The sequence below is a fragment of the Gopherus evgoodei genome, chromosome 3 (genome assembly GCF_007399415.2).
Source record: "Gopherus evgoodei ecotype Sinaloan lineage chromosome 3, rGopEvg1_v1.p, whole genome shotgun sequence".
Lineage (NCBI taxonomy): Eukaryota > Metazoa > Chordata > Testudines > Testudinidae > Gopherus > Gopherus evgoodei.
The window spans coordinates 101,595,173-101,883,530 of NC_044324.1; the positions used below are offsets into that span (position 1 = coordinate 101,595,173).

The following is a 288,358-nucleotide window of genomic DNA, read 5'->3' on the forward strand; positions in this document are numbered from 1 at the left end:
CACTGGGGAGGGGAGAGGAGTGGATACTGCTCTTCACTGCTGCAGCATCGCGTCTACCAGCAGCATTCAGTAGACATAGGGTGACACTGAAAGAAGTCAAGAAACTATTTCTTTCCCTTTTCTTTCACATGGGGGCAGGGGAATAAATTGACGAGCTATTCCCTGAACCACCCTGGACAATGTGTTTGAACCTACAGGCATTGGGAGCTCAGCCAAGAATGCAAATACTTTTTGGAGACTGCTGGGGACTGTGGGATAGCTGGAGTCCTCAGTACCCCCTCCCTCCCTGCCTCCATGAGCGTCCATTTGAGTCTCTGGCTTCCCATTATGTTTGTCACGCAGCAGTGTAGCCTGTAGATTTTTTTTCAAAGGCTTTGGCATTTCGTCTTCTGTAACGGAGCTTTGATAGAACAGATTTATTTCCCCATACAGCGATCAGATCCAGTATCTCCCGTACGGTCCATGCTGGAGCTCTTTTTGGATTTGGGACTGCATTGCCACCTGTGCTGATCAGAGCTCTACGCTGGGCAAACAGGAAATGAAAATCAAAATTTCGCGGGGCTTTTCCTGTTTACCTGGCCACTGCATCCGAGTTGAGATTGCTGTCCAGAGCGGTCACAGTGGTGCATTGTGGGATACCACGTGGAGGCCAATACTGTCGATTTGTCGCCACACTAACCCTAATCCGATATGGTAATACCGATTTTAGCACTACTTCTCTCATCGGGGAGGAGTACAGAAACCGATTTAAAGAGCCCTTTATATCGATATAAACGGCCTCATAGTGTGGACGGGTACAGCGTTAAATCGGTTTAACGCTGCTAAAATTGGTTTAAACGTGTAGTGTAGACCAAGCCTGAGTAATTAGTCCCTTGATAGGCATCCCAAGGTGGGGAAAGCAATCCCATCAATGCACTATTTTTTTCTTTAAAACACTGGAAGATAAATGTGCATGTAAAATGCAACATGATATAATGTGTCAGGGAAGGAGAGTTGTGTAAAAATGATTTTGCAACTCTTCCTGAGCACTTCTGGTGCTGGAGCAGCAGCTCTGCTAACCATGCAGAGGATAAAGCATAATCTTGACTCTGCATCTGGCTTGTGATGGCTCTACCTTCAACCCAATCCATTCAGAAAGAAAACACATATGCTAGCCAACAGCAGAAACTATACTCCCCCAGGGAGTATGACTAGGCATGGTGCAGGATGTGGAACTACTTGTGCTCTCTTCCCAACTGTTGTACATCTTCTCTGCCTCCCAGAAGCCGTCCAGGATCTGACATCCTCTAAAAGGTACAAAAAGAAAATTTTACTCCTACATAAGAACGCCATAATGGGTCAGACCAAAGGTCTATCCAGCCCAGTATCCTGTCTACTAACAGTGGCCAATGCCAGGTGTCCCAGAGGGAGTGAATCTAACAGGTAATGATCAAGTGATCTCTCCCCTGCTGTTCATCTCCACCCTCTGACAAACAGAGGCTAGGGACACCATAGTCACTTGCAGCAAAGAAAGCAGGAAAACCCAAACATTTTTTACTGTCTCAAGTTATTACTGACATTTTTTTTAAAGTTAGTGCTTCTGAAAAGTGTCGGATTAACACCCTTGTTTAAAACAGCAGTAATGTAAGTTTCTCCATCTTCCAGCAAGCTTCAGCCCTGGACTAGAGGAACCATCTCTGACAGGATAGCTCAGTGTCTATACCAATTCAATGCCTGGCCTCTTCTCAAGGCTTCTTGCAAGTGTACTAGTTTTGGTACAGACACACTTGTCCCCAAGAAACTATTCCCCTCTCTGTTTCTCTGCTGCTCCTAATTGTCTTTTTAGTAGGGGTCTTTATGCCCTCTCTTTCCCTCATTCATGTCTTCTTGATTTAATTGATGGTGCCTCTGAAGCTTGGAAAAATCTTTCCACATCTTGTCCACAAATTGTACTCTTACTTCTTTACATCCCCCTTTAAAACTCATGTTTTCCATGGACACTCCCTACCTTGTTCTTCTCACCAATAATCTGCCTATGCTTTCCCCCTTGTTTGGAAATTGTCCAGTGACTCACCTCCATTTGTCTTATCTGTCTTCATGGGAGAGAACTTGTCTGTAGAATTATCTAAACTGATGGTGTTATACAGCATAAATGATTGTTATTAATAATGCATCACAGTGATCTTTGTCCACTTGTCTGACAAATATAGTTATTTTAAATTATAATCTTCATACCATGTTAGTAAATGTTCTGTAATATATTTAATAAAAGTAATGAAGTCCCACTAATGAAGAACCTGATTACAGCTCATGACTATTGAATCTGTGGTGAGAAGTGGAAAAAGGCTGTTGATTTTTTATGCAAATTATAAGAGGTGGATATGAGCAAGGTTCTGCTGAATAAGATACCTTGGCATACTCTCTCTCTTTAAAAAACACACTAAGCATGCTCATGGAGAGAGAGCAAAGTCTCAAAAGTTAAATGGAAATATTCTAACATTGGTAGAAGGGAAATTTTGTTTTTTGATTTTAAGTCCTACAAGTTCAAAATTCTAATACACATCAAACTTCATAGAAGGAGCAAAACAAGTTAAATCTAAAGTCATGGATTTGTGTTAGCTAGACATAGTGTAGTTCTGGATGATAAGAAAGTTGATAATTAAATTAGCCATATATTACTGAGATAAAATAGAAGATATTTAAAAATCACAACTTTTTCAAACATAAATCAGCCACTTTATATAGATTATCAAAAGGACAGAGAAGGGCTAGTTTTTGCTTACATAAAGTGTTCCTTAGGACAGAGCAATACAAATATGACTAACATTTCATTAAATTGTTCTTTGATTGCAGGTGAAATCCTGGCCCTATTGAAATCAATGGAAGTTTTGCCATTGACTTCAGTGGGGCCAGGATTTCACTTTGTATATTTTAGTTCAGACAGGAAAATGTGTCTTTGGGCTAACTTCTGTTGGTAAAAGAGACACATTTTTGAACTGCACAGAGCTCTTCATAACCCACTTCAAAAATATCACTTATGTGATGTTAGAAAAGTCAGTCTATCAAAAAATATCAAAAGAATTGCAATGATGAGCTTCATGTGACCAGCCAACTCTCAACAGTCTGTCAGAAAATGTTTTACAGATCACAGCCTTAGAATATACCATGTCTTCTCTTCCTCACCTTTTAGATTGGAACAGAAGAATTATATGCTGAGATCTGTGGTACTATATATCACATTTCACCTCACAGTGGGTTCTCAGATCATTGTGAATATACTTTGATTTAGAAATGCCTTGGCTTTATTAATGTTACTATACTATCTTGCATGCACATTAATTTCAACTTTTCTAGTTTACGGAGAAAAGTTGTCGCACATGGACAGTAGACTTTTTTAAAAGTAAACTACCCTGACATTCCAAAAGGCACAAACACACATTATTGTACAAATATACTCACTTTGGGACTGTTGAAAACAAAAAAAGCATATTCAGTTTATCTAGCGACAGAGTTTACTCCAAGTAAGCAAAGGGGAAAGAATACCAACTTTTAAAAAACTGATTTTCTCTACAGTCTCACTTGCCAGACACAACTTAACATTAGGTATTAGTTGTCAGCATTACGATGAGCTCGTTTCAGTTCAAATTAGGTCTGCATGCTATTGAAGAACAGTTTATGACATGAAAAAACATGAGTACCTAATTAAGGAACCAAAAGGCTCCTGCTAAGTAATAATACTTTGCTCAGTCCTCTGTTTGTGTGATTTACAAGGCAGCAATAGAAAGATGCAGACAATGGAATTGCTCTATTTGCACGAGGACTATGAGTGCACTGAAGTAGAAACCAGTTACTCAGACTTCGTGTTTTAATAGCGGGCTTTAGTTTTTGTGCAGCTTTAAGACTATAAAGAGAATAAAATACATCCCAGTTCGCATCTTTATTTTAAAGGAGATTTTTGTGCCAGGCCCTTTCCTTGGTCTGTGTGAGATGGACGCTTGTACACATGCTCTGGGCTAATTTCAGAGACATAGAGAGGGTGGCAAAGCAACTCTGACAATGAAATATTTAGGATTTCTTGGACTATGGTCATTGTGGTTTTAGACCTGCAGACGGAATAGAAACTGCACTGGTTTCAATGGTTTGTTATTTTCTGTTAGCAGTGACTGCAAAGTGTTACACTGATGGTGATGCCCTGGTGGCAATGGACACAGGGCGCTCCATTCCTTTCGTCCTGAGAGGACTTGGAGGGGAGTGGTAGATAATTGTTCATAATGGATATACAGTAGGGTCCTATCTCATCCCCTCTCCCTCCGCATTCCCCCCAACCCCATGTTTGTGTATGTGAGACGGTTAGGAAATATAGAGGCAATTTCAGCTGAAGTATCTTCAGTGTGATGATGAGTCATCTCTGTATGTCTGTACAGTATCTTGTTGGACCTAGATGGTGCATTTATAACACCACAAATTGACAGAAGGCTGACTAATGACACTTGCCACCATGACAGTTTGCTTCCCAAAGGATAGAAAAAATACAAGTTTCCTTTTTACTTCCCTCGCAAGGGCACCATTGTCTCCCGAGAGCCCTCTTGCAGCTTAGTGTGGCTCTGCTGTGGCGTGCCTCAGGTTCCCCTCTCAGTGAGGTAATAAACAGCCCGGTCAAAGAGAAACTGAAACACACTACTTTACGGTGGTGTATCTCCCTTCAATAAAACCTTCTGAAAGGAGCACTTGTACAATGGTTTAAAGGCTCTTACCTCAGAACCCTGATAAAACTAGATGTCCCAAAACAAGTCTCTAGGTTCCAGCACTATTCTTTCTCCTGTAAAGCCTCAGGTTTTTCCACAGACCAAAGAGTTCTGAAGTCTCTCCTCTGTTTACTTTCCCAGGTCTCCCTGCCTGAGGAGTTTTTACCTAGTTCAGCTCTTCTCCCCTGAAGCTTCCTTTCTCCTCAGGAGTCTTTGTCTAACTGAGGTCCTTAGCCTTTTTTCACACCCAGGTACTTCTCTGTCTAATTAAATGCCTCCTAGATGACCCTGGGTTGCCTTATTCTCCCTTGTGGAGCCTGTCGGAGGTTGGCTGAGGGTCCTTGACCCCTTCTGAGGGCCAACCGCCCTCTGACATGCCTATTTTGATCTTCTCAGCTCATGAATTCCCAAGCCTCATTCCTGTTGCCAAAAGCCTAGTTCCCTGCTTTCATGAGTTTCACCCATGAGGTTGACAGCTTCATCATCCCTGAGACATGGAGCTCTCAATGGAGATTACCACTGCAAAGAGGGCAGTACTCTGAGGCCATTTTGATGGAGAGCCATGATGGTTAAAAGTGAATATCTGGAGATACTACGCTGGCTCTCCAGAGAGCAAGCGGAGCACCAGTGTGAGGAGCTCTGAGTGACTGATGTTGCTGAGGAAGAGAACTAATGCATTCTGGATTAAGTGAACCTTTTTAATGTTGCTGCACTTATAAGTAGGTGCAATGGGTTGTAATTGTTTGTATTGGTAGTCACAAAGTCATGGATCACTGAGACTACACCTGCAATAAGATTGTTTGCAGTTTTCCAGCTAGCCTTAATTGGAATAATCCATTTTTTGCAGCAGTTGTTTTTATCTGTCCAGCAGCAACAATGAGATTAGGAGGACTCCATAGTTGCAGGCTGATTTAACAATCGGGGATCTTTGATGGAAAGCAAGGTGGTGGTTGTGGTGGCTAAGTCTTCAGTGAGATTCCCTTTCCACTACTATCACCTCCTACCTAGCTTTGAGTTCAGCTTCAGCCTCAGCTGCTTTTCATCCAGCCCCATCCTCAGATGCTTTTGATCTTTGTCAGGCAGAAGAGTCAGGGGTAGTGTTATTTTTGCATCAGAAGTTAAAAACAAAACAAAAAACAAAGAACCATACTGTTGGGTATTTTCTCTATACTGCAGGCAACTCCCAGTTTGGTGTAAATGGCATCCCATTTATATTTGATGCAAATGTTAAAAAGGATAGAGGGGAGAGGATTGGGCCTTTTGGAACTCCACAGGAGAGCGCTCTTGAGATAAAAGAACAGTTGCTCATAACCACACACTATGAGCACCTGAACTGGAGCCATTTCAGAGCTTTCATGTCAACACGCTGCTATGTTGTCAATGTAGGATGATAGCATGCCATGGCTTACAGTACAAAATGGCATAGACAGAGCCAGAAGAATGAGTATGTTCATTTTGCCTCATGTACAGATTGGAGGTCATTCATAAGTGCTACCAATGATATTTCCATTCAGTAACACTGTGTGACTCCTGATGGCAGGATATTGGCAGGGTCAAGCATGTCTGGAGGTGTTTCTTTGCTATTTTATTTTGCTCAAAAATTGGAGGTTTGACATTAGGCAAGATCTCTTGGGTTCTGAGATGGTTTCTTGAGAAACGGCATACTTTATGGTGGATGGTAGGTTTCCTTTTCAAATGTGGCATGGGTGAACTTACTTGATGGTCCCAGAAATCACTCATCAACCATGATAGGAATAGGTCCAACTCATGAAGGGTGACTCCAAGTCATGCAGTTACCTCCAAGCATGTTTCAAATGTTGTTCCATAAATGTGCCAAATTCTGTGCAATGGGAAGATCCATTCCAGAGGGCTGTTGTGGTCCAGAGAGGAAGTCCTAGGTGTGGTTAACCATCTTGAGGTGTTACCAGTTCTTCAAATTACAGCAGCCCTACATTGCCACCGACTTCCCGTGTGACCTGCGGCAAGTCACTTAGCGTCTGTCTCAGTTCTTCATCTGCAAAAATGGGGATAGTAATACTTCCCTCACTCAAAGCTGTGCCGTGAGGGTAAATCTATCGAAGACTGTCAAGTACTTTGAGATCTACTGGTGAAAAAGGTGTGAAATAAAAGTTAGGTGTTATATTACTTTATTAAAAAGATAGGACAGTTGTGTTCTGTAGGCTTCAATGGCTCCCAGATAATTTCTGCATACAGTTTAAGGTTTTGTTCTTAAACCATTAAATGAGTTGAATTCTGATTGCTTTAAAGGCCACTCATCTTGTCATGAGATACTGTAGTAACTGAGATGTAAGGCACTTGCGTTAGCATTCCCCTGATTTACAGAGGAGGGGTCTGGAAGCAGATCATTTTCACTGAGGGGCTATTATTTACATAAGCCAGTTCACAAAAAAGGCCAAATATGTTAACCTCCATTCATGATACAAGTCCTGTTTGTTCTCAGATGTTTGTTGATGGTCCAGTGGTTCTGGTAGTGAAGGGATCCCAGATTCTAGGTGGGGCCATCTCTCTCTCTCGCCCTCACACACACGAAAGACTACAGGGATTAATTATTTCTGCTTGTCAAAGTACAAAGAAGAAACCATTAAGCAATGTTCTACATGAGTAACTTATTGAATGCTCTATGCACCTGATACTCACTTGTCCCTGTTTCCCCAACAAAGCTGTTTAACATTTAAACTTTTCTCAGAGGTTAGACTTTTATGCTATTTTGGGTAGTTACTTTCTGCTTTCTTAAAGTTTCTCTAGGTATCTGGTATTCTTCAATTCCTGCCTTGAACAACAACTAGTTGCTGCATCCCATGCCCATTTTGGCTGCATTTCATTAGAGGTGAATCCTATATAGTTAGTATCCCCTTTGCATACCTTTGGCTTAAAAGGTGCTATATGAAATGTACCAATTAGGATTACACCAGAAAAAAAAGTTATTTTTTAAGAAGTGAATAGTAGCTAAAAGGCCTTCAGTTACTTTTGCTTAAATTCTAAGAGAAACTTCTTAATACAGTCATCTATTTCAATACTAAATTTACATAAGTTCACAAAAGTTTACATATTGTTTTATTTTGGGGGAAAACACAATGCCAGCATGGCTGTATGTTGCATTTAACTTACCAACAGTGACAAATTATACCAAGAAAAAATTATAAACGTTTGTTAGCTAATATCGTATTTCCAAAAGGCTTTGTATAACTATCAGCTATATTCCCAAAATGCCTTGTACACATTCTAAGCTTTAGAGTGCAAATTTACTGTAGGTAAACTGAGTGTAACCCCTGTTCCTTGTACATGTAGGAACTGTCAGAAACACAATTTATGTTCTGAAATATGCTTGCCAAATATGAACAGTGTTGCTAGGTGTGTTAGCATAAATGTTAGGGTATTGGTACTGATATCTTTCTGCTAGATAAGAAGAGGTAAGGTCAGTACTAATAAAGTAGAATTTTCTATGTTATAAACAAGGGGGTACATATGAGCCAAACTGAGCTCATACTTTTGGAACAGAGTGAAGATGTAATCTGCAAGTCTGTTCTGATTGGTATGCATTTGCCTTTCTATATTGTTCTGATCTATCTCTGATTAATAAACTGATTGAACCTGGTTATCTGATGTCTTATCAATAAAATTACTGAACTCCTAAACAAGTTAAAATTCACAAGGGCACGTACCCATATCAGTACAAGATAAGCAAGTAACGGCAGACTAAAAGAACAAAGTGTACTTTTGAATTTCAGGAAATTAGAAAAGTTATGTGGCCACAAAAAACCCAAACCATAACCAAGACTTTATGGCAAAAATTCTTGTACTTTTTAATTCATCCATCAGCTTCTGCTTTAGAGCAATACAATAACTATTTTTGAACAGCACGCTTGATATATAGTATCACATAATTAGGACTCTGTGTCTATAACGGAGGTTGCAGAAGTCACAGATTCCGTGACTTCCCGCAACCTCTGTGACTTCTGTAGCGGCCAGTGCGGCTGATCCCAGGGCCACCCAAGCATCTGGCCCCATGAATAGCTTCTCAGGTGGCCCTGGGGTCAGCCACATTGGCCACTGCAGAAGTCACAGAGGTTGCAGGAAGTCACGGAATCTGTGATATCTACTAGATATGTGGACAGAGCAGGCAACGGGCTTTGTTGCAAGGATAGGTTCCTGGGTTAGAGTTTTTGTTGTGTGGTGTGTGGTTGCTGGTGAGTATTTGCTTCAGGTTTGGGGGTTATCTGTCACAGATCTTGGGAGAGAGGTTAGTCCTTGCTTACAGATAGCCCTCACAACCTAAAGCAAATACTCACCAACAACCACACACCGCACAACAAAAACATTAACCCAGGAGCCTATCCTTGCAACAAAGCCCGTTGCCAACTCTGTCCATATATCTATTTAGGGGATACTATCATAGGACCTAATCACATCAGCCACGCCATCAGGGGCTCATTCACCTGCACATCTACCAATGTGATATATGCCATCATGTGCCAGCAATGCCCCTCTGCCACGTACATTGGCCAAACTGGACAGTCTCTATGTAAAAGAATAAATGGACACAAGAAGAAAAAGCTTCCACCATGTGGTTTGACATCAGACCAAGTCAGGAGAGAACACTGAAGATACTGGACCAGATATTCATGAAGCATGCAATGGAATTCAGAGGGCTGTTCAAAGAAGAGTCACTTGAGCACTCCCATTCTTGGGGCCCCAGGCTGATTCCCTGAAATTCCATTAGCAGGTGCATGACACTCTAACAGCCCCAATTGGCTGAACTAGCAGCTGGAGAGCAGAACACCCTAAGGACATCCTGGGCATGACTCCTGTCAAAAGCAAGAAATGGCAGCTGAGGAATCTTTGTGGTACTAGAGAATCCTTTTTTTGCACTGGGTAATATTACTGCGGAGGTGATTAAACTGGTTTTATGGCCAGGATCCACTGACAATACAATAAAAGGTGGCACCTGCAAAGAATTTTGCCTTTTGGCTCCATGCCAGAGGTACTCAAGAATAGAAGAAGCTTAGTGCTACTCTGATCAATAGCGTGAAAGTAGCACAGTGCTCAAGTAAGATGAGAAGAGAAAGGGATCAATAGTGAGATGTAGCTCATTAACCACCTGTCGAAGGTCAATATCTGTACTGTGAAAGGTTAAATGCCTGACTGAAATCAGCCAAAAGGTGGAGAGTGGATGGAAGTTAAAAGAATTTTTCAGAAAGAAGAGTGATAACAGCGGTTTTGAATACCAGGAGACAGACCGTGAAGATGGAGTAGCTGATGATGGCAGAGAGATATAAGGGCTAATCATGAGGCTTTAGAATGGAATAATTTGGTGTGGAAGGGAAGTCTGTTCACTATGTATATTGGTTCACAGATGAGGCTGCATTTCAGTGAAAGCAGGGAGAGAAGGGAGTATTGGGCTGAAAGTGGATCAAGAGATTATGCATCAACATCCATTTACAGTTTAACTGGAATTGTTTGGCAGTTATGTAAAACAGTGGCATGACTTTCAACAATTTCACAATTTATTACTGAAAACTCAAATCAGAAGTTAATAGTAATTGGATTTTAGGGCATTTCTACATTCCAGTTAAAAACCTGTGGCTGACCTGTGTCAGCTCACTCGGGCTGGTGGGGCTCAGGCTAAGGGGCTGTTTAATTCTGTAGATGTTAGGGCTTGGACTGGAGCCCAGAATGTGGGACCTCACGAGGCAGGAGGGTCCCAGCTCCTGGGCTCCAGCCCGAAGCTGAACATCTATACCACAAACAAGCCCTTAGCCTGAGCCCATCAAGCCACAGCCAGCTGACTTGGGGCAGCCACGGGCATTTAATTGAAGTGCAGACATTCCCTTAGACACTTTCTAACCATTCAGATATAAAACTCTGACGCCCAAGGGCCCAATCCTTGGATTTGGAAGCTGCTCTTTGATCAGGGCCTACTCCCTTCAATCTGGGGTTGGACAGGGCTAGTTCTATCTTAAGTTTGAGACTAAGTAGCCAAAGGTTTGTTCACCTAGCTAGGGATCACCTGAGCCCAGCCACGCTTTGGCCAGTCTCCTTTCTGTAGACACATCTCTGTGCTATGTGAGGCAGAGAAGGAGGGGGAGAAGGAAGAGCTGGTGGATGCAGTAGAGTGGGAAGAATAGGAGAGAAAGTTAGATGGAGACAGTGGAAGGAGCTATGAATCTTGCCTATTTGCAGTCCTGACCTGAAGATCTATTCAATGTCATTTAACACCTCCAAAACCCAGCACCAGACACTGCTCCTTCGTCATGCGTCTCACGAAGTGGGTATTCACCCACAAAAGCTCATGCTCCAATACGTCTGTTAGTCTATAAGGTGCCACAGGATGCTCTGTTGCTCCTCTAATGCAACTTGGCACACGGCTTAATCCATATTTGTAAAATAAATGTTTTCCAAATAGTGTATTTAATCATTTGGTTAAACTTTCCACTAGATAAAAGGTTACATTTTTCATTTAATAGCACTTTGTACATAGTCTCCTCCTTCTCCTATGTGTGTGGTACTGTCCAACAGCAGCAGTTTTTAAAATGCATTTTAAAAAACAGAAAGATGTGGATGTAAAACAATTTATTGGCAAGTGGATTTTGAGACAGGTGCATTATTTTAACTTTTTTTAAAAAATTGACTAGTGTGTCTAAATTAGGAAGCCTTTAGTCTTAAAGTGATTTGTATTTAGGAAAAATCTGAATTATTTAGCTTATCAGAGTTGACTGTGGTGCTCTCCCTTAAAAAAAAATAAGAATAAGCTAATATATATTAAACAAACACTCTGTTAATTCAACATTAAGGTTGAGATCTTAATCACCCTCACTCAAAAGACGCAAAATGCAGTTACAGTTCCCATGACAACTGTCCCTCTATCCTTTAGTACATATACTAATGATAATCTTTCATTACATGATCACATAACACTGGGCAATCTGACAGCCTTGTCATTTAAAAAGCAGTGTTTACTGTATTCCTAAATGGGAGCTGGCTGAAGTCCGCTTGTGATCATTCTCAGAACTGACCTTTTAGATCATTCCCGACTACCCTGTCATCTCTGTCCTCCCAATTTCCTGTCTTTTTTTATTTTGTTTTCTGTTGGTTACCATATTGTTGCTTTTTTATTTTTTGTTACTAATAGATATTTCTTCAATAGGACTGATGTAATGTCCACAGATTTATTATAGCAACAATTCTATACCCTATTTCACAGACATTAATTGGTACTTTTTGATTAATTACAATACCTTAACAAGTGATTAGCAGTATTCTGCATTTATCAGCGCTACTGGTTAGAATTCAGCAGAACAGTGTCCCAATCAGGGCTATGAAGCAGATTATTGCACTTACTTCTGCACTTATTTACAAGCCTTTGAAATACTGTAATACTTGTAATATAAAGTGCCTTCAACCATTTAGTATAACAAAGAATAAACTAACAAAATGAACAGATATATTAAAAGACTTTATTCACAATAGAGAAATTTTTACAAATATAGTTCTTAAAAATTAAGCATCTTGATCTGTTATGTATCTCATTACATCAGAGATTTATATAAAGGTGGAAAAGACTAAATGGAATATGTACAAATCAAAAACAATTTAATGGATAGAAATGGATAATACATATGATGAAGTCACCATAGAAATAGAGAGTCATTGGGTATTGTAGAACTGTCAGACAACAAACATATGCAATATTAATTACACAAACAATCAAAACAATTGTTGTTTCTGCAACTTAATTTAAGTGCCATTTAAATTATTCACCATTTAGAATTTAACACGTAAACTTAACTGAACTGTTATATGCTGAAAAGGAATGAGAGTTTAGGCAATGTCTTCACAAAGGTATTTAATACACTGTTTACATTTTTTCAAATTCAGCAGTTTCTCTTCCATATGAATTATCAATTACATATACAGAGGTCTTCAAATCAGCAGTTTCCACACAGTTAATTTCATATTGTAAGTACTAGGAAAATACCATATTAACTGTGTGCTAACAGTTGGTAAAAGCTGACTGATTAAATGGTGATCACTAGAACATTTCACGCTTTGGAGTTTTGGGGTTCTTTTTAAAAAAATCAATATTCCTGAACTTACAAAATAGGGTATTCTTACAGCTGGCAGATTCTACATGTTGTACAATCTTTTTGTCTACTTACATAGTTTACAAAAGGTACAGTACAGTGCAGTTTGTACACCTGAATACCAAATACATTGTTAGTAACAGAATCACGTATCAACTTTGTGCTCTTTCAAATGATAACTCCCAAACCAGAAAAATTATACTCTTCAAAATTTCTGTATTCCAGGGAAATCAACATGAAATTTACATCTAAATACTTAAATCCCAATTTATATCACCATTTTGCATTCTTTACCTTTATTTGCTGGGAGTAAGGGAAATTTGTATGTACAATAAATTTCCCCCCTAAGAGTGTTATCTTGAGACTCTGATCAGGAAAATGTAAAAACCAGGTTAACAAAAGATATGTCTCCAAAAACTGTGTTTCTGATTTTATTGGTTTTATTATCTGACTAAAAGAAATGAGGCCCCACAGAAGCGTGCACACAAAAATTACACAGCATGCAGCATAAGATGTTTACGGACTAAAAGTAATTGGATAAAAATTCAATATTGCCATTTTATTTTTGAGTGGAAAGGAGTGAAAAAATTAGTTTTTACTCCAAAATTAGATTCCTTTTAAAAACATCTTGTATTATATTGGGGAATTTCATAATGAAAAGGATGACACAGTTAATATTATCCTCAAGAGATACAAATCCTGGCCCCTGAAGTCAATGAGAGATTTACCATGCATTTTAATGGAGCCAGGATTATCAAATACAAGATACCTAAAAATGTGACTACCTTGTCATTGATAATTGTTAAATGAACAAAGACATATGGATAACAAAGGCTCAAATCCTGAGCTCAGCACTGATTAAGAGCAGCCAGGCAGGGCACTAGGCAGATGTGTGTGTGGCACAGGACCCTTCACACTTAAGTTGTGTGACCCCCAGCAGGTCCTCTCTGCAGACTCAGCCCAGTGATGCATAGCCTCACAAAGGCTTTATGTTCTCACCAAACCCCAAAGGGGGAGGATAGCAGCATAGCAGTGGATCCTTCAGCCTTGCCTTCACCCAGGCAGATTGCGTGGGATACACACCCATTTCTGTATCCAGTTGAACAACATGTGTGGCTGCAAAGGGCCCTCTGCATCTGCAGAGGAAGTTATTTGGCTTTGCTCCAAAATGCAGGACATAATGGTAATAAGTTTCCTTTGTCCCTAATTTTTACCTGAAAAACCTATATTACAGCACTTCCAGCACTAAGGGGCGGGGAGGAAGTCTTGTTCTTTTGTGAAAGAAGATCTATACCTAATTACGGCTGTGGAACCATAGTGCCTAAATGACTAAGCAGGATATTTGAGTCATCACATGCACTTATTTAAAAGAAAATTGAGAATTACTGTTCTGAACCATGTTGGTTTCTTTGCAGTCACACCACCTAATAATGTACTTTTTTGTGCTGGGAAGCCAGTGGTCACACCCAACTCTGAACATACAGTACAGTTATCCCGTCTGCATATCAAAAGTTAAGTTCCTAATATCCATATGAATTACTCATGTAAACTATTCCAAAATAAATCTCAATAGAAAAGGAATTGTGCCTGATTTCTCCCTTTGGTGATTCCATTAAAAGTAACTTTTCTTGATAATCTAGGCCTTATGTCTGAAAAATATTTTTAAACATGTTTTATTTCTATAACTTTGGTCATTCTTGTTCTGGGCTTCCAAAATGTACTAATTGTATGTCGGTCAATTTCCATCTTCCAACGCAAACAATACTTTTTTTTTTTTTTTTTAAAGAAGCTAAGTTTCCTTTGAGCTCTTCAGAACTCCTGTTCTGATAATCTATATTAAACTACTTTGTTCCAGCTGACTGTCTTAGTTCACAATGTAAACCAAATGGAATTGTTGAAAAGTAAGACCACAGCAGATTAAAAAAATCATCTCTCATTCTCTGATTGGCATAATTCGCAGCCTAACTTTAGAAAGAATTTCATAACATCTCATTTATCTCACATATCCGGTCAAATGAAAAAGCTAACAGATTACGTAAACAGCTATAAATAAGATACAATTCCCTTTTTAATAATTCAATAATGCCAGTTTTTCAAATTGTTTATTTTGCTCACACCAAACTGATTATAGAAGCGATAGTAACTCTAGTTAGAAAATGGAAGAAACAATTCAGTTTGCAGTGATATTCTAAACAAAACAAAAAGGTGAGTTTTAATAAAACTTAGGATCTGTCCAACTAATGTAATGGATTTGTAAAAATGTTTAGGTTCAGTTCAAAGTACACTGCAGTTTTAAACAGAATTGTGTCCGCATGAGATGAAACTATTCCTACGTAGACGTCATTGATTAAAAATTTCAGAAGATATTTTACCAATCGATAGACCCGCATAAGAAGAGGCTGTCACAGTTACAAGATTCGTCTCAGATGACAGACAAAAAAAAATTAACATAGAACGAAAAAAAGCTCTTTACATTTAATTCTTTATGGCTTTTTGCAACATGGCAAAATATTACAGCTTAAAGCAGACATCTCCTCACAGAGGAGGAAAGAATTTTGCAGTCAAATCAAAAGTATAATAGGAAACAAGTAACATGCAGACCCCTCTATTCTATTTGGCAAAGATGACACTGCAGCTTAATGAAATCTAGAGACGTCAGATTTCTTAAAAAAAAGAAAAAAAGAAAAAAAAAAGGTGGTTCAGCTGGAAAAATAAGATTAAAAGTTTTGTTGGAATGAATTTAGGTCCATTCATAAATATTTCATAAATATTTACTGGCAAATATAACAGACTGCAAAACAATTGGTTTAAAACTCAAAATATCTCAGGAATTAAAGTAAAACTGCATTGTGTGCCCAAAATTGGAAAGAAACTTCTAAGGAATGAAACAAAAATTAACTTAACATTGTTTTATTTGTGTTTTTCTTCCTTCTTTCCATCATCTCTGTGAAGAACTGGTAGAGGGTGAGCCTCAGTGTTGAAGATCCAATGTTCAAATGGAAGAAGATCATCTTCAGAAAACAGTAAGTATAAATACCTGGCAAGAGAAAACAGGTAACATGACAGCACCATGAAACAATCTCAATTTTAAAGAAGAGAAAGATGGAACTAACTAATTTTCACAGATAAATATTAATGCCCCACTTCTATAGATGGAAATATTAGGTAGCAGATCTAATGTAAAACATTATCAACCAGTGACATTTACTAATGTTTTGGCACCAAGCATTGGGACTACTTAATTAAAATTGGCTTCAAGGCTTGACAGTAGCAGGTGGTGATGTAAAAATTCCTGTTTTGATAAATGAAGATATAAAGTCTAGGTTCTTAAAGTTAAACAGCACTTCCTTTTCTGTTACATATTATTCCAGCAATATACAGTCATGACAAGCTTTTATAAATGACCACATGCATAAAAAGAAAACTGCGTGAATTTACTGCACGTCAAATCCTGTTTGCCTTACTCATAAGAGCACGATTTGGTTCAAGGCATGATATTTAAATAAAAAACAGTGATCGGAACAATACCATGGGTAAATGTTTACTAATAGGAATATATTAACAGTAATATAATAATCACCATTAAAAACAACAACATTTACTCACTGTTACATACCAAGTTCTTGGAGATACTGTAGTACAGATATAAATTGTACACTCAAGTTCCACCGCATGGGAACTGTTGACAAATGCTGACTTTTTCACTATTACCTCTATACTTAACCTCTTAAAGTACTTTACATTTTTCAAATTACAAAGTTGTATAGCAAAATATAATCAAAATATTTTTTAGAAATCCCTGTATCTTTCTTTACCTTTGTCATTCAGTGCACAGTGCAGTTGCCACTTTCAGCTGAGGCTGCCACAATGGCTGTGTCTACACTACGGTTTGTCTGAAAAGGTTTCCCAATGTTGATAAAACAGGTGGAACTTCCTTGGTGACAGGAACAGTGTATGCAAGGCTCCCAAGGCTATAAAGGACCATAAGGATCAGCTTTCCCTTTAGAAGGTAACGGAAATCAGAATATTTGTAAGCCGTCAGGTATGTTTCTCATTTTAAAGTACCTGGTTAAATGAACCAGTGCCACTGTTTAAAAGTAAACAAAAACATTAAAAATATGTTATAAAACATATTAGAACAGCTTTGGAACATTCTGATTTCAATTGCCTTCTAATAAAATGGAAAATTTCTTCCCTTCCTGTCTGCAGTTTCTGGAGGCAATTCAAAGCTGTAGCACAGCCTGTGCTAGCCATGCCCCTTTCTCCAGTCTGCTGCCAAAGGATTCATTCCAAAGCTGTGTAAAAACGTGTAAAAAATTAATTAATAAAGGTCATTCCAATGCCAACAAAGTAACTAGGTGCAGTGAGTCCTTGCTTATACTGTAACTATTCAAATAAAATGTTGACCCAGTGGGTTTGTAGTCCCCTCTTAGAGCACTAATTGGAGAGGGGAAGGAACTGTAAGTTTGGCAGCACTTCCAGCCACTATTTTGTCCAATTTTTCTCTTAAGAGGAAAAATCCTGTGAATTTAGATGAGCACAGGACTCTTCTGGAGTGAGGAAGGTAGGAAGCCATATGTATCTGTTGGGTACTGAGCTGGATGCCATAGCCCTGGCAGAGAACCTCATAGCATCCACTAACGTATCTGCCATGACTGATGTTGCATAGATGTAAAGTTGGGTTGATCTCTGCCTGTACAGGCTTTAAGGTCCTTCAGCCATGACACTGCTCTCAGGTTGGCTTCCACCTTCCTATTTGTTGGATCCTTGGGGAATAAGTCCCCTTTGGATGGAATAACCATATCCTTTGCTAGAGAACCTATGGCAGCATCAACCTTAGGTACATTTGTGAGAGCATTCTTTGGCTCTTGAAGCTTGTAGAAATTGAGAACATGGCTGTTAACATATTTACTCCTTTCAGGAGATTCCCTCTCCCCCAGATTACCTCCTCAAAGGATGCATGTAGGGGAATTGCTGCCTAAGGACAAGATTTGGAAGGGAGGTATTTGCTCTTAAGGCTTGAGGGCATGCTTAGACAAACTGAATCATGGATAAAATCTTTTTGCACACGGCTTCAAGCTTTTCAAAGGAGGGTGTGGGGGGTGGGGGAGAAAACTTGGGTGCAGTTTGTCTGTGTCCTGCTTATAATCAGAGTCTGATTATAGCTCTCCTTCCTCAGCAGAGGAAGTCGTGTCTGGGTCAGAGAATGAATACCTTATATATATTTACATGCTTTGCAAGCATGGTCAGCGGGCTGTGCCCTGAATGGGGTCTTTTGTGCCTAGCCTTGCGCAGGGTCATGAGTCCTCTAGAAATTTCTCTCTTGGGAGTCCTCCTGTGTAGACTCCCACTACCCTAGGTTGGGGGATGGGAATTCACTGCTAGTTTTCTGAATCAAGCTGAGAGGAAGGTGGGGCTGATCGTGAACCCTGCTTCCACCCCAAGAGCACTTAGGACCCATTTCAGGATTTGGGGTAGGACTGGGAGCCCTACTAGTGTCTTATCCTTATGGTCCTGAGTTGTCCCAGGACTTACCCTCTTGGACATCTAAATAAAGTCCTCCCTCATCCTTACAACCTCTGCCTATTCTTCTCTGTCTCCGCTGATCAGACTTTTCTGTGTTTCTTGAAGAGATGGGGTACCAGCATAGTTGTCTGACTCAAAGCTCTGTATCCTAGCAGTGCTAGGGCTGGATGGCTGAGAACAGGCAAGGCATAACTTGCCCTCTGTAAAGCTTGTTAAAGCTGCCTCACAGACGGGGCACCTTTTAGGCTTAGTCCAGTGCTCAAGTGGCTGCTGTACCATCCCTGAAAGAGAGGTCTCCAAGTGGCTTCAGCCATGTGCCGCTAAATACCTGGTTTAAGAGGAGGATTGAACAAAGAAGGGTGCTCGGTACAGCCTGAAAACAAAACAAAGCAAAAATAAGGCGGCAAAGGAAAGTTTGGAAGCAAAGGGAACCTCCACTGACTTCTGTTATGGAGGTAGATGATCTGACAGCGGGCTGGAGAAAAGGGTGTGGCTAGCACAGGCTGTCCTACAGCTTTGAACTGCCTCCAGAAACAGCAGACAGGAAGAGAATAGCCCATATGAAGGAAAACTGTGGGAGATGCTAGGCTTCAGAAAAAGCTTCTCTCTTCAGTCCTCCCTATGCATGAAACTGTCAAAAAGGGTGTTTGACTGTTAAGTGGTTTTTGTTTTTTTTTATTCTTTCACAAAAAAGTGTGTTTTGGAGCATGGTTTCAGACTGAGCTATTACAACTAATATAATCAGAAACCCTGTTGGGTCAACGATAGTTGACAGCAAAATCTCCAAGAAGCCATAACAATTTTGTTTGGTCAAAATCCTCACATGGATGACTTAAACGACTGTATTATGGAGGCAGAATACTAGATTGTACAGTATGCTCTTAAAAAATCCCACATATATGGACACAAAATTAAAAACCCACTAGGGAAATACACTTTCAGTAGAAACTGCATGATTATATCGTTATTATACAAGGCTGGGTTGCAAAGAATAGAAAGAAATGGGGGGAAAAGATTGATGCAAGATTTCCTTTATTTCATTAAAAGCTGAGGAAAGAAGGAGGGCCCCTTCTTTGTTCTCTTATCAAGGCTGTATGAATTTACCATAAAAGTTAGTTGCTTTTTTCCTGCTCCATACCTGACATAAAAAGTATTCAGTACAAGAGGACAATCTCACCATCTTGTCTGGTAAAACAGCAATGTTGGTATTGGCATGTATAACTAGAACCTATCAAAATTGCGAGATGTAATTTCTTAACAGTAAGTATCAAATGTCTTTAACTGAGGTAAAGATATTTTCAAAAGTCACAGAATTCAGTTTATTAATAAAAATACAATCTGTCTTCCTGCCACGTAACAAAAGCTGCATACTGTTCCAGTCAGATTTTACATTACTTGAATGTCAAGACTACTAATGGTAAGTACTCATCTGTAAAGAAGATCTGTAGAGATTCATTAATATAAATTAAGTCTCCTTGCTAACTTACTTGAGGGTCTCTGAAAGGAAGAAACTCTGCTGCACATCATCATGGCTTTGATGGTTGCTATAAACATCTCTAATTCCAGAATAGCCACCATCTACTCTGCAATGTTGTTCCAGTGCCTGAATTCATGAGAGAAAAACATTAAGTAAAAGAAAATTAATCTTCTGTCAATTTTACTATTAGTCTGCCAAATCCAATTACACTGCAGCTAAATGAGAACCCTTTTGTCATAGTGTCCTTGGGAAAGATTTGAAATTGCAGAACTAGATAAATATATTTAGAATTCTTGTACTTTTACTTTTGACACGGTGCATATATTGGCATAATTATATAGTTGGGGAGGAAAAAAACAAAAATGGAGGTGACTTACCTATAAAAGGAGGTTCTTTGAGATGGATGGTCCCTATCTGTGTTCCACATGTGGGTATGCATGTGCACCAGGTATCTGTGGCCAGTGGATCTTGCCCCTCCTTGTTTGTTTATATAGAAGAGGGTCATCATGTTGTCTGACATTATCTAGGCACACTGGGATCGTATGCATTGCAGGCCTGTCTGACTGCCATTAGTTCCAAGAGATTGATATGCTTTCTGTCTTCTGAGGTGTCCACATATCTTGTGACTACTCATGTGGGCTTCCCAGCCTATGAGGGATGCATCCTGATTATTGTCACATTGGGTGTAGGAGGCATAAAGGGGACTCCAATACATGTGTTTCAGATTTGTCCAAAAGGTAAGTGAAGCACTGACACTGATGGAGATTGTCACTACGGTATTTGTGCTATGTCTATCTGATGTATATCTTGCCCTGAGCCAGGCTTGCAGACAACGGAGATGTAGCCTGGTGAACGAAATTATGTAAGTACAGGAGGCCATGTGGCTTAGCAAGAAAAGATGGACCTGGACTGTTGTTCGGGGTTTGTTATTGACTTGTTTTTATCAGACTGCTCCTGGTATGGAATCTGTCTGCTGGGAAGTAGGCCCTTACTGTGGTCGTGTCCAGGAGTGTCCCTATAAAGTTTATGAGATGCTTGGGAGTCAGAGTAGACTTCTCCATGTTTAGGCATGTTCCCAAGTATGCCAGGAAATGGAGCAAGGACAAGATTGTCGACAACTTCCAGATACGATCTGCCTGTTACAAACCAGTTGTCCATGTACAGGAAGATAGTGTAGTGATTTTATCTCATCTGTGCTGCGACCACTGAAAAGACCTTCTCAAAGTTCTTGGGTACTGCTGCCAGCACAAATGGGAGTACTCTGAACTGGTAGTGTTCCTGTCCTACCAGAAAACTGAGGAAACTTCTGTGGGATGGGTGAAAATACCTTTCACATCAAGGGCTGCAAACCATGTGCCTTTCTCCAAGGAGGGAATTATTGATGCCAGCATAACCATGCAGAATTTTAATTTGCAAAAATAAATAAATAAATTAGCTGACATAGGTTAAAAATTGGATTCCATTCTCCCTTTTTCTTAGGATCTACAAAATAGTTGAGTAAACCCTTTCTCTTGATCATGAGGTGGCACTTACTCTATATCTCCCTGAACCAGGAGAGAGTCCACCTTCTGTTGGAGTTGCTCCTTGTAAGAGTGGTTCTTGAAGAAGGGCTGGAAGGGAGTTTTGGGGAAAGAAACTTGATGGTGAAGCCGAAGTGGATGATGTCTCGTATCCACTTGTCCATTATTATAGCCCTCTAGATGTGCGCAGAATATGCAAGGTGACCACCAAAGCACACTCTAGAAACAGGTGGAGATGGCATCATTATTGAAGGCTGCAACTCTCGAGCATCCTATCAAAAGTAACCTTTAGCTGGTGGATGAGGTTGGATGGCTGTTGTCAAGGTGGATGGCAGTGGCAGATTAGCCACTGGGCCAATGGGGCCTATACCCAAGGGCCCCGGCCAAAAGGGATGCCCCTGCACCCTGGCTCCTTGGTGCTCCTGCCGGGGAGCATGGTCGTGTGTGTGTGTGTGTGTGTGTGTGTGTGTGAGTGTGAGTGTGAGTGTGAGAGAGAGAGAGAGAAGCCCCCGTGCCCTGACCCCATTTTCCTGGCAGGAGCGGTGGGGGAATGGGGACACTTCAGGCAGAAGGGGTGGGGAGGGACTCCCACTTGCTTTAGTCTAAGGCCTCAAAAACCCTAATCCGCCTCTGCTGGGTGGGACTGCATATCTTGGGCTCTGCATGCTCCAATGCTTGTGTGGTGATTTTTATGGTCTTCTGTGGTAGAAAGACTGCAGAAGGGACTTGGCTCATACACCTGTTAATGACACCTCCTTTCTGTGGCTGGGATATAAATGCCCAGGGAGCAGAGAGTTGTCCAGGAGTCTTTTACATGGAGTGCAAAACTCATCTGTTTTCTCCGTAAAGATACTGGTTTAATCCAAGGCAAATCCTCAGTGGAGTTCTGAACCTGTCTGGAGAACCCTAAAGATAAAGCCACAACTCTCGCCACATTACTATTGTGGTCACTGTACGTCTTGACGGGATACCAGCCGCGCCAACTGCAGTTTGCAATGAGGTTTTAGTCACGATTCTACCTTCCTTAACAAGGGTTTGGAATTAGGCCCTTTCCTCCTGGTGGAATTTGTCTTTGAATTCCAGGAACTATGAGTAGTTCATAAAGTCATATGCCGCTAACAGGGCTTCGTAGTTAGAGATTCTGAACTCCAGGATGTCCCACCCTGCCCTAAAGTCCCTAGTAGTACAAGCAGCCATGGAAAGACCCAGGCAGCAACATCCAAAACCAAACCCTGTGGACATGGGAAGGTCCAGCTGTTTCACACTGTTGTGCACAGGAACTGTTTTAGTGTGTTGCTACCTGGATCTTTCCTTTGCTGCTTGCACTACCTGGGACTTTGGGGCAGCTTGGGTGAACAAGATTTCTGTCCCTTTTGCTAACACAAAATAATGTTTCTCAGCCCTTTTAGGGGAATAGGGTACACATTGCTTGTGTAGGCCATATACTCTAGCTGGTTCTATAATGGTTTCATTCACTGGGAGAGCTACTTGACTGGGTCCTATAGGCTGCAGGGTATCCAAGTGCTTGTGTTATATATCGTTAATTTCTAATGGGATCTGAAGTATTGCCACCATCCTCCGCAACAATTATTGATATTGTTTATGGTCATCAGGTGAGGATGGTGAAGATGGAGTAATTGCCTCATTGGTGAGACAGATACTCCTGTTGGTATGTCCAGTACTGGCAAATCCAGCTTGTCGTCTTCCTCTTCCACATACTCCTGCAAAGCCAATTGTTGTTGCCTAGAAGGAAAATGATTCTCTGGTAGAGTGCACAGGTCCTGGGTGTTGTGCATAAAGATCCCATGGACCCCAAAAGGGCCAGCAAGAAGGGTCACAAAAGCTGGTTTGGGGGGGAGGGGCAGGGCCCCCCAAAGCAGAATATCAGTGATCCCTTGGAGGATAATCCTGCTTGGGCAGAGGATGGGGTCCAGCAAAAATACTGAAGTCCCATCTGAGCTAATCTCTCTGGGAGGTGGTGGTTCGTCCAGGACATCATATTCAGCTGATAAGAAGGCTGGGTCAGTCTCCATTGGAGGTACTGTCAGTGCCAGTGGAAGGAAGCTTCGGCGTGCAGTCAGAAAAGGGATTTAATTCCTCCTTGAGATCGTATCCTCTTCTGGGCTAAAAACGTCCCTCAGAAGGACTGGACTCAAAAGCAGAGTTATAGTGTGGGTACTTAGCATGAGACAATCCATGATGCTGGCACAGACCAAGAGATATTACTTGCAAGATTTGCCAGTTTGAGGTGTATGATGCACTTGCATACCCATATATTGAATAGACATAGGGACCAGCACATGAACCCCCCCCTCCAAATAAGTTTATAGAAGAAATTAACTTTGTTTACAAAACTAAATTTTCAGAGAGAGGAAACAAGATTTGATCACGCTCTCAGATGTTCTCCGTGGAATCACAGGTTCTCCGTGGAATCACAGATTCAGTGGCCAGAACAGACCACTGTGATCATCTAGTATGACCTCTTGTATAACATAAAGGCCCAAAGAACTTTCTCAAAATAATTCCTAGAGTGCATCTTTTAGAAAAACATCCACTCTTGATTTAAGGTGTTCAGTGATGGAGAATCCACCACAACTCTCCGTAAGTTGTCGTAATGGTTAATTACTCTCACGGTTAAGTGACAGACAGCTCTAATTTTCCTTTCATTAGTAGGGCTCCCTCTATCACAGGATAGTCCCTGTAATCCCTACAGGTATCAAAAGAAAGATCTCTAGCACAGTGTACTAGATTCCATCATATTAGACTCAATCATCATTAAACTCCTGATTTGATCAGGAGATCTACAACAACCTGAAACTCAAAAAAAGAATCATATAAAAGAGAGGAAGATAAGGACAGGCCTATTTACTCTATGTGAAGGGCAAGACAATAACAGAAAACGCAGCAGTGGTCGAAGTTTTAAATGCCTGTTTTTGTTTCGGTTTTCACCAAAAAAGTTAGCAGTGATTGGACAACTAAGAAAGTGAACAGTGTAAATGAAATAGGACTTGAGGCTGAAATAGGGAAAGAATCACTTAGACAAGTTAAATGTCTTCAAGGAGGCAAACACATTATGGAATACTTAAGGAACTGTCTGAAGAGATCTCTGAATCATTAGCAATTATCTTTGAGAATTCATGGAGGACAGGAGAGATCCTGGGCTGGAAAAGGGCAAAGGTATGAAAAGAGGAATAAGGAATTATAGACCAGACACTTAACTTCGGTACCCGGAAAGATAGTGGAGTAAATAATCAGTTTGTAAGCACCTAGAAGATGATAAGAAGATGATAACTAACAGACAACATGGATTTGTCAAGAAACCCACATCAAACCAACCTAAAATCCTCCTTTGACAGAGTAACAAGATCCCTCACCAAAGGCTCTTAAACAAAATAAGCAGTCATGGGATAACACGGAAGGTTCTCTCATGGATTGGTAACTGGTTAAAAGATAGGAAACAAAGAGTAGGAATAAATGGTCAGTTTTCAGAATGGAGAGAGGTAAATAGTGGTGCCCCCCCAGGGGTCTGTACTGGGCCCAGTCCTATTTAACATATTCATAAATGATCTGGAAAAAGGGGTAAACAGTAAAGTGGCAAAATTTGCAGATGACATAAAACTATTCAAGATAGTTCAGTCCAAGGCAGACTGCGAAGAGCTACAAAAGGATCTTATAAAACTGGATGACTGGGAAACAAAATGGCAGATGAAATTTAATGTTGATAAATGCAAATAATTTTGTATTAGCAAGCATAAGAATTATAGAAGGCAGAGTTTTTTGCAATTGTGTAAGGGATAGTTGGCACCAGGAAAGGTATGGGAAGTAGTTTGGATTTGTGTGAAAAGCATTTTACTATCCAGCTGAACAGTCAACATCGTTAACACTGAATTTTACAAGAAACTCCAGGACTGTGTTGTTAGATAAACCTGTATTAATATGTTATTTCTGTACTACGGCATCTGGTAGTGACTCCATAGTTAGGATTGTTTTCTAAAATGAGCTTTAAAATGAGGCATAGATTTCTTCTTTTATTTAAAAGTAGGTGGTTAATCAGTATGAAATTTCACACAGGATTAGTTTTTGTACCCTTTGAATTTTCTATATAGTTTTTATTTGGTTTATTTTTCGTAAATGTTTAAAGGGTAGTCATTGAAGTTGGGATCTGGCTGAAATTTTCCTTGGTAGTAGTCCTACTTTTCATTGTTGACAGATATCTCTTAAAATATTTTCCATGTACCCATAATTTGATAATCTCTGATTAGATTTGGTGCAAGAGGTAGATGTTGGATTGAGGGTTATTTTAACCATTACCGAAAGTTTGTGCTGCCCACACAAACGGATTGATTGATCGGGGCTCCGGGCACTCAAGCCTGAGTGACTGATGGAAGCCAGGTGTGAATAAAAGATTTTTATCCTACAACAAAGAAGGATCTGTATTCATTCGCTGACACACAAGAGCTTATGTGCAATTACTGACAGATAAAATTTCTGTCAGCCCCTGCATTAGCACCCACCACATCTGACCTCCCATCTCCCCCTCACCTCTTCGCTGCCAAACTCCAGCTTCCAATTAATAATGTCAAAAACTAGGAAATTAATACCCAAAAAACTTCCCTGTGAAGTAGTAAGGGTTGCCCCCCCCGCAACCATACCTGAAACAAATCCAGAAAAGAAAATAAAAAATTCACTTATTTAACTGTCCATACCATCTACTCACACGCTTATTACCAAAACAGACCATTCATCACAACCTAATTTTGTTATCTCTGTGGGGCCAACATGCCTTTTAACTCCCTTTCCACCCATGTCCACTTACCGAACTACCCTTCTCCCAACATAACCAAACTTAGCTCACACATCCACAACTATTAGTGTTGATGAAAAATAATTTAGTAAAGGGTGTGCCCAATAGGGACAGAGTTAAAGTCATGGCATGTAAGTCATGGCATGTGAGTCTAGGAGTAGTAATTATAGTAAGGTGGGCTCTTATGGGCAGAGGAGTACCGAGTCTGGGCAGTAAGGTGACCTAACTTCTTATTTTCTTACTTTTCTGGGTTTGTGTCAGTTATGTTGTGTGTATGGAGCAACTCTGCTTGAAATAAATGTTTTTATGTAGTAGTTTTTACTTCAGTGCTAGTCTTTTTTTTTTTTATTATTGCCTTCGTTTCAAATATATTTCAATTTGCCTTTTCCTGTATTTGTAACCTTGCAGATAGGTCAGTAATAGTGTTAAGACTAAACATAATTTATCTTTTTATCTATTTTCCTCTATTACGTGCTTTATTTTAAATACCTAAAGTACCATAATATACTAACAGAGGGGACAGAGTCTAACATAACAGTCTTCAGAACAGATTATTCATTTGAAGCAAAATCCAGGGAGATGTTAGTCCTAGAGAATTTAAATACACTTAAAATAAGGGTCAGAGTTTTATGGCACTGAGAATTTATATTACATTTTAATAATCCAGGAATATAATACTGTAAATTATATTGTATGGCTGGATGTTTGGATATGGATCATCAGAGTAACATTTTTCAGTCACTAACAAACATAGGTTGGATCCAACGTCATAACCTGGATGTGAATGACAATATATCCCATTCTCAATTTCTTGAGACAGTAGTCCCCCATGTTTTTCACACTAGTCTCACAAATTCCACTGAACTGTCTAAAGTAAATATATGTTTATGTAGAGAAAGCTGTTATATTTCAAATCACATACTCAGAAAAACAGAGGAAATGTAGATGCCATGTCTAAAACTAGCAATCTGACAGAAGGAGCATTCCCAAAAAAGATATGGGAGTAAAAATCAGTCACTAACTATTACTGCAATATCTATCACCTCTACCCACTTTAGAGGTTGTTCAAGATTAATCTGTGTCTTGCTACATATGTTTATCTCATAATTCATTATTTTTGTTATAAATCCAAGCAAGCTATCTGCACTTTTTAGCTTGCAAGTGATGCTCACCCCAGTTCCTACTACAGTGCAGGATTATTTGTTGTGTTTGGAAAAGGAACTGATATCCAGGGGGAAAATGTTATAGCGTAACACTTCAAAATAGACCTATTAAGTTAGCCAACCTTCAAAATATACCTATTTATATATATGTTTTCATGTACTATAATTTTTCTGTCCAGTTTTTTAAATTGGGAAATATATTTAAGTGAAAACAAGCTGTGTGTTCTGTCTTACGCATTTTTTCAATCTACTTTAACCTGTTTTGAATTCAAAATGCTGAATCTGTGTTCACCCGAATTTATAATGTTGAATTTTTAATGTTAAACAAAAGATTATGATTTACAAGACTTGGCAGAAGGAGAACCTGAATTGTGAGAGGTAAGGCTGTTATTTATGGAAACATCTGCATTAACAGCACAACAATTCAGTTAACACTGAGCGATCTGGATTGCTTGGTAAGATGGGCCCATTCAAAAAAATGTGCTTTAATACAGCCAGATACAAAATTAATAATCCAGGAACAAGGACTATATCCTGGAAAGCAGAGACTCTGAAAAGTATCTAGGGGTCATAGTGGAAAACAACGCAATAAGCACTCCCAGTGAGATGCTGTGTCTACCAGGGGCTAATGTGATCCTTGGATGTATAAACAGGTTAATAAAGAGTAGGAGTTGAGAATAGATTTTATGTCTGTATATGGCAATGGTGAGATTGATACTGGAATACTGAATACAATTGTGAAGTCCACATTTTAGAAAGGATGTTGAAAAACAGGAGAGACAGTAGAACAGAGCCACAAAAGCAATTTGAGAACTGGAGAAGATGCATTACAATGACAGACATGAGGGTGAGTACTGGTTTTTGGAACAAATTAACAAGGGAAGGGGTGGATTCTCTATCTCTTGATGTCTTCATATCAAGACTGATGCCTTTCTGGAAGAGATGCTTAAACTCAACTCAAATTATGGTTTAGTCAAAAGTTATTTGACTCAGTACAGGGGTAACTATGAAACATAGTGGCCTGTAATACGCAGGAAGTAAGACTAGACGATCTAATGGTTACTTGTGGCCTTAAACAATATGAATTAAGGTCAAGATTTTCAAAAGTGACTTAAGTTTTGAGACCTCTAAAATTGTCTATCAAAAATCTCTGGTCACTTGAAACCTTGGTTGAAATTTACTTTAAGAAACCTATTCATCGTGTCATCAAAATGCAATAATTAAATATCCCTGATACAACATCTTTTGCTAAAAATTGAATAATGTAAATTTTCCCCTACAAATCAATTTTAGTGCATATTAGCGGTCATTCAGCTGACACTGCTCAGATTTCCCCAGTAAGCCCTGACTATGCACCTGGTACAGACCTGCAGAATTTCTGGACTAAGAGGTAACTAATGAAAAACTGTGAGGTGTTTTACTGATGTAGATCATTGGGAAGACTAGATTTAGCCAAAGCCAAAATTATCTGATTTAATCTTAATCTCCAGAGAGTATTTTACTGCATCACCTGTAATTTTAGACACACAAATCACAAAATGAATACATCTACGGTTATTGAGTAGTAGCAAAAGTAAATCATTTATCAAGATAGTAAATTGTAATAGGAAAACACTCTCTCAACCAAACAAACCAAAAACCCACCAGACAATCCCACAAAATGTGTTACCTCTACTGCTTCCCATCCCCACTGCCTGTATTTTGGATCGTGAGTGAATCTCCACATATACATATAGGTCTCTATAACTTCAGGTCGCAAGATGTAATATTTCTCATTTTGCCTTGTAGCAATGGCCTCTACACCTCCATCGAATCTGAAAGCTTCTGGTCCCAGTTTCATACCTAGATAATAAAAATAAAATGTGTAACAATGTTTGTGGTGATTCTGTATGCAGAATTTTAACTGTACATTTTCCAATTGTTTGAGTATTTGTTCATAGTAACTATAGTATTAGAACCTACAAATGTTCCTTTTCAGGCACAAACCATGACAATTTATGTAGATTACTAAACATTAAATCATACTTTCATATGAAGTTAATGATATTACACATGTAGTCTACATTTTAGCTATGGGTGTCCAAACTCGTTCTTATAATTGTCATATCTGGGAAATCCCAATAGCTGGTGCAAAAAGGATATGCTGTATCAATGCTTTAAATTGCAGTTTTACTCCAAAGAATAACCGTAAAACTTGCTTTGTGGGATATTTCATGTGTATTGTGACTGATTTTTTTCCAGTTTGCTCTGGCAAATTCACCGTGGCTGGGTTATTTCATCTTCCTGCTTCAGCAACTTTAAGAATGATCTTGAAGGACAAATTCTGCATTCAGTCATCTTTGTATAACCCTATTGTCTAAGGCCACGTCCAGACTAGATATTAAAATCGATTTTAGATACGCAACTTCAGCTACGGGAATAACGTAGCTGAAGTCGAATTTCTAAAATCGAGGTACTCACCCGTCTGGACGGCGCTGCATCGATGTCCGCGGGTCTCCATGTCGATTCCGGAACTCCGTTCGGGTTGATGGAGTTCTGGAATCGATGTAAGCGCGCTCGGGGATCGATACATCGCGTCCAGACTAGACGCGATATATCGATCCCCGAGCAATCGATTTTAACCCGCCGATGCCGCAGGTTAGTCTGGACGAGGGCTCAATGTGACACAAGAAGAACTCGGAGCAGAATTTGTCCTTGTATTTAGAACATTATTAATAGTTCTATATATGCACAAATGAATAGAATCCATTTCATTTGTGGTGGCTCAACAGAGCTGGAGGGAGCAAAAATATTTTTGTCACAAATGAAAGCCGATATGATGCAACAGACAGAGATAGCGTATCTGTTGACAAAGAGGAACCATTTTTAGAGTCACTATTCAGAGCAAAACAATAGTTTCAATGAGGGAACAAAAAGGACTCTACATTAATTTAACAGAGCACCATACAATATCTTCTGCACCTGTTTTAACCAGGACAGAATTATAGACAAAGATTAAAGCACAGCTAATCTCTCAAAATTCATAATACAGTACTTACTTGTACGATCATAAGATTCATGACACGTGCGAGCAATTTCAGCACCAAGTTCAATATGATGCCCAGTTTTATCATTAGGTGCCCCATCTGCACCCAGTGCAAACATGCCTCCAGCAAAACAGGTCAGATGTCCCATTTTATGTTCGAGCAGGCCACCCTTCCACTCAGCAATGTACGTCAGACCTCCACTAGATTTCCGGATCAGATGGGTTTCAATGGACTGCAAAAATATACATTTTCAGACCAAATTTATTATTTGGTAAAGTATTATGTGTGAAAAACAGAGGCAAAATTGCACAAAATAGAAAAGTAATACATTTATACCTATCCAGCTTTTTTTGTTTTCAGATTTATCTTCAGTATAGTTTTTGCTTTGAATTTGACACTAATAATGCTAATTAACCTCAAGCCCAAAGAAAATGCAACTGTTCTTTACCAGCACAGGTTGGTATACAATAACAATATGATGATTTGCTGAGAATGTCTGTATATTACCTGGTAAATTTTCTAAAAAAGTTGAAATAATTAAAAATATAAGAAAATACCATTTTCTGATTTTCCCCATAGTTTTATGACAAGCATATTTTATATGTATAGGATATTTTTTTAATGGCTTCAGTGATTCAGCTTGCAAATTTTCCATCTTAAAATGCTATTGTACTCAAAGGATATAGTTATTGTATCAGATATAATTGTGTAGTAATGTGGTTATCAAAGGGTTAATTGGGATACTCAAAATACTAGAGGTTGAAGCCATGCTCCACCTCCTCCCTTACTTTGTTTTGTTAGGGTATGTTTTCTCCCACTGTTTGTTACATAGCTGAATACAGCAGCAGGTTCCCAGACTGCAGCACTGCAACTAAAGTGTGTCTGTTATGCGCTGCGTGGGTCTCTTCACAAAACTGGTGACGAGGAAGAACATAAAAATGGTAATTCATGGGAATACTGAGGAGTTTAATTCAGAAAATGAAGATTGGCAGCAATACATTGGAAGATTGGGCCACTATGATCTTGCAAATTAGATTACTGATACGGACAAAACAGAAAGCAATTTTCCCGTGTTTGACAGTAAAGCCCACTCTCTCTCAAGGAGTTTGTTACAACTTCAGAAACCAGGAGACAAGAGTCTGCATGACCATCAAAAGATTTGAGCAGAGTACTACACACCAAAGCCAACCATTATTACAGAATGTTTCAAGTTTCATACTAGAATGAGGTGGCATGGTGAAAGTGTACCTGTGTATGTGTCACAGCTAAAAAGACTAATGGAATACTGCTAATTTGGAAGCATTCTAGAGGACATGCTGTGAAACAGAGTTGTTTGTGGTATCAATAATAATAACTGTCTTTGAATTAACAAAGACAACTGCTGTCAGAGGGGAATGTAACCTGGGCCAAAGCAGCAGAATTAGCAACAGCAATGGAAGCAGTGAAAAGCTTACGAGATTTGTCCTTAGAATGCAGGGATAATCAAACTGATTCATTGAGTAAAATGCAAAGCCAGCTGCAAGGGACTCCGGAGGGGGGGTTCTTCTGCAGAGGAGCTCATTTTGAATCTGTTTGTAAATTTAAAACAGCCCAATGCCCTAAGTGCCTCAAGGTTGGAAACTCAGCCAGATGATGCAAAGCAAACAGCATCTCAACCCCAGAAGGGGTAGACTAAAAAAACAGAGCAAACAGAAGAAAGCAGAAAGTTTGTTACCTTGTGAAGGAAGACACAAAGGAGGTACACACTATGTATTGTCTAAAAGGGAAAACGTGGGACCTTACAAAGTAACAGAGTTAAATACAGGGGTTTCAGCTACCGCGATCAATGAATCTACAAACATATCAGCAATGCAAAGCAGAACTGAGCCTGACAGTGAATGCAAGAATGACCTTGAGTGCCTACAGCAGAGAACTCATCAAGGAGGTAGATGCTGTGCCTACTCCTGTAAAATATAAAAGCCAAAAGAAAAATTTACCAGTCCTGGTGGTCAAGGGACAAAGGCAAAACCTGGGAGGCTGAGACTGGTTGCAAGACCTAAATCTAAACTGTTTCAATACTCGCCAGCCCACATGGATTCTGGGTACTATCTCAGAGCAAACTGGACTCTTGTCTTTAAAGTCTATTTAAATAGAGGTGGAATCACAAGATGTCAGGATCAGGTTCATGCCACGACTCTGTAGGGGGCCCCAGCTGTCGCGGAGATGCATTACTCCATGAGAGAGAAAGAACAGCCCCTGGTTATTTAAAATATTATATCTGGGCTGTAAATTAAGACAGGAAGGACGTAGTCTAGTGATCATCAAGGGCTATTTAGAACATTATGAGTTGCAGTTATGATGCAGCCCTCCCTTACTTCCTGTTTAGCTAGCGTGTCTTTTCCTCCCTGCTCTGTCTGTTACATAATTGAATAAAGCAGCACGTTCCCAGCTTGCAGTGTTATAAGTAATGAGTAATTCTTGTGCACTGAATGGTTCCTTTACAAAAAAGTGTTATTCAAACTGATGTACTTTACATATTCCAAAAATGAACAAACTACAGTTCTGACATGTACTGAGAAACATGTAGCTGCAGGAGCCTACCCACATGAAACCCTGGCATGCGGCTGAAGCCAGCCGAGCTCCACATGGGCTTAGAGTTCTGCCAAAGCAGTTCTCAATGAATGATAAAGATGTTTTGGAGACCTTTGAAAAACCCAGCAATAAAAATGGTGAAATATACTAGTGAGAAAGAATTAGAAGTAGGTGAAGTCAGTCATTACAAGATTTAGGGAAATCTGAACACACTATGGATGTACCAGAAGATACATTACACCTCTACCCCGATAGAACGTGACCCGATAGAACACAAATTCAGATATAACATGGAAAAGCAGCGGGGAGCCCTGGGCTCTTTAAAGTGCTACCCATGCCCCGCTGCTTTACCTGTTATATTCGAATTCGTGTGGAGCCCCAGGCCATTTAAATCACCGCCCGAGCCCTGCTGCCAGAGCTCTGTCGGTGATTTAAAGGACCCAGGTCTCCCTGTAGCGGCTGGAGCACCGGACTCTTTAAATCACGGCCATTATATCGGAGTAGAGGTGTAAATATCATGAGATTAAATGGGAGGCATAAAGAAAAATCTGAAAACATAAGATGACAGTCACAGGGAATGTGACCCATGTGCTCTTGAAAGTGACTAAAGATGAACCAAGCTACTGTTTATTCAGTCATCCACCAAATGCTTAGCTTATTCCATTATAATAATAAAACCCAAAAGGATGGCTGGAAGATAAATTAAAGAGAAGATAAATTTGATAGTCCACACTAAATCACCCCCTTCCCCCCCAAGGAAAAAACCCAACAGTAGAGGGAACCATTAAAGACAAAGATAAAAACAACAAACTGAGCCATGCATGGGAAGTATTGATCATAGTTATTGGTTCCCTTTTAAATGCCTATAAATGTTATTTTTAGAAGCAATAAAGGTCTGTAGCATCAGCAGAAAATTCTTTATTAACTTTTACTGTATCTATCCATCTAGGCACTTATGTTGTGTTATCTGAGCACCTTACAAAAATAAAGCCAACAAATTCTGAAAACTACTAACTTTACCTTCTCTCTCTTATGCCCAAGATTTTACCAGTGACACTGTTTGTCTTTTTTCTGGCAATCACTTATTGACTTAGGAAGTTCCTCAATCTATTCTTCTCTCTCTTTTGGATTCCTTTGAATCCCCCCAGCTACCCCTTTCAGGCAATTCAGTTTCCCTCACATGATACAGAACTTTGCTAAAAAATTACAACTGTTTGAAAAAAAATCCTCACACATTTATGAAAACTGTGGTTTGGGAACTAAAAATGTGCTGGGTTTTGGCAGATATAGGCCTGGTCTACACTACGCGTTTAAACAGAATTTAGCAGTGTTAAACCGATTTAACCCTGCACCCGTCCACACAACGAGGCCCTTTATATCGATATAAAGGACTCTTTAAAATGATTTCTGTACTCCTCCGCAACGAGAGGAGTAGCGCTGAAATCAGTATTGCCATGTCGGATTAGGGTTAGTGTGGCCGCAAATCGATGGTATTGGCCTCCGGGCGGTATCCCACAGTGCACCATTGTGACTGCTCTGGAAAGCAATCTGAACTCAGATGCACTGGCTAGGTAGACAGGAAAAGCCCTGCGAACTTTTGAATTTCATTTCCTGTTTGCCCAGTATGGAGCTCTGATCAGCAGGGGTGGTGATGCAGTAGCAAATCCAAAAAGAGCTCCAGCACGGATCGTATGGGAGATACTGGATCTGATCGCTGTATGGGGAGACAAATCTGTTCTATCAGAGCTCCGTTACAGAAGATGAAATGACAAAGCATTTGAAAAAATTTCCAGGCTAGGATAGACAGAGGCCACAGCACAGTGCTGTGTGACAAGCGTAACGGAAAGCCAAAGAATCAAATGGACGCTCATGGAGGGGGGAGGGGGTACTGAGGACTCCAGCTATCCCACAGTCCCCGCAGTCTCCGAAAAGCATTTGCATTCTTGGCTTAGCTCCCAATGCCTGAAGGGTCAAAAACATTTTCTGGGGTGTTTCAGGGTATGTGTCATCAATTTACACCCTTTCCCCCAAAAGAAAAGGGAAAAAAAAAGTTTCTCGCCTTTTTTTCAATGTCATCCTATGTCTACTGCATGCTGCTGGTAGACAGGGTGCTGCAGCGCTGAACACCAGCAACCCCTTCCCTGTGGCAGATGGTACAATATGACTGCTATCCATCGTTGTCATCAGCCCCTGAGTGCTCCTGGCTGGCCTTGGTGAGGTCGGCCGCAGGCACCTGGGTAAAAATGGGAATGACTTCCAGTCATTCCCGGCAGATGGTACAGAACAGCTGGTAACCGTCCTCATCATAGCAACTGGAGGCTGAGCTCCATCAGCATCCCCCCTTTCATGTCTAAAGAAAAGATTCTGTACTGCCTGGACTATTGTAGCAGCGAGAGGCTGGGCTCCTTTCCCCCCTGCACCCTTTAATGTCCTGCTTGGACTATCATAGCAGCTGGAGGCTTCCTCCCCCTTTTATCTCACTAAAAAGTCAGTGTTTCTTATTTCTGCATTTTTTATTACTTCATCATACAAATGGGCGACACTGCCACGGTAGTCCAGAAGGGTTGGGGGAGGAGGGAAGCAACAGGTGGGGTTGTTGCTGGGGCACCCCCTAGAATGGCATGCAGCTCATCATTTCTGTGGGCTCTCTGGGGCTCTGACATGGAGCGGCTGTGCTCTCTGGTTCTCTAGTACACTTGCCCCATATTCTAGGCAGGACTGACTCTATTTTTAGACAAAATATAAAGAAGGGAATGACCCGGGGAGTCATTCCCATTTTTGTCCATGCGAGGCCAGTCAGGAGCACCCATGACAGCAGCAGACGGTACAGAACGACCGATAACTGTCATCTCATCATCAATTTACAATGGCATGGCAGACGGTGCAATAGGAATGGTAACTGTCTCTGCTACCTTACAAAGGCAAATGGATGCTGCTGTGTAGCACTGCAGTACCATATCTGTCAGCAGCATCCAGTACACATACAGTGACAGTGACAAAAGGCAAAATGGGCTCCATGGTTGCCATGCTATGGCGTCTGCCAGGACAATCCAGGGAAAAAGGGCGCGAAATGATTGTCTGCTGCTCCTTTCACGGAGGAAGGATTGAGTGACGACATTTACCCAGAATCACCTGCAACACTGTTTTTGCACTGGGATCTCAACCCAGAATTCCAAAGGGCGGGGAAGACTGCGGGAACTATGGGATAGCTACGGGATAGCTACCCACAGTGCAACGCTCTGGAAATCGACACTAGCCTCGTACATGGACGCACACCACTGAATCAATGTGCTTAGTGTGGCTGCGTGCACTCGACTTTATACAATCTGTTTTACAAAACCGGTTTATGTAAAATCAGAATAATCCCGTAGTGCAGACATACCCGAAGACTTCCTTCCATTTTTGAGGATAAAGATACAAGTCAGGGGGGTTCTCACGCTTTCCTAATGTGGATCTTATTCTAAAGTAGGGTTGAAAGGGATCCTCAAGGTTCACCTCCTACCCAATACTGAGGAAAAATTATATATACTTAAATCATCTCTGGCTATTTAAAAGACTGTTCTGCAAAACCACCAATGACAAGGATTCCACAACATCACAGCGTAACCTGCTCTGGAGCTTAACTATCCTTACTTTTCCTCAAATCTAACCTAAATCTCCCATGTTGTAAATTAAGCTGATTACTTCTTGTCCTATCCTCAGTGGTCACAGAGAACAATTGATGACTGTTCTCTTTATAACAACCTCTTACACATTTGACTAAGCCTGCCCAATTCTTATATCTTTCTTAATAGGTCTTGCTTTCTAAACCTCTTGTTTTGTTGCTCTCCTCTGGTCTCCCTCCAATTTGTTCACATCTGTCTTGAAGTGTGGTCCCCAGAGCTGGACACAGTATTTCAGCTGAGGCCTCACCAGTGCTGAGTAGAGCAGAACAATTACCTCCCTTGTCTTACATACAACACTCCTGTTAATACACCACAGAATGATACTAACTGCATCACACTGTTGACTTGTATTCAATTTGTGATACATTATAACCCCCAGATCCTTTTCAGCAGTACTACTGCCTAGCCAGTTATTTCCCATTTTGTAATTGTGCTTTTGATTTTTACTTCCTTAATGTAGTACACTGCACTTGTCTTTACTGAATTTCATCTTGTTGAATTTTAATCCTGTTCTCCGAAGTGCTAGCAACCACTCCAAGCTTGGTGTCATCTGCAATTTATATAAGAATACTCTCCACTCCATTATCTGCCATTAATGAAAATACTGAATTGCACCAGACCCCAAACAGGCCCCTGTGAGACGCCACTAGATACTTTCTCCCAGTTGGACAGATAATGACTTTTTGTATTTTCAATCACTTGTGCATCCATCTTATATTAATTTCATCCAAACCATATTTCCCTAGTTTGCTTATGAAAATGTCATGTGGGATTGGGAGAGCGCATGAGTGTGTCTCATGGACCCCCGTTTTTCCCCCGATTTATCCTCTTGTTTTTATTTTCCCTCACTTTTCCCTCCTTGAACCTTCAGTGTTGTTTTTCTTCTTCCACCATCCTAAATGCTCCCTCCTGGGTTCTCTCTCCTCCTTAGCCTATTTGGAATAGAGGCTGGAGCATGGATTCTGCTCCCCTTCCAATATGGCTGGCAACAGGATTATAAACATTACAGAGATTGAGTCACTAACAAGAGAATTGCATTCCAAATGCAGTGGAAAATTGCTTTTCTGTCAGGTGGGGAAACTTCTTTCATTTGGAGTAGCCGGATAATTTTTTTTAAAGAATGTTGTTTAGAGCTTGTTTTCACTGGTTATTCCAATAGAGTTTAAAATATTTTCATTTATAATTATATAACTATGAAGTTGGGACTCAAAGAAGCTTCCAGTGAAATATATTACACATAATTGTGTGAAATGTATTGAAAGTTAAAATAAACGCACAAAGGAATTTCCAGACACTTTCAACTGCTATGCAATAAAACGATTTGTGTGTTATAATAAAATGTGCTATTGTTTAAGATAGCCAATAGCTGTGCGGATAACTGTTTTCAGAATATTAGTAAATTCTAATATTAAACTGTCAATAATTTAGGACCAAGCAACCTCAAACTAAAATGTTTTGTAAACTGAAAGGGCAAACCTGTCTCAGAGTAGCAGCCTTTAAAAAAAAAAAATCACTATTCTGGTAATGGTAATTCTACAATAAATTATCTAGCAGCTAGATTGGGTACATTAAAAATAAATCAATTTATAAATCCAACTATTATACATAGCAAAGACTGATTTAATTCCCATGCATGATAAAGCCACCGATCACCATGGAGCCACTTAAAGGACTGATCCAAAGTGGAGTCAATGGAAAGACACAGATTTCCATGGGATTTGAAGCTGGCCTCTAGTGACTCTAGTTAAGGCTGTGAGGTAGTTTCTATTAAAAAAATGTAAATCTGAAATACAAACACATCTTGCACAAAAGCCCAGTAAATTGGTCCCCACCTCCAATCACTGCCCACCCGATCTGTACTCTTTCCTATTGTTCTCTACTCTTTCCCTAACAATGCCAGCTGGTTGCTCTGAACGATTAAATCCATGTGTCAATGTTCTTCTTCAGGCATAAATGGATTAAGTTAAATTGGAAAAAGTCAGCCTTATTTTGGAATAAGAGTGTCCACACATGGAGTTAATCAGGAATAATTCCTGGTGCAGGCAAGTGTTAAAATATGAGCTCTTGTAGTCTCTGAATTTTAGTGGTATGTTGCAGTACCAATCCCATATAAATTAGTGTATCACAATTTGTGGTATGAAAAGTTCTGGCAGGGAAATCAAATCTCTAATATGTATTAGAAAGGGGTATTGGAGTGGGATAGTGGTAAAGGGAATCTTCATAGACAAAGAGTTCAGAACGGTATGAAATTCAAAATTGTCTACTTATGGCCAATATATTTTCCTTTTTATATAATAAATAATTTTTTTAAAACATACATTACATTTATTTTAACTTTAACTCCATTTCAGCTAAGATTTGATCTGGGAATAATTCCAATGAGGTTTCCTCACTTGTGAATCCGGTGGTTTCACATTTCACTATGAGATAAATGTATCATTTCATTCTACCTAGTGAAATTTTCTCTACATAAGAACGCACATACTGGGTCAGACCAAAGGTCCATCCAGCCCAATATCCTGTCTACCGACAGTGGGCAATGCCAGGTGCCTCAGAAGCAGGGCTGGCTCCAGGCACCAGCTCTGCAAGCAGGTGCTTGGGACAGCCAAGGGGAAGGGATGGCACGTCGGGCTCTTTGGCGGCGGGTCTCTCTTGGAGTGAAGGACCAGCCACCGAATTGCCGCTGAAGAAGAATGCGGTGCGGTGGAGCTGATGCCAATCATGATTGCTTTGTGTTTTTCTTTCGCTACTTGGGGAGGCAAAAAACCTGGAGCTGTACCTGCTCAGAGGGAGTGAACCTAACAGGTAATGATCAAGTGATCTCTCTCCTGCCATCTATCTCCACCCTCTGACAAACAGAGGCTAGGGACACCATTCCTTACCCATCCTGGCTAATAGCCATTCATGGACTTAACCTCCATGAATTCTCTTTTAAACCCTAGCCTTTTAAAGTCCTAGCCTTCACAACATTCTCAGGCAAGGAGTTCCACAGGTTGACTGTGTGTGCTGTGTGAAGAAGAACTTCCTTTTATTTGTTTTAAACCTGTTGCCCATTAATTTCATTTGGTGGCCCCTAGTTCTTAAATTAAGCAAACAAGTATATAATTTTTCCTTATTCACTTTCTCCACACCACTCATGATTTTATTTACCTCTATCATATCCCCACTTAGTCTCCTCTTCTCCAAGCTGAAAAGTCCTAGCCTCTTTAATCTCTCCTCATATGGGACCAGTTCCAAACCCTCTAATCATTTTAGTTGCCCTTTTCTGAACGTCTTCTAGTGCCAGTATATCTTTTTTGAAATGAGGAGATCACATGTGTATGCAGTATTCAAGATGTGGGCATACCATGAATTTATATAAAGGCAATAATATATTCTCCATCTTATTGTCTATCCCTTTTTAAATGATTCCTAACATCCTGTTTGCTTTTTTGACTGCCGTTGCACATTGTGTGTGTCTTCAGAGAACGGTTCACGATGACTCCAAGATCTCTTTCCTGATTAGTTGTAGCTAAATTAGCTCCCATCATATTGTATGTATAGTTTGGGTTATTTTTTCCAATGTGAATTACTTTACAGTTATCCACATTAAATTTAATTTGCCATTTTGTTGCCCAATCACTTAGTTTTATGAGATCTTTCTGAAGTTCTTCTCAAGATAGTTAAGACCAAAGCAGACTGTGCAGTTTAGTATCATCTGTAAACTTTGCCACCTCACTGTTTATCCCTTTCTCTAGATCATGTATGAATAAGTTGAATAGGATTGGTCCTAGGACTGACCCTTGGGCAACACCACAGTTACCCCCTCCACTCTGAAAATTTACCATTTATTCCTACCCTTTGTTCCCGATCTTTTAACCAGTTCTCAATCCATGAAAGGATCTTCCCTCATATCCAACGACAACTTAATTTACGTAAGAGCCTTTGATGGGGGACATTGTCAAACGCTTTCTGGAAACGTAAGTATACTATGTCCACCGGATCCCCCTTGTCCACATGATTGCTGACCCCTTCAAAGAACTCTAATAGATTAGTAAGACATGATTTCCCTTTATAGAAACCATGTTAACTTTTGCCCAGCAAGTGATTTTCTTCTAGGTGTCTGACAATTTTATTCTTTACTATTGTTTCAACTAATTTGCCCGGTACCGATGTTAGACTTACCGGTCTATAATTGCTAGGATCACCTCTAGAGCCCTTTTTAAATATTGGCGTTACATTAGCTATCTTCCAGTCATTGGGTACAGAAGCCAATTTAAAGGACAGGTTACAAACCATAGTTAAAAGCGCCACAACTTCACCTTTAAGTTATTTCAGAACTCTTGGGTGAATGCCATCTGGTCCCGCTGACTTGTTACTGTTAAGTTTATCAATTAATTCCAAAACCTCCTCTAGTGACACTTCAATCTGTGACAATTCGGAGGAATTGTCACTTACAAAGGACAGCTCAGATTTGGGAATCTCCCTAACATCCTCAGCCATGAAGACTGAAGCAAAGAATTCATTTAGTTTCTCTGCAATGACTTGATCATCTTTAAGTGCTCTTTTGTGTCTCGATCATCGAGGGGCCCACTGGTTGTTTAGCAGGCTTCCTGCTTCTGATGTACTTAAAAAACATTTTGTTGTTACCTTTTGAGTTTTTGGCTAGCTGTTCTTCAAATTATTTTTTGGTCTTGCTAATTATATTTTTACACTTAAATTTGGCAGTGTTTATGCTCCTATTTACCTCACTAGGGTTTGACTTCCACTTTTTAAAAGATGCCTTTTTATCTCTCACTGCTTCTTTTACATGGTTAAGCCAAGCCACAGTGGCTCTTTTTTAGTTCTTTTATGTGTTTTTTTTTAATTTGGGGTATACATTTAAGTTGGCCTCTATTTAGGTGTCTTTGAAAAGTGTCCATGCAGCTTGCAGGGATTTCACTCTAGTCACTGTACCTTTTAATTTTTGTTTAACTAACCTCCTCATTTTTGCATAGCTCCCCTTTCTGAAATTAAATGCCACAGTGTTGGGCTGTTGAGGTGTTCTTCCCACAGGAATGTTAAATGTTGTTATATTATGGTCACTATTTCCAAGCGGTCCTGTTATAGTCACCTCTTGGAACAGATCTTGCACTCAAGACTAAATCGAGAATTGCCTCTCCCCTCATGGGTTCCTGCTCCAAGAAGCAGTCATTTAAAGTATCGAGAAATTTTGTCTCTGCATTTCGTCCTGAGGTGTGCATTTCGTCCTAAGGTGACGTGTGCCAGTCAATATGGGAATAACTGAAATCCACCATTATTATTGAGATCTTTATTTTGATAGCCTCTCTAATCTCCTTTAGCATTTCATCATCCCTATCACTCTCCTGGTCAGGTGGTCGATAATAGATTCCTATTGTTATATTCTTATTAGAGCATGGAATTACTATCCACAGAGATTCTATGGAACATGTGGATTCATTTAAGATTTTTACTTCATTTGATTCTACATTTTCTTACATTTCCTCCCCCTGCACAACCTGTTCTGTCCTTCCGATATACTTTGTACCCTGGAATGACCGTGTCCCCTTGATTGTCCCCACGCCACCAGATTTCTGTGATGCCTATTATATCAATATCCTCCTTTAACATGAGGCACTCTAGTTCACCCATCTTATTATTTAGATTTCTAGCACTTGTGTACAAGCACTTTAAAAACTTGTCACTGTATCCGTCTGCCCTGTTCTGATATGTCAAATTCTTTTTTATGTGAATGTTTCTCATCTGATCTGGCCCATACTTTATCCTCTTCCATCCTCTCCTCCTGACTAGAACCTAGAGAATCTCTATCAATAGAATCTCCTCTAAGAGAAGTCTCTGTTTGATCCACGTGCTCCGCTGCAACAATTGGCTTTCCCCCATCTCTTAGTTTAAAATCTGCTACATGAACCAATTTATAGCATCTGCAAGGAATCAAAAAACTAGAAGAGATGGTGTTTGATTAGATGAAAATACATTACTGATGGATAATTGTTTGGAACTGGTACAGTTTTCCTTCGCAGTAAATAGAAATGCATTTGAGAGAATGGGGGCGAGAGTGCAATTAGCACTCTATCAAGACAGCTAGAAGAGAGGGTGCAATGCAAGAGGTTGCAGGACGGAAGCGGCTGGAGTGTATCATCCTAAAGGGAACAACAGCAGGTGCTACCTGGGAGCAGTTTAAAAACAAAATGACAACTAGTGATAGAAAGAGGAAGAGACGGAAAAAAGGAACGTTGTGGGCTAGAAAGCAGCTTAGGGGAATCCCCACTGCCTGTTCTTTCAATCCCCTCCTCCCCTGCACATGGGTTTAACTTTTTGGAGAGAAGGGGGGGGATGTCCTCCATTTTCAAATTATGTACAATGGGTGTAGACTTTGTTTTGACTTCACCAGAGGGCTTAAGTGAACAGCGAAAGACTAATGATGACAGACATAAATCTACTTATATTTATACAGCTTGTGATAAGAGTCTTGTTAAAAGTATGCCCACATGTAGTAAGATGGTACAAAAACATGCTCATCTATGTGGTAAAGGAACAGGACTGTTAGAAAAAAATATTTTTTTTCTACATCATAAAATTGTCTTCATTGAGTTGATGTGGTGCAATAGTTTTTGAAAATAAATAGATTAATAGCAGGACTGTCAATTAATCGTATTTAATTCATGCGGTTAAAAAATTAATTGTGATTCATCGCAGTTTTAATCGCACTGTTAAACAATAAAATACCAATTGAAATGTATTAAATATTTTTGGATGTTTTCTACATTTTCAAATATATTGATTTCAATTACAATACAAAATACAAAGTGTACAGTGCTCACTATATATTACTTTTGATTACAAATATTTGCACTATAAAAATGACAAAAAAAATAGTATTTTTCAATTCATCTTATACTAGTAGTACTGTAGTGCAATCTCTTAAGCGTGAAAGTGCAAGTTACAAATGCAGATTTTTTTTGTTACATAACTGTACTCAAAAACAAAACAATGTAAAACTTTATAGACTACAAGTCCATTTAATTCTACTTCTTGTTCAGCCAATCGCAAAGACAAACAAGTTTACATTTACAGGAGACAATGCTGCCTGCTTCTTATTTTCAATGTCACCTGAAAGTGAGAACAGGTGTTCACATAGCACTTTTGTAGCCAGCATTGCAAGGTTTTACATGACAGATATGCTAAACATTCGTATGCCCCTTCATGCTTTGGCCACTGTTCCAGAGACATGCTTCCATATTGATGATACTCATTAAAAAAATAATGTGTTAAATAATTTGTGACTGAAATCCTTAAGGGAGTATTTCAGGTCTCCTCTGTTTTACCCACATTCTGCCATTTATTTCATGTTATAGCAGTCTTAGATGATGGGGTCTAAATTGGCTGTTATCATTCAAGAAAGAGATCTTGGAATCATTGTGGATAGTGCCCAACTCGGCACCGGGGACCGGCATCGGGAGGCGTATCGGTACCTGGAACGAGATCCAGACCCGCAACCAGAACGGTGTCGGGAGGTCGACCGAGATCTCGAGGCTCGGAGAAGAGCTACAGGAGTCAAGGTACCTGCCCCGGTGCCAGATGTCGGAACGGTGCCGATAGCGGGTCGGCGAACGGGATACCGACCGGTGCAGCGAGTGTGACCAGTACCGAGGAAAACAGTACCGGGACTGCCAGTGGTGTCCGGCGTGCCGACAGGACTTGGAGTGTCTGCGGGACCGTGATCATGGACGGTGCCGCTCTGCTGTACTGACAGGGGACAGTCCCTTGAAGAGACTGTATTACCCATACCGGCGGTGCCCGGGTCAGGCAGCACTGACTCTGTCATGGCACTGAGAGCCCTCGCCGTTGGTAACATCTCCGGCGTGCAGGGAACAGCAGGCTCAACCACAGTGCGTACTGGGGAGCTGTCAGGCACCGGATTCGACGGCCCTCGTGGGGCCGGGATCCACGGTACCGAGGTCATCAGAGCTTCGGTAGGTGCCGGTGCCGGGCGAACCGAGTTAGATAAGCTGTCTGGCTGCGGTGCCGTCAGCACTGAAGCAGCGGGAGTAATACGCTCAACCACGGCGCGTGCCGGGGAGCCGTCGGGCACCGGATTCGATAGCCCTTGTGGGACTGGAATCGACGGTGCCGATAGAAGCAGCCGGAACAGGAGCTCAACCACGGCGCGTGCCTGGGAGCCGTCAGGCACCGGATTCTACGGCCCTTGCGGGACCGGGATCGACGGTGCCGACGTCATCGGTGCCGCAGCAGGTGTCGGTGCCGGGCGATCCGACTTAGACTAGCTCTCTGACCGCGGTGCCGTTGGCACGGAAGCAGCCGGAGCATTAGCTCGACCACGGCGCGTGCCGGGGAGCCGTCAGGCACCGGATACTACGGCCCTTGCGGGACCGGGATCGACGGTGCCGACGTCATCGGTGCCGCAGCAGGTGTCGGTGCCGGGCGATCCGACGTAGACGAGCTCTCTGGCTGCGGTGCCGTTGGCACGGAAGCAGCAGGAGCAATACGCTCAACCACGGCGCGTGCCGGGGAGCCGTCAGGCACCGGATTCTACGGCCCGTGTGGGACCGGGATCGACGGTGCCGACGCCATCGGTGCCGCAGCAGGTGTCGGTGCCGGGCGATCCGACGTAGACGAGCCCTCTGGCTGCGGTGCCGCTGGCACGGAAGCAGCAGGAGCAATACGCTCAACCACGGCGCGTGCCGGGGAGCCGTCAGGCACCGGATTCTACGGCCCGTGTGGGACCGGGATCGACGGTGCCGACGCCATCGGTGCCGCAGCAGGTGTCGGTGCCGGGCGATCCGACGTAGACGAGCCCTCTGGCTGCGGTGCCGCTGGCACGGAAGCAGCAGGAGCAATACGCTCAACCACGGCGCGTGCCGGGGAGCCGTCAGGCACCGGATTCTACGGCCCTTGTGGGACCGGGATCGACGGTGACGACGTCATCGGTGCCGTAGCAGGTGTCGGCGCCGGGCGATCCGACTAGACGAGCTCTCTGGCTGCGGTGCCGCTGGCACGGAAGCAGCAGGAGCAATACGCTCAACCACGGCGCGTGCCGGGGAGCCGTCAGGCACCGGATTCTACGGCCCTTATGGGACCGGGATCGACGGTGACGACGTCATCGGTGTCGTAGCAGGTGACAGCGCCGGGCGATCCGAGTAGACGAGCTCTCTGGCTGCGGTGCCGCTGGCACGGAAGCAGCAGGAGCAATACGCTCAACCACGGCGCGTGCCGGGGAGCCGTCAGGCACCGGATTCTACGGCCCTCGTGGGACCGGGATCGACGGTGCCGACGTCGTCGGTGCCGGGCGAGCCATCTTAGACGAGCTGTCTAGCTGTGGTGCAGCTGGCCCAGAAGCAGCAGGAGCAGTAAGCTCTACCACGGCGCGAGCCGGGGAGCTGCCAGGCAGCGGATTCCCTGGTCCTGGGGGACTGGAATCGACGGAGCCGAAGTCATCGGTGCCTCTGCAGGTGACGGTGCCGGATAACGCAACTGAGGCGAGCTCTCTGGCTGCGATGCAGGTGGCACGGAAGTAGCGGGAGCAGGGGGCTCAACCACGGCGCGTGCCGGGGAGCCGCCAGGCACCAGCAGGGTTATAACTGCATAATTATATACGAGAAAACGAGTAGCTAGGGAAGTGGAGGTCAGCTAAGCCGCGCTCCACTGTTCCAACGACCGACACGGGCGGTAAGAAGGAACTGAGGAGCGGGTGGGCCGGCAGGAGTATATATGGAGCGCCATGGTGGCGCCACTCTAGGGGGCGACCTGCCGGCCCACTGAGTTGCTAGGGTAAAAGTTTTCCGACGAATGTGCACGCGCGGCGCGTACACCTAACTGGAATGGATATGAGCAATCACTCGAAGAAGAAATCATATTGCCTCTAAATAAATCCATGGTATGCCCACATTTTGAATACTGGGTGTAGATGTGGTCGCCCCATCTTAAAAAAGATGTTTCTGGAATTGGAAAAGGTTCAGAAAAGTGCAACAAAAATTATTAGGGGTATGGAATGGCTGCTATATGAGGAGAGATTAATAAAACTGGGACTTCTCAGCCTGGAAAAGAGATGACTAAGGGGGGGATATGATAGAGATCTATAAAATCAAGACTGCTGTGGAGAAAATAAATAAGTAAGTGTTCTCATAACACAAGAACTAGGGGTCACCAAATGAAATTAACAGGTAGCAGGTTTAAAACAAACAAAAGGAAGCATTTTTCCCACAACGCACAGTCAAACTGTGAAACTCTTTGCCAGAGGATGCTGTGAAGACCAAAACTATAACACGGTTCAAAAAAGAACTGGGTAAGTTCATGGAGGACAGGTCCACCAATGGCTATTAGCCAGGATGAACAGGGATGGTGTCCCTCGCTTCTCTTTGCCAGAAGCTGAGAACAGGCGACAGGGAATGGATCACTTGATGTTTACCTGTTCTGTTCATTCCCTTTGGGGCACCTGGCATTGGCCACTGTTGGAAGACAGGATACTGGGCTAAACGGACCTTTGGTCTGACCCGGTATGGCTGTCCTTATGTTCTTATGACACAGCACATGTTGTTCATTTTAAGAACAGTTTCACTGCAGATTTGACAAAATGCAAAGAAGGTACCAATGTAAAATTTCTAAAGATAGCTACAATACTAAACCCAAAGTTTAAGAATCTGAAGTGCCTTCTAAAATTTGAGAGGGATGAGGTGTGGAACATACTTCCAGAAGTCTTAAAAAAGCAACACTCCGATGTGGAAACTACAGAACCCGAACCACCAAAAAAGAAAATCAACCTTCTGCTGGTGGCATCTGACTCAGATTGACAGAACAAGGAGTAATGGTCTCAAGTTGCAATAGGGGACGTTTATGTTGGATATTAGGAAAAAACTTTTTCACTAGGAGGGTGGTGAAGCACTGGAATGGGTTACCTAGGAAGGTGGTGGAATGTCCTTCCTTAGAGATTTTTAAGGTCAGGCTCGACAAAGCCCTGGCTGGGATGATTTAGTTGGGAATTAGTCCTACTTTGAGCAGGGGGTTGGACTAGATGACCTCCTGAGGTCCCTTCCAACCCTGATATTCTATGATTCTATGAAAACAAACACGTGTTGTGCTGCATTGCTTTGGATAGTTATCGAGCAGAGCTCATAATCAGCAAGGAGATGTCCTCTAGAATGGTGGTTGAGGCAGGAAAGGACATATGAATCTCTAGCGTATCTGGCACATAAATATCTTGCGAGGCCGGCTACAACAGTGCCCATGTGAACACTCATTCTCACTTTCAGGTGACATTGTAAACAAGAAGTGGGAAGCATTATCTCCTGCAAACGTAAACAAACTTGTTTGTCTGAGAGATTGGCTGAACAAGAAATAGGACTGAGTGGACTAGTCAGCTCTAAGGTTTTACATTGTTTTGTTTTTGAATGCAGTTATTTTTTGTACATAATTTTACATTTCTAAGTTCAACTTTCATGATAAAGAGATTGCATTACAGTACTTGTATTTTTCAATTCTTCTAATACTATTTCTTTTGGTTTTTACAGTGAAAATATTTGTAATAAAAACATATAAAGTGAGCACTGTACACTTTGTATTCTGTGTTGTAATTGAAATCAGTATATTTGAAAATGTAGAAAACATTCAAAATATTTAAATAAATGGTATTCTATTATTTAACAGCACGATTAATTGAGATTAATTTTTAAAATTGCATGATTAATCTTTTAATCACTTGACAGCCCTAACAGTAATTTTTTCATTTTTCTTCATAAATGAAAGTATACCTGTCAGCATAAACTGACGAATAAGATCTCCTTCAGAATCTTAGAATAAACTGTCCTTTTTCAAAATGGCCACCATTTCGTAATGGTCTCAATAGGACTGAGGTAAAAAACTGTGCCATTGCCTCCTTTTGTTCCTGATGGAAGTGAAGCGTTCCTTTCCTCAGAGAATGTCTCCATGCTGTCAGGATGCAGAGAGGAGGAACAGCTGGGAGACACGAAGGGCGACGATGACCATGTCTGCTAAGAGCAGCCTGTGGCATCTATTCCATTGCCAATAATAGGAGATGGCAACCATTTTGAAAGAAGGCAATTCTTTAATTGTTTTTCTGATAGAGAATATATTTAATGTGCCAATCTTACTGAAGAATGAAGTTTAGTTGTAAACAATAATGGCAAAAAGTGACCTTTAACACTAAAAAAGTGATTAAAATGTAGTCTACATACAAGATTTCAATGAGTTAGCTCTATGGAAAACTTGAAGAATATGCATTATTAAGGTAATTTTTCGGGGAGGGAGAGGAAAGAACGGTACTAAGCTTCTTAAAGAATCAATTTAAACATTATTTTTAACATAAACTAATGTATTCACTTGGGAATTCTCAAGAAAATGTTTTCTGCACGAGTGCTGTAATTTTGGGAAGGATATGTTGTATTCTTCTTACCTAGCAGAGCAGTTTAATTCCTACTTTACATGCAAAACTCAACTCATCCTTACCTATGGAGATGCAACTGGCAGCTCCATATGGTAAGAACAACTGTCTATGCCAACCATGGCATAAAAGTTCCAGTTTTCTAAACTCAAGTAGAAAGTTAAATATTTGATTAACAAAAAGTAATTACATCAGATCCTAGACTAATCATCTACCAACTTTCATTGAAATCTATGCACATAACATACCTGAGACATTAGGATTTTTTTTAATAGCAAATATATACCACAATACTTCCTGAAAAGGGTTGGCACTTGCTGCTTCTGGACCTATACCATGCACCATATGACAAACTTTAGTTTGATGTGAAATGTGAATTTTTATGGCAGTTATATAGGCGTTTATAACAGAAGTGCTCACAAGCCTCTAAAAGATAATGCATAATCATAATAGATAATGAACAAAGTGATATGTGCAGAAGCCTTTTATGCTTGCTTGGGAAAAATGACATTTTATTCACCTATATAAATAAATAAATTTACCTATATTCTCCAGTACAGCCCTTGTAGCTGCCCACCAGAGAACTTCCATCAGGTAAGTTTATTAGCACCCTGGATAAAATTATTAGTGGAATGAAAGGACAAACATAATCTTCAGAGAGTAAAGTTATACTATGTATTTTCTAAAGGGCTATTTCACAATAAACGTACATTGATACAGATAACCTTTTGCTCAATTAATCTTTGGGAGAGAATTAGTTGCATCTATCTGGTGCATTATCACCTGCTGCTGACTGATCTATGGTATATTAACTGCTTTGTCCTCGACACAAGATGTCCCTGCAACCCTCTATTATCCTGGTAGAAGGAAAATCAGAAAGGAATAACTTTCAGTTGGGGGAAAATAATGAACCCATCACTGGAAGGGTGAGTTATCATTATACCTTACATTGTGACTAGAGAGGTTCTACACAAATGCAGCTAGACAAACAGAAGAAATGACACTGGATAGCTTAGTAAAAACTAATGTGTATTTTATTTACTAAAATTTCTACAGATTTCAACTGTCTCTCTACTATAATATGTCTTGTCACAGATGTTTAACATTTTACTTTGGCATCTCCCCATTTTTTCAAAGTTATGAAGCATAAAAGGCAGTTGGTTGATTGTCAGCATAAGAATCTGTATAATCAGAATATACTGCAACACTTAAGGCATCTTAAATCCTAGGGGAATATGAGAAAGTCCTATTCTAATTCCAACACTAACTTGCCTAATTCAGTTTGAATCACTTAACTCAGGATTTAACCCCTGTGTACAGAATATGTGTGGCTTGGATAGAGGAGAAGAGGGAAACCTTTCTAGATTGCAGTAGTGCCACCCTCAAACATTCAAAAATCACAAGCCAGACAGTGAAAATCATGAGCTTGGCTTAAAAATCATTTAGATTAAAAAATGGTATTCGTCAATATTTGCCTTCTGTTTTGTGAAATTTTTGGGTGCACCTGAGTTGCACTTCCACAACCACGAAGACAAGAAACATACCTTGTTCTTCTAAATTAAGCTGACATACTCACCTAATTGCTTGTCTTTGGTAGCTGGGGTTTAAAGTAAACAACCAAATATTGTCAGAGTTGGCAACACTCTCAATAATATAGTTCTAGCCCAACTTGCAGAGCAATTTTGTTTGTAGACAACTGCTTGTCCTCAAGATTCTTGTAGTAATGACCTCAACTAGTCATCATAAATTTATGTTCTATAAACAACATACATTGGGAACCTTTCCCCCCCGAAACAAGTTTCAGGAACAATTTCCAAGAGATTTTGCTTATTGAATTTTCTCAGTATTTTGTCAATATCCTCAAATTGTACATACAAGTTGTCGGTTACAACTCTATAGCTTGTTGGAACAAATGTCCCCTTTGAACCTATGGCTAAAACCTCTCTGGTATTTTCAGAGATAATGAGTGTTTCGGTGACTATTCAAATTCACAATCCAGGAAAATGACAATCTTATTAAGTACTTTATAGTGCTGAAAGCACAAGAGATGACATAACTGTGAATAAATGATTAATGATAAAAAAAATCTGGTTGCATGTAGCACCCTTTAGTCACAAAATCTTCTATAAGCACTTATACAGACAGGGTCCCCTCTGCCTATTGTGGAAGTATTTCTGATGTAATCTAAGGGAAGAATTAATCCTGTTAGATGGAGACTCAAGTCTAGTTAACATAATGAATCTTGTATTTCTGCACAATATAACTGTACTGTATTTAGCTACATGCAGAATATTCCTGTGATAGACTTTTAAACATCAAAGCTGGTCAAATGTAGTATATTAATTAAAGGTATGTGTGTGTGGTTGCTCACAGTCACTCATCAATGTTTCCGGCACTACTCCCTGACTGTCTGTGAAAGTTCCACGCACTACCTAGTATGGGTCTGCATTCATTAACCAGTCGGTTGGGTCACTCAGGCATATGCTAGGACTGGACATATCGTGATGCTGTACAGGTCTGTTTATCTTTTTTTATATGGAAACAAATTTTGTCATGTTAATTCAATGCAAAGTGGGCTTTATCAAGATGTAATACAAGGCAAATTCTGGCACGTTTCTGGACTCAGACTCCCAAATGATGTTTAGGCCAGGGTGCAAGGGGTGTGATGGGTCTTCACCCTGCTCTGTGATGATCGTTATCCAAAGACTTTGTAGGATTTTCCCATGACTTCTCTCTCTATACGTTGGAACTACACAGGCTACCCAGCAATAGTGCTGTAATACCCTCTGTGCTACGACCATGCAGAGAAAGAAGGCTACTGGAATAGGCTCCTTCTATTTTGTAAACAATCAAAAATGAATGTCTTACAACTTTTAAGGTAAGCAGTAGGAAGGGATGGTTGTCCTTCTGTGCCTCACTGACAGTGTTCTTTGGCCTGACTGTCTCCACTTCCAACCAAGGGCTGTTTTAGAACTGTTTGTCAGGAGGTCTCTTTTGCTGCAGCTCCTTTAAGGTAGACTCCCCAGGTTGCTTGGCCATCAGCTAGAGGATTATATGTTCCATCCTGCACAGTCAGGGAGGTACTCTGCCACCTTCTCAGCCTCATTTTCCAGGCCCTAAATGGGGTGATGGAATTAATTTTGTCCTAAAGGAAGATGATTGGTTTGGGCAGCCATAGCTTCCAGTAGCTCTGTACAGTTCTGGCAGACTCCAAGTTCTCCATGTTGCAGAGACCCCAGAATGGAAGATTCTTTCTGTTTTTTTTTTTCCTATGTAATAAATGATGCTAGGACCAATATTCTGACTGAACTACTTGATGGTCCCCTAGAAAGCAACTGCAGCAATCCTAAAATAACACACTAGTTATTGTATTGCATGTGTGTGTAGCTTGATATTTTAGCTCATGAATAGTTAAATATGACAAGTAAAAAAATATTTTGTGGATTCTTTATTCTTGGGCACTGTTATCAATGAACTATTAGCTCTTTAAAATTTAGTCTTCTTATCTCCACAATCACCTGAAACATGGGGATTACTTAAAGTATAATGCTTCCTTTTAATGGAGGAAAACAGGGCTACATTTGGTTATTTATTCATTGTCTCATACACATAAATTCCAGTTTTAGGCATCTCTCTAAAGATTGCTTTATTAATACTTTATAAGATTATGCTCTAGTAATTGAAATGAGGATACCTCTATTCTTTGTTGCCCATCAGAAACCAACTAAATTTTAAACAGGGTCAAACACAAAAATTATATTTTAATAATGACGGCCAGAAGCAGCTCAGTTTAAAAATATAGATTTTCAATATAGTTATTGCTTTTCATGATGGCCATAAGAAAACAATCTGCAAGGACATTATCACATTTTTTGAAGAAACGAGCTTGGATAGAAGAAAAATAAGATTTTAGCAAAATACTTTTTTCTAAACAAACTCCGAATTAATGAATTTTCCATATAAAACTAAATCCCACCATGTTATAGACATCTACCTTTTTAGTTACTGGGCAATATAAAATAACAAATTAGGCATTAAATCTTGCACCAGCACTATTGCTTTTTTGATGGGGATGAGTAGCCCTGGCAGATGGGAATATAGTGGATAATTACACAGGTCCCTGTGACTGCTTTGGGTTAGTTTCACATACACTGAAAGCATTGGGGAAAATTAATCCCACCGTATATGAAGTAGATTCATAATGCTTTTAGTGTAGGTCAGTGGAAAGAAAAAGGGGTCAGTACTTACAAAAGCATAACACCACCACACATAAGGATGTCATTCTACCAGTAACGTTATAACATGTAGAAGTCTATCACATGCGTCATGATCACTGGATACTAATAACCTTGCCAGCTACCACTGGGTCTCTAATTCTGCTGGCTGATAATGCTGAATGACAATCAAAAAGCTATTTATGCCTAAAATATACCTTAGATATAGCGTATGTAGACTGAGAGGTCAAACAGCCATGCTAATGTTAGATTTAACGACAGCTCTTGATCATGAGGTGCTGCTTGCTGACTTAAATGTCTAGCAAGGAAGAGCTAGATTAGCTTTTTTCCCTTGAACACATCCCAAGGGGTCACGATGGGCATCATCTCCTCTTTGTTCAGAGTTCTCACGTGCAGAGGTGTGCAAAGTTCAGTCTTGTCTCCTCTCTTCGGGCTTGTATACGCAGGAAAGTTATATCAGTGTTGGAATGCAGGCCTACCTTAGAGATGGGTGAACTATGGTTTTCAATTGGGTTGTGATAATAGCATGAGGAATGGGTCCAAATCATATGACCACAAAGAATGAAATTATGAGAAAGAAGAGATGTGTTAAACTTGTAGTGTTTTCTTATTTACGATTTGGTCTGAAGTAACTGAAATACGACATGGTTAATTGGGTATCAGGCGCAGTAAATAATTGGCTATATGTGTTAATTTAATGTATTATAATAAAGGACTTCACTCAGGACTAATAATTAGCTATGACATCACTTGTTTATTATAGGGTATAAAAAGCAAACTCTTACAGGGCTCATTGTTAATACCTGCCTGACCAAGTTGAAGATGACCAATATGAGTCTAAGCACCCTGGATCAGCCCTTTTGTAAGTATTTTAATTAAACGTATATAAATATTTTGCTACTGTTTGGACATAGTAAAATGCTTATTATTTAAGCTTTTAAGACATGCTTAGAGCAATTGTAGAAATGCCATGTGACCTTTAGATTTAATAAAGGAATTTATGGTTAAATCGGGTGTCATGGTAGTATTCTATATTAATGATGATAATTCCAAAAACTAGTAAAAGTTAAGGTGTGAATTTAAACCAACATAGTTATACTAGTATAACACACACTGTTTCAACCCATCAGCCCACCCTTACTCTGGCGTAAGAAGGCATTTTTTTCAGTGTAGCTTATGTCACTTGGGAACTGGATTAAACTAAACCAAATAAAGCTACTTTTGTACCAGAATAAGTGTGACCACACAGGGGGATTATACTTACATAACTACATCAGTTTAACCAAACTGGCATAATTAAATTGGTATAACTGGTCACACTTTCCTGTGTAGACAAGCTTTGTTCAGCACTTATGTAAGGCATGGGTAGACTGAAGGATGCTGTAAGTTACAGGATCATTACTATGCTAACAAATAGCTCTGCCTACCATCTAGCACAGATCTTGTTGACTCCTCTTTGTTACATTATCTGAGGCAAAAATACACCTAGATGAAAAACAGTTGACTCATGCTCAGTTCAGAAAAAATTGAGGTGAAATAGGCAAAAGGAAGCCTACCAAAAGACTACAAGGATCTGAACCTGTGGCCTTAATAAAGGCAGCTTGCACTCCTGTTTTCATCAGAAGGTGAGCAGCCTCTGGACCTTTCATTGGTGGCCAGAATGTATTCTTCTTTTGTATCAATGCAATGTATTCTGCATTTGGGGGTGACTATGCACAGTTTTTATTTTTGGAAAAACTTTTTTCCATCACAGTTCAATTCAAGCAGTTTGTCACTTCACAAAAACTGAAAAATGAATATATGATGTAACTAATGTGCTTATGCAACACTAATGCAGTACTGTAATTTCACCGATAATTATGCACAGATTGATTATAGACTATATACACTATTATGCCCACATTCAAAATACTCTAGCTGTTTAAGTAATATGTTTTGGGAATTAAAAACACATAGTAGAGGAATTTCCTATATCACGAACATAAGAAAAGGGACAGAAAAGCATCTAATTTATGTTATTGAGAGGAAAATTGGAATCCTAGTTGGCACTGCTTGTAGATAAAGCTTTCTTTAAAAAATTACACACTAATGCACATTTTATACATGTTTAAGTATTAGATACTGTTTTTATAACCTGAATTGAAATAATTTCAGTTCAGTTTTAGATTCCTACACAGCTTCTGCATTGTTCTAAGATTTATATCTGATAAAGTCTTAAAAAACAACTAGTTTTAAAAAAACTTATTCACTGTGGTAGCAAAGTCATAAATCCCACATTCTCCCCAGAGCCTGTTTCTTTAGGAACATTATAGATTAGATTATTATGGCAAGAAAGATTTAAATATCTCATTTACCTGAACAGCATCATAATACATTTTCTTGCCTTCTTCATCTGTCTTGTCTGACATCAACCATGCCTTGAGCAAATACTCATAAAAGCTATCTCCAAGTCCTCCAACAGAGACGTGATCTGAAAAGGTAGAAAGAGGATTCAGCAATTCCACCTTGAATTTGAGCACTGAAACACAATTACAGTTTGAAACTGTGACAGACTAACAAATTTCAGTATACCTCCCCATAACAATCATGTAATAAACCTCTGAAAAATACTTATTTCACAGCAGAAAATATTTTTTATAATAAATGGTTAGTTTTTCTGCTTGTATGATGACCTATAACAAGGTGGGAGGAGGCAGCATTATTATTTACATGGTGTCACTGGAGTTCATGGTACTTGACAGCAATGAAAAACGTCTACGTCTCTGCACTAACTGTTTATAATCTAAGATAGACAAAAGATGTGCAACTATAATATATTGTAACTTTTTTAAAAAACAGAAAAAGTTGGTAAAAAACCCACTCCCAATGTCACAAATGCATTCTGTATTCTGCTGGGATTAACAGTTAATTATTCTAAACTGAAATTTTTACAAGCATCTAAGTGAGTTAGGAGCACAGGCCCCACTGATTTTCAATAGGATTTCTGCTGCTAAGTCAATTCAGCACGTTTGAAGATTGCCCCTGTACTGTTTAAAAAATTAGGTATTTAAAAAAAATTTATAACTTTGAACTTCAGGCATTTCTAAAAACTATGTCGAACATTCTTGTGGTGGCCCTTAAAAATGTGCCAACTTTATCCTATATATATATATATATATAGGATATATTTTCACAGATTTGGGGACTGAGGCACACACACACACATACACTCTCTCTCTTAACGTTACCTCAGCACCTGCAATGTTCCTTTGCATTGCCCCAGACCTACTGCAGAAAATGCCTTGATAATGCAAATACTACGGGTGTTCAAAAGCCAATATTTAGGATTTGAGGATTTCGTTATGTGACTAACTTTACTTACATGAGTTAGTCCTTTTGAAGGAAATGGGGCTTTTCACGTGAATAAAGTTTTGATTATGCAGAGTTTTGAATAATGAATTATTAGAATTATGAAGAGCTTTTTAAAAAAAATTAGATCTTTCAAATTTTGCAGAGTATATACCATGTAATTATCATTCATGATCCAAAAGGAAAAAAGGCTTCTTCAAAAAAACCTAGAGCAGTTTTCCTATGATGGAGGGCTGATCACTGAACAGCAGCATTTAAATGACCTTTACAGTTTCCTAAATAAAATTACCATAGAAACCCCTGACATTTGCAAACTAAATAGCACAAGCATAATCTCATCAATAATAAGTCTTATTATTATATACATTATTGCAGGAGACAAATCCAATTGGTGCATGCTGCAGCAAAGCACTGTAAGGTTACTGTCAAAATAACAAGGACTAAATGAATTTACAAGAACAATGGCAGTGAACCAACAACGTCCTTCAGAGTTACAGCACTGAAATGCTAACATTCAGAAGCTGTTGTATTCTTCCCTGGCTGATGCTGAATACTTCTATATTGTGGCAATTCGTTTTTTGTTGTAATCAATAGGCACTGAAAAATAATCTCAAATAAAACATCTTTTTATGACTTAAGTCCTTGTTGTCTTCCACTGTGAAATATCCATGCTTGCAAACAAAAAGCAATTGAATTGGAACAGAGGAAACAAATGTAGACTTTATTTTATTTGTTGCTTTTTCAACATGCCATGGATCGACCTGCATCAACACTTGTGTTCGTGGTTTGTATGGAAAAGAAGCTAATTTCCATATACAAATTACATGTCGTTGGTAAAGGAAGATGACTTTATAAATTACAAACTCCCGGACATGTACCAGGGATTCGATCTGATACAAAAGGGAAGTTTTTGAGGCACTATTATATAAACATAAGAAAGGTCAAAAGCCTAAATATCAGAATTAGAATTTGATTCACTTTTAAAATAGGACAAATCAGAGAGATATAGTGGCAGCTTTTAAACTGGGTGAGAGTAAGGGCTTTCCTACCATGCGAGGCACTGCAATATTAGGTAAGTTTATTGCCAGACTAGTGAAGTTTTAGCTTAGTCATATTTCTCATTCATTTCATGACCTCTCTTTCGGTACCTATGGCAGTAAATATTATTATTGTTTTAGCCAACGGCAATTGTGTTTGAAGATCTATTCAGGGCAGTTGCTAGCTGACATATCTTAATAAAATAGAGTTTTTGTGGCCGATAAAGGGGACAAGCAGAGGAGTAGGCAACTATAATTGCCTAAGCACAGGGTCACAGGCATGGAGAAGGCCTTCCTATCCAATAGTGCCCATTATCTTAAAACATACATAGAGATATATAGATGTATGCATTTTTTTGCATGCACATGTGTGTGTCTCTCTCTAAGATTTAAAAAGCCTTGCTAAATCAACATGGGTATGAAATTACAAAAGGTTGTTGTTACCTGTACCTATGCTTTATAACAGTGCTTTTCTACCTTTTTTCATTTGTGGACCCCTAAAAATGTTCAAGTGGATATGTGGACTCCTTTGAAAAACTTAGAAATAGTTTGTGGACTAAAGGTTGAAAACTACTGCTTTATAACACTGTTGATAAAAAGAAGTTCAAAATGGAGTCAGAGGAATGTTATAAATGAGTTTGTTCAGGCTAAAGCCTGGTGGTAAAAAGACTTCCAAGAACTCTTATCAATTTACAAACTGGCATAACAATTGACTGGAAATTTATTAAAATTCCTACATTTAGGGCTTTTTTTTTTTAAATTAAAGACAGATCTAAGAGTACCATTTAGGTCCTCAAATCTTGGGATTCCATTATTCAATACAACAGTCACTTCCTTTGCCTTTGGGGACAACTCTCCAATATACCCAGGCTGCAAACAGAACAGTGAGGATTCCTTATGTCCCCTCCCATTGTGTCTTGTTAAACTGACTGCATGCTTGGCAAGCTCTGAAATTAACGGAGCTGTCTGATATATGATGAATGAAGAGAGATAGGCACTTAAAAATGGGATCTACATAAGCCAGCATGCTAGGTGGGTAGCTGCGTAATCTAGCCAATGGAAGCTGTTACACTTTAGATAAATAATTAAAGATTCATTGGAGCAGAGGGACTGGACCCTGGGTCTCCCACCTCCAAGTGAGTCTCTAACCACCAGGATATATGGTCATTCTCAGTCTCTCCCTCTCTCTCTGGCCCACATTCTCGGTGAGTGCTCTATCTAATGAGCTAAAAATTATAAGGGTGGCACCACTACCTCTTCCTCATTCTGCTGGATTTTGAATGGCCTCAATCCAATAGCTGTGCTCAGAGCATGCCTACCAGATCAGGTCCAACAGGTGAGGCAGGCCGGGGAATGCCTATATTCAGCTGGCTTGAGGATCCATCTGAGGCTTGGGCATGAGATAGGTACCTAAGTACCTCTGTGCATGTTGGCCCAAATATTTTAATAATTTCTATTTTGTTTCTTTTCAATGGGTGCGCTGAATCAACTGTTCAGAAGAATTTCGATGATGGGATTTCCACAGTAAAAGCAAACCAATGTCCCTTCATGTAAAAACCCCCAAACCACAACTGTTTAATAGTGTAACAATATAAAAAAAGGGATTCCAGTAACACTTTCTAGTTCAACAACCCATGCCGATTCCTGTTCTACATATTCATTCCCCACTAATTGTTAGTTGTTAGATGATGTTTCCAATGGAATTGAAGGCAATATAATTCTGTTTAGCTTACTTCCTTAATTATCTGCCAGCATCATTTAATGTCAGCAGAATAATCACTCAGCTGTAGAAAAATGTTATCCACCTTCTCATAGCTGTTGTTCTTTGAGATGTGTTGCATATGCCCATTAAACTGTAGGTCTCTGTAGATTTCATGCACCACCAGTGCTGGGGAATTCTTCTTAGCAGTACCCATGGGGGCAGCCCTGCTAATGCTCTGGCTCCTTGTGCTCTGAATGGAGCCACCCCACCCCTCCTCTAGTTCCTTTGGACTGGCATGCCAATGGTAGACTCTGATGTGTTGGGAAAGATGGTTGGCATATAGCAGACATATGCAACACATCTCGAAAAACAACAGTTACAAGATGGCGAATAACCATTATTTCTTCTTCGAATACTTGTATATGTCTTTTACGCTTTAGGTGACTCCCAAGCTGTTATCAAACATGATGGGCCTTGAAGTCTCATCATAAGAGGAATTGTAGAATAATTTTTCCCATGTTTGTTTCTTTTCTTGATGCAAGCAATAAGTGCACATTGTCTAGTAAACGTGTTGATGGAAGACCATGTTGCTACTCTGAAGAAGTCAATAGGGAAACGTCCCACAAATGCTTGCTTTACTTCCATACTGCCTCTGAAGGATGCAGCTAGAATACCAGAGTTCCCGTAGCCAAGTGGACTCAGGGAGCGGGGAGGGGAGGGAGTGTATCTAGACAAATGAAGACAACTTCCACCTTTTCATGCTCTCTGTATGTGTATATATCTCCCCTCAATATATGTTCCATTCCATGCATCCAAAGAAGTAGGCTGTAGCCCAAGAAAGCTTATGCTCAAATAGATTTGTTAGTCTCTAAGGTGCCACAAGTACTCCTGTTCTTTAGACAAATGAAGGGACTTGAAGGGTCTGGGCACCAGTTTCAGGATCTCAGCAGACTAGTTTTTAAATTGACTATGTTTTTATAAACAATATTCTCTAGGAATTATGTTGGCAAGTACTATAACGTGTGTTAATACGGGAAGTCAGGTTATATGATCACAGTAGTTCCTTCTGGCCTTGGAATCTATGAATCTTGCCAGGAACACAGTAGAAGGGGAAGAACGAAAGGCTTCCCACTTCTGGCTACTGTGTGACAAGATGGAGCAGTACCAGAGGTCTAGAGATGGACATAGAAGAGGCTGATGAATCCAGTACAGGGCTTAAGGTTGATGGGCCCACAGCAGACTGCACTAGAGCTTATGACTGTGGAACCTGCAATGGTGCTGGAATAGAGTCTTCACCCTGAATCAATGGCAATGCTGGTACTGACCAGCATAGTAGGTCTCTTGTTGCTATATAGGCCTGTAGGGCAATATAGGTAGTTCTCCAGCTATGATCAATGATGACCGATCTGATGTTGTAGCTGAAGTAGTTGCCTGTCTCAGTGGTCCCTGGCAGCATACTGGTGTAAATGGCAAAGGTCTATGGGAATCAGTGTGAGCCAGTACAGGGGAGCGGCAAGCCAAAGGGCACACTCTACCATCAGTCCCAGCATGACCTTCTGCAGAGCAGTCCCTGGCCCTGGGCTTCAAAGAACGTGATACTTATGCTTTCATATGCTTCTGAATGTGTTAGGGGTATGTCTACACTTCAACTAGACATATGTGGCTGGCCTGTGCCAGCCAACTCAGGCTTGTGAGGGTTGGGCTGTGGGGCTGTTTTATTACTGTGTAGACTTCCGGGCTCGGGCTGATCCTGAGCAGGGTCCTAGATCCTGTGCTCCAGTCCAAGCCTGGAAGTCTACACAGTAATGAAACAGCCCCATAGCCCAAGCCCTGTGAGCCTGAACCAGCTGGCACCAGCCAGCCATGGGTGTCTAGTTGCTGTGTAGACTTTAAAGAATACAGTCCCAGTGATGGGAATCTCTTGTGGCTTGTATCTGCTGGTAAAGCTGGGAGAGTGCTCCAAGAAGGAGTAATTGTTGAGCTTCCTTTTGACAACCAAGAGGGTTCAGACACTGATCTAAGAGTAGCCTCTGTAATAATACATCAAAGCTGCTCTTCCCTCGGCTTTTTCATTCTGTTCTTTAAGCCCTGGTATATCGAGCATCTGTCTCTTATGTGGCCCCCATCCAAGCACTTAAGACAGTGTGAAATGAGGGTCACTGATAGGAAATCTGCTTTTGACAACCAGAGCAAGGCTTGAAACCTGGCGACGTTGGCATAGGTTCCCCAGTACTAGGCGAGACCTGGAGATCTGCCCAATTCAGAAAATGAACTAATAGGGAATAATTTTAAATATAAAGGAAAATACAGAAAGAAAAATAATGTCCAATGGATGAAACACAGTAGCAATAGGCAAAAGTTAGTTAAAGTACTCACAAGTTTGTTCTCAAGGAGCGAGGCCGTGAACATAGAATGCTCCTACTACTGATTACAGAAGGTAAGAAAAACTCAAGAAGAGGTGGGGTGGCTCCTTCCTCTATGCCCTCCATTCAGAGCTGGGGTCTGGGCAGGGTGGCCCCTATAGATACCACTAGGGAAGACTCTCTGGAACCAATGCACGAGACACATATGCCTACAGTGTAATGGACACAGGGAAGCACTCACAGAAGAAATATAGAGGCAAATCCTCAGCTAATATAAACTGGCACAGTTTCATTAACTTCACCAAAACTAAACCAATACCAACATAGAATTTTGATCCAAGACAAGCTGATAGCATTTCTTTAAACAGCAGCCTTAACAGAGCTTAAATTTTTCAATGAAAAAAGACATTTTTCAACCACACACTTAGACTCATTGAAAAGCTTTCTACTAACAAATATGCTAGAGGTCAGAGAAATATACATTAACATATATGAAGTGGGTAGAAAAATAAGTAACCCAAGTGAAACTCAGGTTTGTCATTTGGTAAGAGTGAAAGAAACAAGAGTTTTTTTCCTCCGAGAGATGATAAGTAAAATAGTTAACTGGCAGTTCCAAAGAACTGCCGTACTTACGTTGACCCCATTGACCACTACTGGGATTCAGGTAATTAGGGTAAAGACCTTCTGGTTTATCAAGCCGGTTCAGAACTTTACGAATGTTCATTACCTGTTACAAAGAAAACCAAACAAAGAGCACTTGATCCAGTCTTATATTCCCATTAAATACAAGTAGCATCAGTGCATCCTTTTTTATCAACATGCATAAATACATTTTTAATTAAAACAATATTTATTCTTTCAACATGTCCCTATCAAAAGACCTCTATGCATAGGCATAAACGATTTCTTTTTAAAATAAACATAAATCTAATCTAGTGTCATCAACTAAAACGCTCCACAGAAAAAAATAGAGATGCCCCATTCAATTTCTCCCTCAGAAAAGGTCAAGGTAAAGAGACCTGCAGTATGCCCCTGAAGGTCAACAGATTTGGGTCTGTTCAATTAAAGAAGGAGACAAAATGGTGGAAATGAGTTACAGAACTGAGTGCCTTCTACCGAGGAAGTTTTCCCACCCAGCTCCTCAGATGTTCAAATCTTTGGCATTTGGGCACTCCAGCTAAACTCAACTGTTGTGGCATGACAGGAAGAAAGGCAGTTTCTCAGTCACCTGAATCATAAAGAGCTTTACATGTTTAAACCAGTAATTTAGATTGTAGCTAGGAATTAACTTCAAGTTTGAACAGTATATAGAGCACTGAAATAATGGACTGTTTTGCTGAATAACGTCTCTATCCTAGAGTGGGCTTCACAGTGCAGTGGCTCAGGACTCCACTGATACGGAGCTCACTGCAGGACCACAAGACAGCAGCTATATTCTGCATTAGCTGACGTCTGAGTGCCCCTCAAGCATGACTCATTGTAGATAGAGCACATGTAGTATTTTGATGGAGTTTTAATGAAAGACACCAGATTAACTGCACGGAGGAAGGAAGATCATGATTTAGCCACAGAACAGAAAGAGCAAGGCAGGAGCACTGGAAGCTTCTCCCTAAAACATTGTCAAGATGTCCCCAGGTCTGATTTGGAGTTCCTACCTCTATGAGACAGAATGTAGTTCCATTTAAAGGTTATTTAAATCTTTGGCTTCTTTGCCAAGATTATCACCTTGTGCGCTTTCATTAGATTTTATTGTGTTCTTAATATTAGTTTAAAAAATAAAATGTTATCTTACTGTCAATTCTTGAGAGTCGGGGGAAAAAAACCTTTGAAAATCAGATTTATTTAAAACAAATTCTGTCCTTAATCAATCTTGTTTTGCATATGCATTTCATAGGTTACAATAATTGTGTGAGCTTTAAAATTGCACTGTACATAATGGTAACAATACATTGTTCAGCCAATCCATGAAGCTTGGTGTACTTAATACTCAATTAAAAGGTTTGACCACTGCTTTTGGAGCTAAACAAAGTTTACAGCTTCCCTTGGAATTTCTTATTAAGAGGTCATAATTTAACAGAGAAAAGTCATTTTAAAATATGTATATTGTTGTATACATGTCTGACATATTTCTAATTAATAAACAAAAGTAAAAGTATGTAGACTACATTAATGCAATATTCTTGTTGAGATCTAAATTATACAAAAGGCAGGAAATAAAAACATATGATTACAACATCTATAATTCTACTCTCTTGTACATAGTAATATTTTATATAAATGCACGTGGTATATATATTAAATGTAGCTGAATTATAGTTGCCTAGGAACCAGTAATTTAATTTTAACTCCTTTGCATGCCGTTTTTTGTATTTAGTAATTGTTTCAAAAATAAAAAAAAATCTTTGAATACATATTTAATAAATCTACCTGTATAAGATGCATATCCACCATTTCATCTCCCTCTTTAGTCCAACAGAACCAAATCTATTGACCTTCAGAGCATGCTTCAGATCTCTTTAACAAGGCCATTAAGGGAGATGTTGAATAGATAAACTCTGGTTTTTCTGTGGAGTTTCTTACTTGATATCAGATTTGATTTTTTCAATTGCACATATGCATAGAGGTCTTTTGATAGGCACATTATATATTTCGAAAGAATAATATACATTTTTCTTATTAAAATGTATTTATGCTTGTGATTAAAGGAACAATTCACTGGGAACATTTTTATATTCCATACACGTGGGGATATTAAAATTGCTGTAGTACATTTATTCAAATATGTATCTATTCCAATAAACACATCTGCATTGATTCAATGTAAATCTGTACCCCAGGAAATGAAATACTGTACTTTGGTGCAATATGTTAAAAACTTAATAGAAAAAACATACTGTGCATGCACCGCAGTCTATTTTAGGATGTCTAAATAATTATTTGTATGTGCTGTTTCTTCAAATATGTAAAAAATCATCAAGCCACATTTGAAGTTTTTAAAATAATCCAGTTGCAGTTATCTAAATGTGAATGCAGGGCTAGCCACAACAATTTCTGAAGTAGTGAAAATGTTATTTTTTTAAAGCTCAAAAAACTCAAAAATGGCCACATAGAATTTTACCAAACTTGGAAAAAATGCACCTTTGGGCTGTAAACAAATATAAGAAATGTCACATAGAAAGAGTACTTTCCTCAAAAAGTTATGAACCCTCTATAAGGACAGACATGAAATGGAAAAGACTCCCAAATCCCTTACTTATAGTAGTGACACCCTGTATTGTTAAAAAAATGCATCAAAGTGATTGCTAGGTCACAGTCCTTTGTACTTCTGCATGAACACAGTATATCATAAAAAAAATTAATTCCAATTCTGCAGTTTCTCACTGGAGTCTGTTTTTGAAGTTTTTTGGTTAGAGAATTGTGACTTTTAGGTCTGTAACTGAGTGATCAGGGAGGCTGAAGTGTTCTCCGACTGGTTTTTGAATGTTTAATTCTTGATGACTGATTTGTGTCCATTTATTCTTTTGCGTAGAGACTGTCCAGTTTGGTCAATTTACATGGCAGAGGGCCATTGCTGGCATATGATGGCATATATCACATTAGAAGATATGCAGGTGAACGAGCCTCTGATGGTGTGGCTGATGTGATTAGGTGCTATGATGGTGTCCCTTGAATAGATATATAGATAGAGTAGGCCATGGGCTTTGTTGCAAGGATAGGTTCCTGGGTTAGTGCTTTTGTTGTGTGGTGTATGGTTGCTGGTGAGTACTTGCTTCAAGTTGGGGGTCTGTCTGTAAGCGAGGACAGACCTGCCTCCCAAGATCTGTGAGAGTGAAGGATCGCCCTTCAAAAACCAGTCAGAGAACACTTCAACCTCCCTGGTCACTTTGCAAATTGGACACCATTCAATTAGGCTTGAATGAAGACTGGGAGTGGATGGATCATTACACAAAGTAAAAACTATTTCCCTATGCTAATTTTCCCCCTACTGTTACTCGCACCTTCTTGTAAACTGCTTGAAATGGGCCATCATGATTATCACTACAAAAGTTTTTTTCTCCTGCTGATAATAGCCCACCTTAATTGATTAGTCTCGTTAGAGTTGGCATGGCAACATTTATTTTTTCATGTTCTCTGTATATATATATCTTCCTTCTGTGTTTTTCAATGCATGCATCTGATGAAGTGGGTTTTAGCCCACAAAAGTTTATGCCCAAATAAATTTGTTAGTCTCTAAGGTGCCATAAGTACTCCTTGTTCTTTTTACAATATATTATCTGACCATAAAATTTATTTGTGTTTTTCACCTTAAACAAGCAAGTTACATCAACTAAAATAGGTTCTGTGTTCCAAATGCCTAATCTACATGAATTTACCACTTAACCAAACTTCCAGATATTATGTGGCTAATAAGTGCTTTTATAATTTTTATATCCATGACAAAATGAATGTCAATTCAGCCATGCGCTTTGTGTTCATTAATATGGATTCCCACAGAAACTATTCACCCGCTTACTATGACACACTTAAAATGACAGAAATTCAATTTTTTCATTTTTTAATATAAAAGTTTTACCGAAGAATCTAACCTTTTCAGCAAACACTGGGTTTCCAGACAAATGGCTCAGATGTATGAACTCCAAATGCAGAGTTCCAAATTCTGCCAGAATACTGCTTCCTCCAGAAGCCCAGGGCCAGTTTCGACCAATCCCACTAAAGGGGGGAAAAGGCAGAAAAGGTTATTAGCATCTATAAAGAAGTGCTAATAAAATATACGATATATTAGATACACTGTAGCTACCAGAAAAGAATTAACTTCAAAGCTTTTAATTGGTAACACAACAAAACTTGTACAAGTAACACCCTTAGTAGGCCACCTTCTGTTTTATGAGACTACCCCATAGTCACCTTAAATATTTGAGTACAATTCCGCTCTACCTTTATTAAATGCTCATTGATGGCTCACTTAAAGACTGATCTGTATGTATGTTTATATGATTACTATGCATTCCTAACATTAAATTATAAGCTCTTTGGGGATTCATGCGTTTGTGCACAATGCTTAGCACAATGGGCCCTGATTCTGATTGGGTACTCTGGGTTCTACTGTAATTGAAGTATTGAATATTACATTTATAAAGTCTCAATAAAAGTTTTCATAAGACTTTAGAACATAAATCCTACCTGATAATGTAGATCTTAGCTACAGGTATGATAGCTATCCATTATCTTTCAGGGCACTCCTTAATCATGATTAATGTTTTCAAAATTAAATTAAGAGCTAATGACACTTCATCAAATAAAATTTAATCTTTACAGACTGGACCTGAGCAAAGGGACCCTCCCACCTTGCAAGGTCCTAGAGCCCAGGCTGCAGTCCAAGTCCACGCTGCAGTCCACGCTGCAATTAAACAGCCCCTTAGCCTGAGCTCCATGAGCCAAAGTCAGCCAGCATTGGCCAGCTGTGAGTATAACTGCAGTAGAGACATACCCAAAGACATAAATGCTGCCTCTTTACTATGCTCTGACCTGAAGCTTGACTGACAGTGGACAGGAGGCACTGGAGATTTTTTTTTTTTTCTATCTTCTCGATTGGTTTACACAGGGGAGTTTATAGATGGGACTCTATTTTGCAAGTGGTGCTCACTGGTAAACTGAATTCCACTTCCACAAAAAAAACTGAGCTTTTTTTCTGGGGAGAAAAAAAGTTGTCTCAAATTGGGACAAAAAGTCAAAATCTCAATTTTTTTTCATGGAAGTGAAATTCTGCAACATTTTGTTTAGGTAACACTGAACTATTCCTGCAGAGGGAACCTTTTAGTGTTTCTAAAACAAAATATACCCCACAGTCTCCTAGTAGCCTGAAGCCTTGGCAGTCCCTGCACTGTGGCAGCTATTCAGGGAAGCTGCTGAGGAGTCAGGCAAAGGTGGTGACAGGAAACCAGGCAGACTTCTATTGGAAGTTTCAGCAAATGGTCACGGTCCCATCGCAGATTTCAACTGTGACAAAGACATTTCTGACCAAAAAAAAACCCAAAAAACTTTCCATCAGAAAATTTCCAATCAGCTTCATTTGCAAGGTTTCTAGCACGTGTGAAGGTTTCTTTAGTACTGGCTGGAATATTACAGGTTTTAAAGTGGGTGACAGATTCTCCTTGTCCAAGGTGACAATAATAGGGCACAGGAGTTCTCTACTTCTACTCCATTAAAAGTAAATATCCAACTTCCAGGGTTCAGATTGCATTTTTTCTTCTAAAGATCCTGAGGGAGTTGTATTGTTGTCTTCATGAGAGGAGGGAACTACAGCTACTGAATGTACACTTATGTCTTTTCAGACATTTGATCAGAAAAGTCTCTTCAAATAAGCAGAGATTTTTTGCAACTATGCAAAGTAATTAAAAATAGTATTATCTGAAACCTGCTGGTTTTGGCTTCCACAGATGTCATGGGACAAAATGGCAGGTTTGCATTGGCAGGTGGTGCACCCTAAATTCAAACAAGCTTCAGTACTTTCAGCAAACTGGCCAGCTGGCATCTGTACAGCACTCTGCTGCAGATAGTTGACCTTGTCCCCTGCTACGTCACCTTCATGGGGCGAACAAAGCAGGCATATTCTCTCCATCCCATCAGGATATTCAGGGGAGTGGGCAGTACAACACTGGTCCTACTGCAATCTATCCTTACTTCATCTAGGGGAAAAAAGATGCATCCCAGAATACATCACAGGCATAGGGATCAGTGCATGTGGCCACTTTCTGAAGAGATAGTATGGGAGCTAGCTGTACTTCCACTAAAAGATCTGGCATAGGGAGAGTGAGGGATTTCAGGGCATCTGGTCCCTACCACCCAGAAAAGAAATCAGATCTCTCTAACAGGCCTTCAGTGAGGGCTTAAAGGAAGGGAGCCCCGGCTGAGGCATCCGATGTTTGCAGGAGCAGTAAAGAAAAATTCATGAAAGACCATGAGCTATCCATGACTTTTACTTAAAATATGCCTGACAAAATGGAGAGCTGCAGGCTTCCCACACCACCCAGAGATGCCTGGCTCGGAGCTGCAGGGTCTCCACACCACCAGTGTCTCCAAGCTCAGCGCACCCCCATCACCTGCAGGGGTGGCTCTGGCTTGGAGCTCTTGGGTACCCCTGCTGGCCACGCCGCTCTGTACTCTGGGGAGCTCCCGGTGGCCACGGTCAGCTCCCAGGGTGGTGGGGACCCTACAGCTCCCAAGCATGGGGCTCAAGTCATGGAAGTCTCTGGAAGTCACAGATTCCATGACTTCCGTGACAAAGTCATAGCACTAGTCATAAGTGATTTGTATGATATTGCATTTCCATTACAGAAATTTCATGAAGCTCTAATTAAAAATAATTGAGCATCCCAGAGAAACCTCTCTGCTCCAACTACTGGCAAAATCCACATGTTACAGAATTATTTGACAAGTCAAAAGCAGTTGATTATGCATGATTAGCTATGGATCAGTCATTTACGGAAGAAAGGGCTGTTAATTTTTCAACAAAACAATGAAAAATGTCAATTTGTTGCAACCAAAAATGTTGTAAGAAAGGGTTGCTTTTGATAAAAGTTTCAAAAAAAATTAAAAAAAGTTTTGAAATTGTTGAAATGTCTCTTTTCAATATTTTCTAAATGAAAAGTTTTATTTTGTTCAAAAAATCCTTTCACTTAAAAATTTAAGTTACTTTATAATAAAAATAAGTTGAAAATTTCAATCAAATACGATTTTTTTTATTTTCAAGATTTATTTCAAAGGAAAATCTTCAGGATTTTCACTTTTTGTCTCAGTTCAGGATGGGATAATTGTTTAAAATCTCAAAAATTCTTGTGGGATGGGAAAAAAATTTCTGATCAGCTATATTTTGTGGTTCAAACTCTCAGCCTATTTTTTTAAATTCCATTTAAACAAACTGCTCAGATTAAATGGAATGATAGTTGATCTGATCTGATCTGCTGCTCTGTAAAATTGGTCTCAAAACAAATGATCTGAAATTAAGGGCTTGTCCACATGGCCTCACAGTTCAGACTACAGGATGTTAATTGTAGGGAGCACTAGTGTACTGTGCTGTAACTCCCTTGTTTGGATGCTGCAGACATTATCTATAATGTACTTACTCCACATTAATTTAGTGCTGTTTAAAGAGGACTACGTTTAAGCAAACTAAGTGTTCTTTGGTTTGTGTCTACACCATCCACACACAATTCACATCCCCTATAGTCTGAACTATGGGGATGTGTAGAGAGACATCCAGTACAGATACATTTTTCTCCTACTCTTTCTAAAAATCATTAGACAGGTTTTTAAAATCTAAGACTTTACGTTTACTTAAAATGGTTCTGTTTTGGAAAGGTCACTTGCAAACACATTATAAATATTATTATTATTTATTTGTATGACTGTAGTGCCTAGGAACCTGAGGTATGGACTAGGACCCCACTGTGGTAAGTGCCCACATAGTGCTACACCATATATTTTTTAATCTATACATCTTATGAGACTAACCAGTTACAGCTAGGCAGATGGTACAGCACATTGCTCATTATAATGCTCTGCATAAGTTTCAAAAGTTAACATGATACATTATCACAGATGACATACATGTCAATTTTATTAGTTATCTTCCCTTATGCCTCTACCCAAAGAAAAAAAAATCTCCATGAGTACATTCCATTTAGGTTAAATTGATTGTTACACCCAGACAGGCATCTCTAGTTTCCATAAGTGATACCTTTGTGAGCCAGTTCATAATGGCCAGTCATGGCAGTTCTAATAAACAGTATTCATACAGTGTAAAAATTCTAAGGTTTAGTTCTCATCTGACACAACTACTTTTTCAGAACAGTATTTTATTAAACGAAGCCTCCTTAGCAGCAGTGAAAAAAGGTCAGTACCAATACAGGTTTTTATTTATATGTTCTATGTCTACCTTTCATATTAAGTAAAATATTTTAAAAGTCACACTTGCCACATAACCAGATAGCATAAAGTCAGTCAATATGATAAATAAAACGTAATTGTTTTCAATATTTTTACTAAATACATGAAAGGAATCAATAGTAAACAAAGAATATGTTCTAAACATTCAGCAACAAAGATACTCACATAAAAATGAGCTATCAATGAAGAAATTTGTCCCAATTCTGCTCTCCAGTTGAGCACAGTGCTTCTGTAGGTCATGTGATTCTTGACAGCCAATCAACGAGATGGCTGTAGTAGGTTTGTCCTCTTCAAATATCAGATATTTTATACCATATTATAGAGTACCACCTCAGAAATGGTTTCTTAAGAATAATCCTCCATTTTCCCTGAACTGAGGTTAAATTTTACTGCTTTAATACTTAATGAAAAACTGACCAACTTTTATCACCAGAAACAAACCACAGTACTATAATCCAACATGGGGAGTTATGATACAGGCAAGAATGGTAGGCATTTGATCCCCAAGAGCAGGGGGTCTCAAACTTGGGGTCGGGGTCATGATGTTATTACATGGGGGGGATCGCGAGCTGTCAGCCACCTTCTCGAACCTCGCTTTGCCTCCTGCATTTATAATGGTGTTAAATACATTTTCAAGTGTTTTTAATATATAAAGGGGGTCGCACTCAAAGGCTTGCTGTGTGAAAGGGGTCACCAGTACAAAAGTTTGAGAACCACTGCTCAAGAGGGTTTTATAGGTGCCCTAGCCAGGGTTTTCAAAAGCCTCTTGTAATTTTGGGTACCCAACTTTAGACACTTAAAAAAGGCACATGGTTTTCAAGAAGTGCGGAGCACGCTCTGAAAATTAGGTTCCTTTGAAGTGTCTCAAATTGGACACTCAAAATGATATTTACTTTTGAGTACCTTGGCTTACCTATACATAAAATCTAATATATACATACATGGGGTGAGGCAGCCTCTTTTCTTACACGGCTGTGTAGGGGAGCAAGGCAACATAATGCCTTCCCTTACCTCATTGTGCAGGCTACCCATATCATAGGTGGCACTGCGGAGTGAGGGAGAGCAGCCTCTAGAAGGGTCACCACTTTCCTCCCTCTGCATGTCAACATGGCCTTGTCTCTACCTCTGTAATGTACAAGCAGAGGGCTGGCATGGATTACTTCCCCCAGAGCAAGGGTGAACAATTGACCATATTATGAGTGAGCCACAATATGGTTGTTGGGCTGCTCCTGGAGCTGTGCAATTTAGGATTCTGGGGTTTTGACCTGTGACTTTTGAACACATGGGCTTGTAAATACTGCATCTATTCATGTTGGTTAATTGTGAGGTTACTAGTCAAAGTAGCCAATATGCACTCTTGGTTAGGGTTAATTGTATAACTGTCTCTATTCTGTTTATCCTGATATTCCACGTTAACCCTTTCTAGTCTTCCCTCGTTGTTCAAATGTAGTGCATCTATTTGCACTCAAATGGGCACTGGTTTATACTCCTTTCATCTGGTTGCCTGTCTTATGCTAATATGATGACATTAGTAGTGCCCGGAAGATGGAGGGCTAGCAGATCAGGAAGCATAAGGTACTCAATTAAGCAGTAAATTTAGATGCAAGCCTGTGTCTGTGCATGCGTGAGAGAGACAGACAAAAAGACAGACACACAGGGTAGTGGAGTAGTACACAAACAATTTAAACGTTGCTATTAGAAAAGCTAAGGTTTTAAATGCAATTTTTCAATGTTACAATAGAAAAATTCCTCTAACTTGTATTTATCAACACAATTATTTTGAATAAAGATTAATCAATTTCACCACAGGTCTTAAATATGTTTCCTGAAATACACTAATGAATAAGCTAAACAATTCATGTTCCTGTTACTTTATGCACTAAGGGTTTAATTAATCAATTTCCAAGGGATATAGGGAATAGAATACATCGAGCAGGAATAGAAATAATGCATACTAGTGGGAACTACTTTTAATAGAGTCCCCTAAAGAAAAGTGAACAGCAAATCAAAAATAATTAACAGGATTCTACAGGTCTGCCATCCATATAATAATAAATTAGAATATGTAAAAGAGAAAGCTATTAGAGAAAAATTCACTACTGCAACAACCTGCATAATTTGGGATGATGAGTAGAATCAGTATAAATATAAAAAGAATTCTCAGAAACCAATGAGAAAACTCTCTGAATTGGAAATACCTGACAAAAAAAATAACAGAGTTTTGAAAGGAACTATGTAAAGAATGCTTATATATAAAATACACATCCTATAGTACTTAGAGTAAATTAAATCCATTTATCCTAGTCTAAAACACATCTTTGAACATCACGATTAGACCTTGAAAAACACCACACTGTGCCCAAGATCTCATAATACATGAATAACCAGGTTGGGTGCCACTAACATGTTCTTACTTGACTACTATGGGTTTTCTCTCTGTAGGGGGAAATAAAAGGACACTAATCACATCACCACATTTCAGCAATCCCAGCAGGTAAAGGAGAAAGGGGGTCTTTCCTCCGCTTCCACCATAAAAAGCCTGTTATTCACTCAGCTGTATATTGACAAGCAGCATATTTGCTCTGGCAGTATCTTTTTGCAAACTGCTCTTCATCCAGAAGCAAGCAATCTAACCCACACTCCTTTCAAGAGGATATGGTACTACTATCAGAAAAGGATTACACAGAAAAATTTTCGAAGTGCTTTACTTGCCTTCTAGAAAGTCTGTTTAGGAATGAATAAGTGATTTACAAGGGAAATTAAACATTCTGTACTAATTCTGCAGCTGAACACATTTTATCAATTAACTAGAGGACTACTGATAGAAAACTGCCTCTGGTAACCCTATGTAAATACATGCTATTTCATTTATCTTCACCTCCCACCCCTTGCGCACCCCTTTGTTACCATTTGCTTGTTGTGCCTTCACTTAAATTACACTGCAGGCATGTATTAATGTAGGACCTATGACAATGACACTCCATTCCTGATCTGGGGTTTTAGGCACTACTACAGTTCAAATACTAAACAATAAACTATAGAGTCCCACAGAAAGACTGTTTTACTCAGTGGTTAATTTATTATAAATAAAAGCTACAGGTATCTATGAGGCATTCATATATGCTTTGTATATGCTTTGAAATCAACCATGCTGTAAAGAGGACTGTGAACTGGACTAGTGGCTACTTTGAAGACTAAAAAAGAGCATTTTCAACTCTTTCTCCCTCAATCCACTACAGAAGTACCAAACATTTCCCTCCACTGCCAACTTTTCACTGACTCATCTCAGGTTGCTTTGAAAAAGTTAATAGAAAGATAGTTAAGATGGGCCTCCCTGCTTCAGATTCTGGAACAATGGTTTCTTCTATGTCAGATTAGTAACCATGCCTGAGTAATAATATTAAAAATGTTGTGAAAATGTCAGCTTCTCTTTTAGAAGCAGCAAGCAATCATTTTCTGAAAGAAAGGCCACCATCAATTTTCAAGGCAGGATAAGGTCAAAGTATTCCAGCCCTTCCAATTTGGTGGAGAATTTTCAGATCAAGGGAAAACTGTCCGTTTACAAAGGCTTGAAGCTTCAAAGCATTGGATAGCATACACTGACAACTGGGAGACTACCATCACTTATCAGGTTATACAAATAATTTCATACAGTTTTATAAAGCACTATATTATAATCTTATAAAATTAAGATTTAACAGATGAGTTTAGATAATTACTTTTATATTACCTAAACCATGTTTATTATTTTTTCTTCATCTGGCCATTTTAAATATGGATTTTATCCTTCATTTTACTGAACTCGCTTTAACCTCTTTCGTGAGCCTCTTGTCCAAGTCCTAATAACATATTTTAAGTACACCAAAATACATTAAATTGATACATCTTGAAGTTACAAATAATTAATGCCTTACAATGATTCAACTACAATTCACATTTATTTTTCTTAGTATTGCATGTGGAATGATTAAATTTTTGTTCTGGAAGTTAAATTATTCTAACTAATAGACTCATTGTTAAAATAAATGACAGATACAAAAAGTGTTGAAAATTTATTTTAACACAGTGCATCAACCAATCATATCAAGATTTGTGCATCATGGTCATTTTGACAGACAACCCATTTATTTCTTTTGAACACAGCAATTGTATCAACACTTGTTTCAGATAGTGGGTTAACTTGTCATAAGATTGCAACTGTGACATGAATTATGACATTTATAAATGCCTTGCCCTGTTCATTTTAATTATGCAAACACGTTTATAAGTGTGTGTGTGTGTGTGTGTGTGTGTGTGTGTGTGTGTGTGTGTGTGTATATATTTAAACATGCATAACACACATGGACCCCATGTTGGCAGTGGGTGGCTGCCTTTCTGATCTCTACTTTCAGGTATTCTGTGACACAGGAAAGAGTATTAAGTGGAATTCTGTTTTTCTAGATAAAAATTCAAGTTGTCTTTTTCAGACTTGTAATTTTACAGACATAAATGCCAAATGTTTTTTTAATTTTATTTTTCAGAAGTTTCAACATATCCTTACAGATATATTCAAATATAGTGACAAAGAAAACAAAGCAGGAGTACAGCAGTACAGTACCACTTCCTCCAAAAGGGGAGAAGCCAACTGTCCTTAGAAAAGTATGAAATCTTTTCTCCCAGCCTGCCCCAATCTTCCTTTCTTCTCCCACCCCCAATCCTTACTTTTATCTTATAAATATATTTGTTCTTGGATCAAATAATTCTTGTTTTTATCAGTAACTCTCATCATAGGCATGATCTCATCAAAGTCAATGGTGAAGGTCACTTTGGCTTCAATGGAGAAGGATCAGGCACTAGAAGTTCCTTTAGTTAGCATGGAACATTGTAACAAAGGACACAGATAAAACAGAATGCCTTCCCTGAGCAAGTTCCAAGTGTATGAAAAAAGGTGTACAAATGGCTGCAGAGAAGAGGACAAACAGGGTATCAAGTGTGGAGCAAGTGTGGGTATCAAGTGTGGACAAACAAGGTATCAAGGGTGTCATATTTTTCAGACTAACCTGGATAAGTAGGCAGAGACAGAGTTATGCAGAGCCTTTAGGAGAGGCAAAAAGCCTGAAACCGATGTGGTGGAAAAGGGGAAAACCAAAAGGGGGTCAAGCCCCTGATTAAGCAGAGCACTTAAGCATGGGCTTAAGTACTTTGCTTCACAGCACTGGGGTAATACAGTGCTAAAAATCAGAGTATATTTCTAGTTAATTACAAATTAAAAAATAGGAACTTGGCATTGCAAAGTCTTACACTGCAGAATTGGGTAGGCTGACTACAACATAACGGTCACTGTATAAATATCTTGCATTAAAGCTGTTTGGGTTTGAGAAATGAGAGCCTTCTTTATGGGAATCAATAATATTCAGTAAAAACTAAGTGTTTTGGTTCCTCTCCCCATCACAGGGCATATTTATACATTCACAAATTTATCCTTCACTGACCATGACTATTTCATAATCAAGATGAAAGTCAAAATCCTGTAAAAAATACATATTTACATGCTTTTTACAGGCTCTCTTTTTCCATCACATATATTTTTTAATAGTATATCATCATCCAGTAGGATCCAGTCAATTTACTGATAAAGAGCTATTTTGCTTTTCACAAGATACATTATACTACGTGAAACACTTTTGGTCTGCTGGAAGATACCTGTGTTATGTATGCTGGAAGAGATCCATGTTATTTATGATTTTTTTATTTTAGTGTTCCGCTTATGCCTCCTGATATAGTATGGTATGATCCAACAGAAGTTGATTTATAGTGGGGAGTTATGCAATTTCAGTGGACTACAAGTTTATAAATGAACCTACCATACCCTCAACCATGGAGATAAAGAGAAATCAAACAGAATGCCTGAACTATGATCAGTTTGATTAATCAGCACTAGTGTAATTACACCTCACCAGAAATTAAATAGGAATATTTCTTTATTGTTGTCTAGGGGACTGATTGAAAAGTTGGTGCATTTGTGAATACCGTATTGCACGTGCCCGGTTTTCCTCAAGTTTTACACAGGCATTGCTACGTTGATCTTATAAAGATAATGCGGTCTTCCTCAGGTGTGAGACTTTATTATCTACCAGTTAATTACATTCTATGACCCTGTATCTTTTCCTTTCAACTATTTATGATTGCTTCAGGCAACCAATATTTTCACACAATGGGTAGCCACCTTACAGCTGGCCTACAGGTATTTAAAAAGGAATTAACTGTAGTGTTATATACTAATTGTCTTAACTAGTAAGGGTGCAGAATATCATGACTCATTGGTTTCTACCTGTTGTGATAAAAATTATAATCCAGTACATTCTCCATCTGATTTCAGTGTAACTCAAAAGTTTCTCTGAAACTTTCTGAGTATCTCTAAGATTAGGTTAGTTTAAAGCAGAGGTAGACAACCTATGGCACGGGTGCCAAAGGCGGCACACAAGCTTATTTTCAGTGGCACTCACAATGCCCGGGTCCTGGCCACCGGTCCGGAGGGGCTCTGCATTTTAATTTAATTTTAAATGAAGCTTCTTAAACATTTTAAAAAACCTTATTTACTTTACATACAACACTAGCTTAGTTATATATTATAGACTTATAGAAAGAGACCTTCTAAAAATGTTAAAATGTATTACTGGCACATGAAACCTTAAATCAGAGTGTATAAATGAAGACTCGGCACACCACTTCTCAAAGGTTGCCGACCCCTGGTCTAAAGACTTATTTTATTTTTTATTTTTTTTAAAAGAATAACAAGCATACTACGTCATAAAATACCTACTGTTGTGTGGGTAGTTAAAAATGATTGTTTTGCAGTTAATCAGTTATTACTGTTAATTAAGTTAGCTACATTAACATTAATTTTGTTCAGCAATCTTTTTGCAATAATCTGTGATGTAAATTAGAATAACATCATAGCCTGAGTAGAATTTTTCCTCCCTTTCAAATTAAGTAACAGATAATTCTGGAGAGCTGAAAAAGGTTGAAAGGGCTGTATCCCCACAGCATGGTAGAAAATATGAGTATACTTAAATCATACGTTGTAGAATAACCCTTTAACATTAACACAAACAAATAATCCTTGTTACATGCATTAATATTTCTATTACTTCAGTTTAAGGCATTTAATTGAGAACTCTAAAATAAACCGTTAAATCAGCTGTCATCAAGTTATAGAGTAATTCTCTTATTAAAAGTAAAGTGATTTTAATCATATGGCACAATGAGAATTATACATATTAAAGGTAAAACAGAGTTAGCATAAAAGTAGGACAATTTAGAGCAACTGACCAATCAAATCCCCAGGGAAACTATCTTCTTTGAATCCAAGCAGATTCAATAAGTACATTTTCCATGTTGAGGACATGTCAGCACACTCTCTCTAATCAACAATACCATAAGTTTTGGAATATATTAAATGATGACTACTTCATCAATAAAAGTAGCTGGTGTTTTCTTACATTTTTGCTTTTACTATTACTGATATAATCAGTGATATAACTTTTAAAATACTTTATAAATAAGATTTTTTCCCATCTATCTCAGGAGAGTTGGGTGAAAAAATATTTTAATTTGCTCCCAAACTAACTATACAATACTTTCAACTTCCAAGCTACAAATTTTATAAATGTAGCTTCACAACCTTTCTGTCTCAGTTTCCCCAACTATAACACAGGGTGCAATATGAGCAGAAGCAGTTGTCTCAACCAACTTGTCGTGCTGCTTTAACCATAACTGGAAGGACAACCTACAGGGTTGAAAGGTAGTTCAATCTTCATGAGTTTATCCTGACACTCTGAATACAAATGCCAATTGTGACAGCTGTTTCAAGCAGTGTGGCCAGCACTCTTTGGGGAACTAGCTTGAACACCAACTCATTTCACATAAGCCATTAAACAACTATTAAACAAATTAGTTATTTAAGACAAGTTAGTGAAAGGCTCCAAAATTCCTGTACCAAATGCTTGAGCCATATAGTTTTGTATATCTAGTGCATGGGATCAGCACATTTTATAAGTCAAAACAGAAATTATGGCTGGTACAAACTCAACGTATGTACATCTGCCAGTTTTATCAATGCAATGTCCCACTGCCTCTCCACTGCTGGAGTCCTTCTCTACCAGCGGAAGAGACTCTAGAAGGGAAAGGCTCTGGCAGAGAGAGAGGGGATGTTTGCTGGCTTTTTTCCTGCTGTTTCACCACGGCCAGAGCCTTTCACTGCCACTTGTAGCTACAGACCACAATGTAGATACAGTGTGCTTTTCACTAAGGGGTGTAGCTACATGTATACTACATGCCACCCTCAATGCTGAAAAGGATCACAGGAGAAAAGCACTTTGAGACTCATAAGACATTTAGGGACATCATGGTTTGTAAACTTCTTGAATTATCCAGGGCTGAAATTTCTTATGAAGTATACCAGAAAGCTAGAACAGAGAGAATCGGGAGAGTGATTACAAATTCTCAGTAGGGAAGAATCTACTTACTTGATGGGATTACGTTAAAAAAGCATCTCAATAGCACATGGTCTGAACTGTTCGGTTCTCCCATAGAATTGTAGATGTGCTAAGGTTACTTCTGGGAGAATTCTACGCCACTGCGTGCACACATAATTAATGTGCTGGGCATAATTTTTTTGTCTGCAGAAAATATCTTCTGCTAAAAAGCTGTTGCAGTTCTGACTTTTGCCCACCAAGGGCCACTGTGGTGCTAGAACAGAGCAGCTACTCCTGGGTGGGAGCAGTTCCAGCTGCTGATAGGGAAGGGAAGAGGTTGCCTGCCTGACAGCACCTTGCCTCTGGGTCCAGGTCAGGAAACAGGGGATGGTGCCGGGGGGGGAACAGACAGCATGGGGCTGCGTGTGTGTGTGTGGGTCACAGACTGGGGGTCCTAAGGGCTACTGCGGAAGGACAGACGGGAAGGAGCTAAATAGGAGTGGAGGTGCTGGGCCACATGGGAACAGGGGGAGGGGTACAGGGACATATTGGGGAAGAGGGGTGGCTGAATGTAGGCACAGAGACACATGGGGATGGGGATGGGGCTGGCTGAGGGGGTGCAGGGCCACATAGGGGAAGGAGGGTGGCTGAAGGGGACACAGGGTCACATTGGGCCAGGGCCAGGGGAGTGACTGAGTGGGGGTATAGACACACGTGGGGACAGGATGGAGAGGGTGTAGGGACCCATGGGGATGGCTGAGTGATGTGGAGACACACATGGGGATGGGGGAATGGTTATCTAAATGGGGGTGGAGCGACATGTGGGGACGGAGGGGGTGCAAGGACACATGGGGTTGCTGGAATATGTGACTGACTAAATGGGAGAGGCTAGGGTTCAGCCAGGGTCTGCATGGGGGAGGCTCCCTAACAATCCCTCCCTGCCCCAATCTGTTCTATATTTCTCACACCTACACGCAAGAGCCTCCAGGTTCCCTCCCTTTCCCTCAGCTCCTCTGTTACCCCAACTCCCCCAAGCCTTTGCACTGCTTCTGAGGGGGTTGGGAAATATGCTTCAGTATTGTAGTTTAAATTAATTACTCAGAGTTCAGTATTTATGTGCCTAGTAAGGAATCTATATGACAAAAAATATTTCCTGAATCTTTTGCATTGTCTGTGTTATTCAGGACATACTTAACAGGTATTTTGAAATAAATTACCAAAATAATTGAAACTGATGTGATTGTACTGTGTTATTTTGATGAATAAAATATGCAGAATTTTGCAGAATTGTAAAATATTGTGTGCAGAATTGTTAATTTTTTTGGCGCAGAATTCCCCCATAAGGTATTTAAAATGAAACAAATGGCTAGGCAGAAACACCGATCACATTTCAATCCTCCAAAGGTTGAAGGAGGCGAGAGAGAATCAGAGAGACCTTGACAATGTGTAACTCAGGAACAAAGCAGCAAGTGGTTCCATAAAAAATCAGCCAAGATTTTTAACAGGTGTTCATAAACTATACTAAATCTAGCTTCCTCTTTGACAAAACTTTCCAATAGAATGAAGACATCTATAACTTTTTAATACTCCATTCCTCAACCCTCCTCCCTTTTTTTTGTATATTCCATTTTTATTTCATGATTCTTCTGCTGCATTTTTGGCCTTGTGACATTTAATAAATACTGTAACTATACTTACCTATCTGAAGATGAACAGTGGAGTTAAAAATATGGGCTTGTATACTTTTTCTATTCTTTATGATATATAAAGGGCTAAAATGTTGCAACTTTACCCCTTCCCCCATCTCCAAAATATAGAACTTCTGTATGTTCTTCACATTAAAAATCCAGGGGGGCTAACTAGGAAGACTTGACTGGAGAAAGACAAAATGACATCGTCACAAAAGCCACAAAAATAAAAATTGAGCAACTGAAAGAAGGAATTTTTAGTGTGTCTATATAAAGTCTTTGTTAACATTAAAAACTAATGTTTTGGCTAAAATAAGACTGTGTTAGATTTAACTTCCCAGTATATTCAGTTTAGCTGTTGGAGGTTCAGAATGACCATCCCTGAGACATCCCAGAAGTCATTCAGCAAAATCAGAGAACAACTAACCTGACATTCCTCAACTTTAAGGTTTTGTTAAAAAGCTGTCAAAATACTTTTAGGATTTCTTTATCCATCATAAGGAAGAAAAAAGGAACAACCTGATTTTTAAAGATCCTTTGCCAATCACTTTTAGAAGTGGGACTACTGAGAACCTCTCTCTGATACATTATCCTAGAGAACAAGTTTGTTACGCACAGAACTATTTACACTTTGATTATTTTCTGTCTAGATAATATAGTCCCAGAGTATTGTCTCAGTCAGAAGCAAGTCAGGGAGCATTTACCACTTGGATTAAAACCTTGGCTGTCAGTCAAGCTTTATCATAAGGTGCTCAGCACTGAAAAGACAGTTTCAAAGCCTCAGAGAGATGTCCCCTAGTGACATTTTAAAAGGTGCAGTTTAAACTATGAATCTACATAATTAAACTTATTTACAAAATGATACTGTGGAATAAGTAGCGTAAGTACAGTTTCTGTACTGTATCTGCTGAACACCAAAATGTGTTGTATTGTTCACTGACTGCACATTCTAATGTTTGCATTCATTTGAAAAATTATCAAAAATTCAAATCAAATTACATGTGTTCTTTAAGGAGGTATTTTGTGTGCTGTGTGCGCTCCAATGTGTTGCATACCCTACAGAGTATGAAAAGATGGAAATGGACATCCAGAGAGGTTGAGCAGAAAGTCTGCCTTGGGACCCTTTTAATGCATTTTACTGGGGGTGTTTACTGTAGACAAACATTAACAAGACTATGTACTCAACTAAAAGTTATCTACATCAAGGAGGGATAGCTCAGTGGTTTGAGCATTAGCCTCTAAACCCAGGATTGTGAGTTCAATCCTTCAGGGGGCTACTTAGGGATCTGGGGCAAAAATCAGTACTTGGTCCTACTAGTGAAGGCAGGGGGCTGGACTCGATGACCTTTCAAGGTCCCTTCCAGTTCCAGGAGATTGGTATATCTCCAATTATTTTTATTATTAGCCTTTGACAGACTAATAGTAAAAATACCCTCTTCCCTATAGCTTGTAGAAACCACTGAAAGGCAAATATCAACACTAACAGCTTTGTAAGATTATATATATACCTATTAAAATCCAATTATAATGAATACTTCCCCCATTTATTCCATTATAAGCTACTGTGGAGAAGCACAGCAATAATGTTTCACAGATGTCAGTGAGAAACTCTTTTGTTTCATTTGCTGAGGGATTATTTGCTTCTATTGATATCTCTGTAAGAAGTAGTTAACTTTCTAAATAAAAATTACATTTAGGTTAAAAGTTACAATCCATGAAGAAAAATTTCTAGAACAAACAAAACTGTTTGGATGGCTTACCTGCCAATATCTGTCATTCTATGCATGTCTCAATTCTCTTTTTAATAGCTTTTAAACTGCCCTATGGTTGTGCAGTTTCATTTTGTCCTTCCCCCAGTGTCCCAGATGCTGAGTGATATTAGTGCCTCGGTCACAGCTGCTACTGGAATTCTATTAGTTTGCCTTGCTGAGGGTGTATCATTTATTACTAGATGAACAAACTTTTGGGATAGTAAGATAATTTAGAAACACTGACATGAAAACACTATTCTCCCCCTCCTTCCCCAAAGCTCTCAGGACAGAGTAGGAGAAAGAATGAGGACCCCTGGGGACACAGATTTCAGTACTAGCCAGTGAGAGAGACCATGACTTTCTGCTCCATGCTATACTTTCAAATGATATCCTTGAGAAAAAATCATCATAACGTACAATCGTAACATAAAATTCTGGCTGTGACCAGTAACAAATCACATAGCCTGTTGATGAATAGTGGGGAAAACCCAGCCTTGCTGGGGCCATTTAGTGCCCACATTCCCCATCTGGATCAATTCACCTGGATAACCAATCTGAAGAGTCCCCTGGAGGTTTATGCCTCACTCTTAAGAGATTTGGTGGTTTTGGGAAGATGCACAGACCTCAGAAGTATGGAGGCTGGTGGGGCTCCTGCTCTTGATGCAGCCAATCTGATGCGGTAAGGGGCATGTCCATTTGAAATTTTCCCACATAACCTCAACCTTCAAGCAGGGTCAGTTCTAGGGTCCCCTTATTACAGAAGGGGAGTGGGTATTGTGGAGCACCAGCATGTTACTAGTTAAAACACAAAAAACCTTCCAGGAGTCCGAGGGCTAGGTAGACCCTTGGAAAATCTCAGATTTTAAGAGTTAAAAAATTAAAAAATTGATGACTGGGTCAGTTATTTATATATAGGGTGAAGACTGCACATACTGTATATATTTTGGCCTGTAAATAGATTAGGATTCCTTGGAGATAATTGGGGGGAGGGGTGCAAATGTTTCCAGGTCTTGCCTTCAAGTGAACATGCAACACAAACTGGGGTGATCCCTGCACACAGGATGTTCTGCAATAGATCACTGAGATGGTGACTCAGAGAATTAATCTTGAACTGTTTGATTAGATGCAGATTCTCTGGCAACCCTGATTCCTCTCCAACATGAGACTTCCTAGATCTAATTGTAAATTTCTCTCGCTTATAAAGAATCCTCAATGTTATGCCAGCATTATCACAACTGAAACCCAATGATATGCCAAAATATAGGGATAAATTAAAAAAGTTTTTTTTAAATTATCAGGAAAATAAAACAAGACTAGGTAAAACTACATACCATATATACATGTTCATTGGCCCGTTCGTTTATAAGACGATCCCTCAAGATGGTTAGGTAAAAATAATAAAAACTATATGACCATTTCATAAGCCGACCCTATATTTCAGGGGTTGGCAAACGTTGGCTCCTGGCCCGCTAGGGTAAGCCTTTAGTGGGCCTGGATGTTTTGTTTACTTGGAGCATTCACAGGCTCCTTAGCTCCCAGTGGCCGTGGTTTGCTGTTCCCAGCCAATGGGAGCTGCGGGAACTGGCACGCCACAGAGACCTGAGGGGCTCCATGCCTGCAGATGCTCCAAGTAAACCAAATGACAATGTGTTAGATAGTCAATGATTCCATAGAGTTTAAAATCATCAAATTTTGGTGTAGACCCGTTTATAAGCTGATTCCTGCTCTCTGATGCATCACTTTTTTACCAAAAATATTTGGCTTATGAACAAGTATATATGGTAACTCAGGTGAAGTTCTAAAAAAAAAACCCCAAAGATTTCAAATTTTTAAGCTATACTTAATTTTGTTAGAAAGTGTTCTACAAAACTACTAATGCTCCTGAGATGAAAAGATGGTTGAATTTGCTTTTGAGGAATTTGCTGTTTTGCATGATCCACTTGAGCAGTGCAACAATATAATGCGTTAGCAGAGCTTTGATTGAATTACAGCCAGGATATCACTTCAGACAATACATTGTACAATATGAATCAGCCCTGGTTTGGTAATGTATATTCAATGACAATCATCTTTTTATAAGATCGTGTAGTACATGAAAGTATCCCAAGAAAATACTGCTGATCTAAGAGCTGAAAGGTACATTATGGTACCTTTGTGGTAGAAGCTTCAGCAGAATAACAATTTATATGCCACAGAAAAGAAAGAATTTGAACAAGTTCTCCAGGACCTCTTTGCAAATTCTCAGCTGTATTTCACTTCAGCAGTGTTTATACTATTTTCATTTGCTTTTGAACCAAAATGTGTGGAAGCAATGGTTTATTAGGATAAATGTTCATGAAACAAGTTACTCAGGTACTACACTTTCTTCAATGAACTATTTGATCAGTTCTAAACATAAATAAGCCTGACATAGGAAATTAAATGATACAGAATATCAACTAATTTACTAGAGAACCTTCAATGAAAATGTAAGGCAACCATATATGGTGTTGTAACAGGTTCTCTGCCCGCCCCTTTTCCTGGGACCCACTGGCTGCCCCAATAAAGCTCAGAGAGGCTTCTAGTTCTTCAGCATCCATGGCTTTATTTACACCAGATTCTCCCACCACCAGTGATATACTATATACAGAGCTTGCAGGCCTTACAATCTCCTCTTCCACACAGAGTCTGCCCTCAGCCTGGAGACTGACCTTCCCCTGGCCATTCCCCTTCTGGCTGCCAGCCAGCCTTTATAGCCCTTGAACCCTCAGGCCCGTAGGTGCAGCCAGTTCTAAAGGCTAGGCACCAGACTTCTCTCCAGCCCTAATCTATTTCCCCTGACTGGGGCTGGCTGGGCAGGGGCTAATTTGGTGCCTTTGCACCAGCACCCTGCTACAGGTGTATACAACCACAAATTGGCTGTGAAGTGCTAACTACGAGGATGTTGTATCAAGCAGGCAAGGTACTAACAAACTTCAATGGGACTTTATTTTTACAGTGGAAACCCCTTTACCAAGCTGCAGCTGCATCCTCTGTAACTCTCACTCCACCTCCTCCACTCCTCCCCCCTCCTTTCTGTCTTTTCAGACTCCTAACAGCCAGAGCTCCCAGTGCTAATAATTACAAGCACATCTAAACACCACAGAGGAGTACTAAGATTGTGTGTTCACAGAAATATTCATATAAACACAAATCGCTCTGTATTCATGTTTACATATATCACTGTCTTTTAATGCCTCAGGGAGCCATATATGAAGTCAAAACAATAAGCCCTGGCCCTAGGATGACCAAACAGCAAGTGTGAAAAATCGAGACAGGGGGTGGGGGGGTAATAGGAGCCTATGTAAGAAAAAGACTCAAAAATTGGGACTGTCCCTATAAAATCCAGACATCTGGTCACCCTACCTGGCTCTCTCCTACTATTTCTTCCATTAGGGGAAAAAAAATTCTGTTCCCTGTGAAATTCTGAAGTAGATTGAGTAATGCTTCAAGAACTTCCTCTTAAAGCAGACATGTTATTTTTACCCAGGGAATAATGTTTTCATTTTGGTTTAAAGACCTAAATTTGATATTATTTATTTGTACCTCCGTAGTGCTTCGGAGCCCTAGTACTGGACCAAGATGCCTTTGTGCAAGGTGCTATACATGGAACAAGAAGATGGTCCCCTGCCTCAAAGATCTCTGGTCAGATTCTGGCAATAGCATATATTGCATCTGTGAGAGTGGCCTATACAGCCTTGATGGACCAATTTAGAACTGTTCATTAGGGTCTGTTTTTTGTTTTTTAAACAAACATAATAGAATTCTAATAAATAATCAATACAAGAGAAACATCACTTTGATTCTCAACAAACTCAAAAGTCAAGCCGATCTAATATGTGTTTTAATTAGAATTTGCTTTTCCATTTTTTCAGGATATATATTTTTTAAATGCTTCAAAGATTCAGTTTCTGCTCATGGCAAACCACCCGAGAGGCTTCTTGATGCATCTGTATAAGGCCAGTCTGAGTTATGCCCAATCTCTTCATCTGGAATTTTTGATGATCACCTTAGGATGGTAGTATTTTGCCTTTATTGAGTGTTTGCATATATTTAAAACCTTTTTTTTTTTTTTGTATTTTAATTGTTTTCTGGTCATCATCTGCAGTTCTTTGAGGCACAGTTACCTCATAGCCACCAATCCTTTAAGCATTTGTGGGAAGCTCTGTGTGACTGAGTAATTAACTTAAGGCTTTTGAAGATTTGGGGTTATTTCAAATAGAACCAACTTCACACAGTTGATTCTATTAAGCTATAAATATAGCAGGGTTTCTATGCTAACCTTGATTAGGAAATGAGTTTAACAGATCAAACTGGACTGATTATTATCTCTCACTCCTTAATGGGCCTGGTTTGATTTTTTTTTTGTAAATAAAGCAATGCCTTTTTAATAATAGTTCACTTCAACACAGATTTATTTTAAAGATATGGCAGACAGTATTCAGAGACTGATTTGCATCAATCCAAATCTAATACACTTAAGTAATTTTTATTTTCTCCTTGTGTTGCAGAAAAACAGATTTATGGATAAATTATGAAAAATGCAAGTTGATAAAACCATTACAGTAATTGCATTGGTTGCATTTATTAATTTGTCACAATTAAGTCAATAAGAGCTTTAGTAACATCCTTATATTACTTGATTAATTTTGAAAGTGATTATCTTAAGAACTTTATTTAATTGGAAGCCTCTCAATTTACAAGGAACATTAAACTCTCAGTAACATTTTAAGATTATTCAACATATGCAGGTCAATTACCAGTAATCACTGTTTTATACAAATGTTCTATAAAAACTACAGTGAGACATTGACAAAGAGGAAAAAAGGAAGAAAGCTTTAATTAACGCTGCTGAGCTTCAATTGACATTTTCAAAATGAATGGGCATCTCTAGCATTTATACATATAAAGCTTTCCTGAAACTGGTGCAGTTGCAAAATTGAATAAAGATAAAACAAAACCTCTGCCTTAAAACAGATGAAGATAATTTGTCCTGACTGATAAATCACAAAATTGCAGTAACTGTACTGATGCCCAGCTGCACTTCAATTTCCAGATTAGAAAATTACAATTAATTTCTTAATATTGCTATGCCACATTTCTTCTTCCAGTTGTTAAAAACAGATTGCAATCAATCATTGTTAACCCATGCTGCAGAGCAGAAGTGCTGTAGTTATATGACACTCTGCAAAGATCTTTCTGCACAGCACCTTCTCTGGGAGCTATTTTTTTAATTATTGTAAGAAGGTGGTGTTATAAGGGTGTCAAGGTTCCTTCCCACGCTGAACTTTAGGGTACTGATGTGGGCACCTGCATGGACACTTCTAAGCTTAATTACAAGCTTAGATCTGGTATCACTGCCACCACCCCCAAGCACTACTTTTTTCCCTCGGTAGTCTGGAGGGACTTCACCAATTCCCTGGTGAACACAGATCCAAACCCCTTGGATCTTAAAACAAGGAGAAATTAACCATCCCCCCTCTTTTCTCCCACCAACTCCTAGTGGATCCAGATCCAACCCCCTTCGATCTAAAAAACAAGGAAAAATCAATCAGGTATTAAGAAAAAGGCTTTTAATTAAAGAAAAGAAAGGTAAAAGAAAACCGTCTGGGAGAGATTAGCATACCAGCTACTCTCACAGACAACAGATTCAAAACACAGAGGATGTTCCTTGGGCACAAATTTAGTTACACAAAAAAATACTCAAATACCCAATTTTGATAATTCCCTAATGGTACCAAGACAAGTTACAAAGAAAATAAACATAAACCTATTTATTCCTTTCTAAAACTTACTACTCTGATAAGAGGCTGGTTCCTTGATCTTTTTCACTCCAGCTAAAACTGAAAACTTTCAACAAAGGAAAACTTCCCTCCTTCCTTTTGAAACATCTTGTTCCCCCCATTGGTTCCTCTGGTCAGGTGTCAGCTAGGCTAGGTGAACTTCTTAACCCTTTATAGGTAAAAGAGGCATTATCCCTTAACTATTTGTTTATGACAAAGGCAAATAAATTATAATTGGATTCAATGTAGTTGGGAGAAAAGCTAGAGTCAACTTTATAGTAAGGGATTTTTATGGGTGGAATACTCCAGAGAACCACATAGAGTATTTCAACCCCTATTTCAACAATACTGTATTTTGAGCATCCTTTTAAAATGGAATTTGTTGAATGATTCAAGTTCACTGCTAGGAATATTTAATCATAATTAAAGAAGGTATTCCTGTCCTAAACAGATAGCTAAGGGTTAATGTCTCTTTCACCTGAAGCACCTGACCAGAGGACCAATCAGGAAACCGGATTTTTTCAACTTTGGGTGGAGGGAAGTTTGTGTCTGAGTCTTTGTTTTCTGTCTGCCTGCTTTCTCTGAGCTTTGGAGAAGTAGTTTCTACTTTCTAGTCTTCTGTTTCTAAGTGTAAGGACAAAGAGATCAGATAGTAAGTTATATGGTTTCTTTTCTTTGGTATTTGCATGAATATAAGTGCTGGAGTGCTTTGATTTGTATTCTTTTTGAATAAGGCTGTTTATTCAATATTCTTTTAAGCAATTGACCCTGTATTGTGTCACCTTAATACAGAGAGACCATTTGTATGTATTTTTCTTTCTTTTTATATAAAGCTTTCTTTTAAGACCTGTTGGAGTTTTTCTTTACTTCAGGGAAATTGAGTCTGTACTCACCAGGGAATTGGTGGGAGGAAGAAATCAGGGGGGGAGATCTGTGTGTGTTGGATTTGCTAGCCTGATTTTGCATTCCCTCTGGGTGAAGAGGAAAGTACTTTTTGTTTCCAGGACTGGGAACAGAGAGGGGGAGTCACTCTGTGTAGTTTCACAGAGCTTGTGTCTGGGTATCTCTCCAGGAGCACCTGGAGGGGGGAAGGGAAAAAGGATTATTTCCCTTTGTTGTGAGGCTCAAGGGATTTGGGTCTTGGGGTCCCCAGGGAAGGTTTTTCAGGGGGACCAGAGTGCCCCAAAACACTCTAATTTTTTGGGTGGTGGCAGCAAGTACCAGGTCCAAGCTGGTAACTAAGCTTGGAGGTTTTCATGCTAACCCCCATATTTTGGACGCTAAGGTCCAAATCTGGGACTAAGGTTATGACAATTCCTTCCTGTGGTGATTTTTTTGGTATAGTTAGAAACTATTAAAATTATTCAATACCTGTCTGACCATCATAGAGCATGAACTGTGAAATTTACAGTAATAACTGAATTGAAGTGATAAGGGTAGGAAATTGCTTTTTAAAAGATTTAGACTAATGGGAATTTCAAGAGTGCTTTGGACATTTTCATTTACAAATATTTTCAAGTGAATTGGTACAACGTTTCAGCAGCACAGCCTCTTCTTGTGTGTCTGTACTAATATCAAAAGAAGGCTTTTATAGGGGAACATAGTGCATGTGAGTGGAGAGAAACAAGCAGAATGAGGCTTACACATGACCTGAAAAAAAAACCAAAATTAGTCTCTGCCTTTTGTTTATTTAGAGATGCAAGAAAAGGACCTTGTTTCTGCTTGTTTATACAGTAGAAATTCATTTGTCTACTCCTTTTCTCCTGGAAGAGCATGGATAACTGGAGAACTAGTAGGTATGTGACATCACAGTTTCTAGGGAAGTGACATCTGATGGACAGGGAAAGTGATTAAATTAGAACTCTTAACATATTCTCTGATAGCCTGAGAAACTATGGGAAATTCAACAACTAACAAAAGTTGGAGATTCAACAACTATTAGCTGATAAAGTTCTCAGTGCACTTAGATAGGCTTGGAAGTATTAGATTTTTATCAGTAAATTTTGATTTCACCACCCATACACACACACACCAATGAAAACATATTTTCAGTGATAATAGATATGTAGACCTAGGCAAAGTAAGCAGAACGCTAATTGAGCACTGTTAGAGTTTGATTTAAGGATATTTACGTTGTATATTTTGATGTGATGTTGACTATTTGTTTTAATGTTTAAAGCTTTCTGAATTGCAACATCTACTCCCATTACATAATTCTCTTGTCCACCTCATAATTTCCCCACTAACTGTGAACATTTAAAAACCTTAAAAATGAACAGTCATAATTACAAACATTAAATTTGAATTCTGCCTACTCTAGATATTACAAAAATCTTCCTCATGCTATGAAGTTATCAATGGAGGTTGTAGAATACCCTTAATTAGAGGTTTTTAGGAATAGATTAGACAAACACTTCTCAGGGACGGCCAAGGTATACTTGGTCCTGCCTCAGTGCAAGGGGCAGGACTAGATGACATGTTTATATTCCTCCCAGCCCTACATTTCTATAATTTCTATAAAATTAGAAGAACGTGCTATAGAAGACATGGTTGACCTGAGGAGTTTACAATCAAAAACAAACAATGGATACAAACACTGGGAGATGCACAAAACAACAATTCAAGAATCAAATGGAAGCAGGAACTAACCAATAATCCTAAAAGCAGGGTCTTTGCTGAATTACTGAGAAGGATCTTAACAACGAGGGAAACATCATTAAACCTCATCATCACAGAGGCTAAAGAAATTATGGATTTTGATGTTTGAGAACTGCTTGGTTTCAATTATCTTAATATGATGATGGGATTCTTTGATTGCTAGGGGGAAATTATCTATAAAAAGTAGAACTGTTATTTAGGGAAAACAACTTGTAAAAATTGTTTTGAGGGCATTCCAAAAGGACTAAATAACAAAATGCTACACAAGAATGCTTGATCTGTTTATAGCATCCTCAGCAGATTTATCACAAATTTCAAGACAGCAAACAACATTGCAAGTATCTATCCTGCTAGCTAGATTTAAAGTACGGTACCAGAAAATAAATATACTTATATAAATTGAAAACAAAAAAGGTGGTGGAGGTAGAAAGAAATAAAAGTTATACTTAAAGAGCCATAAAAAAAAGAGGTATCAAGAAAAGATCTGTGACATGGCATGGATGGAGATAAATTTACAGTATTCTCCATTTGTTTCCTTCTGAGTTCAGTAGTCAGTTATAATGGGCAACTGCTCATCCTTCCTGAAGGCTCTCTTGTGCATGTGGGGAGGCTTTACGGTTACATCCCTACGCTTAATATGTATGTGCAGCTGCTGGGTGAACAGAGATGTTCTGGGTCAATAATACCATCAGAACGCTAATGGTAGTCAAGTATATTTTTTCTTAAACCCTGGCTCTGATCTCGCTTTCCTAGTGCTTATCTCACTTAGCATCCGCTTGAAAGCTATTTGTTTTAACTCAAATCTAGTGTGTAGAGGAAAGCAACTTGAGGTTACAACTGCTACCTCCTTTTCTTCTCTGTGGTTATCAATCTTGGAGTCTTATTAGATCAAACAGCACTAATGGATTCCTCGTTGACACTGGTAGCCTGAGGAAACCAATTCTTCATTCCTCTGGTGGCACCCCAGTTAGGTTTGCCGACTTCCTAATCGCATTTTGTTCAGAGTTACAAACATTTCAGAATTATGGACAACCGAGATGTCCGAACTCTGAGGTTCTATGCATTCTTATCTCAGAAAAGAATGGCAATAGGATCGTGGCCATCCTTAGGCATCCTTAGGGCACCCAAAAATTTGGGGCAGCCCTGGGTCTTAGCAGCCACCCACCCAGCTCTTGTTTTCCCTTTTCTGACCCTTCCTGCAAGCTCCCACCACAGCTGGCTGCTGCAGCCTGGTGAGTCTTCCTCTGGAGGGGATTTAGTAACTTAAAAGTGAAAAAGCCTTCCGCCTGCCAGATATACTAGCATAACATTGAAACTGTTAAAGAGCCATTCAAGTGGTAACGAAGCCATTTAACAGGCATTTGCCAACCCCCAAGTATATACTGTCAGTTTCTGAATTTATTGACAAAAGCAGTTGTGCATTATTGTAATATTTACTCAGAACATGTTAGTCTACAGGACTTTAACGAAATATTTTTAAAGCAAATTTTAAACTAGTGTGTTGGTGAAGATTATAAAATCAAATCTCTAAAAAAATCCTTGCATAGCTTTTTAGATACTCAATCTGAGTATTCATCTTTAGCCTGACAGACATATCATTTTTTAAATAAATCCTTCAAAAGACCACCTGTATCTAAAATACACATTTTAATTTTAATAACTACAGTACAAAAAACTTGCTTCCAGAATCTTTCTGTCCATCCCTTTCTCCTTTTACCCCATCGTTGAAGAGAGCCCTTAAAGAGACAGCACCACTTTCCTTCCAGATAGCTGGACAAACGAGTTTCCCTCTCTTTACTTCTGACTATTTGATTAACTATTTTTAAGAGAACCCTCCAGCGAAATCAGTACCTTAATAAGATATAAAATCCTTCGTTATGCTAAAATCTTTGGAAACATTTTTTAAAGTTGGTGAAATTTCATAAACATGTCTATTGTTATGGAGATCACACAAAGTAAATTAGTGTTCCCTTTTTCTAAAAGCAATGAACATTTTTATGAACACACTACATTTCTGTGACTGATTAATTTAAAATAATGTCTTTGTTCCAGTGAGTTAAATATGTAGTAATCTGGTATGGTTACTTTATGAAGGCATAAGAGTACACTTAAAATATAAAATCAGCTTAGAAATACTGATTAAGAAAATGAAAAACAGAGAAGAGCTGCATCATGTAGTCCATAATATTTAATTTTATATTCAGCAGGATAGCTGACTCACCCTTACTACAAAGTTTCTGCAAATAAATCTCTGACAAACTTCAAGGAATATAAAAAAGACCTGTAACTGACATTTTTTATTCCCAAATTTAGTGCTTTTAATTAGGTACCTCCTGCATGTCCAGACTTCACCATCTGGCACGCAGTGGAAAACATGCTCCATTTTCTTTAGAAAGAAATTGCAGAAGAATGTTTTTTCAAATGTCATTTGCTTTATTTGGGTTCAGGGATTTGGCTGGAAGGAGGTGAGCAGGGTGGGAGAGGGAAGAGAGGAGGGAGACAGTGGGGGAAAGGGCGGGGCCTGGGTGGAGTGAGGCGGAGGCTGAGGCAGAGCTGGGGTGGAGTATGGGCAGGGCCACAGGCAGAAGAGGTGGGCTGGGGAGCTAGTCTCTCCAAGCGGCAGCTTCACCCACTGCCCATGACAGCAGTTAAGCGCGGTTTGGCTCCTGCACAGCCAGCATGCACTGCAGTCTCCTTAGGCAGGGGCCATATTCACAGAGCTGAATGTGCCGGTGCCGCGCATTGTGCAATGGAGAGGCTATGGGGGTCTCTGTGGGGAACTGTGACTCTCCGCTGCTGTGAGACAGGCTGGACATCTCAGTATCTTTGCTGCCTCATCCCTCCTCACCCCTGGGCTGCGAGCCCAGGATGCCGTCGGGCATAGGGGCACCAGTTTAATAATACTGTGTAGGGCCCCATAAAATCCTAAGGACAGCCCTGAACAGGATCCCCAGTGACCGCCAAAAAGTTAAAATTCAGACATGTTTATATATTACATGTATGCACCTGGGCACATTATTACTATCCCCATATAGAAATTCCAGAACAGAGCTACTAAATTAACCAAATATATGGAAGGTTTCAGCTATAAAAACCTAGGGACACTACACTGTTTGGAGAAAGGCTACAGAGGGATTCTATTATGTAAGTAATTCAGGGGGATTATATAAACATAGGTAATGATTTATGTATCAAGAGGAGAACCAAAAAAAATTAAGAAAAGGTCAATATGGAAGGTCTCGTTTCTTCAGGGAACAACAAATATGCAGAATTTTCTGCCTCTGAAGGTCCTTATAGAATCCATTTTACCAGTGAATTATGAAAAACAGTTTACAATTACTTGTTTTTAATGATATTTTGGAGTGTTAATAAGGTTTTGGAGTTTAATGGTATTTTGGAGTATTGCCCCTTCTCTCAATAAAAGCATAGCCATCATTTGTTAAAAGTTACTCCAGCAGTTTGAAATCTGGTCCATTTAAAAGCAAGCTTAAAGTAATTTCAGATACAGTACCCAAATCACTTTGTCAATTTTTGTGGCTTAAGAATCATTTTTTATGTCTTAAATTTTTTCCCCTAGGGGCTACTGACTCATTAGATAGGCAAAACAGTGAAACCGAATCCAGTATACTCTGGATTTTTCAAAGCCTATTATACAAATCTCCACATTCTTTGTACCCCATCCTTGTCCCTCAGTTGATTTGGATAATAGAACAGAGACCCCCAGCTGCAAGGGAGGTCATCCTGCTGCTGAATGGCTCCTGCTTCCTGCCAACACAGGAGTGAGCAAGCGGGACCATAACAGTGGAAATGCAGAGGGCTCCTGCCCTCTCAATTATCTGAACTCCTGATTATCCGAAAAAAACTGTGTCCCCCATACTATTCAGATAATGGAAAGTACGCTGCATATATAAAGTCAAATGCACAAATTAAACTGATAAAACGTTTTCCTCTAGTCTTTCAATTAGAACAATTCCAGATGTTATTTGTGACCAAGGTAAAAAAAAATGCAACGTAAGTGTGATTTTACATTGACTCTGCCCCTTTCTGATACTTGAATGGGGGGGAGTTGTGCTTGTGCCCTTTTGCCTTCTTTATGATGCACAAAAGCCAGGTGTCCTCTCCTCTCTTTCCCTCGCCCCAAAAAAGTATTTTCAGTTTTGTTTTGTTTTACGTTAGACACTTCAATCTTGTCTATTATGAAACTCTAGATTATTGGACAACTATTACAATTAGGACATCAAAAGAAATTGAAGCAATTGATAGGTAAATCAATCATGGAAGTTTAATTTAGTTTGTATGCACTGCTTTTATTTTATGGATTCCCATTGAAAGAATACACACACCAACTTAAAGCAGCAGAAAACTCTTCATTTTACTTTTAGTACTTCTCATCTGATTTTTACTATTAAAGAAATACACGAAGTATGTAACACACACAAGTAGTTCTCCATTTCAATGAAAGCAAAGCCTTCTACAATTGCCATAAGGAGAACTGTGTTGTCTAAAACAACTAACAACAGTGTTTACACCCCAGTGACATAATCAGAATACTGTAGTTAGTAAATAACGCTTCTTTTAAAAGCTAGAAATTAAATACAGGCTGAAGGGCTTGTGTCTAATACATAAATTAGGTGATTAAATCAATCTGTTGATTAAACAATGCTTGAAATGCAAATTAATCACTGATAGAGATATCCTTTGCAGAGACAAAGATAATGTAGACTACTGTCTGCTGACCTTGCAGGTTCTCCAACGCTAAGTGCATAGATACTGCGCACTGCTGCAGTGCATAGATACTACCTACGCCGATGGGAGTGTTTCTCCCATCAGCACTGGTAATCCACCTCCCCTGTCTTTCTGTCACAGTTGGACTTTCAGGGCTCCCGGCGTTATACCCTAAACCCTAAGCTTTTTTGTTGTTTTTGTTTGTTTGTTTGTTTGTTTACAGTGTTGCTATTGCTTTTAAATGAGACATTTGCTCTAAAATTCAAGCAAGCAAGCAAAAGAACTAGCTTTTTTGTTTTTTTAGGAATCTCATTTCTCTCCTTTACAACTATGCATAACCTATAAAATTAGACAATAAGATAAAAGGAAAGATGCCATACACAGGTGTAACTTCTGTATGGTCAGCAGTGACAACTGGGGCAGAAAATATGAGGCTGATGCTCTCATTACAATCCCCTACATGAACAGCTATGTTAGTATGTACAGTTAGAAATTCTGTACAATCAACTGAAAAAATAATTTGCTTTTAAATCTGTAGCTACCAGTTTTTCTTCCAAAGTTTCTTTAGTAGTTAACACAATTCAGTCTCTGCAATATTCATGTTTTATGTATTCTTGATAATAAGTGGAATTAAGCCAACAGATAAGGTTTCTGACTTATTGACTTCTCTCACTTGTTTTGATCCTCTTTCATACATTCATGTTCTCATTCCCATTAAGTTTTCTTTAAATACTCTTATTAGGCACAGGCTCTTAAATACACACTGGACCCTTGTTAGAACACAGGGTTTTGGATCCATGCATGGTCCCGTGTTATAGCAGGGACTGTGTTACCATGGATTCCAATGAAGGTAATTAAATTTGGGATCCATGCACGGTTCCACGCTATAAGCGTATTCACACTATATAGACGAGCGTTCTAGCGAGGGTCCGTTGTACGATGATTATTGTTTCTTTAAGATGAACAAAATGTTTAAAGAAGTTTTGAATAAAGTCCAGAAACTCAAAGGGAACCATTATTTTAAATACTAAAATCTACATCTTCCTTCAAGTAAGCAAAATGACAGCGGAGAAAGACAAAGAGTACCAGGTAATTTCCAAAACACTTAAGTCCCTTTTTTTTCCCAAAAGGGATTTGAACTCTTCTAAAAACTGGGATTTCAGCACAGTTGAAAACTTTACTCAAGGTAATTTGTTTTAAGAACAGAATTTCAAACTTTGGGTTTCCATTCATCAGTTACATTTCCTACTAAAGGTAATTTAATAAGCACAAGTACTGATTTATGACCATGACCAAAGTAGGGATTTCTTGACCTCCAAAATTATATAGAATTGACACCTCTTTTGTAGAAGATTAAGATTAGGAAGTAAGCAAAGTATGAGATCTTCTTAGATGAATCTGTGACAGGCTCCCCTGGGGTACCACCTGGAACTGGGGTATCACTGAGACCCCCCGCTACACACCAGCCTCGATGGCCTCTTACACTGTACTGCGGTGACAAGATGCAAAGCCCTCTCCAGCCTGCACTTTCACCAGTATGCATACAGGTAGGGACACACCCTAGCTGCAGTTACATGCAAACTCTCTGACCAGCCTTTGCATGGGAAGGCTACAGCCAAGGCAACTACTAGCTCCTCAGATATTCCCCTCTCTCGAGTATAAACCCAAAAGTATACTGTGTTGCGCTGTCCAGGGAACAGTACAGCGTAAGCTCATAAAATTTGCTCCCTCTCTCAATGTGGAGAGGAATATGTCTTTTGTCCCTGAATTAGGATTCCCGCACACTGGTTTAGATCAGTGTTTCTCAAACTGGGGTTGCCACTTGTGTAGGGAAAACCCCTGGCGGGCCAGGCCGGTTTGTTTACCTGCCCCGTCCACAGGTCCAGCTGATCGTGGCTCCCACTGGCCGCAGTTTGCCGCTGCAGGCCAACGGGAGCTGCTGGAAGCGGCGACCAGTAAGTCCCTCAGCCCACAATGCTTCCAGCAGCTCCCATTGGCCTGGAGCAGTGAACCATGGCCAGTGAGAGCCACGATCGGCCGGACCTGCAAATGGGGCTTTCAAATGGCCTGCCAGGGGCTTTCCCTACACAAGCGGCGACCCCAGTTTGAGAAACACTGGTTTAGATAAAGCAAAAATAAATTTATTAACTACGTAAGATAGATTTTAAGTGGTTATAAATGATAGCAAATAAACAAAAAAAGCAAACTAAACTTGATATTGGGGCTATCAAGAGATTAAAAAAATTAATCGCAATCAATCAATTAATCACGCTGTTAAACAATAATAGAATACTATTGATATAAATATTTTTGGATGTTTTCCACATTTTCAAATATATTGATTTCAAATACAACACAGAATACAAAGTGTACAGTGCTCACTTTAGATTTATTTTTTATTATAAATATTTGTATTGTAAAAATAAAAATATTTTTCAATTCACTTAATACAAGGACTGTAGTGCAATCTCTTTATCGTGAAAGTGCAACTTACAAATGTAGAATTATGTACAAAAAATAAAACTGCATTCAAAAATAGAATAATGTAAACTTTTAGAGCCTACAAATCCACTCAGTCCTATTTCCTGTTCAGACAATCACTCAAACAAGTTTGTTTACATTTGCAGGCGATAATGCTGCCCACTTCTTGTTTACAATGTCATCTGAAAGTGAGAACAGGCATTTGCATGGCACTGTTCTGGTCAGCATTACAAGATATTTACATGCCAGATGCTCTAAAGATTCATATATCCCTTCATGCTTTAACCATCATTCCACCATGGACTTGTAGGCTCTACAGTTTTACATTGTTTTATTTTTGAGTGCAGTTATGTAACACCAAAAAAATAAAAATCTACATTTGTAAATTGCGTTTTCACAATAAAGAGATTGCACTACAGTACACATGAGGTGAACTGAAAAATACTATTTCTTTTATTTATCATTTTTACAGTGCAATTATTTGTAATAAAAATAATATAAAGTAAATACTATACACTTTGTATTCTGGAATCAATATATTTGAAAATGAAAATTTAATAAATATTTTAGATTTTTTTCACAGCTGGTATTCTATTTTTTAACAGTGTGATTAAAATTATGATTAATCACAATTAATTTTTTTGAGTTAAGCACATGAGTTAACTGCAATTAAATCAACGCCCCTACTTAATATACTAAATAGATTGGATATGAATAGCAGTGTCTCACCCTAAGAGATGATACAAGCCGGCTGCAATTCTTAAGAGGCAAACTGCACATGCTTACAGCTTGGAATCCCCAGGTGTTCCATTCACAGGCTAAAAATCCCTTTAGCCTGGGTCCAGCACTTCCCCCAGTTCAGTCTTTTTTCCTCAGGTGTTTCCAGGAATCACTTGTGTGGGGATTGAAGAACACCATGACGTCACTCCCTGCCTTATATAGCTGTTACATAAAGCAGGAACCTTTTGTTTCAAAGCTTAGTTCTCAGACTGGTCTGTGGAAAAATTACTGAGAGCCCAAGATGGAGTCTAGAGACATATCATCTCATCATGTGTCCTTATAGAGTCATAGCAGCCATCACTCACGGGCTGCCGGAGTGTTCACAGGAAGGCTCCCCAGGTGCGAGATAAGCTTCTCCTAAGGCCTATTGTTCTTTCTAATGGCTCTTCCCCACTCACTATCTAGAATGTAAACATCTTGTCTAGTGGGCATTCCCCAAGTGTAACTACATTTGAAAAACAGAAACATAGTCAATATTCATAACTTCAGATACAAAATTGATACATGCATACAAATAGGATAATCATATTCAGAAAATCATAACCTTTCCAATGATATCTCACATGACTTATCTTGCATACAATACATCATAACTATGTTATAATCACATCATAATAATATCCTTATGAAGAATATGGGGTGCAGTGTCACAGAATCTTACTTTTTCTGCATCATTTTAAGATATGTGGTCTGTCATTACTGTGATCCAAAAAGTATATATTACAGTATGTTAGGACAAGTTTTTTTCCTTGTTTTCTTTTTTCAAGACTGAAGAGATAATTTATATAGTACATGCCCTTAGAAGGAAGCACTGCACAGAATTTCCCACAGGCCTATTAGCTAAATTGGCTTGAGGGCACCATCTTTGTGCCCTCTTAATTCTGGGCTGCTTCAAGGATTGGACAGACCCCAAGCCTAATTCAGACGGCCATTCTGTAAAGCAGGGGTTCCCAACGCAGTGCCCGCAGGTGCCATGGAGCCCGCCAGGGCATCTAAGTGTACCTATGTACTGGCCAGAGGACGAGCATCTGCCAAAATACCACTGACAAGCAGCGTCATCCAGAGGCATCGCCGCTGGCGGCATTTCGGTGGCGACGCCTCTGGATGACGCTGCTTGTTGGCAGCATTTCGGTCGCGACTCCTATTGATGTTGCCGCTTGTCGGCGGCATTTCAGCAGATCCTCTGTGACTCGTCATCTGGCACTCGTCAAACGAAAAAGGTTGGGGACCACTGCTGCACAGTCTATGGTAATTAATGAAAATCAAAAACTAGCCTGCTATAAAGACATTACTTATTGATATAAAGATATTCACAATGCTCAAACAGCATAAATGTTGTTTTGTTAAGGGCACTTTCTTCCTCATCCAAAAATCTATGCATGTTTAGTCTTGAGAAAAGAAGACTGAGGGAGAGACCTGATAACAGCCTTTAAATAACAGCCCTTAACATATTTGAAGAGGACAGTGGGTCAGTTGATTTCCACGTCTACTAAAGGCAGGACAAACATTAAATGGCTTATTCTGCAGCAAGGGAGGTTTAGATTAGCTATTAGGAAAAATGTTCTAGCTATAAAGATAACTAAGCATTGGAATAGGTTACCAAGGGAGGTTGTGGAATCCCTGTGATTGGAGGTTTTCAAGAATAATTTGGACCAGGGATCTCAAACTCAAACCACCACCAGGGCCACATGAGGACTAATACATTGGCCCAAGGGCCGCATCACTGCAACCTATTCATACACCAATACAAAAGTACAGTCAAAAATGAAAAAAATGAAGAGTAATAGAGTATGCTATTAAAAGTCAATGTATTAACTTTTTAAAAACTGTAATGCAAAGAGGGGTTTTAGTAAAATATAAACACCTGTAACTATTCCTTATGTGGTCAATAACACTGGTGACGAACCATACAGTCTATCAACATAGCTGTAATGGCAGGAACTTTTTAAAGTAACTATTCATACAAAATACACTGCCACTTTTAACAAACATTCTTCCCAACTACAGACAGCAAAGAATCATACATGCTGAACTTCATACCTCAGACTGCTTGTCTAGTTCATGAGGCCCCACCTCTTCCCTGCCACCATTCCAACCCCTTCCCCAAAGTCCCCGCCCGAACTCTGCCCCTATTCCAACCCCTGATTTAGACAAACACTTGTCAGGGAAGGACCAGGTACCCTTGGTCCTATCTCAGTGCAGGGGGGATGGACTAGATGACCTCTCAAGGTCCCATCCAGTCCCAAAATTCTATGATTTAAATAAGAACATGAGAACAGCCATACCAGGTCAGACCAAAGGTCCATCTAGCCTAGTATCTGTCTACCGACAGTGGCCAATGCCAGGTGCCCCAGAGGGAGTGAACCAAACAGGCAATGATCAAGTGATCTCTCTCCTGCCATCCATCTCCATCATCTGAAAAACAGAGGCTAGGGACACCATTCCTTACCCATCCTGGCTAATAGCCATTTATGGACTTAACCACCATGAATTTATCCAGTTCTCTTTTAAATGCTGTTATAGTCCTAGCCTTCACAACCTCCTCAGGTAAGGAGTTCCACAAGTTAACTGTGTGCTGCATGAAGAAGAACTTCCTTTTATTTGTTTTAAACCTACTGCCTATTAATTTCATTTGGTGACCCCTAGTTCTCGTATTATGGGAATAATTAAATAATTTTTCCTTATCCACTTTCTCCACATCACTCATGATTTTATAGACCTCTATCATATCCCCCCTTAGTCTCCTCTTTTCCAAGCTGAAGAGTCCTAGCCTCTTTAATCTTTCCTCATATGGGACCCTCTCCAAACCCCTAATCATTTTAGTTGCCCTTTTCTGAACCTTTTCTAGTAACTACTGTATCTAGTTTGTTCATAGATATTTCAACCATTCAGTCAACCATTTTTTTTCTCACTTTGTGTAACAGAGAATTGAGAGTTCAGCTCAATTCCACTTTTAACTTGTAACAGATGTTAAAACGTAAAAATAAGACATAACTGAATCTAGCGTGACCAGATGTTATTCTCAGTCTGCACTCAAACATAGTCAGGAGCCTATGTAATGTGCAAACTTGCCCTTTCCTGGCGTTTGCTTTTATTAACACAAAGTAATACTGTACCACATTCAGCTCAAATTTTCTTCCTAGTCTTAACTGCTCTTATGGTTCCCATCTCAGGACTGTTCACTCCATCTCCTATATCCTTTCCTTACAGACAGCTTCCTTGTACAGACAGCTCCTTCACAGACAGCTCCCTTGTATCTCTGGTGGGTAATGAGTTGGTGGAACCTACATAATATTCCATCACAGGACCAACACTTGCTAACAGTGTGGAGTGTGTGTGTGTTTTGTGGGAGGGTGTCTAACAAATACTGCCAACCCTGTTCTAACTACACAAATGATACTTTTATTTAAACCGGCTTTAACTTTTACGATATGCTTTTACGTTTACTATTTTCTTTCCAGTGTTTTAAAATGTTGTTATCATGTAATAAATACTCTTTACAAATGGTGAGGAGCTAGTCAGGATGTTAAACATAAATGTTATTCTAAAAAGGAACAACTCAGTGGATTATCAGTAATGTTACCTACTAACAAGTAGGTTCTTAAGTAATCTCTGGACTCCCTTTCTCCAGGCCAGTGGAGACCAGATATTTTATAGAACAACCGAAAGCCTCATGCCCTTTACTTCTGACAGATGAAAATAATACCAGGACATTTATGGAAGAGTGGTAACATTGTCTTAATGGGAATAATAGGGACAAAAATATCCAATTCTGCTCAAACACTGGAGACAATTTTCATCCAAAACAGAAAAGTATTGTATAGGAATTTGTCCCCAGGGATACAGCTTTACCCTTGACTGGTCCAACATGACAAAAGCAATCCAAACTACTTTTCTGCATGTCACAGTTTGTCTCCTGCCCACAAGTGTCAGTCCCATACACAATCTCCCTTTCAAATGTTATAAACACTGGCTTCCCTGAAGCAAGGCGGGCAAAGGACAAAGCTTATACTGACACTAGAGCTGGGAAATCAATTGATTTTTCTGTTTGGCCAGTAAAAGAGTTCAGTTCCTAAAGCATTCAGAATAAGTCTAATTTTGGGGGAGGAGGAGGCACCAAACCACTTAGTGCTGAATCTACTACATCCTTGATGCCCTGGCACTGAAATCAGAGTCTGATTTCACTGCCCAAGACTGTACCAGAATCTCAGTATTGTGCTCCCTCAGAGCTCCTGTGGTACCATAGATTGAAGCCATCATCCCTTCAAAACTCCAACTAATTCATAACACTGCAGCATGCTTCCTCAGAAACACTGGCTACCATGAGCAAATCAAACCCATCCTCTACTCTCTATGCTGGATTCTCATACAGCAGACAGTCAAGTTCAAGGTCTTGAGGACAGTTGATGGCCTGCCCCAGAGTATCTAACGATCATCATTCTCTGGGATGAGAACCGTGGTCGACAACTCCACCCTCAGATAAAACAGAACTTTCTACAATAAAGATGAAGCTCATCTGTGCAGGATACAGAGCTTTCTTGGGGACCAGTCTTTCTCCCAAAGAAACTAAGAACCATCATAAACTTACTTCCTTCACCACCTTCTGCCCCAAGTGCAAGGCATATTTCCTTCAACTTGCCTTTAACACACACAATGTGTATATTAAAAAAAACCTGAAACAAAACTTTAGTAAACCAAAACACTGCATTGCATAAAAACATTTTTTCCCTGGGGAAAGGAAGAGAGAAGAGAATGAACCAGTGATGGATGTTATTCACATCTCTTAATACACTCCCAAAAGTGCTGTTACTATTGAGATTAGTGTGGTATAAAAAAAATACAGAAGAGAATATGTTTCCCCCAAAAGGCTTTCCAAAACTAGCTAAAATGGGGAAAATCTCTATTTTATTTCAGCATCACACATCTATTTTGGTAAGTGGGACATTTCTATTACACTCATGCACAGGATAGCTGACTAGCAGCACAGTAAGTGAGAAAAAGAAAGTGGGAAACACACTTATGAATTCACATATGTTCTCTAACTTCTTATTTTAAATTTATTTAAGTTCAGAACTGCAAAATGTAAGATCTTATAGGAATTTTTCCCCCTTGAGCATGTAGGAAGACTAAAATTTTCTAGAATATTAAAATGTGACCAAGTTCTGTACCATCTGGTGGCTGTTCACTGATCTCTGTGTAATGAGTTGGTATCAGCCAAGTTCAGAGTGAACACAAATTCCCTCTCAATTGGCATGTTTGTTAACAGTCTCCACTGACAGTTTAAGGACTGAATGGACATGACTGAATTATCCTTGTTGCTCAGAGGTGATCTCTTCAGAACAAAGTCTGAGGTACATTGCTCAGACCTGAGGAAGTATATGCTGCTGCCTGTGCTTATATCTGTTCTGTGGATAAAGACAGGACTTCAGTTTTAATTCAACTGAATGCAGCCCTTCTTATGTGTGCTAAATTCACAAAAAATAATTATTTTTACCTCTTAATATTAAGTAATGCCCAAGGTATTCCAGTGGGAGTGTTAAACGCTGGGAGCAATTTTTCTCCAAGTTCCACTGCTTTCTTTCGAAATATCTGAAAAATAAAAATCATGCATATTACTACATAGTATAAAAAATGTACTAAGTACTAGGAAATCAATCTTGTTGTTGATATTACTATTGGCAGTGTTTTACAAAGCATCCCTTAAGACTACATAGCATAGCACCCTGGGGCTTGTGCAGAGATGTTGAAGAAAAGGAAGATACAATACTTTAGTATCAAAGGAAAAATTACACTTGGCATTCTATCTATAAGATTTAGAAGTATCTCAATATGTCTAACTATCAGCAGGAAACACAACAGAACTTTTTATGCTTTAGAGAAAAAGTATCTAGTTATAACAATACTGCAAATATGAGTTCTGCTCTCACCAACTGCCAACAGTCAGCTGAGGCTGGACTGAGCTAACTGTTGGAAGGCTTTCTTTGAGCCCTACCTGATCTCTTCAAGAAGAGTTTTTTCTAATACAGGAAACCTGTTCCAATTTAATACAGAAACCTATTTATGGACAGCAATTACAATACTTGGAAGTTCAAGCGCTATTATCTGCTCTGAATCACATGGGGGTTTTGTATGACATACAAAAAAGAATTATCCCAGCTGCATTAAAATATCAGTCACCATTGCTGATTTTCTCTCCAACAGTGCCTCCTTCTTCACCTTAGTTTTTCTCATGAATATATTGACAATACATGTTTTTAAGCATCAATTCTCAGTTTGATATATATCACAATTTAAATCGGTATTCTAGGCTAAATTTTCTAAGAAGGAAGAAAAACGCATATTCAAAGTAGTCTATTATATTTTCATTATGAGATGGATTTTGCCACAAATTATGGCTGTGTCCTTCAGACTGCTTTACAGTATGCATGGGGTTAATGTAGAGTGGGGTGGGCAAACTTTTTGGCCTGAGGGCCACACTGGGTTTCCGAAACTGTATGGAGGGTCCCCTATCCAGCCCCCCCTGCTTCTCGTTCCCTGATGCCCCCCACCCTCCCCAGGACCCCTACCCTATCCACCCCTCCCTGTCCCCTGACTGCCCCCTGCCATCCCATCCATTCCTGACTGCCCCCCTGCCCCCTGCCCCATCCAACCACCCCTTTTCCCTTACTGCCCCTGGAACCCCTGCTCCTGACTGCCCCCCACTGCCCCATCCAACCCCACCTCCTTCTTGACTGCCCCCCAGGACCTTTGCCCCCATTCAACCCCCATTCCCCTGCCCTCTGTCCACCCCAACCCCTATCCATACCCCTGTCCCCTGACCACCACCCCAAACTCCCCTGCCCTCTATCCAACCCCCACTTCTCCCTGCCCTCTTACTGCACTGCCTGGAGCACCTGCGGCTGGTGGCGCTACAGCCATGCTACAGAGCACCGGGACAGGCTGCAACTCTGGCAAGAGCTCACAGCCCCACCGCCCAGGGCACAGTACCAGCAGTGCTGCGGGGGAGGAGGAATAGCATGGGAGGGGTCGGGGGCTAGCCTCCCAGGCCAGGAGCTCAGGGGCCAGGCAGGAGGGTCCCACAGGCCGGATGTGGCTTATGGGCCGTAGTTTTCCCATCTCTGATGTAGAGGATACTTTGAAACCACAGCTAATGTAGAATTCAACTGTCTCCCTGCTCGGAGGCATTAGCTATTGGGAGCATGTTAAAATAAGTCTATGAAGACTGCATGGCTTTCCATTTCTTTCTGTTTGCAATTCAAGTTTAGATTGATTTATAAATACCAATTTTGTTTGTTGCCCTAGCTACTCGAGAGACCAGCTCTTTTTCCAGTATGACATCATGACAGTGGAGGTCAACTGGACAACTCATGCTAGCAATCTCTATATTTAAAACACCCAGGGACTGGCTGTATAGTATATCATGTTGGACTTCACTCATGCTGGAATTGCCCGCTGATGCAACAGAGGTCAACTCTGATAACCTTTGGGACACAGTATGAGATCATATCTTTTCTTGGGGTTCTACCTGAATGAGACACTGTGGCAATACGTATTTTATTTTGTGGAACAGGAGTCAAGGTTGATGGTTGTCAATGTTTCATGGATATTATTTTTAAGACATGTGCCCTGGGACAGTCTGAGTTGCTTTTTATAAATAAAAACATACATACATTTAACTATAATATGGGATACAAGGCCATGACCATGATTTCATAATTGTGGTACATTATCGGCTGTATTAATCATTTTTAAGCAGCCTATACACAGGCTCAGCAAGAGATATTAGAATAACTGCTTCTGGACAAAAAAATATTCATTTATCTAATTTAACATCAAGGTTTTAATGCTGCAATATTGAACTTCAAATTATTCACAACTTTCAGTAATAAAACTTCCATTATTCAATCTTGTTATATTTATTTGTTGACATATCTCAAATTTCCTTGAAACTTGCTATGTTTGTTTCAGGGAGACAAAAGGATTGGTTAGCCAAAACTAATGGTTCTAATATTAAGCACTGAAGAAATATTTTTCCACTTTTAGATAAGCAAGGAAAGCCATAAGTTATTCATACGAACTGTAATGCACTGAACAAATATTACATCAGCTTTAAAACATCAGAAAAATTAAGTATATTGATGTTAGGAAGTTAACTGGAACACCCTTTTCAAAATTAGTAGCTAAAAGTACAGGAATTGAAAAGGAAAAGCCATTAGGAAAATAGGACCAGAGTAATTTTTAAATTGAACTAACATTCTAGAACAAGTCTTGAGCATAAAAATCTACTCTTTTCACTTGCAACAAAGATTTAAAAAAATTACTCAATAGATGATAATAATCTTACTTCTTTCCAAAACTCAAAATTTGAACTAGAATAAAGGAACTATAGACATTCCTTAATTTTATCTACGACTATAATTTAACGTGACTATACTACTGACTGCCTGGTAACTATCTAATGAGTAAAACAGTACTGGCAATTGTGATTTCAAGCATACAATAATGCTGTGTGAATGGCTGAACATATCAAATTGGAACGTGATCCAGCAAAAAATCACCATCCTTGAATAGACAAAAAGCTAATAGCTAAAGCCACTTTTTATTAATTTCACTGATACCTTTAATACAGTTCAGCAGCACTAACAAGAAAAACTGATCTTGGCTGCAATTAGTTAGCTCAATCTATCTCAGAACATTTTTTCTTTTGCAGACCATAAATTTTCTAACAGTGTGCAAGAAATAAATGCTATGCAAAAGAACTCATAGGGTACTTGCCTTTTTTTAGTTGAGGAAAGTCAAGAAATTGAAACTTTCATTTTTAAAGACATATCCACATGCCAATATATATTTTAGCCAATGTTTACTAAACTTTGCTCTATATTCTCTCAAAATATTTTAAACGTCTACTCCATTCATAGTCAGACACCAAACTTGATCTGTCATTTCACTCATTCAGTGAACACATTAAAATTATTAACTTATTCTGCCTCTATAAAAATATTTAAGTAAATTTATTCTTCGTGAAAGAGGCTAGATTAATAATTTCGCAAAATAAAATACTTTGTCTATAAGGTACATAGACCTGCCTTGGTATAACACAATGCCTATGTGTATTGTGGTCCCTATTACTAATAAATCATCCTAAGTCCTCAATTTTAATTCTTGGTCTTTTATAGTATTAACCCTGGTTAGAACCATTACCTGTAAAAGATAAGGAAAATAACCACATCTACATACACTGTATTTTCATCAGCAACCTTCCTACAATAATCGCTTTTATAATTTGTTCATTCATCTCTCAAATTGTGTGAAGCACCTTTTTGACCTTCCCCAAACTCAGAAAGCCAACCCTGTTCCGCAAAGAACCAATGTTTCTACACTACATGAAACCTGCAAGTCTCTGTTTACCTCAAACCCTTGTGATGCAACAGTAATGAACTCCTCTGATCAGTTATGTTACAAGTTTCCTCCACTTTCTAAATTTAAAGGCAAAGAATTGTTTCAAGTCACTCGTGAAAAATGTTTTGTTTAGAAATATATAGATTATACCCTGGGAAGTGTGACTTTGCAACAGAATAAAAACAGTATTTGCTATTATATGGATGGTCACCTTTATAATATGAAGGAATTCCTCAGCTCTTTGTATCCCAGAGCCAGTCTCCAACTACCTGGTTTCTGTTCCTGTTCCATCAAAAGGGGAGTGTCTCAGTTTACTACTGCTTACTCCTAGTAGTTAACACTGCACTGTGACCGTTGAGGAGCTCATGAAATCATTGTTCTGACATACCAATAAGAAATTCGAGTAATTGATACCAAAATGAATAAAATTAATTGGAAGTATAAATCAACTAATAGGAGTACTGAGTAAAATACTATGCCTATTTCTGTTCTTTTACTACAAAATTTAATACGAATAAGGACTTTTAGGAAGCATTTGTTTCCCACTAGCAAATAGAACAAGCTTACAAATGTCCTGTGATGCTGAACCTGAAATTTAACAACCCATCTCCTCATTTGCTGTTGACATTAAAGACAGCCACTGCTTTGCCATCAGCACTTACTTTCAGTCTTTATGTGCCTACCATAGTGATTTAGGAGCTTATTCTATTGCTTAATCATGGCTCAAAGTCACTTAATGTCATTAGAATTAAAATATATAGCCAGATTTAAGAGGCCAGGAATGAACCTTCTGTGAGTGCTTTATGCTGCTTAGAGAATGTAATTATTGATTCACAACATAGCTCCTATTGGGTGCCTCCCTCCTTTCACACAAGCTGCGAATCAGTTCTTAATAGTCAGCTCTCTGAAAAGATAATTTTATATGCAAAGCGCTACCCCTTTTTTGGATGTGGTGGCTCACAGCATCTAAAATGAAGTTTCTCAGTTTGCTGTTGTAGCACTAGGGTTTGGTACACTAGGCTAAAGGAACAGAAAATTAGGAAGCAGATGCTTGTGGCTTAACAGAGGAACTGGGCTTAAAGATACTCATTACTGGTGGATATGGAGCAATTTTACTGGGATAGCTGTTTCCTTAATCAGGAAAATCTCAGACCTCTAAGATGACATCCAGATGTATACTGTCTGTCTTCGTAGTGTGATATAGTATGTCTCCATGTTGTATATTGTATTCTTTACTTAAATGCATACATGTTTGTATGTTTTACCACATAAAGGATGTTAAGTTTCTTTCTTCCTTAGCCCTGGAGGAAACAGAACCATGAAATATATTGCATTTATGTTGCACTTTTGGCCTCCTAAGCTACTGTTTATCCCAGAAGAGATTAGTGGACAAGTAACATTCCATTTCTATGTGCTGCATTCCAACAGCAATTAATTTAAAAAAAAATCTGTCATAGATTGTGAATTCTGTGGGGTATAGACCTGTGGCATATGTCTCTACAGTGCTTAGCACAGTGTGGACCAGGATCCTGACTGAGGGCTTTGGGCACTACCACAGTACAAATGATAAATGTGATATCAGATTACTTTCACCACGCACATAGGTCATGTGAAAGCAGGGATTTGACATTTACACTGGTCTGAGATCTAGGATCAGTATACAGTTGTGGACCACTGACAGTTTTAACGTCTGATATCTTGCCATCTTGGGCTTCCAGCCTTTACAAAGATATAAAACATTCTGTGTCTGTTCCTACATTATAAGAATGGTACCTCAAAACTCTGTCACTGATTTATTGAGATTGAGATGCTATTAAAAAAAAAACTGGGCATGTGTAGTGCTAAGAAGACTATAGGGGGACCTCATAATAGTCTTCAAATGTGTTAATGGCTTTTATAAAGAGGGACGGTGATCAAGAATTCTCTGTTTCCGCTGAAGGTGGAACAAGAAGTAATCTACAGCAAGGGAGTTTTAGGTTAGATACTAGGAAAAATGTATAGTTTTAAGGATTAGTTAAGTAATGGAATAGGTCACCAAGGGAGGTTGTGGAATCGCTGTTTTAGGACGTTTTTAAGAACAGGTTAGAGAAACACCTGTCATAGATGGTCTAGGTATATATGGTCCTGCCTCAGTGAAGGGGGATGAACTGGGTGACATCTCAAATCCTTTTCAGCTTTCTGATTCTGTGACTTCTGGATTGTTAGTCGTTCATTAATTGTTGTATAGCTTTTTCAAACACCTCTCATATCTGAAAATTAAATACCTCAAGCTGAGAAATTTATCCATTTGTATGTTCCTCTAACTTCATTTTCAACTGTATCAGTAAACATAAACCTTAAAGAAATTACTAACACCAGTTATAAATATTGGCCACGTTAACGATTACTGCCCTTTGCCTCCAGATTAAGGGCCCTTCCTCAAAACTGTTAGATTGTTTTTGCAATTTATGGCTACATAAGCACTTCCTGAATGTACAGAAGATTAACCAAAAGACACAGCTTAATATAATTGAAACAAAACCCTCTGTCTTGTGGTTTATTTTATGTATTTATTTTTTATTTGAGCCTAAAGTTGAGCAGTCACCTGCCTCATTGCCAGTTTCAAGAATAACTCTGAATTCAAAATATTATACAGCAGTTTCTCGTCCATCTCTGTTTAGTTCTGTCTTCAAGTTGTTTAGTGTTTTGTGCTAGGCATTACTGGCCTCCATCAAAGATTTCAGAACACAGTAGAGCTACACTTTAGTTCCCCAGTTACAATGTTTCAAAAATTGTTATACATGTTAGATACTGCTAGGATTAGCAAGTATGATTGATTAATTTTTCAGTGTTTGTTGCTATGTATATTTTGATTAAGCATAGAAAGCTCTCACTAAGCCAATTATTTCTGTCTGATTAAGCTCTCCAAAGCCTTTTCTGACTGGGTAACTTCATGGCACTATGTGACTCTTTTTTGGTACGATGATCATTAGAACAATAGCGAAGTAATTGCCTTTTCCTGTGGTTCATGATACCAGAAAATAGCCAAAGCTGATCTATTGATAATAGTGTCAGCATTTTGGTTGTTACATTAGGTAACACTTTATTTCTAAATAGAATACACTTTCAGAACAATTTTATAAGTCTTAGTCAGTGAGTAGCATGATACCAACAGCAATTTGTCTTAAGGTTTAACTGTTTTGTAAAATTATGGGTACATTCCATGCTCTGACTCTCAAAATAACATCATTCTAAAAATACAGAATAGTATGTACCACATTATGTATTTATATATGTTAAGAAATACTCCAGTATCATATTTAGGGATTTGACAATTTATGAATAAGCAGATAAGATAAGAGTTTAGCCACAATGTGTTAAGCTAAGCAGAAGATTTAAAATAACGATAACAAAGGTAACAGTAACTAACTAAACAACTAAGAACATCAAAGACCTTCAGCACTGACTGATATCTAAATTCTGGGAGTGCAGTATAACAGAATTTTTAGGGCATGGATACCAACGGAGTCTGTATGTGGAAATGTTTTGTAGACTACTACACATATTTGACTGAGTCAGATTTCCAGTATAGATATAAGATGCACAACATACTGTTACTGGCACATTTATTTATTCACTTTTGGATTTTTCATGACAAAAACTTCCTAGGTCCTAGGAATACTGTTACTTGCATCTGTTTAATGTGTTTCTTTACACTGAATAAAGTTAGACCAAGGCTGTTTCAAAAGTTGGAGCCTAAAGTTAAGCTCCTAAAGTGCTACACACGCTAACTTCTGTTTTCTGAAAATCTTGTCCAGAATATTTAACTTTTGATAAGGATATTGTGCGTGTTTCATGCACTTTCATACAAAAATATTCAATAAACATAAAGGGGCTTCCATTATAGGATCTGTATCTCCCCATTTCGCTTTACTACCACAATGTATAGACTTTCACATCTCACTTGCTTTTTTTGTGATGGTGAAGGGAATTAAATCTTCAGCAATGTGCTAATATAATGAGTTTGATATATACTACACATTTAGAATTCTGTGTTTTTTCTCTGTATGTGTTTGTTTCCATTTCAGTGACCTATAGAGAAGCAGTTCAGAGTCTTACGGATTTTTTTTCACGTGTTGCCATGTTTATGGTGATTACCTTATCACTTAACAAGTTATTCAAATGTTAAACTTTAACTTCCAGTTTCATCATTCTGCAAAGAATTCTTTCAGGGGTGTAGGTTTTTTATTTTATTTTTTTTATTCAATCATATACCACAATGCATAAATTAGAGCTTGGAGCTGAAGGATAAGATAAAATTACCGCATCATTTCTGGTGAAGGTTAATGTCTTTTGATGGAGTTACAAAATGCCCTTTGATTTACAATAATTCACCATGCTTGGCTGTGTATTATAGTTAGAATTTGTAGGAGGCACTTATTCCTCCTTTGTGTTCTGTTGTCCCTTTTTCCTGATCACTTCATTAGCAATAGTTATTAGGCTAATTTGACTTTCATAGATATTTGTCATTCCAGGTAGAGGGGATCATTTTTCTTTGAGAGTGAATATGAATGCCGGTTTCATTCAGAAGAAATAACCTATTCTTGGATTGTTCATTCCCACCACAGAAAATAGCTTTGCCCTCAATCCTGCAATTAGATCCAGGTGTGTAGACCTTTGTGCCCATGTGGATGTTAATGAGGTTCCACGGCGTATAAGGGCCTGCCATCATAGACATGATTGCAGGACTGGAGCTTCTGTTTGCTAGTTTGAACTATTCAGTTCTGAATATTTGATCTACTATCTTGAAAATGAGGCTTTTATTTAAATTCACAGTGATCAATTCAGTAAAAGAAAAAAGTTTCATGCGAGTACACTCACCACTTCTGCATCCCACATAATCAGGGCCAGCTCTGGCTTTTTTGCCGCCCCACGCAAAAAACCAAACAAACACAAACTGCAGGGGCTGGAGCAGCGAAGTGCGCGCGCACGCACACACACACACCCCACCTGCGGGGCGGCCGGAGCGGAAAAGCGTGTGCGCATGCACACAAAAAACACCTGCGGGGCGGCCAGAGCACCAAAGCGCGTGCATACACACACAAAACTCTTGCAGGGCTGCCAGAGTGGCAAAGCAGGAAGAAGGGGAAAAAAACCTCTGGGGCGGCTGGAGCGGCAAAGCAGGAGAAGGCAAAACAAACCCTGCAGGGTGGCCGGAGCAGCAAAGCAAAGCAAAAAAAACCTGCAGGGCAGCCAGAGCCAGGGTGCAGGGGGACTCCCTGTGCTGCAGACGTGCAACAGAGTGTGTGTCCAGTCTGGATGGGCAGGGGGGGAGGGAGTGGGAGGGAGAGAGAGAAGGGGGATGGCCAGGGCTTCAGCGAGATGCTCACCATGCGGCCCCTCCTGCCGCGCTGCCTGCCGGGCGGGCTCTGCACTGCTCTGGTCGGCCAGGAGGGAAGGACATGGGCTGCCCTGCTGAATTTGCTGCAGGGCGTCCCCGTCCTCTGCGCCGCCACCCCCTAGAGGGCAGCTGGAGCGGCAAACCCAAAAAGAAAAAGGGGGAAAAAAAGGATGGCCAGAATGCTGCCCCTTGGAATCTGACACCCCAAGCTCGAGCTTGCTTAGCTGGTACTTGGAGCCGGCCCTGCACATAATAGCATGGTGAGTGGGTGTAATCGCTCTAAATAGACTTTTAAAAAACTAATTTATTTAAAATCTCCACCCATACAGTCCCAAGTTGGTGTCCAAGTTCACTAGAGCACATAACTTAAGATCTGAAGTCCGATGCATACACTCCATCTGACTGGTGCCCTTGATTTCCTCCATGAGAGGAATGAGCCCAACAACCCCTATAGAAACTGTGCTTTTGTTTTTAGAAGTTGTGACCGGGTGCATTAAAGTTTTGTAAACAGTAGTAGTCGGACACAAGAAAAAAGGCAAGATGGCAGCTCAAATGTGGTGGTTTCTGCGGGACAACAAATTTCCTCAGTTTGTCTGCCAGTAAGGTGAGGCATCATGTGTGCATGGGTGTTTCATCAAGTCTGCACTACACTCAAAAGTCTAAAACACACTAGTTCAATATTTCCTTCAAGAAAAGTCAACATTTAAAGCTTACTTTACTATCATTTATGCACAAGATCTATTCTGTTCAAGTTGTTATACAGCACTATCACTGTGGTAGCTGCATACTATTTCCCCCCTTGATGCACATGTATAATTCCACTGAACAGTAGTGGGATTTGTTTATGCATCAAGAAAAAATACAGTACTCCTTTAAAGAGTAATTGTTTCCTTTTCTGTTTAAACATGAAGTGGCAGAAATTGAATATGTACTATTTAAATACAATAGAACCTCACAGTTACAAAGACCAGAGAGTTTACATGCAATCAGGCAGCAGAGACCAAAAAAAGAAAATACTGTACAGTACAGTCCTGTGTTAGACGTAAACTACTAAAAAAATAAAGGGAAAATTTAAAACAAGATTTTACAAGGTAAGGAAACTTTCTGTGCTTGTTTCGTTTAAATTAAGATGGTTAAAAGCAGCATTTTTCTTTTCCATAATAAAGTTTCCAAGCTCTATTAAGTCAGTGTTCAGTTGTAAACGCTTGAAAGAATAACCTTAACATTTTGTTCAGATTTATGAACAATCTCCATTCCCGAGGTGTTTGTAATTCTGAGGTTACATGGTATATTTCACGTTTAAAGGCTAAAGTTGAAATTGGATTTGGAATTACCAGCTCTTGCTGTGAGCTCCCATATTAGAAACATCATATATTAGTAAGATGACTTATCAGAAGAGGATAATATAGGACAAATGGAATTATACTCAACTTGTTCAGCGTCTATCACTGACAGGTAGCCATTTTAATAAAGAGATCCCCCGTTATTTCCCCCTTCCTCCCTCCACTACTCGAGAGATGCCACATATCTCCCATTTAGTTTGAAAGAACCACCGACAATTGAAGCAGTTTCTAGATGTTTTCCTCCATAACTGTTCCACTGAATATGGCACATTTTTTATTTACACTTACAGAGATCAGACCCAATAAGGGAGCTATACAATTATTATGTTTTGGGGTAAAAAATTACAGCAGATTTCACAACTATTTATTTACATTGTGTTCCTCATAATAGTGCAAGGATTCAAAATTTTAATGAGATATAGAGGCTAAAGCTTACTCGCAAGTGCCCTGTTCTTTGTATACAACAGTAGAAATTGAGACAGAATCAGAACCCAGGATTGTGACTTCATGCACCATGTATCTGTTGATTCAGTTTCAAGGGTGGTTCTAATCTGAACAGAGACTATGGCTAAGTCTACACCAGGCCAGGAAGTCGACCTAAGATACACAACTTCAGCTACATGAATAGTACAGCTGAAGTCGGCGTATCTTAGGTCGATTTACCTGGCCATGAGGACGGCGGCGAGTTGACTGCTGCCACACCACCGTCATGCAGTGGAATTCCAGAGTTGATGGCAGAGTGATCGGGGATCTATTTTGTTGCATCTACACTAGACGCGATAGATCGGTCACTATCGATCTGGCAGCTAGTGTAGGCATACCCTATGTAAACATTGGCAATTTCTTGCTAACAGACCTTTGCTGTCTCTTCAAGTCATAGCTGCTTAGGCAAGTGACAGTAAGTTTAGTGAATTCCAGTGATGTCCAGGCACTCCATTAAAAGCAATGGCCAGACAGGTGTTACTAACGGCTACATTCAGCCTGTAAATCCTTTATTGTATATGTGAGAAGAAGTGAAACCAGAGATGGCAGGACTGGCAGTTAGGAAAAAAATCTCTTTGTAATCGGATACAGAAATGACAGAGGCATACATGGAACCCCATGATGACATTTTTAGATAGAGTCAATTTTCAGGTGACAGCAACTTTTTAAAGTTTAGTATATTCAGCACATCTTAGAAAACTCTGGCCATCACCTTCATATGACACATCTATTACGAGGCACAAAATGATCATATGTTTTCTCTTGCATGGTAGGAAAAGGACAGTTACCTGTTCCGTAACTGGCGTTCTCCAAGATGTGCTGCTCAGGTGTATTCCACAGTAGATGTGCGTGCATGTACACTGGTGACATAAGTTTTTCCCTTAGCAGTACCCATTCTGGGGGAGTGCTGCTGCGACCCCTAGAATGGTGCCTCTATATTGCGCTATAAGAGGAGCTGCACACTCCCCCCAACCTCGGTTCCTTAACGGACAACTCTGACAGAGGGGAAGGAGGGTGGGATACAGAATACATCTGAGCAACACATCTCGAAGAACGCCAGTTATGGAACAGGTAACTGTCCTTCTTCAAGTGATTGCTCATGTGTATTCCACAGTAGGTGATTCCAAGCTATCCCTGTTGTAGGTGGGTAGGAGTTCGCGATAGACCAGGAAGGAATACTGCCCTGCCAAACCCGGAGTCATCCCTAGACTGAGAGACAATCGCTTAATGCGAAGTGAACATGTGAACTGAAGCCCAAGTGGCCGTTCTATAAATGTCTTGAATAGGGACATGGGCCACAAAGGCAGCTGATGAGGCCTGAGCCCTCGTTGAATGTACCGTAACGCTTGGTGGTGGGGGAACCCCTGCCAGGTCATAGCACGTGCGTATACACAAGGTAATCCAGCAGGAAAGATGCTGGGTGGAGATAGCTGAGCGCTTGAGGGGGCAACCTGAGGCAACAAAAAGCTGCAAGGATTTCCGGTATGGTTTGGTCCGATCCAAGTAACATGCCAGCGCTCTACAAACATCAAGCATGTGGAGGCGGCGTTCCTCGCTGGAGGAATGGGGCTTAGGACAGAGCATGGGGAGAAAGATGCTCTGGTCCATACGGAAGGTGGAGACCACCTTCGGGAGGAACGCTAGTTGTGAGCGAAGCTGGACCTTATCCCTGTGGAAGACCATATATGGAGGTTCCCGAGGTCAAGGCCCTGAGTTCCGAGACACGGCGGGTAGACAAGATTGCTACAAGGAAGGCCACCTTCCATGAGAGGTGAAACCAGGAACACATGGCCAGGGGTTCAGAGGAAGGACCCGTGAGTCATGAAAAAACCAGGTTCAGGTCCAATTGTGGCAAGGGAGTCTAGCGTATGGGAACAAGCGGTCAAGGCCCTTCAGGAAGTGGGAGGTCATAAACTGGGAGAAGACCAAGTGCCCTTGCACTGGAGGGTGGAAGGCCCATATGGCCGACAAGTGTACCCTGACTGAGGCGGGTGGCCAATCCTTGGGTCCTAAGAGACAGGAGGTAGTCCAGGATAAGCTGAAGAGCTGCGGAGGAGAGAGGGAGCCTCCCTGCTCCCTCACTCTCTTGGAGAACCTGGACCACTTCGCTATGTATGTATGGTGTATGGACGGCTTTCTGCTTTCCAGGAGGACCTACCTTACCTGCTCCGAACACTTGCCCTCCTCCTCCTCGTCTAGCCACAGAGCGACCACGCTGTCAGGTGGAGCGTGGCTAGACTGGGATGGAGGAGGTAGCCCCCATTCTGGGAGAGGAGGTCTGGGTGAAGCGGCAGCATCCTCGGCGGAGCCACCAAGAGGCAAAGGAGGGTCCTGTACTAGCCTTGGGAGATCCATGCAGGATCTATGAGGATGACTCTCACCTTTTCTGCTTTAACCTTTTGCAGAACTTTGTCGATGAGGGGGAATGGTTGGAAAGCGTAAAGGAGCCGGCCTGACCACCACAGGAGGAACGCATCGGAGATCATGCCCCTTCTCATACCTCCCCTGGAGCAGAACTGGAGGCAACACCAGTTCTGGCAGGTTGCAAAGAGGTTGACCTGGGAACTCCCCACTCTCAGAAGAACTGGTGAGCGACCTCTGAGTGAAGCGAGCACTTGTACTGAGAAGATAAGACCCTGCTGAGGCGATCTGCTTGCGTACTGCAGATGCCCTGGGGGTGTGCGGCCTTCAGGGAGATATCGTGGGCTATACAGAACTCCCATAGGCTCAGGGCTTCCCAGCAGAGGGCTAGAGAGCGAGTCCCACCTTGCCTGTTGATGTAGTACATGGCAGCTCTGTTGTCCATGAGGACTCTGACCAGCCTGACACAAAAGTGCATGTGAAAGGCCACGCACGCCAACCGTACCACCCTGAGCTCTTTGACATTTATGTGAAGAGACAAGTCCGGGATCAACCATGTGCCTTGGGTTTGTATGTTTCCTATGTGGGCTCCCCAACCCAGGTCCAACAAGTTGGTCACCAGGTCTACAGACGGGCTGGCATCCCGAAAGGGAACCCCTTGGAGCATATTGCTTGGGCAAGACCACCACTGAAGGGAAACCAGTATGGGGGACGGAACCATGGGAACTTTGTCCAGCCCATCCTGGGCCTGAGAGAATTGGGAGGCTAGCCAGAGTTGGAGGGGCCTCATTCGGAGTCTGGCATGGCGGACCACATATGTACTTGCCACCAGGTAGCCCAGATTTTGAAGGCACACTCTCACCGTTGTCACCGGGAAGGCTGTGACACAAGACGATGAGATCTCTCAGGGCCTCAAACCTGTCTAGGGGGAGAGAGACTGTGGCCCTCAAAGAGTTCAGCAGTGCTCTAATGAACTCTATGCACTGAACTGGAACTAAGGTTGATTTGGTCTCATTCACTACTAGGCTGAGACTGGTGCATGTCGAGAGGAGCAGCTCCACGTGGGTCTTTACCTCGGATTGAGAGTCGTCCTTGAGAAGCCAATCGTCCAGGTATGGGAAGATCTGCATCCCCTCCTGCCTGAGGCAGGCCGCTACCACAGCCATACACTTCATGAAAACCCTGGTTGCTGTGGATAGGACAAATGGAAGGACCGCAAACTGGCAGTGATCCAGCCCCACTAGGAAGCAGAGCAAGCGCCTGTGCCCCTCGAAAATATGGATGTGGAAGTACGCCTCCTGGAGGTCCAGGGACGCATACCAGTTCCCCGGGTCCAGGGAGGGGATAAGAGAGACCAGGGACACCGTGCAGAAGTTGGAGCGGGCCAGGAAACTGTTTAGTCCCCGGAGGTCCAGGATGGGCCTGAGGCTCCCTTTGGCCTTCGAGATCAGGAAGTACCAGGAGTAGAACCCTTTGCCCTGGAATTCTACTGGTACACTTTCCACCGCTCCCAGGTGCGGTAAACAGTCCACCTCTTGCCCTAGGAGATGGGCATGCTCCAGGTCCCCCAGGGAAGGCAGGTGGTTTGGAGCGGGTGAGGTGAACTGCAACATGTAGCCCTTGGAAATGGTGCTGAGGACCCACTGGTCCGATGTTATACGAGACCACGCCATGCAGAAGGCAGACAAACACTTGCAGAACACAAAACTTTCTTAAGAGGGTGGTCTCCCTGGATACTGGCTTGGAGCCCCCCTGCAAATAGTCAAAATCGCCTCTTTCCTTGCCTCTTGCCCTTAGAGAGCACAGGCTGTGGGGTGGAGTGGGACTGTCGCTGAGACTGGCATTTTTGGTCTCTCAGTCTCTTATACGAGGGCTCGTATCTGCCCCTCTAAGGTTGAGCCGACGGTTGTAGTTTGGCCTTGTCCTTAGCTGGAGGGACATAGAGCCCCAAGGTCTGCAGGGTGGTAAGAGAATCCTTCATCCCATGCAGCCTGACAGCTCTCTGGGCCGCGAAGAGCAGTTTCCCATCAAATGGGAGGACTTGCATAAGGGATTGGGCCTCCGTCGACAGTCCAGACAGGAGGAGCCATAACACCCTGCGCATGAAAATCGCTGAAGCCATCAAGTGTGCTGCAGTGTCGGCTGCATCCAACATCGCTTGCAGGGCCGCTTTCGCTGCTGCTCCCTCTTCCATCAAGGTCTTAAAGTCCTTCCCGTCCCAGTCTAGGAGGAGAGGCTCAAACTTAGCCAGAGACTCCCACAAGTTGAAATTATATCTGCTCAGCAAGGCCTGAGTTGGAAACTTGCTGAGGAATACATTTTTCTACCAAAGGAGTCCAGTCGTCTGGCATTCTTATTTTTGGGAGTAGGTGTGGGCTGGCCTTTTCGCTCTCTGTGGTTTACCAACTCTACCACAAGTGAGTTAGGTGCCAGGTGGGAAGAGAGGTACTCATGGTCCTTGGCTGGCACAAAGTACTTCCTTTCAGCCTTCTTGGAGACTGGGACCAAGAAGGTGGGATTTTGCCACAGGGTGTGGGAAATGTTGGCTACACCCTGGTGCAGGGGTAGAGCCATGCGGCCCGGTGCTGAGGGGGACAACACATTAAACAGGGAACTGGAAGGGCCCTCCATTTCCTCGGCCTACAGCTGGAGGATGGATGCCACTCGCTTCAGCAGGTCTTGGTGTGCCTTAAAGTCCTCCTGAGGGATTGATAGCGGGGGCGCCGTTATGGTGTTGTCTGGTGCTGGGGAAAGAGCTGGCACAGAGCCATGGGCCTCGGCCAGTACCGGCGGGTTGAGTCACAGATCAAAGTCCAGGAGCAGGTCCACTGACTCATGGCCAGCCGATCTGTCTCTTAGAAGGGCGGAAGAGGCTGATGGGGCCTGAGACACTATGGTGACAGAGTGGGCACCCGCCTGGGCGGTCATCGGTCATGGTGCCCACTGGCACCACTGTTCCTGCCAGGGGGCCCCTTGTCACTGACCCAGTTGAAGGCCTGGTGGCGGCAGTTGCCTTGGCTGGGCTGCACGTGCCGGGGATGGGCAGCTGGGTGCCGAGGCCGAGGTCATTGTTGAGTGCACGGTCCCATGGGAATGGTATGAGTGACGGTGCCTGTGATGTTACCTCCCTTGGGACCTGGACCTCAACGCTGAAGACCGGTATCTGCCCAAAGTGCTACTTTGGTACCCATGATGGTGGCAGGAGCTCCGATGCCCCAGTGCCAAGTCATTGTGAGGGGAATCCCAAGCGCGACGTCCAGTTGAGTGGGAACTGGAAGGAGAACAACGATGGCTGTCGAGAATGGCTGCGGTAGTCGTATCGCGAAGGGAAATGTTCCTGGTGCCTCTCTCGATGCCTGCGCTTGCTGGCAGGCAGGTAGAGGGTCCCTGAGACTCCCATGCGGGTGGTGACCAGGATGGCCTGGTCGGCATCGAGGGCGGTGCGAGCTGCTGGATGATTGGTTGCTGTGCACTGAACGGTGCTGGGAGCAGCCCTTGGAGCAGCAACTGTGACCCGCAGGAGAGGTCTGATGGGTACCCAATGAGGGCTTGCCCCAAGAACGGGGAGCCGTCACCGTCTGTGAGCCTGGAACCAGCAGACTCAATGTCTTTCGCAGCCTGCATTGCCTCCAGTGTCGATGGCATCCATACTGGTGGGGATGTGCGGGCGGATGGTGCTGGGCTGCTCTGCTCAACACAAGTAGGAGGCCTTGAGCTCGGGGGGGGGGGGGACCGTGGGCTGCCCGACATGGGACCAGCCTCCCCTCTTTCCTTGTCTTAGCGCCACTGCAAGGTTTCTTGGAGGGGGAGCAGTGCCAGCTGGTAAAGGGGGCCTCGCTACGCACCGACGATGTGGCAGCGGGTGCCAAGTCTGCCTGGCGTGCCTGAGTTGGGGCCAACGCCAATTCCATGAGAAGAGCACAGAGTCGAATGTCTCTCTCCTTCTTGGTCTGCAGCTTGAATGACCTGCAGATCTTACAACGTTCGCTGATGTGAGTCTCACCCAAGCAGCAGACACACTCAGTGTGCGGATCACTCCTAGGCATAGAACGGCAACAGGAGTCACACGACTTGAAGCCTGGGGCATGCCCCGAGCCCGCTCTAACAACTGAAGTAACAATTCCAAGAATGGTACCACTAAGGCTCAGTAGAAAGACTGCAGCAGAGCTGGAGCACAACGTTCCAACTACCTTCACTGGCAGCAAGAAGGATGAGGGGGATGGAGGGAGAGTGCACAGCTCCCCTTATAGCGTGATATAGAGGCGTCACTCTAGGGGGTTGCAGCGGCACTCCCGCAATACGGATACTGCTAAGGGAAAAACTTCCAGCACTGGTGCACATGGCGAGCATGCATGCCTACTGTGGAATACATGGGAGCAAACACTCAATGAAGAAGGATGGTCACTCTCTCCTGAATGTCTGGTTTCTTAATTACTACTGAGAATTCTTTCAAAGAGGTTGGCTATCACTGGCTAGAGTCCATTTGACTGGTAAAACCTGACAACTAAGACATCATGCTTATTGGCTTTGTCAAAACAAGTCTGACTAATGCTAAGTGCCTGTACCCTTTATTAAATGTAATACAGGGATTGAGAAGTCTTCTGCAGTTTGTGTATAAAATAAAGAGAAAGCAATAAGGAAGGGGGACTAAGTGATCTAACTGAGAGCAACAAGAGATCAAGTTTCTAAACCATGAGGGAGATTCATTATTTCTTTTTGTTAGTGTAAGGATATCACATGTGAGCAATAGTTTTATGACTTGCCCAATAACAAGGGAATAGAATAAAAAAGGTAAATAGGTAATTGCCACCCAAATTTTTACTTAGAGTCTGAAATGAATGTATTGATTAAAGTGCAGTGTTGCCAACGCGGTAAATTTATGAGCAATTCTTAAGTGTGCTCCAAATTCTCTAATTATGTTAAAAACATACCCACTCAGCAGTTGAAACCTATAATTTATTTCTGTTAATAAAACCATAACATTCTATTTCTTCTGCAGCTGAAAAATGAGCATTATATTATTTCTGAATGATCCTCATTGTTTGGAGGACCAGAAACCATAACTGGAGGCGTCTATGAAGAGCCAAAGTATTAGCATGTACAGATACTATGAGTTCTCTCTCTCATTTCCCTTCCCCATTCAAAGCAATCTCTTCGCTTCCTCCAGCTGCTCCAGTTACTTCCAACCCTTTGTCTTGAAATCTTCACCACTACAGGCACACACACTGAGTCACACCACCTACTACCTCCTTTTTGATTAGCTGAAACAGGAGCAATCACTCTACAAATTACAGCAAGAGCACATTAAAAACTGTTTATTCTCTGTGTTAAACAATGGTAGCAATGTCAAAAAACAGTTCTGCATTATGACTTGAACCTTACGTACACTTTTATACTGCAATATGTCTTGTCAGAACTAAAGGAGATGGAAGCAGAGAATTTTAAAGAGATATGCTACCATTCAGGCAAAAGCAAGGGGACAATTAAGGCACTAGGTTTAGCTAGCATTTCATACAATTCTTCTGTAATACTGTACTGTACTAGAAGAAGTATATTCTATAACACTAAACCTTCATTCATACACTGTATTTTCAAGATCAAGCCACAGACCTAATATTTTAACCCATCATTTAAATTACTCTGTTTAAGTGGACAATCATAGCTGGACTTCATTAAATTTTCCCCTTGTTCATCTCCTGGAGAAAAATGTTTATTCTGAATGTGCTGGCATGAAAATTAGTTACAAGTAGCTAAATCTAATACCAAAGTTATTGGCCAAGTGTTCCATCATTTCTGACGACAAAACCATAAAGTCAAGTCAATGTGCATTTTGGCATCAATTTGTTTTAACTCTTCATTTTAATATCTTTCGACATGAGTGAGTTGCTTCCAACTTCATGGTTATGGTCTTTTTAAAATGTTGGTATGAGCAAGGAGGTATCACACTACCATACTATGTTCTCAAGCTTTGGGAAAATTAGTGAACACATGCTTGCAGCAGCAAAAAACCTAGAGCCAGCTCTCGAGGCAGGTAACTGGTTTCTGCACTTGGATATAAAGGGAAATGGGAGCAACTATCTGGAAAGAGAAGATCTGGGATATAGGCTGAGTAACCTTGAGGGAGTCACCCTAGAACAGTGATCCCCAAACTTTTTCTACCATGCCCCCCCCATTACCCATAATAGAACCTGTCCACACTCCCCTTCCCTCTGGGAACTGTGGTCAGGAGCTGCGGACAGGAGCGGGACTGCAGCCGAGCGCTGTGACGGGGCTGGGGCCGGTGCCTGAGCCGTGGCCAGGGTTGGGAGTGGAGCCGTGGCTGCGAGTCAAGGCCGGGGGATCAGCTTCGGCCAGGAGCACAGCTACAGCCGGGGCGGGGCTACTGCAGAGCTGGCGGCAGTGTCAGGCTGGGTGTCATTCCTCCTCCGCGCCCCAGGAGGGCTGGCCTGGGCCCTCCGGCACCTCCCTGAATGTTCCTCTATGCCCTCCCTCTGTGGGGTGCACCCCAGTTTGGGGACCACTGCCCTAAAAGCAGCTAATATGAGTGAGAACATTTGAGTTTCATATTGGTTTTGTATGTTAGTAAGAGGGAAAGGATCTTGGGTTCGGCAGAGCCTTGAACTAGAGAATATACCCCATTAGATTATTATGATATCCAGGATTCATTAATTTACAAAAATACCTAGCCCTACCTGCAAAATTTAGACAACTGGTCTCTCAATGGAGGAAACAATCCTAAAGAGACTACTAACAAAACTGAACCATGGTCTTCTGAAAAACCTTGAATACTGCTGCTTTAAGCACATAAGAATAGCCATTTTGGGTCAGACCAATAGTTCATCTAGCCCAGGATCCTGTCTTCTGACCATGGCAATGCCAGGTATTTCAGAGAAATGAATGGAACGGGCAATCATCAAGTGATCCATCCCCTGTTCTCTACTCCCAGCTTCTGGCAAACAGACACTAGGAAGCATGGTGCTGCGCCAGTGATGGACCTATCCTCCAGGAACTAGTTCTTTTTTGAACCCTGCTATAGTTTAGGCCTTCACAACATCCCCTGGAAAGAGAGTTCCATAGGTTGACTGTGCATTGTGTGAATAAATACTTTATTTTGTTTGTTTTAAACCTGCTGTCTATTAATTTCATGCAGTGACTCCTAGTTCTTGCATTATGTAAAGGAGTAAATAACATTTCCTTATTCACTTCCTCTACACCATTCATGATTTTATAGATATCTATCACAGTCACTCCTTTTCCAAGCTGAAAAGTCCCAGTCTTTTTAATCTCTCCTCATACAGAAAGAGTTCCATACCCCTAATCTCTGCACTTTTTCCAATTCCAATATGTATTTTTTGAGATGGGGTGACCAGATCTCCATGCTGCATTCAAGATGGGCATACCACAGATTCATATAAGGGCATTATGATATTTTCTGTCTTATTTATTCCTTTCCTAATAATGGTTCCGAACATGCTGTTAGCTTTTTTTGACTGCCACTGCACACTGAGTGGATGTTTTCAGAGAATTAGCCACAATAACTCTAAGATCTCTTTCTTGGGTGGTAACAGCTAATTTAGATACCATCATTTTGAATGTATAACTGGGATTATGTTTTCCAATGTATATTACTTTGCGTTTATCAACATTGTAGTTCATCTGCCATTTTGTTGTCCAGTCACCCAGTTTTGTGAGATCCCTTTGCAACTCTTCGCAGCCTGCTTTGGATTTAACTATCTTGAGTAATTTTGTATTGCCTCCAAATTTTGCCACCTTACTCTTTAACCCTTTTTCCAGATCATTTATGAATGTTAAACAGGACTGGTCCCACTACAGGCCCTTAGGGGACACCACTATACACCTTTCTCCATTCTGAAAATGGATTGTTTATTCCTACCCTTTCCTTAGCTTGCAAATGCAGCTGACAGCCTAGTACATGGGTGGGAAAACTAGGGCCTGTATATGCCAGGCCACTAGACACCACCTAGCCATCCCTACTCAAGCTCAATTAAGTGTTACAGCCCCTACTAGGTACCACAGGCAAAGAACATGACAGAGTCAGGTTCACCAGTGCCCAAGATCCCTGCTCAATTAAGTGAAATATACTTCATTACCCTTGCAAATGACCTGTACCACATGCTGGGAATGTGAAATATCCTTAAGGACCCTTCTAGTGACATGAAGGAAAATTCCTTTCTCACCCCAAAAGTAGCCTCTTCTATAGTTACTAATTATAGTTACAAGAGGGGCCTCTGAACTTAAGAGCGTTCCAACTGAAAAGAACATGAGCGCGGCCGTAAAGCCTTGGAGACTACAAATCCAATGATGCCTTGGGCAAGAGAGAGACACATCTACTTGCAGGGGTTGGAGGGAGAGCTCTTGGGGGGAGGTCCAGAAGCTGCTTGCGAGAGCCTGCTGGGGTTTTGACCATGCAGGGAGTCATGGCGGCTATTGCTGGGCTGTACTGGAACCTGGGCAGAGACTGTTGCTGTGCCCAAAACTGAGGTGGGCTTGCGGTGAAGGCACCGTGAGTAACCACCACATTTATTGTTTGGGAAAGTGCTTGCAAGGGAAGGGGGACAGTGAAAAGACTAAGGGGTTGCTTGAGTCTGATAAGAGACCAAGTGATCTTATCCTCTAACCAGAATCCAGCAATACTGACCCTTCCTTTAAACAACTCTTGTCTTCAGAGGAGGTGTGTAACTTGGAATGATCTCAAATTAGAATTGCTCTGCTCCTTGTTGCTGGCTGGGCTGTTTTACTGGACCAACGGAGGACTGTCACCAGCTTCAAGATCATCAAGTGCACCCATATGAGTATAGAACTCAAAATTTAGAGCAGTGCACATTCAAGAGTGGGGTAAATGGTGACACTGTAAATGTAAGGTGGTTAAGTTTCACTTAGTACTGCACATTACCTTAATTGATTTATTGAAGTATCCCTACTGATTTAAATTGGTTGCAACATTTTAATTAATCTCAGTCTGCCCCACCCCAGGAGAGAAAGAAACAGACAACCTGTTAAAGAAAAATACTGAAGGGATATGTGTTCAGGCTTGAGACAGACTCAGACTCATAGGTCAGAAGGGACCAATATGATCATCTAGTCTGACCTCCTGCACAAGGCAGGCCACAGAACCCTACCCATCCACTTTTATAACAACCCCTAACCCAGGACTGACTTATTGAAATCCTCAAAATTGGTTTGAAGACCTCAAGCTGCAGAGAATCCACCAGCAAGCGACCCATGCCCCATGCTGCAGGGGAAGGCGAACAACCTCCAGGGTCCCCGCCAATCCGCCCTGGAGGAAAATTCCTTCCTGACCCCAAATATGGCGATCAGCTAAACCCTGAGCATGTGGGCAAGACTCACCAGCCAGCACCCAAGAAGGAATTCTCTGCAGTAACTCAGTTCCCATCCCATCCAACATCTCCCCGCAGACCATTGAGCAGACCTATCTGGTGATAATCCAAGATCAATTGCCCATATTAACTATCCTATCATAACATCCCCTCCATATACTTATCAAGCTTAGTCTTAAAGCCAGAAAAGTCTTTTGCCCCCACTACTTCCCTCGGAAGGCTGTTCCAGAACTTCACTCCCCTAATGGTTAGAAACCTTCGTCTAATTTCAAGTCTAAACTTCCTAATATCCAGTTTGTACCCATTCGTCCTCGTGCCTACATTAGTACTGAACTTAAATAATTCCTCTCCCTCCCTAACGTTAACCCCCTGATATATTTATATAGAGCAAGCATATCCCCCCGCAGCCTTCTTTTGGCCAGGCTAAACAAGCCAAGCTCTTTGAGTCTCCTTCCTCGGATCATCCTAGTAGCCCGTCTCTGGACCTGTTCCAGTTTGAATTCATCCTTCTTGAACATGGGACACCAGAACTGCACACAATATTCCAGATGGGGTCTCACCAGCACCTTATATAACGGTACTAACACCTCCTTATCTTTGCTGGCAATACCTCGCCTGATGCATCCTAAAATCGCATTTGCTTTTTTAACAGCCGTATCACATTGGCGGCTCATAGTCATCCTGCTATCAACCAATACCCCAAGGTCCTTCTCCTCCTCTGTCGCTTCCAACTGATGCGTCCCCAACGTATATCTAAAATTTATTATTAATCCCTAAGTGCATGACCTTGCACTTTTCACTATTGTATTTCATCCTATTACTATTACTCCAGTTTACAAGGTGGTCCAGATCTTCCTGAATAGTATCCCTGTCCTTCTCCGTGTTAGCAATACCCCCCAGCTTTGTGTCCTCCGCAAACTTTATTAGCACATTTCCGCTCTTTGTGCCAAGGTCAGTAATAAAAAGGTTAAATAAGATCGGTCCCAAAACCGATCCTTGAGGGACTCCACTAGTGACCTCCTTCCAGCCTGACAGTTCACCCTTCAATACGACCCGCTGGAGTCTCCCCTTTAACCAGTTCCTTATCCACCTTGCAACTTCCATATTCATCCCCATCTTTTCCAATTTAACTAACAGTTCCCCATGTGGAACCGTGTCAAACGCCTTACTGAAATCTAGGTAAATTATATCTACTGCATTTCCTTTATTTAAGTAATCCATCACCTTCTCAAAGAAGGAGATCAGATTGGTTTGGCACGATCTACCTTTAGTACATCCATGTTGCAATTCATCCCAATTACCATTAACCTCTATGTCCTTAACTACTTTCTCCCTTAAAATTTTTTCCAAGACCTTACATACTACAGACATCAAGCTAACAGACCTATAATTACCCAGATCACTTTTATTCCCTTTCTTAAAAATAGGAACTACGTTAGCAATCCTCCAGTCGTACGGCACAACCCCAGAGTTTATCGATTGCTGAAAAATTCTCGCTAACGGGCTCGCAATTTCACGCGCCAGTTCCTTTAATATCCTCGGATGGAGATTGTCCGGGCCCTCCGATTTTGTCCCATTAAGCTGTTCAAGTTTCGCCTCTACCTCAGTTGCGGTAATATCCACTTCCATATCCACATTCCCGGTTATCATCCCTCCATCATCGCTAAACTCCTCAATAGTCTTATTAAAAACTGAGGCAAAGTACTTATTTAGATATTGGGCCATGCCTAGGTTATCCTTAACCTCCATTCCATCCTCAGTGTATAGCGGCCCCACTTCTTCTTTCTTTGTTTTCTTCTTATTTATGTGGCTGTAGAACCTTTTACTATTGGTTCTGATTCCCTTTGCAAGGTCCAGTTCAATGCGGCTTTTAGCCTTCCTCACTTTATCCCTACATGTTCTGACCTCACCAAGGTAGCTTCCCTTGCTAATCCTGCCTTTCTTCCACTCCCTGTAAGCTTTCTGCTTTTTTCTAATTCCCTCTCTGAGTTGCTTGCTCATCCAGCTTGGCCTACAACTCCTGCCCATGGTTTTTTTCCCCTTCCTTGGGATGCAGGCTTCGGATAATTTCCACAGCTGCGACAAAGTAATTCCAGGCCTCCTCCGCATTTAAATCCACAAGTTCCTCCGTCCAATCCAATTCCCTAACTAATTTCCTTAACTCTTTAAAATTAGCCCTCGAGAAGTCGAAACCCCTAATCCCAGATCTACATTTGTTTATCCTTCCATCTAGTTTGAACTGAATCAGCTCATGATCACTCGAACCAAGGTTGTCCCCTACCACCATTTCTTCTACGAGGTTGTCACTGCTCACCAAAACCAAATCTAAAATGGCATCCCCTCTCGTAGGTACTTCAACTACTTGATGAAGAAATCCATCCGCTATCACATCCAGAAAAATCTGACCCCTATTATTCTTGCAAGCACTCGTCCTCCAGTCTATATCCGGGAAGTTGAAGTCTCCCATAATCACACATTTCCCCTTTGTGTTTACTTCATTAAAGACATTAAAGAGGTCTCTATCCATATCCATATCAGATGTCGGTGGTCTATAGCACACCCCAAGCACTATCTCAGGGGAAGCTCTAGTTGCTTTTTTACCCAGTGTGATTTTTGCCCAGACAGACTGTCTTATCCATTCCATCGCTTCTTATTTCATTACAGTTAATCTCATCATTGATGTACAAGGCTACTCCACCACCTTTGCCTTTCTTCCTGTCTTTTCCAAACAGCACATAGCCTTCAATACCTGTGCTCCAGTCATGAGTACTATTCCACCAGGTTTCGGTTATCCCTGTAATATCCTGTTTCACTTCCTGCACCAGTAGCTCCAGTTCCTCCATCTTGTTACCTAGGCTCCTCGCATTAGTGTACAGACATTTTAATTTTTGGCGTTTGGCGTCAGTGACATTCTTTCCCCCGTCGTGCACAGACCTTCTACCACCAGCATCACCCATTACTCTGGTTTCTACTCCACTATTCCTCCTTGGATCAATTCTTTGGTCTGCAAGGGTATCCCCTCTCACTTTGTTTACTTCCCTCTCCAGGTTATATTCCGGCGTGGAGATCTCCTGAACATCTCCCAACCATCTCCCCCAACTTCCTAGTTTAAAGCTCTCTTGATGAGGTCGGCGAGCCTCCATCCTAGAATTCTATTTCCCTCCTTACTTAGATGAAGTCCATCCTGAGCGAACAGTCGTCTATCCGTAAACGCTTCCCAATGACCGTACATCCCAAAGCCCTCCTTATAACACCAATGCCTGAGCCATCTGTTGATCGCCATAATCTTGTCACTCCTTCGTCGCCCTGCTCTACGAACCGGCAGAATCCCACTGAAGATCACCTGAGCCTCGACTTCTTTGAGCGTCTTCCCCAGTCTGGCATAGTCCTCCTTGATACAGTCCAGCGAGTAACTAGCCGTATCATTCGTTCCCACATGAAGGACAATCAACGGATTCTTTCCCGCTCCCGCTAGGATCCTATTCAGCCTCAGGTCCACATCCTGTATCTTAGCCCCTGGCAGACAGCACACCCTTCTGTTCTCCTGATCAGGTCTAGTTACAGGCCTGTCTATTCTTCTCAGTAAAGAGTCTCCAATCACGTAGACTTGCCTTTTCCTGGCGACAGTGTGATTCTCTGGTCTATCCCCCACACCAGCTGGCCGCAATTCCTCTCGATTTGTATTCGCGCTTACAATCCTCCTACGGCTCATACTTGGTGTCGCCTCCATTGACTCCTCCCCTCCTTCTGCAGGACTAGCTGCTCGTCTCTTTTTCCTTGCCCTCTCTCCTTCAGCAGCCTGCTCTGCTCCATCTTCATTTTCCAACTCAGCAAACCTGTTCCTGAGTTCTATTTCTCCATCGCTGGCCCGTCTTTTCCTCTGCCTGGTTCTCCTAGTCACATGCTTCCACCATCCACTTTCCTCACCCAGCAGCTCCTCCTCAGAGTTCTTTGGTCCTGCTTCTATCCGCTCGTCTGAGCTTATCCCCTGTGCCTCATGTCTGTGTTCCATCATCTGCTCAAACCCCCTTCTAAACTCAGCCAGAGTTTCCACCTGCATCTCCAGTCCTCTTATCTTTTCCTCCAGCAGCTCTATCAGGCGGCACTTCATGCAGATGAAACTCCTTTCAGGTGCCCCCTCCAGGACCATGTACATGCCACAGCTACCGCATCCGGTCATCCTCAGTGTGTCTGTACCTGCTGCCTCTGCCTCCATCGTAGCGCTCCAACTCTGTGCCCGGCAATCCACGCCTCACACCGCACCGCAGGCCACCAACAAGCGCTGGGCTGCTGGCAGACCCCTGCCTCTTCCCTAGTCTGCCTTCCTGGTTACTCTGCCTTGGTCTCCCCTGTAACCTCCCCCTGGAAACTCCCACTGAAACTCCCCTGTTAGCAGCTGAGTCTATGAGGGTTCCGGCTAAAACTGATCATCATTGTGATGAGCTGAATTAATGTGTGTCAAAAGGAACCTTGAAATAATGTCTGATAGAACAGAAGAATCTTAGTATATGACATTGACTACTGAATATATTTAGGAAGCATCTTCGATCTTGTAGGATGATTTGAGGAATGTGTTACTGGCTATAAAGGAAACTGACAAGAGACTATTTAGAGTCTCGGGAAAAAGCCTGGTTTTGCTTTACTCTTGACTAGGAAGAGTTCTCATGTTCTTTTTATAGGGAAAAGGGACTAGATTTTTTTCTTAAATTTTCAAATAATGTAAGTATGTCTAGAATGTTACATATTTTTTCTTATTCCTTCCTGTCATCAAACCTATCCTGAGAATTACCTTATACTACCCTCCTCAAATAGGTATACCCCTCAGTTTGCTTGCGAGTGGAGGAAACAAAAGAGCAACATCCTTCACAGCTGAGCTGTTCTCTGGAAAGCTTGCCATAGTCAGAGGAACACTTCTAGTCCCCTTTTTCAAGTAAGAGACTACTCTTGTTCTTTAAGTCATCAACAAAGAGCAAACACTAGAATACTATTGCTTTTATTTTATAATATATGCACACAACAGGATAGCATATCTTCTTGTTTCTATTTGTTTTCTGTAGATTGCTCATATTTTATAGTACTGAACAAATTAAATATTCAATATATAATTAAACAAATACAACTAAAATGAAGTTGTATAATTAGCAATAATTTATTGAACGGTGGAACACTTTACAATAAGAATAACAGATTTGCATTTAAGTGATAAGTTCTTTCATCTCATATCTACATTTCATACACAAGTAGTATATTTTGTGACTAACATCACTACATTTACATTCTGATTGTCTGAATGGTTCAGGAGACATTCCTTTAAAAGCAGAATTTTGTCTATTTTAATATTTTTGATCATCTGAATTTCAGATAATTGGGGATTAGCAGCACTGGACAAAATAAACCTTTGTACTTGGTTAATTTTGCTGACAGACAATAGCGCTAAAATATAAAACTGTCCACAATCATTTTCCTGGGATGTTAACTTATAGCTATGTGAATGCCAAACATAGGTAGTCAGAGAAATTTCAACTTAGTTATAGTCTGCCAGAATATGCAGAGCCAAAACACTTCACGAAATCAGGTTGACTTTACTGGAACTTAGTGTTAGAGAGAAGAAAAACAAAACAAAAAGCCAAACAGTGTCAACTATGTTTACATGTCCTGTAGACATTTTGAGAGCAAAACACATTCTGATTTTCCATTTTGAAACTTTTCATTTTAAATTTTAAATAAAGTTTTAAAATGTAATCAAAATAAAAACAAAACATTTAATTAACCCAAAGTGATTTTTTTCTTTCATGAAGAATTTCCAATTTTCAGTTTTCACTTCCTTTTGGAATGAAACCCATTTCCAAAATTTCAACATTATTCACAAAATTATATTCTCTGTACACATCTCAAACTCCAGTTAAGAAGGGCAAGCAACTTCCCTTTCTTCTTCGAGTGCTGGTCCCTATGTGTATCCCACTGTGTGTGACTGATAAGCACTACTTGGTGAAGAGAGGGCAACGTGGCCGAGCTACTTGTAGAGCCATTGTCCCAAAGAACGCATCAGTAGAGGAGGCTTGGACCAAGGTGTGGCATCTTGTGAATGTGTGAATGGAACTCCATGTTACTGCCTTGCAAATAACAAGCAAATGTACCCTCTTGAAGTGATGCTACTGAGGCTGCTTGTGCTCCTATAGAGTGAACCCAGATCCTGTGTGAGGGAGGAAGATGTACAAGCTGATAAAGTAGAATACAGCCAGAAATCCAACTGGAAGACTCTCTGGGAGGAAATAACTAGTCCACAAGCTTTTTCCGCTAAGGCAACAAACCACCCAAGTGACTTTGTGACCTGTTTTGTTCTCTGTAGGTAACAATCGAAAACTCATCTCAAGTTGAAGGAATAAAGTTCTCTTCACTGGAGGCCTGGGGCTTTGGGAAGAATACAAGGGAGCTGATAGTTTGGGGGTTTATGGGAAATTCCAAAACTACTGTAAGGGTAAATATTGCATATGGAGGGCCTGCCCTTGGGGCCCCCAGTTTATCTATCTGTCTGGCCTAGGCAATGAGGAAAAGTAAGAGCCTTCATAGACAAGCAAAGCAAACAGGGTTGAAAGATATCTTGACAGGTGTTGAAAGAGTTAATTAAGGTTCCATTGAAGGGTCAGTTTTATTACCAGTGGGAAAGTTCTACTGAAGCCGTCTGAGAATCTGGAGGTGAGTGGGTGAGTAATTACAGGGTAGCTATGCAATGGAGGGAGATATGTCGATTGCTGCCAGGTGAACCTGTACTGAGCTAAGGGAAAGAACTGTCATCTTGAGAGTAAGGCAGTAACCCAGTATGTCAAGGAATATCTGTTGTCTTGGGGGAAATATGATGGTGTTGGGCACTGAGAGGTAACATTTTCTGGTGAGCTCCTTTCTGCTATTAGTAAGAATGGCTTGCAGAGTTGCAGAACAGGAATGTCCTAGATCCAATGCCCATCCAAATAACACGGTGAGGCAAAGATCTTCTGGATTGGGATGTCCGACCCTACCGTTCTATTGAGTCAAGAGGTCTGGGCTGACACATGCAGAAGACCTTGGAACCCGAACTGTCTAGGCCATTTGGGCAGGACGACAAGTCAGCTCTGTCCTGTCAAATCTTCCACATTACTTGAGGAAGCAGCAAGATAGGAGGAAACACATGGTTCAGAACATCTATACAAGGGAATAGGAGAGCATTGCCTCTGGAGACCTAGCCCTGAGCTCTCCTGGAGCATGGGTGCAGATCACTTGCCAGGATTATCCAGGTGTGTCTCACTTAATCATTTCCCTGGCATTGGAAGGGTGTTGGGCATTGGTGCACCTTGGTCCTTTCTATTTTCTGCCTCTGGCATGTAATAGTCTAGTCTTCTGTGGGATGTAATACTTAGGTCTAATGTCAGTTGTTTAATGTGTGGGTGTTGGGTGCTGTTGGTGACCTGTGATATACAGGAGGCCAGACTAGATGATCAGGTGGTCCCTTCTGGCTTTTAAGTCTATGCAACAGTACGTGCTACATTTCCTATTTGTCTGGGAGGCGGGATAGGATTCCCCACTGAGTGAAGAAGCTGTTCACCACTTAGCTGTATGCCACCATCTGCAAGTGGGAGCTGAAGTGCCTGCTGAAGCTGTCCGCCAGTGAATTCTGGGTTCCTGTAAGGTACGCTGCAGACAGGGTGTTGTGGTTCTTGATATACTAATTCTATAAAATGTCCACTTATATGCACAGTAGAATGGATCTCGCTACTTCCTGTTTGTTTAAGCAGATCAGTTGTCATGTTGTCTGACATTATGAGAATGTGCTGAGACTGGATTAATGGTATGAATGCACTGCATGCTTCCCAGATGGCTCTGAATTCCAGGGGATGTGTGTTTCTGCTGATTACCTGGGAGGTCCAAATGCTCTATACTGTGTGTGACCATCTATGAATACCTCCCGCCCCCCACCCATCTAACAAGCGGTGTCTGGTTATTGTCCTGTCAGGTGTGGGGGGATAGGAAAAGAGTGCCCATACTAGAAGAAAATTCAACATCACTAACAAGCAGCAGCCAATGATAAAATCAAAGAGTAATTCAAAGAACTGCCTGTCCCTTCTGGACAGCTCTCATTTTTCTAATATCCATGTATAGTTATCAATGATAAGAGCTTGAGAGGGAAGCTATCATGTTTATTGACAACAGCACCACAGTTCTTCCAGGTTTACCTGGATTGCAGTGCTGCAGAGCAGCAGAACAGCTCTTGTGGGGATTCCATTTAGCCACTCAGTTGCTGGTTACTGTTAGCAGATCAAGAGCTTGACTCCAAAAAGTTGTTAAAAACTAATTTTGTTCATAAGACTAGACAGGAGTTTGTTGTGTTCCCACCAGCAGAAAACAGAGAGTGGGGACAGGGAGAAGGTATGGTCAGGCATCCTCAGGGAGCTTCCCCTCCAACAAAACCTCTTATGGGTGCAGCATATGGTGGTCATCACATGGCAGCTGACACCATCCCTCCTCACTAGCTGTCCTTCCAGGACAATAATGAAGAGAGCATAGTGGTAGTCAAGAACTGGAATCATAGTCAGTCATACTGTTAACAGACTTAGTCATTTTAATTCCTTTAGCAATTAGGCAAAAATTAGCATGAAACTTGGCCCACTATTATAAGCTATACTGACCACGCCATAAGCAGAAATGAAGATAAAATAATACATCTGTTGTCTAACTGTATATGAACTGTAAGAGTGGTCAAACTAAAGAGGAAAAATCAGTATTAGTGTCACCCTCAAAGAAAGCAAAACAAAACTCCCAAAGATTTTTATTACTTCCAAACAAATGATGATTCCTCTCTCCCATCTCCAAGTCAACTTTATCTCTAATTCCTCCCTCATAAATGAACTCCATTAATCCATAGCAAATCTGATAGATAAATAGTAAGGAAACAGTTTTCAGTTACATACACAATATTTTGTAGTAATCCAGACACATAACAAAAGAAAAGAGCTTAAAATCTAAGACTTCTTTTCAGATTATGTTGTCAATAAATACTTGAAGTTCTCTTAACACTGATGAAAAGTTTAGCTCGTCTTAGTCATGTTTGACATTTCTTGTGTGTTCTCTCTATTTTAAGACTAACATTTAAATCCACATACAAACTTAACTCTTGGCTTCAAATCTAATTGTTTTAATACTTTTATATCATTCATGGTAGCCTGATTAAATCCAGTAACAATTTTTTTTGTTCAGTGGGTTTTCATGTAATTACAGCAACAAGATGTATCAAATATGCCATGCAAAGACTTGGCTATCAAACAACCAAACTACTCAATGTCTATCACATTTTTAAAATGACCTACATTAGTGATTTTATTTGAATGAATTTTAGTGCAAGCAAGATGTTCTAGAATCTACTCAATGTGTTACAATATTGCTTGTTATTTATGATTAAACTTAAATTTACAAATAATTACAGGACATGCAATATGTTGCAATTTTAGATTAACCATGGACATTTAATTCCAAAGCGATTATAACTTTATTATGTAACATTTTTTTCATAACAAAAGCTGCCTTTAATTACAGTACTGAAAAAAACCCCATCAACGTTACATTTCTCATACGCAATCTGATTATGACTAGGAAAAGCCAAGGATCTGATCTTCCAAACTTTACTCACACAAGCTATTCTGATGACTTACAAAGGTTTACTCATATGAGTAAGGGTCATAGAGGTATTACACAGATTATTCTGAACTGTGGCTGAAGATTTTAAAAACAATACAGAAATATTCAGTGAAGGATATGGTTAAAATTTTCCTTCCCAAGTAATCAATTACCATAAATTTATCATTTAAACGTAAAGACTATTTCCCAAAAATCTTTTTAGACAGAACATGTCATATTATAATATATTAAAGCTTTGTCATGTCCAGCTTTTTAAATCATTTCCAGAGAGTTTACTTTCATTAGAAAACTACATAATTTGTAGTTCACTGTTTCTGAAATGTGTCTTTTTAAAGAGGCCTACCAGAAATATGTTAAGATACTCAACTTAAACCATTACTATAACTACTAGTTTGATAAAAGGAGGGGAGGGGTTTAAGTCTAACTTGAATATCAGGGTTGTTACAAGTTTGGTCTGACGACACTGGTAGAGCAATTTAGGAGTGTATATGTAGCACTTCCCTTGCCATAAGCTGGGTCCAGGCATAACTAAAGCCATGAAAAACAATCATGGGGCATATATTTTAAAGAAAATAAATTTAAGTGTGTTCTAAAAAGCAATATATCTTCAAAGAAGTTCACAAGTTATATCTTGTAACAAGACAGGTAAATGACCACTGTACTTTAAAATAAGTTATAGTACTTAGCCTCGAGAGAGAGTGAGGAGTGTCTGTATTGAAACATCATAAATTGTTTGCCAGTTGCTTCATTAACCAACTTATCTGCTGCTGGGAAAAAAAGTCCTCCTAACTGGGCAAGAGAATTACCATCAAAACCATTTTTTCTATTAATTTTAGGCATTTTTTGTCAAGAGGGAAAAAATTCCTACACTTTCAAATGTTTGATTTAAAAAGGTGTTTCAAATACAGACTTAAGCTTCAACAGTGGCCATGTATAAATTATGATCAAGAACCCAAGCAGCCACAGCATGGGACCCAAAAAATAGCTACCTGACAACTACAGGGACAACCATATATTCATTTCAGAAAATCAACCAGAATGAGACCATGAAGTCCAAAAATGTTCATTTCTAATACAGGAAAAAAGGATCAACATCTCAGAGACTTTCAGATGAACTAACGTAAGCTCTTTCCAGTCTACATTTTAGAGATATGCAGCTACTGCAGGACATAATTCTAGAGTAGTTCAGAGAACTCAAGTAGCTGAATTTGAAGTAGAAAATTAACTATTAAGGCAAAATCAAAATATTTCTAAATGAGAATGGAAAATAAGCCAGAAGTTTTTCCTTGGAGTGTGCCAACAGAAACTGTTTTCTTTAAACTAGACAACTGTTTAGAGAATACATAATCTCACACTTGTCAATCCAGAATTGTCTGACAAAAATAATACCGGTTAGTATACTGGTAAGTAATTTTTAGAGGAATGTAAGTACTAGAACAGAATACTGTATCCATGATCAGCAGTGTGTGTTTATGCACAATTGTACAAGATCATTAATTGTCTCTGTATATGTTTATATGTTGATGGCTTAGAATAGACCTAATAACTGACAGGTCAAATATTTCTTGGCAGTTAATGACCAGTTGAGTTCAGAGCCCTTAACTCCTCTAGCTGGTCATTAACTGCCAAGAAATGTTCTCCACATCTGTTACTATTGCTTAATTAAATGTTAACAATAGGTTATATTGAGAAAAGCTCACTAGAGTTTGTGAGCAGTAGCAGCAGCTTTGGTGGAAGAAACTATTTAATCAGGAAAAAAAACAATATTTTTGTTTCTAAAATTACTCTAGATACACTTATTTCTGGGTCAGTACGTTATTGTAGAATGATGGCTGATTTCCTTCGAGTGTCAGATGAAACATCTCAGCTAAAACGTACATTTACTAAAGACAAAAAGGTGTTTAGTTCCAGCCTCTGGGATTTTCTATCAATAATAATGTTGAATTTGGAACATCGTATCTATGCGAGAGTATAAACTGCTTCAGTTTGAACACAGAACCTTTTGAATTTTAACTATAAACCCAACGCCTTCTGTGCAATTGCCACTGCGAAGAGCATCATGAGGAGTGCTTGCTTGGGTTTGCTCAAGAAAAAGAGGCACCATAACATTGCCAAGGAAGTCAAGAAGTCAAGCAGCTATCAAGGCTTCAGCAATAGTTGCCAGCATGCTTTTCACTGGAAACTACTGCTAGGAGGGCTACTGCCTTTGTGGTCCCTGAGGCCTTCAGACTAGCTCTGAGAAACGAGTAAAGATCGACACAACTGAGATTGATACAACTGAGGATCAGGACAAAAAGTTAAAAAGTACACAACGATCATCTTCATTCTCGTCCTGCAGCTGGCCAGAATACCACAGGGAGCCTACTCTCCCAAATTTCATACCAACTCACCTAAGACCTCTGAGCAGTGGTATTTTTAGGGGTCTCCTTTTGCATCTGTATGCAAGTTATTCACTCTGCTCCCCCTCCAATCACATCAATAGTTTCTCCAATCATATCTTCCAACTGCAGTTTTGCTAACACTTGGATGAATAATTAGTCCTGTCAGAATTGTAAATTGTGCTAGTGGATGACAACGCACTCCAAACTGGCCTGTGAGAAGCATGTCATCCAAACCCACCTTCAGCAGCATCAGCAAACTTCACTACTCTGTACTTGAATTTAACACCTGTCATATACATTTATCACAGTTTAACAATTGAGATATTTTTTTCCATTCATTAGATTTATACAAAACAACCTTGGGAGTGATGAGGAGCATAAATCTTCAACAGGCCGACTTTCCGATTGGACCCAGTCAGCATTTTCAAAAACCATGGCAACAAACAAAACAGACATTTAAATTCAACACTGAGAATGGAGAGAAAATACATTATCCAATTCTAATCACCTGGATGACTGGAAGTTTAGATTGACAATGCAGATAGATAATCTTACCTCTTCTCCAGAAAGATAATATGCTGAAAGCAGTCCACCAACAAAACGGATGTTCACTTCAAATACTGAAATTTCTGCATTCTAGGGATATAAATATATGTAGTTAGAGTTTGAACCTCAGTTTTATATATGAAAACATAAGGACACAATGGTATGCTAATGAATGCTATATATAATGTATTCACAATTTCAATTCCAGCAGAAGAAATATCTTAAGTTCACCATCCTTCACCTTACTTTGTGGGTGTTAAACTCCATTAATACCAAATGTCAGCATGCAAAAAAAGGAAACAAATGATTCTAAGCGTAACACTGCTAGTTTTTCTTCCTCACTTTAAAGATGCTGTACAACTCTAGCGCTGACTAGCTCTAATCAATGACATATGAGCATAAAAGATGGAATGCTTCATAGTATAGAATAGGTTTAAGAGGTTATTTGGGAGGTTGTTCCAAAATTATAATGTTATGTGAAAGAAAAGCCAAAGTCAGCCTAAAGTCCTGCCAATCTTCTGGATATAAAAGATTACTTTTTCCAGTATCCTTCCCTTTGCCCATTCTTATGTTTAAGAATTAGGACAAATAGAGACGTAGAGTGGATTATGCAGTCATGACTTCACATGCCCTTGGTTTGGTCAGATGTTCACAAGATGAGTTTAACGAGGGAAGCATTGAGTAAATCTACATGGGGGCAAGTACTAAAAAAAGTGAGCCATGAGGTAGCCGGGATTATTTTGGGAGCTCAGAGGGCAGTGATAATGTGGGGATATCCATAACAATGGTCCTGAGCTTCTTAGAGATGACAGAGTACATCTGTCATAGGCTGTGGCAGATGTTTGGCCCTTTGACGAGGCACTGCGTCAGCGAGGAGATGGGTACCAGGGCTTAGTGGGTGTGAGATGAGTTCATGCTAATCACTGGTGTTCCCCATGGCTAGTGAGGGTAAAGTCTGAAAGGGCCATCTCTCAGAGTTAAATGAGACCCAGGATTGCGCAGGTGGACTTCATGCTCAGTGGGGTGGAAGGTGGAACCTGAAGTCTCAGACCCGAGATCCTGCCCCATCCAACCTTGTGGCCTCTGTCACTCCACCCCACACCTTACATGAGGAAATTGTGGGAGGAGGGCAGAAATATTTCACAACAGAGTTTAGTCAGTGGGTAGACCCTCCCTTGTCTATCCAGAATAACTGTTTGTTTTCTGATCACAGCCATGTATCTCACACAGTAACCAATTAATGCCTGGTACCAGAGAGCAGAGGTCAGGAAGTGTAGCAGCCCTCCCTGAAGTATAATTAATAAAGTTGCAGCCTGCTGTTTAAGCCCATCCCATCTGTCTGCCAATCATACAGCTGCTTGCCTGGTCATCAAGTGTCTTCAAGAAGTTTGTTGCCAATACTGAAAAATATTCTGACACACAACTTGGTACATCAGCTACGTTTGCAACGTCTCACCGCTCCCACAAACCCAACAGAGGCCTGCTAGAGGACTACTCCAGTAGTCTTTAAGAGAACCACAAAACAGAAGTCTGGACACTATTTCTAGCTTCAAAACTGGTTTGAGACTGTTGCTCATAAGCACTCTCTCCTCCCGGGAGGTGTGCTGCCTGCCAGGAGCCAATATCCAAGATGTTACACAGGAATTGTCAAGGATCATCCAGTTCTCTTACTGCTACATCATGCTACTCATCCATGTGAATACTAACGATACTGTGAGGTATGACTCGGAGCAGCTCAGAAGAGACTACAGGGCTCTGGGAGTAATGGTGAAGGAGCTGGGGGTGCACGTAGTTTTCTCTTCAATCCTTCCGTTCAAGCGTAGGGGCCCAGGTAGAGAGAGAGACATTCTGGAGGTTAATGTCTGATTGCAAGTTACTTGGGTGGGATAGTACACGACTGGAATACTGATATAGAAAAAAGGAAAAGGAAAAAAGGGAGGTGGTGTTGCCTTATATATCAAAAATCTATAGATTTGGACTGAGGTTGAAAAGGAAATAGGAGACAGACCTGTTGAAAGTCTCTGGGTAAGGATAAAAGGGGTTTAAAAAAGGGGTGATGTCACAGTAGGGGGTCTACTTCACACCACCAAACCAGGAAGAGGAGGTGGATGAGACTTAAAATATATATATATATATATATAATTCAAAGCACAGGACTTACTTGTGATGGGGGACTTCAATTACCCAGACATCTGTTGGACACAGATTATCCAACGAGTTCTTGGAATGTATTAGAGACAATTTAGGGGAGAGACTGTTCTAGATTTCATTTTGACAAACTGGTCGAGAATCTGAAAGCGGAAGGCAGCTTGAGTGGAAATGGTAGAGTTCTTGATTCTAAGGAATGGCAGGAGGGCAAACAGCACAACAAAGATAATGGATTTCAAGGCGGCAGACTTTAGCAAACTAAGGGGAGTTGCTTGGTGAGAGCCCATGGAAAGCAAGTCTAAGAGAAAAAGGTTCAAGAGAGCTGGCAGTTTTTCAAAGAGACATTATTAAGGGTACCAGAGCAAACTACGTCACTGCACAGGAAAGGTAGGATGTATGGCAAAAGACCAGCCTGGCTTACCCAGGAGATCTTCAATGATCTGAAATGCAGAAGAATCCTACAAAAAAGTGGAAACTAGGTCAAAACACCAAGAGGATTACAAAGGATGAATATAAACAACAGGTACGTAAGGACAAAATTAGAAACGCTAAGGCACAAAATGAGTTTAAACTAGTTAGAGACAAAGGGTAACAAGAAAAACATTCTAGAAATACATCAGAAACAAGACGACAACCAAGGACAGGGTAGACCCATTACTCAATCAGGGAGGAAAAAGCAGTAACAGAAAATGTGAAATGGCGGAAGTGCTAAATGTTTTTGTTTCAGTTTTCACCAAATAGTAGCAATTGGACATCTAACAGTCAATGCCACTGAAAATGAAGTAGGATCAGAGGGTAAAACAAGGGAAGAAAAAGCTAGAAGTTACTTAGACAAGTTAGGATGCCTTCAAGTCACCAGGGCCTGATAAAATCCATCCTAGAGTACCCATGAAGCAGACACAGGATATATCTGAGCCATTAGCTATTACCTTTGAAAAATCATGCAAGACGCGTGAGATTCAAGAGGACTGGAAAATGACAAATATAGTGCCATTCTATAAAGGGAAATAAGGACAACCTGGGGAATTAGAGACCAGTCAAGAACAAATGATGTTAAATCAACCTAACAGCTTTCTTTGACAGGATAACAAGCCTTGTGGATAGCGGGGAAGTGGTAGATGTAAAGCTTTTGATATTGTCTTGCAACACAGTCTCAAACAAACCAGGGAAATACAACCTAGATCGAGTTACTAGAAGGTGGGTGCATAACTGGTTGGAAAATCATTACCAGAGAATACTTATCAGTGGTTCACACTCAAGCTGGAAGGGCATATCATGTGTAATTCTGCACGGATCAGTTTTGGGTCCAGTTTTGTTTAATATCTTCCTTTATCACATAATTGAGATAAATGATTTTACCATCAAACCACCTTCAAGTGATTCCACCACCATTGTGAATGTTTGCCCAAATGGTGATCCTCCAGTTCATTTTTTGAAACTAACAATTGCTTGAAAGTTATCAGGTTTACAAAACTGCATCCACATACCTCTCTTTGCAGCTTTGTTTGAAATCTCAACTCTTACTGAATTCTTGATTCAAATCCACCGAAGCATATGAAACAAATGAAGGAGCCAGACATTTCATGGAGTGTAGCTTTAAGAGCAGCATCTTTAGTAAGATAGTTATCCTTAAGATCATTATGCCAAGATAGTTTCACCTTGGCAAAGTATGTGGATGACATAGACATTTGTAAAGCAGAAGCAGCAGCTTTATATCTTCACCTGAAGGAAGCCTCAAACTCTAACTCTCCCTCTAAGGAAAGAAGACATTATATAAGCAGCAGGCTACTGATATGGCAGCCTTAGGAATCAGGGTAAAATTAGATTTATTGTATTGCAATATTTAAGATGTAAAGTCCTACCTATTTATTTTCCTTCCATTATGTTTATCCTACTACTCATTTATAATTTGTTCAAAGAATGCATATAAGGCAAGAGGCAAAGCTATTTCTTCTATCGGACCAGTTGAAAATTGAGATGCATATTATGAAAGAAACTTGTAAACGGGACCAAAGAATTCTAGGACAAACTATTAACCTGCTTCAACTGAAAGGGCCTCTTCGGTTAGGGCTGACCCCTCCCCTCTTCATTTTTGCAAACACCAAGAGAATGGCTCTTATTTTTGGTCCTCAGATCATGTGCCCTTGGTCTTCCTTCTTTTATATCTCCAACTGATCACTCAAAAGGGTGTGTCTAAAAAGTTGTTTAATGTATTATATTATCTTATTAGAACCCCTGAGGAGAATTAACTGGATTTTTGCTCATTTTTTTCTCTTAAGAAAAAAAAATCTCATTTATGTTCAGGAGAAACTGATCCTTGATGTTCCCTTTGTAAAACTATGTAGAGCAGAGGCTAAGTTATCCTCATCGGCACATATGAATACCTATTTCTCCCAACTTCATTTTGTCATACCATTCTTTTCATTATCCTCAGCAGCCTAATGCAGAATGTACCAGCAGTGCCTCATTGACTGGCTAAAGGTAAAGCTCATTTAAAAGATTTCATTCTAAAACAAAAACTTCAATAAAAAGTACTCATACTCTGGTTTGCTGAACTTGTCTACTGGAAAGTCTATTTTAATGCACTAGACACACTGGAAAGACTTGTCTTCTCACTCTGGCCCTGTTCAGTGCTTTGCCAAGCAGCAGCAAATACTCTAGGAACTGTATACAGACTAAGGAAGACATCACATCTGTTTAATAAATATATAGTCTGCAGCACTGATAAGCCTGTTTTCATTGTTCAAAGCAAGCTGAAACAAACAAGAAGCACATGTGATAGAAGTAAATTGTTCGGTTTCCTTACATCTCTTTAATTAAAGAAAAGTACACTGACCTCACAAACACTCATACAATTAAAAACAAAGCCTCCAAAAACTTCTTCTCAGCTACAACTGAGCATAAGGAGCGGATACAAAAAGGTATATTTCTGAAGACACCGTTACACTAGCTGCTTACAATCCATTTGCTCTGCTACAGGAAGGCATATGGCAGGTCCCTGGCAAGTTCACACTACAATAATGATCGTGATCTGAAGAAAGTGCTATGTACTCTCACATTTGATTGTGAAGTGCAAGCTTCTGTTAACTTTAGCATAAACAAAACCCACAAGCTTTTAGGGTCTTTACATGCTAGTCTATTACTATCATTACATATTGCACTGCTGTTGCCAGATATTTTGTAATGCAGCCAACTGTGCAAAGTAAAGGGGATATGAAAGCAAAATAAGCAAGTGCACATGGCGAAGACTTCTACTTATCTCACAATCTGTCTGACCAGAAGGACAAAAAAAAAGATACCACGTTGAAAAATATAGTATCAGGCAAAAATATCTGCAGCAAGGTAAAAGAAAGATATTTTGAATGAGGAACCTTTACCGCAAAATCCTAACAAAAGCAATTTTACTGTCTTCTCTTATTCAAAAAATAAAATGAAATATCTTCAGTATTTTATGCGAGTACGATGAATACATTTTAAAGTTAAGTACAATTTCAGTAAAGGTCTTTTTCAACTACAATAAAAACCATGCAGAAGAGTGAAAGCACAAACTCTTTACAAAAAGAGAGCCATCCAATCTAGCATAAACATCAAGTGGGATTATTTTATCAGTTAGCTCCACAATCGGTCAATCTTTATTCAGTGTTAACCATTAACCTGTCAGAAAAGCAAAAAAGAAAGGCAATATTTACAGCTGTCAGTGTGATTTTAGTTCTGCTCCCTTGTGTATGTACCCTTTGAACTAAATGAGGCTGAGTCCTCTCAGAAAATGTATGTGATCATGTAACTGAAGACTGTATCATAATGAATACACAGAAGGGACAGAACAACAGGTTTATGATTGCACAGGCGTTTCCTAGCTTCTGAGCAGTTGATTTTACAGCTTAAAGGACCTGATAGAAACCCTGAAGCTTCAGCCCCAGAGCACAGACAGTTCATTACCTGAAAACAGTTATAGGCTGTCATCCCATAGAGGAGGAAGGACGACTGGGTCCAGATGCTGAGGGAGTCAGTGGTGGGCAAGTCAAGGCCAGCCCAGACCAAAAGCATTCGTCCTCTGACAAATGACAAAGGTTTGTTGCATACAGAAGCAAGAGGAGTTCTCAGAAAAAAAAGGTTGCAAGAATCCTTTACAATGGAAAGTGTTAGGCAACCTGAATTTACGGATCAGATCCCTCTAGTATAGGGATACATTGTGACCCCCTTCTGACAACAAAAATTATTACATGACCCCCAGAAAGGGAGACTGATGTCTGGGCCCCACTGCCCCAGGTGAGGGAGCCAGAGCCAAAGCCTAAGGGCTTCAGACCCAGGTAGGAAGCCTGTAAGCTGGGCTCCACCTCCTAGGGCTGAAGTAAGTCTAAACCAGCCCTGGCATCCCGATCCATACTTTGAGAACCGCTGATCTAATACCAACATAGGGAGCAGATCTGAAGACAATCACTGTAGAGTGAATTGTGTAGCAGAGATTTAAGAAGTACAGTACTAATTCTCATGTATTTCTACAATGATTGAGTTTTACACCAACAGAATAACATGGATGTATTCCTGCTGTTTTGGAAGGGAGCTAACCCCGTGGGCTGTTAAGGTGAGCAGATATATCTTAGGCAAGAAAGTATGAGTCTCAATTGTAGAATATAGCATTTTCTCTTTACATGTTAACCTTGCATCGTCTTTGAATCCTTTGGCCTTTCCTTCAAATATCTGCACAACCTACTTCCTAACTTTGGTCTGCCAAAGCAACATGCCTACTTCCCCCTCTTTGTCACCACCTCTCTCTGCACCTCTTCCATGCAACATGCTGCAGCTTCTTTGCTGACCTAGTCCCCGTGGCTCCCACTGTCTTTTCTGATATTGATGGTCTTCATTAAAGAATGACTGGGAGGAAATATTTCTTTCAAGAAGTAATTAAAACAATACATAGACCTAGAAGGCATTTTTACCACCACCAAGGTTTTGTTTGATTAGACTCAGACTTCAAGGTCAGAAGGAGCCATCATGATCATCTAGTCTGACCTCCTGCACAATGCAGTCCACAGAATCTCACCCACTCACTTCTGTAACAAACCCCTAACCTATGTCTGAATTATTGAAGTCCTCAAATCGTGGTTTAAAGACCTCAAGGTGCAGAGAATCCTCCAGCAAGTGACCCCACGCTGCAGAGGAAGATGAAAAACCTACAGGGCCTCTGCCAATCTGCCCTTGAAGAAAATTCCTTCCCAACCCCAAATATGGTGATCAGTTAAACCCTGAACACATGGCCAAGACTCACCAGCCAGCACCCAGGAAAGAATTTTCTGTAGTAACTCAGATCCCACTCCATCTAACATCCCATCACAGGCCACTGGGCATACTTACCTGCTGATAATCAAAGATCAATTGCCAAATTAATTGCCAGAATTAGGCTATTAGATTGGCTTGTCCAGCCTTCATTTGCTTGTCATCTATTTAGATCAGTGGCATCCAACATGCAGCTCAAGGCTAGGCCACTTGAGGCTTCTGAGACTATAACCCAGAGGTGAAAGGAGAGTAGTAGCAGTTCTGGCTGTGATCTTCCCGGGGAGAAAAGGAGCTCCAATGACTCTTCCTCAACCCGGCCGATTCACTGAGGCTAACCACAATTAGAGCAACTGGAATCTGAGCCTGGTGTGTTGCACCACATAGGTGCAAGTAGCCATGTGTCCCAGGAGTTTCAGGCAATTCCTTGCTGTGGTGGTGGGAACTGCCTAAGACTTCAAATGAGATCACCCAGGCCTGGAACCTTGCTTCCAGGAGATATGCCCTGGCCTGTGTCGAGTCCAGTACCATCCCTATAAATTCTATCCACTGAACCGGGGACAACGTAGATTTCCCCACATTCAGGAGAAGGCCTGGCTCACTGAACTTCGTTCTTATGAAGTTGACTTGTACTTGATGCCTGTGTAGGAACGTGGCCACGACTACTATACACTTGGTAAATACTCGAGGAGCTGTTGTTGCTCATCACAAACTTGAGGTACCTTCTGTGGGCTGGTGTGACTGCTATATGAAAGCATGCATCCTTCAAGTTGAGGGCAGCATACCAGTCCCCTGGATCCAGGGAAGGGATAATGGAGGCCAAAGAGACCATGAGGAACTTCTTTATAAATCTGTTGAGCTCTCACAGGTCTAAGATAGGCCTGAGCTCACCTTTGGCTTTCAGTATTAGGAAATACTAGGAATAGAAGCCTTTGCCCTTCGGCTCCCGAGGAACCACTTCCACTGCTCCCAGCTATAGGAGCAAGTACACCTCCTCTATGAGGAGTTTCTTAGAAGGGTCCCTGAAGATGGATAGGGAAGGAGAGTGAAAGGGCAGGAGGGCTGAGAATTGGAGAGAGTATCCCCTTTCTACTGTGTGGAGCATCCATCGGTTCGATGTTATATGAGCCCACACAAGGTAGAAAGGGGATAGTCAGGACAAGCAAGATAGATAGGTTGGATCCAGCCCATGCAGTGGTGCGCCATCCTCGTGTGCTTGTTTCTGGCCTGAAGATGACTTGGACTGGCCAGAGCCCTGGCCTGAGGACAGGTGCTGTCTTTTCCTGCCACTCCTGTTCCTCCTCCAGGAATCGTCCTGCGGTTCTGTGGTTGGTAGAAACACGGAGGGTTTTGCGGCCTGAAGTGCTTCCGATCTGGGGTCTGACTGGGGCTGGAGCGCAGCCTCCATAAGAAGGACTTTAAAATGTGAGTCTTTGTCTTTCAAAGTCCTAGGGCGAAACTCATGACAGATCTGGCACCACTCCTTCTGGTGACGCTCCCCGAGGCACCTTAAACACAAGGTGTGCAACTCCAAAGGGTGCTCAGGCTGACCCGATGGATGATGCTAGGGGAAAAATCTTCTGGCTGCCATGCACACGCACACACTTGATTGGAATGGACATGAACAAGCACTGAGAAGGACTAGTCATTAGTGTTTTTGTGGAAGACAGCCTGTGATTAACCCTGTACCAGATTGGTAGGAGCCAATAACTGCAGTGACAACATGTTCAGGCCCTCTGAGGGAAACCATACAATACTGTTTCCCTTAATAGCCCTTTGGAATGACTGAGGAGAGCTGAGCCTTGTCCACCCTTCTTCGGTCAGAATGAGTAATCGCTCATGACAGATGTCAGGAAGTAGGGAAGGATTTACCAGGAAAAAGCCCCCTCGTTAGAAAAACCAGGGCAAAAACTTTTTGTCTTTAATCCAGTTCACTCACTAAAAATGCCGTACATGGCTAAGGCTGCTATAAAAATGATGGTGATGGTGACAGACTGTTGCTTACAATTTTTCAATAGCTTGGCGCATTTTAAACCAAATACCAATAATTATGTAAATAAAACCCTGTTCATACTTCAACTACTAAAATTAAATTACAGCATTTGCTATATTACCAATCAAAAATATTACACACTTGTGGCATAACTGACAAACTAGATATTATACAACTAATAAGAAGTCAGTATAACATCCCTTTTTACTCATAACCGTTCAATCCCCAATGTGCACATTCAGAACTTCCATGCCATTCATAATATTTTATTTTCATGTTTGTTTTCCTTCCAATAGACTTTGATGGGAGAACAATTTATTACACCCCATGATAAATGTATCTTAGGATCTCCCCTGACCTTTCAAAATACTTTATTTCTATTTATCTTCAAAACCAAACAAAAGAAAACCAATTTTAAGTGAAACATTTAAAGTATACCAACTTGAGCCTATTTTGGCAAAACTACTAAACAAAATCTAATATTAACAAGATATTTTCATCTGCTGGTTTTAACTAAACTTCAGCATAGATGCCATTCTCCATTTAATGAATTATCTCAGAACAAAAGCAGCCCTGTTTTTAAAGGAAGTAATTTTACTGAAGATTGCTATATTACTGGGAAATCTAGAAGATGGTCTAGCTAAAAAAGACTAATGGGAAATGCCATAATTATAGACAGGACTCAAACCATTGAGTATACCAAGAAAGTCAGTATTCACCATAGGAGCCAAATTTGTAGAGAATTCAACAGCTGGCCTTCTCAAAAGCTTGAGAGTGTATTCTGAGCAATAAAAACAAACTATATTTGACAAATACCCTTATTCAGTTTTTTAGTCTTTCAGCTCCACTAATCAAACAATTTCATACAATTCTTCACACGCATTTGCAAAGCTCAAAGTGGCTGCGTTAATAAATTTGGTAACAGTAAGACTATCCAGTGAAAAAGAACAACCTAAAACTAGCCAAATAAAACAGATGAATATCCTTAGTTGTACAAGCTTATAGAAAGCATCGTTTAATTTAGCTAAACGACGTTGCCATACTCTGATGATGGGGGCCATATAGATACCTAGACAAAGGGAGATTCAGAGTTTTGCCTCAAAGCCATTTTTAAGTGCTATATGTTTCTTCATCTTACCCTTGTTTACCAGGTTATGTATGTAAAGAAAACAAATTTGATAGCTGTGGAAAGTGAAATGGCAGACTTCTAAAACTAAATTTGTAGAATGTTAGTCCAGGACTTCAAATGAAGACCTCAAGTATACTTTTTTAAATAGCTACCTGATTAATCTTCTTTCTCTGCAGCAACTAACTGAAACTGTCAGATTAATTTTGTAGCTGTACCACTGCACTTATAATAAAAAAACAAATATTTTGCATGGGTAAAAAGACAGTTATTAAAAATGTCACAGAAATTTAATACACAAACAAAAAGTTAAGGAAGAAAAGGCAATAAAATGTTAACTATGGCACGATAATATGATAAAACATTTCAGCAGAGATACACAGACATCTGAAAGAATGGAGCCTGTTCTGTTTTTCACTCACTGTAAGTGCTGAGCCGTAAGTGGTATTTGAAGCTAACCTAAATAAATTAAAGTTAGTGTTATTCAAGTACGTTTATTCAAATTTAGTTTTCTAATGCCACTAAACTCACATTTAACTCCACCGCTCTAAAAAACCTATTGGTGAAGAATGGTTCATGCTATGGGTGCCTATTTTCATAGAATGTGTACTAAGAGTGCCTTCTTGTGATTTAGAAGAACTGAATTCCAAGAAGTGGAGTAGTGTCCATACAGCAAGCTAGTTTGCAACAGCTAGTCTGTGCCATTTCTATCAAGATAAGCCCTTAAACCCAAGCTTGTTCAGTTTCATGTCATGGGATTCTCCACTTCAGTTGTCTTATCAGTATGCATAAAAGTGCATAACTACACTGACAGTTGGAGTGTATATTAAAGTTAATATCTTTCTCTATAATTATTTGTAGATCATCATCTTGCATCCCGTACAGAAACAGACTAAAGTTTTTAAATTTCTAAAGTTGACACACAAGTTATAGTGGATTCACCAAGGGCAAATCATACCTGACTAACCTAATTGCCTTTTATGAGGAGAAAACTGCATCTGTGGATTGAGGAGAAAGCAGTGGATGTGTTATTCCTTGACTTTAGCACAGCTTTTGATACGGGCTCCCACAGTACTCTTGCTGGCAAGTTAAACAAGTATGGGCTGGATGAATAGACTATAAGGTGAATAGAAAGCCGGCTAGATCATCAGGTTCAACGGGTAGTGATCAATGGCTCCATATCTAGTTGGCAGCCAGTATCAAGCGAACTGCTGCAAGGGTTGATCCTGGGGCCAGTTTTGTTCAATATCTTCATTAACGATTGGAAGGATGGCACGAATTGCACTCTCAGCATGTTTGCAGATGACACTAAACTGGGAGGAGTGGTAGATACGCTGAAGGGTAGGGATAGGATACAGAAGGACCTAGACAAATTAGAGGATTGGGCGAAAAGAAATCTAATGAGGTTCAACAAGGACAAGTGCATAGTCCTGCACTTAGGACCGAAGAATCCCATGCACCGATACAGACTAGGGACCGAAAGGCTAGGCAGCATTTCTGCAGAAAAGGGCCTAGAGGTTACAGTGGATGAGAAGCTGGATATGAGTCAACCATGTGCCCTTGTTGCCAAGAAGGCTAACGGCATTTTGGGTTGTATAAGTAGGGGCACTGCCAGCAGATTGAGGGATGTGATCATTCCGCTCCGTTCAACATTGGTGAGGCCTCATCTGGAGTACTCTGTCCAGTTTTGGGCCCCATACTACAAGCAGGATGTGGAAAAAATGGAAAGAGTCCAATGGAAGGCAACAAAACTGGTTAGGGGGCTGGAACACATGACATATGAGGAGAGGCTGATGGAACTGGGATTGTTTAGTCTGCAGAAAAGAAGAACAAGGGGGGATTTGATAGCTGCTTTCAACTACCTGAAAGGAGGTTCCAAAGAGGATGGATCTAGACTGTTCTCAGTGGTACCAGATGACAGAACAAGGGAGTAATGGTTTCAAGTTGCAGTGGTGGAGGTTTAGGTTGGATATTAGGAAAAACTTGCACTGGAGGGTGGTGAAGCACTGGAATGGGTTACCTAGGGAGGTGGTAGAATCTCCTTCCTTAGAGGTTTTTAAGGTCAGGCTTGACAAAGCCCTGGCTGGGATGATTTAGTTGGGAATTGGTCCTGCTTTGAGCAGGGGGTTGGACTAGATGGCCTCCTGAGGTCCCTTCCAACCCTGATATTCTATGATTGCCAAAGGTTCCCAGTAGCATCTCCTACTAACTGTACTGTGAACTTCAAGCATTCAGTCCTTTTGAAAAAAAAAAAAAAAGTTAGATTATTTCGATTTAGGAGTCAACTTTGGGTACCATTTTGGCCTAAAACTGTATTATCAGTCAACTAAAATGCACTTTTTGAATGTACTTGATTTTTTCACATCTATGAAGTAGCTTTGACCAGTATATTAGTTCAGGAAGAGAAGCTGACTTCACAGAAGCAGTGACAGGCCGGTGTCCCTTTCCCTTCCACTTAGATAGTCCCCTCCTAACACATGTCCACTCAAAAAATACCCCACCTCCCAAAATTGTGTCACTAACATGCCATTTGTGATAATTCCATTCATTGTGACTATAGGTTACACCAGGGGTCAGCAACCTTTCTGAAGTGGTGTACCGAATCTTCATTTATTCACTCTAATTTAAGGTTTCACAAGCCAGTAATACATTTAAACATTTTTAGAAGGTCTCTTTCTATAAAAGTCTATAATATATAATTAACTATTGTTGTATGTAAAGTAAATAAGGCTTTTAAAATGTTTAAGATGCTTCATTTAAAATTAAATTAAAATGCAGAGCCCCCGGGACCGGTGGCCAGGACCTGGGCAGCGTGATTGCCACCGAAAACCAGTTTGCGTGCTGCCTTTGGCACCCATGCCATAGGTTGCCTATCCCTGGGTTACATCTTTGTCTCCTATGTCGTCTTGCCTATTTAAATTATATGCTTTATGGGGCAGGGATTATTTATTAGTTTGTTTGTACTGTGCCTAGCACAACAGGACCTGTTCTCAGATCATCACTATGCACTAGCAATTAATAAAATAAAAATAACCCTCAATACTTACCACATTGAAATCTAAGTTCTTTTCTACCCATTCCTTGGCTTCCTTGAATTCATCTTTCATTTCCATGATATACAGTGTATCCAAGGCATCTACTATTGTTGCTCCTTGAATGTTACCTGAAAACACATGGAAATATAATTATACACACTGTAATAGTAATTTCTTCAGATAAATCTGGTTAAAAATAAATTAACATACAAACAAGTAAACAACTAGTTTCTAGTCAGTTCATTTTGATTCTCATGCCTGAGCAAAACACTAATATTTTTGTTTCAAATATTGTAGGGGAATGTTTATGTTTCATTGTCTTTTCTACTGGATTGTGGCGGGGGGAGGAAGTGTGTTTTATACTTTGGCTGGGAAGGATTAGATTTCCATCCGTAAATGTCATGTCAGCAAATATATTTCACTACAAACACAGAAGCTGATGAAAAACATTTCTTTGGGTTGCAGAAATTTACAGATCGGCAAAATAAGAAAAATGCTGCTTGAGAGCTTAGTCTGATTTAAGGATATTTACTTTGTATATTTTTAAATGCGATGTTGACAATTTTTTGTTTTAATGGTTATAAAATTAACTTTTTGAATCTGTGTCCAATTTCATTTAGTTGTCTCACCTCCTGCACCATAATTTCCCACAACTGTGAAGTTTTGAATTTGACAAAAATTAAAAAAAAAAAAATGCTTAAACACATTGTCCATTGAAATTTTTTTTAAATCACATTCTGCCCAGCCTATTTGTATTGTACACACTAAAATTTAATTGATAGTGTCCTTTCAAGTAGTAACAAGCTTTAACAATATTTTTCCACGTATAAGACCGACAAAAGTACATAAGATCTACCACCACTGTAATACCAGTGAATGTCATAGTTTTGAAGATTTATTTCAGAGTCTTTTTTTGGGTTGTCATTCAGTCAGTCTGTGTCTTGCACACTCAGTACATAATACTAAACAGATACTGAGGATCTTAAAACACTACTGATGATTTATTAAGTTTGACAAGATCAAGAGTTAGAAAATACTATTCTCATTGTCTAGGGTCACACAGGAGTGCTTGACAAAACAAGGAATAGACCCTTGAACTCGTCTTCTAATCACGTACTGCAATCAAAAGAACATCCTTTTTTTAAGTGAATTTTGTTTATATTCCACTTGGCCCTGCCTGGACCTCAAGTGACCTCACCTACTATTATTTGTATTACTGTTCCGAGGAGCCCTACTCATGGACGAGGCCTCACTGTGCTAGGCACTGTACAACAGAACAAAAATACAGTCTCCACCACACAGAGCTTACAATCTAAGTGTAATGCCAGAGACAAATGGATATAGATAGTTTTTTTCCATCTTTGTCTTCAATTAAGTGTGCATGTCAACCAGTTTATCTTCCAATTCAAAACCAAAAGAGGTATTAGATGCTATTTCTAGAACTAGTGCTGGTGACTCGAAGACTGCAACTCTCCTTCTTGATTTTGGAGATTTAAAGAAGTCAGTTTATTACACCCTTCCATTTAAAAAAGTATCTATCCTGTTTTGTCGCAAAACAAAATACATCACCAGTGTTTAAAATCTTATACTGACTTTTCCCTGAAGATTCATGAACCAATCACACTAGTGCGGGGCTGGTGAGGCAGGGGCAGGAAGCCACCAGAGATACTTGCTATTGGTTTTAGGTTGTCTCAAGCTTCCTCCAAATGGAGTGTACAGTCTGAATAAATTCCATCACAGCCACAGCCAACACACTGAGGACGCCACAATGGCACAGCTTGTGCCAGGCTCGCCAGCCCACACATTCACCTGCAAAACACATATGCTTAGTGTCTGTTCACAAGGGCATGGGGACAACTGCTCAGATACTCTATGGAGGAACTGATATGTTGATTGAGCACTATATAAAAACTTGGATCAATAGAAAACCTAAGCTAAGAATAAAAATCCCTTTTTAAAATTTGAATATTAAACAAATTAAGACTTGTAGTATCACTGATCCAACTGTTGGCTCCCGAGTGTGTGTTGGTAAATCTTACTCCTACACAAGATTTTATGATGGGCAAGAAGTTTGGCAGGAGCCCAAACACCCATGAAGCAAGAAACAAGGTCAGTTCTGCTATCACAGCAGGCTTGCCACATATGCATGCAGTTCAGTGCTTGCTGCAATTTATTACTGCTGTTACGGAACTTCTGCTTTTAGAATACTGTGTTTTACATGATTACCGTAATTAAAAATTATAGATAGAGCCAAGATGAGAGGAATTCACGAGAAGGGTAATACACACCACACCAAATCAAATCAGAAAGACTCAGTGAACAAAGTACTTGTAGAACAGAAGAGGGCTTAAAATCCTGAGAAACAGTACTGGAAACTATTAAAATGCTTACTGAAAAACTAAGAGCAAAAACAGAATATCCAAGCATTTCCAAGGGAAGGCACTGTTAGCAAAGGATGTAAAAAAAGTTAACAGACTGAGGAAGCAGCTCTATAATGCACAATGCCCCTTTCTCATAAATTCAAGTTGATAGTGTCCCTTTAACTTAGTAAAGTAAATTGACCATCTTTTTGTTCTGTTTTGTACAGTGCCTTTCGCAATGAGGTATTGGTCCACGATTGGGGATCTTAGGTCTTACAGTAATACAGATAATTGGGGATCTTAGGTCTTACAGTAATACAGATAATAGCAGTAATAATAAAAGCAGCATTCTAGTCTCAACTTCCACTGATAACATCTCAAAATGTTATTTTAATCTCAAACTGTTTATAGGCTGCTTCTTAGCAAAAAAGAATTTTAGTCGATAATAATCACACTTATTTTTAAGCCACATTTACTCAGTAGTTTAATATTTATATTTTAGATTTATTTTCATTTACATATGTGATCTAATTGTGTGTTCTATACAGAAGCACCTAGATGTATTGGCTAACATTTGAGAACACTAGTTTGCTTGTGAATTCATCTTGCTGAGTCAACAACAGATACATATTTCTAAAAATGTAGTTATTTAGTTGCCAGTGTAACTTTAACACTGGAATACTGTTTTTGAAATATTTACCACCATATAAATAAATCAGCAGTGTGGATTTGTACTAAAGACTATAAAGCAACACTATTCCTGTGTTGAACTGCAGTACTAATTGCAGTTTTGGTTTCCTGTTTTAGAACTTAGAGCTTCAGGTCTCTTGTTTATTCATGAAAAAGATAAGCAATTTGACTCCTTGTACAGAAATGACAGAGCGGACAATTTTTTTTAAGAGCACTGTTTGAAGAACACACTAATTCTTCTATTACTACTTACTTGTGACACCTTACGTTACTGTAACTGCTTATAGGAAAAAAATTTAACTTCATTAACTATCTTCTTTGTGCATTTCTCAGAACCGTGTATTTACCCACTTGCACTGTGATGTTGATTGCCAGCTGCTAACCTACTCCACTTAGCCCTGAATGGTCTCTTGCAACATACGTTAACTTATCATCTGTGACACTCTACCTTTCCCTAAAAAAGAATGGTCTTTTACCAACAGAAGTTGTATCAAGAAAAGATATTACTTCACCCACAGCTGTATAATATCCTAAGATCAGCATAGCTATAATACTGCCAATTCCCACTCCATGTCAGGCACTAGCATAACTTCACCTTAGACCTCCACTCAGAGCTCATGTTCACTCAGCCCTAGGGCCTGCAAGAGAATGTTTACCAGTAACAGTACAGCACAACTGCTGCTGTTTCTGAGGTCTGAAACCAGAAGGGCATCTCCTCTTCCCACAACCCCTGCATGGAGCCCCTGTCTCATCAATTCAAGCTGACAGTGTCCCTTTAACTTAATAAAGTAATTTGTGCTTATCTAAATCCAACAAATGTCCTTACAATGTAAAGTATGATACAAAACGCAAGACATTGTACACTAGTGGTAGCTGAAGGACAGCAGTTCAGGAATGATACACTATGATCTAAGTCAACAAAATCACACAAGAAAGCAAGGGGCATGCTCAGGAACTCTACTAGGAAACATAGATAAGCGGATACATCATATGTTATGGTTCTAAAGACATTTAAATAACCAAGTACTGTGAAACCTGCTTACAGTGAATTCTGTAATAGTTCAGCTCCACTTACAGGGAAAAAAGAGTTTGTATCTTGATTTCCTTCTGTGCATTTCGAAGGACTTTTCCTCTGCTTGCATTGCAACACCTCTCCCTGTGTTAATCCTCTTGTAATACAGCTAATGTTTTTAAAGTGGTGGTTTTCAACTTTTTTTGCATTTGTGGCCTCCTAAACATGTTTTGAATGGAGGTACAGACCCCTTTGGAAATTTTAGTCTGAGGGACCCCCCCGGGTCCACAGGTTGAAAACCACTGCTCTAAAGAGTTAAGCACCGCATTCCAGGGTGTGTCACCTAACCCATCCCCAGCTTTGAGCAAGAGAAAAGATGCTTCTGTCCTGTTGAGGAACGAGGTTTGGAGTCATTCATGGCTGCAGCTGTTTCCTGTGAGGAGTAGAAAAACAGTTTTGCTATCTGATGCGAGCAGTTGTAGTAAGGATGTGGTCTTCCTAGGTACATCTAAACAGCAGCTGGCAGTGAGCCTCCCAGCCTCGGTAGATAGACCCATGACGCAGGGGGTGGCTAGCCCAAGTCTCCGCAGGTACCTCACCACCCACACTGCTATTTTAGCATGCTAGCTCAAGCCCTGCTAGCACAAGTGTCACCTGAGCTGAGAGGCTCACTATCAGCTTGAGTGAACAATATGGAGAGACTCTCAGACAGATTCCCCTGTATTTATATGACAAGCTGGCTGTGGTGATAAAAAAATTGAAGTCTGCTTTTTCTGAGTGCTCCCTTACATTTTGAACAATATACTGCCCACATTCTGTAGCATGGGAACTGAAGTCATTCAGATTTTAGACATATTAAAACACTTTTTTAAATTAGATTAGAAAAATACTGATTTCTTCTTAATACACAAAAGGTTTAAAGCGGAGATCTCCAAAAAAGCAGCTACAGAGGGTAATGTAGAATATTTTATAAATATGAAACACAAAAACCCTCAACTCAGCCCTAAATATGGAGCCATGATTGGTACCTCTACAGTACTGAGCAAGAAGACTGGCCTAAAATTCTTAACCAAGGAAGAAAGTAGAGAGAGTTGCCAACTCTCACCATTTTATTCAGAGTCTCATAATATTGGGTGTTATTCTCAAGGCTCCAGCAACTGGAATCCAGTGATCACATGAAAGTCTCTCCCTCTTAAAAAAATAGCCAAATTAAGCCCTCAAGTTTCATCAACAGCTTGAAAACGTGAACACCCCAATGCCTGAACAGATATGAAACCGTAAGGCCAATACAAAGAACTTAACATGTATTTTTTTTAGTTTCATAGTTTTGAGGCCTGACTCATGAATTTTGAACACATGGCGTTGGAAACACTGAGTTAACTCACAAGTACTATTTATGGGAACTCAAAATTACAAGAAAGCTACATAAACCATATAATTGTACCACGAAAAAAACACAACTGTAACCATTCAAACCCACCAAATACATCAGGAAAGAAACAGCAACTTTCTAGAAATGAAATGGCAAACTAAGAAACAAATCACTTAATACTATGTTGTTAGCTAAATTACTCAAGCCTATAAACACACACATAACCTTTTTGAAAAGTTGCATATGTAGACCACATGTAACTCTGTAATTAAACCAACGTTAAATCGCAAAGTCCCAAGGAATTATAAGCCAGTGGGTTTAATTTCAATGCCTTTATTAGAATAAAGCAGATGCTTTCTGAGCATCAAAATCAAAGTAAGATTGCTAATTATCATCATTTCAACATAACACTATCATGCTACGCTCTTTTTTCAGTAAGGCAACAAATGTGGGGAATAAAGGAAATCCAACATGCATCTCTCTCAAATTTAAGTAAACTATTTAAAAATGTTTCACAAGACTTTTCATACAAAAAGATGTTTGACTTAGAAAGCACTATAAAAATATAGTGATGGTTCAGTGTTGAGTTGCAAATAATGTCAATGAAACTGAATAGGGACGTATTCTAGATTCTTCACTGTTTTGGGGATGGCACAGAAAGAACACTGATCAAATTGGAGGATAATTACTTGAAAAGGGATTATACACTTAGAGGTTAGTATTACAGTTCAGAGCCAAATTTGAGGGTTCAAATCCTTGAAGTTTGACAGTGACAAAGTTAATTTTGTTTATAATGGCAGGAATACTCTCAAATGTACAAGTTTACTGAGTAGGTAGTAGTATCAGAGAATAATCAAAGAGTTAAGTGTAATTAAAAAAATACAGTAAAAAAACAAAAAACCCCACTACACACACAAAAAGGCAAATACCAACTGATGTTCTATTTTAGTTACATATTTTAAACAAAAAATTGCATGTGGTTTGTCTTACTTAGGGTAGGAACAAAAGTAAAGATGATGGTCAATAGAGCACATATTAAAGGAATTAAGATTTGACTAGCTAACAGATCTTAAAAAGAGAATAGTCATTGAAAGGAGGTGTTTCTAGTGGGTTCCAAAGGGATCAACGCTATTCAACATTTTCATCAGTGATCTGAAAATAAACAAACTGCCTGATAAAATTTGTGGATGACAAAGACCGTATCATTTATCATTCTGCCGGAGACAGAGCAGTCAATCAGAGCAACCGAGATCACATGGTAAACTGTCCCCAATTTAAATAATATGGCTTTTAATACCACCAAATGCAAGGTCGGATCTCTAGGAACAGGGAATGGAGGTCATACCTACACCGTGAGAAAATGTATATTGGAAAGCAGTGACTCTGAAAAGGATTATGGGGTCATGGTGGACAAGCAACTCCACATGAGTTTCCAGTGCGATACTGCGGCAAAATGGCCTAATGTGAACCTTGGACAGCTAAACAGAGGAAATAGCAAGGTGATTTTACCTCTGTGTATGGCATTGGTGTGATCGACAATGAAATACTACATATAGTTTTAAAAGGGTATTGAAAAAACTGGAGAATGTGCAGAAAAGAGTTATAAAATTATTCAAGGGTTGGAAAAAATGCCTTACAGTGCCTGTTTAACTTGTCAAGAAAGGTTGAGAGGTGACTTTGATTATATTGTGTAAGTACCTTCACTGGGAGAAAATACCAGTTATTAAAGGGCCCTTGAGTGTAGCAGAGAAAGGCATAACAAGCATCACAGACTGGAAGCTGAAGCCAGACAAGTCAAATGGGAAATTGGGCACACATTTTTAACAGAGTGATTTACCATTAGAACAAACTACCAATGGCAATGGTGGAGTCTCCATGCCTTGATGCAGAGAATTTTGGAAGAGATGTTTTAGCCAAACACAAGTTGTGATTTAGTCAAACAAGTTGGTAGCTTAAACACAAGGGTAACTGGGTGAAGTGAAATGTAATGGACTGTGATATAGAGGAGCTCAGATTAGATTATCTATAGTCTCTTCTGATTTTATACTCTAAGTCTATGATCTGTTGATTTTTAAATGGTAACCAACGTACTGTATGTGACTTGATTGGGGTGGGACAGCCTTTGCCTGGGAAATAAATACTACAAAGTGGAAACTGGAAAGAATTCATAAAGTGGATTAAAAAAAAAGGAAAGTTGGGGGAAAAAAGAAGTGGACAAAGAATTAAGGGATTTGGGCCACTATAGTGTGTAGCAGCTGCTGTCAAACTGGTCTGACAATGTGACTTGATCACATGATCTTGTTGCCAGCTGCCAAGTGGGTGGATGGGGGAACAACACCATAAATACTTTTCTATTACTACTTTTCCATTTAAAAACTGATAGAGTTCACATTGAGAAGTTATAAAATTGTGAATGAAAGACCAAAATCAATGAACCATATGTTTTCCAATGCAATGTAGTCCACACAGTTATGAATGCAAGAAGAGATGATTTGTGAAAAAGACACCAAAAGGTTGTCCCCACTGGCCTAGAGAAGAAGAGAGTTGTTAATGGATGTTATTGACTGAAAAATTGATACAGAAGATAGCCATCAAGTTGCCAAAAAGAACATTATATCCAATAACTAATAATGTCAGATAAAATTAACAAGCTGAATGAAAAAATAAGTTTACTGCGACAAAACAACTTCCCAGCTACCAAAGCTATCTAAGACAACAGTCCAAAAAATGGGGAAGTAGACAGCAGTATTTATCAGCTTGTGGTGCAAGACGCACAGGCAGGTCACACATGTGGGTCTGCTGGCTCCTTATCTCAGGCTGAAAAACAGTTTCAAAAAAATCCCTTAGGCACTACAATGAAGAGAAAGTGAAGTAAAGATCCCTTTTTTCTTTTCTCTGCTGCATTTCTCTTCCTCCTCTACCAGTGATGTACTTAGCTGGAATGGAAGGAAATCAGCTGCCTTGAGCTCACAGCATGCAAAACAAACTGGAGGAGCAGCAAGGAGAGGACCATCAACGCTTCCCAACGTAATATTGCCCACAATGCCTTGCATCCCATCTTGATACATCCACTACCCAATCCAGCATCCAAAACTAGGCCCCAACCTTGTAATCCTTTGTGTCTACAAAAGAATATGGGATGTGTTGCATCAAGAAATCTTGACTTTTGGCATGGGGTTTCAGAGATAAAAAGGAGTTGTTTTAAATTGTAGGAAATTTGGCATACCCCCCTAACAAATGGCCTTCCTAAAAGTAGTGCAATTGTCATTTCTTGTCCTAAGGAAAAAGTAGTTTTTATAGTTACTAGGGCTGACAATCAATCACAATTAACTCACGCACTTAACTAAAAAAATTGCAATTAAAAAAAAAATGATTAATCAGTTTTAATCACACTGTTAAACAGAATACCAATTGAAATTTATTAAATGAAAAATATAAAATGAGCACTGTACACTTTGTATTCTATGTTGTAACTGAAGTCAGTATATTTGAAAGTGTAAAAAACATCGAAAAATATTCAAATAAATGGTATTCTATTAGGCAATTATTTTTTTAAATTGCTTGACGGCCATAATGGTTACTTAATACTTCGTATTTCTGTGATTAAGTCTTTAATAGTATTTGTTTGAGATGCACTAAGGAAATATGTCTAATATTTTAGACTCTATTTTACATTACTTCCATAACCAGAATGAAGCAACTAATGTTTTGCTATTTTCTCAGTTACTGTTTATACAGAAGTGGAAGAGGCTAAGCCAGGGCACAGAACACACTGTAGTAATTTACTAATCACAAGTGTACATTTTATGAAACGCTGCACTCAGGCAGGCTACTATTCTGCTGCCTCAGTTTCTCATTTCACCTAGACAGTAACAGCTGGTACAACTTTTCTTCAGTACAAGAAAAAAATACGAACCTGATTATGTATCATAAGAAGTTATCCTGGGCTAACAGACAGGAAGCAACCTCACATTGATAACATATTAAAATGTCTACTAACAGGAATCACCCGCAAGTTTTCTAAGTATACATACATTACTATCAAGAACACATTGAATTATGTTATCCACACTATATGCAGAAACATACAAATGCCTGACTCAAAGTTAACAGCTGTAGATATACAGAAATGTCATTAAAGTGCTGAGGTAAAGGTTGACTCAGATTTTAAGAAGCTGGCTTCCTAGATTTAAAATTCACTACCAGTTTTTTTCCTTGATGGTACTCCAATATATTGTTAGCAATTAAAGTTGTCAAGAGAGTGATTAACTATTAAAAATGCACCAAAGCCAAAGTTTGCAAAGCCCTAGTTAAAATCTGGCTAAGCCCCTACAGTGCTGGAGTGTTGTCAGATTTCAACACTTTAGATTACATATTAATCCAGTCAATTGGCAATAGCAGAAAATGAACAGAACACTTTCAATCCAGTGAGTTTTCCTAACTGACTTTTCAGGTGGACTGGGGTGTATAGGAATTGGGTAGTATACCTCTAGCTTGGAGTTCCTCTTCTCTTGAAGAAGCCATCTAAATTCTATTAGCAGCAGTGTATTTATTTATTTAGGCCTCCCAGATAAATGCTTGTATATAGTTGTTTTATATGGTTAAGGGGAACTCAACTGTGCCTATGCAGGTTCTCTCATATTCTTAATGTTGCATAAAGAGCAGACAAGGACTTTGGCGACTAGGCAGACTTCTGAAAATGTTACCCATGGCATTTAAGAGCATAAGATTTAGAGACCAATTAACAGACCAACAAAAAACCAGTAGCTTAATAAATGTGATCATATAACAAAGTGGAGCAGAATTCTACTTAATATCTTTGGGGATGTGTCCTAAAATGGGGATTATTTAATAAAGCAATGTAAGCAAACGGATATCCCACCCCAGTACAAATACAGTACACATATATTGAATGCAATCCAACAAAGCAACTAAAATCAAACAAAAACAAAACTTACACCTTCCGGGGGTTACGCTTTATTATTAACTTAAATAACCTCAGGCTAAAGCGCTTTTCTTTGACTGGCTGCTCCTATGATTTTATCCTTGCATGTTTAGCTCCCTCTGCCTTGGGAAGGCTGGGGTAGGGCGGGCAGACACTAACTTCTCTTCTTCAATTACAATTAACAAGACTCCTGTTATGAGTCCACAGATATAGTTCTTTATACAGAATTCTAGCATTTTCACAGTGGGCTCCCAGGTCAAATCTGCTTAGTTTACTAATAACTAGAGTTTTCTCCCCCATCTAGCCACCCTCTTTGTATGCTCAACCCCCAAATGTGAAAGTCAACCAGGATTCTTTCTGGTTCGTGAATCAGCATTAAGAGCTTACGACTGGAACTTAATTTTTAGGTTTTCCCATAGCTGAAGTGGCTCTGTAGTGCCAGGAGAAGTAAACTTTTAGTCAGTAAATTTAGCAGTGACAATGAATACAAAGATCAGAATCAATAAAGTACAGCCGCATTTGAGTGTCCAACACTGCAGGAGTTAAGTCTAGTGGTCTCCTCTTTCCAAATCAGTTACCTTAAAAGTGAACGCATGTTTACCACCACTACAATTTTGTCACATCTTTTCCTTCCCCTTCCCACTCACTAACACTCCCACCTCCCAAACTGTGTTTAATTAAATTTACTTGAAAACTGTGGCTGTGTTTTTTATTTTTGTATGAAAGATGGGGGTAAAAACTAATGAGTCTTCCTCATCCCGCCCACCCCCCAACATTCCCATCCTCAAACCCAGTATTCAATTGGTTTGGGGAACTCATTGCAATATCTCATAAGGGTTTTATGAGACTGACTGTCAGTTACAGAACTAGATATTGTATTTGCACGTTAATAGTATTAAACACACTGCAATAGCAGCTAAGGCACAATCCTCTTGAGGAGCAAGGTGAGAAGGCATAAAAGGAAAACTAAAGGAGTTATACCAGCACCTCTAGCAGTAAATTCTCTTGTTTAGACAAGCCCTAGAAGTTCTAACTTTTGTCTCTCCCACACTCAGAAGCAGAAGACCGTAGTGTTACACTGCTCCTATGTGGAGTCAGTGCCTTCCACACAGTCAAGCAGTAGCCATGGAAAGAACTTGCATGTTGCCATGGACAAGCACTGTTATTTATCTGTATTATAGTAGTGTCATATTGGGGCTCCACTGTGCTTTGCACTGTACAAACACATACTGAGCGACCTCCCTGCGCCAAAGAACCTATAGTCTATACAAGACAGAGTGGAAAGGGAAACAAAGGCACAGAGGAATAAAGTGACTTTCGTAAGTCACACAGAGCAGGTCAGCGACATCCAGGAATAGAACCCAGGTCTGATTCCCAGTCCAATGCCACATTCACTAGACCATACTGCCTTCCATGTGCAAAAGCTGCAAAGATATAATTCTGTCCTGCAGTAAAACCTCATCGGAAAATATTCTGAAATGATGATCCCTACAAACTTAAAACCAGACTGCATGGCTAACAGATCACCTAGAGCTAGGGTTGCCAATTTTGGTTGGATGTATTCCTGGAGGTTTCATCACATGACATAGTCTTTTTTTAAACATTAATTTTTAATTCCTGGAGACTCTAGGATAACCTTGGAGGGTTGGCAAACCTACGAAGTCTGAAAACTGTTAATTTTAAAACATGCTTTCCAGTAATGGCCTACTGAGATACTAGGAAGTTACATGCATATTGGTTATCTATATATCACTACTCCTTTTACTGCACATACACATGCTAATGAGCACATTCAGTATAGTTTCAGGGAAAGCGGTTGAGGGAAAGGGAAATTGTCTGGAGGAGAAAGAAGGGCAGAACTTACAGATTTTTTTCTATAATGCCAAAGACCATTTAATTTCTCCCTACTATTCATAAAGCTAAGATTTTCAGTTCTGACTTTCCATAGGCTCTCACTTCATATTTGACACTCTCTACATAATGTCAGTTAATCCCCATTTCAAATGGGTCAAGCTAATGCACTTTGAGGAAGATACATACTACGGCATATTGCTTTAATTAGTGAAGAACTGGTTTCCAGCATGACTGGTTCATTTCCTGCAGTAGCTGACTGCTACATGAGGTAAGAAGTTTATTAGGCCAAGCAGGGAATTCAGACAGAAACGGAAAAACGTGTATGTTTGAAATCATGCTAAATAGCAGTCCTACCCTACAAGATGACAGTGTCACTACTCCATACCAAAACTGGGTATTGAAGATTTCAAATCATTTTCTTTCTAAAACCAAAACCTCAGGGTTTTTTTTTAAAAACCCAGAGATGTCAAAATTGTTTTTGTTTTGCCCTACTACCATTTTTCCCACTGAATGCAATAAAATAAGTGATATTCATAGGTTTTCTCCTGCACTTTCAATTTTCTTGTGTTTTTTAAACTAATTTTTTCAAAAGCTGGAGATTTTGAGCAATCCAAACAGTAAGAAAAAAACCCCAGTCTCAAAAATGAAACAAAAATGCCCTGCACATAATTCATACTAGTGCATTTAGTGGTAAAAGTGGGGGAAACCCTGATATTTCTGGTTTTGCTGAAATATTAGAAACTTTCAGAATCCTAAAGCTTGCCAAAAAAGTTTCCAGATTGAAAGAATTTTTTTTTTTGATAAAACAACAGCCTCACAAAAGTTATGGCTAGCTTTAGCCCCTCCCCCTCCCACTCTTTAGTACACCTCAGCACTCCCAGACTTAGAACTGAGTTGCAGCATCAAGTCAGCACCAGAGGGATGGGATGTCCACATCAAGCAAATATACTTGCTTGTTTTTGGTGGGGGGGGATGTTAAGAACTCCCAAAGCTTTCCACAGTCAAGAGACAGTTTACTACTCCCAACTAATTTTCACCAACACGCTGATTTAGGACACTTTCACAAAGCAGAATTAAAGACTCGTGTCTGAGCCTAAAGTTCTGATTTCAGCTAGAGACCATACTTTTTTATAATGTTAAAGTCTTTAGTTATGCATTACACAGTATATGAAATTAGCAGCCAGTTTACAATACATAAAGCCAAAATCTTACATGCAGCTTGAAAAGGGGCACCATTTGGTAACTTTTTTTTCTTCCCCAACCATACCTAAAGTATTTTAAAAACAAAGTAGATATCCGCAGCTCATTTCAATAGTAGCTATTTTCAGAGGATCTTCTAACACTTCCTTCTACCAAGTGACTTCATAGGCTCATGCTGATTTGTTTTCTTGATGAACGAGACCAATACCAAGTAGATGGCCTAGAGATGGGACCACATGACGAATGTGGTAACATGTTATCTGCTCCATGATATTTTCAGTGCTTTTATAGGTCTCTGAAATTTTCCCCAGTGTTAGAGCCCCATGTGCCATTCTTGGTACCAGGCTCATTTTCTAATCTTTATCATTCTTTATCCTTTATCATTCTTATCCTCAGTCTTTATCACAGGCTACACTGACTACATTTCACATGGATTTTGTCTCCAGAGCTTTAATTTTTCTGGTGGCCATTTTAAGTGGGATATGTTCAATTTTTTTTCTTGCTTATTAATCTCACAAGTAGTTTGCACCAGCTACTCAAATCTAAATCTTGCACTATAACATCCACAAGCATAATTAGCAAAGTGATCTGTCCATCACTGTCAAACTTCAGCAACAATATAGCTGTTATTCTTCCTTGACACACAAAAGTAAAGGTTAAGTATAACACCTCACTTGTTCCATAGCGAAGAATGTCTAGCATGACCTTTGCTAATGCTCAGGCTAAGAAATATTTCAAAGTACAGTACATCTTTAGCAGTTTTCTTGCATGTCTATCTAATGTCATGAAGGATTACAACTCCTACTTAGATATCTTGTTCTTATGATTTTATGACTATTTCTTATTAAAGTATTGGTCTCTGGTTTTCAGATGACAATTTATACTGTGTCTGAGCACTGGAACAACTTATACTGGATGCAAAATGACAACAGTAAGTAAATTACATTATAGACCCTTATCAGAATTTATTTACTGAAAAGTGATCCATCCTGAATCAATTAGTGGAGGTGAAATTTCACTTCTGTTTTATGGTACATCAGAAAAACAGGGATTTATAATTAGATCCAAGTAATGTTTTAAACCATTTTGCTAAACTATTTTAGTCAAAACAAATATTAAACCTTTCAAACAGCAATTGAGAACACTCATTTTTCTTGTTCTAGTTAAACTTATCAGAGGGGTAGCCATGTTACTCTCTGTAGCCACAAAAACAAGGAGTCCAGTGGCACCTTAAAGGCTAACATTTATTTGGGCATAAGCTTTCGTGGGTAAAAAACCCACTTCTTCAAATGCATGGAGTCCACTGTTCTCATAAATGTAGACACTTTTGTTTCCCACACTTTTGAAAGCTGAGGACCTCCCTTCAGGAAAAGGGAACAAATCATGCCCCTCTGAAAACCTTGTGCATTTCTAGAGACCTATCCAAAAAATAATAGTCTTGATAATACTTCCTCTTTTCTTACATGCTTTGATAAGCAGTGAAATAGTTAACTTTTGATGTTTAAATTACTGACCTCTGAATTAGCACCCACTGAATAAGTGAGTTCATACCTTAGCAATTGTTCCTGGCTCCCTGCAAACTCAGTATGTGCCTTCACAGTAGAGTTAACCTACGTGATCAGTTCCCAGCTGTGAGCACCCTGGTCAGTCTAAACTGGGCGTGAGCATCCCCATAGCTAAGTCATACCTATGTTACTATGTCCTCACTGGTTCTTTATTTACCTACATGTGTGTCTCTGGGGGCATATCCCCTGGTTCTTTGTGCTGAGACACTAGGATTCTTTCACTGTTAGTATTGTCAATTGCAGAAGAATCTGTCTGTTTTTTCAGAATAGCAATGGAAGACTATCAGCACTTAAGTAATTTTTGTCTGTGTCCTCTGTGGAAAGTGGATGGATTCCAGTATAGACTTAAAGCACCTCCAAACCCAGATAGAGGTTTTTGTATGTGGATGGGGTTGAGTTAAAAACAAAGTAAGAATCTGGGCTGACTGCAATGAAGATATATCCTCAGATACTGCTGCACTGCTGACACTTGGATATTTTAACATTTCTCTTTTCACTTAGACATGTTAGCAAGTGGCATGTGTGTGCATTTGTTGCAAGCAGCAGATGGCCCTCAAAGACCAGGTAGGAGCTCTTGAGGCCAGAGTGGCTGAACTGGAGGAGCTAAGGAAGACAGGTAGATAGACAAGACTTTCTGGGACACAGTAAAGGAGTCCGACCCCTACTCTGACAGCCTCTGTGCTGGTGAGGAGGAAGAAAGTCTAACTGGAGAACATCAAAGTGAAGCGGAAGGAAATGATCTCATAGTTAAGACCCTCCTCTTCCAGAGGATATCATAGTATCCTCTCATACTGAGGAGACCCCAGTTATTAGAAAGACAGGTAATAGTAATGGGGGATCATAGGAAATATAACAAACTGTGTTTGTAATCACCTGGAGAACCTCATGGAGGTAAATTGTCTGCTGATGCAAAGGAAAGGTTGCTGATCTCTAAAGACATGGAGTCCAAATTCAGGTTGCTAGATAAGAGATTAAAGCCTAGGACCTCCACGGTGGCATTGTCTGAAATGCTTCCGGTTCCATGCATGTGTCTAATTAGACAGACAGAACTGCAGGATCTCAGCATGCAGATGAAACAATGATATAGTGAGGAAGTCTCGAGGATTATTAGGAACTGAGGAACCTTTTGGGAAAGGAGGAACCTATACAAGAAGGAGAGGCTCCACCTAAACCAAAACAGAACCAGATAGCTGACTTGTAAAACCAAAAAGGTTGTAAGGAGTTTTTTTTAAAAACTAAGTGGGGGGGGGAAGTCAACAAGTGCAGAGGAGCGCACTGTTTGGGACAGAGACATCCTTCAGGGGAGGATCTTTTAATGGGGATTCTCTACATCCTATTAAAAAGGAGAGGATAGAAACTGTTCAAGTGCAGGTAGAAGCTGAATAGAAACAGTCAAATGAAAAAGGAGTCCCATTCAATTACTTCACATGAAGGCAGACCACTATATATTAAAAAAATTACAATTGCTTATATACAAATGCTAGAAGTCTAAATACTAAGATGGGTGAACTTGAGTGCCTGGTATTAAACAAGGATACTGATATAATAGGCATCACAGAAACGTGATGGTATGATGATAATGGGACAAAATATATAGGAATGACAGAATAGGTCATTCTGGTGGGGGAGAGGCACTATAAATGAAAACATACATACAGAGTAAAATGTAGTAAAAATCTTAACTGAATCCAATTGCACCATGACATCTCCAGGGACAGAAATTCCAGGCTTGAGTATAACAGGAATATAGAACAAACCACCTGACTAGGATGATGATAGTTATTATGAAATGCTCAAGTAGATGAGAAGCAATAAAAATAGAAAAAAAACTCAATAATAATGAGGGATTCTAACTGTCCCTATATTGACTAGGTACATATCAGTTCAGGATGGGATGCACAAACAAAATTTCTAGACACTATTAATGACTGCTTCTTGAAGCAGCTAGTCCTGGAACTCACAAGGAGAGAGGCATTTTTTTATTTAGTCCTAAGTAGTATACAAGAGGTGACTACAGCTAAACCACTCAGTAATAACGACAATAATGTAATTAAATTTAACATCCTTGTAGGGGGGAATATACCAAAGCAGCTCCCACAGTAGCATTTAACGTCATAAAGGGGGGATACACAAAAATGAGGACACTAGTTAAAAACAGAACTTCAAAAGGAAGTCACAAGAGTGAAATGCCTCCAAACTGCATGGAAACTTAAAAAAAACCCCATCATAATAGAGGCTCAAATTACGTGTATACCCCAAATTAAACAACACAGTAGGAGGACCAAAAAATGCAATGGCTAAAAAAAGTAAAAAGAGGAAGTTAGAGACAAAAAGATATAATATTGGAAGTCAAATCCTACTGAAGAAAATAGAAATCAGCATAAACTCTGGAAAGTCAAGTATAATTAGAAAGGCTAATAAAGATTTGAAGAGCAACTAGCGAAAGACAAAAACTAAACAGCAAAAAATACTTCAAGTACATCAGAAGCAGTGAGGCCACTGGATGATTGAGGTGCCAAAGGAGCCCTCTAGAAAGACAAGGTCTTTGCAGAGAAGCTAAATGAAGCCTTCACTACAGGAGGATGGGAGGGCGATTCCCACACCTGAGTCATTCTTTTTAGCTGACAAATCTGAGGAACTGTCCCAGATTAAGGCATCAGTAGAGGAGGGTTTTGGAACAAATTGATAACCTGAAAAGTAATAAGTCACCAGGACCAAATGGTATTCATGCAAGAGTTCTGAAGGAACCTAAGTATGCAACTGCAGAACTACTAGCTGTGGTACAGCACTTAAGTCAGCCTCTGTACCAGATAACAGGAAGATACATTATGTGATTTTTTAAAAAGGCTCCAGAGGTCATCTGGCAATTACAGGTCCGTAAGCTTAAATTTCAGGCAAGTTGGTTAATTCTCTTTTTTACTATAGCTTTATCAGATAAATAGATTATTATTATTTGTTGGGGAAGAGTCAACACAACTTTTGTGAAGGGAAATCATGCCTCACCAATCTATAGAATTCTTTGAGAGGGTCAAAACAAACATGGATAAAGGTGATCCAGCACATATAGTGTCAAAGATTTTTCTGCAAGCCCAAGTGTAAGGTCCTTCACCAAAGACTCTTAAGCAAAATAATCAGTCATGAGATAAGAAGGAAGATCCTGTCATGGATCAGTAATTGGTTAAAAGACAGGAAAAAGGATAGGAATAAATGGTCAGTTTTCAGAAGGGAGAGAGATGTAAATAGTGGTGTTCCTAGGAGTCTGTACTCGGACCTGTGCTATTCAACATATTCATAAATGGATCTGGGAAAAGGGATAAATAGTGAGGTGGCAAAATTTGCAGATGAGACAGAACTACTCATTATAGTTACGTCCAAAGCAAGCTATGAAGAGCTGCAAAGAGTTCTCACAATAGTGGGCGAATGGACAACAAAATGGCAGATGAAATTCAGTGCTGATAAATACAAAGTAATGCACATTGGAAAACAATCCCAACAATACCCACAAAATGATGGGGTCTAAATTAGCTGTTCCCACTCAAGAAAGATCTTGGAGTCATTGTGGACAGTTCTCTGAACACAGCTCCTCAAATGTGCAGCGGCAGTCAAAAAAGCTAACAGAACATTAGCAGCCATTAAAAAGGGACAGATAATAAGAGAGAAAAGATAATGCCTCTATATATAAATTGATGGCACACTCACATCTTGAATTAGATAGAGTTCTCCTCCATGAACTTATCAATGGCTATTTGCCAAGATCAGCAGACATGCAACCCCATGGTCTGGGTGTCCCTAAGCCTCTGACTGCCAAATGCTGGGACTGGACACCAGGAGATGGATCACACAATTGCCCTGTTCTGTTCAATCCCTGTGAAGCATTGGCCACTGTGAGAAAAAAGGGCACTGCGCTAGCTGGACCATTCGTCTGACCCATTATGGCCATTCTTATGTTCTCACCCCCATTTCCTCACACATACACTCACAACCTTTGAATCCTGAAGGGGTAAAACTCAAACTTCTGGAAATGCTGCACTAGAATACTTAATTCTTGGGGATTTGCTAAATGCTGCACTTAGGCTGTTTTAGGAGTGTCATCCAAAGATAATAAAATTTTTCATCTCTTCCCCCGTTTCAAGCAAGATATAAACACCCTATTTTAAAATATATATAGTTTTACACATTTTTGTATCTTTCTAATAAATCAAAGCTATGCACTATCTTGTGAGTATCAAGGAAATTAGTTCACTTTTATTATTTCCAGAATAATGAAGACTGACAACAGTTTCTATATTTGATAAGAAATTTTCAGGGTTTTTCCCCCCCTGTTCTACAAAGTTTAAGCCAACACTAATCTGTGCATAAGGAAGCAGTGTTCTCTACTCAACTTCTCCTTTAGCTGATGCTCTTCTATTCAGTTCTGCACCATTTCTAAATTTAAAAAAGATATTTCTAAAATGCATTACCTAAAATGCACACTCTTCTTTCAGTACAGCTGTAAATTTTTCAAGCTAATTTCGGGCTGAAGAAATGTCTAACACTAATTTATAGCTATATCTCTTGCAACATTGGCCTGGTCTACACTGGGGTGGGGGGGGTCGATGTAAGATACGTTGACTTCAGCTACAAGAATAGAGTAGCTGAAGTCGACATATCTTAGTTTGACTTACCTCCTGTCCTCACTGTGCGGAATCAATGGCCACGGCTCCCCTGTCGACTCTGCTTCTGCCTCTCACCCTGGTGGAGTTCTGGAGTCGACAGGAGCGCATTCAGGGATTGATTTATCGTGTCTAGACGAGACACAATAAATCAATCCCTGTTAGAGCAATCGCTACCCACTGATCTGGCAGGTAGCATGGACATACCCATTTATGGGTACAACTATAGGTCATCTCACAAAAGAGAGAACCAGTTAGAGATTTTCTCCATTTCAAGTCAATTAACAGGTCACTAACTCCTTGCCAGAAGATACTTGTGAAAGATCCACTTTTGCACCCACATGGAATATGTAGCGGTAGTTATTTCTCTGGTATAGCATTTAATTTTTATTTCATGTTTTTACTGCGCGTAGTGACAAAGTGATCTGGATCAGAGCAGTGCAATACAGTGTAATTATCCACATATAGTATAGCACCAAAATGCTTCATTAACTTCATTTAGAGGAGCAAGATGATGTAACTTGTGACAAGGCAATGCAAGCCGTCACCTTAGTCTGTTAACTTCTATACACAACATGCTATGCAAAAAGTGTCAGTATCAACAGCTGGGAAGAGCATGTGTGTCACCACTGTAATCTCTTCAACTGATTTACTGTCCTAACATTCATGTCACTAAGTACAAAAGCAAAAACTACTCACCAAATAAGTTGCTTGAATGTCCTTGTTTAGATATGGGCTTCAGTTCATTTAATCCCCAAGCATAACGCTTATAATTATCCCAGGAATGTTTCATCATCTGGAGGGAAATGAAAGCAGGATTATAATGTTGATTTAACAAGAAAACATAATTCGTGTTATATCAGTCGCGTTATACTGAGGTAGAGGTGTAATATTTTCAGCATTCTGGCTAGAGAGGTGTAATTGGATTACTAGTTTTATAATAATCCCTTTTTATACAAAATCATCAACTTCCGGGCACCTTGAATTCTGCAAGGAGAGAAAAGCCAAGTTGGAATCTCCTACAAAGACAACTCACATTTGCTGCTTTACATAGCCATGCTGATATCTCTCAGATAACAGAAATAACAGATTATCTTTATGGAGACGGAACAAAAAAAAAGTTAAGAAACTGAAAAAGTAGTATTGTACCATTACAGCAAAGTTCTGAATAGTTATAATTATACTAAAAACTATTTTAAATATAACTTACAGGTTGCAAAGTCAAACACTTGAGAGTTGGGCAACCATAAATCTGGTACTTGTTGAGCAATTTTAATTCTGCCCCCTTGTATACCTATCCTGTGAAGTGAATAAACATGTAGGAAGCTCCTAAAGAAAATGAGTCATTATGTAATTAATAACTATCAATATATGGGGGTCAAATTAAGATTGCATAGGCCACCATAAATGTACCACTTCCTAAGTTTTGAGTGCTTGGCTTTGAAACCTTGGCATTCTTTTAACAGATTGTGTATGAGATTTCCCGATTTTGTGGATTTGTTTGATTTTAAAAAATTCAAAGCAAAATCAAGTTGACTTTGTGCAACTAGCAACCTACTCAACCCCTTGTGAATCAATAAGGTTTGAACCTTGAACCTGCAGTATTACAGCAGAGACTGTTACTAGAGCTACAGGTCTAGCGATATGCTCAAAGCGCAAGGAGTGCTGGGTCGGGGGGGCAGGCCCAGCATAGGCTGGCTCTCTTCATCCTGCAACTGACCTAGGAGCTGGAGGAGCTCCTGCTTACATGGTGGTGTCCCCAGAGATGGAGGATTGGTTGCCAGCACCATATGCTGGGTCCAGAGGGTGGTTGAGAGGGGGCCCCAGCTTGTCTCTCCTCCTCCTCCCTTAGGGTGACCAGACAGCAAATGTGAAAAATCGGGACAGAGGGTAGGAAGTAATAGGAGCCTATCTAAGAAAAAGACACAAAAATTGGGACTATCCCTATAAAATCGGGACATGGGGTCACCCTACCCTCCCTCCATCAGCTTCACCTAGCTCCCTAGTGTTCAGGCAGCAGGTGGTGGTAGTGCTCCCACACATGTAACCCTGGCCTCTGCGTGAATCCATGCTGCCATTTCCTAAAAAAGGCAAGCAAAAGAAAGGAAATAGCCATTTTTAAAGGTACTATACCTTACCAAAATCTGAATGGAATTTCACAGAACAAGAAAAGTCACTTCTGTAGCCTCATGGTCATTAACTGTGCTGAATATCAAAGGCCTGCAGCAAGTAAGGGAGGTGAGAGATTCTCAAAGAAAGGTTGCAGAAATCCTTTATAATGGACAGTGTTAGGCAACTTAAATATAAGGTCACTACAAGCCTCTCCTATAGTAAGTAACAGAACAAATGGTTAGGGGTTCAAAACCACTAACAGCCAAGCTTGCTCATTATCTTCTTATAGATGCTAAACTTCCAGGATATTTTTTCCTATGTTTTTCTGTATCACTTTAAAATTTCATTTAGTTTTGCTTATTGTCAGCTAGTTATGACTATTAAACTTTTAGTCAAGTTTATTACCAATTTGTTTTCTATAGACACACTTCTTTTACTTTTAGCGCTTAATACAAAAATTTTTAATGCAAAGTATCATCCCTTTAAATAGTTTGTTAGCCCTCTGGTGCTCTTTACTGTGTTCTAGGTTTCAGAAGCCTCGAGGAGACCCAGGTAAAATATGCAACTTCTAGCTGCATAGTGTATGTGCATTTAGTAAACAACTGTGTTCTCTGTGATTTCTTAATATTGTTTTTGTTGTATAAAGAAGAGACAAAACACTGTAGATTAATAGACTCATTTTAGTTAGCACTACATGCTGGACAGACTAAAATCAACCTCAAATTTGTATTTTTTTTGATTAGCCAGGAAGTCTTGTTTGTTGGAGTTTAATAATTTAAAATCCTTGCGCACTTGTTTTTTCCTCAAATCATTGTGGTACCAATTTCCATTAATATTCAACTAATATCAGTGATACTCGGACTGAGGCTTATGAGCCACAAGTTGCTCTTTAATGTGTCTCCTGTGGCTCTTTGCAGTACATGATATTAAAACAATGATTTAATTATTAACCTAAGTTATAAATCAATCAGGATGTGTTTACTATATTAACTAATTGTAGTTGAGAAAAATACTTGCTCACTCTGCTGTGAATACATATACATGAACACACACCTAAATATTTCCTGTCATACTGTTTAAATATTAATGTGGTACTCTAGTAAATTAAACAATGAATTCACACTATCGTGGCTCCTTTGGGAAATGCTGATTTGAGCTAATTTGGCTCCTGAACCACTGAGGTCTGAGTATCACTGCATTAGTGTTATAAAGTAGTAGCTCTACATTAAACAAAAAAAAAAAGTTACCTTACGTCTGACCACCTTAGCAGATAATAGTCACATACGAAGCTTTGGATTCGGCAAGGTTTCTGGTTCCGACACATTAAGACTGGAATTTTACCAAACATCTTCTGGCTTAACAATCCTCTGTAACAATCTTCAATATTTCATTTGCAATATGCTCTCCATCCCCCGCTTCCAATTAGCAGTTCTTAATTACCATAATTCATTCATTATAAGGCCAGAAGAGACCACTGTGATCATCTAGTCTGACCCTGCATAACAGGCCATAGGGCTTCCGTAATTTATTCCTTTTTGAACTACAGCATGCCTTTTAGAAAAGCATTCAATCTTGATTGAAAAGTTTCCAATGATGGACAATTCACCATAACCTTAGGAAGCTGTCCAATGGTTAATTACCAGCACTTAAAATGTGCACCTTATTCCCTAATTCCTAATCTAGATTTGTCTAACTTCAACTTCTAGCTATTGTGTCTTATTATATATTTGTCTGCTAGACTGAAGAGCACTGTTATCAAATTTCTGTTCACTGTGTAAGTACTTCTGGGCTGTGATGAAGCCACCCCTTAACCTTCTCTTTGATCGGATAAATAGATCGAGCTCCCTGACTCTCTCATCGTAAGGGATTCTTTCCAATCCTTTAATCATTTCTATGGCTCTTCTCTGAACCATCTCCAATCAACATCATTGTCCACAGTTCAAGAAAGATCACAATCCAGATTGCTAGAAATCACATGGGCTGGTTTAAATCAGGGTGCCTAACCTTAACCATTAGAGAGTCAATTACATTGTGATTTCTCAAAATGAATAGACTTTGTGCTGTTATCAATATCAACTCAAAGCAGCAGTGTTTTGAACCTCCACCCAAAGTTTTACACAGGAGATCTAAGTATCTAGCTGGCCTCTGAAGAAGCTTAAAACCACCTGAATTTGTAACTGCTTTACCCAAAATTGGATCCATACTTATCACTATCTCACTTCCTACAGTATTCAAAGGCAATATGCAATTTTATCTAATGTAGACTTAAAAAAAGGGAAATAGAGCTTTCAATTCTACCTATCAGATCAACCCAGACTCTGTTACAAGAATATAGGAAAGGGAGAACTCATCCTTAACCAATTCCATATATGGGTCAAACTGGTATGGAGACAGCATTAGAAAGAGTTTAACATGACTAATAGGACTTGTCTACACTGGCAACTTACAGTGCTGCAACCTTCTCCCTCAGGGGAATGAAAAAACACCCCCCCCCCCAGCACAGCAAGTTTCAGTGCTGTAAAGCACCAATGTAAACAGTGCACCAGTGCTCTCACCCAGCATACCAGAGCTCTCGCCCAGTGCTCTCCTGCGACGACACAAGCCACGTTAAAGCGCTGCTGTGGCAGTGCTTTAGCATTGCCAGTGTAGACTAGCCCATATTCCCCACCACTCAAGCATCGGGAATTCTTATTCTAATCCTCTTTTCCAAATATTGCTATTATAGATAATCCTATACTGGACATTATATTTATACTAAAAAACTTGTAAACTGCATAATCCAAATCTGTTCTACTCACTTTAAAAATTATGCTTTATCCCGACGTTTAGAAGACGGCACAAACTAAATCTTTCACTGATTCACATTAATCTAATCTCAGCAAAATTAACAAGAAAACCTAATCATTCCCTCCCCTGTTGGATACAAAGTAAAACGTGCTATTGCAGTTACTACCACAGCAGTTAGCTAAAATCCATGAGTAAGGCTGCGATTTAGTCATGGGTATTTTTAACAAAGTCATGGACAGGTCACAGGCAATAAACAAAAATTCAAAGCCCCATGACTTCTCCATCATTTGTACAATAAACATCCCTCACTAAACCTTAGCTGGGTAGTCTAGGGGGAGCTGGGGCTAGTGGCTCCAGCTGCCTGGGGCCACTGAGCAGCCGCTGCTCCGACCGCCCCCGGGGTTGCATCCCCGGCATTGCTCGTCCCCGGGGTTGCATCCCTGGCATTGCTCCCACTGCCCCTAAGACCATTGCTTGGGCAGTCCCAGGGGCCAGCCACACTGGCTGCTGCTCAGGTGGCCACAGGACCAGCTTCCCAGGGCCCCCCAATCAGTAGCCAGGGCGGCTCCAGCAGTGACCCGGGTGTCTGGCTGCAGCTGGCCCCTGGGCCAGCTGCTTGGGTGGCCCTGGGGTCAACCACACTGGCCGCTGCAGAATCCGGTAATCTGTGATTTCCATGACCTCTATGACAGACACAGAACCCTATCCACAAGTAGTACAAGTATCTATGGAAACATTATAGCAATTAAGGAAGGAGATTAGTCTTTTTAAAACCATTTTGGACTGTTATAAACCACTTGCAAGCAAATGTAACTGTTTCATTGTTTCTTAAATTCCAAACAGTGCCTTCAATAAAAATGCGAAGTTTATGTCAAGATATCCAGTCAAGGTGACAAAACTAACGAAATACACGGTTAATAGAAATTATTTATACATAAGATTCAAAGTATCAGTTAATTAAAATAAAAGTATATATTCGGATAGAATACTCCCACATTTTAATTTTAAGTTTAAAAATTAACACTGATAATCAACAGAACGTTGTTTGAGCCCCACATGGTTTACATTAATAGGATAATGCTTTAACATCTTAAAGAGAGTCTCTCCATTTTCATTTAATTCCAGTCCATATATTTCAGTTTCATAGGAGTCCAAGTTTATATATACAGACATAAGATGCAACACCTTGTCAGAGTTACCATTGGTAAAAACAGTACTTTGTCACAGATACAAACATATCCCTTGTCACCAAGGATCTTAATATACAGAAGCTCTGATCTGGCAGTGTGGTGATCACTGCAAATTGTGAGCTGAATAGATTCCCGGTGTTAATAGCCTAATTTCATAATGGCATCATACTGAGTTAAAAGTATGTACACACTGGCTTGTTTGCATAATACTCAGAAAAAATGTCCATGTTTCTAAATCAGTAGGATGATGTCAAACATGTCCTGAAGTACGTTCATGTTAGTGTTCCACTAAGTACCCTCTTGCACAGACTAATTCTAGTGAAATAAACCAAAGACTTTTAAAAAAATACATTTAAGGGAATACTTTTCATTCAAGATTTCATATGAGGGATAAGGTACTATTTTCCAGAAGAAGTGCTTAAGTGATTTAAATGACCGCGTCCAATTGCCTTTCAGTAAAACTCGGGCTTCTAGGCAGTTTAGAAAATTTTACTCACAGCATAAGGTACCTGAACAGTGCTGGAAAAGATTTTAGAACTACTTGAAACCTTGAGAATCCCATAAAGTGCCTAGACAAGCTAGCCACACTGGTTTTCAGGAACATCTTTAGCAATCATTCATATAACACATAATATTGTGAAATATATAACTAGGTACTGGATTTAATGCTATGTATGAAAAAGAAGTGACCAGCTTATTTTAAGGCATTCGTATGATCAGTCTGTAGCCTACATAAAAATCAACAATGAATTCTAGACATTAAAATGAAATAAGTACAACAAAGGAAAACATTAACAGCTGTTGTGAGGATTAATTTATTAAAGTAAAGCACTTTAAAATCCTAAAATGGAAGGCATGATAGAAATGCTAAGTAGTATTTCTTAATAGGAGCTGTAAATTACTGATAAGGTTCTATTCTGTATGGATTCTTAGACCTCCCTCATCACCCTAGTAAGAGGGCCTTCCAGTACTGCATTAAGTACTGTGACTCGTGTTAGAGGAGAAGCATGTGCGAGTGTTTTGTTGTAGTTTTTTTTTAAAAACCTATGTTGCTTTGTTCTAAAGAAAATAGCCAACTCTTAATTCTATAACCTGACATTTAATTAAAAAGTATCTAAAGAGAATGGAAACGAGTAATTAAGAGAATGACTAAGTGTATTCTATTGCTTGACATTTCATACATACACTTAAAAATGAAGAAAACTTTATAAATTCAGAAACAAAAGAACAATCTTTCCTCTGACCCATCTACATAATGATAAAACTCAGTTAATTAATCTAAGAATTATTGTAGGTATATCAAGTCATTCAGGTTTAATGCCTGAAGAGAGTTTTGATATGTAATATACACTAACAGTACATTTTAGAGGAAGCGAGTCTTGCATGCTCGCTTCTAATATCCTGATCGAACACCACCACCAAAAATTTCCCTGTTACCTTGAGTCAGAGTTATGCGGCCAGATCCTTAGCTATCACTGAAGGTAACAGACCACAAGTTGCAAGCTGGGAGGAGATGGTGATAAAAAGGTGGCTTAAAGTTCACCTTAACACTCCTGACACAAATGCTCCTCAGCACAGGGTCAGTGTCTTTGTATCCAGTTAGAGCAGCCTAAGGGCTGCTGTAACTTGTGTGGCAGTGGCCAGAAGCATAGTGCACAAGTATCCTAGTCATGATCCTTTTTTCAGGGCCCATCGTTCTTTCTGCTAAAAAAGAAGGAGGAAAAGGGAACAGCATGTGAACCCTTCCATCAGCTCTATACTTTGCACTTGGGTGATAATCTCTAGGCTGAATTAGCTAGGTTTTAGGACCAAATTATACCAATAGGACAGTTCAAAAAGGCCACATCAGAAAATCTTGCCCGTGGTTATTTGTATCCATAGGGTAAACAAGTATAAAATGTACATTAATAGAACATGCATAAAATTTAACTGTTTAAACAACCAAAGCATTAAAAGAATGGAAATAAATTGTGATATTCTCATGTAACTTGTAGGAGTTTGAAAATTGTTCACTTGTCCTGAAAATATTTGCCTTAGCTGGAATGTTAAGACATCTTAAGTAATTTTGATTACCATCAAAGCTTTCTTTGCCTCTAATTCTCATTTTTAATAGTGATAGAAAAGGCAATACAAATATGCCATTGCAGTATATCATTCAGTGTTTAGCTGAGCAGTCTCATACCAGGTTCAATACTCCCCAATTTTCAGATAAGTATTTCATAACAACGGCCATAGTGGGTCAGACCAAAGGTCCATCGAGCCCAGTATCCTGTCTGCCAACAGTGGCCAATGCCAGATGCCCCAGAGGGAATGAACCTAACAGGTAATGATCAAATGATCTCTCTCTCCTGCCATCCATCTCCACCCTCGGACAAACAGAGGGTAGGAATACCATTCCTTACCCATCCTGTTTAATAGCCATGAATGGAGTTAACCTCCATGAATTTCTCTAGTTCTCTTTTAAACCCTGTTATAGTCTTAGCCTTCACAACCTCCTCAGGCAAGGAGTTCCACATGTTAACTGTGTGAAGAAGAACTTCCTTTTATTTGTTTTAAACCTGCTGCCCATTAAATTTCACTTGGTGCCCCTAGTTCTTATATTATGGGAAGAAGTAAATAACTTTTCCTTATTCACTTTCTCCACATCACTCATGATTTTACATACCTATATCATAGCCCTCCCTTAGTCTCCTCTTTTCCAAGCTGAAAAGTCCTAGACTCTTTAATCTCTCCTCATACTGGACCTGTTCCAAACCCCTAATAATTTTAGTCGCCCTTTTCAGAACCTTTTCTAATACCAGTATATCTTTTTTGAGATGAGGAGACCACACCTGTACGCAATATAAACAGCTGTTACCACCTGAACCATTTGAGTTAGGTTACTGCCTTATTTAAAAGCAGAGACAAAACTTGTCCCAAATGGTCCACCAAGAATTCATCTTATAAAACTTTGTGACTGTTGACAAGATCTGGATTAAAACAAAATATCCCGAGGTTAAAGATCTTGCCTCATTCTTCACCTATCCACTTTCATCTAGCTCCCTTTTCTTCCTTACTTTTAGGAAGGGCTAAAGAGGTGGGTGGGAGAATGGAAAAGCATCAAAATAAGGGCAGAGGAACCAGCTCCATATTCCCAGTACTGAAGAGAAGAGAAGTTGCATGTTCCCTTTTTCTCCCTGCAGATTTTCCTTCTGAGAAATTTGAGATGCCCATCACATTGGCTTTCAAATATTTTAACCCCTATGAGCAGAAGGTAAAAAACATCTCAGGAGTAACAGTTAAATACAGATGGTGTCCTTAGGGCATTCTACAACTTTCCTTTCTCAAACAAGTCACTGAAAGTGAGTCTAAAACATTATTAGACTGTTGATTGTAAAAAGGAAGGAAATATTTGAACTGAAGACAAACATATCTGAAGACGAAAGTTTAGAGGGCAAGAACTCAGATTGGACATTAAACCTGAATGACAAGGGAAGAATGAAAAATACAATATCTACATTCAAGCATACAAAAATAGCTGCATTTCACTAGAGACTGTACAAAAATAACTGGTATGTTACTCAGATACCAAACAGAATTAGCATCATTTTCTATAGTCCTTTTCATTTTATTCACAACTTTACTGACACAGCCAGAAAAGAGTAATTGTAGAAATTCTTCTCAGCACCAGATACATTATTCTCCCACTCACTCAAAAGATTCATTCGGGACCACATACGTACTGTTACAGTTTCCAATAACTTTGAACCATCAAGCTGTACACATAGCTAGCTTATGGTAGCTCTGATACACTCATACTTATGTCACCTTTCTCCCTTTCCTATGGTTCTTCACAGGCATTTGAGGAGTCTTGTTTCAGATTAGATTGCAAGTTATCTGGGAGAAGGAGTGTACTTTCCCATGTATTTGTAAAGTGCCTAACAACACAGAGTCCTATTCCTAATAAGTTAGTGCTAAAATGCCCCAAACTCAATACAAATAATTTGACTAGAACACTACCAAACAAAATATACCATTTTTCAGTTGCAAAAGAGGCTAATGTTCTGGGGACTATTAACAGGGGGGTTATATGTAAGACATGGGAGGTAACTGTCCCTTTTTACTACGCAGTGGTGAGGCCTCAGTTGGTGTCTGTGTACAATTCTGGGCTCCATACTTTAGGAAAGATGGAGAACTTGGAGAAAGTCCAGAGCAGAGCCACAAAGTGATTTAGAAAACTTGACGTATGAGGAAAGATTAAAAACTGGCATGTTTAGTCTAAAGAAAATAAGACTAAATGGGGACCTGATAACAGTCTTCAAATATGTTAAAGGATGTTGTAAAGAGGATAGTAATCAATTGTTCTCTGGGTCCACTGAAGGTAGGATAAGGAGCAATGGGTTCACTCTGCAGCAAAGGAGATTTAGTTAAGATATTAGGAAAAACTTTCCAACTCTGGATAGTAAACCACTGGAAAAGGTTTCCAACGAAGCTGTGGAATCCCCTTCATTGGAGGTTTTTAAGAACAGGTTGGATGAACATCTCTCAATGATAGTGCTTCTCAACCAGGGGTAAGGTACCCTTGGGGTTACACAGAGGTGTTCCAGGGGGTACATCAATTCATCTAGATATTTGCCTAGTTTTACAATAGACTATATAAAAAGCACTAGCAAAGTCAGTACAACTGCAATTTCATGCAATGACTTGTTTATATACTACTACTATATACACCATACACTGAAATGCAAGTATAATATTTATATTCCAAGTGATTTATTTTATAATTTTATGATAAAAATGACAAAGCAAGCAATTTTTCAGTAATAGTGTGCTGTGACACTTTTGGATTTTTGTGTCTGATTTTGTAAGCAAATAGCTTTCAAATGAGGTGAAACTTGGGGTACACAAATCAGACTCCTGAAAGGGGTACAGTAGACTGGAAAGACTGAGAGCTGCTGGTCTAGTTTACTTAGTCCTGCCTCCACGCAGTGGGCTGGACTTGATGACTGAGGACCATTCCAGCACTACATTTCAATGATTCAATGAAAATGCACTGAAAGAATACAGTTACTTACATATTTAAATTCAGAAGTGATGCTTTTGAGTCCTGATAGGAAATAACACACAAATGATATTTGACATGTTTTAAAACAAAAAACACAAAAAAAACCCGCACTGCATTATTGCTTTCACAAGTCTTCAGTATTCTTCCAGATAAATCCATTTCAGATTCAGAATTGTTTGTCTAGTAATGGAAGGGTATATAATCTATGTAGAAACTTCAGAAGAGTGTCCCTAAATAGTAGTTATAACTTTATATCTTTATTTTAGCATCTTGATCTAATTCATTTATTTTCTGAAAGTATAAAACAGGCTCATTTACTCTGCAAACACAGAAAGATATGCACCAGGAAAAGGCTTTAATAACAATTTTCAGATTTAAACAAGGGTCACAACCCACCAGTTATTTCCCTCAAAGTTCTCTAAACACTCAGTTGCTTTCTTAAGTCACAGAAGGCTGTACATTCCTGGATCACTAGTGCATCCCTCAATTGAGGCAGAAGGCCAATGGCAGTGCACTGATCAAGAAGTATGTTCACCACTATTACAATTCTTTACATTTTCTCTTTTTAGTGGATTCAATTGCTTGTGAAAAGTGGATGAACTATCTGGATACTGAAATCCTATTTATCCCAAAATATGCTTTGTTCTGAGAGGTCAAGTGAAAACTTCACCACAAATCTTCTGTCCTCATAGCCTGGGAGGTCCACATCTAAGGATGAGGGTCTTCTGTGTCAGATCTGAACTTGATCACCAACAACAGCACAAGGTGTCAAACACGACCACCACCACAGTTGTCAACTAAAAACTGAATTGAGATCAGCTCTTCACGTGTCAATGAAGAGGCATCATGATAAAATTGGAAACCTATTTTGACAAGTGATTATACACATCACATTCCCTTAACTGTAAATTACTTTTCCAAAGATGAAGAGTCATTAGGGACAGCATTACAATAAGCATTATCCCTCTTCCTCGGCTGCTGATCTCTATCCACTGAAGATTCTTGAGGTTACTCTCCCTAAACCTGATAACTAAACCTTTACAGGGAGCTAGGGAAATCTGAACTTTTACTTTCATTTGAACAAGTAAACTGGCTCCTTTTTAAGGGAAAAAATAAAGTAACTGTTAGTGGCTGAACTCAGGAAGGATATGGTAGTTTCCTTGGAAATTCATCTTGCAGCACTTCGCAAATGGCTGAATTTCAGAGAGAAATTCTGCATTTCCCTTTCGCCCAGTTGCAGTGACTCAACAGTATTTCAAAGACAGAAGGACTGCTTAGTAGGACTGTTTTAAAGTTCATCCTTTTTAGTATGAGCTCGAAGTGAGTCTATTGCTCCCATTGTTTTTTTTAAGCAAGTATAAAAACTTACAACAACTTAGCTGCCTGCAAATCACTGCTGCTCAGTTAGAAGGAATGGAAGGAGAAAGTAAGGTCTCTGCAACTAAAACTGGTACTGTTTATCATATGATACACAGGTGTGGGAACAAAACCCATTATCAACTAAACACAAATAAGAGCAAATAGTAATGGGTACAGAAAAACACATAATAATCATCTTTGGGCAGAGACTTATGTCCACTCACTCACTGGAGTTGATGCATGCCTTTGGCACCCCCAAGAAATGTTCAGCCACCTAGTGAAAGCATACTTTGAGAATTAGCCCTGGTCTAGACTGAAGTCAGCCTAGTTAGATCGACTTACCATGGCGTCTTCACCGCAGTAAGTCGACTCCTGCCACTCCTACATGAACTCTGCCTGCATCTCTCGCGTCACTGGGTACAGGAGAGCACTCGAGAGTCTATTTATCGCATCTAGACTAGATAAAATCGATCCCCGCTGAATTGATCGCTGCCTGCCGATCCGGCGGGTAGCGTAGACATACCCTAACTGTCAGAACCTCAAATACAAACTCTAATTCTCTTGTGGCTCAGTAAGTCAAAGAGGTAAGGTCTTCATGTGCTATATGATGAAAGGCTTAGAAGTGATGAATATCAAAAAAATCAATACTTCACCTCTACTATTGAAGCATAATCAGTTTCTATAAAAATAAACATAAGGTTTTAGAGCAGAAGGATTCTCTCTCTCAAATTATCACAGTAATAAATGAGCCTCCAAAATTATAAAGAAGCAATGAGTTCAAAATCTGTCATTGTGAGCCTCACTAGAGAGTATCAAGTTCTGTATGTGTCTCTAATGCTACCATCACTTATCTAGACACCAAACATTATTCCCTGAGCTACTTAGCTAGTTAGGTTGAAAAGATTTTACTCCTTTGTCTCAAACCATCGTTTGCTTAGAGGACAGATCCACTGTCAAAACACTAGTTTTGGATTATTCCAGTTACTATTGTTTAGTTACAACAAATTTGGTGGTGTTCTTAAAGCGTTGAGTACTGATTTGGTCAAAAAAGTGTATGGCTATAGCCAGAAGGACAAGAACAAAGAAGAAAACAGGGCACATCTTATGTTCCATCACAAATAGTTTTATTAATTTTATTTCTAGTTCTATTTCCACCCATTTTATTTTAAAATTATTTTCCTGAGTAATCTATAGTAATGAATAGCAGGTTACATTACTGCAGCATTAAGATTTGACTTGACACAGGAAACTAAATTTACTTTTCCCCATTGCAACTAACTATGGGTGCTAGCATATAGTATAATTGTTGCATAGTTATAGAAGACCGAGCAGTGTGACATTTAGAAAATATATTACACACAAAAAGTTATGTTGAGCAAGTATTAAGTTTGAAGGGTCAAGCACTCAAGTTATGAAGCATCAGAATCAATGTTACCCTTGAAACTGAGTAGCCCATGTTTTCCAAAATGTTGGAAATGTAAAGTAACATTTGCCCTATCAGAAGTCTTGATACTGGGTCAGGAGACTGACCATATGAAGTTCTGGACCACTAATTCTCATCTTAACTGATTTTCTTCTCTTTTCAGCCCCTAGCCAAATGAAATAATCAAAACAATTCGTTCAGTATGGTTAAATACTGATGGTCAAGTCAGGAGAAGCAAAGGGCCTTCAATATCAGGTTCACGATAAATACTTTGGTAAAATTGCCCTTTTGGAATTTAAAAGGAGAGCCTGTTTCTGTTGAAACTGTTTACATAAATTTTATCTATGTATGGCAGTTGATCCATGCAACAAATAAGTCTGTAATGTTACCACTGTGGCCAGAAAATCTCTAGTCTAACTGCATGAAATTGGAGTAACAGAGTTGGACTCTTTCCAGACTGTTGAAAAATACCTGTTACATTAGAGGTTAATCCCACCTAATCACAATACTTGGGACGAAGCAGATAATGTCAGCTTACCACCACAGGATTCAGCAAGGGTAACACATTCATGCATAAATCTTTCCAAACAGAATATTAACACAGTGCAGCAACTCAGATTCCTGTTCCCAAACAGTAACAGTTGCAAATATGCATTTTAAGAAAACTGAAAATTCAGCTCTAAAATATTTTATGGTTCTCTGCCAGTTTGGGGAAATCTGTCAATAACTTTTTACATCACAAAATCCCCTTTAGGTACACAGAGCACTGTAGATCTACTTCTAAGAGATCAGCAGCTCTTCACTGGTATCGTTTCGCCCTCCTTTCCCTCTGCTTTGATCTTTATGCCAAACCAATGAGGTCTCTCTCTGCTCCAGTAAGACATTCATACCTTTATTTAGAAAACGCAGTATGGATCCACTTTTATCAGAGAAATCTTTGTAGTTATCCACCCATTGTTATGGATGCAGATAGGGTAACTACCTGCATGAGCTACAGTCAGGGCTGAAAGTAACTTAAAGGACTTGCCGCTACTCTGGAATCCAGATGAGGGGGGTGTCCTCCACCAGAAGAGGTGGAGCCTTTAAGTCCCCAGGCCGTTTAAATCAGGCTTTAAAGGGCCGGGGACTAGGGCTGTAGTAGCAGCAGCTGGGAGCTCCAAGCCCTTTAAAATCACCCCCTGAGCTCCCAGCTGCAAAGGTGGCTGGGAGCCCTGGAGTTCAGGGGCAATTTAAAAGGGGTGATTTAAAGGGCCCGGGGCTCTAGCTGCTGCTACTGCAGCAGAGCCCCGGGCCCTTTAAATTGCCGACAGAGCCCCAGGGCTCCAGCAGCAGGGCCAGAGGGTCCTGCTGCCACTACCCTGCAGGGCCCTTTAAATCGTCTCCGGAACCCTGCTGCTGGAGCCCTGGGGTAGCGGTGGCAGGGCTCCAGTGGCTATTTAAAGGGCCCAGGGTGGTAGAGGCAGTGGGAGCCCCGAACCCTTTCAATAGCCACCAGAGCCCTGCCGCCGCTGCGCCAGGCTTCTGGGACTATTTAAAGGGCCTGGGCCCTTTAAATTGTCCTCAGAGCCCTGGGGTAGCGGCAGTGGGGCTCCAGCGGCGATTTAAAGGGCTCGGGGCAATAGCGGTGGCAGGAACCCTGGGCCCTTTAAATTGCCACCTGAGCCCCACAGCCGCTACCTCATGGCTCTGGCAGCGGGGCTCTGGCAGCAATTTAAAGGACCCTGGGCGCCAGCCCTTTAAATTGCTGCCTCAGGAAGCTGGTCAATCTTGGTATAGCGCACCAGCTCTTCCTGGCAGGTTTGTAGAAATTTCGGTGGTGCACAGAACCTGCCCCTGCCCAAACTCTGCCCCCCCAAACTCCACCCCCACCTGCCCAAGACTCTGGGAGGGAGTTTGGATGGGGGAGGTGGTCTGGGATGCAGGCCCTGGGCTAGGCAGGAGACTGGGGTGCAGGATGGGTGCAGGGTGCAGGCTCTGGGAGGGAGTTTGGGGATGGGAGAGAGTGTGGAGGCAGGGGTACAGGTTCTGGGAGGGAGTTTGGGGATAAGAGGTGGTTTGGAGGGAGGGGGACCAGGGTTGAGGGCTGTGGGGTGAGGCTGGGGGTGGATTTGGGACGTGGCTGGGGATGAGGGGTTTGGGAGGGGACTCAGAGCTGAGGCAGAGGATTAGGGTGCAGGGGGATGAGGGCTCTGGCTGGGGCTGGAGATGAGCGGTTTGGGATGTTGGAGAGGCTCAGAGCTAGGACAGAAAGTTGGAGTGCGGGGGGGGAAGAGGGCTCTGGCTGGGGATGAGTTTGGGGTGCAGGCAGGCTGCCCTGGGACTGGAGCCAGAGCGAAGGACTCCCCACAGCCCTCTCCCTGCTGACAGCAGCGAGCTCTGGGGTAGGGACCCCTTTCCCCCCCGGCAGCACACTCACCCCCCCACCCCACTGTCACGGCACGTGCTCCTAGGGCCCCTCTCAGGTCCAGGAATCCCCCTCACTTCCCCTGTGGTGGGTGCCATGCCAGGTGGGGGGGGGGCTGCCATCACATGTGCGCCTCCGCCCTGCTGCTGCCCCTCACTGTAGCCTCACTGAGGCTGCCCCTTGCCCAGCATGGCAGTGGGGCAGTGTACTGGTGGAGAGTCCTACTGGAAAATGAAAGGTTCCAAGGGGGAAAGGCAGAGTGCCCTGGCAGTAGTGGGGGGGCGGGCACTAGGACCCTGTGGTGGCAGTTAATGTAGGCAGGCAGCATGGAACTGCAGGGGACTGGGAGAGAGTGGGGGCAGCAAAGAGGGGTTGGGGCATACTCAGGGGAGTGCGGGGGGGCAGTAGGTGGGGCCAGGGAGGAGACCCGGCCCCGAACATTCGTGGTGCTGGGCTCCCGGACCCTCAATTTTGCTGGAGCCAGGAGGCAGAGTCAGAGAGGGAGAGAGTGCTCCATTTTCTTGCCAGTAGCTACTGCATCTTTTCTTACCGGTCCTCCATACCGACCCGTACAGGCTTACTTTCACCTCTGACTACGGTCCAAATTGATCCTGACCATTATTGTAATGACCTTAGAGAAAGTTATTTAAAAGTTATTTCCTTCTACAGCCTTTAAAACACCTCTAACAAAGCATAAAAAAGAAAACATGCAAGATTTTCACAAGTTAGTTTTCTTTTTCACATTGGCTATTATCTTCTACACGTGCGTAGGTTTTGCAACTAGAGTTTCAAAGTTGCTAAAGCACTATTTTCTTTAATCTTTTGTACTTTCACTGAAAGCTGCTTGTAAGATCATGGAAACCTGGAAGCAGTGAGGGTGTTTTCAAACTGTCACCTATCATCATTCGAAACCATACATATATATTAGACACGCACAAGCACATGTGCACGCACACATGTGTAAACTTAAGTGTAACCTGTCATTCTCCTGAGTATTTTGGTCTTCCATGGTCAATAGTGCCCAGCGCTCACAGCTCTAGAACATTATTGTTATTATTCCTAAAGTTTTCATGCCATATTTCCTTATAAAAGGAGATTTGCATAATTAGGGTATCCATTATGTTATAGATTTAACACAATATTGAACTAGTTTTAGAAATTACATGAATATTCCAATTAAGGTACCTTATTTCCAAAGAAAGGCATATATGAGACACTTGTGTCATTAGTTGCAACCATTTCCTTCATTCCACCAAAGTTAAGTGTGACAGCAGTTTTGTGATAAAGTTTTCGTTACAAAAAACCTGTGGGGGATGCTCTGATTAAGGACATCTCTGTGTCATAAACAGATAGTTAAGGGTTAATGTCTTTTACCTGTAAAGGGTTAACAAACAGGGAACCAAACACACCTGACCAGAGGACCAATCAGGAAACAAGATACTTTCAAATCTCGGTGGAGGGAAGCCTTTGTTTGTGTTTTTTGGGTTTTGCTTTGTTCTCTGGGTCCTGGAAGGGACTAGACAGACGTTCAACCAGGTTTCTTGCCAATGTCCCTGCTACAGTCTCTCATATATTCAGAATAGTGAGTATTAAGTAGGAAAGGCGGTTATAGTCTTTTGATTGTTTTCTGTATTTGCAAATGTGTAGTTTGCTGGAAGAATTTTAAATTGTATTTTGCTGGGGGGAGGCTTCTTTCTAGTGTCTATAAGCTGAAAGATCCTGTAACTTTTACCATCTAAATTACAGAGACAACTTTTACTTTTTTCTTTCTTTTTATTAAAAAAGTCTTGCTTTTTAAGACCTGTTTGATTTTTTCCCCTTGTTGAGGCTCAAGGGAATTGAGTCTGTACTTAACAGGGAAGGAGAAGGGAGGGGAGAAGGGTGGAATCCCTTTGTTTTAGATTCACGGAGCTTGAATCTGTCTCTCTCTCCAGGATAGCCCAGGGAAGGAAAGCCTGAGAAGGAGAGCGAGGTGGCGGGGGGGGAACAAACCTGATTTCTCTGTGTTGTGATTCAAGGAGTTTGAATCACAGTAATCTTCCAGGGTAACCCAGGGAGGGGAAGCCTGGGAGAGGCAACTGTGAGGGAAAGGGTTTACTTCCCTTGTGTTAAGATCCAGAGGGTCTGGGTCTTGGGGGTCCCCAGGTAAGGTTTTGGGGGGACTAAAGTGTACCAGGCACTGGAATTCCTGGTTGGTGGCAGAGCTACAAGATCTAAGCTGGTAATTAAGCTTAGAGGAATTCATGCTGGTACCCCATTTTTGGACTCTAAGGTCAGACTGGGGAAATATACCATGACACTCTGCAACAAGCCCTTACATATATTTCTTAAGTCCTGGTATTTTCCCTCTTTAAAATTTACAGATTAAATGGTTTTGTTTCATGAGTCACTGGATACTTTATTAGATACTTCAATGAATCCACGAGTTCCACAGTATGGAGTCTTTACAATGCATAATACCAATCTCAGTACTGGACTTGGGAGACAAAACCTAGTACAAAGACAACACTAGTTTTCTAGTTATATTAATTCATATTTTCAATATAAGATTTAAGAATTGGTTTATAGACTAAATTAGTCAAAATTAGAGAAAGGCTGAGGAACTTTAAAGAGTAAAGCAGCATAATTAGGCAGCATGACAGCAGATTAACTTCATGGCTGACAAATGCATGATGGTGCATTTTGAAAGGAATAATTTTAGAATTTAGTGTGAGAGAGACCAGCTACGTTAACTACAAAAATTTCAGGAAAAAGTCTGGACTTAATGTGGGCAGCTCAATTTAAGACTCTGTTCAATGTTTTTTGTCAGCCAAAACAAACGAAGTGTTCAGATTTCTAGGACTGATATGCCATTGATCTAGTTTATATAACCAATGTAATGGTTATGTAACCATTTAAGATACCTGAATAGTGGTGAAAACTCTCTCTCACACAAAATTATACAGCAGAAATAGAAAGGATAAAGACTTAGAGACCACAGAAGCATGGAAAGATTTCTTATGAGGACAGACTGAAAAGACTGACACTATTTAGTTTAAAGAGGCAGCAAGAGGAGGACATAAGAGATTTACAAAGTAAATGATATAATCATGAGATACTATTTAGTTAATTAAACTGAATGCCAAATTTAAAAAACTGATGAAGAGGAGGTGTTTTTTTTTTTAAGAAAACAGAACACAAAACATATGTATTCATTGCCACAAGATACAACTGAAGCGAAGTTTATCAAAGCAAATACGTAACATATTTTGTATAGATAAAATAGCCATCATTGATCTGATTCGGCATTGCACTTCCTATGTTCCTAATCAAAGTACTGCCATATATATGGCAAAGATTCAGTAAGTAGGATCTCTGGCAAATGCCCCCAAACTTTCATGCTTCACTTGTATTTTCAATACTATTGTGCAGTGCCTGCAACTTTGCTAATGTCATGCTGACCTTTGCATGCTATAGCATTATGCAAAGCAGCAGGGACGTCTAATATTGCCTGAAAGGGCAGAAATGATTCTGTGTTGCTCTTCCACCCAGTATTATTCTTAGTGTGTGACAATTTCTAGGGGCCAAAAGCAGGGACCTTTTGTGTTAGGTTCTGTACAAACATAACAAATGGACAGTCCTTGTCCTAAACAAGATAATTGGGTAAAAACACAAACAAAAAAATCCTTAATCCTCTTCCTCACTGCCCATACTTACGTAAAAACAGCCAAATGGGACACAGTCAGATTCTACAGTCTATCTCTGAAAAAGAGACTGAATGGGAAGATAAACACAGGTAGACAGAATCATTTGATAGGACTTCTTCTGCTGTATGTACTACTACTTCCCCTTAACACCATCAAATAAATAATATTTATGCTTCAAATGGCCTTTCCTGGAGTAACCACATCATCTTGGGGAAGTTTAATGTGGTCTGTTTGCTCCCGCAGCAAAAGCTGAAGGCATATTCCCCATATCAATACAAGATTACAGGATATACAGGCAAGGAATTTCCTCAGCATACTACCCCGACCCCTCAAACCCAGTGACAACTTTAGATTTTTCCATGATACCTAGGAAGGACCTGGCTTCACTTTGCACAATGGAATATAAAATAAGTCAGCCTGCCTGTTTTATTCTTGAGCAGAGAAAAAAGCCTCATCATTCCTCCTATGCAAGACCTCGTGTCTTGTTAGCACAGGGACTACTGGCAGAACTTTTAACAGCCACATAGGCCAAAAGGGGTTGTGTTGGCCATTATAAGTTCATACTCAGCAATCTGGAGTCCTGTGCTGTAAGGTTGAGGTATTTTAATTTATCCCACAGTAGCTGAACTGAACACTCTATTCAGGGGTGGGCAAACAACCCACCAGCCCTTTTAAGTTGGCCCTCAAGCTCCCACTGGGGAGCAGGGTCGGGGGACGCTCCACACAGCTCAAGCAGCAGCTTCATGGCACACACACCCCCTCCAGCTGGGGAGCAAGGTTGGGGGTCACTCCATGTGGCTCAAGGAAGCAGCAGCATGGCCCCAGTCCAGCTTCTATGCATGCCAATGGCCCCCATTCCAGTGCTTCACTGGGAGCTGCAAGTGTGGTGCCTGCAGACAGTGCAATGTGCAGATGCGCCTGGTCGCGCCTCTGAGTAGGAGCCATCAAAGGGACGTGCTGTTACTTCCGGGAGCCACTTGAGTAAGCACTGCCCAGAGCCTACACTCCTGAGCCTCTCTCCGCACCGCAACCCCCTGCCCCAGCCCTGATCTCCCTCCTGCCCTCCGAACCCCTCAGTCCCAGCCCAGAGCACCCTCCTATGCCCCAAACTCCTCATACCCAGCCCCACCCCAGAGCCAGCACCCCCAGCCCTCACTCCCCTCCCCCACCCCAGCCCAGAGGTCCCTCTCACACCCTGAACTCATTTCTGACCCCACCTCGGAGCCCGCACCACCAACCAGAGCCCTCACCTCCCCCCCGCACCCTAACCCCAATTTTGTGAGCATTCATGGCCTGCCATACAATTTCTCTCCCCAGATGTGGCCCTCGGGCCAAAAAGTTTGCCCACCACTACTCTAAACAGATAATGAATCATAGATTATTAGGGTTGGAAGAGACCTCAGGAGCTCATCTAGTCCAACCCCCTGCTCAAAGCAGGACCAGTCCCCAAATGGCCCCCTCAAGGATTCAACTCACAACCCTGGGTTTAGCAGGCCAATGCTCAAACCACTGAGCTATGCCTCCCCCGCCTTGAATATGTTTAAAATTAAGAGCAATGAGATATTTAAGTAGAGTTTTATTAAATGGAGGAGTCTGTATAAGAATTGGTCTGAAGAGGCAAAAAACTTATTTCTTAACAGATAAGTGGCATGGCCTAGCAACCTACCATCCACTGTGCACAGAGTTAGAAGACAAATCTTAGAACAGAAAGAAATCGAAGTATGTAACACTTGTATTTCCCTTCTCTCTCTCCCACAATATCATTAAATGATAATTGTTTCAGATAAATATATCCTTATGCATCTTTCATTCAAAAAGTGAAAACCAAAAAAAAAAAATGGGAGTTTTTTTTTAAATCTGCTGATGCATGCACGCTGCTGTGATTTAGTAGAAGTCGGAAAAGTTTTTACCACCATCACTATTTGGAAAAAAAATTGTCAAGGAAAGGAAAGAATCCAATTCAATATATTTTCTGCTCTTACTATAAACACAAAAGGTATCTAGTCCATTTGTAACAGCCCACTTAGCCTCAGCTACAGTTCCAGAAACCAATTCAATTAAAGTAAGCTTCATGGGGAAAATTTAGGTTCCTCAATTAGGGTCACTTGGTTGTCTCTTTTTAAACAGGAAAATGATTGAGTACAGAAAATGATTTTCTGTAACCACAGCCAAAAACACCCGTTTGTGGCTATCAAGATTACAAGAGATATTTTAAGCCAGACAAAAATAGCTTGATATTTCATGTATGCATTTTTACACCCCAGTAACAGTGTTCTTTTTAAACTTCTTGGTGCTATCAGTATTACAGTTTCATTAATTCACAATAGTTCTGTCTAATTTAAATACTAGCAGGGGAAGAGACTATACCAGTAATAAATGTCTGAATTTTTACTGACTGACCTCCAAAAACTATGTTAAAATGATTTTTATTAACATGATCTTAAGGCTTTGAATTATTCTGAACAAAAGTAGGTTTCTGCAAACTACATAAAAGCTTGCTATTAGCTGGTCTACTATATGAAGAGCCAAGAAACTTTTCCCAATATAGATGAGTAAAGTTAAACACTTAAATCTGTATTACTAGAAAAATGGCTTGATTTTTCAGAGGTGCTTTTTTACACATATTTTGCCGAAATATGGATTATGGGCCTGACTGTACACAGTCATATTAGAAGCCTTTTACACTTACTCTTTCTACTCTGAGCAACATGCAAATGCCACCCTAAGACTAGAAAGAAAGTACAAAGTATATAAGAGGTAGATTTAAGAACCCATAAAGTTGGTAAGCAACTGAAAACCATACTCAATACACAGCAAAAAGTTCATCTTCAAATACTGATCAGATCCATGATTTTCTTGTTCAGCAAGTCTCAATGTAACAGCTAGCTCTGTTACATAAGAGACCTGCTGTACAGAAGTACCATATACAAGTTCCATTAAGTATCACTGCTAGCACCACAAGTGGACGCTCCTACTAAACCTGATTTAACAGACAGAGAATATAACTTCTTTAACCAAAAAAACACTCCTCCCACCCCCCCACCACGTCTTCCTGCTTTAAAACTCAATATTTAAGGCACGCACATTCAACTGAATCAGTTCATCTGCAGTTTTATTGCCACAATAAGACAGAGTGGATACTTACTGTTCACTAAGTTTTGGAATGCTTTGCCTCTGGTGTTGAGCTGTGAAATTTAGAGAACACAGTGCCCACTGGAGCCACTCACCCTCCCCACTGTGGAGGCATCTGGAAGATTGATGTATGAAAAGAGGAATGGCCCCACCACCCTTCCGTTTCTTCCCTGATTTCAGAATTCTTTATCTGAGACAGGGTAAGTAAAGAAGGTGGGCAGGGAGCATGACTATGCCGAGGGAGAGAGAAAGATACTCTGGAAGTGGCCTCCACACATCTGCCTACTTGCAGGATATTAGCAAATAGGTATAACTCCCTAAGAACATGTGCTGAGGCAGTCTAGGTGAACAGAACCTCAAAAGTTACCAAAATGAGCATCCACTTTGGATGACAAGTTAAAAATATTTGGTTCTCCCAGAGCAGACTTCAATAAGGGACAAATTTTTGTTTCCAAGTCATATAGAGTTTCAAAGAATTTGAAAAGCTGTTACATGAAAGACAGGAGGTCTGCAACCGATGCTTTAAATACATACCTTTTGAAATATCTAGATGAATGAACACCTGGTGAATCATAACAACAGGAGGTCTGCAACCGATGCTTTAAATACATACCTTTTGAAATATCTAGATGAATGAACACCTGGTGAATCATAACAAGTGTTGACAAGAGACTTGGATGCACACTCAGATTAGCGGCCTGAATGAGATGGAAACTCGATTTAAGATGGGGATGAAGACACTGACATTTCCCATGTGGATCCTGGATTTAGACAAATGGACATTGGGCCCCCATATCTCATCAGTTCTGTACCAGTAACTGAGCAATGTCCTCTTCCCAGGTGTATGGAACAGATAATACTGACGAATAACAGACCAGAGGTCTCAAGCATTTTGACTCTTCTTCCCCTTTGGCATTGGAATTCTGTATCAGACTCCTGAACCAGAAGGAATACTCCCAGGATCGCTAAATGAATACATGCGTCTTATGGTACTCATACAGATTCCTTTGGCATAGCCAGGAAAACAAAACTTCCTACGTGAGTTGGAAGTAATAATGAATAACCCTTCCGTAAAGAAAGGATGTGTTCGGCATGGTAAATGAGGATGGTTGCTCTGAGCTCTGAAATCACATCCAGTCAACCTGACAGATATTAGGATTCAAAGTGTTCAATACAGCAACATTAAAAGCAAGAATTGTTTAGTCAAAAACTTTTGCTTTTCAATACGATCCATTAGACTAAAGAAAATGCTCATCAAGCAAGTCAGCAGTCCAGAAGTCTGTTTGTCAACCTAAGAAGGTTCAGACTCAGATGGATACTCTCATCCCAACCTGAAAATTAAAGCATGACTTTCCAAATTATTTGGAAAACATCAGATTTCAGGATGCTGAAGACCCAACTACTAAGACCCAGTTAGGTCTACTGACATCTTGGTTCCATCTCAACTGACCTGCAGACAGCTGACCTGCTGAACTAAGGGAATCATAGGGAAAAAGCATAGGAAAACTGACAGTTCCAGACCAAAAAAAGTAAGTCTGCCAATGACACTGCATCTTTTTTGAGAAGGAGGAAAAACTGGCAAATAAGACTGTTCTCCTGGGTAATAAAAAAAGAGTCCTAGTCAGGACAATCCCCCAGCTGAGCTAATACCAGAACAATCAAAAGTGCTGGACCTTTGGAACTGGACTCAGCTGTCCATGACAAACAAGATAATTCTAGTAACACTGATGTACAGTATATCGTTTGATTAAGTGACACTTCAGAGACACTGCCAGCACTGGACCTCGTTGACCAGGACAAAAGTGCATATTGCTGATATTCATGACCAAACTACTCTGACAAGTGGGTTACCAAAATTAACGGTGATGGATTTTAGCCACCCAACATATGTTGACTCAGACAGCTCCTAAGACCCTATTGCCATTTGAATTGGGTACAGAATCACTTCAATCACGGTCAGCCTTAGTGCTGATTGAACTGCAACAGACATGCCTCAAGCAAATGGCTCGGAGTCAATTGTGAGAGACCCTCAGCACAAGACTGTCAATACAGACGGATCCAGGGACTGAACACAACTTAAACATGCACTGAACGACTTAATTAAGTAGTATACAGGCCAACAGTGCCAAAGTCATGGCACTAGACTCTGATGGTTGTGGGAACACAAGTTCTGCATGTAATGGGCATGGAACCACTTCTTCAAATAGTTCACTAGGGTCTATGGATTATAGGCACTGAACTACTGACCTGGATGGATGCAGGGATATCTACCATGCCAGGGGATTTGGCATTGGGTGATTTGGATAAGATTGAGGACTGGATACCACTTAAACAGGCCACAACACGACTTCCACGACCAGATCTCCATAGCCTATGCTATACATATATTACTTGACAGTTGATTGGACTTGAGGAGCCTTCCCTGTCAACAGGGGTGGATGAGACAAACCTCCTGCTTCACATAGGTCCAGGTGTTATCCATGACCACTAGGTACCATTTCTCTGTTCTTCTAAAGAAGAACTAAAAAAGCAAAATTTAGTCCCTTAAAGGAGGGAAAAAAAAAAAAACTCCACAAGGGAAACGTCAAGAAAACTGCATGCAAACCAAGTTCATTGTACCTTTCCATTAAAGGAACTGAAGAGTGGTTGGGGCCACTCTCCCTTATATCTCTTTGGAATCCTTTGCAAGAGAATGAGGGGCACATGCAGAGAGATCAGATGAGGAGCTAGAGAGGTGACTGGAACTAGGAGTCGAGAGAGATGAGATTAGGATTTACTGGGAAATCTGAAGAATGGAGACTGGGCCTAACTAAATGATGAGAATGGGACTGGGACTGCCAGGTGAAAGTGGTCCAAATAGGTAGAAGAGTCTGGGCCCCCTAGATCACTGAGTCTTACTATTCCTCTGCAGTTAGCAACCACCTGCGAAATTCACTTGCAAAGTATTCCATTCCCTTCTAGTGAAGGGCCACAGAGAATAAAACTAGATACAACTATCAGTATCCCGATAAATGGCAGAGGTCTATGTAGTGATGACCCATTTAGGTATCCATATGATGGCACGATTAATTTTTTTTTTAAAAAGACTTAAGAAATTATATACAGTAACTCCTCACTTAACATTGTACTTATGTTCCTGAAAAATGTAACTTTAAGCAAAATGATGTTAAGCAAATCCAATTTCCGCATAAGAATTAATGTAAATGAAGGGGTTAAGTTCCAGGGCAATTTTTTTCACCAGACAAAAAAGACTATATATATATATACACACATATACATACATATACACACACACACACACACACACACACACAATTGTGAAGCTTGGTTGAGGTGGAGGAGTCAGAGGGTGGGATATTTCCCTTACTGCTAAATGATGAACGAGCAACTGCCTGAGCCCTCAAGGGTTAACTCTCTCACTCTGCAAGGCAGCAGGAATGGAGGGAGATATGCACATTTTCCTTAAGTACACTGCCCTGTTAATTAGATCAGCTTACTGAGACCACAGCTGCTCCCTCCCTATGGAAGATAGGATAAGCAGGGTGCAGGAGCAAGATGGAGGGGGACAATCTGACATTAACCCCCCTCTTTCTTCCTTCCCCCCCAGCAAGCAGGAGTCTCAGGGAGCAGCTCCAAGGCAGAGGGTGGGAGCAGTGCATGGCTGTGTGTGTGTGTGTGTGTGTCGAGGGGAAATGCAGCTGAACTGCAGGCAGCTGCTGCACAGGCAGGGCCGGCTGTAGGCCAATTTGCCCAATTCCCTGGAATCAGGCCCCACGCCGGCGCCTTTTTAATTTTTACTTACCTGGTGGCGCTCTGGGTCTTCAGCGGCATTTTGGCAGTGGGCCCTTCGACCCACTGCCGAAGTGCCAAAGACCCGGAGTGCCGCCGGATGAGTACGAATCAGGCCCTGCACTTGCTAAAGCCAGCCCTGTGCACAGGGAACTTAGGGGAGCAGTGAGCTGATAGGGGGAGCTATCCAAGCTGGAGCTGGTTCCAGGCCCCCACTAGCTAAGTGCAATGGGCTGCTCTTCCTGCAAGCAGTAGACAAAGCACATGGCTGCCAAACGACATTAGAAGGGAGCATTACACAACTTTAAACAAGCATGTTCCTTAATTGATCAGCAACGTAACAAAACGTTAACCGAGAAGACTTTAAGTGAGGAGTTACTGTACATAAAAAACATTAAGGTTGCCAAGTCAAACACTCCAAAATTAGGAAATGCCAGAATTGAAGTTGCCCACACAACCTCAATTCACCCCCCCCACCCCACACCATGTATACATTATAAGACAGCTTTCAATTATGTGATCACATACTACTTTTTCCACAGGACAACGGTTTCATTAAGTGTACAAGATGGACCTGCTTTGGGGATGACTCAGGATTCTGTAGTACAGATCCTTTGCCTGATATGTTGTGGAACTTGGATGGCACGTACTGAGTGAGGCAGGAGACAGCAGGAAGAAAAAGGATGGTCTCATGGTTAAGGCAGCTGCCCTGGAGAACTGGAGTCTATCCTTGCATTAGCCACAGAGTTTGTATGTAATGCTAGGCAAGTTCCTTAAACCCAGTTTTTCCCCAAGTGGTCTCTAATCACGTTCCTCATTTTCTGGGAGTCTGACTTGAGGCCTTGGGTCTGATCTGCAGGAGTCCTAAGTACTCACAGCTGTAACTGAAGTCAGAGAGTGCTTTGAACATATGAAGTGCTACAGAATGCTAGGTATTTTGGGGTGGGGGGGGAATCAGGCTCTAGGCATCTCAAGTTGGGCACCCAAAATCAGTGGAGACTTTTGACCTAAATATCTCTGTACTTCAGCTCCCTACATAAGAACAGCCATCCTAGGTCAGACCAAAGGTCCAGCTAGCCCAGTATCCTGTCTGACAGTGGCCAATGCCAAGTGCCCGAGAGAATGAACACAACAGGTAATCATCAAGTGATCCATCCCGTTACCTATTCCCAACTTCTGGCAAACAGAGGCTACCCCTACTCATAAAATGGGGAATACCATCATCAGAAATGTTGTGAAAATAAATGGTCTTCAGGTCAGTAAGAGATATATTTTCATTTGATTTAATGTAACAGCTTAAAGCTACTATGTCTCTGACCATCTCTATGGCTACTCTGTAGCAACTGCCAGTTATCAGCTAACAGACAGGAAGAATCGTTTACAGGAAGAAATGCCTACACTGAAACCTGAGTTAAAAACTGGACTCTGAAAGTTAGTAATGGATAAGTGTTAATGTGTACACTTATTTCTAAGAGGTAATAACCGGAGTAGATCTCCACTACTAGAATCAATTGCTGTACTAAGTCTGGAAGGAAAGGGGTCTGAGCTTAAATGAAGAATGCCTTGAAAAAAAACAGAGGATAGTGAAAGGGGATCAAAAACATCAAAGTCCAGCTTGATCTGAAATTTCTCAATGCTGTGAATAAAATAGAGAAACTCAACTAACACTACCATTATCTGAAAAGATACTCTGAAAACTCACTTAAAATTAATGTTTGTAGTCTAGTGGTTTTCTAACCAATTTTAACAAGAGAGTTCTCTTTACTTGATATCTATTCTCTGAAAAAATGGCAGCCTTTCTGGAGTCATCTTTATTTCATGTTACGTGTAGATATGGCTATTTAAAAATACTGTTGGTGCTCATCTAGTTAAATTTTAAAAGTGAGATTTTACAACAAGAAACTTTCAGGATACCACTCTAAATTCATTGCAGGAGCACTACCTGCCATGGCCTTGTTGATATTAAAAAACAGTGGGCTAACTCCTTGCTCAAAAGTTCTGTTGCTGATCCATTAACCACACACTAAGTTTTCTTGGGAGAGAAAGATCTTTAACCTACTTCTCAGCACATAGCAAGCATAGGCTACCATTTAAGCTAGGAAGTAACTTGGCATCTACCCAAGTTCTGCAGTGAACTAGAGAAACAAGTGCTTGCTGCATGAACAATGCTTCAAGCAGAAAAAACATTACGTAAGTGCTCCATAGTCTGCACTGGGATCCAACTGATTTTGATCCATTCAGTCTTAAATGGCTTGGGGCATGACTACCAGAAAGCCTCTTCTTTTCACAAACCTCCATGAAGGATGAAGATGCTTGTGCACACAGATCTCTTTTTGCAGGGGTAGAAGGAGGAGGAGAATGGTAGCAAAAATGTCCTTCACAGGAAGAATTCATTTCCACCCTTATGTGATAGAGCAACGTTGCTTAGATTTTAGGGTGAATTGCCAAGGTTAGTTTTGGGGACAGAGTTTATTTTCATGTGGGGAAGTATATTTGCCCAGGTAAATCTTGGACAGACAGTTCATTTTTTATTTTTTCACCACCACCTTTGGCATCCATATTTTCAGCATTTCACTACTGACTCTTCTACATTAGGGGTAAGTTCTAAGACAGTAGAAAAAAAATGTGTGCCAAAACCCTTGCAATGGAAGAAAGCAAGCTTTTGGGTACAATCTGTGTTACTACTGTAATCATCTATAAGGCTACTTAGACTGTATATAATTTAAACCAGTGAGTTGAACACTAGGAAAGCTAACACTAAGGGGTAAATTAGTCTTCAAATACAGCCAACCTGGATGCTTTTAACAACTTTGTATAGGTGTAGGATTATAGTCATCATTTTTAGGAAGATCAGAACTCTTGAGACAACCAAACAATCCATTTGTTATATTAAGGGATTCAGTAGAAGTAAGGAACACAAGAAACCAATGCAATATATTAGCGCAAGACAAGTTAGCAATGCTACACTGTAGAAGGGGTTGAGTAGTTACAACTGACTGTGTGCCTGGAAAGAATTTAGAAAGCTCAAGACCCCTCATGATTACTTTAATTTGTTTTGTAGCAAGGCCAGATCTATAAACTCAAGCAGTATTACACTTTACAATAAACTTACCCAGACGCAAAGAGGAAGTGCTTGTATTAACTTTTATTCAGCACTAACAGACCCTGTGCATTTGAAGTATGTTTTAGAGTGGCCTAGAAAGGAAAATTTTATTTGTGTGCTTTTTCTGCTTCTTTATGATATTTAAAGAAGGCCTACAAAGTTTTTATTTCCTTTCCTGCTTGTTTTTTAATTAGGAATTCAGGTTCCATCTGCTATGACTGAAGAATCAGTAAAGTGACATGAGCCAAGGGAATGAATGCTTGGTAACAGAAGAGATTCCTTGTCACCCTATTTTCTTTTTCATGTGTTTGATATGTTTAGTGGACTAGCATTTTGATTAAGTGAAGCTTTTGGTTTTTGTTAAAGTTTCAACATTAAAAAGATGGCAATCATAAAACACACACACACCACTGCTCACAGAGTCTTCCAGAAGCAAGAATAGAGAAGACCAAACTGGATTTAATATTTCTAAGACAAGACAAGTTGGGATTTTTAAAAGTTTCAGAACTTAACATAAAAAGCAAAAGCAAAAAAATCACCACCACACTAGAGGACAGTCTTACTTTTAGAAATCCTTAAAGATCTGCAGAATAGTGACAGATCAAATGCAAAGTTAACTCTACAGTGTGAGGTCTACATTTATATTTTTTCTGTATCTGATGTAACCAGAAGCTATTACTAAATTTAGTATCTGAAATACTGGTAAAGTATTGCAAATCTCAGTCAGAAAAGGCAGAAAATAATTGTAAAAGATCACAATTAAGTATATTCAAAGCCTGCAGCCTGATGTTGAATTAAACAGTATTTGCAGGTAGAGAGATTTTGTATTTGAGGTATAATAGATAACGACAGTATGTCGCTCAATCATAGAAATGTAGGGCTGGAAAGGACCTCAAAGTCTCCAGGTTCAGCCCCTGTGCTGAGATAAACCTAGACCATCCCTGACAGGTGTTCTTAAAACCTCCAAAGATGGGGATTCCACAACATCCACTGGAAGCCTATTCCAGAGCTCAGTTACCCTTATAGTTAGAAAGCTTTTCCTAATATCTAACCTAAATCACCCTTGCTGTTGGATTACTACTTGTGCTATCTTCAGTGGATAGGGAGAACTGATCACTGTCCTCTTTATAACAAGTCTTTGTTCATTTTATTTTGATTGAAGAAATTAAATGTATAAACATATGAAGAGCAAAAAATTAAAACTTATTTCAAATGCACTTCAATGAAACCAATTCAAAATGTTTATTTATGTATATATATGAACTTTAATGTTATAGTATGCCAATTTCTATATTCTTAATTTCATACTTGCAAAACATACTATCAAATCATCCAGTTGTAAGTGATTTATGTTTTGTTTTTATTCATAGCCACTACAAGGAAAAGGAGTTCCACGAAGTCATGCAGATCCTTGAAGAGTTGCTACTTTTTACGCCTCACAGCTTTTGTCCAGATACTTTTTAATACTTATAGCCAGAAGTGATACACAGTTTGCAAATTAAATATTTTCGTACAGAAATTGGTAAACAGATTCAGTCAGCATTTCCATGTGTTTACTGGAGAGACAAACAAATAGCTGATTCTTTGAATTAAGTTTCACTCCATTATCATTCCCTTTATTTCAGACTCTTATGCTAGGTACTTCAGAGGGAACAAGCAAGTTCTGCCCGGATAAGACAATAGTCTAATTTATGGTAAAATGAAAAACTAAGAAGTAGGTGAAGTGATAAAAGGAACATTGCATGTATGCATCAAGACAGACCACGTTCACAAGTTTTTGTTTTAAGTTAAGCAAAAACTGTTTGTCAAATAATAGAACCATCCACGTAGATGCAGTGTTACTATTCCTGCTGAATATTTCTTCTTAAAAGAAATTTAGTGGTGTGGAAGCTTATCTACATAATTAACTTAAACATTTAAAGAACAAAACCAAAGCATAGTTTCTCCTAATCCAGCAATATCTATAGACTCATCAAGCTGCAGTGCAGATTTGCTTTGTTTTCCTTCTCAGTGCCCAGGGATTGTCCGAAGAGCCATCTAATGAATTTAGAATCTGCCATTGCTATTCAAAATTGAGATCATATTATTTGTATCAACTTTTTTTTTTAATTAAAGGAATGAATTCAACATCCTCAAGAATGGATGGTAGGATTAACTCTTCACTATAGTACCTAATTTTGTTGCTCCAATAATTATTGAAGAACCTGAATGGGCAGGGGACCTGAATTCTAACAGCTTTCCCGCGGTTATATCCGTGTGCTGTATCCTCCATAACATTTGTGAAGGGAAGAGTGAAAGATTAACTCAGGCATGGAACTCAGAGGTTCAACACCTGGAGGCTGAGAGCAGGGCTATTAAAGGGCCCAGCATGGAGCTGCAAGGATTAGGGATCCCTTGAGGGAGCAATTTGAGGCTGAAAGCCACCAGTAATGTCTGGTGCCCTGCATGGGAGTGAAGTGCAGTGGTTCCAATGTTAGCAGGAATCTGTTTGCGCTACGCAGTGCCTGTTGCTTTTCTAGGCTAAGGTATCTTTTACTTTATGCAATAATAAAGAATGTTTTCAAAGCAAAATAATCCATTTATTAGAAAGAAAATAGATTTATTAAAAACGAAACAACTGCCTGGGAAACAGAAAGGGTAATAGGGTGGGGTATGGTACAATCACAGATTTGGATATGTCCTGTTAACATACTCAGCTATTGCAGAAAAAAAAAATGCTTTAAGCCAAAGTTGTAATAAACTACAGATTTATTAACTAGTAAATAACTACTTCTTTATTCCAGGGTTAAAAGGAGGAAAACACACAAGTGAGTCACAGTCTTAGGTTTCAAAAAGTAACAGAAGCTTCTGTGATGTGCAAGCTCTATGTCCTTTAGGGCTAATCCAAGCTAAGTATGCTTACGCTTAGAAATATTGCCCTCTCCAAATTCCAGGCAGCATAGTGATAATTTCTCCTTAATAGGGATTTTTATTCCCTTCCCCCAGCATTTAAACTGTGATGGGACAAGGACTTGTCTACATAGCCTCCTTCATGGGCGTGGGGGGGGCGCAATCAGTAAAGTCTTTTGTCCACTGGTGTTCCACAAAGGTTTGCCTTCTTTTAGGGTTTACTAGTATTTCACACTTGATAATGCTTATCTCTATTGTGGGGGTTTACAGTCGTAGCAAACATTTTTAGTTACAGAACTTAAATGTTATAATATCCGTATCTCATGTAATGAAGTAAGGCCTTAGCTACACTGCCGCTTTACAGTGCTGAAAGTTTCACACTCAGGGGTGTGAAAAAACACCCTCCTGAGCAATGCAAGTTTCAATCCTGTAAAGTGGCAGTATAGACAGCACTGGTAGCTACTCCCCTCACGGGAGTGGAAAAGAGCTCTCCCAGCGCTGCTGCCACAACTACACAGCCATGTTAAAGTACTGCCGCAGCAGCACTTTAATGTTGGTAGTGAAGACATATCCTAAGATAGATGAAGAAATGCTTGCAGGATGCTGCACATATCAAAGTCTAAAGACTAAACATTTTTACAACTCCAATAGCTATTTTAACAATATTAACACAGGAGAGCCAGACTGGTTTCCAGCTATGCATTTGCCAGTGTTCAGTGAGTCCCAGACTCCTTGGCGTGAGGAGCAGCTGGTCTGCCAGTGTCATGGCTAGTTATGCAAATATTAGTTGGTACGCAATTTGTCTTCAGCTATCCACGATTTTGATGAGCTTGTCAAGAGAAACAGTTCAATACAGAAAGGAAGTATTATATTCCAGTACAGAGGTACATCTCCAGTAGTGTCTGAACAGCAGTTAAGGTTTCTGTTACAGGGGCTCAAAATTACTGTACATTATTTACACTTACTTCCACTCCTTTAATTTTGGTTTAAGTATTTTAAAATGATTACCTAGGTCCAACACAAAATTTGGACTGCAATTCTCAGAATCACAGATGGGTGGAGAACTACTACCATGGTAACAAGCAGCAGGTTTCCAGCAGTACTGGCAAAACTGTGTTTTAGGGAACCAGTCGGCACAATTACTGATGCTAGTACTCAAAAGCAGTAACAGAAAACAGTGAGCTAGAACTACTTAACCAGTGCAATTTTCCAAAGCAATATTCTCCTCTGTCCAGTCCTCCCCCGCCCATCTAAACAAAAAACAAAACCAAAGTAACCCTTTAGGCATCCTTTCACACAGGCTGTTCCATATTTCTTTGAAAGAAAGATAAACAGGAAGGAATTTAAAGGCATAGGGGTCATTTGTATTATGTAGTCTGCTAAGCGTGTAAAAAACCTGCAATTACTGAACTATTTTTTCTTTGAAGAGAACAATTCAGTGCTGCCAGCCATTAATTCAAGAAACAAGTTATATTTGTCTAATGCAAGACCTCTTCTGCTACATTTTAAACAACGCTGAAACCAAACTACAGAGGTTTGATAGAGACAAGTTCCATGTTGCTGAACAGTAAAGGCATCCCTGGATGTAGACACATATCAACCAGGTAAAACAAGAAAAGAGTGAAAGAAAAGGATAATGAGTACAAGACATTGATTTTCCTTTTACCTTCCTTTCCACTTTAATGTTGTCAACAGATACAAGTTATTGTGTCTACAGTAAAAACAGACAGAAGACAGATATGCCCATGTGACTGAGACCTACATAGAAACATGTTCTTTCCTAATTGTAACTTTTCCATCCACTTCCAGAGGAAAAAAGTTTATTCGTCTGAAGGAAGTTTTGAAAAGCGAATACATCTTTTTTTAATGCTTAAAGGATGTTCTAGATCATTATCTCACCCTTTGTACAACTTATCTTTTTGGCCCTTCAACATTTTATCATCTTTCCTGTCTTTTGACTCTTGTGCTATTTCTTATTAGAGTCCTATGTTGAGAGATTTAAGAAATTTTTAAGCAGACTTAATTCACTTGCTGCATTTCTTAAATAATTTAGGAATGCAAATTTAGGAACACGAGAAGCATTCTCTCAAGTGCTATGTGTGCTTAACTCTAATAAGTAAGAGACTAACTGGATGACATAACCTGCTGTTAATATGTTGGCAAAGGCTTTAAAAATTAAAAGCATCAGAATGAGCAATACCCAAATCTTCCTCACCACCAGCTAATAAAAATACAATACATTTGCTAAGGCCAAATATATCAATTTCCTGTACAAACTAATGAGATCAATGGAAGTGGTTCTTGGTTACAGCAGCAGCAGAACTCAAACTGAAGAGATGAGGTGATGGGAGAAAAAAAAATGTTGGGAAAGAAAAGGTAGAGCATCCTACCATCCTCCCCAGTACTCTACTTTAAGATAAATAGTTACAGTTAAAGGATAATTTCACTATTTGGACCTATTGGCTAGCACATATTTTAAGAGCAAGTTTCAGGGTAGCACATATTTTAAGAGCAAGTTTCAGGGTATCTCCACACTACAAAATTAGGTTGATTTTACAGAAGTTTATTTTTATAAATCCATTTTATACAGTCGATAGTGTATGTCCCCACTAAGTGCATTAAGTTGGCGGAGTGCATCCTCACTACCATGGCTAATATCGACTCACGGAGCAGTGCACTGTGGGAAGCTATCCCACAGTTCCTGCAGTCTCCACTGCACATTGGAATTCTGAGTTAAGCTCCCAATGCCTGAGGGGGCCAACACATTGTTGCAGGTGGTTTTGGGTACACATCATCAGCCCCACCCTCTGTGAAAGCAACTGCAATCATTTTGTGCCTTTTTTCCTGCATTACCATAGCATGGGAAGCATGGGGCCCACTCAGCTCACCGCTGCTTGCGAGCATTTTAAACACCTCGCACATTATACTGCAGTATGTGCAGAACCCGGCTAAGAAATGGCAGCACAAGGATGATTGTGAGGAAGACATGGACACAGACATTCCTGAAAGCATGAGATGTGGCAACTGGGACCAGGAGCGGCGCCAAGGTTTTTGTCATCCTAGGTGGCAGCGCTCCTCTTCTGAGCATTCGGCGGCGGGGGTCCTTCTGCTCCGTGTCTTCGGAGCACTTCAGCGGTGGGTCCCAGAGCAAGCGACGGACCCACCGCCAAATTTCTGCTGAAGAACCAGAGCGGAAGGACCCCTCACGGCCAAATTTCTGCCGAGGGCAGCAAAATGCCACCTCCTCAAATCCTGCTGCCCTAGGTGACTGCCTAGTGGAAGCGCTGGCCCTGACTGGGACATCATGGCGGCAGTGAGTCTGGTTGATAAAGTAAAACACCGATTCTGGGCCTGGCAAACAGGCACAGATTGGTGGGACCACATAGTGTTATGGATATCGGATGATTCCCAGTAGCTGAAAAACTATCGCATGCATACGGCCACTTTCCTGGAACTCAAACAGTTGCTTTCCTCCACCCTGAAGTGCAGGAATACCAAGATGAGAGCTGCCCTGGCAATTAAGAAGTGAGTGGCGATAGCTCTATGGAAGCTTGCAATGCCTGACTGCTACCAGTGAGTCGGGTATCAAATTGGAGGGCGCAAATCTACTGTGGGGACTGTTGTGATTCAAGTACCAATACAATCACTGACGTTCGGCTATCAAGTGTAGTGACTCTGGGAAATGCGTGGGTCACAGTGGATGGCTTTGCTGCAGTGGGACTCCCTAACTGTGGTGGGGCTATAGACAGAACACATATCCCTATCTTGGCACTGGACCACCTTGCCAACCAGTACATAAACTGCAAGGGGTACTTCTCAATGGTGCTGCAAGCACTGGTGGATCACAAGGGATGTTTCACCGACATCCATGTGGGATGGCCGGGAAAGGTGCATGACAGTTGTGTCTCTGGGAACTCCGGGCTGTTTGAGTAGCTGCAAGAAGGGACTTACCTCCTAGACCAGAAAATTACTGTTGGGGGATGTTGAAATGCCAATAGTTTTCCTTGGAGACCCAGCCTACCCCTTACTCCCATGGCTCATGAAGCCATACACAGGCAGCCTGGACAGTAGTAAGGAGCAGATCAACTATAGGCTGAGCAAGTGCAGAATGGTGGTAGAATGTGCCTTTGGACATTTAAAAGCTTGCTGGCACTGTTTGCAGATGAGGTTAGACCTCAGCACAACAAATAGTCCCATTGTTATTACTGCTTGCTGTGTGCATTAAAGATCCTGGATGCCAGGGAGAATGGATTCACTGCTTGCCTACTGCTCATTCTCCTCCTCTTATTCCTCACCCACAAAATCCTCCTCCATGTTGCATGAGACTCCCCCCTTGCGGAGAGTGGTGGGGTAGTGGTAGGGTCCCCCCCTAGAATGCCATGCAGCTGATCATAGAGCGACCATTTGCCTCCTTTGCCTTTTGGTAGGCTTGCCTGGGCTCCTTGACTTTCGTGCGGCACTGCTGCATGTCCCTGTTGTAGCCTCTGTCCATCATACCATGTGTGATTTTGGCATATATATTAGCATTTCTTCTTTTTGATCAGAGTTCTGCCTGCACAGATTCTTCTCCCTATACAGCAATTAGATCCAGTCTCTCCCATTCGCTCCATGCTGTAGCTCGTTTGCGATTCTGGGGGGGACTGCATGGTCACCTGTGCTGCTGAGCTCATCATGCTGACCAAACAGAAAATGAAATTCAAAAGTTCCTGGGGCTTTTCCTGTGTACCTGGCTAGTGCACTGGAGTTGAAAGTGCTGTCCAGAGCGGTCACGTTGGAGCACTCTGGGATAGCTCCTGGAGGCCAATAATGTAGATTTGCATCCGCACTACCCCAAACTTGACCCAGCAAGGTCAATTTTAGCACTACTCCCCTCAGCGTGAAATACAGAAGTCGATTTTAAGAGTCCTTTAGGTCAATGGAACAGGTTGCTCGTGTAGGCGCATTAATTATAAAATCAACCTAACGCAGCTAAATTTGACCTAACCCTGTTATTGCAGACCAGGGTTCAGAATTGCTCATCTTTGCAGTGGACACCCATCACTATAACTACTGCCAATAACTAACTTATGTTGGGGCCAGATTCCAAAAGCTTAACCTACACTGACCTTAGTGAGACTACTTCCCTGAGGAGCTACTCAGCCCGATAACAGTTATAGTATCTTACTCTTATTGTTTAGTGACAGTACAACAGGGCATAATTTAGAGCACAAAGCACGAAGACTGGTAGTCAGGTAAATGAGTGCAACTCTCTACCACTGACCCACTGCGTGACCTCCAGTGAACCACCTGAATTCAGTTTCCCCATTGGAGTACTTCCCCTTCATAGAGTACTTTGAGAAAAAAGTTGCCAAATATTTTATTAAAATAGCAACAAGTATTCCAGAAGCTGTTTCAATTAAGCTATTTCAGTAAATTCACATTTTACACCTGACCTGACAATTTTCATAACATCTTTGCAAAGCTGAATAAGTATATCAGAAGGAAAAAAGACAAGATTACAAATACGCTGCCTTGAAATACACACATTTTCTTTAAAGATCACCCCCTTCCCCTCCTTCGTGGCCTCCCCACACATGCAATTTAATAAAGGAAGGATCCAACATGTTGAACTGGTACTTCTCACGTGTTCTTCCATTTCCCAGCCTAGCTATGAAATTCCTCTCCTCAAACTTACAACCCCAGAATAAGCAAGTAAGAAGAGTAAACATTACTAAAGCAGCCGCCAATTTCCCCAAGGCACGTTATGGCATTACTGTGCTGTTACTTCTTGTGCAATAAGGCAATAGGAATCTTTAGATAACTAGCTTAAGTGAATTTTCTTAAAATTAGTGTCACCCTATCTCATACTACAATTTATTGACAAATAAAGAGGTAGCATATTACAATATACAGTTAGCTACTCCACAGTATAGTGTATGCCATAATAAAAGCCAAAATCAGGAACTGCTTTTAGTTTGCAGCCTAAGATGAGCAAACCAAGGACTTCAGATAGATCTCTAATTTTATAATGGTTGGGTAAGCGCTATATGCTAAGGTATATTTGTATATACTTAAAATAAAAATTGTGGGCCTTTTGCTATATTACAGCTTTTCTTCACCGGGGGGGGGGGGGGGGAAGGAGGGTGAGAACCTACCTCCCAATCTTACCAAGAACAGAGTTTACCAAACTTCATGGCAGTTTTTTCCCCCAAGGCTTTTTAAAAAAAAAAAAAAAAAAAAGTGCTTCTAATGAAGTTAACTACGTTGCATAACAAATGCTGTGCCAAATTCTGACTAGCAGCGATCAGCTTTTCACAGAAGATACAATTGCCTTCATTCACATCTGGCATCCACTCAAGCCCTCCCTGTTAGTTTCTCACATAAGCTGCAAATAGATCTGGTAAGTAGTGGATTTCAAAGTAAATTTATCAATCTTAAAGTTCTGCTACTCTGCATTCAGTGTGCACACAGGACTGAGTTATTGCCTACAGCAGCACCACTCTAACACTATGATTTACTCCATTCCCTCATGCTGCATCTATGCCACAGGCTAAGTGAACCTTAAAACATGAAGTTACCATTATGAGTTCATAATCTTAGCCAAAATGCAGAAAACATTCCACTCTAAACCTTACATGATTTTCACCAAAACAAAAAGCAAGAATACCAGCAATCAAAACACAAACCTCACCCTCTCTAGTTCAAATTTATGTTTAATCTTCTTTAATCAAGAAGTCGGTGGTGGTGGTAAGCTTAAGAAATTCAGATGAGGCATCTTTGTGGCAATTTTTTTGGTGGGGTAGGGGAGGTTTGTAAAGTGTTCAGACCTTTTTGCTCTCCCATAACTCTGAAGAGCCAATTATTTGGGCGGTCAAGCTGGTCTTGCACCTAATCGTCAATAAACAAGTGTGACATGTTTGAAAAATATGGATATAGAAAAAAGTTGAATGTTACAATTGACTAAGCAGGTTTTTCAGATGTTACATTACAATTCAAGAGTTAATAGGTGGATGCTTCAAATCTCTGTCTTTTTCAGTCTTAATAATCTTATGTTCAGTTTTCAAAACTAATCAGGTTTGGATCACCCTTATCCCAGGAATGAGCTGACAGAAAAAGATTAGTTAAGTTTCACAAATCAAGAGTTGTAGCTGGATGGGAGACATTTGGGAAAATGGAAAAAACAATTTAGATTGTGCCTTTCATATACCTGTATCCTAAAAATAAACAACATTTATACTGATCTACCATGGCAGTATAAAACTTAAGATACAAATAGCAGAAGGGAAAATTTAAAGTGTAGTTCAGGTAGAATGTGGGAGGGGGTGCAAACCTCCTCCTCGGCCACCAAAAAAAAAAAAAAAAAATTGGTAATATGGACTCACTTCCACTGTGACTTGTGAGCAACTGGATGACATGAACAAGAATCTGGATTATTATAAGGTTGTGAAGTACTATCAGATTCTATATATTTTAAAAAAAATTTTATCAGCGGCATACGACCAATAATTACCATCTGACTACTGCACTGCATGTCCATTCCCATTCTCTTCCCTTGGTCTTATATTTTTAAAATGTAAGCTCTTTAAGGCATAGACTATGCTTTTGTGATTGAAACAAAAACCCACCACATCAACCAACTGTACAGATGGACAGTCACATGTACACAGAAGGCTCAAAAGGAGAAGTTTCACCAATGCACCACCACTGTATGAACAGAAAAGTAGCAAGTGCTAGAAATGCAAGGTAGGGGGATAGACACGTTTGTGACATAGATTAGAAGAAATCCTTATACCTACAGTAACCCTTATATTTACAATGTAAGCAGGAGGGAGAATAGATTACATGTGGTTCAGTATCAAAATTAATTATATACTTACTAGTAAGTTATCAACTTGCTTGGTGTTGCACAAGACAAAATACAGATATGATCCCTGCACTGTGGAGTTACATCACCTTCAATGTGCAAGGCCAAGAGAAAACAAGTTGTTTCAGGCCTAGTCTATACAGCCTCTTTACAGCACTGCAATTTCTCACTCAGGGGTGTTTAAAACAAACAAACAAACAAACAAACAAACAAACCACCATCCCTCTCCCAAGCGCTGCAAGTTTCAGCGCTCTAAAGTGGCAGTGCTGAAAGCGCACTCAGCACTGGTAGCTACTCCCCTCATGGTGGTGGGTTTTTTGTTTTTTTTTAAATAAACAGCACTGGTAGAGCTCTCTCCCAGCACTGGTGCCACGACTACACAGCCACATTAAAGTGCTGCCACAGCAGCGCTTTAACCCTGCTAGTGAAGACATACACTCAGATTAGTCTGCATATCTGTTAATGTGAAATAATTTTTAAAAAGACTGTTACGTAACATTCTCATGACCTTACTAGAGACAGAAGGAGAACAACAAGCCATCAGTTTAAACAGTTTATATCAGGGGTCGGCAACCTTTCAGAAGTGGTGTGCCCAGAAGCGGCGCCAGGGTTTCTGATGCCCTAGGTGGATGGCCATTTCGCCGCCCCCCGCAGCCCTGGTGGACCTACCGCAGTCATGCCAGCAGACGATCCGCTGCTGGAAAGGCTCCGGTGGAGCTGCCACAGTGATGCCGGCGGGCAGTCTGCTGGTCTAAAGGCTCCGGTGGACCTGCCGCAGGTATGACTGCAGTAGGTCCGCCGGAGCCTTTAGAACAGCGCACCGCCCGCTGAAATGACTGCAGTACGTCCACTGGACCCACGTGCCGCCCTCCCGGCTAAATAGCACCCCACAAAAATTCTGGCGCCCTAGGCCATTGCCTAGGTCGCCTAAATGGTAGAGCCAGCCCTGGGTGTGCCGAGTCTTCATTTATTCACTCTAATTTAAGGTACTGCGTGCCAGTAATACATTTTAACGTGCCAGAAATACCTTTTTAGAAGGTCTCTTTTTGTAAGTCTATAATATATAACTACTGTACATAAAACAATAGTTTAAATAAAAAGTTTTTTAAATGTTTAAGAAGCTTCATTTAAAATTAAATTAAAATGCAGAGCACCCCGGACCAGTGGCCAGGACCCAGGCAGTGCGAGTGCCACTGAAAATCAGCTCACATGCCGCCTTTGGCACGTGTGCCATAGGTTGCCTATCCATGGTTTATATCCACATGGGCTTACCAATTTGAAGATTCCAAGGAAGTTGTGGTCTTCGAAGACGTATAGTGTTACTTTTATTTGCAGTGAAGAAGTTTGGTAGACAAAGCCATTTTATTGTCTTACAAACAGCAGCCCTTTCTTCACTCCCTCAGGCTTGGAGAGCATAAAGGCTTCAGTAACTGGTGGTGTCTTCCATCTTTCCTTCCTCCTCTGAAGAGGAGTTCGGGGATAATACTTAGGAATGCAGCATCTCACATCTGCCACTGAAAGTAAAACACGACCTTCCAAGAGGATTTGCACATCTGAACGGAACTCCACCCTAATAAAGCAATGTAGCAATTCAGGTCTCAATTTTTCTCACTTCAGAGTGGAGTTCCAAAATAAGCAGGCTTCACTATTACACTTAACACATTTAAAGGGACTATTCAAGGTGGACTACTTATGCTAAACAATCTGTTCCACCTCCTATTTAGCTGTCACACTCCAAGTACATTTCCCAATCTGGAAGAACAGTTCTATGTCAGTTCAAAAGCGGTCTCTCTCACCAACAGAAGTTGGTCCAATAGAAGATATTTCCCCTCACCCATCTTGTCACTGATCTTTGACACTTTTAGGTTCATAAGTACTGTGCAAACTTATGTTAGGCCCCTTGTGCATATGCATTAGAATAGTCTTTAAACATATGATCATGCATCATACCCCCACCCCCACATACCCTGTCTCATTGAATGCACATAATGCATGTTTAGGGAATGAGTCAGGGCTGATCAGTGAATAAGGCTGCTCTCTGTAGGAAATTTGCTTAACTGGCGGTAGAAACAGATGTGGGTAGTGAAGGAGGCCGAGCACTGCAGGAAAAGCAAGCATGGTCTACTAGCTTGGGCAGCTGAATGTCACCCTGGAGAATCTGATTCCATCTACATGTGTTATACAGTGAGACTCAAGGAGCTCAATTTATTTAGCTTAACAAACAGAAGGTTAAGGGGTGACTTAATTACAGTCTAAGTATCTACATGGGGAACAAATATTTAAATATCTTTATCTGCTAGACTGAGGAGTCCATTATTAATTATTTGATGGGCTTTTCAATCTACCAGAGAAAGGTCTAACACGATCCAATGTTCAAAGTTGAACCTAGGCAAATTAAGACTAGAAACAAAGCATGCATTTTTAACTGTGAGTAATTAACCACTGGAACAATTTACCAATGGTTGTATATATTGTCCATCACTGAATTTTTAAATCAAGATTGAATGTTTTTTCTAAAAGATATGCTCTAGGAATTATTTTGCGCAAGTTCTATGGCCTATGTTCTACATGAGGTCAGACTAGATGATCACACAGTTGTCCCTTCTGGCCTCAGAATTTAGGAAATCTGCTGCGACACTTGCGGATTCAACCCACACCAGTACAGTTGTGTCATTGCCTGCCTTGCAATTCTAAGGCCTGGCCTACACTAGACTGTTATTTTGGAATTAGCTGAGTTAATTCGGAAAAAAAAAAAAAGATTCCATCCACAGGACCAAACCAGCTTTTTCAATTTAAAGGGCTCTTTAAATCAATTATCACAATCCCGGGTTAAAAGGTATTGTGGTCGCAAATCAACGTTATTGGCCTCCAAGAGCTATCCCAGAATGTTCCCTTCTGACTGCTCTGGACATCACTCAACTCTGATGCACTAGCCAGGTGGGCAGGAAATGCCCCAGGAACTTTTCAATTTCTTTCCTGTTTGGTCACCATCGGTACAGGCGACCATGCAGAGTCCACTTTCACAAGAGTTCACACAGTCCCAGATTCGCAGACGACCTCCAACATGCTCCGAACGGGAGGTACTGGATCTCATCGCATGTTGGGGAGAAAAGTCTGTTATGGCAGAAATACGTTCCAATAAAAAGAATGCATAGACGTACGCTAAAGTCTCCAGGGCCGTGACGGAAAGAGGCTATTCCAGGGACACAGAGCAGTGTCGTGCAAAAATCAAGGAGCTCAGGCAAGAATACCAAAAAGCCAGGGAGGCAAACGGGCGCTCTGGGTCACAGCCTCATACATTCTGCTTCTACTGTGAGCGCCATGCAAAATTATAGGGGGGTGACGCCACCACTACCCCACCACTGTCCGTACACACCTGCAAGGAGGAAGTTGCATGGAGGAGGAAGAGTCATCGAGGACGAAGGAGGAGGATAGTGCACAGCTGGAAAGCAGGGAATCCATTTTCTCCCCAGCAAGGAACTATGCTTAACGCTGGAGCCAATAGCCTCCCCCAACTCCCAATGTGGGCTCCCAGACCATGACCCTGGAAAGGTACTTCTGGTGAGAGCCTGATCAGAACCATGTGGTGAAGGGCCGGGGAGGAAACCCGGCCACGCTGGGCTGTTTGCATATAGTTTAAAGGGCTCATCTCCACTCAGAGCCTCAGAGCCATGCAGTGGGTGGGTGGGGGGAAAGGTGTTGTGTGAAGTGATCATCCCAGAAAGCCCACAGGCCCTCCTTTATGGCAAACCCACCATGAATTGCTTGCTATGGGAAAGGGGGGGCCAGCAGTTTGAAAACATTGAAATGAAGGAAGAAGAAGCAGAATCCCACGTGCACCTAGGCTGCCTGCAAGCTGAATTCTGTTGCCCAGCTATGTGTGATGGCTTACTCACACCAAAGTGTCACCTTTGTTCTCTGAAATCTATCTTTTAAAATACTACCCTTCCTTTTTCTCTTCTTGTAGGTGCAAATGTTTCAACATGGCCCTTATGTACTCTGCCCCAGAGGCTGGTCCAGATTAGAAGGTGGAAAAACAAACTCAGAAAGACATGTTCGCCTAGCTCAAGCAGTCCTCCCACACTGATAGGACCCAGCTGAATGTGCGGAGGTGAACAATTGCCGAGTCCCATAAAGCATTACAGGAACACGAACAGAGGCGTGATGGGCGCAATTAGAGTAGGCAGGACGCTATGGTCAAGCTCATGGGGGAGCAAACTGACGTGCTCCGCTGTATGGTGGATCTAATGCGGGAAAGGCAGCAAGACCACAGACTGCCGCTGGAGCCCTTGTATAACTGCCCTCTCTCCTTCCCAAGTTCCATAGCCTCCTCACACGAGGGGGGAGGCTACAGGGACCCACACACTCAACCCCAGAGGATCACCCAAGCAGCAGAAAGCTGGCATATACGAACTTTTGATTTGGTTTCTTGAATTGTCCTTCCCTCCTCCTCCACCACCCTAACCCAACTCTCCCCCCCAACCCCCGTCCCCAGTCTGCCTTCTGATTTCTCTCAATGTGTTGTGCAACAAATAATAAAGAACAGTTTTTAAACAATTTTGACTTTATTTCCTTTCATGTGTATAGGGGGCGGGTAACTTCAAGAGAAACAACTGTCACACCGTACCCTGGCCAGTCATGAAACTGGCTTTCAAAGCTTCTCTGATGTGCAGCGCACCCTGCTGTGCTCTTCGAATCGCCCTGTTGTCTGGCTGTGTGAAATTGTCTGCCAGACGAGTTGCCTCAACCTCTCACCTCACCATAAACAATTCCCCCTTACTCTACAGAGATTGTGGAGCACACAACAAGCAGCAATTACAATTGGAATATTGGTTGTGCTGAGATCTAACCGAGTCAGTAAACTGGCCCAGCATGCTTTCAGACATCCAGAAGCACATGCTACCACCATTCTGCACTTGCTCAGCCTATAGCTTAATTTCTAATTATTACTGTCCAGGGTGCTTGTGTACGACTTCATAAGTCATGGCATTAAGGGGTAGGCTGGGTTCCCGAGGAGAACTATGGGGATGCTGAAATGCCTAACAGTAATTTTCTGGTCTGGGAAGTAAGTCCCTTCCTGCAGCTGTTCAAACAGACCACAGTTCCTGAAGATGCGAGTGTCATGCACCTTCCCCGGCCATCCCACGTTGATGTCGGTGAAACATCCCTTGTGGTCCACCAGTGCTTGCAGCACCATGGAAAAGTACCCCTTGCAGTTTATGTACTGCCCGCCTTGGTATGCCAGGGCCAAGATAGGGATATGCGTTCCGTCTATCACCCCGCTGCAGTTAGGGAACCCCAGTGCATTAAAGCCATCCACAATGGTCTGCACGTTTCCCAGAGTCACTACCCTTGATAGCAGCTGGACAATGATTGTGTTGGTTACTTGCAACACTGCAGCCCCCACAGTACATTTGCCCACTCCAAACTGATTCCCAACTGACATGGGTGATATGCGTTGCAAGCCAGCTGACTCCACAGTGCTATGGCCGCTCACTTCTCAACTGTGAGAGCTGCTCACTTTGGTGTTTTTGAGCTTCAGAGCAGGGGATGGCAAGTCATTAAAGTTCCATGGAAGTGGCCCTATGCACACGAAAGTTTCTCAGCCACTGGGAATCATCCCAGACCTGCAACACTATGTGGTCCCACTAGTCTGTGCTTGTTTTCCAGGCCCAGAATCGGTGTTCCACGGCATGAACCAGGCCCAATACCACCATGATCTCCCAATCGCCACATGCTGTGCTTCTAGGGCTACGTCTACACTACAGCATAAAATCGAAATTAAAACCAGTTTTATAAAACTGGTTTTATAAAATCGATTTTACGCGTCCACACTAGGGCACATTAATTCGGTGGCGTGCGTGCATGGTCTTAGACTACCATCGATTTCCGGAGCGGTGCACTCTGGGTAGCTCATTAAAAGAATGAGAGCAATAACTTCGATTTCCGTCCACACTAACCCTAAATCGATAGAGTAATATTGATTTTAGGGTTACTCCTCTTGTTGGGGAGGAGTACAGAAATCGATTTTAAGAGCCCTTAAAATCGATTTAAAGTGCCTTGTAGTGTGGACGGGTACAGCGTTAAATAGATTTAATGCTGTTTAAATCGATTTAATGCTGTAGTGTGGACCAGGCCTAGGAATGTCTGTGTCCATGTCAACAGTATAGTAATTGCATTGTCATCGCTTCCTCCCCCAGTTTTGCAGGCACTGCACATAGTGCTGGATGCTGCATGAAGTATTTACAATGGTCAAAACTGCACTGGAGATCTGACCAGGCTCCATGCTTTCTGTGCTATGGCACCTGCACAGGTAATCCTGGAAAAAGGGTGTGAAACGAGCTGTTCGGTCCAAGGTGGCCGATAAAAGGCAGTAAATAGCTGTCTCCTGTAGCTGTCACCAAGTCGGGAAGCTCGTTAGAGCTGCAAGAGCAGGAAAGCAGAGTTTGCAGTGGAAGCTGTGTGGCTCTGTTCACAATGGCCGAAAAACAGCAGGCAATTGTTGCCTTCTGTAGCTTCCATGGGAGCCCAGGACAGACAACATGGAAAAAGCAGTGGAAGCTGTGCAGCTCTGTTAATGGTAGCTGAAAAAGCATGGGAAATGGTTACATGCAAGAGTCGATAGCAAGACAAGAGGACATGCGAAGTGGATTCATAGTACCAGGAGACCGGCGGTGCACCACGCTGTACTGTCTGCTGGTAGTATGGCATCTGCCATAGCTTTCACCAAGGGAGGAGTGAGTGATGGCACACAGCTGCAAGAATGTTTTTGCCCCATCATGCACTAGGAGCTTATTCCAATGGGCAGAAAGGACTGCGGGAACTGTAGGATAGCTACCACAGTGCACCGCTCCGACATTTGATGCTAGATTCGGTACTGTGGATGCACTCCACTGAATTCACACGCTTTAGTGGGGATACACAACACCAAATGTATAAAATCGCTTCAGAAAATTCGAATAAAATAAGTTTGAATTAATTTCGTACTGTAGACGTACCCTAAGTGAATTAAATGCTATGTACAGTAGCCCACAGCCCCGCCACCAAAGCCAGCCTTATGAGCATGTTCATCACATGCTCCCTTCTACTGCTTAGGTACTTTTTGAAAAGTGACACATACGCACCCCTCCTCCTACTCCTGAATTTCCCCGAAACCAGCTGCCAATATAACCACCTGCTGAGGTTCCCAGAACTTATTGTGTCACCGCCTTGGGGAGAGTTTTGCTATTACTAGCTGTGTGACAACTCCCTGACACACCAGCTTGTTTATCTTGCCAGCTAACACTTTAGGACCATGCCAGTCCTAATCTTGCCTGGCAAGTTACAAGAAGTGAACCCCAAGTTACCTAACTGAGTTCTCACTGCAGCATCCAGTGCTCTCCTGGAACACGCACACAAGTTCGCTGCTCCATTAAAGAGAGACAGTAACCGCTGCTAATTACTTGAATTGGGGTGAACACTCTTATTTGCATCATAACACTGATTTTTTTTTTTTACACTAAAGCAAGTTTATTAAACAAAATGGCATAGGATTATGTGATACCAAGTACACCTCTACCCCGATATAACGTGACCCGATATAACACAAATTCGGATATAACATGGTAAAGCAGTGCTCAGGGGGTGGGGCTGCATGCTCTGGTGGATCAAAGCAAGCTCAATATAACGTTGTTTCACCTATAATGTGGTAAGATTTTTTTTGGCTCCTGAGGGCAGCGTTATATCGGGGCAGAGGTGTAACCTTTTTATTTTAATTGCTTATACAAGCCAACAAAAGCAAAAACACAGTTCCAAGACAAAAAAAAAAAATTACCCATCTTTTTCTAAGCAAGTTTCTCACCTAATCTGTTCCCAAAGACTTCAGCACCATTGGCTAAAAGACCCAACATTTGGTGATTTCAAAAGCTCCAGCTCCTTGAATCCCCCAAGTGATGGACAACTATGGGGTTCTCTCCCCTTTCTTTTTAATAGTTCAGTCTCAGGTGGCCATTCTCTGTTCCCAATTTTCCAGGTACCCAATTTGAGATAACTGGGTTCTGAGCTGCAGGAGTACAGCTGCAGTTGTGAGTGCTCAGAAGTCAATGGGAGCTTTGCTTTGAATATATGAAGTGCCATATAATGCTGAGTACTCTGAAAAAATATCATGTTCCAGGCATCTCATATTTGGCACCCAAAATTAGTGGATACTTGAAGATTTGGCCTTAATCTACAACTCAGTTCTCTACCAGTGAAACAGAAACAAGATCACCTCACTAGGGTGCTGAGAAAATAAACTGACAATTTGTGAAGCCCTCAGATGCTATCATGAACACCACATAAAAATGCCCATGAGTAAATTAATACTGTACTAAGAGCAGGGTTTCTATTGTGTGTAGTAAATTAAGTATGGGAGCATACACTGAATGAAGAGAAGAAGAATACAGAATAGCTCTTGCCATTCATTCAGTGAGCACTGTCCATTCTATGCACTGAATGAAGCTGAGAAACAAATATTATGGGATCTCAAAATTAAAGATCATCATAATGGAAATGTACATTGGCAGCAGAGATTAAGGTTGCAAGGGCAACCTTTATTCTGCAGTTCGTAACTTTCAAAAGTGCTTGCTTCTGCAATTTTAATGTCATTTTGTAGGTTTTTAAAAGTGTAAACTGAAAACAAATTGTGTGTCTTGTGCAGCCATACTGACCCATATCTGAATCAACATCACTGTTGAACTGGAGCTGGTCAAAAAGAGCAACATTTATAAGAGTGAATATTTTTCATTTTGTTTGGAATGTCCCAGAATAATTTGTTTCAGTGAAAAATTAATTTTTTTTATTACTCCATCAAGAAAAACTTTCGCTTCCCACTTTTCTCCTTTCCTCCAGGGGAAGAGGGAGGAGTTCCCCTATAAAGAGGTTTAGTCTGAGGTGTTCAAGCTTTTAAAGCTTTCTGAACAATCACATCAGTCTGAGTAAATAAAAATTTTAAGGAGTTTGCAAAATGTATATTATTGGTCATACATTTCACTATTACATGCTATAAAACAACAGCTTTTTCTTACTCTGTAGAATAGAACTTCACATTAATACAGTTTGGCTAAGGTTCCAACACACAAATTTGAAAATCAAAGTATTGCAACATATGTGAAATGCAGCAGAAGAGATAGAGGAGTTCAGTCTTCTATTCCATCTCCCACCACTAACACAGGTCTTTTACATTCGATGCAGGAATTAATATGGGACACACCCTCCCCCAATACCAGTGCAGTGAGAGAAGTAAACAAGTCTATCATCTATGTTCATGAAAAGTAAAGCAGAAATAGCAAGTGAAAGAGAACTGGGTGCATTACAGTGCCCTGTGCGTCCAATGAAGGCAGCAGGCAGAGCCTAATTCATATCTCCCCTCTGCCTGACAAACAATTTTCTCTACATGCTTTTTACAGCCATGTCTTGCTATGATCAGTAAATATGGTTCATTCGAGTTCCTATCTCTTAAGTCAAGACATGTATGCTTTAGCAAAGTATACAGTAGTAAGAACAGGACCAGCACAGAGAAGGTTAATAATATCTGAAAACCAGGAAGTAAAAACTGACAAAATATGCTTAGAGTTAGTTTGAGGCAGCAGGCTGAAAGCTGCTTATATCTAACATCACACAAGGTAGAAAGCCACAGCTGAATACCTTAAGTATGGAGGCAAAAAGAATAAGGGATGAGGGTAAGAAAAAGATCAAGGGGCAGGAGAAGGTATCTGCAGAGACAGAAAATTAACCAGAAAAGAAATCAAGTAGGACTTCCACAGAGAGGAGAAACTGACATAACGATCTACCTGCACAATAAGGAATTGCCAATGCACCCAAAGGACTAGATCAATGATCGTCATAATGAGGTTTTCACACTGTATGGGAAACTTATTGTTAAACCAAGTCCGTACAATGCTTTTAAAGACTTGCTGCTGAACACAGAATAAATGCTGGGTTTCATTCTTTCCCAAAGTTTTGCTCAGAAGTCTACACTTGCTCATGACTGTACACTCATAAACGGGATACAAAGGCAGTTGCTCTGAGATGCAAAGTAGCACCTGTACTGAGTTACGAGTATACGCTTATACCTCCTAGCACAGCACTGAGTAGCGCCGATGCTTTCACAGATGCGGCTCCGAAACGCCACAGGAGCCTTCTGCCACTCCACCCTCCCACCGTACGGCTCTCTGCGCTTCAAAGTTTGAACACTGCACTTCACAGCTCGGAGTTCACGCGCCCCGGGCTTCCCCAGGGGAGAGGAGTGTTTGGCAGGAAGAGAGTCGTGAAGAGCTTCTAGTCTCGGTAGGTTTTTTTGCGAGGGGGTGCTGTCCCCCACCCCCGGTGTGCATGCGTTCGCTGACACATGGGAGGCCACGCTGCATTTTGAACACCACCGGTGTAAACCTTGCACAAAACCAGTTAAACACCAACAGATCCCAGGCACTACCGTGCCTCCCTGAGGAGGCCGATCAGCCAGTTCCTGGCTTTCAGCAAGAGCCAGCATAACCCTCAGCTCATTTCAGCAAGTTGCAAAAAAAAGTGTCAGTGACAAGGCGCTGCCGAGGGGCAACGAGCGGAGTAAACAAGGAAGTAGCGAGTGAGCCGAGAGGCAGCCCGGGGAGCCGGGAGCGCCCGGCGATCGCGGACACACACCCCCCTCCACCGCCGGGGACACTCACCTCTTTAATCTTGGCCCGTTTCTGCTGGACATTAGGGTCGGCCGGCTCCCGCCCCACGGCCCCGACGGGCTTGCGAAAGAGCAGGCTGGGGAGCCCGGCGGCCCCCGCCTCCTTCCTGCCGCGCCTGTCCTGGAGAAGTTTCTCCTTGTCCTGCCGGATGTCCCGGCGGATCTCCTCGGGCAGCTTCTGCAGCGTCTCCTTGGCCTCGCGCAGAGCCCGCTCGTGGTCCTCGCGGATCTTGGCCAAGTTCTCCGCGGCCGCGGCCGCCTCCCCGGCGCTGCCACTGCTCCCGGCGGCGGGGCCGGCTCCGGGCGGCGGGGCGCGCTGCTCCCCTCCGGGCGGCGGCTGCTGCAGGGCGGCGGAGGAGTGGAAGAAGACGCCGCTGAGCAGCTTGGACGAGTCGGGCAGGAAGAAGATGGCCCCGAAGCAGAGGGTGATGAAGGCGCTGAACACCAGCAGCAGCACGAACTTCTCCGTCAGCCGGAACGCGCTGGGGCCCGACGCCTTCCTGCCGCCGCCCGGGCCGCTGCCCAGCGGGCCGCCCAGCGCGCCGGGCCCCGCGGGGCTGCCGAACAGCGGCAACAGGCTCACGGCGGGCATGGCTCAGCGCCCCGCGCCGGGCGCCCCCGCGCAAAGTTCCCCCTCGGCAGCAGCGGCGGCAGGAACTTTTCCGCTCCGCTCTCCCCGGCGCGTGCGGCTGCGGGGCGGGCTGCGCGGCGCTGCTGCCTGTCAGCTACTGCCCATGATGCTGCTGCCGCTACCGCCGGCCCCAGATCCCACTGGCAATAGAGCGCCGCGGCCCCTCGTGCACGCGCCGCCTTCCTGTGCCTGCGAACAACTGCCAGGCAGCGCCGGACTCCGCCTGCCAGAGCCAGGGGGAGCGGCGCCGCCGGGCCAATCAGCGCGTGGGCGGGGGGAGTGGGCGGAGCTGGCGGGGAGAGGGGCGGGGCGCGTGCGTGAGAGTCATACACACACGCACGGACCGGGGCTGGGGAGGAGCACGAAGTGCATCGACTTTGATTCACACAAACAGCTCCGGGCTCCTGTGGCAGCGCTGAAGCAGGCAGCAGCCGCGGCATTAATGAGACTAATACCATTCAGTAAAGGTGCCACCGTTTCTTTAATCGCATCTGTGTAATCGGTTTTTAATTTGCCCTTTTTTTTTTTTTTGCTGCCGCTGCTGCTTTTGTTTTTTGCTCTATTGGTGAGGTTTGGTTGGGTGGGCGGTAGGCGTGTGTTCTTTATCGTTTGACGTTCGCAAAAAGGAAGATCGCCAAGGTTAAAACGATATTAGCATAGAGACCCCCTATTGATTAGTGCAGATTAATTAGTCATCTGAGGGGTTGGCAGCCATCCGGCTGCTTGACTTTTTAATTGTTAAATACTTTAGTAATGATCTTTGATAAGAAATTAGAGGGTTTTGCAAGTCTTTGCAGCCTAGAGGCATCTGGTTACAACGGTTTAGTAATATACATGGATGTAGCATTAATTATCTCAACGCAGAGGTTGCAGATTCATAAATATACAGAGAGAAACACAAATGTGTGCTTTGCAATACAAAGAACAACAACTTTGTCTTTTCAATAACATCATTAGGAGTCAAAAGTAAGCAGGGCCTTCTGGCCTTATACTGGTTTAATACCACTTTTCATGCACCTTCTGTTCCAAAAACTAGAGCTGTGTTTTCAGCATTACATTTTCAGTTTATACATTTTTTAAGTATCAGAGATGACTCCCCATCCCACCCATTTCTCTGCAGCTTGAGGTCTTCAAACCAGTTTTGAAGATTTCAATAACTCGATCCTGGGATAGGGGTTGTTATAAAATTGGATGGGTGGGGTTCTGTGGCCTGCCTTGTGCAGGAGGTCAGACTAGATGATCAGATTGGTCCCTTCTGACCTATTAGTCTATGAGTCTATAAGAGCTCCCCTACAAATGAAACAATTTCTGCCACACAGAGTACCCACGCATGGTAGACTACCATGCAGCTTTCCCTTTGAGGGGTTTGAAGTACTGCCTCTTCTTGGCTGTCTTGTGCCTGACATTCTGAGCTCATTCCACACTTGAGGGTTGCTTTTTCCCCTTACAGTAGTTCAGTTTTCTTAGTCTGGGTCTTCCTAACAGGGCACCGCCCAAGGGTTGTCTCACAGAGCTCACTCAGATCCTTTTGTAACAGTAAGCAGGGGCAGCTCTAGGCTCCAGCACACCAAGCACGTGCTTGGGATGGCATGCCGCAGGGGAGGCTCTGCCGGTCAGCATGCCTCGGGGGGCACTCTGCCGGTCGCCAGGAGGGCTGCACCGAAGCCGCAGGACCAGCGGACCCTCCACAGGCACGCCTGCGGGAGGTCCACCGGAGCTGCAGGACCAGCGAGCGGCAGAGCGCCCCCCGCAGCATGACACCATGCTTGGGGCGGTGAAATGTCTAGAGCCTCCCCTGACAGTAAGTTCTGTTGTTCCTTGTTTTCTCCTTTATCCTCAGCTGGGCTGACTCATTTTATGGCTTGCGCCAGGATCCTAATTAAGGAGCATATTTCCTCTAGTTCCTGCAAGGATACTGCTTTCCAGGTTCCTATAGTGCAGAGGTCGGCAACCTATGGCACATATGCCGAAGGCAGCATGTGAGTTGATTTTCAGTGGCACTCTGCAGCCGGCCTGGGGTTCCATCTGCCAGCTGGGGTCCTGGCCGCCGGCCTTATTCAGCCCACTGCTGGCCTGGATGGATGGAACCCCAGGCCAGCAGCAGGCTGAGCAGGACCGGTGGTGGGGACCCCAGGTAGCAGGGGCTGGTGGACAGAACCCCAGGCTGCAGGCCCCACTCAGCCCGCTGCTGGTCTGAGGTTCCATCCACTGGCCCCTGTAAATGTAAAATGTATTACTGGCACACAAAACCTTAAGTTACAGTGAATAAATGAAGACTTAGCACACCACTTCTGAAAGGTTGCCAACCCCGGCTGTGGTGCATTGAGTTATGCCACAGTTTCTGCCTTGCACTTGTAGGCCACAGCAACCTTATTTTCTAACTCTCTCCACTCCCTTAGGGATTGGGTTTGTTCTGTAGCTCTAGAGACTACCGCCATCCAGCAGCATCTACATATGCCACAGCCTCTGTATGGCCATCAGTACTAGCTCCTTCACTGGACGGTGAAACAGTCTCCTGGCAATATCTTCCAGGATGCTTCTGGGACCATGTTCTAGGACATTGCCCCAGTACCATGTGGGGATGTGAGACCCTTGGTAAACAGTTACTAACTTTTCCATCTCAGCATCCATGTTTGTGCTCTCTTCATGCAGCTCTGCCCTCTCCTTGACCATCATTTTTAGTTCTTTTCCTTTATTTGCTCCAAGAAGTGGCTGTTGGCTCAGAAGAATTCCTGCAGTTGGACATTGAGATTATCCTGTTGCCGCACGATTGTCTCCTTCTTACTCTGCTGCTACTGTTCAAGGCTGAGCACTGTGTTCTGGTCCCTTAGCAGATCCAGCTCCTAGATCTTTGATATCTGGATCTGGTCCTGGAGGGCTTGCAGAGCTATGCTGCATTCTTTCTGCTGGCTCTGCAGCTGGTTCCACGGCCCTGAGTAACTCTGCATAGCAGCCTGTAGATCTTGTTGCAGTTTCTGGTTGCAGAGCAGCAGAGATTTCAGCACCTTGTCCTTTCTCTGCTGAATTGCCTTGATTCCAGTCCTGCTGTCATTGTAAAGAGCTTCTGTGATAGATGAAGGGGAGGAGGGGCAGCTCCCTTTTATGGAAACCCAGCCAGGCAGTTAGCTATAAAATCCCTGTTAGTAGCTGTTCTCTACTTGCTTTCGTTGTAAAGGGTTAAAAAGTCCATAGGAAAAGGAAGGGGGTGGGCACCTAAGCAAAGGCGCCAGTGGGAGGATTAGAACTTTTTAAAATTGGGAAAAACTTCCCCTTTGTCTGTCTGTTGTGGTTCTCCAGAGAGAGGGGACAGACCAGAGACAGGGCTGGAACTATGCTGTAAAAAGCTTTGGGCCAGGTATGGAAATCATCAGATCATACCTAGAAACTACTCATTTAAAACCACAGATATGTAAGTAGATCAGGAAATATCTAGGAAGATGTGATTAGGTTTAACTCTTTTATTTCTTTATGGTTTGTGGACTCCTCTGTGCTAACCTCAGGTGCTTTGTTTTGCTTGTAATCCTTAAACTGGACTCAGTAAGATAGCTTGATGTTTAATGCCTGTAATTGTTTTTGTAAAAACCTAGCAAAAATTCTAACTTCCAGATATCTTTTCTTTTTGTTTGTTTTAAGAAAAAAATTACCTTTTTTTTTTTTAAAGAACAGGATTGGATTTTTGTGTCCCTAAAAGGTTTGTGCATGTTGTTTAATTAGCTGGTGGCAACAGCTGATTTCCTTTGTTTTATTTCTCAGCTTTTCCCCGGAGGGGTGGTGAAAGGGCTTGAGGAAATTCCCAAGTGTGCCTTCCTGGGTTCTAAAAGGGGTTTTTGCACTTGGATGGTGGCAGCATCTACCCATCCAAGGTCAGAGAAAAGCTGTAACCTTGAGAGTTTAATATAAGCCTGGAGTGGCCAGTATTAATTTTTACAATCCTTGCCAGCCCCCACCTTCTGCACTCAATGTGCCAGAGTGGGGAATCAGCCTTGACAGCTTCCTTCTCTGTCTGTAGCTGCAGGCATGGCGCTCACAGCTGCCCCTTCCCACAGCTGTCAGTTGGGTGGTAGACTCACAGCTGTCAGATCCCCCCTCCTGGCACTGACAGCTCCTGCTGTCAGCAGTGGGGCGGGGGTTGAGGGGTAGGAGAGGGGCTAGGTCTCCAGCTGTCATCCCCATTCGGGGCTGACAGCCAACAGCCGATGTAAGTAATGCAGGGTCTACACAGACACTGGAGGCCACTTACTTTGGTGGAAGCAGCATTGTAGTGTAGACACTGACAAAATTAGGTTGATGTAAGCTGCCTTATGTTGACCTAACTCTGTAGTGTAGACCAAGCTTCTGTTATAGCTCCTTTAGCAGCCCCTTCTATTATTTCTCCATCTCCCATTTTATCTGCACTTCTGATAGCAGCTGCCGGGACTGGCCTCTAGGACTTGCTGTTGGCCAGGATCTCCCATCGTTGCTCCTGGGGCTTGGCTGCTCATTTCTGCTACAGGTGCAGCTGCCACTTCAAATCCTTCAGCAGGGTGCTGAGTTCTGCTTCAGTACACACACTGTCCATCCATAGTGTCTTACAACTCCTGTCTCAGCTGGTTCCTGGTATCCGTTAACCACATTAATCATGTCTGACTGCCCTTTCCAAAATGCCTCTGTCAGGAGTTGAAGGGCTTGTTCAGGTTCTTTCTGTTTCAGCTCCTGGAACTTGTTCTGTTGACTGGTGGTATTGTATTAATTAAGATAGAATAAAGGGCCCAAAGAATTAAAGGTGTTAACATGACCCCGAAATCGTCCCACATTAAATAGCTTTAAACAAGGTTCAGGATTCAGTATAAAGAGACCACAGCCTGTTTAGTACCATGGCAAACACACCATTAAAAATGTTTTTAAAAAGATGAAAAACAGTTAAAGCATTTGAAATGTAAAGTATTTCATATGGCTTTCATTTGAACAATATTCCTTGTTCCATTTCCCTTAAGGTTCCTTTAGAAGGAAAACTCACTTTGTCTGTCAGTCTCTTGGATGATATCAAAGATGGTAATAACTGCACTTTTGGGGAGAAGAAATTATTTGAAATGGGCTGGAACTTTTGTTGTTGCTATTGTTATTAAAGTCCAGTCCTGTTTCCTAGAAGGCAAAACAAAACAAACATACACAAAAGGGGCGAGAGAAAAACAAAAACAGAAATTGCAGCTTCTGGCTCTGGTATTGATGCTCACTTGCAACCACTCCTTGAGAAACACAGGCACAGCTCACGATCTGATTAGCCACTCCAAGTCTTGTCAAACGTACCAGCACTGGGCTGTTTAGGGCATTGCTTTTAGTTGCCTTTTTGGTCACAGGCTTACAGCAGTGTTGCAAAATATAGTCTTAGCTGGCGAAGCCAGAATTTTGTTAGACAGAAGGAAAAAAGAGAGATAAGAAAAGAGAAAGTAGGAAAGAAAAAAGGACACTTGGTAAGGTTGGGGGGAATGGGATGACAAAGTCTCATGTCTCAGGTGGTGTCCAGAGCTGGAAAAGATGGGGATGTCATGGTGATGGGTCCTTCTCTCAGGCCCAGTCTGGTCATAACATCTCTCAGGATCAAGATGACAAAGGCTCAAGGTCAGAGAACTATGGTGGTGGCAACCATGTTGGTGAAGGCTCACTCAGGTAGCCAATGTTTTCATCCAGAGTCTCTCTTTTTGAAGACATCAAAGGGGAGTGATGAGTGGAATAGTCCTCTCCTTCGTTATTTTGTCCACCAATTAGGACTAATATCAGACACATTGATTTCATTGAGTTCTGGTCCCCCACTTTTCTTATTTACAAGGCAAGATCTTAACACAGTTCTTGAGTTATATCAGTAGGTCTTTTTGTTTGGACTAATTCAGTTTTTCCATCTCCCTCTGGCAACTTTTTCCATTAACATTTGTTACAGGCTATTGTGAGACTTCATAAACATTCACTCACTTTTCACAGGTGAGCTCACAATTAGGATAAATTTGTAGGCCCAATTCTCAGAACAGTTCCTTCTCAATCTCAGTTGCCTGGTGGCCTTCAGCCTGTTGTTTCTTGGACTCCAGGTCCCACTGATGTTCAAGTTGTGTGACCCTCACTTCCCAGATCATTAGGGTAGATCTGTACTCAGACATCATTGTGCTTTCTATCATCTGTAACTTGGGCCTCAGGTCTGTATCTGCTCTGGCAAACCAATTGTTTCCTGCTGTGGTATTGCTTTGGTCTTCCTCAAGTTGAGCTACTCAGGTTTCTGGGCATTGCTTCTCTTCTAGGGCCAGCGCTCCCTATCTCGAGTATTGGCCACCACGACAGCTGGTCCCTTCTAGCTGGCATTTGACACCTTGCTCAAATGTAATCTCTTCCTGTGACTGGAGCAACTTATTATCATCTGTCTAAGTAGGTGCTGGAGCTATATCCTTAAGCATTGGGTTTCTTGGGCATGAACGCAGACTTCCTTGTGAAGAAGGCTGCATTCCTTTCTAAACATGTCAATTTGCCACTTCATTTTAGCCATAACTAAGAGTCTTGTCTCCCTCTCTGCTACTAGTCCTGCCTGCTTGTCAAGTACTCCCTGGGCTTGTTTCCTCTGCTCACACAGTTTCAGTAGGAAAACCCACATTTGGGCATGTAAACTGTTTAGCAATATGATTAATGTTCTTTTCACCTATGTTGCCTGGGACACTGAGACTCTGTGGACCAACTGTGGCCCTCTCCTGAGCTTCATCCACTTGGGGACCCCACCTTCCCTCCAGGCCCTCTCAAATTTCCTAAATTCTTGTTCCATAAGGCTGAGGGAGGTATCAAAATAGCCTCAATAAATGGGAGGACTGTGAGCCCTGTGGTCAGGCTCTTGCCTTGATGTTTTCCCAGTAAAACAACCTTTTCGTCCCCCAGAGTGATATCCTATCTGTCTCAGACTCAAAGTGTGCCTCATGAGGGAACAGTGTGTGGTTAGTGATCCATTTTTGGGGCTATTTGACAAAAGTGTTTCCAAGATATAGTCCCCCTCTCCCACTGAAAAAACAGTTTTTCTAAAGGTGGATGCTTTCTACTAACAATAATACATAAATCTTTAATTTAATATTATGGACCTCAAAGATACTTAAACGTAATTCAGTAAGGTCTCCCAAGCATATTGCAGGAAATTGCCCTATTTGTCACACTACTGAAGATAATTTAGACCCCAAAAGACCCTAACCTATCCCTGCAGCAGCACAAGTCACCCACACTTAAATTTCCTTTACAAGGCTGCACACTCAAACAAAGCTAACTGAGCCTAGGCTTTGAACTCTGAGCCCTTGCAAGGTCATGTAACTCACTAGCATTTAGCCATTATTCTTAACCCAATTGCCCTTTGTTTTTCATTATTTGCCTGTGGGCTGTGCTGCTGTAGCATTTTAAACATAGATAAGCTTTTGGGCCTGCAGCCTTCCTCTTGTGTTTCCCTTTCTAGACCTGTCTGCCTCTGATATCTGAATCCACTTCCATTTCTCTTCTCCACCTTTAACACTTTATAATTTTCTTGCTAATATATTACAGGAAATAACCTAACCCAATCCTGAAGAGCTCTTATAACAACTGGAGAAGGAGCCAGCAGATCCTCTTTGCTGTATTCTTGTAGGGCTGCCACTTGGCCCATATTTGAAAGTTGTCTCCAAGAAATACTCTTGGGCCTGAATCCACAGAGGGGCTTAGGTGCCTGGAAAATCACTGGAACAACAGTAGGATCCAAAAAAACTGAGTTAGGCACATAGCTTCTCTCTACGGGTATATCTACACTACAAAATTACTCCGATTTTACAGAATTAGATTTTTGGCAACATATTGTATAAAGTTGAGTGCTTGCATCCACACTAAGCACATTTATTCAGTGGTGGGCATCCATAGTGCTGAGACTAGCATCGACCTTGTCATAAACAGATAGTTAAGGGTTAATGTCTCTTTTACCTGTAAAGGGTTAACAAACAGGGAACCAAACACCTGACCAGGCGACCAATCAGGAGACAAGATACTTTCAAATCTCGGTGGAGGGAAGCCTTTGTTTGTGTTTTTTGGGTTTTGCTTTGTTCTCTCTGGGCTCTGAGAGTGACCACTCGTACCTACAGGCTCTCTAATCTTCTATTCCAATTTTGTAAGTACAAAGGTAGAAAGGCAGTATAGTCTTTTTATTTGTTTTTCTTTATTTGTAAATGTGTATTTGGCTGGAAGTATTTTAAATTGTATTTCTGCTGGAGGAGGCTTTTTCTCTAGTTTCTAGAAGCTGACAGACCCTGTAATATTCCATATTGAATTTACAGTGATTTTCTTTATTCTTTTTTCTTTTATTAAAAGTTTTGCTTTTAAGACCTGTCTGATTTTTCCCCTTGTTGAGGCTCAAGGGAACTGAGTCTGTACTCACCAGGGAACTGGTGGGGAGAAGGGAAGGTAAATTTCCTCTTTGTTTTAGATTCACGAGGTTTGAATCTTTATTGCCTCTGGGTGAAGGGAAAGAGGACTGGAGGGAAGGTAACATTCCTCTCTGTGTGGTGATTCAAGGAGTTTGAATCATGGTGATCTCCTGGTGTACCCAGGGCAGGAAAGAGCTGGGAGGGAGGAAGGAGGGGGAAGGGAAATGGTTTATTCCCCTTTGTTGTGAGACTCAAGGAATTTGGGTCTTGGAGGTCCCCAGGGAAGGTTTTGGGGGAGACCAGAGTTTATCAAGCATTCTACTCTAAGTCCTGATTGGTGGCAGCACTACAGGATCTAAGCTGGTAATTAAGCTTAGGGGAATTGGATGCTGACAGTCACCATATGTCTCCTGGGTGCTGGCAGACATGGGACTGCATTGCTACACAGCAGCAGCTCATTGCCTTTTAGCAGCAGACGGTGCATTACGATTGGTAGCCATCGTCATCGTACTCCTGGGTGCTCTTTCAGCCGACCTCAGTGAGCTCAGTGAGGAGCGCCTAGGCAGACATGGGAGTGAATTAGCCAGGTCATTCCCATCTTCTGCCGAGCACCCAGGAGATGACGATTGCTAGCAGTCGTGCTGCACCATCTGCTGCTAGCCTAAGATGTAAAAGATAGATGGAGTAGATCAAAACAAGAAATAGACCAGATTTGTTTTGTATTCATTTCCTCCCCACTCCCTCCGTGAAATCAATGGCCTGCTACACCCAAGGTTTTGAGTTCAATCCTTGAAGGTGCTATTCTGTGTGACAGTTGTTTGTGTTTCTCCTTGATGCAAAGCCAGCCCCTTTGTTGATTTTAATTCCCTGTAAGCCATGTCATCAGTTGCCCCTCCCCAGAGCAATGGCAGACAATCATTTTGCACCTCTTTTCAGTGCAGACGCCATACCATAGCAAGCAAGGAGCCCGCTCATCTCAACGCAGCAGTCATGAACATTGTAAACACCTTGTGCATTATTGTGCAGTTTATGCAGAACCAGAACCTGAAAAACCAGGTGAGGAGGAGGCGACGGCAGCGCAGTGATGAGAGTGATGGAGACCATGGACAAAGAATTCTCTCAAACCACGGGCCTTGGCACTTTAGAGATCACGGTGTTAATGAGGCAGGTTCATGCTATGGAACTCCAATTCTGGGCTCAGGAAACAAGCACAGACTGGTGGGACCGCATAGTGTTGCAGGTGTGGGACGATTCCCAGTGGCTGTGAAACTTTCGCATGCATAAGGGTACTTTCATGGAACTTTGTGACTTGCTTTCCCCTGCCTTGAAGCTACAGAATACCAAGATGAGAGCAGCACTCACAGTTGAGAAGCGAGTGGTGATAGCCCTCTGGAAGCTTGCAATGCCAGACAGCTACTGGTCAGTCGGGAATCAATTTAAAGTGGGCAAATCTACTGTGGGGTCTGCTGGGATGCAAGTAGCCAAAGCAATCGCTGAGCTGCTGCTACCAAATGTGGTGACTCTAGAAAATGTGCAGGCTAAAGTGGATGGCTTTTCTGCAATGGGATTCCCTAACTGTGGTGGAGTGATAGATGGAACCCATATCCCTATCTTGGCACCGGACCACCAGAGCAGCCAGTACATAAACCACAAGGGGTACTTTTCAATGGTGTTGTAAGCACTGGTGGATCACAAGGGACGTTTCACCAACATCAACGTGGAATGGCCGGGAAGGGTTCATGATGCTCACGTCTTCAGAAACACTACTCTGTTTAAATGGCTGCAGCAAGGGAATTACTTCCCAGACCAGAAAATAACAGTTGGGGATGTTGAAATGCCTGTAGTAGTTATCCTGGGTAACCCAGCCTACCCCTTGATGCCATGGCTCATGAAGTTGTACGCAGGCAGCCTGGACAGTAGTCAGGAGCTGTTCAACTATAGACTGAGCAAGTGCAGAATGGTGTTAGAATGTGCATTTGAACGTTTAAAGGGTCGCTGGTGCACTTTACTGACTCGCTCAGATCTCAGCCAAACCAATATTCCTATTGTTATTGCTGCTTGCTGTGTGCTCCACAATCTCTGAGACTAAGGGTGAGACGTTTATGGCGGGGTGGGAGGTTGAGGCAAATCACCTGGCCACTGATTACATGCAGCCAGACACCAGGGCAATTAGAAGAGCACACCAGGAAGCGCTGCACATTAGAGAAGCTTTGAAAACCAGTTTCATGACTGGCCAGGCTACTGTGTGACAGTTCTGTTTGTTTCTCCCTGATGAAAAACTGCCCCCTTGGTTGACTCATTCCCTGTAAGCCACCCACCCTCCCCCCATCGATCACAGCTTGCTTTCAAAGGAAATAAAGTCACTATCATTTAAAAATCATGTATTCTTTATTAATTGATTATAAAAATAGGGAGATAACTGACAAGGTAGCCCGGGTGGGGTTTGGGAGGAGAGGAGGGAAGGAAAAGGCCACTTCAAAACTTGAATGCCAGCCTTCTGTTGCTTTGTCTGTCCCCTCCTACCCCGCGTTCTTGGGCGTCTAGGTGAGGAGGCTATGGAACTTGGGGAGGGCGGTTAAACAGGGATTGCAGCAGTACTCTGTGATCCTGCTGCCATTCCTGAAGCTCCACCAGACGCTGGAGCATGTCCGTTTGATCCCACAGTAGCCCCAGCATTGCATCCTGCCTCCTCTGATCTTTCTGCCGCCACCTCTCATCTCTATAGTCCCTCCTGTCCTCACGTTCATTGGCCGCTTTCCTGTACTGTGATACTGTGTCCTTCCACTCATTCAGATGAGCTCTTTCATTGCGGGTTGATGCATGATCTCAGAGAACATTTCATCGCATGTGCGTTTCTTTTGCTGCCTTATCTGAGATAGCCTTTGGAACGTAGGAGGGAGGTTTGAAAAATTGGCAGCTGTGGGAGGGAAAAAAGGGAGAGAAGTATTTTAAAAGATGCATTTTACAGAACAGTGGGTATACTCTTTCATGGTGAACAATATTATTCACATTACTTAGCACATGTGATTTTGGTACAAGGTCACATTTTGCATCTTTTATATTGAGTGCTTATGGCTTCGGTATTAGAGATCACAGAAGCAGAGCCGGGCAACAGAATTCAGCTTGCGAGCAGCCGTGGTAAGCCATAGGATTTCGGCTTCTGCAACCTTCATAAAAGCAGCCCCCTCCTTTCCCATACAAACAAGCAAAGCCCATTGAGTGCTGCATTTTTTGTGTTAATGTTCAGCAGCAGAAACCAAAGTAACCCACCCCTGCCCCCAGCCAATTCTCTGGGATGATCACTTTACCCCTCCCCCACTGCGGGCTGGTTCTCCCCAGAAACCTTCTGCAAAGGCTTTTAGAGTACCTGCAGGAAAGCTTCCTGGAGATGTCCCTGGAGGATTTCCGCTCCATCCCCAGACACGATAACAGACTTTTCCAGTAGCTACTGACCGGGAATGCATCACAAGTCCTCAGGGCAAATTAATCATTAAAAACTGCTTGCTTTTAAACTATGTATTGTATATACAAAGGTACACTCACCAGAGGTCCCTCCTACAGCTTCACGGTCTGGGATACTGCCTTGGGAGGGTTGGAAGTGTATTTCAGTCAGGGTGAGAAAAATATCTTGGCTGTTGGGGAGAATGGTGTGCTATGTACTCTCCTCAAGGTTGTCATCCTCCTCCTCTTCTTCCCCGTCCACAAAATCTTCAGGCATGGCTGAGAGTACCCCCGCCTTGGAATCCACAGTCGGGGTGGGGTAGTGGTGGCAGCCCCCATCTAGAATTGCATGCAACTCAGCGTAGAAGTGGCATGTCTGCAGCTCTGCCCTGGAGCGTCTGTTTGGTTCTTTGGTTTTCTGGTACGCTTGTCTGAGCTCCTTAACTTTCACGCGGCACTGTATTGAGTCCCTGTTGTGGCCTCTGTCCATCATGCCCTTGGAGATTTTTTCAAATGTTTTGCATTTTGTCTTTTGGAATGTAGTTCTGATACCACGGAATCCTCTCCTCATACAGTGATCAGATCTAGTACCTCCCGTACAGTCCATGCTGGAGATCTTTTTCAGTTCTCGGACTGCATTGTTATCTGTGCTGATGAGCTTGACTGGCCAAACAGGAAATGAGATTCAAAAGTTCATGGGGCTTTTCCTGTACACCTGGCCAGTGCATCTGAGTTGAGAGTGCTGTCCAGAGCTGTCACAATAGTGCACTGTGGGATAACTCCCGGAGGCCAATACCGTCGAATTGCGTCCACACTAACCCTAATTCGAACCAGCGATATCAGTTTCTGCGCTAATCCCCTCGTTGGGGTGGAGTACAGAAATCAATTTTAAGAGCCCTTTATGTCAAAGTAAATGGCTTCATTGTGTGGACGGGTGCAGGGTTAATTCGATTTAACGCTGCTAAATTTGACAAACTCATAGGGTAGTACAGTCGATTGGGAGAGATAGGTGCCTAACAATAGGATCCACAAAAGGCAGCAGGCTAGGCAGAAGATAGACCTCTGGATGCTTAGAGGGAGGCAGCATTACTCAGGCCCAGAGGCAGAAATGTAGGTGTCCTAAGGAACTTTTACAGTGTGAATTTAGGTGCTGAGTGAGTTTAGGTGCCTACAAGGTCAGGCAGCAGTTGAGTGGGTGTTTTGTGGATTGTAATGGTGCCTAAGTCTCTTTGTGGATTTGGGCCTTTGCCTTACTTACGACCCACTTTGGAAGGTGTCTGGCACTTTAAGGGAGAGCAAGGCCCAGCCTGACCTGTGACTAGTCAGCTACCTCCCAACTGGGACTGATCAGGTGATTATAAAAGCCAGTGAGTGGCTCATTTGGGGTTCCGACTTACAGGAAGTAGACTGGTTTCTGTGGCAGGTGCTGCAGAAGGAGGATTTCTATTAGAGGATGACCTACAGGAAGATTGGGTGTGGTATTCAGTAATGACTTTAGGCCAAATGTGCTTGAAAGAGATTATCAGTGATGCAGTTCCCAACTGTCCCTGGGGTAGGCTTCTGTAGCATCTCTCCCTGAGATATACAGTCCAGAAAGCTAACCTTCTTGGAGAAGGTATAGTTCCCTAAACTACATCTTCTTTTTCTATCTAAAACTTTAATAATAACCTGGGTGGATAACACATGACTAATTGATACTTTTTAATTTAAATCTTTTAAAAAGAAATATATATTAAAGCCAAAACTTAGTATTATATAGTAAAATCATTACAATTAACTACATTTAAAAAAGTTGAGCAGTACATGTTTGCTTAAGTTTTAAAGAAAGTCAAATGACAGAGCTGGTGGAAGTCATGGGCTAAGCAACTGGAACCATAGTTTGTTCAAGTGCTAAGCCAGCTTTTGACAGCCCTAGCCTTTATTGTAGGTGCAGAGAGAGTATTTTCTTCATTTCAGTTTATTCAACTAGTTCATTCAAAGCTAGGAAACAAATTGGGTGTTGAAAAGTCTGGAAAGCTTGTTTCTCTGTTCCAATGTATGAACAAAAATTAGGTCTGAGAGGATGAGATCTACTTGTTCAAAAATCTTAAAGATGCTGGTGGACAGAAACAATCAACTTGGTTCACTAATTATGAAATAATACTTCCTTTGTTTAATAAGCCAGTAAGTTTTAAATGGAAAACATGTTTTGATAAACTTTTTTTTCTCACCTATACAGAATATTTAAGGTAGTTTTATTTACTTTATTTATTAACCAATAAAAAATTAAAATGCTGTTTTTGTGCATTTTTAATTGAATTCCAATTTCCAGCCAAATGCAGTTTGACACAAATCAGAAGAAAAAATTGATAATCTACTAAATAATAAATGCAACACTCATCATTTTCTATCATAATAAAAATTAAGACTCTAAATAAATGTTAAGCTATATAATTGCTTAAATAAATGTGTATAAATATAGATGTGTATTAACCTCCTGGTTAATAAAAAGAAGTAACAATTTTAGTGTAAAGGCTATCTTTAGTTTCAAATCAACATGATTTAATAGTTACCAACCAGCGAAAATCAATCTTTCTCAGGAAAATAACTAAAAGATATAAATGCAAAACAAGATTAAAATTGATTATTTAAATCAAGGTTTTCTGCTTGCTGATTTAAAACATGATTAGAAGTGGTAATTTAAATCGCTTTGACTAAAATCAAGCCATCCTGATAACACTTAAACACCATTTATATAACACACAATTCCACATACTTATAACCAACCTAGTAAATAAATTACTTAACAATGTTCAAATAATCTCAGAGGTGCCCTGCTTGGACTTGCAGGTCTCCACTGAAATGTCAGGATGAGTCTTGTCAGGAGGCAGTGAGTCCATTTCTTCTAGCAGTGTTATGTCCTGGGACTCAGTTATCTTGACCTGTTGTGTTGTTGCCTAACTGAGGCCTCGGGCACAAAGCCATAATAAGTGCCCCTCATCTCCCTCCCTTCTGGTAATGGAAGAAGGTGGTGTCTCCTCTTCCTCAATATATGTTCATCTAGGGTGATAACCTTAGAAGACCAAAGGGCAACCTCTTATTACACCACTGCTGTTTGTAACCAGTGATTTCCATCATTGATGTGCCCTTTATCATGTTCATGAAATAGCAGCTCCCTAAACCCCAGGTCATATTGTTTTTGTTTGTTTAGCTTTATCTATCTCGCTGTACATCTGTGAATCCCCAGTTCCCTTACCTCGGTTTCTATCATGACAGGCTTTCTAGTTCTCATTTTTCTATTAAATTAGGGGTGGCCAACCTGAGCCTGAGAAGGAGCCAGAATTTACCAATGTACATTGCCAAAGAGCCACAGTAATATGTAATGAATATGTATTTATGTGTATGCACACATAATCATTATATAAGTTGATAGTGTATATTTATTATACATGTATAATGTATAGTTAATGATAATAACAACTTAATCTTTTACTTAGTGGGACTTCTGGCAATCTTTGCTTTCAACAATTCCCTTGAAGTTCAGTTTGTGGTCAGTTGTGCTTACATGCAACAGTTCCCTTAAGTGGCTGTCTGTCAAAATGGATTGGTGCTTGGATTCACATTGGAATGTTGAGAAAACAGACTCACAATGATAGGTCAAGGCAAACATCGAGATTAATTTTAGGGCTGCACCTCTGATGTTGGGGTATTTATCCTTTGGTACAGATTTCCAGAAAGTAAGGGTCCCCGCTGTCTTCTGAACAGATTTCAATGTCATCTTCCAAAAGTTCTATTATTTCCATCTGGGATTTTGCTTCACCAGTGACTAAAGGGGGCTTCAGACAATCAGCTTCAGCACTAAAAGGTTCAATCAGAAAACTGATTTGAGGTCTTTTCTGCTGCAAATCTTGGAATCTTTCCTCAAAACAGTCCTTAAGATCTTTAATCATGCTCACATACCTAGTTGTGCTCCGTTTTAAGGGTGCTGCTGCATCTTCTTTTGATGTGGCTGGAAGTTGTGACATTGAGGGAAAGTGCGTCAGCTCTCCCTCAACCATTTATCTGTGAAACAACTGCAGTTTGTTCATGAACTCAAATACACCTTGCATTAGATCAGACAGCAACCAGAATTTTCCTTGTAAGTCCACGTTTAGTTTATCCAAATGTAGCAGTATGTCTGCAAGAAATGCCAAGTCTAGAACCCATCCAAGATCTGTAAGCTCAGGGTGTATTCTGTGCTTCTCTTCCATAAATAACGGAGCTTGAAAAAATGAGAAATAACTTTACCTCTCAAGAGCCATTGAACTGCACAGTGAAATGGCAAATTGTCAGGGGAGTCGTCTTCATCCGGTTCTTCAATTAGATTTTGAAATTGTCTGTGACTCAGTGCATTTGAGAGAATGAATTTCACAATGTGCAAGACAGGTTTAATGACGTGATGAAATCTGAGATTTTTAGATAACAGTTGCTTCCAGTGAAATGTCCAAAATTTGAGAAAGCTCTCGTCAGAGTTGCAAAGCCCTACTAATCCATTCGCAGATCCCCACATGGACAGAGTCCATCCATTGCAATGGCAGTAAGCTTCTGTAAAGGCAAGTGGCTTTTCGCAACTACCAACATCAATGCCTCCTTTAGATCTCGTCCATGAGTTCTGTCCTTTAGTGACACAATATCGAGGAGTTCTTTCCTTAGAACACAGTCGTCACACACAGTGCGGACAAATACCGAGAATAAGGTTTATCCTGTGCATGGCATGACTCATCCCAAGCGATGCTCAGATACTTACACTGCTGAAGTTTAAGTGCAGTTGCAATTCAATGTCACTGTTCAGGTCAGAGATTCTGTGTTCTATTGTATGGTGTGAAAGCTGCAGATCAGAAGTGTTCTTCTGTAGATTCTCGTTCTCTGGTGACAAGATTGAAATCACATAAGTGAGGCACGTTTTTATAGGCTCTCCTTCAGAGTAGGGATTTTTCACATGGGGTATTTGCCAGGCCACATAATAGGAGGCTAATGTTACAGTCTGTCTGCGATTGGTTGGCAAAACTGATGAAGAACTGGGCTTGTTCATTTTTTCAAAGTTTTCAGTTTTAAAGTGTGGAGTTCAGAACCTTGTGGGAATTCTTGATCCATATGTGAATGGCTAGAAGTGAAATGATGCTGCAAGTTTGAAGATTTGAACTGAGACACACACGTTTGGCAAAGACGACCTTACCATTTATATTCAACAAAAAAGTACTTATTCTCCCACTCCTGTTGGAAGCCTTTATTTTCATCTGTGTATTTTCTTTTCTGTTGGCACTTGCCTTCCATTGTTAGATGGTGTAAGAAAAATGTTGATTAAAATTTCGACGCCAGCTAGTCACTGTGTGCTTTATTCAAGGAGACACTGTTGCTGGCCAGGGGGTGCTGGACCCCTGGCTCTGTCCCTGGCCACAACTCCCACTTAACCCCTTTCCCCAAGTCCCTACCCACACCTCTGCCCCGCTTTTTCCCACCCCTTCTCCCAAGTAAGCCATGTCCTTGCTCCTCCCACCCTCCGAGCCTCCTGCATGTCACAACAGCTGATTGCAGTGGGCAGGAGGCACAGGGAGGGAGTAGGAAGTGCTGGGGGAGAGTGGGGTGAGGCTGTGCACCACGTCCTCTCTCCTCTCCCTTTCCCCTCAGAGCCTCCTCAACGCCATGAAACAGCAGCGGGCAGGAGGCACTAGTATAGAAGCAGGTTTTTATAATTGTACTATGAGAATTAATGTATGGTTTTGATTTCATCCTGCCAGCCATCCTTTTTGAATAGCAGAAAGGAATGACCCTCTCAGACATTGGTAGAAATGCATCTGACAGACTGCCATGCCAGTGTCTGTACTGACCCTGCATAGGGACAGACCAGAACAATCCTTATGACTGATTATGGTCACCTTTTTGTTTTAGGATAAGTTATAATGTCTACTATGGTTTCTTATATGTATTACAAATTAGGCACTCTAGTTAAATATACATTTCTTTGTTTGAGGTTTAGAAAGTAAGAGACAGGATCTTGTATTGTATCTATGTTAAGGAGATTAGAGGAATATTGAAGGCCTGGGCCTCTGTGTGAATTGTTTTGGTTATGAAACAGCAAGGTTTAATTTACAATGCCTTTTCTTGCTGAACATAAAAACTGCTGTATACCTTTGAAGGTCTCCGTAAAAGATTGTTTGTGTGAATGAGGAATTTATGCATCAGGAAAAGATAAGGTGTGAAGGCCATTGTTATTGCCAAATGGTCAAGTAAGAAGGAGTGGAGAGACATAATGACACCATCCATAATGAAGGAAGGGCAGATTGATGACCCTGAGGTAGGGCTGGCACCCCTAAAGACAATTGATTAAATAGAAACCAGGTCAGGATGACCCTCTCATAGGTGTATTGTAATGTTTACATCAAAAGATAGCACCAATTAAGACATAACTGGTCAGAAACTGACACAGCAAAATCCATAGATTTCAACAGAGAAAAAAGACCATAAGAATAGGGTGCTTTGCCATGGGACTTTGGGTTTGTCTTGCCACTACTCCAGGAGCATCAGATCACGACCGACAGAGCCCGGCTCCCCTCTGCGACCAATCTGGCTGGCCAGTAGATTGATCCAGACTCTGGCCTGGTAACTATATACATCGACTGACAGGACTGGATGCATGGTGTGTGTGTATGTGTGTGTGTAACTGAAAAGCATATGCTAAGTCAGGGTTTCTCAAACAGGGATCATCTCTTGTATAGGGAAAGCCCCTGGTGGGCCAGTGTGTTTACCTGCCCCATCTGAAGGTCTGGCTGATTGCGGCTTCCACTGGCCGCAGATCGCTGCTCCGGGCCAATGGGAGCTGCTGGAAGTGGCATGGGCAGAGGGACTTACTGGCCACTGCTTCCAGCAGCTCCCATTGGCCAGGAGCAGCAAACCGCGGCCAGTGGGAGCCGTGATCGGCCGGACCTGCGGACGAGGCAGGTAAACACACTGGCCTAGCCCACCAGGGGCTTTCCCTACACAAGCGGTGACCCTTATTTGAGAAACCCTGTGCTAACTGCTGTATTCTCAATAAATGTGGCTTTTTTTGCCTTCTCCCCTATAAAGATCCTGTGTGCTTCTTATAAGTATAACACTAGGAGAGGGAGGGGGACTGCACGCCATGTCCTCACTCCTCCACTGTTCCCCCCCCGAGCCTCCTGAATGCCGCAAAACAGCTGATTGCAGTGCGCAGGAGGCACGGGGGAAGAGGGTGCTGATAGGGCTGCTGGTGAGTGCTGGGCACCCACCATTTTTTCCCCAGAGTTGGCACCTAGCAGGAGCTGCATGTTATCTTCTGAAGAGTCACATGCAGCTCCGGAGCCACAGATTGGCCACCCCTGTGTTAAATAAAATATATGCAACTGACAAACCATGTTTCATTGGTGCCATCCTATAATTTAAAAGAGCTAAATATGAATCAGGGTCTGATGCTGCAGCCTTTTTCAGTGATGCTTTATTATTTTGACATCATTTCCCACCAACCTGTTGGATGAGGGATAATGGGGACTAGCAGTTAGATGTCTAAACCCAAACTTCACTGCAAACTGCTTAAACTCATGGCCAATAAACTGAGTCCCATTATCAGACATTACTATGTCAATTCAAAATAGATTTGATATGCACCATCGCTTGTTGAACTGTAGTATCTTCAAGTAAAACTGCCTCAGAGAAGTGAGAATAATAGTCTAGGACAAGTATATAATTTTTTCCAGCAATGGTAAACAAGTCAATGCTTACTTTGCTCCAGGGGGCTGATTTTTCTTGAGCCGCTGACATGGGCTCTTTTGCTTGACTTGGCCTGTATTTTTGGCGTATATGACAAATCTTAACAGCATCCTCAATGTCACTGTTCATTTGAGGCCAGTATAAAAATATCTCTGGCCCTTTGCTTAGTTTTTTCAATCTCTAAATGACCTTCATGTATCCTTTAAACATGTTTTTCTGTAATGCCTTAGGAATCACCATCCTGGTGCCTTTAAACAATGTTCCATCAAATATTGAGAGCTTCCTCATATTGATAATAAGGGCTCAAATATGCTGTCCCAGCAGCCTTGTGCTAAAAGCTTTAATGACTCTCTTCAGGGTCTCACCCTGAGCAGTAGCTCTGGAAGATGTCCTTAAAATCTTCCTCAATTGTATTGGTCTCTTGCTCTCCAATGAGTACACTCTCTTGACAAGACCAAGAGCATAACACATTTTTAACCTAATATGTATGCTCTTTTCCCTGGTTCTATTACAAATTGTACCTTTTCCACTTTATTTACCCATATATCTAGTTATCCTTTAGTGGGGATAAACTCACCATTGTAAATCCTGAGTTTTACCTGTTTACTTTGTATTACCTCTGGCTTTTTGTTCAGTGTTAACAACAAGGTTTCTGGCAATATATTGACTTGTACACCACTGTCCAACTTAATTTGCTTTCAGGTTGATAGCCCAATTGTCTTTTGCTGCAACACTGTCCATTGTTCTTATTAAGAATTCATCTGAGACATTGATCCTGCTATTACCCTCTTTTTCCACATTGTGCGCACTGCTCTCCGCATGCTTTTCTGATGCTTGTTTCTTTTCTTATGGTATTCTGAATTCTCTATCATAGATTCCAAGATTCTAAGGCCACAAGCCACCACTGCAACTCCATCACCTGACCTCCTGCATAACACAGGCCATGGAAAATCTCTGAAATAATTCCAGCCCGAGCTCTGTCCATAAGCTTCATTCTGGACTGGGTGACTTCCTGTGCTTGAGAAATTCTAATTGCCTGGTCAAGGGTTAATTCTGGATCCTCCAGTAATCTCTCTCTTGAGTTTTTTTGTTTTGGATTCCAATCACATTCCAGTCTCTTATCAGGGACTTGGTTGTTCCCCAAAATTGGCTCTTTTGCCTGAGATCAGTCACAAACTTTTTTATACCTTCACTTTCTTTTTGTTACCTCAGGTAAAAACATCTCATGTTTCATTTTTATGTGGAGTGTAGTACAGCTCAAATTTTTGTACTACAATTTCACAGTTCTTCTCCTCTGCCTGAGTGAACCGAAAAGTGTTAAGCACGTTAAGTGTATTGGAACCTGCTATTGTCAGAAATAAGGCTATCTTTTGATTGTCTTCCTTTTCACTGGCACCCATTGCTTGTACATACAGAGTGATGCACTGTTTAAATTACATATTTCTAGTGAGTTTGAGCGATGTTAGCTGCTCCATTCTTCCACTCAAGTTATTTTCTTTAATTTCTGTTTACTCCCAGTATCTCGTGGTGTTCAGTAATCACACTGGGCTCAAGGTGCTTGAAAGAAATCCTCTTTATTCAATGGCACCATGGCCCAAATGCTTCTGCCTAAGAGAACATGGGCTTTTTCAGCACCCCTCCCCCTGGCTTCTTGTCTGGGAAGCTAACCCACCTCAAGGTACACTTTGCAAAACCACACCAGTGAAGAGTTGTATTACATAGTACTTTGTGAGTTTTCTATTTGAGGAAATAAGAACATAAGACTATAAGAACGGCCATATTGGGTTAGACTAAAGGTCCATCTAGCCTAGTATCCTGTCTTCCAACAGTGGACAATGCCAGGTGCTCCAGAGGGAATGAGCGGAACAGATAATTCATAGATTCATAGACTCTAGGACTGGAAGGGACCTCGAGAGGTCATTGAGTCCAGTCCCCTGCCCTCATGACAGGACCAAATACTGTCTAGACCATCCCTGATAGACATTTATCTAACCTACTCTTAAATATCTCCAGAGACGGAGAATCCACAACCTCCCTAGGCAATTTATTCCAGTGTTTAACTACCCTGACAGGAACTTTTTCCTAATGTCCAACCTAAATCTCCCTTGCTGCAGTTTAAGCCCATTGCTTCTTGTTCTATCATTAGAGGCTAAGGTGAACAAGTTTTCTCCCTCCTTCTGATGACACCCTTTTAGATACCTGAAAACTGCTATCATGTCCCCTATCAGTCTTCTCTTTTCCAAACTAAATAAACCCAATTCTTTCAGTCTTCCTTCATAGGTCATGTTCTCAAGACCTTTAATCATTCTTGTTGCTCTTCTCTGGACCCTCTCCATCTTTCTTGAAATGCGGTGCCCAGAACTGGACACAATACTCTAGTTGAGGCCTAACCAGCTCAGAGTAGAGCGGAAGAATGACTTCTTGTGTCTTGTTTACAACACACCTGTTAATGCATCCCAGAATCACTTTTGCTTTTTTTGCAACAGTATCACACCGTTGACTCATATTTAGCTTGTGGTCTACTATGACCCCTAGATCTCTTTCTGCCATACTCCTTCCTAGACAGTCTCTTCCCATTCTGTATGTGTGAAACTGATTGTTCCTTCCTAAGTGGAGCACTTTGCATTTGTCTTTATTGAACTTCATCCTGTTTACCTCAGACCATTTCTCCAATTTGTCCAGATCATTTTGAATTTTGACCCTGTCCTCCAAAGCAGTTGCAATCCCTCCCAGTTTGGTATCGTCTGCAAACTTATTAAGCGTACTTTCTATGCCAACATCTAAGTCGTTGATGATATTGAACAGAGCCGGTCCTAAAACAGACCCCTGCGGAACCCCACTTGTTATACCCTTCCAGCAGGATTGGGAGCCATTAATAACTACTCTCTGAGTACAAGCAGCAAAGAATCCTGTGGCACCTTATAGACTAACAGACGTTTTGGAGCATGAGCTTTCGTGGGTGAATACCTGAGGAAGTGGGTATTCACCCACGAAAGCTCATACTCCAAAACGTCTGTTAGTCTATAAGGTGCCACAGGATTCTTTGCTAACAGACGTTTTGGAGTATGAGCTTTCGTGGGTGAATACCCACTTCCTCAGGTATTCACCCACGAAAGCTCATGCTCCAAAACGTCTGTTAGTCTATAAGGTGCCACAGGATTCTTTGCTGCTTTTACAGATCCAGACTAACACGGCTACCCTCTGATCTCTGAGTAGTTATCCAGCCAGTTATGCACTCACCTTATAGTAGCCTCATCTAAATTGTATTTGCCTAGTTTATCGATAAGGATATCATTCAAGACTGTATCAAATGTCTTACTAAAGTCTAGGTATACCACATCCACCGCTTCTCCCTTATCCACAAGACTCCTTGTCCTATCAAAGAAACCTATCAGATTGGTTTGACACGATTTGTTCTTTACAAATCCATGCTGGCTATTCCCTATCACGTTACCACCTTCCAAGTGTTTGCAGATGATTTCTTTAATAACTTGCTCCATTATCTTCCCTGGCACAGAAGTTAAACTAACTGGTCTGTAGTTTCCTGGGTTGTTTTTATTTCCCTTTTTATAGATGAGCACTGTATTTGCCCTTTTCCAGTCTTCTGGAATCTCTCCTGTCTCCCATGACTTTCCAAAGATAATAGCTAGAGGCTCAGATACCTCCTCTATTAACTCCTTGAGTATTCTAGGATGCATTTCATCAGGCCCTGGTGACTTGCAGGCATCTAACTTTTCTAAGTGATTTTTAACTTGCTCTTTTTGTATTTTATCTTCTAAACCTACACCCTTCCCATAAGCATTCACTATGTTAGACATTCCTTCAGACTTCTCAGTGAAGACTGAAACAAAGAAGTCATTAAGCATCTCTGCCATTTCCAAGTTTCCTGTTACTGTTTCTCCCTCCTCACTGAGCAGTGGGTGTACCCTGTCCTTGGTCTTCCTCTTGCTTCTAATGTATTGATAAAAAGTCTTCTTGTTTCCCTTTATTCCCATAGCTAGTTTGAGCTTGTTTTGTGCCTTTGCCTTTCTAATCTTGCCCCTGCATTCCTGTGTTGTTTGCCTATATTCATCCTTTGTAATCTGACCTAGTTTCCATTTTTTATATGACTCCTTTTTATTCTGTAGCTCATGAAAGATCTCCTGGTTAAGCCAAGGTGGTCTTTTGCCACATTTTCTATCTTTCCTACCCATCGGAATAGCTTGCTTTTGGGCCCTTAATAGTGTCCCTTTGAAAAACTGCCATTTAATCCCTAAATGAAACCCTGATCCAGACTCTGGGCATGGTGTCAGTCCTTCCCAGGCTGGAGACTCAGGCCAACAGTCTGCCTGGCACTACTCTCCTATGATGACCAAAAGGAGAGACTGGTGAAATGGAAAATAGAGCAAAACATAGGGCAAGAATTTATCAGTGAAGGGACAAGAGACAATAGTGGGGAGATCCAAAAAGGGGAAAGGTGGAAAGAGAGAGAGAGAAGACACTGAAGATATGTAGAAAATCAAAGAGGGACTAAATCAGAAAAGAAAAAGAGAGAGACAGTTTTAGAGGAGAAAATGGAAACATTTTAAAGGGATGAAATGATCAATTTCAGCCTGGGTTTACACCAGTTTTTGTCAGGATAAAACCAGAGAAAGGACCTCTGAAGCAGAAAGTGTAAGGGACTCTTGGAAACCATCCAGAACTTCCCTTCTGATGGGAAACATTATACTAGGTCAATGAAATGAAAGAAATCAGAGGTGTTGGCTAGGAAGGGTACATGGCCAGGAGGGATGAGAAATTCAGTCATTCAGCATATGCTCAGCAGCCTTGCCAGTATGTCACCTGGAGAATCTTGGCTATAAACTAAAGCTGCCCACCCCCAGCAAAAAATCATCATAATCAATAACAACAACAAAACCCAGGCAAGGTGGTGAGTGTCTGCATCCCCTTGGTGTGAATGCTTTTGGGGGTGCAGATTGCGAATCTGATGAAGGGAGGTGTAAATTATACCTGCATTACACTTGAAATAATTCTATTTTAGTTTGAAGGGGAGAAGAACACTTAAAGGCATGATGGAAAGGAGCACCAAGATAATTTTTTTTAAAAAAGCTAGAAAGAGTCAGAAGGAAGGAGGCAGAGTATGATTTATTTGTTGATATTAATAATGCTTGGTCTGGATAAGACTAATTTTTATCATTTAATGGTTGTTTGGCCATTTCATAAAAAAAACAAAAATCTGTAAATGTTCCCAGCCTATGGACTCCCCTGGCCATGCCTGATACTCTGTGGATACTGTAAATCACCATCAGTTACTTTTTGAAATGGTGTCCTTGTGCTTCCCTCTTCCCAGTGACTGTTTCCTCAACTGTCAAAATTCATTCTGCTCCCCTGCACATTTTAAAGGGACAAATACAGACAAGACTGTTTTACTGTACCCTGATTGACTGGTGCATTGCACTAACTTTATTTTATTCTAGTGCCTTTTCAAAAGCCCACCCACTCCTTGCAGGGACTTTAAAAGGCTTTTAGAGTTAAAAGGGTGGTGGAGGATTTTTTTGATCCTAATATCTGTTGGAAATATTCCACTCCCATCTAACTTTCCCAGCTTCTGTCCAATGCTTCTAGTCAGTGTTGCTGTATATTTACTTTTTAACTTGTTTAGAATTGCTGTTGCCTGTTCTATCATCCCTAACAGACTCTCCAACTGGAGGCCCTTTTTCAAGCTGGGCCTTAAAAATCTCTAAGGAAGGAGATTCTACCACCTCCCTAGGTAACCCATTCCAGTGCTTCACCCCCGTTCTAGTGAAATAGTTTTTCCTAATATCCAGCCTAGACCTTCCGCACGGCAACTTGAGACCATTCCTCTTTGTTCTGTCATCTGCCACCACTGAGAACAGCCTAGATCCATACTCTTTGGAAGCCCCCCTTCAGGTAGTTGAAGGCTGCTATCAAATCCAGTCTCACTCTTCCCTTCTGCAGACTAAATAAGCCCAGTGCCTTCAGCCTCGTCTCATAAGTCATGTGCTCCAGCCCTCTGATAATTTTCATTGCCCTCTGCTGGACTCTCTCCAATGTGTCCACATCCTTTCTGTAGTGGGGGGCCCAAAACTGGACATAATACTCCAGATGTGGTCTCAACAGTGCTTAATAGAGGGGAATAACACTGGTCTACAATTTTTGAGAAGTCGTCTGCTTCAGAGATAAAATGTGATATTTATTATGTATTTTGATATGCTGAATGCAAATATGACAATTAAAACAACTGATTGGCTACTGTTTCTAAGATATTTAAGTTTTTACATTTTATGTCTATGTATATTGTGTAGATAGTTTTAATCATAAATTGTAAACCTAGGTCTTTTCATGTGTTTATGGTTGCTTTACATGATAATATTTCACCTGTCCTGTTTATGTAACACTTTAAAAATCAGCAAAAGGGTTATATCAATAAAATTTATTATGAAACAAAATGCAAAAAACTATTATGTACATAGTTTAGTCCTATTCAGTGTCTGCTCGGCGCTTCTTGGCTTGTCTCTTGTATTCATTAAATGGAGCACCTCTTGTCACTGTCCAGCAATAGTCTGCAAGCACTGATGGGCTCCATTTGCCCTGATAGCCCACCAGGAGATTCCACCTCTGTAGTCTGGAGCCCAACAGCTCTGCCTTACTCTTGGGTAGTTCCAAATCCCTGACAAGGTCATTCAGTTCACCTTATGTTATGAGGTGTGGTTCAGCGGAGGAGAATGGGAGAAAATGTGGGTCCTGTGACACTGATGGTTCAGGACCAGAAGTTTCATCCTCTTCCTCTTCCTCATCTGACTCAAGTGAGAATGATTCTGGTGCATCAGGAACTGGCAGTCCTTCTCCGTGGGGTACTGGGCTGTAAGGAGGCGCCCTGGCTCCCCGCCACACCTGAGGGGGACGAGCCAGAGCAGGCGCCTCAGTGGGCGGAGTCAGTACAGCCTGTCCCCGCCCCCTGGAAGTCAAGGGGCGGGACAGGAAGTATAAAAGCCCAGCCCCAGCACTCAGTTGGAAGCAGGCTGCCGGAGAGGACAGACGCTGGTGCCCGGGCTCCCACCGGGCCGGACCTGCCCCGCGCCCACTACCCCGAGGAGCGCTGGCCTGACCTGCCCCACGCCCACTACCTGGAGGAGCGCTGCCCGGACCTGCCTCGCGCCCACTACCCAGAGGAACGCTGGCCGGACCTGCCCCTCGCCCACTACCCAGAGGAGCGCTGGCTGGACTTGCCTCAGACCCGGTACCCGGAGGAACGTCGGCCTGACCTGCCGTGTACCCGATACCCCGAGGAGTGGCCTGAGCTTCCCCACGACCGGTACCCAGAGGAACCTATGGTCTGGGACCCATCAGACGACGCCGGCAAGGACCAGGTATCCAGAGAGGGGGAGGTTGGAAGTAGCCCGGGGATAGCCGACCCTGGTTTGGCTCCGGAAGAGCCCGAACCCATGTCAGTGTGTTGCGGCCAGGATCCCCACTGACCGCAGCGGGTCTTGACCGCTGCTAGGGCCTCAGGCTGGAACGCAGTGGAGTGGGAGGGCCTGCGTTCCCCCTGCCACCCGTAACCGGGTGGCAGACTCCCCCTCTTCCCGCCTATTGCCACTGCTCTGCCCTGACCCAAAGGGCCAGAGCTAATTAGACTTGTGTTTGGTGCCCCGCCTGGACCAAGGGCTGGGCCCCTTTGACTTTGCCACTGCGCTGCCCTGACCCAGAGGGCCAGAGCGAACTAGACTTGTGTTTGGTGCCCCGCCCGAGCCAAGGGCCCGGGCTGATACTGTGTTTGCTCAGCCCCTGCTAGGGGCCTGAGCCTGAACTATTACTGCCCGGCCTGTCCAAGGGCCTGGGCTGATACTGTGTTTGCTCAGCCCCGCTGGAGGCCTGAGCCTGAACTATTGCTGCCCGCCCTGTCCAAGGGCCGGGGCTTATTGACTTTGAGAGCCCGACCCTGGCTAGAGGGCCGGGGCTCTACCCTGTTTACAGACCTTATACCCCGCTCAACACTTGCCAAGGGGTTAAGCCGACCCGGACTGCCGTGCGTAAAGAGGCGCCCTGGTTCCCCGCCGCACCTGAGGGGGATGAGCCCCGACACAACCGGCTTACATGGGCGTATAGCTGACGGAATGTTTGGATAATGCACAGTCCACTTTTTCTTCTTTGACACACCTTTCCCAACTGGAGGCACCATGCAGAAGTAACAATTGCTGGTATGATCTGCTGGCTCTCTCCAAATCATTGGCACTGCAAAAGGCATAGATTTCCTTTTCCTGTTCAACCACTGGCGAAGATTTGTTGCACAAGTGTTGCAGCATATGTGTGGGGCCCACCTCTTGTCCTGATCTCCAATTTTGCAGCCAAAATAAAGGTGATAGGCTTTCTTAACCATAGTGGTTATACTGCGCTTTTGTGATGCAAAAGTCACTTCACCACAAACATAGCAGAAGTTATTTGCACTGTTCACACAAGTACGAGGCATCTCTGCTCACTTTGGCTAAACAGAAATCTGTCTCTTTGCAAAATCAAGCACTGACAAATAAGAGAGCACCACACTGTATGATTTCTAGAGCTGATATAGGGCAATTTGTTCAGCAGAGTGATGTAAGCTGCGTTATGATTGCATCATCCATGACTTGTAGGAATAACATGATGCAATTCATATCGTGTATGACGCAATACAAGCTTCAGATTGCGTCATTCATTGTTTTGCCTAAAAATCAAGTACTGTCCAAACCCAGTCATAGATTTATTCATAGATCCAGTCAAAGATGTATTTTAGTCATTTCTGGTTTAAATTGAGATCCCTTCCCTTTATAACTCACTTATCCTCCGCCATTCCCAAGTCAAGGGTCGTATATACTGACCCAATAGCATATCTTGAAAACTAGAGCCAATCAACAATTTTAAGCACCATTTTCGTTCTCAGTGACCCAGAATTAGTAAAGTTGGACTACATTTATTTCAGAAACATTTTGGCTGTAGAGCAGTGTAATCACTTCCCTTGATCTGCTGGCAGTGCTCCTAGTAATGCAGCCCCATATGCCGTTAGCCTTCTTGGCAACGAGGATACACTGCTGTCTCATATACAGCTTCTTGTGCACTGTAATCCCCAGGTCCTTTTCTGCAGAACTGCTGCTTAGCCAGCTGGTCGCCAGCCTGTAGCAGTACATGAGATTCTTCTGTCCTAAGTGCAGGACTCTGCACTTGTCCTTGTTGAATCTCATCAGATTTCTTTTAGCCCAATCCTCCACACTGTCGGTGAGACTAGCTATATGTCCAGCTCATCGTATTGTAATGTAGCTGCTTTCAACAATTATATCCTGCACTCCATACTACTGTCTGATCACTTCACTGAGGACTTGGTCAGGGATTGAAATCCCCAGAATTCTTCTTGCCATCGTTCTCTCCATGACAGACAGTCGTTGCTCCTCTATCTTTCTCAGTGCCCATGTTTCACTGCTGTACAACATTGCCAGCAATACTGTTGAATTGAAAAGATTGGCACGTGTTGCCTTGTTGATTTTTCCTTGGAGGACATCCTTCATAGCATTGAATGCGCTCCAACCAGCTTTCTTTCTTTGCGAGAGTTTGCCTTCTAGACCTTCATGGTGCATGTTAATTTCTTGGTCCAAATAAATGTATTGCTCAACTTCTTCCATTTGTTCATTTCACAACAGGGCTTAAATATACATTTTCTTAGATATTACAATATCTAGCTTAATATACAGTGACCAGTATTTAGTGGGCTTATACATTATTTAATTTGTCAAAAATTAATATCAAAGTGAAACTTGTTCCATCATATCAAGATTGTTTTCTGGTTCATCACTGGCATCTGCCATTTTTCTCAAGTGAATAAACAGTGGAATGACTTTCTTTCTCCAAAGCTTCCTGAAAGACAGCTGAGACAATGCAATAGAAGCTAATAGTTATCTGTACATGGACACAGAAGGACAAATTTAAATTGCAGCAGAATTAGAACATTGCTCAGGTCATCTTGCTCTTAAAATCATCCAATAAATCCCAGATTTACTTCTTCTTTTCTGTGTATTCACCTTTTGTCTTCAGAAAGACAAGTCTGGCAGCAGTTCTTCTTCCCCTGCTGGAAATGAATTGATTTGGTTCATTAAAATCAGTATTTTTTATGGTGCGAGTGTTTCCAGATTCACAGCAAAGTAACCATGTGACATTCAAGTAGCTATAAATGATCTATCCTGCTTTTTAACTGGAATGGAATGAACGATAAATCCATCCTACTTGGTATGCATGGAAAAATCATATTTCTCTAACAATTCTTGCTGATGTGATCTGACCTGTGACTTGGATGAGATGGAAAAGCCACTGGCCTTGAAAAAATCAGGTTGCCTTTAAAGATTTTTATTGGGGATGATATGGTATCGTGTGGTCTTTTCTGAAAACTTTCCATTGCATCCTTTGGAAAAGTTTTCTGTCCCCTTCATCCCCCTCTCCGCCCTCTGCTCTCAGTTGCTCCTCTATTTTCAACCTTCCAGCTGGAGGTTTGCTAATGCAGAGCACCGTTGACTAAAAAAATGTTGTTATAGTCAGATGCGTGATTGGGAATTTCAATGGGAAAACCTGCATAAAATACTACTCAAAAGTAACACTAACCAGAACTTTGTAACACGCTGGTTATAAAATCCCAATAATTTTTAATTTAATGGAAAGAAGATTAAGATCTTGGAACCCCCTAAATTCTTGAGACAAACCCGACCAAATTAAATAGGCCAAATTGTGCTCTCAAATTAATGGTCCATCCTTGACTGAATTTATTGGGAATTGGACTCATGATTGATAACAGAATGTGGCCCATTTTGTACCAGAAAAGGGGGGGCATTGGAAACAAAGTAGAACCCTGAGATCGCAGTTCTGCTACATTACTATGGTTAAGAAGTACCTTACTCTGTCCAAAAGCGACAGAGTCCTGCCATGTGTCTGACGAAGAGGGTATTCACCCATGAAAGCTTATGCTCCAATAAGTCTATTAGTCTATAAGATACCACAGGACATTTTGTTCCCTTTTACAGATCCAGACTAACATGGCTACCCCTCTGATATTTACTCTGTCCAGTATGAGATTAATTACTACAATAAGGAAATAATCAGTATGAGTAAGGGTGGTAGCACTGGGCCAATAGGTCATGATCTGAAAATTGCACATGTGGATAGTGTTATGTGACCTCATTGTCACTTCTTAGCCCTTGTGTACATGGGGACACCCAGGAAAACCAATCCAAATTACATAAAGGTGTGAATTTAAAGGGATTAGTTAAACAGCATTATCTCTGTGTGGAAACTGTTGTTCATAATTAAAATGTCTTTAATTTGGTTTAGTTTAATTCACTTCCAAACTGAATTAAACTAAACTATGGTCACTTTAATTCTGAATGAAAGTGTTCACACACCATTTAATGTGGTTTAACTAATTCACTTTAAAGGTGTGAGTTTGTTTAATTTAGGTTAACTTTCCTGGATGATCCCATACAGAAAAGCCGTTCACGCTTTAGCACAGTCAAGTTAAGTCTCCAAGATAATGATTCAAGCTGAGCAAACAACAGAACTATATCTATATGTTATTGGCAGAAAGGATAGAAGACAGGTCCTCTCCTGTTGCTGGTGGTGTTATATTAAACCATTTTGCTTTCTCCCCAGGGAGAGTTACTCCCTCAGACAGGGGCTCTTTTCACCATCTGCAAGGGGCCACACTTTTTAAGAGCAGTTTGCGCCAGTGCCCAGAAACACCCACTCACCCAGCCACTACAGCAACTCTGTTACAAGAGCTTTACACATGAGTATTCCCAGATAGAAGTCTACTCCTCTGTGTAAAGTTACTCATATCTCTGAAGCCTCAGTCTTCCAAATGGATCGATGAAGGCCTTAGATTCACTGTAAACTCTATTTAGATTATATGATCTTGAGAGCTGTGTCGTTGTCTTCATGCTTGCCTATAAAGTGACGAGCAACAGTTAGTGCAATACACATAAATAATGATGATAATGGAAAATTCATAGGAAAAAATAAAGTGTGTACAGCTGAATAACTGGCTACTCCAATATCCTGCTCCAAACAGGATGGGTAGATATGGAAGCTGTATCTATGAATGGAAACTGCAGGGCTATATCCTGTGTCAGGTCACTTCATCATCCCTTATCCCTAGCTGGAAAGATGTTCCTTTTGTTTTTAAATGAGGACATCTAATTTATGCTGCCTATCAGTAGGGAACAGAGAACTTGACCTGGTGCCCAAGAGAAACTAAGCATTAGGGAATTGGGGCATAGCCAGCTTTAAAAGAAAATATATATATACACACAAACACACACACACACATACACTGCATATAAAGGTAATAATATTAAAATTATATATGTTGAATAATTTTACATAATTATAAAGATAAAAATAATTTGAATGCCTATTGCTAGCCTAGTTAGACACCAAGTTTGATACTTCTGACTGAGTTTTACCCTTTCATTGCCTGTAATTGTCTTTAATGAAAGCTGGAGCTATTCTGGTGAAGGACTCGTGAACAGTCAATTAGCCAGTAGCTAATCTTGCTCTATCATAACACCCGTACAAGCTGGCAGAGACAATGAGTCCAGCTAAATGTTTCTCATAGGAGAAAGATAGTACCAGCAAAGAACACAGCTCCTCAAATAAACTATTTGCTTTGCAAGATCTTTCTAAAGAGATTTCAACAGTTTTTTGTTAAGTTTATAATTTTTGTTGAAAAAAGGTCTATAGGATAAAAAGAAGCCTTGCTTGATCTTAAATAAACTACATTAGGTAGTCTTGTCTCCTGTGGGGGTATTGGCCTCATAAAAAATATCCTTTTTTCACCTTCTTCCCCAGCCTTACAGCACATTAATTTGCCCTAACCCAGTAGCACTGTGACGATTGGTTTCTTTTTTTAATTTTTCATAAAAAAAAATAATAAAGAAGTTGTCCTACTCCATACCTCAAAAATGAAAATAGTCAGTCCTTGTATGGCTGAAGACACCTAACTAGACAAAGGCATATAGTTTTAATCAGTAGACAAAGAGATATGGGGCTTCTCTCAGAACTCAATCACTTACAAATATAGGCCTAATCTTGCAATGACATATGTGCAGGTGGACTAAAGCCACTATGGGGGATCATGAGAGTGGCCTATGGTGACCCAGTATGGGGAAAACATGCAACTTTGCATGTCAATTTCATCTGACCTGGGCCATTAAATGAATGGGATTCTCACTGGGACTGGGACATGGATGAGGATGAGTTATCTAAGATTCAATATACATAAGACTGGGATAATTCTGATAGACTTGGAGATGCAACCAGAAGAAGTGGAAAGTTTGTTTGACTCTTGGTTGAAAGGTTATGCCTGCTCTTAGCCCAGTTCACAAGCTGAGGGCTTATTGGATCATCAGCTGCTTCTGAATCTCCAGGGGTAGTGGTGGCCAAAAGCACTTTTCCCCATCTACCTTGGTCTAGAAGTTTGCAACCTTTTCTTCTGAGATGTGGACCTTGACCCAGGGATCCATGTCTTTGTCCTCTTATGATTGGATTACTGGAATTCACTAAATGGGCTTATTCAGAAATTTCAGCAGGTGCGGAATACAGTTGCACATATATCAAGGGGTATTTCTCACAGTTAGTATATTACAACTGCCCTCTGTGGTCTAAAATGTCTTCCAGTTATTTCTGGATGAAGTTTAAATTGTTGGTTTTGACCTTTAATGGTTTGGATCCAGCTACTTTAGAAACCACCCATCTCCTAGAGTGATACCACAGCAGTTAAAACCAGCTGAAGTGTTTGAGCTTATAACCTCCTCATTTAGATAGGAAGACATGATTACAAATCAGGAGGCTTCAGTGCCAAGTAACCCAGTACTTATGAAAGGAAATATTAACAGAAAATCAGAGAGACTAGGAAAAAGAGACCACCATTGTGGATAGTCATGCATTTGTTTTATTAGATGTTGGTATATTAAAAATATTGAAGTAACTCAAGCAGATAGACAAGAGGTCACCACTCCATCATCCTCTCTGCAACAGACATAAAGGAGCAGTAGACAGATACCATCTGTAGCAGTGTGTTCTTCTTGAGGTGTAGGAACACATGGGAGATTTTATAACCTTGCCTGAACCATTTTTGAAGCTATATAGAGAAGCGATTGGTTTATATGAAACTCTTTCTAGGGAGATAAACTTCAAAGATGGGACACAGAGAGAGAGAACATCAAGACTGACAGCAGCAGCTGGCAGTCCTGAGAGGTAGCACCAGAAGCTTCCAGATATTGTGTTTATTAAGTATGAACTCTTAGTCAAAGTAACAGTTGAAGTCTGTGGACCTGATTCTCCACAGTGTGTGTATCCATTTTAAAAACATGCATATTGGATGTAAAATGCTACTATTCTGATCTGGTAGCATTTTTCACTCACTTGCCACTGGTTTTAAATTATTACACAAAGTGAGGAGAATTAGGTCCAGTGGAGTTAGGCTTGTGTAAAACTGAAGTCCCAAAGTGGAGAATCAGGCCCAAGATTTCCTTAAACATTTGTTATGTCACTCCCACAAATCAATTTCCCTATTCCACAAAAGTCACCTATAAACTGGTGAAATGACTCAGCAGAACAAAAAGGGTTTAGGAAGCAAGGCTTCTTTCTCATGGTTTATTAACCAAAAAAGTAAGATCATTCAATACAATCAAACAATAAACAGAAAAATTCCCTAAAGTATTCAGGTTTGAATGTAGTTCTGGTTTCCTCATTAAATGTATGGGACATATATAATATATTGTGCTGTAAGTCTGGGGCTTACGCTAATCCCTTCCTTGTCTCAATTATACTCACATTTTTCTTTCAAATCTGGTGAATCATAATGTGGGGACCATCTCTGAAGTTGAGAATTCACTCTTCATGCTGAGCCCATCCTTGGACTGCAAATAAAGGTGTTCTTTTTGTTTTGGGCAACACACAGTAGTCAAATAGCAATAACCCTTTATTACTGACTTTATTCCAATATGAAGGGTTGACCTAGAGGTGAAAGGCTTCAGAGGCCATAAGTAATTCACTGGCTGGATTAATTGGTCATTTGGTACCTGAACACGGACACTTTGTTCTTGGTAAGTTCTTTGATTTTTTTAAAGGAAAGTCTTTTCACATGCTTTCTGTAATTTGAGGACTAATGTTTATTTTTATGACAAGACTGAGAAAATAAGACACATGGAAGGTAAGTGACTTGTTCACAGCCATATATTGTATGTGGAGGATTAGTTATTATTTGGCCCCAGTTCAGCAAAGCACTTAAGTGTGTATTTCAAAATAAGCACATAAGAACTGTGTTGAATAGGAATGGACTTAATCATATGCTTGAAATTAAACATGTAGTTAAGGGCTTTGCTGAATCAGGCATTTTATCAGGTTGAGTTTGTCTGTCTGTTAGGTTTTTCTTAGAGTGCTATGTATTGTTTTTTGTGTTGGGCTTAAAAAATTATTGTAAAAGTAGGATATGCAGTAATAAGACATCTATTTGACCATTTTTAATAACAACTTTTAATAAACATTGAGAGATTTTTAAAATGTAAAAAATAATGTATCTTGCTTCTATATGAAATGCTCAAATGCACTGTAGTAAAGTGCCAATTGCAAACAAAACCTGATCTTGCTTCCATTGAAACCAGTGGCAAATGGGAGCAGGACTGGGCCAAACTTTGAACTAGAAGTAAATACATTCTTATATGGTATACCCAGGAAGAAGCCCAGGCTTCTTTCTGTCAGTGGACTAATTAATTAAGGAGACTTATTTGGAAGCAAAAATCAAATTACTAGTATCCTTCCAACTGTTGTTTATCTATACTTATAAAATGACTTCAAAAGAGCAAAAAAGCTATTTCTCTGGTCACTTAATTGTAAATCAAACATTATGCTCTAACTCTATGTAAACATTTAAGGTACAAAGTTCAGCAATAGAATGTAGCTTTTTAGAAAAGTCTTATTTGTACTGTAATACCTTAAGTTGTTTAATAAAGAGTCTATTTGTTGCTAATGCATTTCAAAAGCCTAGCACTCGAGTCTTAAACAGGAAGAATTATAGGGTCAAACAAACAAACAAAAATCTTATGTATGGTTGCGATTATATTTGTGCAAAGTACCCGCATTTCAGTCTAATGTTTTTCAGTCACAGGGGAACTGTGGAGAGCTGGTTCAAAGTCTGAGCTAACGTTTCAAGAGCAGCACTTAGCTGCAGTGATGATATATATATATTTTAAAAGGAATATTACTCTGATTGGTCTTTTGTCATTCAGAATATTCGTTTGCTTCTTGATGGAAGATAGATTTTTTAAAAACGCTTTGAAGAATGTTCAAACTGTTCAATCTTCAAACTGTTTAAATTTGCAGTTCATTGCATTGCCATTCTCAATTATAAGATGATTTACTATTAAGGTATTTTATTAAGACTTAGGACACTGCTTTTTGTCTTAGGAAAAGCGATTTGAGTCAAATCTTTGAAATTTTACATGTATGTAACATGGAACTGATTTTGCTTCATAAGGCTTAATGTGGCCTTGACCAGCAGATAATCCTGTGACATACAGCAAACAAACAGACTCTGAGTAAACTGCTGTGAAACATTTAGTTTACTTTCCTTTAGTGAATATGCATAATATCAATAAGACTGTAGTAAATGTGGAAAGGACTAGCACCACCTATGGGTGGAAAATGTAAAACACTATATCATTGAGGCACATGTGCTCCCATATGCTAAACGAGGATCTGATGGGAAAGACATGAATGGTTATTGTTTAACTGTATGTTTTAGTTATTTCAAATTAACACATTCATAAAATGTATAATATTTGGTGTTTTTATTTAGGACAAGCAGCAAAGAATCCTATGGCACTTTATAGACTAACAGACATTTTGGAGCATGAGCTGACGAAGTGGGTATTCACCCACAAAAGCTCATGCTCCAAAACGTCTGTAGTCTATAAGGTGCCACAGGATTCTTTGCTGCTTTTACAGATCCAGACTAACATGGCTACCCCTCTGATACTTTATTTAGGACAGTGGCACTCAGCCTTTCCAGACTACTGTACCCCTTTCAGGAGTCTGACTTCTCATATGCCCCCGAGTTACACCTCGCTTAAACTACTTATTTACAAAATCAGGCATAAAAATACAAAAGTGACACAGCACAGAATAACAGAAAAATTGCTTCCTTTCTCATTTTTACCATATAATTATAAAATAAATCAGTTGGCACATAAATATTGTACTTACATTTCAGTGTATAGTAGATAGAGCAGTATAAAGAAGTCATTTGTCTGTATGAAATTTTAGTTTGTACTGACTTAGCTAGTGCTTTTGCTGTAGTCTGTTGTAAAACTAGGCAAATATCTAGAAGAGTTGATGTACCCTCTGGAAGCCCTCTGTGTATCCCCAGGGGTATGTGTACTCCTGCTTGAGAATCACTCATTTAGGATTAGTTTATTCATTTTAGAAAGCATCAGATCTGTGTTCTAAGGGACTGATCTGAAGTCAGTTAAGTCAATGGAAAGACACCCATTTACTTCAATGAGCTTTGGATCAATCTCAAGATGTTCTGCAGGAAGAGGCAGAATTCAGAGAGCCAAAGTGTACATGTATCTAAACCCTTTGTACATCAGTGGGGCTGCTTGTGTCCAAGTATGCAAGAGTAAGGGAGGGGGCATAAAAAGAGCAAGGCCTAGATTTGTGGATCCTCGCCTATGTAGATTCCCTAGCCATTCTATCTTTGTGGAGGGATATCAGAGGTGCAATCGAAGGTCTGAGGCACAAGCAGCAGTCACCATGGAACAAAATCAGTTCCAAGGTCTTTTTGTTTTTTAATACAATGTGACGGGTTGGATCACAGAAACCCCCCTGGGAGCTGCGAACTGATGTGCCAAGACTACCTCTGCTCCTGTTTTCCCTGCCAGCTCAGGACTCTAGCACCCTGTCTTGCTGAGGCCTTGGCTACACTGGCACTTTACATCGCTGCAACTTTTGCGCTCAGGGTTATGAAAAAACATCCCCCTGAGTGCTGCAAGATACAGCGCTGTAAAGCCTCAGTGTAATCAGTGCCGCAGCGCTGGGAGCACGGCTCCCAGTGCTGCAAGCTACACCCGCAGAGGATGTGATTTACATGCAGTGCTGGGAGAGCTCTATCCCAGCACTGGCACTCCGACCACACTCACTCGTGGCAGCGCTTTGAAATTTCAAGTGTAGCCATACCCTAAGTCAGACACTCCCGTCTGCTCCAACAAAGACCCAGGACTGAATTACTTGCCCCAAAGCTGCAGGTTTACCTGAAAGCAGCTAACAGAAGTGTGCTTGTCTTTAACACTCAGATGCCCAACTCCCAATGGGGTCTAAACCCAAATAAATCCATTTTATCCTATATAAAGCTTATGCAGAGTGCACTCAAATTGTTCACTCTCTCTAACACTGATAGAGAGGTATGCGCAGTTGTTTGCTCCGCCAGGTATTAATACATACTGACTTAATTAATATGTAAAAAGTGATTTTATTAAATACAGAAAGTAAAAGTAGGATTTAAGTGGTTCCAAGTAGTAACAGACAGAACAAAGTAAGTCACCAAGCAAGATAAAATAAACGCACAAATCTATGTCTAATCAAACTGAATACAGATAATCTCACCCTCGAAAATATTTCAATAAGTTTTTTCTCAGGCTGGACACCTTCCAGGCCTCGGCACAATTCTTTCCCCTAGTGCAGCTCTTGTTCCAGCTCAGGTAGTAGCTAGGGAATTCTTCATGATGGCTCCTCTCACTCCTTTATTCTCTTCCGCCCCTTTATATATTTTTTGCATAAGGCGAGAATTCTTTGTCCCTCTCTGGGTTCTCACCCCCTCCTTCTCAATGGAAAGACACCAGGTTAAAGATGGATTCCAGTTCAGGTGACATAATCACATGTCACTGCAAGACTTCATTGCCCACTTGCCAGCACACACATTACAGAAAGACTTACAGGTAAAACACAGCTATTTGCGGACAATTGTCTTGGTTAATGGGAGTCATCAAGATTCCAAACCACCATTAATGGCCCACACTTTCCATAATTACAGTAGGCCCCCACAGTTATTTCATATTTCTAATTTCAGATACAAGAGTGTTACATTTATACAAATAGGATGATCACACTCAGTAGATTATAAGATCTGTAATGATACCTTACACGATACCTTTTGCATGAAGCATATTCCAGTTACATTATATTCATTCATTAGTATACTTTTATAAAACCATATAGACTGCAACGTCACATACATCTTTTCAGAAAACAAAGTTCCTGTCTCAGACAAGTCATTTTTTGGAATTCCAGCACGGACTCATGAGAATTGTTCAGCTGTTTTATGACAATATAATGAAAAACGTGTCACTCTTTGGGGCAAATGAGACTGTCTTCATGAATAACTAATACTCTACATAAACATAACTTAGTGTGTGTATATAAAGTAACCAGAAAACACCACATGTGCCTCTTTTGTACAGTTTAATATATAATTGGCATTCATTTATGCCCATGGGTTTCTTGACCAGCAAAAGACAGTTGTTGAAAAGGAGATATACAAGACAAAATGCAAATATGGCACAGCATGAGGAAAATGAAATGGCACTGGCAGAGTAGTAACAAGAAACTTAGCATATTACCAAAAATACACTAGCATGGGATTTATATGTGACTGTCACATAGATGAAAAGTGAATTCTTAGTGGATTATTCCTAGAGAATGAGCACACTGAAGTAACCCTTCTTTAGCTTACACCTATTACAGGGACAAGATGTGTGAGGTAATACCTTTTTATTGGACCAACTTCTGTTGGTGAGAGAGACAAGCTTTTGAGCTTACAGAGAGCTCCCCTTCAGAAGTAAGCCCAATAACAGATATTACCTCACCCACCTTGTCTCGCTAATATCCTGAGACTGACACAGCTACAGCACCACTGCATATACCTTTCACCTTTGACAAGCAAGTGTAAATCTCAAGACTGGAGTTTCTTGTCTATATTTAATGATTTTTAGTTATTGCCCAGGCACTGACACCAGTACAAACAAAGATATGACACTAAGTTATGAAAGAAAAAAAAAGTATTTATCCTTATTTCCCTTTTAACTTATCTTGAATCTTTGCTACTTTGTGAAGTAAAATTTGTTGCTGGATTGTGTTTTCACCTTTCCTAGTCCACCATTGTTATGGTATAATTCTCCACTCTGAACCTTAGCGTCCAAAAGTTGGGGTACCAGCATGAATTCCTCTAAGCTCAATTACCAGCTTAGGACTTGTAGCGCTGCCACCAACCAGGAATTCCAGTGCCTAGTACACTCCAGTCCCCCCAAAACCTTGCCCGGGGACCCCCCAAACCCAGACCCTCTGGATCTTAACACAAGGTAAGTAAACCCTTTCCCTCACTGTTGCCTCTCCCAGGCTTCCCCTCCCTGGGTTACCCTGGAGGATTACTGTGATTCAAACTCCTTGAATCTTTAAACAGAGAGGAAAATTCACCTTCCCCTCTTCTTCTCTCTCTCCCTCCCAGACTCTCCCTGAGAGAGAAAGTAATCCTAACACAGAGAGAAATTAACCTCTCTCTCCCCCTTCCTTTCTTTCTCCCCACTAAGTCCCTGGTGAATCCAGACCCAGTTCCCTGGGGTCTCACCAGAATAAAAAAAACAATCAGGCTCTAAACAAGAAAAGCTTTTAATTAAAGAAAGAAGAAACAGTAAAAATTATCTTTGTAAATTTAAAATGGAATAGGTACAGGGTCTTTCAGCTATAGACACTGGGAATACCCTCCCAGCCTAAGCATACAAATACAAATTAAAATCCTTTCAGCAAAATACAAATTTGAACTCTTTCCAGCCAAATACACATTTGCAAATAAAGAAAACAAACATAAGCCTAACTTGCCTTATCTATCTAGTACTCACTATTCTGGACATATAAGAGACTGTATCAAAGAGATTGGAGAGAAACCTGGTTGCACGTCTGGTCCCTCTGAGCCCCCAGAGAGAACAAACACCAAAATCTAACAGCACACACAAAAACTTCCCTTCCTCAAGATTTGAAAGTATCCTGTCCCCTGATTGGTCCTCTGGTCAGGTAACAGCCAGGCTCACTGATCTTGTTACCCCTTTACAGGTAAGAGAGATATGAAGTACCTGGGACAATTACATACCACCCCCTGGGTGCCTCTAAGAGGCAATACTTCCCCTCTCACAAGCACGGAGTCAGAGGGTATGTCTACACTACGGGATTATTCCGATTTTAAATAAATCGTTTTTTTAAAATAATTGTATAAAGTCGAGTGCACGTGGCCACACTAAGCACATTATTTCAGCAGTGTGCATCCATGTACCGAGGTTAGCGTCCATTTCCATAGCGTTGCACTGTGGATAGCTATCCTGTAGCTATTCCATAGTTCCCGCAGTTTCCCCCGCCCACTGGAATTCTGGGTTGAGATCCCAATGCAAAAACAGTGTTGCGGGCGATTCTGGGTAAATGTCGTCACTCAATCCTTCCTCTGTGAAAGCAACAGCAGACAATCATTTCACGCCCTTTTTCCCTGGATTGCCCTGGCAGACGCCATAGCATGGCAACCATGCAGCCCGTTTAGCCTTTTGTCACTGTCAATGTATGTGTACTGAATGCTGCTGACAGAGGTGGTACTGCAGGGCTACACAGCAGCATTCATTTGTCTTTGCAAGGTAGCAGAGACAGTTATCAGCTATAGCACCGTCTGAAATTAGTGATGACATTTATCAGTCATTTTGCATCATTTGCAATTGGAAATTGGCAATGACGGTTATCAGTCCTTTTGTACTGTCTGCTGCTGTCATGGGTGCTCCTGGCTGGCCTCGCTGAGGTCAGCTGGTGGTGCATGGACAAAAATGGGAATGACTCCCCAGGTCATTCTCTTCTTTATGTTGTGTCTAAAAATAGAGTCAGTCCTGCCTAGAATATTGGGCAAGTGTGCTAGAGAACCAGAGAGCACAGCTGCTCCGGGTCAGATCCGGAGAGATGATGACGCCATTCTAGGGGGTGCCCCTGCAACAACCCCACCCATTGCTTCCCTCCTCCCCCAGCCTTCCTGGGCTACTGTGGCAGTGTCTCCCCCATTTGTTTGATGAAGTAATAAAGAATGCAGGAATAAGAAACACTAACTTTTTAGTGAGATAAAATGAGGGAAGGCAGTCTCCTGTTCCTATGATAGTCCAGGCAGTACAGAATCTTCATTAGACATGAAAGGAGGGGGGCTGATGGAGCTTAGCCTCCAGCTGCTATGATGAAGATGGTTACCAAGCCATTTGTACCATCTGCTGGGAACAACCAGGAGTCATTCCCATTTTTACCGAGGCCAGCCAGGAGCACTCATGGAATGATGAAGACGACGACGACGATGGATATCAGTCATTTTGCACTATCTGCCACCAGGGAGGGGAGGGGATGCTGCTGTTCAGCACTGCAGCACCCTGTCTACCAGCAGCATGCAGTAGACATAGGGTGATATTAAAAGAGTCAAGGGACAATTTTTTTCCCCCTTTTCTTTCAGGGGAGGGAAGGGGGTAGATTGACGACATATACCCTGAACCATCAGGGAAAATGTTTTTGACCCTTCAGGCATTGGGAGCTCAGCCAAGAATGCAAATGCTTTTCAGAGACTGCAGGGACTGTGGGATAGCTGTAGTCCTCAGTACCCCCTCCCTCCCTCCATGAGCATCCATTTGATTCTTTGGATTTTCGTTACGCTTGTCACGCAGCAATGTGCTGAGGCCCTGCTGTGGCCTCTGTCTATCATAGCCTGGAGATTTTTTTCCAATGCTTTGGCATTTCTTCTTCTGTCACAGAGCTCTGATAGAACAGATTTGTTTCCCCATACAGCCATCAGATCCAGTATCTCCCGTACGGTCCATGCTGGAGCTCTTTTTGGGTTTTGGACTGCATTGCCACCCGTGCTGATCAGAGCTCCACTCTGGGCAAACAGGAAATGAAATTCAAAAGTTCACAGGGCTTTTCCTATCTACCTGGCCAGTGCATCCGAGTTCAGATTGCTTTCCAGAGCGGTCACAATGATCAGGGCCGGTGCAACCATTTAGGCAAACTAGGTTGCCGCCTAAAAGTCCCCTCAGGCAAGGAGGTGGAGTGGAGGTGAGCTGGGGGGGGGGCACGTGGGGAGGACTGCCCACAGTAATGGGAGGGGCGCACAGGGGAACAGCTCCCCGCCCCAGCTTACCTCCACTCTGCCTCTCCCGCTGAGCGCACAGCCCAGCTCTAAGTCTCCTCCAATCAGCACTGCATGCCTGGGCGGGGAGGAGAATTAGAGCAGCTCCAGCGTGATCAGCGGAGGAGGCGGACTACCCAGGCAGGGTTAGCTTCCGTGGGGGGAGGTCTCCCGAGGCAGGGTTAGCTGCCTTGGGGGGGGGAAGAGGGGGAACATCTCCCCAGGCAGGGTTAGCTGCCATGGGGGGACAGGGGGAGTCTCCCTGGACAGGGTTAGTTGCCGTGGGGGAATGGGGGGAGAGGAGTTAGCTGTCACAGTGGGGGGGAGGTATCTGCTGCGGGGGGGGGGTTCCCCGGGTGGGGGACTGAGTTAGCTGCCATGGGGGGGTGGGTTTAGCTGGGTGGGGGGTGCAAGGTGGAAGTTTCGCCTAGGGCGTAAAACTTCCTTGCACTGGCCCTGACAATGGTGCACTGTAGGATACCACCCCGAGGCCAATACTGTTGAATTGTGGCCCCACTAATCCTAATCCAACGTGGCAATACCGATTTCAGCGCTACTCCTCTCATTGGGGAGGAGTACAGAAATCGGTTTTAAGAGCCCTTTATACCGATATAAAGGGCCTCGTCGTGTGGACAGGTGCAGGGTTAAATCGGTTTAACGCTGCTAAATTCGGTATAAACATGTAGTGTAGACCAGGCCTGAGTGTAGCAAAATCCTTTTAACAAAGGAGGGAAACAATGCGGCATTACATTGGGGAAACACCACAAACAGGATTCATAACATCAACCATGAGCAAAAGACCCACCCCCAAGTAAGTTTGGAAGTATCCTTTTCCCCTCAGGGTCTTAAGCCCAGCAACCCAAAAATCACCCAAAGTCCCACACCCCAAAAGTCTCTGTCCCTGGTCAGTGCAGCCCCAGAGTTCAAAAGTTTATCTGCAGAGTTTTACCTCTTTTACTCTGCTGTCATGCCTTGTGTCCACACTGGTACTATATTAGGCCATGATTCATAGCACCACAACTCACTGTATCACTCACATTCACAGGGTGTGGTGAAGTGGCTAGTCTGCCCACTCTGGGGATTGTGGGAGGAAATGGTGTTGGTCTGGTATCCAGCTGTGCAGAGCTCTCCCCTCTACAGAACTCCTCTGATTGGCTAAAGGCAGGGAGAGCAGTGCCCTCCAAGTGTCTCGCTGAACTGCACCCACCCATTGGAATTGGCGATAGATGATCTGGTAGACTCTTGGCAAGTCAGGCTTGAGGGCTGCGAGCAAACTGCTGTGGTGGTGGTGGTCTGTGCTTTTGTTTTCTACTGCGGGAAAGAGAGGAGACAGAAAGACAGCTGAAAAAGGCCTCAGAGAGTCTGCCCCATGGAGCAGTGGGACTCAGAACAACCCAGCAACAAGGAGACAGACTGTCCAAACAGCAGCATTCAGAACTCTGAGCTCACATTGCCGTCTAGCATCAGTGACCACAGCAAAAGGGGTGGTTTTACTTTGTATAGGATAGAGAGGTAGGGGCTGTTTGGACTTTTAGGGTATGCCTACACTACAATTATACATCTGCAGCTGGCCTATGCCACTGACTGAACCTGGTCTCACGTGGCGCAGACTAAGGAGCTGTTTAATTGCAGTGTAGATTTTTGGGCTCAGGCTGCAGTCTGTGTTCTGAGACTCTCCCATCTTGCAGGGTCCTAGAGCCTGGGCTCCACCCCACACATTTACACTGCAATTAAGCAGCTGCTTACTCCAAGCCCTGAATGGAAGAAAAGCCAGTTATTTCAGGCTTCATGGAATAGATCCTCTGTCTGTGCTATGATAGATGAATTGATAAGTGACTGGACAGAGCACAGTATAAGAGTGGCAAATAGAGTAGAATATTTATGGAGAAAAAAATTCTTTATACTCTAGGAGTGGACCAAAAATCAGATCAGCTGTTTTGCTAGTGGGAGGGAGCTTTAATATACAGTGCTATTTGGGATAGTAGTGCTTTTTAAGGATTGTAGTCATAGCCCAAGCAAAATATAACTGTCCCACATAGACTTGTATAGCTTTTGCTTCAATTCTTGTCCATTAAAGATTGCTATTACATTCTGTGGTGTAATGAAAACTATGTTAAAAGTACAAGCTACCACTTCAATTTATAAGGGGTTTCTGCTCCTGTTTGCAGGCAGAGGGCTCTGGAAGTATTAAAAGACCAAGTCATGAATTGTCTGGGTCCAGTCAGCAGAGCAGGAGTCAGAACCAGATTCAGAGTCTGAATGCCAGAGTCAAGGGTTGATGCAAAGTAAGAGCTGGGAGTCAGACCCAAAGGTCAGAACTGGATTTCCTGAAGTGAGGAAAGGCAGGACAGAACTGGTTCCAAGGCAGGGGCTAAATGGGAGCTAGCACAGAGAAACAGACAATCTGTGGATATATGGCCTGAACAGGAACTGGAGTTTCTGCTGCTGCTGGGCACAAGAAGAGCAGTGTGAAAGGCCCAGCTGATGCAGCCCAGCTGTGCTCATTATGCTGTAAGGAGACTGAGCAGGTGCAGCTGTAGGGCCTTATTTCTGACAGTAGGGAAGCTCAACCATGTAATCAGTCTGCAGGGGACCAGCTGACAGTAAGGTGGGATGAGTTGTGGCTCTCTGTTTCAGGGAACAGCCTACTCTGTCCCTCTGTGTTGTGGGTTAAGGTTCGGGATTTTAAGAAACTAGGCAGTGCTACATTGTAATCTTCCAATAAGTGCGTCTCCTGTTTTTATTCAACTTGTCCGAGTGTGCTCATAGATTCCAAAGGCCAGAAGGGACTGTTGTGATAATCTAGTTCAACTGCCTGTAGAACACAGGCTATGAGAACTTCCCCAAAATAATTCCTTACAAAAACATCCAATCTTGATGTAAAAATTGCCAGTGATGGAGAATCCACCTCTATCCTTGGTGAATTGTTCCAAGGGTTATTTATTCTCATTTAGTGTGTGCTTTATTTCTGCTCTGAAGTTGTCCAGCTTCAGCTTCCAGCCCTTGGAACTTGTTATTCCTAGGTCTCATGGGCTGAAGAGCCCTCAATTATCAAATATTTGTTCTTACTGATTTTGTTCATGTAAGTTTTTATAGCCTATGATCAAGTCACTCCTTAACCTTATTTTTAAGGTAAGCAGATTGAGTTTCCCTCTAAGCAGTCATACTTTCTAACCCTTTAATCATTCTTGTGACTCTCCTCCACACCCACTCCAGTTTATAGATATTCTTCTTCAATTGTGGACACCAGACCTAGACACAGTATTCCAGTAGTGGCCATACCAGTGCCCAAATACAGATGTAGTATCACCTCCCTTCTTCTATTCAATATTCCCCTCTTCATACATCTATGGGTTGCATTTGCTTTTTTAGTTGCAGCATTGCCCCAAGAGCTTATTTTCAGCAAATTATCCATCCTGACCCACAAGTCTGTGCCAGAGTCACTGCTTTTTAGGTTAGAGTCCCTCATCCTCTAAGTATGGACACATTCTTTGTTCCTAGATGTGTACATTTACATTTGACTATATTAAAAACTAATCTATTTTTTGCTTGAGCCCAGTTCATCGAACAATGGCTTTGTATCAATGCCCTGTTCTCTTCCTTATTTACTACTTCGCCGATTTCTGGATTATGTGTGAATTTTATCAGTGCTGCTCTTATGTCTCCCTGCATGTCATTGATAAAATGTTAACTAGTGTATGCTTCACTCAGCTTGTCTCCAATCTCTTTTATTGGACCAACTTCTGTTGGTGGGAGACATACTTTCAAGCTTCTGAAGAAGAGCGCTGTGTAAACTTGAAAACTTCTCTCACCAACAGAAGTTGTTCCAATAAAAGATATTACTTCACCTACCTTGTCTCTCTAATATCCTGGGACTGACATAGCTACAACAAACAGCGTAAGGGCAAGAACCAGTGCTTACGGGACCCCCCCCCCAAAACACACCTGCTCGATGATTCCCCATTCACAATTACATTTTAAAACCTCTTAGCTAGCTTTTAATCCACCTAATGTGTGCCATGTTAATTTTCTGTCAGTTTTTAATCTAAATGCCATCCAGTACCAAGTCTAAGTCCATTACTGTTATCAAACCAAGGTTGTCATCTTAAAAAAAAAAGTTTGACAAAATCTTCTTTCCATAAATCCATGTTGGCTAGTATTAATTATATTACCCTCCTATTCTTTATTAATAGTCCCATATCAGCTGCTCCATTATCTTGCCCAGGATTGATGTCAGACTGACAAGCCTATAATTCAGATTGTCATGGTTATTTTTAATAAAAGTCAGGGACAGGTCACGAGTAATAAAAATTCACAGAAGCCATGGCTTGTCCCTGACTTTCACTAAAAATCTCCATGATAAAATGGAAAGGATTGAGCAGGTGAGAGATGGATGGAAGTTCTATCCCACCCTCCTGGGGCTCAGAGCTCCAGGGTCCCCTGGCCACTGCTCCATGGTGGCAGCCAGAGAGCTGCCCAGGAACCCGCTCCTGCCTGCGGTGGCTGGGAGTTGCAGGCTTCCTCCCTCCCATGTCAGCTGATGGGGGATCTCAGAGCTCTGTGCCGCTGTGGAGGTGCCAGAACTCTGTAGCTCTCAGCCACTAGGGCTGAAGTCATGGATTCTGTGACTTCTATGACCTCCGTAAAAAAAAATTGTAGTCTTACTTATAGTTACATGGATCATCCCAGTTATCCTTGTAAAATATTGGCACAATATTAACTTTCTTCCATTCTTCTGGAACCTCCTCAGTGTTCCAAGGCTAACTGAGAATCAACATTCCAGCAAGCTCCTCAGCCAGCTCTGTAAAAACCTCTTGGATGCAAATTATCCAGACCAATGATTTAAAAATATCTAACTTTAATAGCTGCTCTTTAACATCTTCCTGAGATACTAGTGGAATGGAAAGAGTGGTATCATCATCTCCCCTCCCCCCACCCAATACAGAACAGAAATACTTATTGAACTCTCCCACTTTGTGTGTATTATTGATAATTCTACTATTTATACCTAGTAATGGATCAATAAAATTGTTACATTCTTTTTATTCTTAATAGACTTAAAAAACCCTTATTATCCTTAACTCCATTCAGAGATTTCTCTTATAAAAGTTTTCTTACCTTCTGATTTATATTCATTACCATCAACTTCCACTGTCTTCTCTCTCTTCTTTTAAAAGCTGCCTTTGCTCTCTGTAACAGAGCATATGCTACTCATAGGTCATCTGAGGAATTAACTCACCATTGTCTGTGCCCTGTCTGGCAGTCAGTCAGCCCATTGTCTCAGTCTCTTGATCTGTGACCCCTCTCCTGGTCAGGGGCTGCATCTTGTCAATTTATGGCTTAGTTCTCCAGCCAAGATACAACTGTTCATCATTCCAGGGTCTCACCAGTCTCTCTCCACACAGTTTCAAGCTACATCCATATCCACTGTGCTGACTGCACCAGTCTCATGGTGGCTAGTAGGGGAACCCTGTCCTGTCCTCTACCCTGGGTTCCAATTTAGGGGCCCTTGAACCAGCAACTCAGTTTTTTTCCTCCCTAGACTACTTCCTATACTCCTCCTCTTTTCCTCTCTCCCCTACCCCTCTTGTATTAAGAAGAATGACTATAGACTTCCCCACTGTAACCCCATTCTCTGTTATCAGTAGGGTTACCAATTTTCTAACTGCACAAAAACAAACACCCCTGACCCACCCCTTCTCTGAGGCCTCACCCCCACTTGTTTCATTCCCCCTCCCTCCATCGCTCACTCTCACCCACCCTCACTTTCACTAGGCTGAGGCAGGCAGTTGGGGTGCAGGAGGGGGATGAGGGCTCTGGGTGGGGCCGCAAGTTCTGGGGTGGGGCCAGTGGTTTGGGGTGCAGGATAGACCCCTGGAATGGAGCAAGGAGATGGGTAGGTTTGGGCTCTGGAATGGGGTGTGGGCTCTGAGGATAAGGGGTTTGGGGTATAGGAAAGGGTTCAGGGATGGAACAGGGAGTTGATGTGTTGCAGGAGGAGTGCAGGCTCCAAGAGAGCACTCTACACTGGGACAGGGGTTTGGGGCATGGAATTCCTGCAGCACTTACCATGACTCTAAATAAGCAGCTGCCAGGTCTCTGCAGCCCCTAGACATCTGGGTAGCCAGGGAGTCCCTACCTGCTTCCCTCCCACCCACCGGCACTACCCCCACAGTTCCCATTCATCATAGTTCCTGGCACTCAGGGGATGGGCAGCATCTAGAGCCTCCCTGGCCAGCCACCTATCCAGTGGCTATAGATATCTAGCAGCCACTTCAGGAACCACCTGAAGCTAGAAGCCTACCTTAGCACTATGCCCCTACTGCATTGCCAGTTAGATTTTTAACAGTCTGGTCACTGGTGCAGACAAGAACCACCAGAATCCCTCTTCAACTGCTTATTCTAATCTAAACCCCAATGCCTCACAACCCTAGTTATCGGCTCTGTGGCTATATAAAGGCCTTGTTGCCCAGGTGAGCTTCATCCCTATTTAATCCTAATTGCATTCTACCTCTGGCTAACTGACCATTCTTGCATATATTAACCCTTTACAAGGGTAATGTGGGGTGAACACCATACCATACTGTCTCTCTAAACAAGGTTGGTTTTTTAACCAATGAACCCTTCTTCCTTGCTTGTGGGAAATTGGCTTTTTGGTCATCTAGTAAAGTGTTCTTAAACAATTCCCAATTATCATTCACATTATTCATGGTCCCTTGTACCCAAGTTACCACTATATTTTAGTTCTGTGATCTATTCCTCTTTAGTTATCAAGATAAGGTCTAATATAGAATTCCCCTATGTTGGATGCAACACTTTTTGATTTAGGAAATTGATATCCATAATATTTAGAAATTCCAAGGATGTTCTACTACTGGCAGTGTGAGACTGCCAGCATATGTCATAAGTCCTCCATGGGCATGCAGCTTTTTTCCTACACATTATAGATAGGTCCTTCACAAGTCAGTCATCCTGTTCCCTGGTGTGATTTCATGGTTTGTAGCAAACACCAGCTAATATACCTGTGACAGGGTGCTAGCTGTATCATCCTGGTCACTGAGGTTGCTCCAGCCTAAGTCAATTAAGCAGTTTCTGTTGGGGATTACTGACACTTGGTGGCAATTGCTGGGCTAATGAGGCAATTGGCTCAATAACTGGGTGGATGTATATTTGGGAGGAACAGGAAGCCTGAGGAAACTTGGAGATGAGGAATCAATATAGCAGTGGTTTTCAAACTGTGGGTTGAAACCCTGTTTTAATGGGGTTGTTAGGAGTGGCTTAGATTATTGGGGCCAAAGCTTTGGCCCTTGGTGCCTGGGATAGGTGCTGATTCTGTGGGTATTCTGGGGCTGGAGCACCTATTGGGGAAAAAATAGTGGGTGCTGAGCACACACTGACACTCTTCTATCAGTCTCCAGTGCATTCTGCCTGCTGGTGGGCCCTGTTGATCAGTGCTTCTACCTGCCATGATCCGCTATTTTGTAGCATGCAGGAGGTTTTGGGGAGGAGTGAGGACACAATGTGCTTGGGGAAGGGGATGGAATGGCGTGGGAAGAGGTGGGGTTTGGCCTGGGGCAGAGCTGGGGGTCTAGCCTTCCCCTCTCCCCCATACACTGGAAAGCTGGCACTTGTGGTGTCAGGGTTCAGGTTCAAAGCCCTTTGTCTAGAGAGGAAGCACTTTGGCTTTGACCCACCTCCTCCCAGAAATGGTGTGGTGAGCCTTGGGCTTTGTGTGCCCCCCCATCTGGGGCAGTGGGGCTTGGGTGGGTTCAGGCTTTGGTCCCCCACTCCTGGGGTTGTGTAGTAATTTTTGTTGTCAGAAGGGGGTTGCAGTGCCATGAAGTGTGATGACCCCTGCACTATGGAAGTCTTCTGCTATATGCTTGTAGTACATTCTGTTATGCCTTGAAACTGAAGATTAAATGCTTACATAGGGAAAAACAGTTTCTATGTGTTGGGCTGGGAGACCACAAGAACAAGCTAGGCAGTGGTACTTGAGGGTGAAGGTATGCACTGTGACAACCCACTCTTGTGCTTTATCTGTGAGGACCATGATCCAGAAGCGTTCAGTGTAATCTTCTGAGTTATCAGAGACTTGGAAACAGGTTTTGCCATTTTTGACAGAGTGCCATTCTCCTCCCCATTTGCTCATCTGATCCTTCCTAAATAGGTTATAACAATTGACTTTAACATTTCAGTCATGTAAATCATGCCACCAGGTTTCAATAATTCCAACTAGATTGAATTTAGGCTCATAAATGAGCAATTACAATTTCTCTTGTTACTTGGGCTCCTAGCAGTTCTGTATGGGCAATTAAAGAATTTATTCTCCATGTAATTTGGGTCTTTGATTAATTTTGTTCTGAACCTCTAGATTTTTATGCTGAGGGCTATGGCTCTTCTTTTACCCTCCCCTTTTGTTACTAATTCAACAATATATAGTTTATATGCTGTGAACATATCCAGCCATTGTAAGCTATCCGTTTGCCATTTTTTTCCTCTCTGCCCTTGTCCCCGTTTTAAGCAGTGTGATAGGCAATGGGGGAGGAGGGTGAGTGAATGGTACAGCATCCACCCTCAACTGAAGTAGCAGCTAGGATTATAGGCTAAAATTTGGCCCAATTAGAAATATCCATCATAATAATGACAAAGATGGTTGTATCCATGTTACCTAGCTGAGAAGCTGTATCCCTTCTCCGTCCCCCTCCCCTGCTGCTTCTTTGTGGGGTCTCCCTACCCCACTGTGTTCATTCTGGTCCAAATCAGAGAGGAGATCCTGTGATGTGAGGCCAAGGTCCTCCCTGGGATGGTTGCCTTTTGAAGAAATTACTGGGGGAGAGCAATCATACACATGCTGCTTGTGCTTCTCAGGAAGGGGTTCTCCGTTGAGTACAGTGGCTCTGGAATGCATTAGGGTTTGCAGTTTGCATCCCCTGTATCAGTGGACATGAATTGTGGCTGACATAATTTAAAAAAATGAGACATTCTGCAGGGGGTATAAACCCCACACTGGAACTGAAGAGGCTGAGGAGCAGTTCTGGGCCCATGTGACTCTGTCTCATGCACCTGTGGTGCCTGCTCCAGCTGGAGGAAGAGTGTAATAGAGAACCAGACATCTCAGAAGGGAGAGGACAGGATAGAAGGACAGACCTAGCCTGAGAGCTCCTGTATAAAGGTACTGCAGAAGACTTTGCTGTTAGAAAGGGATTATCACTTGAGCCTGGTTAGATTGAAGGTTCAATTGTTTTCCTTTTCCTATCTTATGTTGGACTTTGCTGGGAGGCAAATGGTAGGAAGTGGCCCAGGGAGGCAGCCTCAAGTCACACCAGGGTGCTTGAAATTGTTGCCTCTCATGGAGCCCTGGGTCAGAGCCCAGTAGAGTGGGAGGGCCTGGACTTCCTTACTAATCACCCATGTTGCAGTGTGTGTGAGAGGGGGTATAAATCTTTCTTCTACACATCCCTCTCAGAAGTAAAGAGAGGGTAGAGATGCTGAAAGCTCTAAAGTGAAGATAAATCACTCACATGCATCAGGAACTTGTGTGAATGTGGGACCTTATATATTTCTTTGGGCTCTGTTAGGAAGGGTGCAAAGTAAATTGTTGACCCAGCCAGAAGGCTGAATTGCTGTCTACTAATAAGTGTGCCATTACAGTGTTGGTGTGATTGCCAGTGAGAGGCTCCAGAGACTGGGAAGGTGGAGGCCCAGAAATTTAACCACGGGGCAATGCCATTGGTGAGTCCAGTCCCTGTCACAATTTGGTGCAGAAGGTGGTCAATGTCCCAGTCAGCTGTAAGGCCTAGGAGGGAAAAATGATCACACAGGTCTGGTGGGAGAAGAGTGGGGTGATGTTCAAAATGGTGTCCCCCATCCAATACCGGAAAAAGCCATGCCTGGTTTTATCTCAATACTGGACAGGGGACAAGTCAGCCAAAAATAGGACTGCCTAGTATAAAACTGGACAAGTGGCCTTCCTACCCATGGGGATCAAAGGGCTAGGGAAAAGCCTTATCCTGAGGGTGGGTCCTCTATGGACACTCAGCTCCCTCTAGGTCAGTCAGGGGACAGGTTTCTCAAGCAAAGTTGTTTCTTGTGTGGACAGCAGGGTCATGTCTCATGTAACTGCCCCCTCATGGACTGCAACTATTGGTAAGTGTGGATAGCTGACACGAAGGATCAGAAAAGATGTCTGGCTAGATGTTAGTCCCAGTACAGGTCAATGGGGTAGAAGTGCCACTACTAATAGACTTGGGCTGCAGGCAAATATTGATTAGGGGAACAGCTGTCAGGCCCCAGAGACACTCCTGGAAATGCCACCTGCCTCCAGCATGTACATGGAGATGTACACCTATATCCTGTGAAAGTTATAGTTAGCCATAGAGAACTGCACAGGAACAATATGAGAGGGTTGGGCTCCCGCTCTAGTTTATCCAATGATTCTGGGCCAGAACTGGAAGTTTTTCAGAGAGGTCATAAATCATGGAGTGATGACTCACCTGAAGGAACAGACGTTCATGTTACAAGAACCAGAAGAGTTAGCTGGAGGCAGGAAGACACAAGTTATTTCTACGAAGGAACGTCCCAGCAGGAGCAGAATCCCCACCTCCTCCCGTATTCAGGAAAACCAGGGGAGCTGGCATCCCCTGGACCTAGACTTACAGGTGTCAGGCACAGACTTTGTAGGTGAACAGAAGGATGGTCCAGCCCTTAGCAAAGCATATGGACAATTTGCCTGTGTGAATGGTGAAGTAATTGATCCACAACTTATGAAGCAGTGGCCCTGGTTTGAACTGAAATAGGAGAAGCTGTACCAGGTGGTGAAGGACTCCCAAAACTGAGAAGTGAGGGTACAATTCCTGGTCCCAAAGAAATTCCTCAGGGAAGAACTATGGCTGGCTGAGGCAGTAACTTGCAGGGGGCACTGGGTGAGAGAAGACCCTTGAAAGGGGGGCCCTGAGATTTTACTGGCTGGGGGTAAATAAAGAGCTCAATGGCTCCTGAGAGTTGTGCCCTGAGTGTCTGTAGGCAGGCCCCAAGAAGATACCCAAGGCCTTGCTACTGCCTCTGCTGGTGGCTGGAGTACTTTTCAAGAGGATTGGTAGGGACCTGAGGGGACTGCTGGGAAAGAGCACAGCTCTGGATACCAACATTTTATTGGTGGTAATAGATTGCACCATGGTCTACCTCAAAGCCATCCCCCTTCATTCAACCACTGTGGTGACCATTGTTCTTGAACTGATGAAAATCTTTCTTCAGGTGGGAATACCAAAGAAATTATGGACTGAACAGGGAACCAGCTTGCTTAAGAACTAATGAAGGAATTGCATGGTCTGTTGAAAAACAAAAACATAAAGACATCAGTTTACTACCTTCAGATGGATGGGCTGCTGGAACACTTTAATAAGATGCTGAAAGGGATGCTAAGGATGTTCGTGGCCTCAGATTCCGATCACTGGGACTGATTGCTTCTATCCCTCCTATTTGCCATCTGCAAAGTGCTGCAGGTGTCCAAAGGGTTCTCCCCATTTGAATTACTATATGGAAGGCAGCCAAGCAGGATCTCTGATGTCACCTGCAAGACATGGGAGGAATAGAATCCTAAAACAACCAACATGGTACCATAAGTGATCCATTTGAGGGAAAATTTGGAGATTCTGGGGACTTTTGCAAGAAAAAAGCTGCTTAAATCACAACAGAACCCGGAACAGGTCTACAATAGAAGGGCCAAGATGCAAGAATTTAAGCCCAGGGATAGGATATTATTGCTACTGACCTTGGAGCTGAAGTTATGGCCAGGTTGCACAGACCATTTGAGATTGCAGAAAGGGAAGAGGCAGTCATTTATGAAATCTGGAGAAGAGAAAAGAGACACAGGTATACCACATGAACCTGCTGATGAACTGGAAGGATCAAAAGAGCTTCCTCAGAATGCTTTTTCCACCCAAACATGAGCTTGGACCACAAGCACCCTTGTGTTCATGATGTGAGGCCAATTCCAGTAGGGGGAAGGAGTCCAGACCAGGCAGAAACAACAAATACAATGGTTAATTGAAACCTTTCCCTTGGTGTTCTCAGAGTTGCCAGGATGAACCCACCTAGCCTACCATCATGTGGACACTAAGCTGGGAAAAAGGTTCTGGGGAAAATCTATATAACCCCTGCAATAGAAAATCTAGGAGGTGAACTAAAGGCTGTGTTGGACCTAGGGATAATCAACTAATCCCATAGTAAGTGGAGGCGTCCCATCATACTCATGCCAAAACCCAGTGGGTCAACCCATTTGTGCATTGGTTATTGGAAAGTGAATTTCAATATTGTATTCAATGTGTATCTTATGTTTAGAGTGGATGAGTTGCTGAAGAGGCTAGGCGCTATCAAATATATTTCCACTTTTGACCAAGTGAAGGGATATTGACAGCTTCCTTGAACGCATTCTTTTCTCATGACTCAGCTATTATTCACCCTGTTTGGCCTCCATCAGTTCAGGAACATGCAATTTGGCTTTTATGGGGCTGTGGCCCACCTTCCAACACCTGTTGGGCAGGTACTCTGACCTCATGGGTAATATGCTGCAGCGTACATTGACAGTATCATTATTTATAGATATGAGTGGAATGACCACTTAAGGCATGTCACAGCAGTCCTGCAAGCTCTCAAGAAGATGCGACTAATGACCAACCCTGTCAAATGTAGGCTGGCCAACTGGGAAGTGATCTATCTGAGCAATATACTGGGTGGTGAGGAACAATTATAGCTGCTGGTGTGTAAATTCCAAGCCCTAGCACAATGATGTGCCCTGATCACAAGGAAACAAGTGTGGCACTTCCTGGACCTTGACAGCTATTATAGACAGTTTGCGCCAAACTTTGCCACAACTGCAATGCCCCTGACAATGGAAAAAGACATGAACCCCAAAATATTTAGTGGTCCAAGGCTAGTGACAAGGCTTTCAGAATTCTGAAAGATCATATAAGTCAGTAACCAGTCCTCTTCAACCCAAACTTTTCAAGACAATTTCTCCTGCCAACAGATGCCTCCAATGTTGGTCTTGGGGCCTTACTTTCCCAAGACTCTGACAGGGAAGAATACCCCATTCTCTACATTAGTAAGAAGCTGTTTCTCCTAGAAGTGTCCTACTCTTTCGTCGAGAAAGAGGCCCTTCAGTGAAGTGAGCCATAGATACTATTAAGATACTATTTGCTGAGGAATCCTTTTTTCCTAGTACAGAGTTGTAAGGTGTTTTTGGTATATGATTATATTATGTTAGGAATGTTGCTGCAATTCAAAGTGGAGATTAGAAATTCAAGATGGCGCATATGTTAGGGAGGGTTTGAACTCCATCTCGGTGCCCTTCTTCATGGCATTTTCCCTCCAAAACTCTGTTTCCAGGCAGAACTTGAGGGACTGAGAACTGGCTGGAACCAGCTGGGAACAGGGCCTGTCAGAGTGTGCCTCAGAAAGGTGCACCACAGAAAGCGTATAAGGGACTGTCAGCAGTGACGCAGGGGCTGTCCACCACTGAGGCAGCCACGTCCAGGTTCTTTGCGCAGCCTTGGTTCAAGACTTTGGCTACTAACATCTGTTAAGGACTCTGATACTTGCCTGATTCCTGTAATCCACCAAAGGATCCAGTGAAGGCTTGCAGTCAGCTCAGATCTGTTGATCTGCTTCAGCAGTAAGAGAGCCAGATCCTCCGATGTTCCAGAGATCCTAAGACAGACCATCCTTTGCCAGTGTCATTCATCTGCAATTAGAAGAGAGATAATAATTATTTTGGGGCATTTATTAGTATTGCCAAGGGAGAGTTTAAGGGCCTGGGCTTTATGCCCCCCTTACTGGAATCTATTTGTGGGTAGTTTGTATTTGTAGTGTTCCGCATAGTGAATCTTACCTCAGTTGTATCTATCTCTTAATAAATCTTTCTGTTTAAGGTTATATTCTTTCTATCCTTTATTTCAATGCAACATGAGTGGGAGGCACACAGATTTCTAATTCTCCTAGTTGATAGATGCTGGTAGGAGTTGAATCTGTTGTATATGTCACCTCCTTATTATTCCATACAGAGATTTTGGGGTAATAGAGTGCTCTGCAGGCTGAACTCAGTGGAAGAAACCAACCCTGAGATTAGGTGAGGGTACCTCTCCTTGCAACCCTACAGTTTCAAACTACTCCATCAAGGAGGGAGGGACCATATGAATGGGGACTGGTTTTCCCCCAAGATGGGGAAGAACAAGGGTCCCAGGATGGTACCCACATCTTGATCTTGAGGCAAAAGACATGAGATGGAGGTTGTAAGTCCCACACTGGAATTGGAGGGGTTAAGGAGCAGTACTAAGCCCACATGACTCTGCCCTATCTGCACCTGTAGAACCTGCTTCAGCTGGAGGAGGAGCTTCACAGGGAACCAGTCAGCGCAGAAGTGACAAACAGGATAAGAGGACAGACCTATCCTGAGAGCTCCTGATCAAGGGTACTGCAGAAGCCTTTGGTTTCAGAAACACAGCTGGATTAAATGTTCTGTCATTTTCTTTTTGCTATCTTATGCTGGACTTTGAGACTGTTGGGGGAGGTGAATGGTGGGAAGTGGCCCAGGGAGGCAGCCTCAAGTCACTCCAGGCGCTTGGTATTGTTGTGTCTCATAGGGCCCTGGGTCAAAGCCTGGTGGAGTGTGAGGGTCCAGGCTCCCCTACCAGCAACCCTTGAGGAGGGGGCATAAACCTTCCTTCTACACACCCCTCTTAAAAGTAAGGAGAGAGTAGACATGATGAAAGCCCCAAGGCCTGGATGAGCCACCTACAGCGATCAGGAGGTGGACCGAAGGCCCTGCCTGTTGTGAGGACGTGGGACTCTATATATTTCTTTGGATTCTGTTACTCAGGAAGGGGACAAACTAAGCTGATGAACCAGCTGGATGACCAAGAGGTGGGCCATCACAGTATTGGACTGGTTTCTGGTGAGAGGCACCGGAGATGGGGGGTGGGAAAGTGGAGGCCCAGCAACCTAATCATTAGGCCATGCTACCAGTAAGCCCAGACCTCATCACGGACATCTAGAATTACTGTATAAACTGATGGTTTTACAGCCTAATGTTCAAAAGAAAATATAATGCTATTTAATCTTGATTTAAAAAAAAACCAGGAATCCTTTGGCTCAGATTCCATAATTATTATTTGTATTTCAGTGTATTAGCATCCTTCTTAGAAATGGATACAATTAAATTGACAAAGATCTTATGGGCTTCGAAGAGCACTATTCCTGAAAGAGAGTATGACAGAAATTAACACTAAGATGATGACTAGAGCTCTTATTTGTGGTAGCTTCAACAACACTGTAAATATATTTGATTGTATCATTTTGAGGTATTAAACATTTATTCAGTAGAATAATGGAAGAACATTTTGTAGCACCTAACTAGTTCCAAAGGAGCCAACTTTTTCATTATAATTTCAAAAGAGATATCAGGCAGCATTGTCTCTCCTAGCCATCATGGGATCTCTGGAACTATAAAACAAGTAATGAGAAATCATCTCTGGAATTCCAAAGGAGTCTCAACAATTCAAGGTATGCAGTATTTATAGGATAATTATTCCATTTTTTACCCTGGATGAGGGTGGGTCCCATATCAGTCATAGTTCTAATGATCCTTTCCTCTTTCTCTGCTTTACACCCCAGGCTTCTACTCTTGATTCCCAGTGTCTTTGCCACTGGATCTTTGGCTGAGGACTGGAAGATACTCCGTACAGAACATTTCTATACCAGTTCTTAGCTGGCTGTAGGAAAACACTGGGAGCTTCTCAAGATGCACCATCCTTTCCTGGGGCAATGTGCATTGCTTATACAAATGATTACTGATTTTAACAAGACAATATTGTGACAATAATGTACTAATCAAAGATGGATGGTCTATTGATAAAGACACTGGGACTTGGGAGCTCTTGATTCAATTCCCAGTTTGACCAGATTTCCTTGGCCAATTCACTCAATTGCTCTGTGCCTCACCATTTATAAAATAGGGATATTAACATTTTTCTAACTTATAAGGGCCTGGAGAGGGAAAAATTTCCATAACTGAAAGATCATCAGATACTGTAGCAATGGGGGCTTTAAAACAGTCCTCTCTGACCTCCTCTTGGGGAGAAGTGTACGATGTGACCCTTTTCATTGTCATTTCTAGGCAAAGAAATAGGGCCAGGCCTAGGCAGGTGAAAAGTGTCAGCAGCACAAAGAGCTGTGCTTGCAAGGAAGTGGGGGTATTATGCAGATTAATTACTTAGTGATTGTATGGTGCTTCGGATATGTAAATAAATATAAAAATGCTAAGTGTTACTAAATATTACTCAAATGAACTCCAAAGTTGTAGACTGGAAGGTGGGGTTAGTGCTGGGTGGAGCTCAGTTTATAAATAAACTTATACTTGTTGCTTTTAATTACTTTGGTCTCCACAGCTTCAGAGGCTGTTGCAGTTCATTTTCTATGGGGAATACAAACTGAGGCATATACCTGCATAGGAAGTGATCCATGTAATATGCGTTTTGAGTTTCATTGTGTCAAACCTTTGTGGGTTTTGGGGGAGTTGGTTTCAGAGGGAGTTTTTTTTTTCCCTGAGAAAAAAGCAGAGTGTTATTTCAGTTTGGGGAAAAATCAGAAGAACCTTCTATTATCACTTGTGTTTATTTTCCAGACAGCATAATGTGAAGTTGTTAACAGATCAGGTCTCAAGACTTTTTCAGTTTATGACAACAGGTTTTAAGTTTCTGATGGTGTTTCATATTCTCTTTGCAATGTATTTACCGATTTATACAATTTAGTAAAAATTATGAATCTCCCTGTGATTTTAAGCTTGACTGTACAGCTGAGCTGTAAAAAATAAAATAGTCTGTGTAAACTGCAACATAGCTGTGTAAAAGTATATAAACCTGAAGTATTTCTTTGTATATTATGTGTTGTCGCATTTGGAGGCTTTCCCAAGAGTGAAGGAAAAATAAAGGCAGTCTCCACCTGGTGTATGATGCAGCATATGTTAAAGCTGTTACTGGATGAGCCATTAATACTTTTGTGTTTACAATACCATTTCCAGATATACAAAGTGTTTCAAAGGAACTTGCCCATCATCTGTATTATAGATACATACACAGGACTAGATCTCACTGTGATCCAGGAGCACCTGTGCAATAGTCCTGCCCTATTAGAGCCAATGGGTGTTTTGCTATTGTCTTCAGTGAGGGTGGGATTAAGCCTCTGGTGCAGATGAAGGGTGGGAACAAAGGAGGGTGTAAGGCAGCTCTGCATTTTGATCCTGGGGCTGATCTTTGCTAGTTCATTCTTCTGGGCAAAAGTTAGTGCACTTTAACTGCTTTAATTTGTGCTGACTACCTATGGTTCAGGGTTATTACAACTGTTGAGGACTTCTGGAGAACAGGGACGCCATGCCTATGTCCCCTTTCTCTGGCCACTGCCCCTGCATTAGCTGCATGGACACAAGTGACATAGGAGCTCTTATGGAGGCTCTATACTACCCAAAAATTTGCCTCTGTGTGTGTGGGATCCTCCTGCTCATTAAATTAGTGAGGCAGTGCAAAGAACTGGTCCACAGTAACATCTTGTTGAGCATCCAGTGAATTTACAGATGAATGAAAAGATAACCTCCTATTCCAAAGAAACTTGGCATTAAAGAAGGGGGTTAGATAGGACAGATACAGTTGTATGACCCTTAGCCCTTCCTCAGAACTCGTAGGTGTAGTGTGAACTGACTATTGACTGAGTTGTAAAATTTTGTTATTTATTACTACACAAATGAACAGGTCATGTAAAAATAATTCCAGTCTGTGCAATGTCTCATTTTCTTTAGCAGACAAAAAGTAGGCCTTAGCCATCAGGGCTGAGAGTACAATTTAGTCAAGCTGGCCATTCTGTCCTGTGCTGCTTGCTGTTGTTTACTATTATTATTAATTATTTGCTTCCAATAGTACCCACAAGGTGCTAGGCATTCTAAAAACACATAAGGTGGCACAACCCTGTACCAAAGAGCTTAGAACTGGTGCTGTTCACTCTTGGGTGACATTACCTATGTGCTGGACCTGCTAAGCAGGGGCCTAAAAGTGCCATCAGCTCCCTCCTCCCTGCACTTCCCTTCCCCCTGGCCAGGGAGGGGAAGAGCCTTCAATTAGGAAGAGACCAGGCTCCCTTGGCAAGATGGGAGCTGCAAGGAAGCTGAAGCAGGAGCCACATGGCAAACAAGAAGCTGAACAAAAGTCCAGGGAACTGTGGACTGAGCCATGTGTATAACAAGTTGTGATGGATGCATGTTGCTGCTGGATGTAGGTCTCTGAGGGACTTATGGGGGAACAGCAGCAGCTGGGCATGGAGTAAGTGCAATGGACCCCAGTGAGAGACACTGAGCCTGGCCTGGAACCCTGCAAGCACCTATTTGCTTAGAAGAGAGATTGGACTGGAAAGATCAATCCATGCCTTAAACCTGACAAGCCCAGACTCTCAATGGGATTGCCCCAGGGACCCAAATAAGAACCATTATTGCTTACTTTGAACTGTTAAGTGGGAATTTGCATCCTTTTCCTTTCCTACTAGCTCTAGTAACTTAGCCTTTCACTTACCTATGTGTCTAAGTGGTTACTGGGATCCATCAGCACTAGTGCCTATAAAGTCTAGGTGATCAAACATCTGCAGTACTCCAAATTGTGGTACACTTCATATCATTTGCTATCCAGGCACCACTGTAACTGTCCCAAGATCCTTTCCATGCTGAGTCCTTTTATAGACCCTCTTCTAGCTACCTTTCAAAATCCCCTTTTGGCTTTTGTAGCTTTTTTTGGCGAAGTCTTATGCTGGAAGAAGGTATGGAGAAGGACATCTGAATGATAAATCTGTCAAATCTTTTCCATGTTCTTATGGCATCTTGCATCTCATAATTTAAAAAAAAAAATTCTTTCCTTTAGATGCTTAGGACTTCACATTGTTTGCACTGAAGTCTATGGTAATATTACTAATGACTTCAGTAGAGACAGTGTCTGCCTCTCAGTCCTCCATGAAGTGCTGTATCTTTTCCAAGACTGAATAAAACTAGCTCAGGTTATTAACATTTTATATGGGAACTACCACTTAATGCACATGCTTCCTTTTAAAACCAAACACACCATTGTGTAAACCCATTACCAAGACAGTGATAATTAATACACATACAATGGTAACAGGCTGGAGGATTATTCTGTGGCCTGATCCTGCAGTACAGCTCCTGGAGGGGCTGAGAGTCTTCAGCTCCCATTAAACTCAGTGGCAGCTAAGGGTGCCCATCACATCACAGGAAGCTCTCTGCACTTTGCAGGATCAGACCCTATAACTGGTAGTAAATATGGACTTTTTATCCTATTAAGAGCAGAGTCTTTGAGGTGCTGAGTAATCTCAAATCCTATCAAAAGTAATTTAATTAGACCCTGTATCTGTATAACAATTGTAGCTGTACAGATATAGGGTAATCACCCAATCATGTGAGGTGCAGAGCGCCCTCAGCTTCCACTGAAGTTATTTTGTTTGCTAGACCCATATGTCTCCAGAAGAGATGCAAAACTCTGCAACACCAAAGTAGCTACTCAAAGGTCTGCTGAGTGATTCCTACAAAAGAATGCCAATAGCTGTGATGGAGAAGTAAGAACTGGAAGTACAAAACATGTTATTGAGCTGCCCTTCAGGAAATCAGACAAGGGGAATGCATTACATTTCTATTTTAAAAGAACTGCTAAGTAAATTTGAGAAGATTTCCTCACAATTTGGATCTCTTCCCTAGACCCACTATTAGAGTTTGTTATTCATCAAATACAGAGACACACATTTGGTATTCAGTCAAATAACCAAAATGACTCTTCACAGCTGTAAATATCTATTTTATCTGTGTACACATGCACAAAACCATTTACCTCCTCTCTCATTCCCCACATCATGGAAAGGGGACATGGATGGGACAACATGGTATCTCAGGTTTAATTCCTCATCTCATTAGGAGCAGTGTTATTTTAACTCTCTGTTTAAAGAAGCTATATTAGCTCTCATTTCAATATATCAGTTGTAACTGTTTTTATATGCTATTAAAGCTGAAGTTGCGCAACATTTCTGGGCAGACACTGGCTCTTCTGTGCTTTCAGAGATAAACAGACCAAAGATATTTCTCCTATTAAAACAGAAATCTGATTTTATTTAAGAAAACATTTGTACATCCCCCTTGCTGAATGGAGGGAAGTCCCTCTGCTTCCCTTTCAGTGAAACACTTTACCCCAGTCTTACCTTTCCAAACAAAATATGGAGCAGCATTAACAGGTTTCCAGCTGAACTACATTCAGCATT

General features: G+C 41.3%; 1 protein-coding gene across 1 annotated transcript; it reads right to left on the bottom strand.

Moving 5' to 3' along the window:
* Positions 1–12,187: 12,187 nt before the first annotated feature.
* On the bottom strand, positions 12,188–225,380 carry LOC115648512 (mannosyl-oligosaccharide 1,2-alpha-mannosidase IA). The gene is made up of 12 exons (XM_030556207.1): positions 224,552–225,380; positions 173,808–173,904; positions 153,471–153,586; positions 139,892–139,972; positions 104,459–104,553; positions 66,265–66,388; positions 62,312–62,405; positions 55,583–55,698; positions 30,355–30,574; positions 28,986–29,158; positions 19,840–19,955; positions 12,188–15,863 (listed from the first exon to the last, which is right to left on the bottom strand). Exons 1-12 carry the CDS (start codon positions 225,149–225,151, stop codon positions 15,737–15,739), a joined length of 1,959 nt encoding a protein of 652 aa, XP_030412067.1. The 5' UTR covers positions 225,152–225,380; the 3' UTR covers positions 12,188–15,736.
* Between the last annotated feature and the right edge of the window lie 62,978 nt (positions 225,381–288,358).

Bases quoted from the DNA above. Each gene is read 5' to 3' on its own strand.
- LOC115648512 (XM_030556207.1), bottom strand. From the start codon at position 225,151: ATGCCCGCCGTGAGCCTGTTGCCGCTGTTCGGCAGCCCCGCGGGGCCC. The intron at 104,554-139,891 runs GTAAGATTATCT...TTTATTTTTCAG, and splicing joins ATTATCTTTCTGGAGAAGAG to ATATTTCGAAAGAAAGCAGT. The intron at 19,956-28,985 runs GTAACACATTTT...TCATGAATTCAG, and splicing joins GGGGATGGGAAGCAGTAGAG to GCACTGGAACAACATTGCAG.